Source organism: Phodopus roborovskii, unplaced genomic scaffold, assembly GCF_943737965.1.
Source record: "Phodopus roborovskii unplaced genomic scaffold, PHOROB, whole genome shotgun sequence".
Lineage (NCBI taxonomy): Eukaryota > Metazoa > Chordata > Mammalia > Rodentia > Cricetidae > Phodopus > Phodopus roborovskii.
In genome coordinates this window covers 19,182,673-19,430,486 of record NW_026125052.1, presented here as the reverse complement: position 1 = coordinate 19,430,486, position 247,814 = coordinate 19,182,673, and the positions used below count along the sequence as shown (strand labels likewise).

General features: G+C 43.4%; 2 protein-coding genes and 1 pseudogene across 12 annotated transcripts; 1 reads left to right on the top strand and 2 right to left on the bottom strand.

The window, feature by feature from the left end:
* Nucleotides 1–13,987: 13,987 nt before the first annotated feature.
* LOC127217742 (60S ribosomal protein L7-like) lies at nt 13,988–14,738 on the bottom strand (annotated as a pseudogene).
* Nucleotides 14,739–28,504: 13,766 nt separating this feature from the next.
* On the top strand, nt 28,505–152,553 carry Kansl1 (KAT8 regulatory NSL complex subunit 1). Of its 8 annotated transcripts, XM_051178715.1 has the most exons (17): nt 28,512–28,631; nt 30,260–30,377; nt 72,247–72,291; nt 73,506–74,877; nt 109,388–109,529; nt 118,830–118,928; nt 130,737–130,852; nt 131,692–131,887; nt 135,806–135,977; nt 143,578–143,760; nt 144,241–144,429; nt 144,774–144,919; nt 148,500–148,621; nt 149,605–149,662; nt 149,862–149,974; nt 150,637–150,889; nt 151,123–152,553. In XM_051178715.1, the coding sequence occupies exons 4-17, from the start codon at nt 73,589–73,591 to the stop codon at nt 151,348–151,350; spliced, it is 3,306 nt and encodes a 1,101-aa protein (XP_051034672.1). In that variant the 5' UTR covers nt 28,512–28,631; nt 30,260–30,377; nt 72,247–72,291; nt 73,506–73,588; the 3' UTR covers nt 151,351–152,553. The 8 variants fall into 8 exon arrangements, with proteins under 8 accessions (XP_051034681.1, XP_051034687.1, XP_051034672.1 ...); XM_051178724.1 differs by lacking the exon at nt 72,247–72,291 and having other exon boundaries at nt 28,505–28,631; nt 148,503–148,621; XM_051178704.1 differs by lacking the exon at nt 72,247–72,291.
* A 4,920-nt stretch (nt 152,554–157,473) lies between these two features.
* On the bottom strand, nt 157,474–247,145 carry Mapt (microtubule associated protein tau). 4 transcript variants are annotated; one of them, XM_051178666.1, is made up of 14 exons: nt 246,989–247,145; nt 198,193–198,305; nt 194,995–195,081; nt 188,045–188,110; nt 184,059–184,799; nt 180,515–180,570; nt 177,843–178,040; nt 176,354–176,486; nt 175,314–175,367; nt 173,496–173,761; nt 164,556–164,648; nt 161,147–161,228; nt 160,062–160,174; nt 157,474–157,902 (listed from the first exon to the last, which is right to left on the bottom strand). In XM_051178666.1, exons 2-14 carry the CDS (start codon nt 198,290–198,292, stop codon nt 157,687–157,689), a joined length of 2,205 nt encoding a protein of 734 aa, XP_051034623.1. In that variant the 5' UTR covers nt 198,293–198,305; nt 246,989–247,145; the 3' UTR covers nt 157,474–157,686. The 4 variants fall into 4 exon arrangements, with proteins under 4 accessions (XP_051034623.1, XP_051034627.1, XP_051034647.1 ...); XM_051178670.1 differs by lacking the exon at nt 175,314–175,367; XM_051178690.1 differs by lacking the exons at nt 175,314–175,367; nt 184,059–184,799.
* Nucleotides 247,146–247,814: the final 669 nt, after the last annotated feature.

The window sequence follows — 247,814 nt, the reverse complement described above, 5'->3', positions numbered from 1 at the left end:
TATATATTACATTATCAGATCTAGAGTTTCATAGAAAGCTTCCCCCTGACTTCTGTTGCAGCTCTAGAGAAAGCTAAGTGCAGAACTTAATTTGCTGAATGTAATTATCTTTTTTAGTAGGATTTATGCCCTGTGCCAGAGAGACTTTCTGGTACTGATTTTGAGACAAAGGATAGAGGGATAGTTGTGGCAGTGGCTGGCTGAAGAGACAGTCACAAACACTTGGCCAGCTTTCATGTTTTCCTCACACCTGCTTTTAACATTTCCATATCAAAGCCTTATTGCCTCATAGTAGCCATTTCTTTTCTTAGGTTTCTTTTTCTGTCTTTTCCTTTCTTTTTTCCCCTTCTTGTTTTCTCTTTCTTTCTTTCCTTCTTTCTTTCTTTCTTTCCTTCTTTCTTTCTTTCTTTTTTTTTTTTTTTTTTTTTGTCTTCTTTTGCAGAATAGGGATCAAACAACCAGAAAGAAACACATTTTGGTAAGCCCGATGTTTGTTTCAAATTTCAGACATGCGCTGAAGGAAATTAAGAATACTAAGTACTTTGCTGTCATTTTTCACACCTTTACAAGTGTATACATATATAAATACACACGCTCACGCGAATGTATATTAGCACATTGAATTTTTTTTTCCCGTGGAAATGGTTATTACACCAGGATTTTAGAAGGTTAAAGTATTTTTCAGGAGAACAGATGGTACTCAAAATAATGAAAGGTGGTCTCTTAACTCTTTCTGTATTTTGTTACTTAAAATCTTTATTTTATCCAAGAACTGCAAGTAACATTTGAACCATGCTGCTGTTGTACCTTAAACAAAACTCAGTGATAACCAGTGTTTAGTCTATTAAAACACTCTTTTTGAAGAAAACAGTTTGAAAGTCTCTGATTAGCCAGAGTACTGTATAGGTCTTCACTGGAAAAAGTGTCGGACAGCCCATTTTCCTTGGGAAAATGAAAGCGTGGGTGTGATGTGTGTGTTCTATTTGCATTGAAACAATGTACTTTTGTGTCTTCTTTTTGCTTTTCCTGACTTATTTCAGAAATTGTATAGTCTTTGGGGGGAAAGTCTTTTCTGTTAATATATTTACAGTTCATTAAAGGATATGGAAAATCCAAATAAATTACTTTTGAAAGCAGTTTATAATCAAGGTGTTAGAGCTGTGTAAAGGCTATGCCATCTGCACTTTTATACTGCGTCACAGCAGCCCTAGTGATGAAAGATCAGTTTCATGTTCTACTCTACTCTTTTTAATATATATATATATTAAAGTTCATACCCTTTTTAGTATTATTTGGAATTTCAAAATAAATATTATGACAAAAAACAATGGTAATTTTTAGGATATATTATTTTCAAACTGCAGAACCTCTCCATCAGCAGCTGCAGGTTTGCAGGTCATCTAGTTAGCATCTCGTTCTCCAGTGATGTCATTTCTGAAGTTTCCTTGGGACACAAGAGCCTTTGTATTTACAATTTAAGGTCTAAAGCTAGGCCTGGTGGCTCACATCTGTAATCTCAGTGCTTGGAAATTGAGACAGGGGGATTGCCCTGTGCTCAAATTATCTTGGGCCACAGAGTAACACATAGTCTCAGACTTTGAGATGGGGGTGGGGATTGGTTCAGTGGGTAAAGTTGAAGCTAAGTTCAGAGCTGCAGAGAATACCCTGTAAAAACCTGGGCAGCGTGTCACATGACTAATCCCAGAACTGCAGAAGCATATGGGAGGATCCCTGGCCTGGCCAGTTTCAAAGAAACACTATCTCAAAAAAGGAATTAAGTAATTGAAGAAGGTATATCCTGATACTGACCTGTGGCCTCCACCAGCATGTGCATATGTGCCCCCCCACCAAAAAAAAAAAAAAAGATCTGGACTGAAGATACAGTTCAGTGGTAGAGCACTTGCCTAACATTCTTAAAACCCCAAATTCAGTCTCAGTACTGCCAAAAATAAATAAGCTGGCGACGTTTGCCTATATCTGAAGGCCTGGGTTGGATCCCCAGCACTGAGTAAAATGGTCATGATGGCATGTACCTTAAGGTCCACACTCAGACATCTAAGATCATCCTTAGCCATTCATATCTTGGGGAAAGGGGAACTAGAAGAGTCTTTTCAGACTTGGAGGAAGAATAGCAACACAGAAAGCACATGAAGTGTGGATGAAAGGGATTGGCTTCCCCAGGATGCCACACTTATTGTCATCTAAACATAGTGAAGAGCAGAGAGAAAATACTATCTCTTGCTTAGAAAAACAATTACTTTCTTACCATGTTATCCCAACAGCCTAGAACTAACTTCTAGTTCAGGCTAAGTTTACAGATATTTGCCACCTTACAGACTGAGTTAAAGTTAACCTTGTTGGAAAGAGGAGCTCATTGGGGAGTGAGAAGGGTGTTGGAGAAAGGAGCTTGTGGTGTGTGTGTGTGCATGCATGCGTGCAATTGCACACACATAGGTGGGTACATGCCCTCAATATACAGTGAGTTTGTGAATTCATTCTTCACCTTCCACCTTTGTACTGGTTCTTTTCTGTTGTTGTTGTTTTATAAAGATTTATTTGTGTGCCTTTTGTCCCAGCACTCACAAGACAGACAGGCAATCTCTGAGTTCAAGGCTAGCCTATTTTTGTATGTGTGTGCCTGGGTAAACTTATGTGCCCTCAGAAGCTGGAGGATTTGGGTACCCTGGAACTAGAGTTAGACAGTTGTGAGATGCTGGTATGGTCCTGGGAACCAAATCCAGGTTCTCTGGAAGAACAGTAAGGTCTGGTAATGGCTGAGCAATCTCTTGGGGCCACAGGATTTCTTTAAAGCCTTTGCACTGCCTGTACCTGGCTAGCCCAGGTGCTGAGACAGAAGTTTCAGCCTGCCATCTGCCCATTGGAGTGCTGAAATTACCAATACTCACACTATGTATCTGGCCTTAAAGTGGGTGCTAGGGATTCAGACTTGGGTCCTCATGCTTGCCCAAGAAGTGCTTTTACCCTCTGAGCCATCTCCCAAGCCCTGGTGTGTGTGTGTGTGTGTGTGTGTGTGTGCGCGCGCGCGCAAAATACATAACGTATATGGAAGCCAGAGAACAACTTACTACAGTCTGTCTCTCCTACAGTCTGTTCTCTCCTTCTACCATATTTGTCCTGTGGGTGGAGTTCAAATCATCAGGCTTGGCAACTGCTACCAATTTTCTTATTTTGTTTACATGTATGTAAAAAGTCATGCCCATCTGTTTACATGCTATCTGGTTTTCCTCACTGATGAAGCTGAGTCTTTGCACAGAACCTATATGCCTGCTAAGTTTTAGTGGTTACTCTGAGGGTTGTGTGGTTTGCTGTTCATTGACTGAGGTTTTCCTTTTTCATTTTTTATGACTTTAAAACTTTTATTATTATTGTATGTGTATGGGTGTTTTGGCCTGCATATATATGTCTGTGCACTGGGTACATTGCCTGGTTCCCCCTGAGTTCAGAAAGGGGCATCAGATCCCCTGGAACTGGAATTACAAACATTTGTGAATTGCCATTTGAGTGCTGGGAACCCAACCCTACTTCTCTGCAAGAGCAGCCTGTAACAAGATAAATGCATGAACCCAGAGACTGATATTGGGATTCAGACTTCAAGCTGAAGATCAGAAAAGAAAAGCATCTGGCCACTAGCTTCTTACCTCTACCTCAAGCTGAATGGGCTGATCCTGTCTCCACAAGCTCTCACCAAGCCTCGGACTGTAACCTCTCCTCAACATGGCTGGAGAATGGCTTCCACTGAATACTGAAGACCCTGCTTCTATCTAGTGCTGGGATTAAAGGTGTGTGATCTATTAATTCTTTTAGACTGATTCAATCTCATGTATTCCTGGGTGGCCTTGAACTCAGAGAGATCCATCTGCCTCTTAATCTTGAATGCTGGGATTAAAAGTGTGTACCTAGCTTCTATGGCTTGTGGCTGACTTTGCTTTTTGAATCCTCAGGCAAGCTTTAATAAGTCGTAATAATATATCACTACAGCAGTGAGTACCCCAAACTTCTGGGCACTTCCCAGCACTTTTTGGGTTTGGGGCTTTTGTCTTGTTTTATCCTGGTGGTGGTGTTTTGCATTTTGTTGTTGTCATAAGACAAAGTCTAATGGAGCCCAGGTTACCTTGAACTCTTGGTTCATTTGCGTTCACCTCCCCAGTGCTGGAATATAGGTGTGCACCTCCATGTCTGACCTTTTATAGAAAAGTTTTTGTGACCCCTAATCTAGTATTTATAGCTAGATTGGTGTAACCTCTTCAAGACACCCAAAGGACACATAAAAAGTCCTAGATTTTTTTTTTTCAGTACTTTCTCGGTTGAGACATCTCTGAGCAAGGAGACATGAAGCAACACGACAGTGGTTCTTAGTTTCTTTTTCTTTTGTATTATGTGTTTGAATGTATCTGGGTGAGTATGCCATATGAGTGTATTATGCTCAGAGGCCACAAGAGGGTGTTAGATCTCCTGGAGCTGGGGTTCAAACAATTGTGAGCCACCTGACGCGGGTACTGGGACTCAGGTCCTCTCTCTGCAGGAGCAGCAAGAGCTCTGACTGCTGAGCCACATCTCCAGACCCCAATACTTTTTCAACTGGATGCCCTGTAAAGCACTAACATTCCCATCCATGGTACTCACCTCCCCTTCAACTGTCTTTCACAATTACTGGCCATATGCTTACTCTTGGAAATGTTGAATAGTTTCCATCATGATTCAGTCCTAAAATGTATCTATATTAAAAAAAAGAGAAATATATTGGGTGCAAGCAAGATGGCTCAGCCGACACCAAGCCTGACAACCTTCATTCAATCCCAGGATCTAAAGAGTTTTATTTTGTGCACATTGGTATTTTGCCTGTAGGTTTGTCTGAGGGCATTGGATCTCCCGAAACAGGAGTTACAGACAGTTTTGAGCTGCCATGTGACTGCTGGGAATTGAACCCCATCCTCTGGAAGAGCAGCCAGTGCTCTTAACGGCTGAACCATCTCACCAGCCCCCTCTTTACACTTTTACTTTCCTTTTATGTGTGTGGGTCTTTGGCCTGCATGTCTGTGTATGCACCACTCTTGATGCCAGTACAAGGTGTGAGATCTGCATCTGGAGAACAGCTGTGAGCTGCCTTGTGGGTGCTGAGAATCAAACCTGGGTCTTCCAGAAGAGCAGCCAGTGTTCATAACCACTAAGCCTTTTCTAGCCAAGGAGATAAGGGGTAGGGGGAACTCTGGAAAGATGGCTCAGGAGTTGAGCACTGGCTGCTCTTCCAGAGGACCTGGATTCAATTTCCAGCATCCACATGGCAGCTCACAACTGTCTGTAGTTCGGTTTCTTGGAATCTGATACCCTTATACAAACACACATGCAGGTCAAACAGCAATACACATTTTTAAAGGGGGTGCGGAATCATGTTAGGAACTGGAGAAAGGCTTAGTGGTCTAGTTCCAATGGTAAAAGCACCTGCTGCCAAGGCTGAAAACCTGAGTTCAATCCCCACGACTACAAGGTGGAGTGGGAGAACTGAGTTTTGCAACTTGTCCTCTGATCTCTTCATGTTTCTAATACTTACATACTACATTTCTTAAAAATTATTTATAAAAGAGAAGCATGTTGAGACCTCTGGGGTAGAGAATAAGAGCAGCCTGGTTGTGAGTTTCTCATCCTCCAGTAATCCATAGACTAGAACAGCATTGACCTGCAGTGGGATGGGGAATCAAAGAGTAATGTGGGGGCAAAATGACTGAAATACATGGCACATGTACATAAAATTGTCAAAGAATAACAAAGCAAAAGTCAGAAATACAATGAAAACTACACAATACTTACACTTTAACTTAATAGTCACGGGCACGTCAATTACCCGTCAGTTTCCAGCTGGATAATGATGCCACCATAAGCCTGTGGGTGTTGGGGGCAAGGGAAAAGGTGTTCTGTGGAACACAATGGAATGGAGCAGGAAAACTGAAGAAAGTATAATCCCCAGGAAGGAAAGGGGGAAACCCCTTTCCAAAGGCAAAAGCCAGGGCATGGGTTGTACTTAGTTGACCTTGACTGCAGGGAAAGGGCTGTAAAGCTGTGGTATTAGAAGCAGTGTGTTGGGGCAGAAGCAATTCCAAGAAGGGAAAGACTCCAAAAGGGAAAAAGCACCCATGTCACCTTTCTCCCAATCCACTGATAAAATTCTTAAGTTGGCTAGGAGGCCAATGTGTTGGAGTTCACTAACAACTTGTAAAACGAATCCATACATAAGAGAAAGGGATTTATTGCAATGATTTAACAGTAAGTTAATGGCTGCCTATGGATGGAAGGTCCAAGAGTCCCATATTCAGTCCCCAAAGGTGGAAGTCTCGGCTGGTCTTCAGCATATGCCAGAATCCCAAATAAGGGGTCTCTAATGCCAGTGAAGGAATGGACTAGCTAGGGAGAGCAAGCAGGAGAAAGAAAAAAAGCTGCTTTCTTCCTTGTTAATATAGGCTTCCAGCAGAAAGCTTAGCCCAGATTAAATGTGGGTTTTCCCACCTCAAAAGATCTGGGTAAAAGGGTGTTTTCTGGGCTGCATAGATGGTTCAGCAGTTTAGAGCACTGATAACTCTCCCAGAGGACATGGGTTCAATTCCCAGGACCCACGTGGTAGCTAACAACTATAACAGCAATATCTAACAACTATAACCGCAATATCTGACACCATCACACATACATGTTGGCAAAACACCAACGCACTAAAATAAAAATGAATATATTTTTAAAATGTGTATTCCTACCTCAAAGATCAGAATTAGATCTCTCACTTCAAATTAAGCAAAAATCCCTCACAGGTGTGTGCCTCCGTTTTGGAGTTTTAGTTAATTACAGATGTAGTCAAGTTGACAACCAAGAATAGCTGTCAAAGGCAAGGCTAATGGATGGGGGACCATGAGCTGGATCAGCCATTAAAGACAATCGCTGCTTACTACCAGAAGTTGTCCCCAGGCATGTCCATACGATGGATGGATGGATGCATGGATGATAAATGTAACTAATAAAAAGACCTGCTAGATGGGGTCAATTAAGTCAGGATTCTGCCATGGAATAATTTGAAATAAAGCCTCCATTCACATAGAACTAACCTGTGGCGGAACATTGCTGAAACCCCTGCACTTGGGAGGTGGAGGCAGAAGGATCAAGAGTCATCTTCACTGACAATTTGAAGGCCATAGAGGCTGTACAAAACTGTCTCAAACAAGACACAAAACATGACAGCTGAGCTAGGGAAAGGCTCAGGAAGTGCTTGCCTAGCAAGCATGAGAACCTAGGTTTGATTCCCAGAACCTGTATTTTAGAGAGCCAGAACCAGGTGTGGTGGTGTACACCTTTAATTCTAGCACTCTAGGAGGCAGCTGTCAATGAGTTTGAAACCAGCCTGGACTACATTAAGTGAGAGACCTTGTCTTAGAATGAAAAAGCCTGGCACAGTGGTGCACATTAATAGTGCCACTGAGAAGGCTATTCTAGCCTACTAGACAAACATCAGGCCGGTGAGAAGTCCTGCCTGAAAAGGAAACAAACGAAACAAGAGCTGGAATGGTAGCTCAGCAGTTATGAGCACTGGTTACTCTTTCAGAGTACCTGGGTTCAATTCCTGTAAGGCAGCTCACAACTGTTGTAACTCCAGTCCTAGGGTATCCAGTGCACTCACTCTCTGATCTATGGGCGCTGCATGTATGTGGCAGGCAAACATGCATGCCAGGTGACCATACATACACACATATAAAAATAAAGGTTTAAAAGTTCTTTGGGTTTTTTTTAAAGCCAGATGGTACTGGTGGTGGTGCACACCTTTAATCCCAGTACTGAAGAGACAGAGTCAGGAGGATCTCTGTGAGTTTGAGGCCAGCCTGATCTACAGTGTGAGTTCCAGGGCACACAAGGCAACAGAAAAACCCCTGACTTGAAAAAAAATAAAACAACAACAACGATAAAACATACAAGTATATTTTCTGGATACTGTTTATAGAGATTTATTATTATGTATACAGCGTTCTATCTGCACATATGCCTGCAGGCCAGAAAAGAGCACCAGATCTCATTGTACATGCTTGTGAGCCACTATGTGGTTGCTGGGAATTGAACTCAGGATCTCTGGAAGAGCAGCCCATGCTCTTAACCTCTGAGCCATCTCTCCAACCCCTTCTGGATACTTTTTGTAATTGCAAATAAATTACATTTATTTACTGTGTGTGTGCTGTGTTTATCTAAGTTGTTCTATTATCAATAAAGACTCAGGAGTCAGACATTGGGATAAAAACCTCATCAAAGTGACAAGAGAAGCAATCAGTTGACCTTATCTCCATACTTCCCAGATTGGAGAGACCACAAGATCTCCCCACTCCTTCCTGTGTGTCGTCTCTGTCCATATTCCTGGCTTCTCTATGGCTAATTCTGATCAGCTACTCACTGTGCCCCCAATTCAAGGTTAACCTCTCTTATTCTATGGCTACTTTTTTTCAACAAATTGCTGGCTCTGCCTCTTGACTCAAGGCTGACTTTAATTAATGCAATCTTGGGATTTACAGTATAAAAATATTCTACAACACTGCCCCCTTGTCTAAATACAAAGGAAAGGTTTTTATCTATCACAGTAAAACTAAATAAAAAATTTATCAAGTAAGAGTTGTATTCACAACATACAGTCCATCTATATTTTGCAAATTTGGGGAAAGAACTCTACTATCCTGTCTTGGTGAGTCCAAAATTTTGTACCTAGATCACTTTCTATCTTAACTTTATTACCAACCTAAAATATAATTTAGACATTAAAACATTTTCTTAGATAATTCAAGATTTCATGTCTCTCAACATTTATAAACTTTGCATCTCTTTTGTGAGTTTCTTTTTTGAATATCATAGAAAGAAAAGCTATAAAATGTCAGCTCCATTAGAGACCAGAGAAGGATATAGTACTAAGTAAACAGAACGTGCAAAGCTAGCAACTTCCAAAACTATGGAAATGACATAGACATCCAATGCCCGCACAGTCACCTATGGCTCCTCTGCAACACTGGGGCATCCATCTTCAGCCTACATGCCCACATACTCTTACATGAAGCAGGAATTTACCTTCCTTGTCTTGGCAAAGCTCAACAGTCCTGATTGTCCAATTTGGACAGCATACTATCAACAGTTGAGACAAGAATGTTTTCTTGCCCAGTGGCTAGCTTTGCCACATTTGAAGCAAACTGCCAAACTTTGCCAAGACAAGGTGAGACAGTCCTTCAAAAATGAGCTGGAGAGATGGCTCAGCAGTTGAGAGCACTGACTGATCTTCCAAAGGACCTGAGTTCAATTTCCAGCAACCATATGGTGGATCACAAAAATCCTGCTTCATGCTAGGTGGGGAAGACACACACCTTTAATCCCAGCACTCAGGCAGAGACAGGTGGATCTCTGTGAGTTTGAGATCAGCCTGATCTACAGAGTGAGTTCCAAGATAGCCAGATCTACACAGAGAACACTGTCTGGAAAAACAAAAACAAAATCCCACTTCACAAAAAAAGTCTTGTCAGATATACTAGCCCTATGAGCCAAAAATGGTTGCCCCAATGTTATAAAAGAATTTAGGGTAACTGTCCAGGCAGCAAGTTGTCTCTGTCATTAGGTAACATTTCACCCTTCTGGGGTCTTTGATAGAGTTGAAGATGAGACAGTTGTAACTACATTTTCCTTAATTATGATAAAAAGTTCAGTTAGATGTAAAACTTTATAGTCACAAAGATAAATAATGAATATTTTCTCTAATTTTTCCAAATATAAATAGACCATTATAACTGTAATTCTTACTTGATAACTGTTTTTGTTGTATATAATTGTACTGTGTTAAAGTGAAAACCTTCCTTTTTATTTAGACAAAATGGTGGAAATGCTGTGGAATATCCTTTTACACTGTGTCATTATATGTCGCTATAACTGGTTTAATCAACAAACTCTCTGGCCAACAGCTGAGCAGCGCATAGTTAGGCAGGAAAGGAAAGTTGAGAATTATGGGATGAGGAAGGGCAGAGCCAGAGTAATCAACAGCAGATGCTGAGGGAACAGGAGATGAACGTGCCATGCTAATAAACCACCACCATGTGGCAGAACGTGAATAAGGAATAGGGTTAACTTAAAATGTAAGAGCTAGTTAGTAGTAAGCCTGAATTATCTGCTGAGCATTTATAATTCATATTCAGCCTCTGAGTCAGTTATTTGGGACCAGGCAGTTGGGACAGGAAACATCCGTTTACAAGGCACACTACCTTAAACAAGAGTACAAATGTGTATAGAGTATTTTCTAACAAAAATAACCTTAAATTTTATGTATATATACAAAAATCCATACCAATGTAAAATATTTAAGACTAGTAGTTACTTTTTTAGTTCAAAAGTAGATTTAATAATCTACTCGTTTATCATTTCTATATCTTCACTTTTTCTTTTCAGAACAAGATCCCTAATCCAATCTCCTTTGTTCAGATTTTTTTCTGACCAGTACCAATAGCAACTTGCAACCAACCCCCCTAAATGATGACAAATATCCATAACCTACTGAATGACCAAAAAATACCTACCCCACCTCTTGGGTGGGTGCCGTGTTCACTAGATTGCTTCCTGTTGTCTCGGGGGCTGTCTCCAAAGGACCCTGAGACCTGAAGAAAACTAAGATAATGGTCAAGTCCTGGGAGATTTGTTGGCAATCTCTGGGAAAGTGTAGGGCTTATCTGAAATCCTAGCTGGAGTAGTGCATGAAGCTGGACCATCTCAGCTAGCCACCTTGAAATTGTCCTGACCAGTTTGTAGTCCAAAGCTGATCTTTGGGTGGTGTTTGTCAGCTTAGTGGTCTTACCACAATCCAGGTGGAATCGTTGTTGTGGGGCCCCATCATTCTTTTGGAGACTTCAAAAGTCTGTAGGAATGGTCACAGTTCACTGAAGAAAACAGATCTCAGAGAGGTTTTATTAAGTATATATGGAGTACACAAACTTATTTCCTAGAGACCTGATTCAGACTCATGCCCAAAATCATGTACAGTAAACTAGATTAAGCCTTTTTCTAGGATGACCATTAATATCACAACAGAACGTTTATATATATGTATATATAAATCTTATAAATTTTGAGATAATAATTATACCTTAAGAAACGTTTTAAAGAATCAAAATAAGAGTGGTTAATTTTGGTTTTGATAGCTCTTCTGACAAGAGTTAGAGATTTTGGATTTTCCTTTAATAAGCATGCTTGAGTTTAGAGAAAGAGAGAGCCACACTCCAACTCCAAAGCCAGCTTTGATTTTTAAATTGAACTGCGTGTAGAAAAAGACTGAAACAAACATTTGGGAAGATGTATAAGATTTTATCCTATTGGAAATGTGCTATACCATCAGGCCAATTTACTCCTTTTCTTGGGGCATTTTCTCTGGATGTCTCATTTGTCCAGTGGTCTTCAGATTCCTTATATAGGAGCAAGGTCTTCAGTAGTCAGTATCAGACATCCATTCTCCAACCACATTGATAGGAAGACACTGAAGTCTCAGGATTCTCCAGCCACATTGAGGAGAGGCTTCAGTCTGAGGTTTGGGAGAGCTTGTGGATCAGCCATTTCAGTCAGAAGCAGAGTAAGAGCTAGTGCCCAGGTGCTTTGATTTTTTTGAACTTCAGCTTGAAGCTTGAACGTCGCTATCAGTCTCTGTGTCTTTTAGTTATTGAGCAACTTGTCCTATCAGAAATTGCAAACTCCTCCCCCACCCTGTACCCCCCCCATACACACACCAGCAGTGGTTATGCAGCAAGAGCTGCAGCCTGAGCCTCAGGCATCCACTAGTTCAAAGCTACAAAGGGGCATTATCTAAATCTTTTTCCCTTGAAAGAACTCAAGATTCAAAGGTTGAGGTGGGAATCTGCTCCTCCAAGACGTTGAGTAGCAAGTAGCTCACCTCTCCTTTTCATCTTTCTCCACAAACCCTCATGCTTGCTTCTCCTTGCCCCTCCTTAAAAACCTTCTCCACCTGGCTCCTCCCTACCACTTCCTCTTAGCTAGTTGCTGACCCAGCCACCTAACAGCAGGAGAGTTTTATTTATTCAAATACATATTTGCAACCTTAAACAAATGTTCCAGAGCATAAACAAAAGTAACACACCTTAAAATAATATTCAACAACATTCTGTAATTTCTACAAAAGTCAATTCTTTCTCAACCTCAGCTGATAATTTTCTTGGACTATGTAAGTTCTTATTACCTTATAAGATTTGAAATAAATTACTTAGCTCTTGAATAGTTATTCCAATTGTGGACCATAGCCAGTTAATATCTCTCGGCAATTTTTGAAAATCATTAAGAGTTTGTAAGATCTCTCCTGTGGTTGAATTTTCTATAAACCTGTCTTATATCCTAGGTAATTAATAGAATCTCCTCTTTGTAGTTTTTCAGGAGCATTTTGTAAGCCCCAACAAGGCAAAATTTTCTTCTCAAACATTTTCTCTAAGGTATCTGTGTCAGAATCAACTGGCAAGATAACATCCATATAATGATATAGATTGAGGAAACTTTATGAATTATTTCTAATGGCTGCTGTACAAAATATTGACACATCTTAGGGCTATTTGACATCCCTATGGAAGAATTCTCCACTGATATCTTTTAGCAGGGTGGGAATTAATATAAGTAGGAACTGTGAAGGCAAATTTTTGTCTATCTTGTTCTTCTAAGGGTATAGAAAAAAAAAGCAGTCTTTTAAATAAATCACTATAATAGCCACCCATTAGGTAATAGAGAAGGCAAGGAAATTCCAGGCTCTAAAGACCCCATTGGCAGGCTGGGCAGTGGTGGCACACACCTTTAATCCCAGCACTGGAAATCAGAGGCAGGTGGATCTCTGTGAGTTTGAAACCAGCCTGATCTACAGAGTAAGTTCCAGGATCAGCCTCCAAAGCTACTGAGAAACCCTGTCTCAAAAAACCAAAAAAGAAAAAGAAAGAAAGAAAGGAGCCCTTGCCAAATCACCTTCTTAGATCTGTTAACAGTCTCAATTTTCCAGACTTTAATGACAAATATAGAATTCCAAGGACTGGTCAATTCTTCAATATGTTGAGAATTTAGCTGTTCCTGTGCCAATTATTCAGATGCCTGTAATTTTTCTGATGTAAAAGGCCATTACTCCACCAACAGGTTTTCAAGTTAACCACTTTAAAGGCAGGGCTGTTGGAACCTTTGAAAGATTTGTTGCAATTATTCTTATATCTCCCTGTATGTTTACCAAATCCTGAATTGCCAGGTGATGGTGATGCATGCCTTTAATCCCAGCCCTCAGGAGGCAGAGGTAGACGGATCTCTGTGATTTTGAGTCCAGCCTGGTCTACAGAGTTGAGTTCCAGAACAGCCTCCAAAGCCACAGAGAAACCCTGACTCAAAAAACAAGAAAAAAAAAAAAAAAAAAAAAAAAAAAAAAAAAAAAAAAACTCTGAATTACAATGCCATTTAACTTTGCTCTTTGATCATTTGACAAAACATTTGCTTTATAGTTTCTCCAGAATTTTATCTTCTATAGCTGTTTGGTTCTCTAAAGAAGTATGGTTTTTCAAAACAGACATTAAGTCTTTTAACTGCTCTGTGGAGGAGTTTCTCCTGTGTTGACAGGGAATAATTGAACCAGATTTGACATGGGGGCCTGCTGGCAAAGGTTTACCTTGCCTGTCCCATGCTGATCTGCATTCATTAGTTCAAAACTGGCCTTTGGCACATCTTTTGCATATTCCAGAAGGCAGGGGCCTTCTGCTTGGATTATCTCCAAAAAAAAAAAAAAAAAAAAAAAAAAAAAAAAAAAATTGTTCCTAGAAACATCTTGCCTACAATTCCTTTTCAGATGACCTGGTTTACAACAATTAAAATATCTAGCCTTTTGATTTTCCTTTTTTTTTTTCAGTTTGCCAAGCTGTGACTGTTTATTAACTGACCAGATTACAAAAATACCACAGGCACTTTAGTTCATCCGTCTAAGCCTGTTTATCTGGTCTTCCCTGTTGCCAGCATCGCCACCTTCCACAAAGTGAGTGGTCTTTTTCTTCATCCCTCCCCGTGGAGAAGACAGTTTGAAGGGCCACAGGAAGTTGTTGGCTTCCTTGAAGCGTTTCCCCACTGTGTAGATCTCATGGATCAGATCCTCCATGCAGATAATGCCGTATTTACCAAGAGATCGAGCAATCAAGGAATTGTCCGTCAAGGCAATTCTCTTCTTATTGATTTTGCCATAGCCACGCTTGTAGATGAGCTCGTTTACTGACTTCAGGTTGGGGTACCCCCATGCAATGTATGGTTCCACGATCCTCAGCATGTTAATCGAAGCCTTGTTGAGCTTAACAAAAGTGCCATTGAAGATCTGACGAAGACGGAGCAGCTGCAACACCTTGCGGACCTTTGGGCTCACACCATTGATACCTCGGATTCGGATGACGAATGCCAGCTTGGGTTCTGCAGGCACGTAGAAGTTTCCGGCTTTCCTTGCCATCCTAGCCATGCGAATCTCCGTCCGGTACATCTGCCTGTGTTCCTTGTGATAATGATTTGCCTTTTCATAGATGAGCTTCCTCCGTGCCTTCCAGAGCGTCTTCAGTGCAAACTTTTTCCCGGAAGCGCTTCACCTTCAGCTCCGCGAAATTCCTTCGCTTTTTCTTAAGGGTCTCTGGCACAGCAGGAACCTTCTTTTTCTTCTCCAGCGAGGCCTCCATGGCTCCTTCCAGTCCGGGGGGGAGGGGGGAGGAGAGAGCTTGATTTTCCTTAAAAAAAAATTTTATTTTAGATTTTCGAGACAGGATTTCTCAGTGTAGCCTTGGCTGTCCTGGAACTCACTCTGCAAACCAGCCTGGCCTTGAAATCACAGATATCTAACTGCCTCTGCCTCTGAAGTGCTGGGACAAAGATATGCACTACCACTACCTGGCTTTCTTAAAATTTTTAGAAATCTCTTCTGTCCAAGTATCATTATAAGTGTGAGATCCAATATCAGCTGTATTTTTTTTTTTTTTTTTTTTTTTTCCCCAAGACAGGATTTCTCTGTGGCTTTGGAGCCTGAAACTCACTCTGTAGACCAGGCTGGCTTCCAACTCACAGAGATCAGCCTACCTCTGCCTCCTGAGTGCTGGGATTAAGACATATGCCACCACAAACCTGGCTAATCTTTCCCATTTTTGATGTGGGGGTAAATTTCCCCCCACCCCGACCGGAAAATCCTTAATGATCCCAGAAGCAGTGGAGAAGTGACCAGTGACCTCCCATCTCTGTTGTTCCTCCACCCAAAAATGCCGAGTCTCTCTAAGTTGCACCCTATCACTTTCTGTCTCTCTATCTTCAGTCTTCCAAAACCTCTATGGTTAATTTTTGTTGCCTAGTAACTAGCTCTGCCCTCTGATTCAGAGCAAACTTCCTTGTCAGAATGCCATCAAAACATCACACAACACCAGGACTCCACCTGTCCCCACTTCTCGTGCTTAGATTATAGGTATGTGCTTCCTTGCCTGGATTTTAAGTGGGTGGGTTTCAACTCAACAGCTCATGCCTGCACAGCAAGCACTTATTGGATTAAGCTATCTCCTTAGCACATATTATACTTTATCACATAGGGCAAAAGCCCTAAGGACCTGCAACAATGACATCAGTCAAACTATCAAGCCCAAGACTCTCCCTTGTTATGAGTATGTTTTTCTGCTGGCCTGGTCCCACCTATCTTGCTCGCCAACAGTGCTTTATTCATTAACCAATAAGAGAAACATATTTATCAGAATGACATCTCCCATCATCTCCTCTTTTCTGTCTAAAATAAAAAGAAGGGTTTTAACCTTAACACAATAACATATATAACAAAACAGTTATCAAATAAAAACCATAGTTAACAATATTTAGTCCATTAACATTTAGTAAGATTTAAAGAAAATATTCTATCATCTATCCTATCTTTGTGAGTCTAAAGTCTTATATGTAACTTATCTTTAATTCTAACTAAGGAAAACTATAACCATAACTCTCTTCAACTCCATCAAAGACCACAGAAGGGTAGCATATAAACTCTAGAAATGACAGAGACAATTCACTTCCTGGTCAGTCACCCGAAGTTCTTCTGTAATGTTTCATCTTCAGCCCATAGGTCATAGTGTGTCAGGCAGACTCCTCAGCAAAGCAGGAAACTTTAAACTGTCTAGCTGTATTGGCAGCTTGTCAGTCATTTTTCTCTGTGTCCTGCAGACTGTCTGGCAGACTCTTCCATGAAGCAGGAACCCTGTAGCAATGTCCATCTTATATCAGCAATCACTTTTCTGTGGGTCTTGTATGTCCAGTTTATACAGCATGAAGTCAAACAGTCCAGACAAGAGCAGTATCTTGCCCAAATAGCTAGTCTTGCTATATTGGAAGCAAACTCCATAGAGTTTTTTTGATGTCCATCTTCCTGTCTGATGCAGGTGGTGTTGCCAGAAGCAGTTGTGCCTCACTGTTAAGAAAAACCCGAAATCATTTTAAATGCCATATTCTGTAGGTCTTTGCCTATCCATCTCAAATACAACTTGAAAACCTAACTAATTTAACTCTAAGTTTTGACTATCATAGGTAACTATCTATAGTCTGTAATAATTTATAATTTATACATTACATTTCTAAATGAGCTATATAAACACAATACCTAAACAAGAGGAGAAATATACACATCACAAAATTGATCTTAAATTGTATCAATAAATGAAAATCCATTTCAAAAAAAGTATTCATATCTATACCATAATCCCTTTTTACCTTTAAAAAGAGATTGGTTGGGATCATTCATCATTTATAACCAATATCATTTAAATGAAAACAAACATTTATAGACAATATTTGGGAATTTGGGCGTCGTTCTTTCCAAACTACTTCCTGCTGGTAGGGGACGCTATCATGCGGGATCCTAAGAAGAAGCAGAAATCCTGGCTGTAGTCTGTAAGGCTGCCTTATACCAACTGTTTTAAATGTTGGATTACCTGGGATGCTGTTTCAGTGGGTCTAGCTTGACATTAGTCTGGGAGGAATCCACAGCTTTTCATTTTCTGTGGAAACAAAAATAGAAATACTTTTTCCCAGTAACCTGTCCTTGAACTTAAATTTTGAAGTCAATGCATTTTTAAAATATATAAATTGAATTAACTCAGCAGCATTTCTTTTAACAGTTGTTGTTTTCTCAGCAAATGATACAAAGACAATATAATACCATAGAGTATCCAGATTCTCTCTCTGCTTTCCATCTTTACATGGCTTTTTTTCCCCCTGTGTTTCTTCTACTTCTATTTTTTGCATTTTTTGAGACAGGGTTTATCTGTGTAAATTTTATCTGTCCTGGAATTAACTCTGTATACCAGGTTTACTTTGAAATCATAGAGATCTGCTTGCCTCTGCCTCCCGAGTGCTGGAATTAAAGGTGTGTGCCACCACACCCAGCTACTCTCTTTCTATTATTCTTTTTTAAATCATATTATCCTGTTTCTTTTTCTTTCCCAAGCCTATGTATATTTTAAAACACATTTTAAAACTTTAGAGGTTTTTCTTAATCCGAATCTGTCTTTACTGTAAATCTTTATCTTTTTGTAGCCACGAGTCTTTTATCTGTTAAACAATCTGTTAAAATGAAAGCCACAGCTGTCTATCCAGGATGGCGGCGGGTACTTTTACTGCCAGAACAGAGCTGTCTTTACTGCCTTGGTCAATGCTGCCATCCAGCCGTATGTTGCCAATTTGGAGATATGGTCACTGCCATTGCCAGCTCTCATGCACACCACTGAATTGTTAGCAGCTCTTCTTAAGAGCCATTCAGTTTTTTTGTTTTTTTGTTTTTTGTTGTTGTTGTTGTTGTTGTTGTTGTTGTTGTTGTTGTTGTTTTTTATGCTGAATCTAGCAAAACAGAGTCCAGCTGAGAAAAACGCTGGTACTAAGAAGCCTTCCTTGTCTCTATTCTTTTGTTTCTAAAACCCCTTTTTTAAGCTTTTCTTAAGTTTTAAGTGGAAGTTCTTTTTAGCCACATTGCGGCACCATTTTGTTAGGAGTTGTTTTTTCCACATTGGTCGCCATTATGTTATGAGTATGTTTTTCTGCTGGCCTGGTCCCACCTATCTTGCTTGCCTATTGACCAACAGTGCTTTATTCATTAACCAATAAGAGAAACATATTTATCAGAATGACATCTCCCATCACTCCCTTGTTAATTTTTTACAATATCCTCGGGGGGGGGGTGTATTATTAAGAAATCTAAGGGATAGCCACTAAATACTTGCCTAAGGTTTGATGGATAGTGGCAATATGGTAAATCAATGAGAACTGAGTTTGAATTTGTTGTGAAGTAAATTGCATTGTGGCAGATTCCATCTCCAATGATATTAGGGATAGTTAGTAGTCACAATGATGGTTGTAACAGTAATGGGTGGCCAAACCAACCCTGAGCAACCCACTGTCTGTCTGAGACCAAATCTCACTTTATCTCAGATTCCCTGCACATTTGCCTTGTAGCTGAGACTAACCTCGAGTTCATGACTCCTCTGTCTCCACATTCCATGTGCTAGGGCCATGTGTACGATATCACATCATACCAGGTCTTTTATATTAATGGTTCATGTATGTCATCTCTTTATTTTTTTAAACTTTCCTTCTTGCAATTTGTCAGATTAATAGCTGAAGCTAACTGTGAATTCACAGAGTCATTTGAGAAGAGAGACTCTCAACTGAAGAATTTCTCAGATAAGATTGGCCTCTGGCCATGTCTGTGAGACATTTCTTGGTTGCTTATTGATGTAGGAGGGCCATGCCTGCTGTAGGCAATGCTATCCCTGGGAAGGTGGGTCCCTTCCTTCCCTTTCTAACAAAACTTCTCACTTAAGCTCTGACTGTCTGGCATGTCTGTCCTTTGCCTGCCATGGAATCTCCCAAGTTCCCCCACATGCTTTATTCCTAACAGCCAGGATGGTTACACAGAGAAACACTGTCTCTAAAAAAGAAATTTATTTTTTAAATATCTAACTGCTGTGTTGGGAACATGCAACCTCAGAGACGGGAGTTCTTGTCCTGCTTAACACGGTAGCCATGGTCCCTAACCTCAGTGACACCCCACTGACTGCACTCTGCAATCCCTTGCTGGACATGAGGTCTAATTTTCCTTTTCTCTGCCATTCCCAGAGCACAGAATCTGATACATGGAAGTCTCTCCAAGCCAGGGACAACCCGGGACTAGCTACAGGACCAGCACAGGATCCTGCATGTCATCTGTTCTATCCATTCACTAAGATTTCCACAATCTGTAAAGAGCCATTAGGACTCCTTTCTTCTTCTTCTCCTTCTCCTTCTCCTCCTTCTCCTTCTCCTTCTTCTTCTTCCTCTTCTTCTTCTTCTTCCTCTTCTTCTTCTTTTTAATGAAACAGGGTTTCTCTGTGTATTCTTGGCTGTCTTGAAACTTGCTTTGTAGAGCAGGCTGGCGGCAAACTCACAAAGATCGACTGCCTCTGCCTCCCGAGGATTAAAGGTGTGAATCAGACACCATCTAGGATTCTATGTTTGAAAAGAAATTTTTAAAGATAATTTAGCCGGGAGGCAGTGGCACATGCCTTTAATCTGCCCTAATTCCCCCAACCCTGCCTGCACTGAGAAAACTATGAATAAAAAAATGGCACCCAGAAAGGGCTTTGGTGGTGCATGCCTTTAATCTCAGCACTCAGGAGAGGCAGAGGCAGGCAGATCTCTGTGAGTTCAAGGACAGGCTCCAAAGTAATACAGAAGAACCCTGTCTCAAAAAGCCAAAAATAAATAAATAAATAAAAACAAATGACACCAAAGTGCTTACCCAGTTACCCAGGAACCTCAGGTCAGTTTTAGTGTTTTGTTTTGTGTGTGTGTGTGTGTGTGTGTGTGTGTGTGTGTGTGTGTGTGTGTGTTGTTCTGTTTGTATTCAGGCATCTGTACTGGCCTGTCCTTGGAGTTCTTACAGGATATGTCTTCTGCCTCCCAAGTGCTGGGATTAAAGGCATGTGCCACCACTTCCTAGCTAGGAACCTCCATTTTGACCATACTTGGACACAGTCCCTGCTTCTCCCTGGCAGACCATCACCCCTGGCCTAAGGTCTATAAAACCCCCCTATCTTAGCCTGGGTGCTCAGCTTCTCTGGGCCTGTTCTTAGGGAGCAGTAAACTAGCCCAATAAATCTACATTTATATGTTTTTAATCTGGTCCTGAGCTGAACTTTTGCATCAGCAGAAACATCACTTATTATTCATCCTCTCTACATTAAAAAAAAAAAAATCAGCTGGGTAATAATGATGCATGCCACTAATTCCAGCACTTGGGAGGCAGAGGAAGGTGGATCTCTGTGAGTTTGTGGCCACCCTGGCCTACAGAATGAATTCCAGGATAGCCAAGGCTACATAAAGAAACCCTGTTTCAAAAAATTAAAAATAAGTAGATAAATAAAAAATTGGATTCTTGGGATTGGAGAAATGGCTCAGAGGTTTAGAGCACTGACTGATCTTCCAGAGGTCCTGAGTTCAATTCCCAGCAACCACATAATGGTTCACAACCATCTGTAATGGGGTCTGGTGCCCTCCTCTGGCCTGCAGAACACTGTATACATAATAAATAAATCCTTAAAAAAATAAAATAAAATGGGATTCTCTTTCCCTCTTTGGCTGCTGGAAGATCATTGACATCATGAATGACACAATCACTATCTATCTGGACCAGGAAGTCCATGGCCAACCATCCAGTTCAAAAGGAAACAAATGGTCATTTATAAACTGGGTGGTGGTGGCACACACCTCCAATCCCAGCATTCAGAAGGCAGAGGCAGGCAGATCTCTGTGAGTTCAAGGCCAGCCTGGTCTTCAGAGAGTTACAGGACAGTCTCCAAACCTACAGAGTAATTCTGTCTCGAAAAACCAACCTAACAAACAAACAAATGGTTGTTTATGTCCTTCATCCCAAGAAGGCAACAGTACCAAACATAGAACTTTGGAGAAAACTGGAAAAAATGTACAAAATCACGACAGGTGCCATCTTTGTATTTGGATTCAGGCCCCTTTATTGTGGTGGGAAGGTGACTGGCTTCAGTACAGTTTTAAATTCTTTGGACTATTCAAATGAAAATGAGGCTTGAGAAGAAAAAGATCTCAGAAAACAATGAAAGGAAACCAAGAATAGAATGAAAATGGTCAGGGGGCTGCAAGGGCCAACACTGATAATGGTAAAAAGTGAGCTGGAGAGTGAAGGACAGCAAGAAGAATGAGATACTGGGGTGACATGATCTGACCAGGGATGGTGCATTTTTGTTTTGTTTTAAATGAGTCTTTTCTTCTTGCATTCAACTTTTTTAAAAAATTGCATTTACTGTTGGGTGGTGGTGCACATGCCTTTAATCGAAGCACTCAGGAAGCAGAGGCAGGAAGATCACTGTGAGCTTGAGGCCAGCCTGGTCTACAGAGTGAGTTCCTGCGTTCCAGGATAGCTAAGGCCATTTCACAGAGAAAACCTGTCTGGAAAAACAAACAAACAAACAAAAAAGTATTTATTTTTACTTCATGTGAAATGGTGTTTTGCCTGCATGTATGCCTCTATGAGGGTGTTGGTTCCTCTGGAACTGGAGTTTTATACAGCTGTGAGCTGTGGGTGCTGGGTATTGAACCAGGATCCTTTGGAATAGCAGCCAGTGCTCCTAACTGCTGAGCTATCTCTCTGGCCCCTCATTTTCCTATTTATTTATTTATTTTTGAGACAGAGTTTCTCTGTATAACAGCTCTGGCTCTCCTGGAACGAGCTCTATAGATCAGGCTGACCTGGAACTCACAGTGATCCTCCTGCCTCTGCCATCCGAGTGCTGGGATTAAAGGTACACACCACTATCACAGGGCTCTTTGTTTTGTTTTTTAAATCCTTATTTATTTTTATTTAGATGTAAGTGTATGTGTGTGTCTTCATGAGTTTTTATGCACACCATAAGTATGCAGGCCCTACACAGACCAGAGGGCATTAGAAGCCCTACAGCTGGAATTAGGGATATTTGTGAGCCACGGGACATGAGTGCACGTGCTGGCAACCAGCATCTGGTCCTCTGCGAGAATGGTAAGTTTTAACTGCTAAACTAACTTTCTAGTCCCAAAGTGGTGCCAACATCTAAAGAGAGAACTAACAGATTGCAAACACATACAGAACAAAACAAGGAAAAGATGTGCTGCATTCCGGTGGGCTTTCATGTTTCGTAGCTCTCCTGGTTTGAAAGGAAAGCAGGTCTCTCAGGGCTGGCTTCTCAGTGCTACATGTGACATACAGCCAAGACCACAGCAACTCTTATAAAGGAAAACATCTAATTATCCTCATGGCTGCAAGCCAGGCAGCATGCAGGCAGATGTGGTGCGGGAAAAGGAGCTGAGAGTTCTTGCATCTTGATCCGAAGGCAACCGGAAGTGAACTGAGGCACTGGGCATGGCTTGAGCGTACATGAGACCACAGAGCCCACCCCCCACAGTGCCACACTTCGCCCCCCCAGCAGACGTGTACCACCACCCATCTAGAGCACTTGTTCTTGTAGAGGGACCTGGGTTTGACTCCCAGCACCTGCATGGTGGCTCTGTCATTTGTAACTCCAGTTCCAAGGTTCTGACACCCTCTTCTGACCTCTGAGTGCATCAGGCATACACATAAAGCATGTAAACATGTGGGCAAAGCACCCATACACATAAAATAAATAAATATTTTTAAAAGTAAAGGAAAAAAGACTAAAGGAAGCTGGCCAGATGGTTCAGAGCACAAAATCTGTGACTGAGCCTGGTCCCTTCCCAGGCCCACTCAGTGAAGAGAGATTCAACTTCCAAAAGCTGTCCTCTGACTTCCACACGTGTTTTTGCATGTACACACCCCACACACATCAGAAAATATAAAGCTTAAAAACTTGAAAGACCCCTTTGTGTTTTTCTTTTAATGATATTCTGCCACATACCTTGTCCATTTTTATTTAGCAGTTTTTAAATTTTTAAAAATTATTTTTATTAGCCAGGCAGGGGTGGCTGGTGGCACACTCCTTTAATCCCAGTACTTGGGAGGCAAGGGCAGGCAACTTCTGTGGGTTCAAGGCCAGCCTAGTCTACAAAGTCAGTTCTAGGACAGCCAGAGCTACACAGAGAAACCCTGTCTCAAAACAAAAAAAATATTTTTTATCATTAAATATAACACAAAATGTATGATTTTTTTGGTATGGTTTGTTTTAATTAATTATTTTTACTTATCAGTGTGTGTACATACTTGGCACACCTGTGGAGGGTAGGAGACAACTTTGTTGATTAGGATTTCTCCTTTCAACCTCAAATGGGTTCCAGGATTGAACTCAGGTTGCCCCCTTTGTAATTCCTGAATGTTTTTCTCTGACCTCCACACAAGGGCCATGGCCTGCACTCACACACACAGTAATAGTAAAAGCAAACAGACAGTAATTTAAAGCTGGGCATGGTGCCATAAGCCTCCAGTCCCAGTACTAGGGAAGCTGATGGTGGGAGATCACCCGGAATTCAAAGCCAGCTTGGACTACAAAGGAATTCCAAACCAACCTGTGTTACATATGGAGAGCTTGTCTTAAAACAAACAAACAGCAAACCAAAAACAAATAAACCCCCAAACAACAGCCAATGCCAAAATCAATCTACTAACCAAATCAAATCAAACCAAATAAAATGCCCAACAAAACCCATAATTTAACTTTGCTCTGGTAAGCCACCTGGGATCTTTCCAGCTGGAGACCATGGGCATACTGCTACCGTGAATATTCTTGTAGGAAACACTCATTATGATTTTGCATTTTCTATATGGCTTTAGTGGGGCTGCTGGGACATAAAGTATGTGCATCTTCAATTTCACAAGGTTATATTAAAGACTTTTCTAAAGGCAACTTTCCACATTGATTTGCACTGACATATGCATGGCCTTTGGGAATTAGTCCCTCATAATTAAACAGCCTCCCCTTCCCACTGAGTGAATTTGCAAGGCTTTTAAAGAGAGACTGGTCTTCCTTCCCAGAGGAATGGAAAATAAATTGGGAAAAAAGTGGAATAATCAGACTTTGAAATATTTAAGTGAAAAACAAGAGTTGGGGTAAACCTTATTAATCTAATTTGCTGTCTCCCATATCATTAATACAAATAATCATCACAGAGTTTTCATTGAATGGACTGGAATATAAGGCACCAAAAACTATAACAATAATGATATTTAAGTATTAAGTATGTTGTTTGTATCAGGCACTATCTTTTTTTTTCAGTGTTAAAAAAGAGATGTGGGACCTTGGGCTTGCTAGGCAAATGCTGGACCACTGAACTACATGACCTATCCCTTTGGGCTACAAAACCCATTACAGCAGTGGTGGTGCACACCTTTAATCCTAGCACTTGGGAGGCAGAGGCAGGGGTATCTCTATGAGTTTCAGCCTGTTCTACAGAGTGAGTTCTAGGACAGCCAGATCTACACAGTGAAACCCTGTTTTAAAAACCAAAACCAAAACCAAACAAATCCATTACATATATTGACTAACTTAAACCTCATAACAATCCTAACAGGAAAATGTTATTGTTATTATTATTATCATTATTATTAACCTTGCCATTTCTGGAGGAAATGTTTGTTTGAGACAGAGTCTCATGTAGGCCTGGCTTGCCTGGAATTTTCAACTTGGATCCACCTCCTAAACGGAAGGAGTATAGACAAATGTCACCAAGCCTAGCTCCTTTTTTGAGGGGAAGTTTTGACAGGGTTTCACTCTGAAGCCCATGCTGTCCTGAAACTTACTGGGGAGGCAAGACTAGTCTCAAATTTGGAGTTATATTTCTTTCTCCAGAGGTCTGGGATTACATTGTGAGTTACCAACCTGGTTTAGAAGCAAGTAAATGTGTGTGTGTGCGCACGTGTTGCTTCTGGTGATTGGCAACCCAATCCTAATCCAGTAAATTAAAATAAAAAAGGATTTATTTAGTTTTATAGTAGGTAAGGAGCTTCACTGAAGGTGATCTAAGCAGAATTCATCAACAGAGAAAATATGAACTGACAGAGAACTTTAAAAAAAAAATCTATGTATTTCACGTGTGAGTACTGTATCATTTCTTTTCCTTTGTTTGTTTGTTTGTTTGTTTGTTTTTTTGAGACATGGCCTCTCTGTGGCTTTGGAGACTGTTCTGGAACTAGCTCTTGTAGACTAGGCTGGTCTCAAACTCACAGAGATCCATCTGCCTCTGCCTCCTGGGTACTGGAATTAAAGGCATTCACCACCAGCACCCGGCTTGCTGTATGTTTTCTATTCCTATGTCTCCCTCCTCTAATACCTTCTGTGTCACTTCTACTCCCACAATTAGATTCCACAATCAGATTCAGAACCTCTCCTTTAATGAAAAAGCAGGATCCAGAATAAAGTAAAATAAAGATAGGTCTTACCAGAGAATCTCTGAGTTTGAGGCCAGCCTGGTCTACAGAGCAAGTTCCAGGACAGCCAGGGCTGTTACACAGAGAAATCCTGTCTTGAAACCAAAAAAAAAAAGAGATAGGTCTTGCTATGTAGCTCACGGTAGTCTCCAATTAGGACCTTTTTTGTTCAGCCTCTTAAGTGCAACCACCCCTGGCTAAAGAAGATTTCTTATGTTATCATTATTCTTGGAGAATAACTAATGCCATAACTAATGATGTCCCACCCAAACCTCTATGTCCTCATGACCATAGATGTATAACATGACTCAAACATCCTTTTTTCCTTTGTCCTTGGGCATCCAGGGCAAATGCTCACACAGAACTATTCCCCCAGCCCTTTCTTTTTATTTGAAAAAAGACATGATGCATGTATATATATCCTTTCTTCAGCTCTCATTCTATTCCCTTGTTCTTTATGTCACAGGATATCAGACATCTGCCCGTGCGAGGGGGAACCAGAAAGTATTTGGAGGCAAGGGAGGGAAGAAAGATAAGGAGGAGGGGCCAAGAATAAGTACATGGAGGGAGGAGAGGATTATTTCTTTAGGTCAGGTGGGTTATTTATTTATTTATTTATTGATTGATTGATTGATTGATTGTCTGTGGTCCACAGATTGAGAACTCCATGAAGTTTTGATCCAAATCATGAGGAAATTAACATTTCCTCCAACAGTGAATGTAAATAATAAAACTTAGTAGTTTGAGTAGTACCTGTGAGTTTGTGACCAATATGTTATAGCATCATAGTGTATGACAGTTGTTTCAGATTTCTTTAAAAAATGACTCATTTATGACTTCAAAGTTAGAAAGTTAGAATGGTCATTCAACTAATTATTATTTGATCGCTATGAAAAGGCACCTTTTTTTTTCTTGGTAATATAGTTTTCCAGGTCCTTGATTAATACCATGTACCACCATTTTTGTCCTAAAATTTTAGGGGCTGGGAAGATGTTTCTGAGGTTAAGAGCACTTGTTTGTTCTTGCGTAGGACAGGTTTTGTTTCCAGCACCCACACAGCAGCTTCAGCAGTCTGTAGCTACAGTTACCCCAGGGATTAGTGTCTAGCTTCCAAGGCATGCACAAAGAACATTTTATATGCATATACATAAAAATAAACAACTTGAAAAAAACAAAACTATGTTTTACTATAACTAGCCTTTTTTTTTTGCACTTCTCTGTACCCCAGGTGATCCTTCTGGATCAATGTGGCAGGCTGCCTCTGGATTCTAGATGATTTGATATAGTTTAGAAACATTCTGAGAAAGAGTCCCTATGTGTCACTAACACTGAAAAAGTTAAGAGTTCTGAATGATGGTATTTTCTTCTTAGTTCTTACTTCTGTCACCTGTCTACTAGGGCCTGAAGAGTCCTTTAAGTAGCTTCAAGACCAGAAGCTCTCTAGTTTTTGTATCCACTCCGTAATGGAAAGGCTCCTCTGCTTTCATGCTGCTTCAACATTATCTTTCATCTTCATTTTAGCTGCGGTTTTTCTTTTTACAATTTGAGAAAGTCGATCCTTTAGCATGCCAATTAGCTCCTCATCTGTGCATTGTTTACTCTCTTCTGTGTTATGGAATTCCTCGGGATACATTTACTTATTACTGGTATCAGAAGCTGAATAAATTTAAAAGTAAGATTCCCCACTAAATCTGGATATTGTGCTGATTTCTTTTCTTTTTTTTTTTTTTTTTTTTTTTTTTTTGGTTTTTGGTTTTTTGAGACAGGGTTTCTCTGTAGCTTTGGAGCCTGTCCTGGCACTCTCTCTGTAGATCAGGATGGCCTCGAACTCACAGAGATCCACCTGTCTCTGCCTCCCCAGTACTGGGACTAAAGGCATGCACCACCACTGCCCGGCTTGCCCTGGTTTTCTCTTCTTTTCTTTTTAAAAAACTTATTCTTCTCTCATAGTACATCCCAGTTTCCCCTCCCCTCATCTCCTCCCAGTCCCCTCTCCCCCGGATTTACTCCTCTTACTTTTCCCTTCCAACTGGGGTATCAACCAAACATGACATAACAAGTTACAATACTAGGCACATACCCTCATATCAAGACTGGACGAGACAATCCAGTAGGAGGAAAAGGGTCCCAAAAGCAGGCAAAAGAGTCAGAGACAGCCCTCCTCTTCCACAAGAACAGCAAGCTACACAACCAAAACATTCATGCAGAGGACCTAGGTCAGATCTACAGGGTCCCTGAATGTCGGTTTTGTCTCTGTGAGTCCTTACAAGCCCCGGTTAGTTGATTCCATGGGCTGTGTTCGTGTGGTTTATTTCTAATTTTGTGACTTGATTTAAAATTTTAAAAAAATTTTAATACTGTCTTTGTTAGCCCAAGTTGTCTTTTGAATTTATTACTCTTCTATCTTGGTCTCTTATGCTAGAATTATAGGCATAGGCCATCATGCTTGGCTAATTAATATATATATATATTTTTAGTTGGAATGTTTATGAATGGTACGAAAAATCACTATCTACCAAGAATGTGCCTGAGATTAAGTCTTTCTCTCCCTTGGTCTGCTGGGCAATCCTTTTCCTCCCTTGAGGTAAGCACTGTTACCACCTCTGAGTCTGATTTTTGACTATCAGCTCTCAATTCCTTCCTGGTCTGTAAGATGTGTGGCCTTTCCAGGCCCTCATGACCTCAAATCTGATTGACTTCATAAATAAACAATTATATGTGTATGTTTAATGCACATATACAAAATCTCTGTCCCTATGGCCTTCCGGGCCCGGTGTTCATCACATCGCTTCCTGGATGAAGAACCTGGAAGGGTGAGGGGCAGGGGTTGGGGGTGACAGAGGACCTGAGGGACTGAGGCCAGGGGTTGAGTGGCGGACTGCTGTGAAGCTCTGTAGGGATTCCAATTTTTATTTCTCCCACTAGGCCCCCTTCCAGTTCCGTCCAGCTCAAGCCTCTCTTTTCCTAGGGCCGAGACAGAGATAGGAGAGATACAGAGACAGAGACGCCGAGGCACCAGCATCTCTCTCCCCCCCCCAACGGTCCCGCCCCCCACAGCTCTGACGGACGTCCTCTCGCAGCCAATAGCGCTCGCGAATTGCCTTGGACGGGCCAATGAGAGACAGAGGAGGGCGGAAGCTTGCCCGCCCCCCCCCACTCTAGGCTTGGTTGAGCCGTGCAGGTAGGTCCGGGGCCGGGGGAGCTGCCGTTGGCACTACTGCCCCGGGGGGTGGGGGCGCGGCGGGTTGGGGTGATGGTGGCGCAGAGTGGGGCGTCCCATCCCGGGGTCGGCGCGGAGGGCGCCGCCTCGGGGCGGAGGGAGGCTGAAGGGTCGCGGGAGCGGGCGCCGCCGAGGGCCCTGAAGGCGGCCGGGCTGAGGACGCGGGGACGCGTGTGTGGGGACCCCCGGCCGGTGCCCACCCGCAAGGCCTGGGCCTCGGGCCATGGGCCGCGGCGGACCGGGAGCCTGGAGGCCAGCGGGCCCGGGCGGGGGGCGCCGAGCGGAGCCCCGAGGCCGAGCGAGGTGGGACGGACCGCGGCGGGCAGGACGGGAAGCGGCATCCCGCGGGCTGCCCCCTCCTGAGGCAAGTCGGGCAACCGCCACGGGCTCCGGGCCGCGAGCCCCGGCCACGGCCGCCCCCTCCTAACAATGGGGACCGGGCCGGAGGAGTCGCGGGCCGCGGGGGATGGGGGAGGCTCCGGGACTAGGGTCCGAGGCGGGGGAGGGGCGCGGGCTGGTGCGCTCTGGGATCGCGGCCCCGCGGTTCTGTGGAGCCTGGGGGTCGCGTCGCGGGGTGGAGGGGGGCGCTCAGGCTCGCCTGCGAGTCGGGTCAAGAGTCAAACTCCTCCGGTCCCCACCCCCCAAATCCGATGAGCGGTAGGCAAAGTGATGCCAAGTGTCCCTAACCGAAGTGGCAAACGGGGAGACAGAGTAAACCCACCCCAGAGCTTTATTTTATTTTTAAAACGGGGTATCTCGAATCTGATTTTTAAGAAATTATTTTTTTTAAAGAAGTGAGAGTATTTTTGTGTTCCTACTCGGGCAAGCCTCCATTTTAAGAGAAGCAGTAACTGGTTAAGCTGGAATTTTCATTCAGGCCTAGGACTTAAGGCTCCTACAAGGGGTCATTTAGTCCATCCTTTTGCGTCCCTACAAACTTAACACCCCCCCACCTTCAAAATTAATTCCTCCGGGCTGCTTTTAAAGATCTCCCCTCGCCAAAGCCCCTCCCCTTTTTTACTTGTTAGTACTTAAGTTAAGAATAGGTATGTTGATATAGAATGTGCTCTGAAACTTAATTTTAAGAAAAGTTAGGACATTGGAATTGTCAGGGAGGTTTACATTTATTAAATAAAAGTAGCTATAGACTTTTTGAGGTGGCTAATTAATAAATCATTTTCAGTAGTGCTTATGAAATAGTACTGGGAGAGTAACTTTTCCTTTGGGATGTTGGTTTTTTGAATCTTCTATAAGTAATTTTCGATTATTTAAAATTTATGTTCTCCTTTGATGTAAGATATACATGTGCCCTTTCCAAAGGGAATTGTATATTGAACCTTTTGTTGTTGTTTTTGTGTTTGATGCCACCTCAGTAAGTAGCCTTGCCTGGCCCCAAACTCAAACTCTATACCAGGCCAGTGTTGAACTGATAACAGCCTACCTCAACCTCCTCTGAGTGTTGCCACACCCAGCACTGGAACACTTTTTAGGATGGTAAGGCAGTTGGCACTTAGTATCCTTCCCAGATAGAATAAGCTATTAACATATTCTAGATTGTTTCCATCTAAATGAAAAATCATCCTTTTCAGATCTTCCCACTTCCTTATCCGTGGTAACTGGAGGGATTTCTTAGTCTCTTCCTGCTTCTTTCTGAGTCTCATCTGAACTATTCCTGACAGTATGAATGCTATTTGGATGCCTCTTAAGGTAAGATGTATTGGCTTTTCCTTAGTACTTCCTATGCGTGTTTTAGAACCAAGAATATTTGTTTGCTATTTGTGTTTTGAGACTGGGTCTCATTGTAGCCCAGGCTGTCCTGAACTTTTTAGATTGCTGAGCATGGCCTTAACTTCATGAACGTCCTGTCTCAACATTCCAAATGCTAGGGTGTTCTTGAATTTACTACTCAATTACCTTACAGGATACTCATCCTCAGGACTATTAGCTTCTTAGGATTTGTATTATTGCTGTTCTTGATTATTGGTGTTAAAATATTAATGAAGTTCTCAAATTAACTTTTATAATAATGATGAGTTCATTTTTTTCAAGCTTTAAATTATTACAGCTTACCTACTTATAAAATGCTGGTCCAAACCTGGTTGATGGCTTGGCAGTTCAGACTTTAAGGTCCTTTTTCAAACAGGTACTTTAGAGTCATATGAACTTGGGTGTGTCCCACTTTTGCAAATCAGTAGCTGATTCATGTGTTACAAAAGATGTGTCATTAACCATTTGTTTACTCTGAAGTTTCATATAGTATTATCAAGGTTTATGTGTACAACTCTTCAAATGCCTTGCTGCTCTTTAGGCCAGTTCGTGAACCCTTACATTCATTTTTTTTTTTTTTCAACAGGTAGCCATTGTGTCCTTGCTTTCACAGGGTAGAGGGCAATGTGGACAGTGATCATTTGATAAAAAAGCTTTCCATGATGGTTGTTCTTTGTCTCTAATGGCTCTTTGTGATCTGTTCAGAGATTGCAAAAGAACTCTTGGTTAGGATCAAGCAGAAGACTGAATTTAAGGCTTGAAAGTGAGGGAGTGAGAAGAAGGACTAAGAACTGATTAAAGTAGTGCCAGAAGTCCTCTGTCAGCCTCGCCTTCCTTGAGAGTTAGATAATGGTAGTTAAGATTGTTTTGTGGTGATCTGCTCTGTGTAATTCCAGAATAGTGTAGTGGGTAAATCAGAATAATGCGTCTGTGTAACCTAAATATTTAGACTTTTGGGAAATCTTTAGGTAATGTAGACTGACTCTTATCCTCATTTATGTTTTGGCTGCTCTTGTTGCTCTCATTTTTTCTAGCCCTTTTCCCCATGGTACAACTGCAGGGGTTGAATGGGGAAAGTTCTGATTGCCTAGAACTGGAGGTCTGTGTATAATTGTGTTTTCATTTCTTTTTTTTTTTAATATATTTTTATTTATGTGTGTTGGTGTTTTGCCTGCATGTATATCTGTGTGATGGTTCCAGAACCCCTGGAACTGGAGTTACATGCAGTAGTAAACTGCCCTGTGGGTGCTAGGAATTGAACCCTGGGTGGGACCTTGGTAGTGTTCTTAACTGCTGGGCCATCTCTCCTGCCCCCATTATTTCTACTTCTTAACAATTGTTTTGTACCAGGACTTGCTGGCTTCTATGATCAGTTTCCTTGATTTTAAGGTATTAAAATATTGAGGCCTACTTTTTAGTGATGTGTGTAGTGTTTAAGGTTTTACCTCTAATTATTGGTAAACCTGGGGTATTACCAGAGTCCTTTGACATGGTGGAAATACAGTCAATGTCTATAGTATGTCTGAATTATTACCTGTTAACTACTTTAGAATGTAATTATGTGGCTGCCTTAGTTTTATGTTTCCTACCAATCCTTTGGTGTAAAAAACGAGCTAAATCTAAACGTCATAGTTTTGAGATAGAGTCTTGCTATATATCCGAGAATGGCCTAGTAGTCTAATGACTCCCCAAGTGCTGAGATTGTAGGCATAAGCCATAAACAGTTTTTTTCCCTTCATATTTTCCTCCTTTTTTAAAAAAAATATTTACTTTTTATATGCATTGGTACTTTGCCTGCAGGTATGTCTGTGTGAGAGTGACAGATCTTTGAACCCAGGTCCTCTGGAAGAGTAGTCAGTTCCCTTAACCGTTGAGCCATTTCTCCAGCCCCTTCCTCTCGTTTTTTATGCATAAGGACATTTCAAAATATGCTTAATTTGACAGAAACGGTACTTTTCCCCTTGAATTTTTAGATTGGCATTGCATTTGTTAACTTGTAATTTATTTACTTGTATTTTATGTATATTGGCATTTTGCCTGCATGTATGTCTGTGTGAAGGTGTTAGATCCTCTGGAATAGGAGTTACAGACAGTTGTGAGCTGCCATGTGGGTCCTCTGGAAGAGCAGCCAGTGCTCTTAACCACTGAGCTATCTCCTCAGCCCTTTTTTTTTTGTTTTTTTAAATAGGGTTTCTCTGTGTAGGCCTGGCTGGCCTAGAACTCTGTAGACCAGGCTGGCCTCGAACTTAGAGATCCACTTGCCTCTGCCTCCCAAATGCTGGGATTAAGAGAGTGCACTGCCATACCACCAGTTACATTTTTTAATAAAAGGAAGCGAGACTTTAATTAAAGTGTATACATTATGGTAAAATGTTCATTTTTCTTTTTTGGTGTAATGTTGGAGATCCTGGATAAGCATTATACTACTGAGCTTTAGCCTCAGCCTCTAAAATTTCTATATTTCATATGGCTTATTTTCAGTTACTTTATTTTTTTATTGTAATTTAGTTGAAAATTTTATATTTATTTATTTGAGCATGCACAAATGTACATGTGTGCACACGTATGGGCCATAGTGCATGTGCTGTGTGTAGGTCAGAGGACAGCTTGTGGGAGTTGAGCCTCTCCTTTGACCAAGTGGGTTTTCAGGATCAATTTCAAGTCATTAGGTCTGGCAGCAGGTTTTTTTTTTTTTTTTTTTTTTTTAATTTTTTTATAAAATTAAATAAAAAATACTCTATATGCATAAAAAAAATAAAAAAATAAAAATAACCAAGGAAGAAAAAAAAAACATTTAAAAATTATTACTTTGCCTTAATGTGTGTGGGTATTTTTCCTCCTTGTATGTGTGTGGTTATAGGAAATGAACCCAGGTCTTCTGGAAGGGCAGCCAGTGCTCTAATCAATAAGCCATATTTCCATCCTCCAAGTAATCATCTTTACATGCCGAACTGTCTTGCTGGTCCCTAATTAAATTATTTATTTATTTGTTTATTTATTTTTGGGACATGGTGTTTTTATGTAAGTAGCCCTGGCTAACCTAGAACTCACTATGTAGACTAGGCTGGCTTCAAACTCAGAGATTCACTTGTCTCTGAATCTTGAGTGTGGGGGATTAAAGGCATGTGTTACACCTGGCCTAATTTTTTTTTTCCTTACTGTTTGTTTATTTCGGAGTGTCTCTCTGTGTGTATATATACCTTACAGTTGTGTCTTGCGGGTCCTGAGGATCAAACTCAGGTTGGCAGACTTGGCTTGCAGTGCTTTTACCTTGGAGGTGTCTCACCCACCTATTTCTTATTTTTATTTGTTGAGTTTGCTCTGTCCTTGCATCTTGATGTGCTTCTAGGAATTGAACTCAGGATATTAGACTTGAATGGCAAGAGTTTTTCCCTGCTGAAACTTTAAATTTGAGATAAGTTCTTACTGTTACCTTGGCTGTCTAAACTGTCGATTAAGATTAGGTTGGCCTTGAATTAAGACAGATAAGCTTGCTTCTGCCCCGAGTGCTGGGATTAAAAGTATGATCCACTACACCTCGCTTTTTATACTTTTTGTTTGACTCAAATCCAAATATTTGAAAACAACATTTAAAATTAAGTGGAAACTAACAGGTAATTCCCTGTGTCCTCTTTTGTTGGATGACGGGAGGCAGGTTTTTGAGCAGTGGCTGAAGTGATGAACTGAAAATGGACTAGTAATTTAGGACATGTGTTATTTTGGGATCTTAATGTTTTCTTTTTCTTTCTTTTTTTTTTTTTTTTGAGCTGGCTGGCCTGGTACTCACAGAGATCCACCTGTTTCTTCCTCCCAAGTACCTGGCTGGATTTTAATTAAAAAAAAGTTTTTTTTTAAATTTAGTTATGCATTTTTCTGGTGTGTGTGTGTGTGTGTGTGTCTGTCTGTCTGTCTGTCTGTCTGTCTGTCTGTCTGTCTGTGTCTGTGTGTGCACGCATGTGCCCAGGAAGTCCAGAAGCGGATGTCAGATCTTCTGGAGCTGGAGTTATAGATGTGGTTGTGAGTCACCCAACATGGGTGTTTGGTATCAATCTTGGGTCCTCTGCAAGAGCAACACGTGTTCTTAACTGCTGCTGTATCTCTCTAGTCTCCAAGAATTTTTTTCTTCAGCATGGTATCATTTGTTCAGGCTGGCTTTGAACTCATGGTACAGTTGAGTATTACCTTGAACTCCCCCTGCTTCCTAATGCTGGGTTTACAGGCATGAGCTGCCATACTATGCCTATTTTTAAAATTATTTTATGCATATGGTTTCTGCCTGGATGTATATATGTGTACCACATACTTGCCTGATGTCTAAGGCATTCTGAAGAAGGGATCAAATTCCTTGGAACTGGAATTACAGACGGTTGTTAGCTGCTTTGTGGGTTCTGAGAATCAAACACAGGTCTTCTGGAAGAACAGCGACAGGTGCTCTTAATGACTGAGCCATCTCTTTAGCTTCTCCCTCCTCCCATGCCTGAGTTTTTAATGTAGTGCTAGTGATCCCAATCCAGAGGTTCCTGCATGCTAGGCAGCGTTTTTCCAGCTGAACTACTTGCTAGTCTTGAGGGTTTTTTTTTTGTCTGTTTGTGTGTTTATGTGTTTGTGTGTGTGTTTTTGTTTTTGGTTTTTTCTTTTCAAGACATTCTTGGTAGTAACCTTAGCTGCTTAGAACTACTAGGTAGATCAGGCTGGCCCTTGAACTCATTCATGCCCTTAGCCTCTTGAGTGCTGGGATAACTATCATATGCTACCATTCCTGGCCAGTGATTTTGAATTTATTGATATATATATATATTTCCCCCCCCCCTTAGGGGGGAGCTACACGGTCAAGCACTAAAAGTCTTTCTTTGCTTGTGCCAAATGTGATGGTGCATACCTACATTTATTACCCAGCACTTGGAAGGCAGGGGCAGACAGATCTTTGATTTCAAGGCCAGCTTGGTGTACATAGTAAGACCTTGTAACGAGTATGGTTTTTCCACCCGCCGCCCGGTTTTGTCCCGCCGCCACGCCAGCCCCAAATAACACATTGAGACTCTGTATTAGATATAATTCTGTTGGCCCGGTTACTTGTTTCTTATCGGCTAGCTCTGCCTTAATTATTAACCCATTTCTATGTATTTCCATGTGGTCTTACCAGCGAGAGGTGGCTGGAATGGCGGTTCTGTTCTCCAGGCTCTCCATCCTGACTCTTCCTTACTACTTCCTATTTCCTCCTTGTCTCCTAGTCCCTCCTATCTTCCTTTCCTATTGACCAACAGTGCTTTATTATTAACCAGTATGAGAAACATATATACATAATGGCATCTTCTATCATCTCCTCTTTTCTGTCTAAATAAAAAGAAGGACCTTAACACAATAAAATATATAACAAAACAGTTATCAAATAAGAATCACAGTTAACAATATTTAGTCCATTAACATTTAGCAAGATTTAAGAAAATATCCCATCATCTATTCTATCTTTGTGTGTCTAAAGTCTATGTAACTTATCTTTAATCCTAACTAAGGAAAACTATAATCATTACTATCTGTCTTCAACTCCTTCAAAGACCACAGAAGGATAGTATATAATCTCTAGAAATGACAGAGACATCTTGCCTTGTCAGTCACCTGAAGTTCTTCTGTCATGTTTCATCTTCAGCCCATAGGCCATAGTATGTCTAGCAGACTCTTCAACAAAGCAGGAAACTTATTATACGTGTTCTTACACATTAATGTGTGATATTTGCTCTCTCCCTTTCTAGAACATATTCAGTGTAAGTTTAAGAGACAAAGTACTTCACACTGTATATGTGGTGTTTGTAACAGTAGTTGTAGCCAGTTTATCTGCCTCTTGATCATGGTTATGTATGACCAGCAGGGGGAGCCAGTTATTCATGTGACTATCTCAACTGGTTTTCAAGTTTGTCAAGAGAAGGTAAAAACTTTATTGGCAAAGAACATGATCAAAGTTCACTAAAAGAAATTATAAATCATCAAGAAGCATATGAAAAACATTTTTATTCTAATAACTAATCAAAGTACTACAAAGTAAATGATTTTCACCTATTAAATTGACAAATGAAACTGTTAGAGATGCTAAAAATTCTCTATGAACACTGTGGGAATGTGTACAGGGTCAAATTTTTCTTGAAGATACTGGATAGTACATACCAATAAACTTAAAAATATCTTTCAATTGGGGTTCTAGCTCTATGAATTTATCCAAAGAGGGAAAAGATATTTGTAAATAAAGATACTTTTTGTAGCATTATTTATACTAAAGAAAATTGAGACTAGATCTAAATGAGCAGCAACATTAATGGGAAGATAAAGATAATTATGTTTAAGGATTTAAGGGTAAATTTTCTTTTTCTTTTTGTTTCTTGAGACAGGGTTTCTCTGTGTAGCTTAGAGCTGTTCTGGAATTTCCTCTGTAAACCAGGCTGGTTTTTAACTCATGGAGATCCTCCTGCTTCTGCCTCTGAGTGCTGGGATTAAAGGTGTGGGCAATAGTAAATATTTTTAATGTCTTTAATTGAATTCATGGGAACTCAAACTACATGCTACAGAACTACTGTACTGTGGTAGATTTTTTACTTTTTATTTTATGTGCATTGGTGTTTTTGCCTGCATGTATGTCTGTGAAGGTGTCGCAGTTACAGATAGTGGTGAGCTGCCATGTGAGTGCTGTGAATTGAACCCAGGAAGAGCAGCCAAGTGTTCCCAACGAAGGGGCCATATCTTCAGCTCTATTTACTCTTAAATATTTGTTTTTATTTCTATATGTCATGTGTATACAGTGCCCAAGAAGGCCAGAATATGGCATTGAATCCTCTGGAGTTAGAGTAATAAGTGGTTGTGATCCAATTGAAATGGGTGCTTGGAACTGAACTAAGGTTCTTTGGAAGAGCAGCTAATACTGTTAGCTGATGAGCTCTATTTATTTTTAGGACATGGTCTCACTGTGTAACTGTGGTGGACCTGGGATTTTATGTTGACCATGCTGGCCTTGAACTCACAGAGAGAGAGTCTGCCTTTGCCTTCCAAGTCCTTGGATTAAAGGCGTGCTCCACCATGCCTTGCTGAAATTTAATAATTTATTTGAGACAAGAGTGTCAGTGTGTAATCCTGGCTATCCTAAAACTCCCAGAGATCTGCCTGTCTTTGCCTCCTAAGGACTGAGATTTGAAAGCAGGAGCCAACATGCCTACTGAAATATAATTTTTTGAAGATTAAAAAAATATTTTTAGTTGTGTTTATTTTACCTGAGGTGTACAAATCATTTGTCTGCATATGTACCACCATGCTGAATGCTTATTGCTCTCAGAGGTCAGCACAGAGAGAGGGTGTTGGAACTCCAAAAACTGGAGTTACAGATGGTTGTGGGCTACCATGTGGGTGCTGGGTACCCTGTAAGAGAGCAAGTGCTCTTAACTGCCTTTCCATCTCTCCATCTCTTGAAGATTGTTTTATTTTTGTGAGGAGCTTCTCACTATGCAACCCTGTACTGCCTGGAACTATGTTTAAACTAGGTGGGCTTGATGTCCCTACTTGTGTTCCCAAAGTGTTTGGGATTACAGGTGTTCACTCCACACCCCTCCACATCCCCAACCCCCGGCTGCTTTTTGGAGAATTTTTAAATCTTGAGACAGTCAGGAGCAAAGCTACATAAAAGACTCTAAGTATGAAATAGAAGACTAAGACTATGTATTTGTTATACTTATAAAAATAGATAAAGAGAATGGAAGGAACTTTGTCAGCAACTTTATTTTGCCTTTGGAAAGGCAGAACCAATTTGCTGATAACCCATTGTGTCCTGTAATAACTAGAAACCGCTGGTCAGCTAAATAATTTTACTCCGGTTGGAATGGCGATGATTATAGTGGCAGATGTAAAGTAAGCTCGAGTGTCTACATCTAAGCCTACTGTAAATATATCGTGGGCTCATACAATAAACCCTAGAAATCCAATTGACATTATTGCTCACACTATTCCTATATACCCGAATGGTTCTTTTTTGCTTGAGTAGTATGTAACAATGTGTGAAATAATGCCAAAGCCAGGTAAGATAAGAATATAAACTTCTGGGTGACCAAAGAATCAAAATAAGTGTTGGTAAAGAATAGGATCTCCTCCTCCAGCAGGGTCAAAAAAGGTTGTATTGAGATTTTGGTCTGTTAGAAGTATTGTAATACCTGCAACTAGTACTGGTAGTGAAAGAAGGTAGAAGAACAGCCGTAATAAGAACAGATCACACAAATAATGGTGTTTGATATTGTGTTATAGCTGGTGGTTTCATATTAATAATTGTAGTAATAAAGTTAATAGCTCCTAGGATTGATGAGATACCAGCTAAGTGGAGTGAGAAAATTGTTAAATTTACTGATGCTCCTGCGTGAGCTAAGTTTCTAGAGGCTGTCTGTCTGTCTGGATGGCACTAAGGAATGTTATTTTCTCGACAGCCTTGTCCCAGAGCCATGTCAGCCCCAAATAACACACAGAGACACCCTATTAGATATAAAGCTGTTGGCCTATTACTAGCGTTTCTTATTGGCTAGCTCTGTCTTAAATATTAACCCATTTCTATCAATCTAAGCTTTTCCATGTGGTCTTATCTTACCAGAAAGAGGATCCAGACCTCTGCTTTCCTGGTCCTGTATGTTGAATCTCCTATCTCTTCTCTCAGTCCTCCTTGTCTCCTAGTCCCGCCTATCTTGCTTTCCTATTGGCCAACAGGGCTTTATTCATTAACCAGTAAGAGAAACATATTTACAGAATGCCATCTTTCATCAGAATGTCATTGACCTTAAAAAAAGTGCTACTCTTTTTTTTTTTTTTTTTTTTTTTTTTTGGTTTTTTGTTTTTTAAGACAGGGTTTCTCTGTATTGCTTTGGAGCCTGTCCTGGAACTTGCTCTGTAGACCAGGCTGACCGTGAACTCCCAGAGATCCGCCTGCCTCTGCCTCCTGAGTGCTGGGACTAAAGGTGTGTGCCACCAATGCCTGTTTAAGAGCTAATCTAAGAATCTTAGGGTTTCTTGAAATTATTTCCATCCTGTAGACCCAAGGGTGAATTTATCCATAGATGTAAGCACTTCTTGAAATCTATTTTTAACTTCATATACCTTTTGGTGGTAACTCATTCATTCCACAGATTTATGTCTCTTCTTTCCTTTTTTTTTTTTTTTTTTTTTTTTTTTTTTTTTTGGAGACAGAGTTTCTTTGTGTAATTCTGGCTATCCTGGAGAATTCTCTCTATAGACCAGGCTGACCTTGAGCTCAAGAGATTCACCTGCTTTTGCCTCCCAAAGATGTGTGCCACCACCATCTGGGTTTTTTGTTTTGTTTTTTTTTTTTTTTTAGAAAGATAGAGTCTATAATTTTTGATTTTCAGTGGCTAATAGTTAAGATGTGGTTGATTAGAATTGCCAATATTGGATTTTTCTTTTCTTTTTTTTTTTTCTTTTTTCTTTTGAGACAGGGTTTCTCAGTAGCCCTTGCTGCCCAGGAACTCACTCTGTAGCATGGCTGGCCTCAAACATAGAGATCCACCTGTCTCTACATCCCAAGTGCTGTGATAAAAGGTGTGTGCCACCACTGCCATACTAATTTTAATTTTTTAATGTTGGGTTAAATTGCTTGTATGTCTGTCTGTGCACCATGCCTATACACTCCAGCAGAGGGCATTGGTTTTCCTTGGGAGTAGAATTACAGCCAATAATAAGATGCCAGTGTGGGATTGAACTCAGATCCTCGGAGGAGCAACCAATGCTTTTAACTACTGAGCCATATCTCCAGCCTCAGATTTTTCTATCTTTTAAAGTAAATTACCTTATCCCTTGGCTTTCATGTTTTCTCAGTTGAAGATGCCTGGTTTTAAATTTAATATTCATTCCTTTAACCTTCTCTGGAACTTTGACAGCTTTATTTTTCCTCCTGGATTTATAATAGTTACCTAAAACTGCTTTCTCTTCCTTTATTATGTTTTTGAGAGAGTCTTGCTATGTAGTGTAGGCTATAGTCAAACTGTCTATCCTGCTTTGGTCGTCCAGACTCTGGGATTACAGGAATATGCTACCACACTTGATATTTATTTACTTATTCAATTTTTGGGATGGGATTTAATATAATTTGGGCTGGCCTTCACCTCACTTCTGATTCTTCTACTTTTCCTTTGTGAGTTTGGGAATATAGGATGGTTTAGATGGATTCTAGTGTTTCATGTGTGTTACCAAGCACTCTGCCAGCTGAACCACATCCCCAACCTGACTTTGATTTTCTATTACATTTTTTGTACGTTTATTTTCTGTGTATGTTTGCACAAGTATGAGATCACAGAAGCATACCATGGAACTGTGTGGAGATCAAAGGACAACTTGCATAAGTTAGTTCTCCTACCATGGGATTGAGCTGGTTGTCATAAGGCTTGGCAGCAACCCTTCACCTGGTAGGCCACTTGCTGACATGCAGCTTTTGTTTTTTATTACTAATTTTTTGAGTTGTGTAGGTAGCACATGCTTGTAAATAGCAGCACCTTTTTGTGCTAATTGAGGCAGAAGGATCATCATGAGTTTGAGGCCAGCTAGGGCTACATAGTGAATTGAAGAACAACCTGGACTACAAAACAAGACTCTCTCTGTCTTAAAATACTAACCACAAAAAAAAAAAAAAAAAAAAAAAAAAAAAAAAAAAAAAAATTAAAACTTGAGAGTATGGTTTGGATACAGCTAAACTGTGATTTGGTAGAATAGAAAAGTAAGTTCTGTTTGTGGCATTTTCTTTGTTGTGAGTAGAATTTTTTTAAAAAATTTTTACTTTCCCTCTTCTTTTTGCATAGAGCAATTATTCAAAAATGCCTTTTTGATGGGAAGACATGGATTCTTTAAACATAGCTTAGATTTTATTTTGTAGGTACAGTGTTATACTTGCTATTTTCTGTCTGTAATAGTCTGTCTTTTCTTAGTAGTCTCTTCAATGAAAGCAGAACCTTGCTAGTTAGGTGAGATCATTAGAAAGCTTAGTTTCAAATGTGTCCCTCTGGATTTCATAATTTTGTCTACACAGGAACTTCCTAGAGCAGGAGCAGTTTCTCTTCAGCTGGACAGAATTGCAATATTTAGGCAGAATTCATGCTTGCTGAAATATTTGGTCAGCTGAAAAGAAAGCCTAGGTTTTGTAAATATTTCTCATTTGCTATACTTATTTAGAAATCCTTTCCATCTCTCAGATTTTTATTTTTCTAACTCATGGTGGTTTTAAATTTGGGAAGATCACACTTCCATCTTTAACACAAGACATTTCTTACATATTTTTCATATAATTTATTAAAATGTTGAATATAGCTTTTCTAAAATAATTACCCAAGATCAGTCTTCTGTTTCTTTTCATTTGGGTGGCAAATAGTGTTTATGCTTAGTCCCCCTTCTATATAGTCTGTTTATTTAGAGCTTTATCAGTTGTCTCATAAAAGCACACATAAATAGTATTTGCATAATTCTTAGAGAGTTCTGATGTACTGATGATTTCTCCCTTTTGAGTCAGGGTGTTTTCCTTGTTACTATGTCTCTGATCCCATCTTATGTAATAGTCATGCTAAGGTTTCTGATCCCATCTCTTGTAAGAGACTTGCCATTTCATGAGAAGATGGAAGCTATGTTGACATTTTTTGTTTAGCAAGTATTTATTGAGTACCTAATTATGCAAAGAGTTGAACAGGGGATTGGGTAAATGCTGCAAAAGCAAATAGATCCCAGTTCCGTCCAACTGGGACTTAAAGAAGGTCATTTCTCCCACATGAATGCCAGCTAGGATGTTTTTCTGAAGTCTTATAATTAATATGTCTGGCATTTGATACATCAGTTTGGAAGCATCTTGCAAGTTTAATGATGAATTTGGTTTACTATCAGTGATTTGTATGCTTTAAAGAATAATTTAGAAATAGTTTTTTTCCCTTATATCTTCTCTAGTAAACACTAAAGTAAATAAATGTTGTATGTAAATTGTTTTGCTTTGATCACTGTTAATAATCTAGTCATCAGATAACCCTTTCATCTTTTAGTAGCTTTGTACTTTTCTTTTTTTTTTTTTTTTAAACATAGGGTCTTGAGTCCTTAAGTCTATGCTGTCCTGGAACTCAGTATATATCCCAGGCAAGCCTTGATCATTTAGCAGTCTTCTGAGTGTTGGGATTTCAGGCCTGAAGCATCACTCCTAGCTATTAGGTTTTGCTTACGTAAGTCTCAGTGCTTCTGGACACTTGTGATGGTCTTTATTGCTTTCTCTCAATTGTAGTTTGTTTTTCTACTTTGAGAAAAAGTAGTTTTTCCTCTACTCCCTTGTTGTGATACTTAGCAATTTAAGATTTTTGTTTAGGCACCTAAATTTTGAGATCTTTTGCTTTTCTGTGAAGTATTTTGGAGTCTATCTCTGCTTTATAGTGCATATCTTTTTAAGCAAAAAAATAATTTTATGTAACTAAAGTCTAGATTGGGATATGTTTTCTCAAAATTGGGAAGTCATTTTTAGGTGTTGCATATATATTTTGTCAATGATTTTGTTTTTATATTACTAGTGGTCATATATGTCAATTTTCTTTTTGTGTGTGTGCACAGGTAAGTGTCTGATTGTGTGAATGAGGGTATGCACATCCATTATGCATGTGGAGGTCAGAGGACAACTTTAGACATCAGTCTTCATCGTTTACCTTGTTCATGGCTAGTGTCTCTCTCTTCTCTCCCTCTCTTCTCTCTCTCTCTCTCACTCCTCCCCTTCCTTCTTCACCCCTCCCCTCCTCCCTCCTCTCTCTTTCCTCTCCTCTCCTTCCCTCCTCTCTTTCTTCCCTGCCCTCCCATTCCCTTCTCCCACTCCTCCCCTCTCTCCACACCTCTCTTCTCTTTCCCTCGCCCATCTTTACTCCTTCTTCCTCTCCCTCCCCTTCCCCTCTCTCGTTGTTCTACATTTGCCGATCTCCTGTCTCTGCCTCCCATCTCAAGGTAGGAGCTTTGTGCTATAGATGCAGGCTACTGTACCTGACTTACCATGGGCTCTGGGAATTGCATATTGAGTGCTTTAACTACTGAGCATAGCTCATAGAAAGAAGTTAACTTCTGATTATAATTCAGAAGTTCTATTACATATGTATGTCTTAGGGGCCTCTGGTATTTTTGGAGGAAAAACATTGGTTATATTATTTAAAATTTATATAATTTTTCCAAAATTTTGTGCTGTTAAACATGTGGAATATTGAGCCTCACTTCATTATAGCTATTATTGTTGTACTTTTCATGTTTTCAAGTCAGTAAACTTTATAGTATTAGAGGAAATCTTGATTTAAAGCTTTTGTTGCTCTTTCAAAGGACCCAGGTTTGATTCCCAGCAACCATATGGTGGTTCATAGTCATCTGTAACTCCATTCCACAGCAGGCACCAGGCATGCATGTGGTACACATATATCGTGCAGGCAAAACATTCATGCACATAAAGAAAGAAAAAAAAAAAGAAAGAAAAAGGAGAGAACCTTGATTTAAACTAATGAAAGTTTTCATCTTATACGTGAAGACATTTAGAGCAATAAAATTACTTCTCAAAAATCGCATGGCTGGGCTGGAGAGATGACTCAGAGGTTAAGAGCACTGGCTGCTCTTCCAGAGGTCCTGAGTTCAATTCCCAGCAACCACATGGTGGTTCACAACCCTCTTGTGCCCTCTTGTGGCCAGCAGGGATACATGCAGACAGAACACTGCATAATAAATAAATACATAAATAAATAAAAATAAATTTCTAAAAAAATAAATAAAATTAAAAAAAATCGCATGGCTACTTCAGGTATAGATATATAACTTAATTTAGCCCAACATTGTATCTGTCCAGTGAGTACAGAATTCCAGTGACTTGTACTAATCATAATTATGTCAGACTATATGCAGAAAAAGCATTGTTGATATATAGATAAAAATAAAAAGATAAAATGATTAGAATGGCTTGGAAATTAGTTGACTGATGGTCATGTTCTCTATTTGGCACATTCTCCTAGATGCTTATATTTTAAGGTGAGAGCATCTTTATGCCCTGGATTGTTTTGGTAACAAGAATGCCCAATACTTTCTCTTTGAATTACCCTTTTATAGATGGCTTGCCAATCATCTGTTATAATACTCTTTAGGCAATATATAATACTGCTGCTATTGTTTAAGCTTTTAAAATAATAAATAATACATTCCAGTCCTAAGTCTCTGAAGATAAGTACTTTCAGTACTACAACTTTATGTTCCTCAAACTCTTTAACTCACTGATGTCCTAGCTGCTGTTATTCTGGTAGATGGCTGATTATATCTGTGACATGCTGGGTCTTTTTTCATTCTCCATAGATTAATTTAGAGTAACTTCAATTTGAAGGAAACCTAAGTTTCCCACACATGTACTATTAGCAATGAAGTTGCAAGTATGATGTGAAGGGAGGTGAGTGCACTTAGGTGATTTCTCAAGGAGGAATTAAGGACAGAAATACGTTGCCTTCTGACATTTTACAAGTGGTTTATTGTTAAAGTGAAATTGTTTAGAAATTAAATACTATTTTAGTTCTGTCTTTTAAAACAAATTTATTTATCTATTTATTTTTTGGTATTTTCAAGACAGAGTTTCTCTGTGTAGCCCTAGCTGTCCTGGAACTAGCTATGAAGACCAGGCTGGTCTCAAACTCAAGAGAGTTTGCCTCTACTGGGATTAAAGGCATGTACCATTATACCTGTCAACAAATTTAAGTTTTAAAAATGTATTTTATGTATATGGGTGTTTGTCTGCATGTGTGTCTGGGTACCACTTGTGTGCCTGGTGTCCACAGAGATCAGAAGAGGACATCAGATCCTTTGAAACTGGTTGTGAGCCACCATGTGGGTGGTGGGAACTGAAGTTGAATCCAGATCCTCTGTAAGAGAATACATTCTTTTAGCTACTGAGCCATGTCTGCAGCTCTTATTTAGTTCTTTTTGGTGCTAATGTGATTGAATTTTTTATCCTCCCCAATATTTTGACTGTGGGGTGTGTATATGTGAATGTATATGTATATATGTGTGTGTGTGTGTGTTAATATGGAGGCTGAGGTTTATGTTGAGAATCATCCTCAGTTGCTCTTACGCCTTATTTATTGATTCAGGGTCTAGTAGTGTCACTAGCCAATTTCTTCCAGGGAATCTACTTCTGAGATTGAAAGTACAGGCTGGCTGCCGTACTGAGGATCTGAACTCTGTACATTCTTGCACAGCAAGTACTTTAACCACTGAGCTACCTCCTCAGTAGAAATACTGTTACTAGTCATACAGTGGTGACACACACCTTTAATCTCAGCACTCCGGAGGCAGAGGCAGGCAGATCTCTGTGAGTCTCGAGACCAGCCTGGTCTACAGAATAAGTTCTAGGACAGCAAGAGCTATTACCCAGAAAAACCCTGTCTCGAAAAACCAACAACAACAACAACAAAAAAGGAAATAAAATTGCAATTTGTATATTGACCTGACATAGGCTTATTGGATTTATTAGTGCCAATACTTTGTGATTTCCTCCTTCTGTTTTGTGATGTTCCTTTCTTCAGACAGGTTCTCTCCTATGCATTCCAGACTGGACTCAGATTTGCTGTATGGTAGTGAAACTAGCCTTCTGCTTCTACCTCTAAGTGCTGGGATTACAGGCATGTACCCACCCAGCTCTATTTAGGATTTTCTTTCTTTCTTCCTTTCTTTTTTTAAAATTATTTTTATTTATTTATTTATTTTATGTGCCTTGGTGTTTTGCCTGTATATAAGTCTGTGTGAGGGTGTCAGGTTCCTAGAACTGAAGTTAAGTGTGAGCCGCCATGTGGGTGCTGGGAATTGAACCTGGGTCCTCTGGAAGAACAACCAGTGCTCTTAACTGCTGAGCCATCTCTCTAGTACATAGGGGTTTCTATATACAAGATTATATTCTCTGCAAATAAAAATAGTCTTTTTTATTTTCTATCAGATTTTCTTTGTGACTACTTGCACATTCTAGAACCTTTAATACAATATTGACTAGAAGTAGTAATAGTGTATATACTTGTTTTATTCTTGATCTTAGAGGAAGCATTTAGTCTTTTGTCTATCAAGATTTTGAATCTGGTCTTGCCCTGCTTTAATTTCAGACAAGGCAGGTGGATCTCTGTGAATTCAAGGCTTGCCTAGTTTTCATACTAAGTTCCAGACAAGCCAGGGCTACACACAATAAGACCCTGTCCTCCTTGCAAACCACCCCCCACAAATATGGATGTTTTACACACACACACACACACACACACACACACACACACACACACACACACGGTCTAGTACATAGCAGTTTGGATCTATATTCCTGGCATTAAGAATTTGAAGTAGGAGGATAGCTACAAGTTCAAGGCTAGCCTAAGTTACGTAGCTAATCTTTAAAAAAAAAAATCCAATTATGAATTCTTCATAGATACCATTTAATCAGGTTGAGGAAATTTCCTTCAATTTCTAGTTTGGTAGTTTTTTTTATTAGAATTTGCCAAGTGCTTTTTTTGTGTTTAGATGATCACATGGGTATTTTTATTTTTTTTCAAATTTAAGATTTGCTTTTATTTGTGTGGGTGTTTGGCATGTATGTATGTCATATATCTTTGTGTGCAGTGCCCTGGGAGACAAGAAGAGGGTGTTGGGTCACTTAGAACTGGAGTTGTAGAGGGCTGTTATCCTCCATGTGTCAGTACTCTTAACTGTTGGTTATGTGGTCATGTGGTTTTTGTCCTCTAATAACATTGTGTATTACAACAGACTTTCAGCTGTTAAACTAACCTTGAATTACTGGAAGAAAACCACATTTAGCAAAGGTCATCCTTTTTTTTTTTTTTTTTTTTTTTTTAATGTTTCTGAATTCATTTTTGCTTTATTGAGGATTTTTATATCTGTATCATAAAGGGTATTGATCTGTATAATTTTATCACGAGGTTTCTGTATCAGAGTAATAATGGCTTCAATTAAGATGTATCTAGTTGCCTAATAATTCAATGAAGATGAAAATAGTTAAAAGTATAACTAATGTTTAAAAATCTTGACACAGACTGAAGAAACCTAGAACCCTCTTGTGGGGTAATAGCAAACATTTCAAAATGGAAAAGGCAGGATTAAATATGATTAGATTAGGTCATATAAATCATAACATTTCCCTTGGTAGACCTTTGGTTTATTTTGAGACCCTTAGGGTGGAGGTGACAAGTCTAACGTTAATTTTAGATCCCTGTTGCTTCCTTGGCTCCCTTTTATTTGGGGTACTTGCATTGCACTCAGTCTGGTTATGCTTTTAAATAACACCTGATTTAGACTTCTTGTGATGATTCAGGCAGTCTTCAGAAACAGGTTGCAGGAGTGAGAATCAGGAACATAAGCTTACTAACAGCTTGATCTTTTTCAATTGTTAGCTTTGATCTTTTTTTTACCCATTTAAAATAACATTGGATAGATTTAATGGTGTGTGTATGTACCATGTAGCTTTTAATCATACCCCACACCCCAGGATGAAAGAAAGGTATGTCCATTTTTAGTGACAAAGTAGAATGGAGGTGGTATTATATAGCACAGTTGTTAACTACTGTGTATTTGGCATGTTTGAGACAGTGGGTTCAATGTTTAATAACCCCCCTAAAATGTTTTAAGAGTAGTGATATTGTTGTTATTAAAAACGTCATTCTGGCTGGGTATTGGTGGGTGGTGCACACCTTTAGTCTCAGCACTTGGGAGGCAGAGGCAGGCAGATCTCTGGGAGTTCGAGGCCAGCCTGGTCTACAGAGCAAATTCCAGGATAGGCTCCAAAGCAATACAGAGAAACCCTGTCTTGAAAAAAAAAAAAAAAAAAAAAAAAAAACAAACAACAACAACAACAACCCCCCCTCAAAACAAACTTCATTCTGTGGGTCTAAATATTAGTAATAAGGCTTTATTTATTTATTTTAGTTTTTCTCTGAGTAACAGCCTTGGCTGTCCCTCTCCCTGCCTAGTGTTGGGACTAAAGAAGTGTGCCACCACCACCCTGCTCAAGGACACTGTGTATCTCTGGTTGTCCTGGAATTTTACTTTGTAGACCAGGATGGCCTAGAGCTCACAGAACTCCATCTACTTCTGCTTTGTAAGTGCTTAGATTAAAAGTGTGTGCTGTCATGCTCAACTGGAAAAGGTCATATTTTGATAGTACTATCATAGGTATTCTAGGAAATGTGAGGTGCATAGGCTCCAAAAAGTCAGTCACTATACATCTCAGGCTGTGTGTGAACTCTTGATCCTTCTGTCTTACTCTCCCAATACTAGGATTACAGATGTGTGCTATCTTGCCTAGTAAAAAAGAAATTTTTTTTCTTTTTTTTTTAAGACAGGGTTTCTCTGTGGCTTTGAAGCTTATTATGGAACTAGCTCTGTAGATCAGGCTGGCCTTGAACTCCCAGAACTCCTCCTGCTTCTGCCTTCCGAGTGCTGGGACTAAAGGCGTGCATCACCAACATCCAGTTTAAAATATTTCTTTCTTTCTATATTTTGGCTGAGCCATCTCTCCAGCCCTTCTTTCTTTAAAAAAAATTATTTTAGATTTGTTTATTTTATGTGTATGAGTGTTTTGCTTGCATATGTGTATATGCATTTGTGTGCCTATTGCTTTGCAGAGGTCAGAAGCTGGTGTTATGGATGGTTGTGAGCTATTATGTAGGTTCTGGGAATCAAACCTGGGTCCTCTGTAGCATGTGTCCACCTTGTCTTCTTCCTTCTTTTAAAGTTAGGATCAAGCTGTGCTTGAGATCCTTCCATCTTGGCCTCAAGTAGCTGAGATTATAGACACATCAGCATGCTTGGCTTTCCTCCTCTTCTTTTTTTTTTTTTTTCAACCACAGAAAATAGTTTCAATTAGCTATTATATGGTTATGTGCTTGAAATTAGTTGATTTGTTGAATTTGTGTCTTAATGTGGTTGTAGGGATTGGTTTGGAATGAAAAATAATACTGAATGTTTTGTTTTTGTTAGTCTAAATCACAAATGAAAAAAACTTGAGGAAATTTTATAGAATTTCTTAGTAAATGAATGACAGAGATAAGATAGAGACTTTAGCATTTCCTGAATTCTAGTCATGTTTTCAGTAACAACATCTCTGATAGTTTTGTCCCCTTGATGACTTGTTAGCTGTCTCAGGTTTCATCATCTGGACATGTGATTTTTATGTGAGTTTTGCAGTGTGCATCTCTCTAGGAATGGTCTGAATTAGTTGTTCCTCTATCTTCTTTCTCCAAGTGCTCCCAGAATCTTGTTGCTATCTTCTCTACCAGGTTTGGCAGGAAGCTTCATGAGCTCAAGGCTAGCCGACCTACATGGGGAGACCCTGTCTCAAAGAACAAAACAATTAATCATTACCAATAAACAAAAAATTTACATGTTTTGGAAAATATGACTTTTGGGAAAGTTTGTCTTTTGCTACATAATTGTGTTTGTTTTGGCAGAAGTACTTTTGATTTTATTATAGTATTTGTTTAACATCCAAACAAGTTTTCTCTTTTTTTAACCCCCTTGAGACAGGGTCTCTCTATTATATAGCTCTGGCTATCCTGGAACTTGATATGTAGACCAAGCTGGCCTCTGCCTCTGGAGTGCTGGGATTAAAGTTTTTTAACCACATCTATCTAGTTTCTTCTTTTTATTTAGTAGCTTCAAAACTACCTCCTTCCCTCCCTCCCTGTTTTCTTCCCTCCCTCCCTCCCACCTTTCCTTTTTCCCTCCCTCCCTCCCCCCTCTCTCCTTTCTTCTTTTGAGATTTATTTATTTAGTATATGGATGTTCTAGTTACATGTATGCCTGCAGGACAGATTAGACAGAAGATGACATCATATTCCACTATAGATGGCTGTGAGCCACCATGTGGGTCATAGGAATTGAACTCAGAACCTCTGTAAGAGCAGCTGGTGTTCTTAACCACAGAGCCATCTCTTTAGCTTCTTGCTTTAGATATTTCTTACTTTATCAGTGTATGTTCTTATGTATACATAGAACCTCAAAGTCAGTGGCTTGTGAAAAAATGGTTAGGTGGATAGAAACATTTATTGAACAAGTACAAGGACCTAAATTTCAACTCCTAGTATCCTAATAAAAGTGTGTGTCTGGGTCAGAAATAGGTAGATCCAGGAGTTTGCTGGCTAGCTAGCCTACCCAAATTGGGTGAACTTCAGGTTCAGACCCTGTCTCGAAATAAGTGTAAAGCAATTGAGGAGTACAGCCAAGGTATTTCTCTGGCCTCCTTATGGCCATGTGCATTTGTATATATAACATGTGCGTTCCCAACACAGAAACACAGAAATAGACACAGAGACACAGAGGTGGGTTTGGGGATGGAATGACCCTTCCGAAGAATGACGTACCTTTCCATCGAGGGAATAGTTGTGTCTGTCATCTTTCAAAATATCTAGGTTTTTAATACTATCAGAGCAGATTTTATGTTTTGTTGTATTTTTAGAATTGGCAACTGACTTATGAAAAATTATGTATTGATATATTTAGACACAATTTCATGTATCCCATGCTGGTCTTGAACTCTGTGTAGTAGAATAACTCCTGTCTCCATCCAAGTGTTGGGATTACTGATTTGGGGCCATAGTGACTGGAGTATGTAATGACAGGGATTGGCTGGGATTCTGTGCTTGCTAGGTAAACACTCTGCCAATGATGGAGTCACCCTTCTTGGCCCAGGCTGGCATCAAAATCAGAATTTTCCTTCATTAGATTCCTGTGTGCCACTGTGGTAGCTTGGTTGAATTTTAATGCTATCTTTTGAATTAAGTTTTCCATATTCCTGCTTTATTTCTAGATTTAGAAGCACTTTCAGAGTTAGCCTTTTGAATGTTACTGCTTTTGTTGCTAACATAGTTAAATCATGAAGTTACCTTAGACCTTTTTTTGTTTTTCTCTTGAGATATGGTTTCTCTGTGCAATGGCCTGGCTGTACTGGGATCTACTTTGTAGATCAGGTTGGCCTAGAACTCACAGAGATCTGCCTACTTCTGCCTCCTGAGTGCTGGAATTAAAGTTTTATGTCACCATCAAGCCTGATTTTACTTTTCTTCTTTATGAGTACTAGATATTTCTATGGTGAGAGAATATATTTATGTAATTCTGGAGCTGTCGTATTAGTATGAGGAGGAAAATTGCCTTGATTTTTTTTATATGGTGTTTATAAAAGAAAAGCTAGCCAGGTGATATTGTTATATGACTTTAACCCTAGCACTTGGGAGGCCAGCCTGGTCTACAGAGTGATGCACTGAACACGCCCATTGGGGTGTGGGCACAGGTGCAGACATATGGGGGAAGCTGGGTCCTGGTTCCCAGCTTGCTCTCTTACTTCCTGGTTGGGTTTTGGAGATCATCTGGGTGACATACTTGGAGCGGGAACCCTCGGTTTCAGGTGTAAACGATTTCTCCCTGAATAAACATCATTCAGCCTATACTGTGTCCTAGAGAATCTTATTTCCCACTTGATAACAGAGAAAGTTATAGAACAGCCAAGGCTACCCTGTCTTAAAAAACAACAAAACAAACAAAAAAAGTGTGTATGTGTGGAGAAGCTATACTTTTTTTTAATTTTTTTTTGGAAACAGGTTTTGGTGGAGTGCTTACTCTAGAATGAGAAATTAATCCTTAGGTTACTAACGATAGGGAGGTGTTTTTTTTTTTTTTTTTTTTTTTTTTAAGGACATGAAGTGACACACAACACCGGATACACCGGATACTGGTTTTGGTAAACCACACAAAAGTGCATTGAGCATTTTCCTTTTTGGTAGACTTTACCTTTCTTATATGTTGAGTTTGGCGATTGAGTTGTTGCAACCAGTTTTATGCTATTTTGGCATCTTTATCTTTAAAGTGCGGTAGATTTGTATTTTGTGTGGCACTTTGCATTATATTGAGTCTCTTAAATCTAGAAAAAGTTCTCTCATATTAAGACCTTATTTGGGAGGAAGGAATCAATATCATGCTGACAAACTAGTTGCTATGAGGAATAAGTCAACGCTGGAAGGAACATAACAAGTTTGTTTCTGTTGTTCATTGCTGAAGTTTTAGCGGGGCAATGAACTCTAATTTGTTGGTAACAGGAAACATAAAAACCATTGTGCAATGAATGCCTTTTTGCTTATTTTGGCGGATCTGGAAACCACGAAACCTAAAAGAAGACGCGGGCTCCTTAAGGAAAACTACAGTTCCCAGCGGGCCCGGCGCTGGTGGGCCATCACTTCCCCTTTGGCTCCCAGCTGCCCCTGCCCGGGCTAGCCCGGAGTCGGCTAGCTCGCGCCTGCGCAATGGCGTCTGCTTATTTTTTTGGTTTGGCGGCTGCAGAGCGTGGCGCTAGGGCTAGCAGCCAGCCGTGTGCTGCAGTGTACCGAGCAGGGTGTAGGACAAAGGGCGGGTGGCAGAGACCGCGTCACTGGTCAGGGAGCTTCCTGCCCAGCTTAGAGCACGGTTGGCCCTGGGGTAGTGTGGCAGCAACAGCTTCCTCCGTTCACTGTAACAGTTCTTCGCTCACGTCCTCTCGCTCTGCCGCGCTAGTCCGCCCTCCTCTCATACCGGCGCGTGGCACCGCCAGCCCCAGTGCGGAGGGAATGTGACGGCGTCAGCGCCTCAGGTTAGCCTCACCTCGGTCGGAGCAAGGCCCCTCACCTCTTGCCGCAGTGCCGCGTGCTGCTGCCGCACGTACCAGGCAGCCAGCTCCGGCTTCCGCAAACAGAGGTGCAGAAGCAGCGGCCGCGGCGAGGAGCCATGACTGAGGCGGCGGCGGCCGCGCCTCCTGGCAGCCCGCGGGGGCGGCGCGGCGGGCGCCCCCTGGCGGCGCGCCGGGGCGGAGCGGCCCGCCGCAGCCGCAGCCGGCGGAGGCGCTGCTGTCCCTCCTCCCCGTGTCCCCGGCACTCGCCCGCTCGCTTGCTCGCTCCATTCTCCCTCCGCTTCAGATTAAAGGGGGGGAGGGAAAAGGAGCTCGGCCGCCATTTTCCCAGTGCCGCCGCCGCCACCGCCACCGCTCGCCGAGCCGGCGGGAGAACCAAGCGCCGTAGCGAAGCCGACTCGTCTCGCCGCGGCGGCTTGGGGGGCGGCTGAAGCGCGCTCCCCGGCCGGGAAGAAGCACCGGGGTGGCGGCTGGGGTGCGGGCGCGGGCTATAGACGGTGGCGCTTGTTTGTGCGGGGCGGGGGGGCGGCTTTACCCTCTGCCCCCGCCCGTCCGCCGGGGCTGCGGTCCCCGGCCGTGCCCAGGGCCCGCCGGAACGGAGGAAGGCCGGAGAAAGGGTTCAAAAGAGAAGAAAAAGGGGCCGCTCCCCGCCGCCGCCTTCCCCTCCCCCCTCGCCTCGCCCCCCCGCCCGGAAAGTCAGGGCGGCTCCGGGCGCCGGGGGGGAGGAGAGCGGCGGGCCCGGCCGGAGCTGCTGCCGCGCGCCTCCGCCTGCTGGTCCTCGGCTCCCAGGCCGGGGGGCTGTTTGCAAACTGCGCCCATTTTGTGGGGCCGAATCCGCCCGGGCTACGCTCCTCCATCACGTGGTAGGTGCTGCTGCTGCTCCTCTCCTCCTCCTCCCGCTGCCCTTTCTCCTTCTCCTCGCTCTCCCTGTGGCTCCCATTTCTCCCTCTCTTTGTTAGTTGTAACTAGAAAGGCAGGGCAGGGGAAGAAAAATCCCCGGAACTTTAAATGGCCTCTCCGGGCTTCCCCGCTGCGGGTCCGGGCTGGGAGTCGCCCCAAGGGCGGGGGTGTGCGGGGGCCCTTCTCCACCAGCTGCCGCCTCGTTCGCCGGGCTTTCCTTTGGCGTTCTATTTAAAAAGGCGGCCTGAAGAACATGGTTTATTTCCGTAAAAAAAAAAAAAAAAAAAAAAAGGACAAAAACAAACTCTTGCTCTTCCCTTGAACTTCTCTTGACTGCGAAAGGCCTTTCTTTGCTCGAACACGTCTTGTATGTCTGTCTCACGGTTTGTATCACAACTCTGATTGTTAACATTTTTGTTGCTTGTATATTGAGGTCATTTGCGTTTTCGGGTCTAGTCTCAGACAGACTTTTTTTTTTTTCAACTAAAGAGGAAGAGGCATTTATTTGCTTTTAAGCGAGTCTTACTGCATTTTGGGGGGCCTGTTTTCCGGCTGACGGTCTTTTCATCCTCAGCAAATAGTTTATAATTGTTTTCCATATTGTAAACAATTTTACTTCCATGTTTTACCTAGAAATCCTTTTGTTTTCCAATGTTGGAATCCCAATGTGGATTTTTAGTGAAACTCGTTACTTAACTATTGCTTATTGATTGCCTTAGGGGAAAAGGGGTGACATGATGGCGCCACTTTAAATTGCTCTTTCCTCCGCCTGTTTTTTCCTCCTTTATCCTGGAGGTCACTGGAGCATTTTCCCGTGACCTATTAATAAAACCGCACTTGAGGGTGTTAGCTGTACAACTCCTGGGGTTTAGAATTTGGTGCTTTAAGGATCGAGAGACCCGAATCCTGTAGTCCCCAAAGTTAAGAGAAATCTCGCTAGTCCTCCAACCTAGCTTCCCTCCCCTTCATTCACAATCCTGGTGTTGCCATATCCTTCGTCACGTGGCTGGCAATCATCGTGGGTTTTTTGTTTGTTTGTTTGTTTTGGGGGTGTATGTTAATATTTTAAATTGTAGCTAAGGAAGCGTTCTTCTGCTCATTGGAGAAATGCTTTAGTTGGTTTGGTTTTTTTTTTTTTTGATACATTCAGAGAACATTTTAAAATAAACGATAAAATTACATAATCCTTGCCTTGCATAATCATGATATAGTTACAGAACTTCTTCCAAAAACTACTTTCAAGTAAGGAAAATCGTTACATTAAAATGACTTCTGTTTCTTAGAATGGTCCGTAGCTTGTATTTCCCCGGGTTTTTGTTTTTGTTTAAAGGTTATTTAAAGTACCAGTATTTACAAAGGCACAAAGTGGGCGTGTTTCCCTTCCCCCTCTCCTATGGGCTGTACTTGGTTCCTTGCCTTGCATGCTTTCATCAATTTAGAAATTTTCTATTAACTGCAGGTGTTATCTATTCAGGTTCCCCCCCCCAACAGTGGATACTTTTGATGTTTCTCTGTTGCATTTTTGATAGAGAAGTTGTTTGTAATTCTAGTTTTAGAAGCATGCTACTTGGTTGCCTATTTATTCATGTTAGTTTCCCCCATAATTGGATAAATTCTAATTATCCAAAACTACATGTTTCTTTTCTATATAAGTTACTAAGTTTACAAAGTAAATATAAAATGTGATTCTTGGTTAGGATTGATCTGTTTTTTTTCCTGCCATGTATGTTATCAATGGTTTGAACCATTTTCCTTGCTAACAGTTACATCATGTCATGTGATAGGTGCAATCTGATGTGTTGCTCTAAAAATAAGGCAAGGTAAAAATGCTCATACCTTGAATATTTAAAAAACTTTTAACTATGAGATAACAATCCTAAGTCATGGAATTCTGAATTGAATTTCCACTAGGTTTAGCAAACAGAGTGTATAGATCTTTTGCCCTTTAGAGTATTTGGTGTGATTTGTTAGTGAGCTCAGAATTTGAGGTGGCTTGACTTTATTTTTAAATGTGAACTACTTGGAAACATTAGTTATCACATACATTCTTTAACCTCTTGATTGTGGTGAGGTTAGCATCTTTGATAACTAATACAGTTAAGTATATGTAAATCAAATATTTGATTTCTGTACACAATTCAGAGTCATCAGTTACATAATGTAGATTTTGAGACTGGAGTTTTGTTGGTCTTCCCACCTATAAAATTTGGAAGTACTGGGCTGCTGCATCTTTCCTGAAACCTTATTTAGACCATTAGTATCTGACTTTGATGCTTTACCATAATGTTAAATATGCAGGACACTCTGATAACTTACTGTCCTATTGAGGAAAATTCTGGAAGCTAGAAAACAGTTTAATTTACTTGTGAACTTTTGTCAAGGCTAGAAGAAAGGAATATTGTATTTTTTTTTCTCCTTCAAACATTTCCAATACCATTTCATCTCTAGTAATGTTACACTGTAATCAGTGTTTCTATGGTATATGGATTTTGTTGTGTTTGTTTAGTTTTTTGCTTTTGTTTTTCCAGACAAGGTTACTCTGTGTACCCCTGGCTGTCCTGGAACTCACTTTAGGCTGGCTTCAATTCAAACTCATAGTGATCTACCTGCCTCTGCCTCCACAGTGATAGAACCAAAGGTGTGTGCCATCACAATTGCCATTAATTTTTGTTTGTTTGTTTGTTTTTTTGTTTTGTTTTGTTTTGTTTTTTTTTGGAGACAGGGTTTCTCTGTGGCTTTGGAGGCTGTCCTGGAACTAGCTCTTGTAGACCAGGCTGGTCTCGAACTCACAGAGGTCTACCTGCCTCTGCCTCCTGAGTGCTGGGATTAAAGGCACGCGCCACCAACAACCGGCTCACCATTAATACTTTTAAAGTGAACAAATTTTAAATTTGCTGTGTTTGTTATTGCCTGTTTTCAAAGGTAGTTTAGTATTGAGTAGTTGTAGTATTGAGTGAAATTGTTTTCTTATTTAAGAAAATAGTTAAAATAGTTTTTCAAGTCACTTTAAAACGTTAATCTATGCAGTATATAGAAAGCTCTGGATTTAAATGGTAATCCTTATTTTTTGCTATCCAGTTTCTTTGGATGGGGGGTGCCTAGGCATCATCTCTCCCACCATCCTTTTGGTGAGGCAGTTAAGACACAAATGAGTGACTTTCTGGGAAAAAATTGTGTATATTACATATATTGTACATATATAAATACGTATTACTTCCAGTTCCAAGACCTGTCTATTCCTTGAACTGGATAGAAAGCAATAGTGTAGATTAAGTATGTGGTAGTGATAACTAACAGTTATCCTCTGGTTATTCCTGTGACTCACAATTGTTTCCTCAATCTACAAATAATATTTGAGGTATTGCTTCTTATCTTCTCTGGCAGCCTCTTCTTAGTGACCTCTTTTTTAGTACTTCTTTAATTCATATTGTCTTTAGTTGCTGTCACCTGAGTTTTGAGCTTACATATTGGGGAATGGAAAATACCAATTATTGTCCTACTTTGTGTGACAAATTACTGCACTCTGGTAGTGACGTTTTGCACAAATTTTATGTTTATAAGCTAGTATGGAATTTATTAGATTAGAAACTATTAATATGTCCAGACTGAAAAATTATTCTTTATATAGATTTAAAGAAAACCCAAAAAACAATGAAAGAAGTCTTTTGGCTGGTGAGGGGTAAAGGCAATGATCCAAATCTGTTTTGCACTAGACAGCAGGCCAAGTGTGGGGCCCATTTTATTTGAGACACTTGCACTGTACTCCATAAAGTGAACAAGGGCACTAATGTAAAATATCCTTCCTGTGACTAGAATACCCTAGCCAGTGGAAGTAGCTTATTTAAAATGAGTAAGGATACAAAGACAGGTCTTTTAAAACTAAGCAGTGAAGATAGTACTCTGAGATTTGTTTCTGTGTTTAGCTTCAGGTCTGACTTTTTGGATATAGGGAAAACCTAGCTAGATAGTAGTTGTGAGTTACCAAAAGGCCTGGTACTCACAAGCATTGGAATAGGCTATTTTTTCTTTATGTTTAGCTTTTTCTAATTTTTGATAGGGTAAAGGTAACTAACTTCCCATGAATGAAAAATAAACTTGGGAGCCAGGTGGAATGGCACACACCTTTAATTCCAGCAGAGGCAGATGGATTTCTGAGTTTGAGATCCCTTCATAGTGGGATCCTGTCTCAAGAAAGAAAAACTGGAATCCCTACAAAAAATACTTGATGATTGTATATGAAGATTTTAATGAATGTTTTAAACCTTTATGAATCAAGAGGCTTTTTCAAGGTGAAGGGGACCTTTTAAGGTTTTTTTCCCCCCCCCAGGTTTTAAAAAAAAAATTATTATTTTTTGTGTCTTTGTGAGAGTGAGTGTAGATGCCCATGGAGGCTAGTGGCATTGGATCCTCTGCAGTTAATAGATGCTTGTGAGCTGCCTAATAAGGGTACTGGGAAAAGTCTTAACCCTTTTCTCTATTCCCCCCCTTAAACTCTTAATCCTGTGTTGGCTATCACAGTTTGGCAAGTGCTAATTGTTTAATAAAAGTTGCTTTTTGTTTGTGGTGGTAAACTGCAATGCCTACTTGGAGTTTTTCAAAACATGGTCTATTAGGCAGGCCTCCAACTCTCTATGGCTAACTTAAGAACCTTGCATCAGCCTCCTGGGTGCTGGAGTTATAGGTGTATGCCAACATGCCCTACATAAAAATTACTTTCCACAAATCTTCATTTCTAAGATTTCAAACCTGCTTCATAGAATTTTAGCATTTGAATTTGTTTTCTTAATTCTAGTTTTTCTATTTGTTTTTCTGAAACAGGATTTCTCTGTGTAGCCCAGGCTGGCCTCAAACTCCCAGAGATTTACCTGCCTTGCCTCCTGAGGTATGGGCCATCACCCTGCTAGTTAGAAGTTTTTGTGTTTAAATTTCTTTTCTGATTGATGGCGTTGGGGAATGTAAAGTAGAGCTAAATTCATTGTAATTTTTTGGTTACCAAAAGTTATTACTTGAACTAGGAATCTGAACTAAGATTTTAGTTAAACATTTAAATATAGGTTTTTTTTTAAAAGAAAAAATTGCTTCAGGGCTGGAGAGATGGCTTAGCTGGTACAGGCTAGGCTCACAACCAAAAATATAAGAAAAAGTTGCTTCAGGGGCATGCACTTATAAGGTCCTTCACCTTTTAATTTCTCTCTGGGGAAAAAAAAAATAGAGCAGTTTAAGGTCAGACCTGGTTAAATTCAGTTGGAGGGGAAATGTAAATGTGAGGAATAACAAGGTTGAGTAATAATTTTGTTAAGATGCAAACTGATACCTAGGTTCTCTTACTACTTACTGTTTGGCCTTCATTAACTGCCTGTTAGTACTTCAATAGAGTGTGAAGAGGGTTAGGGCCAATTTGTTTCTGGGGTTTGTAACATTTACTAGTGGAGAGATTGAATAGAATGTGTGCATGTATGTGTATTGTGTGGCAGGAGTGTAACTTAGAATGCTTGCTTCCTTAACACTAAGGTCCTGGTGGGGGGAGGAGGGAGTTCCTGTAGCAAAACACATGTTCAAGGAAATATTTAAGTCTTGAAAGTTTCACTAACCTGTTTTTATGTGGAGAATAGGGAATATATGAAGACTTTAAGAAACATATGTATATTTGTAATGCAGGGGTTTCTTTTTGGTAGTTGGTAATTTATTCCACACCATCTAGTCTTGGGCCTCTTAATGGAACAAAAGAAGTCTGTTAGTATTTTAGCATTTCTCTGGCGTTGGAAAAATGGTTTTTCTTGTTTTGTTTCTCCTTGTAGCCCTATCTGTCCTGGAGCTAGCTCAATAGATGGGCTGGCCTCAGGCTTGCCACTGCCACCCACGTGCTGGAACTAAAGGCATGTGCTAACTACCTGGAAAATGTTTTTTATCATTAATTTAAAAGCATAAAGGAGATTTTGGTGGTATTTCTGGAATTTGAGTTTGAGTCCTGGAGAATAACCCTTATGAATTTGCTTGGGCTCTTCAAGAGCTCAAAATCATTAGGTTTATTAGAGATAAAACTTCTGTGTGTGTGTTTGTGTCTGTGAGCTAAAGACTGGTAAGGAATTTGAATTCATGATGGATAGAAATAGATGAACACTGTTAATAGTTTGACTATAATCATGCTTCAAAAAAACAAAAACCACATTCTAGGGTTGGAGAGATTACTTGGGGGGAGTGTTAAGAGTACTTCCTGTTTTTGCAGAAGCCTGGAGTTTGGTTCTCAGCATGCATGTCAGGTGGCCTCACAACCACCCTGTAAGTCCAGCTCCAGGGAACCCAATGCTGCCTTTTGGCCTCTGTGAGTGTCCACAGACAAATCTTAGAATTCTCACATTCTTTTTTCTCTGTTTCTGTGTCTTAATACATAAATTGGTTCAAACTTATTATTAGATGGTTTTATATTTTTAAATTTTAACCTATTTTTAAAAATACTACAGTTCAGTGGATTCTGCATATATTTTTTTGCACCCATAAAAATACTTCTTCTGTTGGGTAGATCCCTAGAAGTATAGTTGCTAGATAAAATGTTTGAGTAATTGCATTTAAGATGTGGTAGACATTGCTTTCAAAGTATAATATAGCCAGATTTTAATATTTAATATAGTTCAAAAATTTTCCAAACTGATGTGGAGTACATTTTAATCTCAGCACTTAGGAGGCAGAGGCAGGCAGATTTCTGTGACTTCCAGAAAGGCAAGGGCCACATAGTGAAACCTCGTCTTAACCTTTCCAGTCTGGGTACAGGTATTTGGCTATGTGAATGAGTGGAATTTGAAATTGATGAGGTTTATCCTGTATTCACTTGGTAAATACTTAATAGATTGGGTCACCTCATGACCAGACATTTCCATTAACTTCCTCTTAGTGGATCTGCATCTGATTCTTTCAGTGTAAACGCTTTGGTTACTTAGGAGGTATTGGTCTGCTGGCACTGTACTGTGTGCAGGAAACAGATTTAACACAAATCATACTGTTTAAGACATGCATAGCCTAAGGAGTGATGGGATGAAATCTGAGTTTTTGATATACTGCCTGCTATTGCCCAGAGTGTCAGCGTAGTACAGATTATGAGGCTGGAGGGAGAGATGGTTAACTTAACCTGGAAGGAATAAGGCATAATTGCATGACTTTTTAATTTGGAACTGAACCTTGAAAAAGTAGAATGGGTAAACATAAAGGAGGAATGTAAAAGAGTGGAGTTTTGTATATTTTGGTGAGTGTAGTGAGGGCAGAGTGTAGAGAGCTTCAGATGATGTTGAATGCTAAGGGAGCAAGCACATAGAGAATTTGAAGTTTATTCTTAGTCTAAGCACCACATAATGGGATTTAATTTTCCTCCTTCCCTCTCTTGTCTTTGATATAGTCATTATGATAGTAGAGGCAAGATTGGAGGCTTGTTGAGACTGGATAGAAGAAGGATGAAGAGCTAGAGATTATTACTACTACTGCCTTAATTACTGTATGTAACAGGGCTCTGAAGTAAGGCCAGCAGCTCTAAAGATATAGTGAATATGCTGATCGGTCTGCCCACAGAACACCTTCCCACTTTGCTTTTAAATATTTAGATTGTTCTACACTGCTTCTTTGTTTCAGGATGAAGTTGCTTTTTGACCCACCTGTTCAGCTCAAGTGTCTATTTTAAGGAAAAGTGGGGTAAACAGATTGCATGTCTGTTGCAATACTTTCAGGGTCCTGGAGCCTGTGAGTTGCTTACTCAGTAGCTGCATGAAGTGGTGTAAGCTGTGCCTCCCTTTAGAATAGTTCCGAAAGTCTTCTGTCTTAGAAACTTTCCTTAACCCCTTCAGACAAAACACAGGAAACTGTCTTCACTGCCAGGAGGTGGTGGCACAAGCCTTTAATCCCAGTACTGGGAGGCAACGGCAGGCGGATCTCTGAGGCCAGCCTAGTCCGCAGAGCAAGTTACAGGACAGGCTTCAAAGCTACAGAGAAACCCTGTCTGGGGAAAAACAAAACAACCAAAACCAACCAAACAAACAAACCAAAAAACAAAGCAAAATTAAAAAACTGTGTTCACATCTAATTTATGTCTTATTTTTATAGCATTAATGAGGTTATATAATTTTTAGTGCCTCTTGTAGTCCTATGGTTTGGGCTTGACATTAGTAGACATGTAATGAGGTGTTTGTGTTAGAAGGTAAACCACTGACTGAAATCACAATTAATTTACATATAGGGAATGTTTATTGAATGGCAGAAGTTGGTTTTGAGTTTGGTGATGGAAGTTTGCTTTCTTTCTCTTTTGTTATGGTATGCTTGCTTGCATGAACTGTTTGTGTAATGATGAATTCTACTTAGACATGTTTCCTCTGCAAAGCCTACCCTGACTACTACTCTGCCTGTTGCTCAAGCCCTTAATGTGTTTCCTTTACAGGGTCTTGTTACCCTTTGTAGGTGCTTAGTACAATGTTCTAATTTTAATAAATACATATTGGAAATAACAGATAGTTGGGTGTTCTCATTGACTTTCCTCTAAAGGTTTTAATGTCAAGCAGTTAAGGCCCTTCTGTGTAAACCTAGCCAGCCTTGAATAGCTCGGCTTTTACCAGAGGACCAGAGCTTGGTTCGAAGTACCAACATGAGGCTGCACACAATTGTCTGGAACTTCAACTCTGGAGGATCTGATACCCTTTTCTGGCCTTCTTAGGCCTATAAACACACGCACACACGCGCGCGCGCGCGCACACACACACACACACACACACACACACACACACACACACACACACGTAATGTGTACGGTTTTTTCGCCTGCCGTCGCCTGGTCTTGTCCTGCCGCTGCGCCAGCCCCAAATAACACACAGAGACTCTGTATTCGATATAATCTGTTGGCCTGGTTACTATTTTCTTATTGGCTAGCTCTATCTTAAGTATTAACCCATTTGTGTTAATCTATGTATTTCCACGTGGTCTTCTTACCCGGAGCCAGCTGCCGCATACTGCTTTCTCCCGACTCTCCATCTTGGCTCTCCATCCTGACTCTCCTTACTATTTCCTCTTCCTCCTTGTCTCCTAGTCCCTCCTATCTTCCTTTCCTATTGGCCAACGGTGCTTTATTTATTAACCAGAATGAGACACATATACAGAATGACATCTCCCATCACACACACACACAGATAAAAAAAAACTTTATAAAGTTAGGAGTTGTTAAGAAGTATGAGATTTGCAATTAGTGTGATCTTGGGCAAATTACTTAACTTGGAACATCAAGTTTTTCTCATTCATAAAATAAGGACAATAGGATTTATTAAACAGCCTTACTATGTAAAAGAGAACATTGGCTGACATAGTAAAAGGAAATTTAATGTTAGTAAACAGCAGTTTAACATTTTACTTTTATTTGTGTGTGTATGCAGGCACACATGTACCATGGCTGTTGGTAGGTGTGCATGTGCCTGGGCATGAAAGTCAGAGGACTACTTTTGAAAGTTGGGTCTCTGCTTCCACCTTTTTACTCCAGGGATCAAATTGAAGAAGTCAGGCTTGGAAGTAAGCATGCTGAGCCTTCTCTTGGGCCCCACGAATAGCAAGCACTTTTTGTGACTTGTCTTCTAGTACAATAATACCCTTAGTAATTATGGAACATTTTCAGTTAAGAGGCTCAGTGTTGTCAGTAGGAACGTACTAAGGTGGTCAGACTCACATTTTAAAAATGTGTCCTTGTTGCCCTGCCACAGCATATGTATGCATATATTTATATCTTTAAGACTGTACTAGTGGGTGATGATGGCAGCCCATGCCTTTAATCCTAGCACTTAGGAGGCAGAAGAAAGCAGATTTCTTGAGTTCGAGGCCAGCCTGGTCTATAGAACTAGTTCCCTGACAGCCAGGGCTGAAGATCAAAAAGGAAAAAAAAAATTGTGTTCTGTGGTATAGGTTCTAGTTACTTGATCACACAGATCATTGTAATTGACATCTTCTAGAAACTATAGTACACCATCTGATTTATTCCAGCTGCTCTTTGGGTCCTTTTCCAAGTTCTCTCTTTGACATCATTTAATAGATTTTCTTTTAGCAAAACTAGTTTGTATTTGAAGGTATTTTGGGAATTCTTAACTATCTCCCAGATGGTACTTAATGATTATACTACCTAGATAGAGTTGGTAAGCAGGTAAAAGAATGGAAGTATCAAGAAATTTTGCTTTTCTTAGGATTAATAAATTGGCAATTGGGGAGCATGCAGAAGAAAAATATCCTGTGGAGTTTCTGGAGATGATGAAGTGGGCTAAAGAGATAGAAAGGCCTTTCAGGTAGAGGTAGCACTATAATCAAAAATAAGGAGTTGGTCCGGTGGGATAGGAGTTTCTAGGTCCATGCTATCCTGATGTATACTTGCCCTGATGGTTATTTTAAGTTTCATTTTGAAGGATTCAAACTTGTGGGAAAAGCGATGTAGCAACTTTTGAGAGTATGGAATTAAGTTGATTTAAGTAAGCAAGCAAGCATAAGGTCCCAGCAAGCATAGGTGACTCAGTGATTAAGAGCACTGTCTGCTCTTCTAGAGAAGCCAGTTTCAATTCCCAGCACCCACAAGATAACTCAAAACTGTATGTAACTCCAGTTCCAAGGAAGGGATCTGACATTCTTACACAAACATACATGTAGGTGAAACACCAGTGCACATAAAATAAAACAAATCACTTAAAAAGAAAGTAAGGCCCTGCCTATCCAAAAGGGGGGAAAAAATAAGGCATAGTTTTTAGGACTGAAGTAACAGGAAGCTGTAGGAAAGCCTAGGTGTGAGTTGGTGAGGGCTTTGGCTGCACTTGTAGGATTAATAATAGGGAGGCTGTGCCAAACCTGAGTCTGAGAAATAATAATTTAGTTATAAATAAAAATTAATCATAAAGAAGGTGAAATTAGGATGGATTAGAAAGCCTTCTCTGTTGTCTTTGTAATACTATACTTTTTTATATACCATCTATTTGACTTTTATGAGACTTCAACCCCTTCACATTTCTGGTTTAAGCTTTGAAAGAGCATTTTGCTTTGATGACAATCTTAGATGTTTTCGTTGCATTGTTTGTTGTAGTCATGTATTGATTAATGCTTAATCTAGATTTTTTTTTTTTTTTTTTTTTTTCCTCCTTTTTAACTTGTAATCCATCTGTGGAACTGGTTTCTCTCAGCTCAGGTCACAGTTGAAAGACTTGTTAATGATAATTCAGTTGTCTTAAGTCTAAGTAAATGCTGGCCATTTATGATCGTGGATCAAGCTACCTTCCCAATGTTTTAAAATAATTGCCTTTTCTATAACATGTTATATATTCAAGAATATTCTTTCATATTAGCTGTGTTAGTATATTCTGGGGTTCCTGGGGTTTACTAGAGCCATGGTTTTCTTCATTGCATTTTCTCTCACTAGAAAGGAACATCAGCATTTTCTTGTCCTTGTTTTTTCATACTGAAATTTTAAGTAATGTTTAGAGCTCAACTGAAATCTTGTCAATCTTATACATATTTTTTAAACCTTCCTGCACTTAGTGGTTTTTTTTTTGTTTTGTTTTGTGTAGAGTAATGAGGTAATGTTGATTAAAAGTTCCATTAGTAGAAGCCCCATTAGAGACAGTAGGATTTTTTTGATTTTTGCTTTCGTTTTCACTATTAAGTTTTGTTGATTGTAATACTTTGTATATTGGCTAGCCAGGTGGCCTTAACCCTTCTGCAAGTACATGTTTGTGTTTCTCTGGGGTACATTACAGGTATGTCTTGTGCACTTGAGTTGCTGACTAGGGAATTATAAGGGATAAAAGCAAGGTATTCATATGTAGGTTCTGACTTAACTTTACTCAGAAGAGCACTGGGGAGAGATGTTTGCAAATTTCTAGTAAAGTTCTTAGAGAATTGTGGTTTTACTTTGCTCTCTTTGGGGGTGCACTTCACTTGTCTATACCTCCCCCCCCCCAGGCATTGCTACTGGCTTCTGTCTATTAAATTGGAGACTGTTAGATACTCTGCAATGCACAGAATTAATTGTTCTTTATTCCCATGACAAAAATTTTCAATCCAAGATGTTAGTAATGCTGTGGTTGAGAAATTGCCCTCTGGGTATATGTTTTTGGTTTTCCAAGTGCCACTTGTATTAAGGAGTTTGCCTTTGGAACTTTATCACAATTAGAATAATAGAATCACAATATAGAAGTCATGTAGTTACACTATCCAGTCTTACATCCCTCAGAATGATGCTATATGTGGTATTAATAGATTTTTTTTGCTTGTCTTGGTTTTTCGAGACAAGGTTTCTCTGTTTAGCCCTGGCTGTCCCAGAACTCACAGAGATATGCCTGCCTCTGCCTTCCAAGTGCTGGATTAAAGGTGTGTGCCACCACAGCCCAGCTTATTAGGGGTTTTTATAGAAGAAGTTCTTTATTTAGTATGGTGACATACTGTATGAATCTCAATCAGGGAAGCTTTCTGAGTTTTTTTTTTTTTTTTTTTTTAATTGAAACTTTTTATGTGTGTGCATGCCTGTGTATGTCTGTGTACATGTGTACGTATACCACAGTATACAAGTAGAGGCCAGAGGATAGCCCATAGGTGTGTGTTCTATCCTTTCACCATGTGGGTTCTAGAATCAAATTTAGGTGATCAGGCTTGGAGCACATTCCTTAATTGCCTGAACCATCTTGTCAGCCCTCCCAAAACATGTTTTCTGAATGGATTTTTTCATTTTCCTGTCTTTAAAATACTGCTTTGGAATTGAGAAACTATTGCCCAGCTCACCTTTCATATAGGTAAAATACCTTGATTTGGTGATCCTTTTGTTTCTACAAGCTTGCTTCTCAAAATGAATTTATGACAGCAGGTACTGCATAGCCAGGGACTACACAGTATTTTGGTTTTGCTTTTTTCTGAGACAAGGGTAGCCTTGGCTGGCTTAGAATAGAGATTTTCATGCCTCTGCCTCACAATTGCTGGGATTAAAAGCATGCATCACAATGCCCAGCTAAATCATCTGTTCTTGTCAGATTGTATTCTACTAGATTAGCTAAAAATAAACATGCATCAGATGAGAATTCTGTGAAGTTTTATTTAGCTCCATCAATAAATTGGAAAATATAATCTCAGCCCTAAATATGCTGCTCAGGCTGTTATTAGTATTATAGTTAATTATAGCTTTTAATGCCTTGAATTTTTTATTTTAATTTTTTATGTTTTGTTCATTGGTGTTTTGTCTGCATGTGTGAGGGTGTCAAGTCCTGGAACTGAAGTTACAAACAGTTATGAGTTGCCATGTGGGTCCTGAAAATTCAATCCCTGTTTTCTCCAGCCCTCATTCCTTGATTTCTTTGAAGAAATGTGATTTATCATAAGCTTAAATTTGACTTGCATTTTAAAAAATTATATGTATGAATGTTTTTCCTGCATGCATGCCTGTGACCCACTTGGATGCATGGTGCAAATGGAGGTCAGAAGAGAGAGGGTATTGGATCTCCTATAGCTGGAGTTGCAGTTAGATGGTTGTGAAAAGTGGCTGTAGGCAATCAAATTAAGTCCTGGAAGAGCAGCCAGTATTTTTGACCAATAAGCCATCTCTCCAGTCCCAATTGTCTTATTTAATAAGGGATTTCTGGTCCCTTTTCCCTCCTTTAATTAAAAAAGTTTTTATTGTATATGTGCATACAGGATGTGTGGGTGGGTGGGGGGCACTTGTGTTCCACAGTCTGTAGGTGGAGGTTAGAGGACAATCTGTGGAGTTGTTCTTTCCTTCCACCTTTGTATTGGTTCTGGGAATGAACTCTGATCAGTGCCTCTGAGCTTTTAGATTGTTAAATGGTGCTTTATAAGATTGAGATTGCTGTGATTGTTTTCATCAACATTTCACTTGGTTTGTTAAATTTAAGAAAGTGTACTAAGGTTGCTGGGCATAGTGGCATAGGCCTTTAATCCCAGCACTTGAGAGACAGAGGTAGGCTGATAATATCTGTGAGTTCAAGGTCAGCCTGGTCTAAAGAGTGAGTTACAGGACAGCCATAACTACATAGTTGAGACTCTTTATCTTGATTTAAAAGAAAGAAGGATGGATGGATGGATGGAAAGACAGTGTACTATAATGATTTGAGCTACTTGTATTTCTGGCTTCCTAAAACTTTTCCTTCTTATTTCCTCTCCCTTTTATATCAATAAATATAGATAGCAATGCTATATTCTGTGTTGCATGTGTATTCCTTTTTATGACTTGTTATAATTTAAATTCATGGGTCATCTCATTAGTCATCCTTTTAAAATTTTATCCCGTTTTGGTGGCTGGAGTTGGGTCTGTGGTTAAGGGCAATTTTGCTCTTGCAGTGGACATGGGTTAGGTTCCCAGCACCCACATGGTACCTAACTCAGTTTCAGGGAATCTGACATCCTATAGACATGTATATGGTATACATATATGAAGCAACACTCAAACACAAGAAGTTTTAAAAAATAATTTCAGTTTTTGAGGCAAATTCTTAATGTAGTCCAGACTGGGCTTAGACTTTCTATGTAATAGAGGTTGACCTAGAACTTCTGATCCTTCTGTGTTCTGGGATTATTGGTGTGTGCTACCACACCTTGCTTTACAAGCCACATTATGAAATAATTTAAAAAAATTGAAGCTATAAAAAAAGTCGTAAATTGATTTCTTTTTAAAATGACAATTACAACTAATGAAGTAAATTCTCCATATCTAGTCTTTTGGTGATTTCTTATGTGTGTGAGTATTTAGTATAATGATATTTTGGCAGATTCTACACACACACACACACACACACACACACGCACACGCACACGCACCCCGTATGTATATACATATGAATTACAAGGTCTTATGTGGGCTTGAGAGATGGCTCAATGGCTAAAAACTCTTGCTGTTCTCCCTGAGGACCTGAATTGGTTTCTCAGCAACCACCAATTGCTTGACTCTCTAGCTCTAGAGGATCTAATGCCCTCTTTTGTCCTCTGTGGTTACCTCATACCCCCACTTCCACATCTGCACAGTTTTTTCGTGTATATAAAATGTTCTGTGGGAGTTCCTTTTTGACACAGGGTCTGACTTTGTAACCCTGGCTGACTTGGAATTCATTATATAGAGGAAATTGACCTCAAACTCACAAGAGATCTGCCTGTCTCTGCCTCTTTGAGTGCTAGGATGAAAGGTGTGCACCACTACACCCAGTGAATTTATTTCTTACACATTAACCATTGTGCCCAGATTATAATAGCCAAATTTTGGCCAGGTAATAAGCTAAGTAAATGAAAATGTCTTACGTAGTCATCATAGCAGTCTTAAAAAATAGGCAGTGTAGGTCTATAGCTTGATGAAGAGGCTGAGGAAACAGAATAGTTAAGTAATTGCTAGCAGGTGGTGATGTGACCCCAGACCTGCTCACTTGAGCCTGTGTTCTCCCTAACTGTGAATACTTGCCCAAAGTGAAAGTTGTTCCTCTTTTTAGATAGATAGGAGGACTGGTGTAGTGGATGCTCTCAGGACTTCATTTTCACCTTTAAAAGTTCTTGATAATTTAATGGCATATTATTTGTAACTTAAGCACTTAGGAAGGTGGAGAGAGAAGGAACTCCTTCAAGTAGGAGGTCAGGCTATGTGAGAATTTATCTCAACCCCTAAGATAAAACTTAATCAGTTCAGTTTTTATACATTAAAATCATGTGAATTTTCTAGCAAGCATTTGGTCACCGCTAATCTTTTTTTTTTAAGTTTGTTTAAGCTCATGGTTCTCTGTACAGTTCTTCAAAATACCAATTTTCACCTGAAAACCCTGATTTTATCATTGCCAGCATATATTACTAGTGATTTTCTTTGAAGCCATTTTACTTTGTTCATTTTATAACAGAATTTGCTAATGACCCAGGGTTTTTTGTTTGTTTGTTTTTGAAGTATGGTCTAGCTAAGTATCTCAGTCTGGCATCAAACAGTGTCCCAAGGCTGCCAGACTGTGTTCCTGTGCCTTGTACTTGTTTGAATAGTCATAGCTTATTTGTCCTGCCACAGAAAGATAGTACTCCATGGGTTGGAGAGATGGCTCAGCAGTAAAGAGTTCTTGCTGATTGTGCAGAAGACCCTGGTTCAGTTCCCAGTACCCATACAGCAACTGGATGATCCAGTTCCAGGGGATTCCTTGTTGTTTTCTGACCTCTGTCTGGCAGAGTCATGCATGAGATGCCCATACATACACATATGCATATATGGAGGAAGAACATTTATACACATAAAAATAAATTTTTATTAAAAGATGGTATTCCAAGAAGGTTGGTTCAGCTTGGCAATGTAAAATAGTACGAGGACTGAGAGATGGGTTGGTTGTTAAGAGCACTGATTACTTTTCCAGAGGACTGGGGTTCTAGTTCCAGTGCTCATATAGTGGTTCTCTACCATCTTAAACTTCAGTTCTAGAGGATCCAATGCCCGCTCCTGAATTCCTCAGGCACCAGTCACACACTAAAATCTTCACAAACAAATATTTTTAAATGTGGTAGTTTTTCCTGAGACTTCATAAAGCTGATTTTTTTTTACTCATACTTTTCCTTTCAACACAGACTATTAAAAACATACTTGGGGGGGGGTCAAGAGTTAATAAAATCCTGGAGGAGCACACCTATTTGTTATCCCATATGAAATGGTCAGCCCTGAATAAAAGTAACATGATACAGACTGAACAGATTATATTTAGGAATGTAACAACTAATAAAAAAAGGCCATGAATTTGAAAAAAGACCAATGAAGGATATATGAGAGGGTTTGGAGAGGACAGGGAAAGGGTAAATGATGTAACTATCTGGAAAATTAAAAAGTTTTAAAATTAATAAAATCCATAATCTTTACTGTGTCATCAAGAACATCTTTTTAAAAATAAACTAATAGTTAATTTTGTGAATGTATTTGGGCTCATGCAATAGAACAAGTGTGGAAACCAGGACAAATTGAAGGAATGGACTAAACCCAGAGGGTCAAGTTTGATGGCAAGCATCTTTACTTGCTGGGTCATCTAACAGGCCCAAGAACATCTTGAATGTAATTAGCTTTTTTTTTTTTTTTTTTTTTAAAGCTGCAAGTGAGGAATACTTTGACTACTTTCATTGTTTGGTGCTATTGTCTTGGTTTGTTTGAAGATACCAACAGTTTTGCTTGTCTTTTTTTTTGTTTTTGTTTTTGTTTTTGTTTTTTTTTTTTTTGTTTTTTACCCCCATTGCAAATGTTAACACAGTTTGTAAAGGGCAGGACCAGCAGAGATGTCTCAGTGGGCCTAAGGCACTTAGTGCCTGAGTTCCATTCCTAAGTCCCACATGGTACAATGAGAGGACCAGATTCTTCACACTAATTTCCTTCCAGAGTTGTGTTATGGCATCCACACACACACCCTATAGAAAAATAAATTAATTTTTCTTTTGTTTTTTAATGATTATTTTTATATTATGTGAATTGGTCTTTTGCTTGTCTGTCTGTCTGTCTGTCTGTCTGTCTGTGAGGGTGTCAGATCTGGAGCTGGAATTAAGTTGAGAGTTGCTATGTGAGTGCTGGTAATTAATTGAACCTTGGTCCTCTGGAAGATCACACATTACTCTTAACTGCTGAGCCATCTCTAGGCCCCAATAAACTTTTTTTTTTTTTTTTTTAAGCGAATGATGTTTTGTTATGAGCACTTTCCTGCCATTCTGGTCCCAGAGCTGTGTCAGTCCCAAATTAACACACAGAGACTATTAGTTATAAAGCTGTTGGTCAATGGCTAGAGTTTCTTATTGGCTAGCTCTGTCTTAAATTAAGTATTAATCCATAATTACTAATATATGTGTTTCTTTATGATCTTATCTTACCAAGAACGTCAGACTTGTGTCCTCTCCTCCTGAGATCACATTGTGACTGGACTATGTTTCCCAGAATCCTACACCTCTACTAGTCCTACCTGTCTTGCTTTCTTTTTGGCCAACAGTGCTTTACTCATTAACCAATAAGAGAAACATATTTACAGAATGGCATCTCCCATTGATGTTTTAGTATTATTGGAATTCTCTGGCCACACACTATAGGCATATGTGTGCCTATAAGCACAAGTTGGTACACATACCAACAGCAATAGCAACCAAATGTGTGTGGGGGGGGGATATGTATTGAGATGCCTAGAGTTACAGAGATTGGGCTTATAGGGATAGTTGATATAGTCCTTTATATAGGTTTCCCTTTGCTTCCAGACCCATATAGATGAACCAGGAATGAAGAAGCAGCAGTTAATTGAGGTATGTCATTAAGGAAATGAGGCAGGGTGAGAAAGGGAAAGGTTTATTGAAAGAAGAAAGTGAATTCTGAATTTCCAGAGAGGATTAGAAAGTTGATTAGTGCAGTTTAGAAAACTTCTGAGAGTTAGTGCTTCTCATACTAGTAGCTGTTGCTAAGGAAGTGAGTTGAGGGAGAAGGCAAAAGGTAGGGATCTTGGACAGTACCAACATTTTAGGAGGTTTGAAAGGAAGGAAAGAATAGATTATAATGTCAAGAATATCAGGAAAGAAAATTTCAAGAAAGTCCACACTACTTAAGTAAAAGTCAGAATGGGACTGTAGATATTTAATAGTAGTTGGATAATGATATTACTGGTTAACTTTTCCTGGAGTGTGATAGTGAATAGTGTAAAGGCAACTGTAACTATTCCTTTGAAGTGTTTGGGGGAAGGGGAAGAGAGTTATGTTGGGTTATTAATTCAAAGACACAGATTTACTGAAAAATAGCCCAGTAGAAAAGATACTATGTGCTATCTGAAAGAAGAAAATTCATGAAGCAAAGTGATAGTTAGCCTGATAATAACACTCCAAATTTGTAAGGAAGGAGCTAATGAAAACTGGGTTCTTGGCCAGAAAAATAACACAGAGCCATAAGATTTTGGCATACAGTTTTTTTTAATGAGAATAAGAAATGGTTTTTTTTTTTCTATTAGTGGGTAGTCATCTTATATGGTCATATTAAATCTAGTAATTTGACATTTAAAGAGGGTCAACCCCCTCCCCAGTTTGGTTTTAGAGACCCGGTTTCTATTTGTGGCCCTGGATGTCCTGGAACTCACTTTGTAGATCAGGTTAAGCTCAAACCCAGATCCTCCTACCTCTGCATCCAGAGTGCTGGGATTAAAGGTGTGTGCCACCTGGCAAAGAGGTTTTCTTTTAAATACATATAATTGCAATTATTTGTGATTATTCAGAATGCAACTTTTATTTTGATACTATTCAGTCTGTAGTTAACAAGTGATAAGAAGGGTAAAGTTATTTTCTTGTGAAAGCATTGTGTTCCTCTCCTTCCCCTAGGTGAAAGACATCTTTGGGCTCCAGAATGGTTCCTTAGTTAATTCTCTTTATTTGGAGGCAGAGTTTGGACAATAGCCTTAAGTGGTGCTTCTTTTGAAAATGTTTGTTGATTTTGAATGTACTTGCATTTCTGACTTCCTTTTCTCTCTCTCTTTCAGTCTGTTCTCAGGGGAGGCAGTAAGGGGCCGTGGAGCTGGCCTCAGCACTGGGAGAGGCTGGACTTCCTGTCTCTCTGTGCTGAATGGCTGCGATGGCGCCCGCTCTCACTGACGCAGCAGCTGAAGCACACCACATCCGGTTCAAACTGGCTCCCCCATCCTCCACCTTGTCCCCTGGCAGTGCCGAAAATAACGGCAGTGCCAATATCCTTATTTCTGCCAACGGAACCAAAAGAAAAGCCATTGCTGCAGAGGATTCCGGTCTAGACTTCCGAAATAATCCTACCAAGGAAGACCTGGGAAAACTGCAACCATTGGTGGCATCTTATCTCTGCTCTGATGTAACATCTGTTCCTGCAAAAGAGTCTTTGAAATTACAAGGGGTTTTCAGCAAGCAGACAGTCCTTAAATCTCATCCTCTTTTATCTCAGTCCTATGATCTACGAGCTGAGCTGTTGGGGAGACAGCCAGTTTTGGAGTTTTCCTTAGAAAACCTTAGAACCATGAATACAAGTGGTCAGACAGCTCTGCCACAAGCGCCTGTGAATGGGTTGGCTAAGAAATTGACTAAAAGTTCAACACATTCGGATCATGACAATTCCAGTTCCCTCAATGGGGGAAAACGGTCTCTCACTTCATCTGCTCTGCAGGGAGGTGAAGTGGGAAGATCTGACTCTGGGAACTTGAAGGGGGGTATGACCAATTGCACTCTTCCACATAGAAGCCTTGATATAGAACACACAACTCTATATAGCAATAATAGCGCTGCAAACAAATCTTCTGTTAATTCCATGGAACAGCCGGCACTTCAAGGAAGCAGTAGGTTATCACCTAGTACAGACTCCAGCTCTAACTTGACAAATGTTAAGTTAGAGGTCAAAAAATCTCCACTGTCTTCCATTCTTTTCAGTGCTTTAGACTCTGACTCAAGGATAACAGCTTTACTGAGGCGGCAGGCTGATATTGAGATCCGCGCCCGCAGGTTACAGAAGAGATTACAGGTTGTGCAAGCCAAGCAGGTGGAAAGGCATTTACAGCACCAACTGGGTGGATTTTTAGAGAAGACATTGAGTAAACTGCCAAACTTGGAATCCTTGAGGTCCCGGAGCCAGTTGATGTTGACCCGAAAAGCTGAAGCTGCCTTGAGAAAAGCTGCCAGTGAAACTACCACTTCAGAAGGACTTAGCAACTTCTTGAAAAGTGATTCAATTTCAGAAGAATTGGAGAGATTTACAGCTAGTGGCATAGCCAACCTGCGGTGCAGTGAGCAAGCATTTGATTCAGATGTCACGGACAGCAGTTCAGGAGGGGAGTCTGATATTGAAGAGGAAGAACTGACTCGAGCTGATCCTGAGCAATGCCATGTACCCCTGTGAGTAGAACCCATGATGATGGCAGTTATTCTTGAAAAATGTTGGGGCAATATTTAAGTAAATCCCCATTTTGTAAAGAATACATTCTTGTATATTCTTACATATTAATAACTAGGTTCTGTTAATCTTTTTCTAGTTTTAGGTAAGTAAATGCATATATCTGAAGTGGAGAAATGGAAGGTATTTCTGCTATAATATTGTTGCTCTGTGCTAAAAGTTTTCCTTTTTAAGTCTTCACTGAAAAGAAACTGGGAAACATTGAATTGATTTTTTTTTTTTTTTTTTTTTTTTTGAAACTATAGGACATTTTAAGCTTTAATGTGTAACTTGACATTTTATTGTTTGTAGGAAGTTGGGACAAGTGATAGTTAAGTTAAATTGGTTGAAATTTAAGAGTGCTTTCCACTGCACTTTCAACATAACTGGTCTACCATGTTACATGACATTTTCTTTGTTTTAGAAGAGCAAGCCTGTTTACCCCTCTGCTTTCAATTCTCCTCTAACAGTCAACATAGAGAAGACATCCATGACCATGAATAGTTTGACAATTTCTCTTTATCAACAATCAAGTAGTCACTTGTAATGGATATCATCTGATTGACTTATAATTTAATTTTAATTCAGATACTTCTAGAGTTAATTGTGCCAGATCTCACAGTAGGAGATTATGGTCTTCAAGGTTGCCCTCTAGTATTATTTCAGATGCCAATTGCAAACCCCAGATTGTTTTATCGGTTCTTCTGACTACTTGGCTATAAATCAATATTCTTAAAATTTGGTCCTCACATTTGATTAATTTGCCTCAGCAACTCAATACTCAAAAACACTGTCTTAATATTTAACCAAGAAAACAGATGAATACATGCATATTGGTGAGATGTGAGAAAGGCACAAATTCAGTGCCTTTTCTGGATATTTTATTTTCTAAGAACTTAGTGGATCCAGCTATCTTGACATTCTAGACTCTGTTCTTTTTTATTTTTATGGGGAAGTTTGGTTGGATAGGTATGAAATCATAATTACCTAAGTTGTCATTGGTGATGATGTTTATTCTCTTTCACTTCTGTTTGGTGGGTAAGATCCAAAATTCCAATGATTTTAGTACTTTGGTGCCAGGAGACAAAGACCAATATGTATTTCATAGAATCATATTCTAAGGCCTTAGTAGAAAATGCTTCAGAATATTTTTACTACTACTACTACTACGACTACTATTATTATTGTTATTGTTATTTGGTTTTTCAAGACAGGGTTTCTCCTGTGTTGCTTTGGAGCCTATCTTGGAACCCGCTCTGTAGACCAGGCTGGTCTCAAACTCAAAGAGATTCATTTGCCTGCCTCTGCCTCCTGAGTGCTGGGGTTAATGGTGTGTACTATCAATGCCCATCCAGAATATTTTATTTTATTACTTTTTTTTCTGCTCCTGGAACACGAACCCGGAAGAGAATATTTTAGAAATTTACCCTTTTATGTAACCAGTTTTTACTTCTTGATTCTGTTCTTTAAATTGTGTGTGTGTGTGTGTGTTTGTTTGTTTTGTCTTAAAATTTTTAATCACAGCACTCAGGAAGCAGAGGCAGATGGATCTCTATGAGTTCAAGGCCAACCTGGTCTACAGAATGAGTTCCAGCATAGGCTCCAAAACTACGCAGAAAAACCCTGTCAACAAAAATAAACAAACAAAAAAGTGTATTGTGGCCAGGTGGTGGTGATACATACCTTTAATCCCAACACTCAAGAGGCAAGAGACAGGATTATCTCTGAGTTCAAGGCCAGTTTGGTCTACAGAGCTAGTTCCAGGGCAAAGAGGGCTACACAGAGAAACTCTTGTCTCCACCCACTCCCCCCTAAAAAAAAAAAAAAAAAAAAAAAAAAAAAAAAATTTTTTGTGAACCAAATGTGGGGCTGGTACTTTTAGAGGTCAGGAGAGGACATGTATGGAATCTCATGAAAATGGAGTTACAGATTGTTATGAGCTGATGTGTGTATACCAGACCTTGGTCCTTTGCTAGAAGAGCAAATGCTCTTAACCACTGAGCTGACTCTTAGCTCTTGTTCTTATTTTGTGAAGCTAGTTGTAATATGCAGCTTAGGCTGGCCTTTATTCAAAATCATCCTGCCTCAGTCTTCTGAGAATTACAGGTGTGTACCACCGTACCCAGCTAGAAGTGGTTTTTTTTTTTTTTTTTTTTTTTTTTAATTTATCAGAGTTAATATTTTGTATAAAGTTTTATGGTCTTCAAAATCTGTTTTTATAAAATAGTACATAATCTCAGGATAGCATATCTTTCCTCCCTTCTTCCCTTCCTGCCTCCCTTCTTTCTCTCTCCCTCTGCCCCCCTCTTTCTCTCCCCACCTCCCAAATCAGGGTTCCTGTGTTTAGCCCTGGCTGTCCTCAAACTCAGACAGATCAGTCCGCTACATCTGCCTCCCAAGTGCTAGGATTAAAGGTGTGCACCACCACCACCCAACTTAGCTATTTTTTGTCTTACATTCATATACCTTTTTGGGGTGGGGGGCTTTTGATACAGGTTTTCTTTGTTTAATAGCTCTGGGTGTGCTATAGCTGGCTTTATAGGCCAGACTGGGCTTGAACTCAGATCTGCCTCTGCTTCCCAGTTGCTAAGATTAAAGGCCCCCACACCTGTCCTACCTTTACTATTTGTTAGATTCGTGAGAGCAGGGATAGGCTGTATATTTGAAAGTAGATCTGCCTCTTTTGCTAGAGACATGCAGTCTGCTTTTCTAGACAAGCCTGAATATATAGAGATGCTTAAAAATAGTTTTTCTCCTTGATGCTAATAAAAAGGTGATTCATTTTCATTGGAAAGTTTGATGTTGAGACAGCTATGCTTTTTGTCAATGAATTAGTTGCTTTATCAAATTTGTTTATATTAGCCACACGGATAATACTACTATGTATCTAACAGGAAACTTTGAGGGTTCCTTCATGCCTGTCTTCCAACATTTTTTAAAAGATATAACAATCATTGCATTTGAAACATGGTAAATCCTATGAAATTACTTTGTTTGTAAACATTCAGCCAGTGTGGTGGTGTTCATTTTTAGTTCCAGCACTCAGGCAGAGGCAGTTGAGTGAGTTGAGAGCCAACTTAGTCTACATAGTAAGTTCCAAGCCAGACAGCTTAGACCCTGTCGTGCTCCCAAAATTTTAAATAAACAAACAAACAAACAAACAAATAAATGTAATCTGTATTTTAATGCATTTTAATCTGTATGCACGCTGTGTTCGGGTTATATTACACTGAATGCATTTTTGTGTTTTTGTAGTTTTTAAGAGTGTTTGGATCCAGTGTGAAATCTGATTCAGAGGGCTGAAAATATAATTTATTGGTTGGGCACTTTTGTAGCATGCACAAAGGCGCTGGGTTCAGTCCCAAGCATTCCTCACTCCCACATAAAGAAACTACAATCAAAACCAAATTAACAACCCTCAAACAAAAACTGGGTACCCAAGGAGAGAACTTAATCTACAAGATAACTGTAGTCATTGAGACATTTACAAGCTTCTGTTGGTTTGGGCTGTTTTTGTTTTGTTTTGTTTTGTTTTGTTTCAAAGACAGGGTTTCTCTCTGTAGCCCTGACTGTCCTGGAACTAGCTCTTTAGACCAGACTGGCATCAAACTCAGAGATCTGTCAGCCTCTTACTCCCTAGTGCTGGATTAAAGGGATGCACCACCACTGCCTACCTGGCAAGGATTCTACCCTAAGGGCTGATAAACAGGTGATTGTTGCTGTGCCTTAAGAGTTGCTGAGAGCAAAACATAAAGGCTTCTTGAATTAGGTGCAAGTACATACTACCAGCTGAGCTACTTCCTCAGCCCAAAAAAGTGAGTATCCTTTCAAACTTCATTCTTTGATTCATGTTGTTTTTCTGTTCTTCTTTCATGCTTTAGTTTTGGGCTTAATTTATGCCATCATGTGTTTCATTTTCATACTATCCTCCTGAAGCCTATTTCAAATCAGTTACCTCAAAATAAACTTTTTGGTTGTGCAATTCAGTGACAGTGAAGCACTTTCTTGAATTTTGGATGTTCTTGATTGCAGTGGAACTTCTGTAGTAGAATGGATTTCTATTGGATTTCTTGTAGGTCTTGTAGCTTTTTGTCTGTTTTTAAGGTACTCTGTAATGCTGCATATTATAGTTCCTCTTTGAAATTAAAGATGCAGAGATGCTGCTGCCAAAAGTGTCGGTCAGGTTGTTCTGTTACTTTTCTATTCTTTCATTTCCACAGTGATAGGGTAGAAGAAAATTCAACCAGAGGGACTAAGTTGTCATCTCTGATAGATCATCTGTTGGGTGGATGAGGTGGTGGTAGTGAATATGAGCAAAATGCATAATATAAATTATCAAAAAACAAAATAAAAGCAACAACAAAAGATAAAAAAATATTGGCTTCAGGACTGAACATGAGTATTTTTTTCTTTCAAAAACTAGTTTATTGAAGCTATTGGTTTTGGTTTTATTTTGGTATTTGATTTGCTTAATATCTCAAATTTAATGCCTCTTTTTCTGTGATCTGTGTGAGACAAAGATACCTCATCCCAATTCTTTCCCCCTTTTGATTTCTTGATAGTAGATAGTGAAATTTGCTTGATGCTTGTGGGATTCTGAAGGAAGTTAGGTAAAAGGAATTTGATTCATTAACTGCTGCAGATGTACTCCTGCTAGTTTCTGGCACTTGACTGGTTTTCATTCTGTAAAGTAGAAAGTACTTTTATTGTGTTAGGGCTGTCATATACTTTTTCTGTGTGGAACTCTGCAGGTGAATAAATTAAGCCTTGCCAAAGGAATTCTTGTGAGTGGAGAATACCGTGAAACAGTGTCTGATACATAACAATGTAAGGTAAATACATTGGTAGAAATGAAATAGCAAGAGATTTCAGTGGAATTGTAAACAATGGGTATTAGAAATGAACCTTGAGTGATGGTTCAGATTTTGATAGGCAGATTTTTTGGGAGAAATTGGCCTTGCGGTCTACCAAGGTAGATCAGTACAGGAAGACTGGACAATGAACACTGGGAACACAGTTTAAAAGTTATGGAATTATGGTGGCTAAAAGACATGTTGGACACCAGTCAGAATAGGCAGAAGTGATAATATTGTAAGAGGAAAGGAGGGTAATTCTAGGTAAGTGCTCTTATCAGTGATACAAAGCCTCTGGGCCCCCAAGTAGATCTTTTGAGATAGTGTTTTATGTTTTCTTTCTCTCTTACTTTTCCATGTGCTTAGAGCTGATAAATGTTTTATAAGCATGTGCTTGTTGCTTATGAAAATATATTACTAAAAAGGGTATGGGGAACACAGGCCTATGACCCCAGCATTTGGGAACCATAAGCTTTCTCAGGAGGACTTAGTGGTGCATTCCTTTAATCCTAGGACCTTGGAGACAGAGGCAGGTGGAGCTCTGAGTTCAAGGCCAGTTTACTCACAATCCTGGACTATACAGAGCTGCGTTTCTTAACTTTCCTAATGGCTGGGACTCTATCACGGTTCCTCATGTTTTGGTGATTCCCAACTATAAAATTACTGCTGCTTCATTACTGTAATTTTGCTTCTGTTTTGAATTGTAATATAAATGTCTTTGTTTTGCAGTGGTCTTAGGCGACTCCTCTGAAAAAGGATCCCTTGACCACAAAGGGTAGGGACCCTCAAATTGATGTAGAAAGACCCTTTCTCAAGAAAGCCTTTTCTTGTAAATCTATTTACTACAAGAGCTTGAAAGATAAGAAGGAACATTGAAGGGTATGCTGATTGGTTTTCATCTACTTAGTTTGTATTTCTGTCATTTGAGTGCCCAAGTTAGGTTTATATTCAACAGATGCTTTATTTTTGTTGATTTAATTTCTTTGCAAGTATCAGAAAACCTGATGGATGAAGTAGAGTTTATTTTCTTAGAATTTGTGAAATTATTCCTAAAGAGTGAATAGCATAATAGAAAGAAATCTCAACCACTGTTGAGAGTTAATTTTGTCTTTCTAGGCTTGAGTTCCTTATTTAACACTTAGAGATTGCACCTTTTTCATTATTGCTGACTTGTTTTATAATTATTGGGTCAGACCTACCTGTCTGGGAAATCTGTCTTCACTGTTGGGCAGAGATATCCTTGTTTGTCCTTGCATATGCTGAGGGGCCAGATAACTTAATTCTCAGCACTTACATTTCAATAGGGAGTCAGTGCAGAGCTTTGGAGAAGTTCTCTTGTTTCTTTTGGTGTTCTGTATGTGTGCTTATAGTAATTGTTTAGTGTAGGTGCGTGTTCACCTACAGAAATGAAATATCGGTGTGTAAGATTATGCTGTTCTGAGTGGAAGAGGGTGGAGTACAGTAAGAATAAAGACAAAGGTCTTATTTTTACTTAAAAAATTTTTCACTTAGTAAAGCTACTTACTTGATAGAATTATCAATAAGAGTTCAAGAAACTTTCTCTAATGAAAACTATCGTTTAATCTGTCCCTTCCAAAAAAAAAAAAAAGGAAACTGATAAGACAATTTCTTTTCTGTCTTGTATTTATTAGTAGGTACATATTTTAAAGCTGTGTGTATGTGTTACAAGTATGTGATGTATGTGGGTTTGTGCATGTGAGTATATACAGTTACTGCAAAAAAAACAGATAAGGGTATTAGATCCCCAGAATCTGGAGTTATAAGCAGTTATGAGAAGCCTGATTTGGGTTCTGGGAACCCAGTTTGGGTCCTCTGCAGCAGCAGTGACCACTCTTTGGTTTTTCAAGACAGTGTTTCTCTGTGGCTTTGCAGGCTGTCCTGGAACTGGTCCTGAACTCACAGAGATCCGCCTGCCTCTGCCTCCTGAGTGCTGGGATTAAAGGCATGCACATCCTCCCCACCTCACCCCCCCCCCCAGGCAACTGCAGAGCTATCTTATGTCTCTCAAGTGTCCTCTACCTTTGGTTTTTGTTTGTTTGTTTGTATAGTCCTGACTGAAATCAAAACTAGAGTTTCTGTCCCTCCTGGTATCAAGGGCATGGACTACCAACCCTAGACCCACCCTCATTTTAAACAAAGTCACCTTTAATCCCGGCACTTGGGAGGCAGAGCCAGGCAGATAGATTGAAGCCTACAGATAGGGAGTTTCAGCACAGCCAAGGCTACACAGAGAAACACTGTCTCAGAAAAAATAATAATAAAGAAACTCAAGACTCTTAGGCTTGATTCCATAGTACTGAAAAACATGAGAACAAAAGTAAAACTGTGACATTGTAAAATTGATAAATGTAGGACAGATAAGGTATATAAAGACACCTGATCCATCCATATCAGCACAACTTCATGTCTGCTTTTTAGATGCATAAAATAAGCATAGTTACTTCTTCATTGTATTACTTTTCTTTTATACATTTTTAGTCTACAGTAAAAAAGCTTGGTGTCCTTCCCCCAATCCAGGATTTACGTACATGTCCAATTGGATGAAAATATTTTTCTATTTAAATTGGCATTCTCCCAGGAGATTTTTCTTTTCCAAGTATTCTTTTGGCACACCCTGTACATAGTACATTTTGCAATATCCTTATTCAGAAGGCTGGGAGACAGACCTATGTAAGATGAAAACAGGATGAAGCTTGCTGAAGATTCATTTGTTTCTGACCATGTGCATATGAAATTCATTTGAAAATACATTTAGGGATGAATGGAAGTAATTTGGTTTGGAGGGTAAGTAGAAAAACTAATTTTGTATTTGTAGAAAATTTGCTTATTGTAGTCAATGATTGTTCTCCATGTTGAGAATAATAAGATTTTGCTGTAAATAATAACCTGTCAGAAAGTGAGTGGGTCCTGCATTCTAGAGTTGAGATACAGTGTGACTTAGAAAGTTTTAAGGCAAGTGCCCAATGATGAACTGTGAGTATGTACATTATATATAGGGTTTTACATTTAGTTTTGATTTTTGAGACAGGGTTTTTGTAGCAGTCTGCTGGAAAGGGGATTAAAGGTGTGCTACCACACCGGGTGGGTGGGTGGGTGGGTGGGTGGGTGTGTGTGTGTGTGTGTGTGTGTGTGTGTGTGTGTGTGTGGTGTGTGTGTGTGTGTGTGTGTGTGTGTGTGTGTGTGTGTGTGTACACACAGGGTTTCTCTGTATTGCTTTTTGAGCTTGTCCTGGAACTCACTCAATCTGTAGACCTGGCTGGCCTCGAACTTCCAGAGGTCCCTATATATTTCAAATGTTTATTTTCTATGAATGAGTCCTTTCACTTGTGTGTATGTCCAGTTCCCTAGAACTGGAGTTACATACAGTTGTGAGCTGCCATGTGGGTACTAGGAATTGAACCTGGGTAAATACTTTTAACCACTGAGCTCTCTAGTTCCTCTATAGTTTTATAATTTATTAAGTATGAGGGTTATTTTCATTAATGTCTAAAGCAGTGTTAAAATATTTTTCTATGGTTTCCTCTAAATATACAGTGCTAGAATATTAGTGTTTTTTGTTTTTTTTATTGTTTTTGAGATGGTATCATATAGCTCTGGTTGGCCTGGAACTTGCTATGTAGATCAGCCTGCCTCAAACTCCCAGAGATCTGTCTTTCTGGATTGTAACATGAAATAATAAAAGACCCAGAGACAGGTATTGGGGTTCAACCTGAAGATTAGGGAAGCAATGCAGCCGAGGTATCAGAGAGCTTTTACTTCTAAAAGGGCTGGGGCATTGTAATCTCAACATGGCTGGAAAATGAATGCCTTGATACTGACACCTTTCTCCTGTCCTATATGCCTCCCTAATGCTGGAATTAAAGGCTTGTGATCCTAGGTGCAGAGGTCATTTTTGTGTGAGCTGTTGGATCAATCTTGTGTATCCCTGGGTGGCTTTGAACTCAGAGGGATCCATCTACCTCTTAATCCTGAGTCCTAGGATTAAAGGTTTATACTACCTCCTCCTAGCTTCTGGCTGCTGGGATCAAAGGTGTGTACCTGGCTTCTATGGCTTGTGGCTGATTTTGATTTCTAAATCTTCAGATAAGCTTTAGTAAATCATAAATAATATATCACAATTCCCCCTTTTGTCTAATTCAAAAAGAAGGCTACAACTAACATAAGAAAAAGTACAATAATTATATACAACATATACAGGCAATAAGTTTGTCAGTAATGTCTAATCCATTTGCATTTGGCAAATTCAGAGGAAATAAGTATCTATTCTACCTTGGTGAGTTCAGAATCTTGTACCTAATTTATTTTCTATTCTAATTTGCATTATCAAATTATCTTAATGTTTCAGACTTTTACACTTTACACCTTTAGTGTTCTGGCATGTAGATGCTTGTGAGCCACCATGTAGTTGCTGGGAATTAAACTCAGGACCTGGAAGAGAGAACAGTCAGTACTCTTAACTGCTGAACCATCTCTCCAGCCTCACTTCTTTTGTTAGTTTCTTCTCTGAGTCTGTTAAACAACGAAAACTATACTAACTAGTTTTCAACTCCCTCAGAGTCTCAAGAAAGAAATATTATTAACCAAATAAGCAAAAAATGTGAGAAATGCCAGAAACAGCTTTGATACTGTTAATCTCAGGGGCTCGGCTTCAAGTCCCTTGTTGAATGCTACATATTGATAAAAGTTTCTGTCCCTCTGGTTTCCACAGCTATTTAGTCCCAAATAAGCACACGGAGGTTTATATTAATTATAAACTGACTAATGGCTCAGGCTTCTTATTAGCTACTCTCTTAACTATTAACTATTTCTATTAATTTGTTTATCTCCACATGGTCTTGGCTTACCTACTAATGCCCAAGTGTCTTTCTTCCTCAGTAGCTACAGGCATCTCTCCTCCTCCTACCTTTCTCTATCCCTGTTTTGATTTCCTGCCTTGCTACTGCCTGTCCATTGGCCAAAATAGCTTTATTCATCAACCAATAAGAGAAACATATATTTACAGCATGCAGAAGGACATCCCCCATCAAATAATAGTAACTTTCAGTGGATTCTAATTATGTGGAGACTAGCCTTTCAGGACCAGTTGTGCAGGGAAGCACTTTTGAAAGCAAGGAATGATGACAACACATGAGAATGGAAAATCTTGGCTTTTATTAATTTTCATCACCTCTACATAGTAGTAGGAAAGCATTTGTTAGATATTGTATGCCTAGTATTAGGTATATGTCATGGTCATTTATAAAGTGCTTTTTTTGTTGTTTTATTGTTTTGGAGGCAGGCTCTCTATTTAGCTCTGGTTCTTCTGGAACTCTTTGTAGACCAGATTAGCCTTGAACTCACAGAAATCCTCCTGCCTCTGCCTCTTAAATGCTGGAATTAAAAGTGTGTACCACAACCCCTGGAGAAATTTACATAGTATGGGCATTAATACTGGGATTTCAGAGGAGCAGGAGTGTTTTATTTTTGCTAAAATGAAAAAGACTGGAAAACCCGGTAGTAGTGGCACATGTCTTTAATCCCACCACCCTGTGAGCTCAAGGCCACCCTGGCCTACAGAGAGAGTTTCAGGACAGGCTCCAAAGGCACACAGAGAAACCCTGTCTTTTAAAACCAAAACCCCAAAACAAAACAAAAAACTGGAACAGAGATGCAAATTGACTTTGGGTCAAGGATAATGCATAATTTCAGCAAGAGATGGAATGGGTCAGTTGTGACAGTGAGGGAGCTCATGTTGAGTATATTGTATTGGAGTATTTAATGACCATCTTTTCAGATACATCTAGCAAGTTATCACTCATTATGTTCTATTACCCAAACATGAAAGGGCTTATGTTCATATTGCACTGAATTTCTATGGTGAGGGGACCTCTCCTCAACCCCACCCCCCTTTTGCATTCATAATGCTGAACACAGAAGTTTTTCTTGACAAAATATCGGTAAGTCTCCTAAGTTTATATTTATGAAAGTTATATGGTAAAGTTATATGGTGCTAGTAAGAATTCCTAGTCTTTCAAGGAGGCAGTGTATACTTTTAATTCCAGTACTCCAAGGCAGAGGCAGGTGATCTCTGAGTTCTAGCCAAAGGCACACAAACCCTGTCAAAACAAGATAAAATACCCCTCCAAAAAAGTATTCGTATTCATAGAATTCTTAGTCAATTTTACATGAGGAGAAGGAAACATTAAATAATAGAGGCAGTCAGTATTTTAATCTGGATTACTATTAAATTATTAAAACTTACTCTCCTTGTGTAATGGGATTGGTATTAATTAAAATTTTGTTTGCATTTATTTATTTTATGTCTGTGTTTGTGTGAATGCCATAATGAATGTGTGTTGGTAGAAGACAGTTGAAAGGAGTTTTTTCTCGTTTTACTTTTTAGGTTCTGGCTAGGGAACAGACTTAGTTTGTTAGACTGGGTGGCATGCACTTTTACCTACTGAACCATCTCACTGGCCTTCATTTTGTATCTTTTTTGAGATAGTGTTTTATGATAGTCCAAACTAGCCTTAAACTTGTGATCCTTCTCTGTTAGTTTTGTGAGGTCTAGGTCAATTGATTGTGACATCATGTCTGGGTGAGTTTAATTTTTTCTCCTGAGATAGTTAGGGTTTGTTTGTTTGTTGGTTTGTTTTGTTTTATTTTTATATGCCTTGGTATTTTACATGCATGTATGTATGTTGTGTGAGGGTGTTAGATCCTGTGGAACTGGAGTATAGACAGTTGTTAGCTGCCATATGGGTGCTTGGAATTGAACCTGGGTCCTCTGGAAGAGCAGCCAGTGTGCTCTTAACTGCTGAGCCATCTCTCTAGTTCCCACCCTTTAAATTTTTTAAAATCTTTTTTATGTGCATGGTGTTTTCCAGTCTTTTTCATTTTAGCAAAAATAAAACACTCCTGCTCCTCTGAAATCCCAGTATTAATGTCCATACTATGTAAATTTCTTCAGGGGTTGTGGTACACACTTTTAATTCCAGCATTTAGGAGGCAGAGGCAGGAGGATTTGATGCTCTCTTCTGGCCTCTTTGGGCATTGTACAAATATGATACAAATACTCCAAACTCTGTCCTTCCTTCCAGCATTCTTAGTTTGGCTTTCCCGACTAACCGTATCTGTTCAGCTACTGTCCAGTCAGCTTCTTTATTAAACCAATCGCAGTGTAAAGGAATACCACAGCCATCCAAGGCTACTTTTGTTTGTTTTGGCAAATAGAACTTTATTGAAACACAGTCATGCAATATTTCTTCCATATATTTATTGGACATATGATTAGATATATTAGTTAACTCAGTTGTCCTTGTGAAATCGAAAAGAATGTTGGATGAGGCTGGAGAGATGGCTCAGTGATTAAGAGCCTTTTATTGCTTTTGAAATAATGTGGGTTAAATTTTAAGTGCCCACATGGTGATCACAGTTATCTGTATGTAACTCCAGTTCCATGAGATTGGATACCTTCTTAGTATCTCCTTGGGCACCAGGCATACATGGTGCATATACATACATTTATTCAAACAAACCTCTCATACAGATAAAATAAACAAACAAAAAAAGCATTTTTTAAAAGACGATGTTAATTTATGCCCTTCAGTGCTTTATAGATTTTGTATGTGGCATTTATTTATTTTGAGAGTTGGGGGACAGAATGATGTAACACATTTCTTAGTTTGTTGGATGTCATAAACAGTCATAAAAAGCAAAATATAAAAATTCCTTTGAGGGAGTTTTTTTTTTTTTTTTTACTTTGATTAATGGAGAGGAAAGAAACCTAGGTAATAGCTTGGGCAGTTAGTCACTTCATGACCTAGATTAAGCTATACCACATACTTTATTTTGAGACCGGTTTCTACATAGCCCCAAGTGTTCTGGAACTCACTGTGTAGACCAGGCTGGCCTCTGCCTCCCAAGTGCTGGGATTAAAACACCATTCCTGAAAATACCACACTTTTTATTTGAAAATGTCTTCCCTATGCAAAAGAGACAGGATATGTGGTTTGACAGTTTACTTTGTTCCCTGTAATGTTTAAAGTGGATCAAATGGCTGTGAAAATAAAAGCTTATTCATATGTGATGCTATGGAGAAAGTCTCAGAATCCTGTGGTTAATGATGCATTTATCCTAGTGCTTTTCACAATCAAGTCTCAAAATAACGAATGCCTTCTGAGAGGTTTTGTGGAAGCACGTTGTATGTCGACATGTTTTTCAAGAACGAACAAAGGGATAAATAAAAAGGGAAAATAATGTGGATGGAGCATCTTTTTTGTTTATTTCACTTAGAGCTTATGTTTTTTTTCTTAGATACATTTCAGATGAAGGTGGAGTTTTTTGTTTGTTCTTTTTCTTTTTGTTTTGATAGTCACTCAATGTGATGGCCACAATGACCTTGAATTCAGAGTTTTGCTTTGGCCTCTTTTTAATTGCTGAGATTACAGATGTGTGCTATTTGGTGAGTCTTGTTTGATGCCTGGCTCATAACAGAAAGGAGTTGTAAAGCTGATAAGGGTTTAGCTTGATCCTGTATACTGTTTGTTTGTTTGCTTAGGATCTCTGCATAGCCCTGGAACTCTGGGTCTGACTGGGTTGGCCTTGATCCTTTGGAGCTCTGCCTAAGTTAAAACAGTATAGAATTATAATGTAGATAAAAATGAAGAACTAAATAATATCTGTTCATTAGCTCTTAAGAAAAGGAAATAGTTTTAATAGCACAACATTTTTTAGGAAGATAATCTATTTAGCTCCTTTTAAAGTTCTTTAAAAAACTGCATGTATATATGTATATGTTCATGTGTTATGCACATGGAGGCTAGAGGTTGACAATGATGTCTTTCACTGTTTCTCTATCTTACCTTTTTTTTTTTTTCCCCCTTTTCCTTTTTCACTGAAGTTGGATGGAGCTCAGTGATTGGCTAGAAAGTCCAACTAACAAGGTCCAGGGAGCCTCTAGTTTACACGTCTCCTCCTTGCTATTATAGTTGTGAGCTCTGATAAGCCTAGCTTTTGACATGTGCTGGGGATTACTGAGGTCCTCATGCTTTCTTGGTAAGTAACTTCCCAGATTCCCTTTTCAAAATTCTAGGTGAAAAATTTGAGGAATTTACTATCATTTCCAGATATTGTATTATGTAAGAAAATTGCTTATGTAAGAAAAGCAGGCTGTGATGCTAGAGAGATAGTCACTTACACTCTTGCTGGGGATCCAGGTTCAGTTCCCAATGGGTCACAGCCATCAGTAACTAATTTCAGGGAAATCCATCACTCTCTTCTGGCTTCCTCAGGCACCAGGCACAAATAAGGGACTTAACCCTCCATCTATTGACTATTGATAGCTGTTGTAGGAAGGGGCAGTTGTTATCTTCAGTTTTGTGCCCACACTAATGATCTCATCAGAAACATACATTATCTGTAAAGACTATACATTGTTAATAATGTATTTGTAGTTGGTGTATTTTGTTGCTTGCTTGTATTTGAGCAAGTTCTTTAGCTACAGCTGAGACAGATTGGGAAATCGAGATTTTTGTGCTTCAGTTTCTTGTATTTGTTTTTAATTGGTGATTCAACATCTCACAATAATCTTTACAACATCTTTACACGTGGAGAGGTTTTGCTTGATAACCTAAAGAAAGTTGACAGCTTTATTTAAATTTTAATGTTGCTGTGAGCACACTTGTCTATCTGTAAAAGGATCAGGAAGTAGTTTTGGTCATAACATTCCCCCACCCCTAGTGCAGCAAGGGTTTTAGCTGGCATTCACACTTAACTTAAATCACTTAGCTGCATCCTCAGATTGATGTTTGATGTAAAAAAACAAAATAATGTCCTCAGACTATCAACTTTTGTGGGGAACACTATCGTTTATTAAACAGTAAAATCATAATAGCAAAGAGCCATTATTATAATTGTAATATCAGTTTTTAGTGCCTGTGTTGAAAATTATCTTTTTTTTTTTTTTTACTACGAGCCCATTGTTTCCAACAGTTCAGTGGAACAGCTGAGGATAGTATTAAGAAAGACCATTTATAGGCTGCATTAAGACTTTGACTTAGACCTTTAAGCTCCCACACTTCCTCTAATGATGTTGACTCTGATGTGCAATCTTCAGAAATAAACGAACTTCAACTGTTTTCTTACTTCCAAGATGAGCTAAGTCTAGAGGATTCTAAAATTGTTTGTTTTTTGAGACAGGGTTTCTCTGTGTAGCTTTGTAGACCAGGCTGGCCTCAAACTTAACAAAGATTCCCCTGCCTCTGCCTCCTGAGTGCCATGATTAAAAGGCTTGCACCACCACTGCTCGGCATTCTGAAGTATTTTCTACTGAATCAGAGTTTCTGTTTGAATTCTCTTCTGTTGAATAACCTCTGAGTTTAAGGGTGGAGATTCCCTTTTAACAAGATTTAGTTTTTTGAAAATTCCATATGTGCATACAGTGTGTCATTGACCTTCCTACTCTTCTCCCTAACTCCTCTTCCCAGACCTACCTCCACCCTTAAATGTGATTATTCTTTATCTCAAGACCTCTACTGGATTTAAATATATTTGTTTTACTTTGTATACATTCACATTTGGTGATTAAAGGAAATTTTAGTTCAGGAAACAGAAAAGCCATTTTTCATTTCAAAATAGTTTGTGCTTAGAGGTAAGTCTTATAAAGAGAACTACAGGTACTTTAAATAGCTGCATACAATGTCTAGTCTTACAAACATGAAGAAGCAGGTAGTGATCTTGAAGTACTGTGAATTTTTAGGAATCCTTAACACTGAGCTCAGAATTAAGCTTGGCGACAAACACCATTAACTTATGAGCTACCTTACCAGCTGTAGTTTTCCTTAAAGATTAATAACTTTTGTGGTCTACCTGGCCAGGTTATTATTTCATTGGACATTTGTACGTCAAAAGGTGTTGCATCATTGTTAGTTAAGAAAACAGGTATGTTGGTAGTGATGGATGATATTGAGTCATTGTTAGTAGGAAAAATGAGGTATGCTGTTAGTGACCTGGGTGTTGGTGTTGCTGGGTTTTTTCTTTTCCTCCCTGTTCTCTGGTCTTCCTTTCCCAGGGCAGCACTCACTGAGCTACAAAATTAAATATTTTGAGCAATTATGCATCCTAACCTTTTGATACTAACCTCTTCAAACTAATCTGTATGGTAGTATTAAGCACATGTTTTATTTTTTAACAACAACAACAACAACAAAAAACCAGACAAAACCAAATTTGAACTTTTTACTCTCTTAAGTAATCATTAAGTACCATAATAATGGGGCTAGAGAGATGACTCAGGTTAAGGTGCAGACTGCTCTTGTAGAGGACTGGAAATTGATTCCTACCACTCAAATCACATGGATATAACTGTCCCAGAGAATCTGATGCCCTTCCTGGCCTCTGTGGGCACCATGACACGAGTTTATATAAATTATAATAACAATAATAAAAATAACCAGCTATTTCAGATTTAGTCTGTACCATGTGCCGTTTGACCTTATAGTTATACTCAGAGGGTGGCCCTCAAAACAGTGGATCCAACCAGTGTCACCCAGAAACTTTATTTTATGTGTATGAATGCTTTTCCTGTATGTGTGTCTGCCCACCACATGCTTGTAGTGCTTGGGGAAGTCAGAAGAGGGTCAGGAACCCCTGGAACTGGAGTTTTATCCAATTGTGAGCTGCTATGTGGGTGCTTGGACCTGAATCCAGGTCCTCTGGAAGAGCAGTAAGTGCAGCGCTCGTAACAAAACTGAGCCGCTGTTACAGCCCCAACAGCAAGATTTTCATTCCCAAACTGGTTCAGATCCTGTCATAGAAAGAACTTATACTGTGATATCATTTCTGGTGTTTGGGCAGTAGATGTACTTAAAGGAATTATGTAGATGAAAGCGGGAACCGAGATGTATAGGCATTACCCTAGATTCCATTTCACCTATTTAGTTTTTTCTTTTAGATCAAGCATAAGTGAGGAAAACCCTTCATGTAGTTCTCACTACTCTTCTGTTTTGTTTGAGACATGTACATCAGGCTGTGAGTTGTCAGACATTGACTTTTAAACAAAAGAACTCTTATTTTATTTGTTGATTGGTGTGGGGGGGGGCATGCCATAGTACAAATGTGGAGCGCATACAGAGCAATCTGTAGTATTTAGTTCTCTCTCTACTCTGTGAGTTCCGGGGATTGAACTCAGATTGTCAGACTTGGTAGCAAGCACATTTACTTGCTGTGTTATCTTAATTGCCACAGCTAATCTTTGTTAAAAATTATTTGTTTGTATTTTATGTACATTGGTGTTTTACCCACATGTATTTCTGTGTGAGGAGGTTGGATCACCTGGAATAGGAGTTACAGACAGTTGTGAGTTCTCATGTGGGTTCTTGGAATTTAACCCAGGTCCTCTGGAAGAGCAGTCAATGTAATGCTCTTTAACCTATAAGCCCTCTCTCCAGCCCCTAAAAATGGTGGTGGTGGGGTGTGTGTGTTTGTGTGTGTTGGTTTGTTTTTCTTCTAGGCAGGGTGTCTCTGTGTAGCCCAGGCTGGCCTTGGACTCAGAGATCCACTTGCTTCTGTCTCCTGAGTGCTGGGACTAAAAGTGTGTGGGCCCCCCTCCCCCCGTTCATTTCTTGATATGATTGTACAGAGTCAGAATTTTTGAAAAGATTTCATTTATTCATTCATTTGGAGACAATCTAACCCAAAATTTGGATTCATCTACCCCATTCTCTTGGGTACTGAAATTGAGGCATGTGCCACCTCATCTGGTTGGCTTTTAAAAATTGAGATATAGTTCATATTTTGTATCCTTTTAAAAGTATGTAATACGGGCCAGCAAAGTGCTCAATGGGTAAAGGCATTTATTCTGAAGCCTAATGTCCCGAGTGTGATTGATCCCAGAACCCACATGGAGGAGATACAATTCTTACAAATTGCCATATTTCTTATTTAGCATATTTACAAAGTTGTACAACTATCTTAATTCTAGAAGATTTTTATTTTTTTGTAAATATTGTTTTTGTTAGTAAAACATTGTTCTTCCTCTTTTCCCTCAGGCAGTGATTGATTTTCTGTCTGTATAGATTTGCTTCTAGACATTTTACACAAATGAAATCATGATATATTGCTTTGATGCCTAGCTATTTTCAGTTAGCATGTTTTCAGTGTGTATGCACAGTATTACATATATTAGTACTTAATTACTTACTATTTTTGAGTTTTGTTTTTTTCTGTGTGTGAGAGAGAGGGAGATTGAGATTTGAGAGTCTCACTGCATAGCCTTGGAAGGCCTATGCCACCACATCCTGCTATTTAATACTTCTTGTTTGCTCCAACAGCATTCCAGTATGTAGTTCTGTGACATTTTGTTTATTTATCTTTTGGTGTACTTTGGGTTATTTCCACCTTTTGACTCTACAATCAATGTTGCTATAAAGATTCATATACAAGTTTGTGTGACCATGTACTTTCAGGTTTTACATGTACTTAGGAGTACAGTTACTCTAAGTACTGCTGCCTGTTTTCTGAAGCTGTTCTACCATTTTACATTCTGAGTAGCTGTGATTGAGGGTTTCACCTCTGCATACCCCTTTCCAGTGCTTATTTCCTGTCTGTCATGCTAGTGGATGTGAAGCGGCTAGCTTGGGTTTTGGTTTTTCTAATGATGAACGATGTTGATAATCTTGTTAAGTATTTATTTATTGGTTATTTTTATACCTGTGGAGAAATAACTCTTCAGATCATAAACCATTTTTACTTTTAATTCTTTTGTTTGTGTGTACGATTTTTGTGAGTACATGTGCCATGATTGCTGGATTTGCTTAGGAAGTCTTTTACTGCTGATTCATTTCCCTGGCTCTGGTATTATACTCTTTATTGTTGATGTTTTCTTGCTTATTAAAACTTGCAATATACTATGTGGTGTTATTGGTTGCATCCTCATACATCTTATGTATACTGAGTCTTTGGATTCAATCAAGAGACCACATTGAGTGATAGCCTTTTTCTATGTAGGTTTAAGTACAGACAAAATAACCCAATCACATTTCTTGTTAAGCAATACCTTACTGTAGCTCATCTGTTTTTCCTTGACCTTCTTTTGACCTTTGTGTTATAAGTAAGTTTTGCTTAACCTAAGCTTGTGAGGAGTTTGTGCTTTATGCTTTCTTTCAGGAAGTTTGTACTTTAATATTTTTCATTTATATGGCTCTGTAATCCACTTTGGGTTTGTTGTATGTGTACTAAAAATATTTCTTTTCTGCAAGTGTTTCAGAGTAGACGTAAATATTAATCTGTTGGTGTGTTTTAAAGTTGGGTGGTTGTATGGAAGCTATATATTGAGGAAATAAGAATTGTCTATTATTCCCTAGATCTTTCTTAAAATGAAGAAATGATGATTTTTAAGTTACTCTTATAAAATGTATTACAGACTGTGTGCCTTCAATTCAATACCTTTCTTGCTTAAGCTGATTTATTTAAGTTACTAATAAATGTTTACCTGATTGCTTTTTAAAATTTGAGTGTTTTTATTGTGTTTTGAACAAGGTTTTTCTAAGAATAATTTCCATTGGAGAGTTAGTTCCTAAAGCCTTGTATACAGAATTGGAAAATGAAGGAAACTCGCAGTGTCAGATATTATGGTTTTAAATTTAAGTAGCAGAGGGTGTGCTCATGAGGTCAGAGTACAACTTTGTATAATTAATTCTCTTACTCCTTTGGGATCAAGCTCAGGTTATCAGATTTGTATGCCAGGCTTTTTACTCACTGAGCCATCCTCAACAGCCCAGTCATTACATTTTCTTTTTGTTTTTGTTTTTCGAGACAGTTTCTCTGTATAGCTTTGGAGCCTGCCCTCAAACTTGCTCTGTAGACCAAGCTGGCCTAGAACTCACAGAGATCTGCCTGCCTCTGCCCCCTGGTGCTGGGATTAAAGGCGCACATTACCACAACACTGGCATGCTTTTTTATATACAGGAAACATGCACATTTTTATGGGTTGGAAAAATATATACTAGATATAATAAGTTACTTGGGAAGGTTACACAGCTTTAATTTGCTGAAAGCAAGAACTAGAATCATATTTGTATTGCTTCAAAGCCAGAATTTCTCTATAGTTCTCTTATATTCAGTAGTAAACAGTAAGTAATTCATTGTTGTTTGGGGTGTGTACCTGTAGGAGTGTGAGTGGCATAATGAATAAAATGAGTAACTTCTACTTGGGGGAATAAGGAGTTTTATTTGGTATGGTATGTAAAACACACTAAGCATTTTATATTTCTTTGCTTGTGAATGTATTTGAAACTTGGTTCCAAAATGTGACCAAAGTCCTATGAATAAGGGCAATGCAGTTAGTTGTCACTTGGTGTTTATAGAGGATTGGGTCCAGGATACCACCCTCCTACACACCCAAAATCTGAGGATATTCAAATCTGTCTTTTTATAAGTGGCATAAAGTTTATGTATGTTTAGTATGTATATCCTCTCCTGTAATTCAAATAAAAAATCATGTTTAGATAATAACCTAATGCGATATAAATAGGAAGTTATGCTATTTGTAAGTTATGCTGCATTGCTTAGGTAGTAATGACAGTGTTTTATGTTCAGCACATTCATGATGATTTTCCCTGGACATTTCAGTTTTAGATTTTATTTATTTTTGCCATTGGGGGGGGGAACCTTCAAAGACATTTTTATTAGAGTTTAGGATAAAACCAGTGAGGTAAGGTGAGGTGAAAATTGTAGCAATTACCAGGAAAAAAGTTGGAGAAAATGTCATACCTTTTAAATTAGGCATGGAATAGACATTAGCTTATTTAAAAAAAAAAAAAAAAAGGCCTACTAAGAATGAAAATAGGCTAGTAAACTCAAGAAAGACCCCCCCCCCACCCCCCAAGAGCCTTTCCTGAATATCTGCTGAATCTCTTGAATCTGTGGATGCAGGAACCAAAAGGTGAAACCAGGGCTTTTGTACTTGTGTGATGACTTGACATTATTAAGGCTAGTGCTGTCTTTTACTGCTGTGTAGCCATGTTGATTATTATCTGTGTGTCTTATTACGATCATCTAATGTCAGTTCTTGCTATCAAAGAATGGTGAGGAATATTTCATCATCTTTCTGTTGTACTTAGTGATTTTAAGTACCTTAAATCTTTGCCATGGGTATATAACCAGTTGTGTTTGTGATTTACAGATCCGAAAGCAAGTGTATATTCACATATGGGAGTAATATTCTCATGCTGAGTACTTCTTTTCGTTGCTGATTTAGGTATTAGGTAAATGGGATGGGACTGGTTATAAACTACAGCCTGACTACAGGTCAGTTTTTTGTTTTGTTTTTCGAGGCAGGGTTTTTGTATTGCTTTGGAGCCTGTTCTGGCACTCACTCTGTAGAACAGGCTGGCCTCAAACCTGCCTGCCTCTGCTGGGGTTAAATTCGTGCGCCACCAACACCTAGCCACCAGGTTAGCTTTTTATAACTGACTGTTCTCTATAGAGGGAAGCTGCAAGAATCAGGTGACAGTGGCACTTTGCCTTTAATCCTAGAACTGGGGAGACAGAGACAGGCAGATCTCTTGAGTTCTGGGCCAGTTTGATCTACAGAACAGCCAGGACAGCCAGGGCTACACAATGAAACCCTGTCTTGAAAACAAACAAACAAACCCAAAAATAACATTATTGCTTAGGATTAGTTTTGAGTATTTGAGAGTATTTGGAGTGGTGGTGATGGTGGGAATTAGAAAGTAGAGAAGGCAAATAAATAACAACTCAGAAGAGGAAAAAGTCAATTATGGTAGTGCACCTCTGTATAAAGATTAGAGATTTTGTGTTGGGTGATTAGCCTGACCCTGCTTTTAAAATTTCCAGAAGAATTTTTTTTGGGTGTGGGCAATGGGAAAGGGCAGGAAGAAATGAGGGAATCTACTTAATGTTTGTCATATTTGTTACCATTGAGGGTATTTTTTTTTAAGGTTTTATTTATTGCGTGGTGTGAACACATGTGGGGGGCATGACAACTTTGTGGAGTGAGTTCTTTCCACCTTCATGTGGTTTCAGGAGGTTGAAGAAGTGGTTTTTATTTGACTGGCCTCAAACTAATGGTTCCCTTGTCTGGATCTGCACAGTGCTGTGTTACCATGCCCAAAATTATTGTTAGTTCCTTTCTATCTTTGTTATAGCTGTTCAAGTATTTTGAAAATCTTAAGCCACATTTGCTATCATACCTGACTGCCAAGTCCTGTTATTTATGCTCCAGAATGTCCACTCATTTTGTGAAAAGTTTTTTACCTAAATCCTCTATTTTATTGACATAAGTTGATAGTTCTTTAGTGCACATTGGATGACTGGAAAGCATTTAAGAAAAAAAATTTTGATATTACCTCCAGTTAAATTCTGATTTATTGACAGGCTTAAGATCTGTTTTCAGCATTCTTGTTTAAAATTTTATTTTTTATTGTATGTATGAGTGTTTTGCCTGCATGAATGTCTGTTCACCACATTCATTCCTGATAGTCAAGGAGACCAGAAGGGGGCTTTGTAATCCGTGGAAGCAGAATCTAAACATAGAGCCATCACTCCAGGAAAATGTGTCCTGTCTGTGTCATGCCCCCCTCCCCCAAATCTTGTTTTAAAAAAATTTACTTAATTGCTGGGGAGACAGCTTAATCTAAGTGCTTGCTTTGCAAACATGAGTCTGGATCCCCAGAAACTATGTAAAAAGCCAGGCATAGTCCATTTGTAATCGCACCAGTGACTGCATTTGAGATAGAGATCCCTGAAGCTACTGGCTAGCTAGCTTAGCTTTCTGGGTGACATTATGGACCAAGAAGAGCTAAAAGAGTCCTGAGAAACAAAACCAAGGTTGTTTTCTGACTTCCACATGTGCATTGTATAGATAGATCACTGAGATCCAAGAATTTCTAGTTGTGCTTGGTAATCTAGGTCTGTCTGTTCAAGGTTGCAGGGATATTGTAGTTGGTTAAATATTTGATTTTTAAATATGAGGATATGAGTTTGATTTCTAAAATCTATTGAAAAACAGGGTTTGGCCTGCTGGTCTGCACTTGTAATCCTACCATGGGATGGGGAGACAAAGGCAGATGGATCCCTAGAATCCAGACAGACAGACAGACTAGATTAACTGGCCAAGTGAGAGACCTTGTCTCCAAAAACAACGTAATTGGGCAGTGGTGGTACACACCTTTAATCCCAGCCCTCCAAGGCAGAGGCAGGAGTATCTCTGAATTCTAGACCAGCCTGTTTAACAGAGCTAGTTCCAGGATAGCCAAGACCACACAAAGAAACCCTGTCTCACAAAAACAAAGCCAGGCATGGTGGCACACCTAATGCCTTTATTCCTAGCACTTAGTAGACAGAGGCAGGTAGATTTTTTTGAGTTTGAGGTTAGCCTGATCTATAGAGTGAGTTCTAGGACAGCTAGGAATACACTGAGAAACTCTTGTCAGTAAAAACAAACAAGGTGATTGACACCTGAGAAGTGTCATAGAGGCAGTTGGTCTCTGCCTCTATGTACGTAAGCGTAAGAATATATGTATTGACATAGACTCTCAAAAATGTGTGTATGTATACATACATACATACATACATGCACATACACACATCCTGCCTGATGTGGAGAATATTGTAATCTTGTAGTTTATGTGTACTATTTCCTTGCCCTTAAGTCTGTGTACCACATGTGTAATGTTTTCACAGTCTAGAAGAGCATGTTTGGTCTCCTGGAACTGGAATTACTGACAGCTGTTAACTGCCATATAGGTGCTGGCAATCAAACCAGGTCCTTCAGCAGTGCAGCCGGTGCTCTCAGCCTTGGTCCCTTCTCCATTGCCATAAATAAGCAGTGTTTACATACATGTATTCCATTTTCAAGTCTATTGTGCTTTAAATTGAATTTTGAGTTCAGGGAAATGTGTGGTGATTAGAATGAAAAGTGTCCTCGATAAGCTTAGGTACGTGAACATTTACCTTCATTTAAACTTATGGATATTTCACATCGTGTTCTCTTTTCCCCAAAAGTGCTTAATTTCCACACTCAACAACCTTAATACTTTCTCAGCAAAATAATTACACCATTTTTGTTCTGTTGGGAACTATTTATTCATTGAACTAGAACATAATTTTCTGTGTCCAAGGACTCATCTGTGTCAACCAAAGCTCCTATATTTGTGGTGCTCAGAAACATTCCTGTGAGTGAGACAGATGTAAGGGTCATCAAGTGTGGCTTTCCTTATATCTTGCATTTTATTCCATTGATGAATGTTGTCAACTCTTCCCTTTACATTACATTCTGAATTCAGATGGCACTGTATAGTTTGGCTTCTCTTGCCATATTTTAAAACTATTTTCATCTTAATTCCTGGGCAGCCTCTGCCTTCTATATCTCCCTGATGATGCTCTTGATCATTTACAGTCTGTTCTCTAATAACATTCACATGATCTCAAAATGTAAATGATAACATATTGTACTCCTATTCAATTTCTTTCCTGTCAGAACCTAAAATTTAGGTTTTACAAAGTACCTACATTCAGGCTCTGCCTTTTGCTATATATCTTAACTTAATCACTTGTCTCACTGGGCTCTGTCAGACTGATCACTCAGTAAGTTGAGGGTATTCCTCCCTGTTCATTTAGGGGTTCCCTCTGCTTAAAAGCTTTGCTCCAGATCTATTGTTATCTTGATTCAGTTCTTTACCCTTGTTCAAGTTTCTGCCACTTTCACTTTGAAAGGGAAAAACAAAGATCTTGATATCCAGCTTTAAAAGACAAACCTCATTCTCTTCTATTACTCATTTTTCCCCCTTTGCAGCACTCATTAGAAACACTATTTTCAATATATGCACACACTGTTTGAGCCATTTTTGTCTCTTTCATTGTCTAGAATGTAAATCTATTGTTGGGGGGTGCCTTGTTTAATACCCTGACAACAGACAGTACTTTGAAACATAATCATCCAAAAAGTGCTTTAATTTACTGATTAAAATTGTTGTTACTGTGAGTGCAGAAGATCACAAAGGGTCTGGAGAGAAGGCCTATTGGTGAACTTTGGTCTGTCTGTGTGGCCATACCATAAAAGTAAGCATAAGGAAGAAAGTTCAGTGTGTTTCCTAAAGATCCCAATGGAGGTAGGAACCATTGCAAATAGGAACTTCATGGGCCATGTTGAGACTCAGAAATGGTAGTTTTCAGTATCTCTGAAGCAGTTTTTGTGTTCTGGTCTAAAGTACATATGTATGAAATGGTTCTTCACAAGCAACTGGCCACTTTGTGTTTTTCTGTTTTCCTCTCACTTTTAACCATGGAACCTATTTCCATATTTTGAAAAGGAAAATTCTTTAGGTAATGTAATTTTAGGTTTCTATTTAGAAAAACCTGAGCTATGATTTGTCCTTGGTGAGGTATGAACATGACCTTTTGAACTTAACTGCAGGAAAAATGGGGATATTCCGTAAAAGATGCTTTGTTAAATACATTTGCTTCCATAATGCTACTGTATTACCTGATCTCTGAATAGGTCCAACTAAGTAGACTGATTAGAGATAGTTAAAAGTTAACTCAGGTGAAAATATTTGCTGCACATGTTGGTGGCCTGAGTTCAATCTCTGGAACCTGTAGCATAGAGAACCTGACAGTTGTCATCTGACCTTCACACATGCACCCACATTCTCAAATTCCCACAATAATAAATTAAAAAGACATGTTAGCTGAAGTTCCTGTAGTGTCCCTTCCTCTTATTAGAATCATAATCCATTTTGTTAGAATCTATACTAGATACATCTTCACATTTTTTCCTATTCATTAAAGCAACTAAATACCCAGGGTGGGGAACTCAGTTGTTTTGCAAAGGACTGTAAAGTCATGAAATTGAGAAACTATATTAGTTTTTATAAAGTATTTTAAGATTTTAACCTTTTATTTGCTTCAGTAGTCTTAAGTCTAATGATAGTACTCCTTGATATTATTCAGAGCCCAATACATATTGAACATATTTTAGTGAGTAGACTTTTCAGTTAAACCTGAGCCTGAGTTCCTACTTGCATTGAATAGGTATGTATTTGCTGATGTAATCCCATTTCTGATAATAGTAAGTATCCCTGAAATGTTATGCTTCTTTTGTTAGGTCATTAGAAAGAATAGAAAATAATGCATGTTAAGTGCTAGGTTCTTGAGGATTTGCTGGGTAAGTAGTAGTAGTATCTTTTAGTATTACTAACACCAATGTGAAATATATTTCTCTCTTGCCATCATTGTAGTGTTTTAAATTAAATCTGAGAACTGAACTGAAATGGATAGCAGTGATAACAAGAATTTGTCACTGAAGACAACCATATGCATCTGAAATGTTGAATTTATCATTTTGGCTACTTTGTTATTGTTCTTTTTTCAGACTTTTCTTTCTGTGTGTTTCAGGCTAAACTCAGACTGATGATCTTCCCAAGGGCTAGGTTTATAGATGTGTGTTTCTGTGTCCAACTGTGTTGTTTGTTGTTTGGTTTGGGCTTTTGGTTTGGGAGTGAGATGGTGTTGTTTTGATCTCCTTAACTTAAAGGTGTGTTTGTTTTTGTTTGTTTATTTCGTTGTTAGGTGACTGCCTTGGATCAAATATAAATATCATAGGACAACTGGTGGGACTGTGTTCTCCCATTTAACTATGGGGGTTCTGAAACCATCTCAGTGACCACTTTTTCTTTAAACTGTCTTTAAATCATTTAGAGCATTCATACAATTGGAGTTAGGCTCACTGTGGTGGCGTTCACCTTTAGTTCCAGTATTTGGAGACAGAGATAGGAGTATTTGAGTTCCCAGAGTCCAGCTTAGCAAATTCCAGACCCACCAGGAATGCACAATAAGTCCCTATGTAAATCAAAACAAAGAAGGGTTGTTACTTTGGTACCAGGGACCACCCTTCTGCTTCTCAACTTTGAGAGAGTTGGTTTTGTTGAGTTATGAGCCAGATTCTTTGGATATGAAGTTATCTTGTAACCAGAGATGAGAAGCACACATACCTCCCACCCTAGTCAAGGTATTGACACTTGGTGGCCCTGTCGATAGGTATATTTAGACTAGACAGTAGGAGCACTTTTGTTTTCATGAAGCCAAGTTGCTTGATTAGGATAATTTATTTTTAATTATTTTATTATTTGTTTATCTGTGGTTGATACAGACCTCCACACACAGTATTTCTTAGTCACCTAATTTTATATAGCACTTGTGTTACAAACATGAATGTAGACTGAAGTTTCTGTCCTGCCTGGTTCTGTAGCAGGTCAGTTTCAAATAAAGGCACAGATGCTTATATTATAAAGTGTTTGGCTGATGGCTTAGGTTTCTTATTGGCTAGCTCTGTCTTAATTATTACCCCGTTTCTATTATTTGTGTACCTCCACTTGGTCTTGGCTTACTGGTGATGCCTGGGCCTCTTCCTCGGCAGCTACAGGGCTGAGATTCACCTTCCCCCTTCCGCTTCCCAGAACCCTCCTAGTCTGGTAGCCCCTATACTTCCTGCCTGGCTGCGTCTTGCCTGTCCATTGGCCGAAACAGCTTTATTCATCAATCAGAGAAACGTATATTCACAGCATACAAAAGGACACCCCCATCACATGAATATACCATATTTTATAGTGTGAATACCTGTTTATGTGTTTTTATAAAAATCTACCTACATAATTGATAGTAGGATAAATACATTTGTTTACTTAGTTTGCTATATTAGAGCCTTGAATAAAAGCCCAACCTTTCAGGCCATGAGCATTTCTAATAGAGGAATTTGAAGTCTCTACGCAAAAGCTAGGCTTTACATTCTGGCTTCAGTTCTCCACCAATTCTCAATTATGTCATACTAAAGAATCACTATTCGTTAATCATCAATTCAACAAAGGATTGCTTAGTGTTTATTTTTGAAGGCCAGACATTTATTTGCTGCAGAAAACAGCATATAAATACTGTCCCTATTTTCTTGTGGGAGTGTTTGTCAAGATAACAAATATTATAAACACTATGGGAAAAATAAAGCAGAAAAAAAGTGATGTACAGAGGATAGAATCATAGCCAGTATAGTGATAAGTAGGATGGTTCAAGCTATGGATGTGCTGTTTGTATAAAGATAATCAACCAAGGAAACATGGTGAAGGTGTTTCTGGCAAAACAAACAGCAGGTGCCAAATCTTTAGAAATGGAGCCTGCATGTAGTGTCAGCAGGCAAGTGAGTAATGCTCTAAAATAAGGGGAAATAGAAGGTAAAGTTAAGAGAGAAAGGGAGGCTGAGACAATTTGTATGTAAACCAGTATGCAGCTTGTTTTTAGGATTGTAGGTTTTACTCTAAGGTGGTGTTTCTCAACCTTCCTAATGCTGTGATCCTTTAATACAGTTCTCATGTTATGGTAACATGAATTTATTTTTGTTGCTACTTCATAACTAACTGTAAGTAGTGTAAGTATTTGTGTGTCTTCTGATGTTTTAGTTGACCTTGGGTCGCAGCCCATACGTTGAGAACACCACACTAAGTTACTGAAAACTGTCTCTTTGAACATTTAGTTTGAAAGGAATGTTTCACTGCCATAGACAGGAGCAGGAGAAAGAGGATTAGGGGGCTGTTGTGGTGTTCTAGTGAGAAAATGATGGCATGGACCAAAGAGGTGATGATAGAGGTTATGTGAATGAACATAGCAGTTACCTTGCTATATTTTGACAGCGTCTTGGGAAGGATTTGACGGTGATCTGGACATATCAGTTAAGAAGAGAAGACTTTCTGGTCTCAAAATAGGTGAAAAATGTCTTTCTACTGAGGTTGAAAGACTGGGAATTGATCATGGGGGCAGGAGAGTCCATATTCCTATGGTAAAGATACTGAGCTATTGGAACACCATTCTCTGGCTTTTTGCCCTTTTTTTGTTTTGTTTTGTTTTTTGAGGTGGGGATAGCTTATTACACAGTTGTGAATACATGTCATTATGTTTTTCAAAATCTAAAATGAACATTGAGCCATAGTGTAGATTGTACTCATGATAACTCACAAATGTCTGTAACTCTGGTTATAGGATCCACTGCCTTTTCTGTCTTCCTTGGGCACCATGCACATATGTATATACATACAGAGAAAACATCCATATACATAAAATAGAAGTAAAATCTTTAAAAATTTTTCTTTTGGAGTCAACATCTTGGTGTGTAGCATAGGCTAAGCTTCCTGCCTCAGCTTTATGAAAGCTATGGAGTTAATGTGAATTCAGGGTCTTTACAATCTGGAGATAATTATGTTGGTATGGTGGTTAGTATATCTTTTTGTTATTTGATAAATGTGATGTTTAGCATGCTGAATGGAAATGAGGCTACAAATGTATACTCAATTTTTTGTTTATGCAAAAATGGCAAAATGTTAAAAGTAGATAAAAGTCCTTTTTGCTGGGCTGGACAAGTGGCTCAACAGGATTGCTTCCTGCTTTCTGAGATTTCAAAGTTGGTTCCTAGCAACAGTGTCTGGTAGTTTCCAGCCACTTGTGACTCCATCCCTAAGGGGAATCTTTTGACCTCTTCTGTTCCCCATGCGTACCTGCACATGCATGATAGTTACTCATATGCACTTGGCCTTTTTTCAAAAACTGGAGTTACAAATGGTTGAGTCACCATGTGGTGCTAGGGATTGAACTCAGGTACTCTGGAGGAACAACCAGTACTCTTTAACTGCTGAGCCATCTCTCCAGCTGCCACCTCCCCGATACACATTTGCTTTTTAAACGTTTTATGTATGTGAGTGTTTGAGTTTTTGTCTGCAAGTCAGAAGAGGCCAGTGGATCCTCTGGAACTGGAGCCATGGATGGTTTTCAACTACCATGTGGATGATGGGAATTGAACCCAGGTCCTCTGCCAGAACAAGTGCTCTTAATCACTGAGTCATCACTCCAACACCCATATACATATTACTAAAAGTATTTTATGGTTATATGTAGGGGCTAGGAAATCTTAGGGTTTATTATTCTGGAATAGAAATGACTAAAATTAGTAAAAGAAAGGAAGAAAGAAAGGAAGAAAGAAAGAAAGAAAGAAAGAAAGAAAGAAAGAAAGAAAGAAAGAGAAAGTGTAATTCCGTCTTTGGTCTTGCTAACATTTCCAAGCAGAATTCTGTGTATTGAGAAGTATGTACATGATTCCTTTGTGCTGTTACTACTTTTGCTGAGCAGCAGCTCTACCAATAGTGAGAGGCAAGTAATAAAGTTAATGTAATACATTAAAGCTAAAATAACTGCATTGTTTCTCCTCAAATCTAGAAGATAGGGCTGGAGAGATAACCCAACAGGTAGGAACTCTTGCTACTTTTGGAGAGGACTGGAAATTGATTCCCACCATCCTTATCAGTTACCTCAAAACTGCCTGTAACTGCAACTTCAGGGGATCAGACAGTTTCTGACTTCCATTGTTACCCACAATCATGTATATGTGCACACAAACATGCACACAAATCAAAAATCTAGAGATGATGTTCACACTTATGTTGTTGGTATAATGCATGTGCTTTTCCTTGTACTAGAAGCATTAAATACTAAGTCAGTGCCACAACACTTTGAAGTAGGGTAGTATCCTCAATTTAACAATTAAATTAGGGATAAGGAAACGTGTTCTGAGTTGTATGTAATCATGACTTCTGAACTCATTCCAGATGGTTATTTTACTTCCAACTCTGCTCTTTGAAGTGCTTCTTCTCTCACATTTGTTTGTTTGTTTATTTATTGAGTATTAAGTTCCCATCGCCCCAGCTCTAGACCCTTGACCATTTCCCTTGAAAGATAGTCCCCTTCATCTCATTCCTCCATTTAGGTTCCATTTTACACTTTGGATCATAAATAACAAAGGAGTCTGTATATTCTCAAATCTGAATCTGTTATCATAATTACTTCTAACGTTTCATATTATCTGTCTTCTACTACTCAAAAAATCTAAATATCTGTGCTTTAGAAATTTAAACTTAGCAAAATATGCTTCTTATAGTCTTATTACTTAAAGTCACTGCTCCTAAATAATAGTTGTTTAAATATTGCTAATAGAGGTGTGAGGGATGAGTGAGAGAATTGGAAGTGTATTAACTTCTTGGCTGAGTAATCTACCAACACATACACATCTCATTTAACATCAGAGGTAATCTGGTTAAAAAAATTAAATGTTAAGACGTGTCAGCAGTGTAAAACCACCTATGAAACAGTTTTCTTATTGCTATAAAAAACAGAAGAACAAAACTAGTAAAGGGGAAAAGAGGAATCTAAGAGAAAATTTGTAAAGGGATTTCTTTCCTCTCTATCTCTGATTTATTTTAAACTTGAGGGTTACATCAGACAAGGTGGTTCTTTTTTCTTGACCTGTGTCTTGTAATTCAGCCTATAAATATGAAGCTAGGTTTTGCCATCTAGGGTGGGTCTTTTAAATGATTATAAAGCCCAAGGCTTAAGAAAAGTCAGACTTGATGCTTAGGAGTGGTGGCACATGCCTTTAATTCCCAGTACTTGGGAGGCAGAGGCTGGTTGATCTCTTTGAGTATCAAGCCAATTTGGTCTACAGAGTGAGTTCTAGAACAGCCAGGCCTACTATGCAGAGAAGCCCTGTCTAAAACAACAACAACAAAAACAAAAGGTCAGACTTGAGGTATAATTAAAAGCATTTCTTTTGGAGCTTTAAATTTGATTCTGTGGTTAAAAACACTGGCTGCTTTTCCAGAGAGCCTAGGTTCATTTCCCAGTACCCACATGGTGTCTCATGACTGTCTTGTAACTCCAGTTCCAGGGAATCTGGCACCCTTACATAAACATACATGGAGGCAAAACACCAACATATGTAAAATAAAAATAAATTGAAAAGATAAATCTGAAACCAGGTGATGGTGATGCATGCCTTTAGTCCCAGCACTTGGGAGGCAGAGGCAGGAGAATCTTTGTAGTTCGAGGCCAGCCTTGTCTACAAAGATACACAGAGAAACCCTGTCTCAAAAAAAAAACAAAAAAAAAAAAAAAAAAAAAAAACAAACAAAAAAAGTTTCTTCATTCTGTCTCTTAGAAATTTCTTTCATCTTATTCTTAAACCGTCTTCTCGTTTGTACCTTTGGTGATAAAGAATTGAAACCAAGGTTATAGTTATTGCATGTTCTTATCTAATATACACACTGCCTTGATAGTAGGATTTCATCATTTTATGAATAACATAACTGTGAGGCAGATATTTCCAAAGGTCAGTTTACAGGTGTAGGATTATAAAAAATAAAAAGTGAAAACCTTGCTTAAACATTATTTATATTCCTGCTCTTTGCTCTTTATTTCACCCTGCTTTTGAATTTATTTGTTTTTCTTCTCTTGGAGTTAGTAACTTTGAGATTTCCTCTTCTTTCTCCTTGTCAATCTTACTGGATACTGGCAGCTACTCTCTGTGTATTCTGGGACAGCCTCAGTTTTACTTAGGTTTTCTGTTGTTGTTTTATGAATCTAAACAAGACTTCAAAATTTAAGTATTTCAGGCTTTCTTTCTTGCACTCTTGGAAACAGTATATAACCCTTTGAAATAACTTACCTGCCAGTTACTGGTTAAGCAGCATAACTCTGATATCTGTGATTTGTTATAAAGTCATTTTACTTAGGATTTCTTTTTTTTTTTAAGACTCTGAAGTATTTGTTTATTATGTATACAGGGTTTTGCCTGCTTGTATGCCAGAAGAGGTAATCAGATCCCATATTTTAGATGTTTGTGAGTTACCATGTGTGGACTTCTGGAACACCCAGAAACAGCCACTGCTCTTAACCGCTGAGCCATCTACATCAAATTTCTTAGCAGAGCTTTCTTTAGTGGATTATAAGGACGAACTGGAAACAGAATTTTAAATGGAACAAAAAACAGAAATACCACCCTAAAGTCCTTCTGGCATAGTTATTGTTGCTTCAATGAGATGTGATTTTTTTTTTTTTTTTTTAATTCTAGCTCAAAGATGAGAAACAAAATCCATTAGCCCAGATCTTGATTACACTAGTTAGTTATTTAGTTACTGGGACTTTGGGTGTATTTGGATGTATGCGTATTTTTCTTGCTTGTACTTCTGTACACCCCATGCGAGCCTGGTGCCTGAGGAGGCAGTGAGCCTTGCATGTGGATGCTGGGAATTGAACCTATGTCCTTTTAACAGTACTCTTAACCAGAGCCAGCTTTCCAGCCCTCGTTTTCCATTTTGAGTAAAACTAGATGAGTTGGTTAGAGGCAGCGCTAAGAGTCAGGTGTTTGTGATGTAGTTCAGAATCTAGGTTTTGGGGTTACTTTTAGATAGTTCAGTAACTTTCTGTAGTTAGTTTATCTTGGATAAAGTATCTGTTAGCTTTTATTGATTGCTCTGCTAGTTTGGGCATTACTGGCAAGCATTGAACATGGAATATATGGAAGTCCATAGTTTGTATACAATAATCATGTTTGAATTTATGCCCTACTAATGAGTGAAAGGGATAATGCAACAAATTTTCACTTTTCAGTCTTAGCAAAAATAAAATCACTTAGCACTTTTTGTTTTAAAATGGTTGGTTGTGCTGCTGTGTGTACAGTGGCAAAAGGTGATTGTTTGTGAGTCAGAGGCCAACCTGATTTTTATAGCATGTAGCCAGGGCTACATTCTGTCACGGGGCCTTCATGAATACCAGGCATGCAATGTGAGTAGACATGTAGACATGCATGTAGAAAAAACACCCATATACATAAAATAATTTAAATTAACACCTCCCCCCAATATAACACATATCTATAACTTCACTCTAGGGAGATGAGGATTTCAAGGTCATCCTTAGATGTATAGCAAATTGAAGACCAACTTGAGATCCATGAGACCCTACCTTTAAACAGCAGCAGCAATAATAAAAACCTAGGCAAACCACTTTTTAAATTTAATTGATTTAAAAAAGAAAAATACTCTTCACTGTATATGAGAATCACAGTACTAAAGGTTGTATTCTATAATTTATATAGATTATTTATGGCTTCTGACTATAAAAATTCTATAGTGTTAGCTTTTGTTAGTGTTACTATACTTTATAAGAAAATGAAGCTTTCTTCTGTTTGTATTCAGACACTTTGAATTTCTGTAGTTAACTCTTAATGCTTCTTGGATTTATTTTTAAAAAAAAAAAAAAAAAAAAAAAAAAGAAGCTTTTGTTAAACTGGGCCTGGTAGTATACACCTTTAATCCCAGGACTAGGGGTACAGACAGAGGCTGGGGCTTTGTAAGTTCAGTGCCAGCCTGGTCTACATAGTGAGCTTCAAGATAGCCAGGGTACATAATGAGACCCTACTCAAAACAAGCTAACTAACAGGACGGGTGAATGGAAGGAAGGAAAAAGTACTGTTAAAATACTATTTTAATAAAGAAAATGTCTTTTATCTCCTGAGAATCTAAAGCAATTTCAGAAAAACTTTATGCCACAATAAGCATCTCCACTTAGAAGGAAATTTACCCCAAGTTTCCTGTGGATTGTGTGTTTTGTCTTTTTGTCTATCTTTGCATCATAGTTAGTCTATATAAGAACCTACCTACTTTGTTCCTCTCCCTGTTTGGTATAGATGTTAGTGCTGCTCTTGGATTTCACTCAGTTTATTTCCTTTTAGGAAACGCAGATCTGAATGGAGATGGGCTGCAGACCGAGCAGCTATTGTCAGCCGCTGGAACTGGCTTCAGGCCCACGTTTCTGACTTGGAATATCGAATTCGTCAGCAAACAGATATTTATAAACAGATACGTGCTAATAAGGTAAGGAATACATATATGGTGTTTCTGACCAGTTTAAAAGCTACCATTTTTCCTTTTCTCCCACTCCTTCCCATTTTTTCTTTTTAATAACTTTAACTATGTCAAGATTAAATGGTTTAACTACTTGGTGTAACAGTTTTAAGACCCTGATGGTACTAGTGTGGCTCAGAAAATAGTACACTGTAACGCTCAGTTGACATGTGGTTAGGAAGAATGGGATTATCAAAAACTTAGACATAAAATAGATGGGAATTTTATTTTCTCATGTTCTTTTTTTGTAGTGTGCTGATAATTACCTTGACAGTGATATTGAGCAGTTTTTCTTGAAAAGTCGTTTTATAACAAGTTTTCTATTCCTTTTGAATTTGACTTGAGTGAAACTATGCACACGAAGCAACCTTCAACAAATAGTGGGTACTTACTATTTGTAAGTGGCTTCTTTTCAGTGAGCAAATATTCTACTTTCATTGCCTTTTAAAATAGTTTGTGGTTGAGTGCTCTAGAGACCTAACTCAGGTCAAGCTTGGTTGCAAGCACCTTAACTTGATTTAGCTCATCGGTCCCATGCAAACATTTTTAAAGCTCAAGATGCAGAATGAAGAGATGGCTCAGTGTGAACAGATGGCTCAGTGGTTAAATGTTTCCTGCTCTTCCTGAGGATCTGAATTCATTCTAACTCCAACAAAATGTCCTTAGGCCTCTGAAGAGTATACACATAAACACATATGTGTATTAGTAAAAATAATTCTTTTAAATAATAGTTGTGGGAGCCAGGCAGTGGTGGCACAGACCTCTAATCCCAGTGCTAGGGAGGCAGAGGCAGGTTGTTCTCTGTTAGTTTGAAGCAACCTTGTCTAAGAGTGAGTCCCAAACAGCCAGAGTGGTTACACAGAGAAACTCTGTCTCCAAAAAAAAAAAAGGAACTACATACATGACTGACATGTAGTCTAGGTAAAGCTTAATGCTCTTCAAAATGCTATATATTTCATCTTTACAGCTTCTAAAAGTCTTAAAAGTATACGCATGCAGTCTCACACGCATGGGTACTGGAGCAACACTTTAGGTGAGTTCCTCAGATGCTGCCCAACTTTCTTTTTTTTTTCTTTTTTTTTTTTGAGACAAGAGTCACTTGTGATTATCCTGGAGCTTGCTAAGCAAGAAGTCTAATCTGGCAGACCAGGACCCCAGGGATCTATATATCTCTGCCATTTTTGGTATCTCTAGGGTTTGTAAGACTTACCCGCCATACTTGACTTTTTATTTTGTCTTATTTCTTTTTAGGTGTGTGCTTTTGGCAGGTCCCTCTGTTCTCCAAAAGTTTGTTAGAACCTTAGCTTAAAGTGTTCTTTTTTAAGTAATTTGTTCTCTGGATAGCAGCTTTTAGAATATTAATTGGAGCAAAACTGAAATATATTGCAGAAGTAGTAAATATTTTAGCTTCCTTAAGAGGTAGCCACAAGAGAAAATTATAAATGGATAGCATAGATCATAAAGTGGGGTGGAAACTAAGAAACTGTACATTTTCAGTGTCTACTTGGAGGCTTTTACAGCTAATAAGTGTGAATTTCTATATTTGAGAATGAGTTTCCTGAGGCTAGTATAGTATATTCGTTTTTGTTGCTTCATGTATTTTATATACATTCAAAATCTACATTTATATTTTATATTCTCCCTTATAAAACTGATCCATTGTTATTTTGTACACAAATATTTCAGTTCAACCTAGGGAATTAACAGCAGTTATGAAATAATAACATCGTGATTTAAAATAGTATTTATTCATTTATTTGTTTATTTTATGTATGAGCATTTTGCCTGCCTTGTATGTGGATCACATGCATGCCTGGTTCCTGAAAAAGGCTTCAAATACCCTGGAACTGGAATTATGGATTGTTGTATTGTGACCTGCGTCATCTACAAGAGCAATAAGTGCTTTTAACCACTGAGCTATATCTCCAGTCTGCATCTTAAGTTTTAAAATGTTTGTATGGGTATGGTGAGATAATTTAGTGGATTAAGGTGCTTGCTGCCAAATCTGATGACCTGAGTTGGATCTCTAGGACCTCCATGGTGGAAGGAGAGAACTTAATCATTTGAGCTGTCCTCTGATGTCCTTATACAAATCATGCTTGTGTGTTCCCTCACACACATGTAAATAAATGAAGTAAAATGAATAAATTTTAATCTTAGCATATCTGAATATATATGGCTTAGGATTGATGATTCTCTCTGGAGTGATTTACTTTTAGGTAACTTTTGGAAATCATAGAAATAGCAAAGAAATAAAGATCAAAGAAAAACAGGTTTAGATTTGTCTTAACATCTTTCATCATTAAAGCTAATCCAGCACAAAATTTGCCCGGGGTGGAAGTGGGTTGTTGTCTTTTTAGCTACTTTTCTTTCCCCCAGGCACATAAAAAAAAAATTTTATGCATTGTCATCTTACATGTGAACCTATCATTTAAAAAATGTTTTTTTTACTTAAACTGTCACTTTTCTTTGTTTACTGTTATATACTTGTTCAGGTTTCCCTTTGCTGTCTCTGGATATGCCTCTTAGGGAAGTGAGTCAGGGGACAGATGCCACCATCTGGTGACATGGATGGTACTGGTAAAGATACTGATACTGGTGACAGGGTAGGAATAGATAAAAACCTAAGTCCTTATTATGTAATTGCTATTCCCCAATGCAGTTCTCATCATTAGAACATAAAAGAAATCCTCCCATATAAATGACATTATGAAGAATGCTGTGGAAAAATATTTTTACCTTATTCAAAAACAATTTTATCTGCTTTTGTTTGTTTGCATGTTTATAAACAAGTGGCTTATCCTGGCCTTGAACTTCTGATCCTTGTGCTTCTACATACTAAGTGATGGAATTAGATTTGCTGTTTTAGATTTATTTGTTTTGTCCCTTTATGCATATGAATATTTTGCTTGCATGTGTGTATGTGCACTCTATGTATGCCTGATGCCTATGGGGGTCAGAAATAGGTGTACATCCTTTGGAAATAGAGTTGTGTATGTTTATGAGCTACCTACCATGTAGATGCTGGCAACCAAACCCTGTTCTTCTACAAGAGTAGCAAATATTCTTAACTGTTGTTAAGCCATTTTTCCACCCCCTGTACTAAAGATATATTACTTTTCAGGCTGCTATGAAAAGCTATTTCAAATTGAATGCCTTAGAACAATAGAAATAAGTTCTTTCAAGGTTCTGGAGGCTTAAAAGTTGGAAAGTCAGTATATTTACCGAGCCATGCTGCCTGCAGTTAGAGGAAAGACTCATTACCTTTTCCTAAATGATTGCTGCTGCCAGTCCTTGGTTTGCGGGTGTGTTGTTTTATTTTGATTGTTTTGGTTTGTAGGTGCATCGCTCATTATTACCTGTTGTCACAATGCTAACTCTTTGCTGTACTTTTATGTTCAAATTTTCCTTATAAAAATACATCAGGCAGGGGGCTTACAGAATGAATCAGGGAGTAAAGGTACTTGCCATACATGCCTGGCAGCCTGTGTCTTCTCCAGATCATGTAAAGAGGAGAGCTGAGTCCACAGATTTGTTTTTTCTCCTCCACACATGATGTGTACAACACATATCAAACACGCACACACACATAATAATAAAACAGATTAGGTAAGTAAAATTATATTTAAAAATGTTATACTTACTGTCCACATTAAAGAGTATGTCTTCACTTGATATCATTTTCAAGATCATACTTTGAAATAACTGCACAACCTCAGGACCTTAGCATGAATTTTCAAGGGGCAATCTTCAGCTCAGCCTAGCAGATAAGTCTTAAAACTTACTCCAATTATACATTAATATAAATTCAGTTTTTATATTGCACTATAATAATAGAGACTTTTTAAAAAGTGTTCCATGCCCCTTTCTATAGATTTTCATGTTATCCATACTCATTTTAATTAGTTTGGTGATTCTGGGGATTAAATTCTCAGCCTTTGCACATCCTGGACAAGTACTAATATTGTGCTCTATCTCCAAGGTCTCACTGATTAACCCAGGCTATCATTAATTCATTTTGTAGCATAGGCATGGGCTTGAACATTGAGGCCCAGCTCACAGTTTAATTTTTATTTAATTTCAGGATTTTAAACACAAACAAATGAAAGGTCATTTAAGTGAGGACACAGTGCTGGGATTTGAGTATCTAATTATAGAGCTATGGTTCAGTTTAGCAGTTGTTTTAATTGTTTACTTTTTTGTACACTAAGTGGTAGGATATTTTCTCCTGTGATAGTAGAATGTGACAAACTGGAGAAAAACAAGTATACTAAGTACGCCTAAAGTATGCTCCCATTGTTCGCCAAGCTTGCATGGATTGTCTTTCCCCTTTTATGAGATGACTTTTTGCTTGGTTGTTGCTGTTGAGTTGTGAATTTGTCTTTGGTTAGATTGGGGGACATGGGACCGTTTAAGTATTCTGTTACAGATTAGAAAGCTCATTTAGATTTTCTGCCCTCCCTTCTTTCACAAGGTCTTATTCACCTCAGATTTGCTTCAACTCACTGTGTAATCAAGGACGAACTGTGTAAACAGGGGTGACCTTGAATGGCAGATCCTCCAGCCCTGCCTTCAGCCCTGCCTTCTACCCTTACACATTCTCAAGTTAAAAGTGTCTGCCACCATACTTACCTTTTAACTTTTCTTTTTATTTTGGTTTTTCGAGACAGGGTTTCTTTGTGTGGCTTTGGAGCCTGTCCTGGAAATTGCTCTGTAGCCCAGGCTGGCCTCAGACTCACAGAGATCCCACTGCCTCTGCCTCCCGAGTAATGGCATCAATGGTGTGGGCCACCATTACCTTGCCTAATTTTTCTTTTTTAAGGTGGTGCTTTGTGTTGTGCTTAGATTTTAGGCAGTCTGTCGTGGTGTAGCACATTCTAGCCTAGAGCTCAGCTCAGATTATTCTCACACTTGCTGCAGTTCTCTTTGTCTCCTTAGTTACTGGGAGTTACAAAGGTGTGTACCACCACTCCTGTTTACTTTGCTACACATTGATGTTCCCTCCCTCCCTCCATCCATTTCAGATAGGGTTTTTCTGGTGTAACAGTCCTGGCTGTCCTGGAACTCCTCCTCTTGTAGACCAGGCTGGCCATGAACTCACAGAGAGTCTCCCAAGTGCTGGGATTAAAGGCATGAGGCACAACTTCCTCGTTGGTTTTACCTTTCTTAAAAGTGTTCTATTCCAGGGGCTAGAGAGATTGTTATATCAAAAGGTAACTGTTACCTTCTGAATCTTATGTTCTTATTCTCCCAAAGGTTCCTTTTGAATATAAGTATTTTTGTTCTCTGACAAAAGTACAATTTCTAGTAATTCCTCCTACTCTTTTATACACTGGTATCATTGGATTTTTGTTTTGGGAACAGTCTGGAGGACCTTGAATTCTCTTGTTTCTACCTCCCGAATACAATACTACTTAACATTTGATGTGTTGCTCAGGGAAGGAATTGATGGCCTCATGCGTGCTTATTATTGCTTTAATTTTCCTAGGTCAGCTGGCTAGTTAGCTCCCTCTACCCCGTATTGTAAGGTGCCTCCCTTCTGGAATGGGAAAGAGGCTGCAAGAATGTCCTGGCTAAGTTTCAGAGTTAATATCTCTAAATAGAAGTAAGAACAGATAAATTTAAACCATCTTCAAAATATTTTCTTTTTAATGTATTCTGTGTGCTCTTTTGTTCTTTATCATTTCTTTAGAACATATGTATTGGAATTTCACGTCTAGTAAATAAAACTGAGGATAAGCATAGAGACTAATCTGGGTTTGATATTAACAGTGACATCTTTTCCTTAAAGTTACCATTTTTTTTTTATTCTTCCTGCTTGGTCATCTGTGAAATTATATATACTTTATTAGAGAAATGTTGTGAAAATGGGAGATTGAAAAAAAAACACTTCAGAAACCAAGCCTAGTGGCTTACACCTTTAATCTCAGGCAGTGAGTTTGAGGCACTTTGGTCGACAAAGTGAGTTCCAGTAAAGCCAGGGCTACACAGAGAATCTGTCTCAGTGGGAAAATAAAAGAACAAAAAGGAAACAAATCAACATTGAAACCTCTGGATATAGAAAGAACTAAATCAGGCATGGTGGCTTAGGCCTGTAATGTTAGCACTTAAAGAGACTGAGGCACCTGGGCAATGCAACTCTAACACTCTCTCTCTCTCTCTCTCTCTCTCTCTCTCTCTCTCTCTCTCTCTCTCTCTCTCCCTCCCTCCCTCCCTCCCTCCCTCCCTCCCTCCCTCCCTCCCTCCCTAATAAAAAGGTGGAAGGGAGGTAAATGGAATCAACTGAAGACTTATACTTTAATAATTTATTTGACTATATACCATTGTGAACTCTCCCAATTCTTAAATCTCTTTTGTATTTTAGATTTATTTATTTAGTATGTAGTCCGTGCTCTGCCTACAGGCCTGCAGGCCAGAAAAGAGCTCCAGATCTCATTACAGATGGTTGTGAGCTGGGAATTGAACTCAGAACCTCTGGAAGAGGAGCCTCTTCACCTAGGGGTGGGGCGCACAGGATTTTTCTGTGTAGCTTTGGAACCTGTCCTGGAACTTGCTCTGTAGACCAGGCTGGCCTTGACCTCATAGAACACACCTGCCTCTCCCTCCCGTCCCCCCCCCCCCCAGTGTTGTGACTAAAGGAGTATACCACCAATGCCTTGGCCAGCCCCCAGTTCTTAATCTTTTGGTCCTTGTTTAAAAGCAGAAATTAACCTAGATGGGTATGATGGTACATACTTTTAATCCCAACCTCCTGAAGGCTGAGATATGGGTTGTGAGTTCAGAGTCTGCATGGACTATCAAGACCTTATCTTGATTCACCCATTAATCATCATTCCAAATACTCAAGAGCCTCGTGAGCTTTGTTTTGTTTTCTGAGATAGGTCTTATATATCTGAAACTGATGTTGAACTGAAACTCTCAATGCTTTTGTCTACTCCTTCCAAGTTCCCAGATGATAGGCATCATCATACCCAGTTTAGACGGGATATTTTTCAGAAATAGTGCATAATTACTGCCCTCTGCAAAAAGCTTTTAATTTTGTGGTAAGGTTTAGGGGGTCTGTTTTATGCTTTAAATTAAGGAAGAAAATGTTTTTAAGATTTACCTTTTTTGAAACAGACTCCTTTTATGGGCCAGAAGAATGAGCTTGAATTTGTGGCCTTCCTCTTGAATCATATCCCTCAATGCTATGATATTGGGTATGAGCTGCTGTACTCAGATGGAAGTTTCTCTTAAATGGTGAAACTTTTGATTGATATATGCTGGTTTTTATTAAAATTGAAAACTATTGTTTCTGTATGAATTATGGAAAAGTTTTAAACTATTTTGTGATTTCATAAAGGGTTTTTTTTTTTTTAATGGAGTTTGAACTTGGGACCCCTCACACTTAGCATAGACTATACTACTGAAATGTATCCTTAGCCACTGAGCATATGATTTTTAAACTAATAAAAAAAATTTCAGTATCAAGTTGGTGTGGAACCCCATTTCTCCAGAGGTAAATGTTTGAGTTACTGGCCTCTCTTTTTCCTTAGGACTCTTAATTTTTTATCTAGTATATTGAGATTTTTCTCTTTTCATAGAGAAAATAAAAGACCATCACCCCCTTTTAACTACAGATTTGCTTGGTACTTTAAATTTTTTTCTATTTTCATTATTTATTTAATTTTTTTAAATTTCATATTATGTGTATGGGTGTTTTGCCTGCATTTATTTTTTGTGCATTACTTGTGTGCCTAGTTCCCACAGAGGCTCAAAGGCACTGGATCCCCAGGAATTGTTGTTACAGACAATTGTAAGCCACTAGGAATTGAACATGAGTCCTTTGGAAGAGCAGCCAGTGTTCTTTTCATCTTTTAAAACCGTCTCACTTTATAAAGATGTTAAGTTAGAAAGGATTCTATTGGTGGATCAGTTGGTTCAGTAGTTCTGAACGTTTATATTATTGACCAAAGAGCTGAAACTACTAATATACAGTCAGAATCTTCAGAATGTTGTAGCACATCTTTGCCCAGAACTCAGGAAGCTAAGGCAAATAGATTTTTGTGAGTTCAAGGACTGTTTGGGCTTCATAGTGAGATCCTGTCAAGAGGGAGAAGCAATGGGGATAGGGGGAGACAGAGACATTATCTTGACTAGCCAGAATTAGCAAACTCTAGATTCATTGAGGAACTCAATAAAATACAGGGGGATTGAGAAAGATAACTTGACATTAACTTCAGATGGTACACATTGACATAGATGCATTCATGTACACATACCCCACATACACATGCCAAATAAAACAAAACTACTGATGTTTGGTTTTGAGGCTAAGTCTTACTATGTAGTTCAGTTTGGCCTCAAACTCAAGGTCTTGACTCCAGCCTCCCAAGTACCTGGAATCATAGGCATGTGCCACTATCTAAATGAAAACCTTCATTTTGTTTGCTTTCATAACTTCTCTCACATAGTGATTGTAAAGTCTGGATTTGGAATTGTTGGGTACAGACTAAATCTGAGGTATTACATAGCTTCCAAGAAATACGTAAATTTGGGAAATGCTTGAAGTGTACCTCACCCTCTTTTTGTGTGTGTGCATACTTGGAGTTATTTGAATTCATGATTTACAAAAGTAGCCCAGTTATTCTTTATTCTTTATACACATTTATGATTAAGTTAATTGAAAATCCTTTCATTGCACATGTTCTAATAAGTCTAGTTGCTAATTACTCGGGTACAATAAAATATTTTTATCTCTTAAGAGTTTAGATCTGATAGGTCAGTGTAAAAGGAGTGACATGTAAGACAAGCCGTGTAGGTGAAGAGTGAAAGTCGGGGGCGGGGAGTGTGAGTCTCTGAAGTTTTCTTTTAAATTTACACTTATATGTAGGTATGTGCACACATACGCCACTGCGAGAACTTGGAGGCCAAAGAACAACTTACGGAGTTAGCTTTTCCCTTTCGCCACATATATTATTAGGCACAGCAGCAAGCTCCCTTACTTACTGAATCATCTCTCTGGCTTGGGTCTGAGTCCTAACATCTTGCTGAATTTGCCACTGTTCCTTTTTGTCAAAGCCTTTTGACAAAGATAGAATCCAAAGCCTGTATAGGTGATTGCAAGTGCTCTACCACTGCAACCATGAAAGAAATCTCAGGAAAGTAAAGCTACTGCTTATAGGTTAAGGGAAAAGGTTAGCAAAACTCCCTGCTCCAACCAATTCGAGATTAATTCCTAAGCTTGCAGTTTATACCACTCACACTGTTTTTCTACTCTTTGTCCTACAGGGCTTGATAGTCCTTGGGGAGGCACCTTTCTCAGACCATACAACAGACTTATATTCACTTAGTTCTGAGGTGAAGACAGATCATGGGACTGATAAATTGGTAAGTATAGAAAAGGGGTAATAAAATAAGGTAGCTTAATAGGTCAAGCAACTTCAGCCAGTTTAAGCACAGAGTTACAGAGTAGTGATTGGAATCAGGGTACTGCAGGTGTAAAATGCTCATACAGTTTTGATAAGATAACCTTTCTGGATGAAGGGGGAGGGGAGTGGGGTTATGTTGCTTTTTCAGTAACTTGTTAGATTGAAGCTGGGGATGAAGCTTGCTTGATAGAGAGCTTGTCTGTCATTCACAGAGCTCTGGTTCAATCCTGAACACTGAATAAGCCAGGTGTGGCAGTGCTCAGAATCCCAGTACTTGGGAGGAGCATCAGAGTATCAAGGTCATCTTTTGCTACAAAGTTTGAGCCAAGATTAGGAAATATGGGACCAGTCTCCCCCCCCCCCCCCAAAAAAAAAAAAAAAAAACCACACACACAAACATTAAAAGTTAGATTAGCCTTGGGGAGAGGAAGAAGTGTGATATAGATTTTCCCATTTAGGGTCAGACATCATAGGGAAGGCAGGGTGACAAGATTGTAAGAGCCAGAGATGTAGGACACAGTGTCTTTCAGACAGAGTGGTTGCGCGTGTAAATTCACAATGGTTATGACAGTATTTATGGGACCTGTACAAATTCTCTAACCAGATAAAATATCAGCATAAAGAGGAGAGGTAGGCACAAAGTCCTACCTTTATCTAGCCAAGAAGCTGCTGCCCTCTGAGAGAGAGTTAGTTTTTTACAGTGGAAGTCATACATGTAGGAGTATACTGATCTCCTTTGGGTTGAGTGTGCTAGGGGTTTGAGACAGGGTCTCTCCTATCTAGTCCTGGCTATCCTGGAACTCACCATATAGATTAGGCTGGCTTTAACACAGTGATCCTCCTGGCCCTGCTTCGCAAAGTGCTAAGATTAAAGGCATGTGTGACGATACCTGGCCAGACTTGGGGTGTGGGAGGGTAATGATTTATTTGTTTTTTATTTTTATGTGGCCTTCGTGTGTGTCTGTATCAGATCTCCTGGAATTGGAGTTACAGGTGTGAGCTGTCATATGGGTGCTGGGAGTTGAACCATGTCCTCTGGAAGAGCAACCTGTGCTCTTAACCACTACGCCATCTCTCCAGAGTTTTTTTTTTTTTTTTTTTTAACACGGATTTGGATGTGTTAGAAGGGGAGAGTGGATATTTGAGGAAATGCAACAGATGTGATTGTAAATATGATCAAACACTTTGTGAATGAATGATTCCCTTTTCTTCCCCCCCCTTCCCTTCTTGGTTTTTTGTTTTGTTTTTGTTTTGAGGGGGTTGGTTTGGTTTGGTTTTTTTGAAACAGGGTTTCTTTGTAGCTTTATAGACCAGGCTGGCTTTATAGATCCATCTGCCTTTATCCCGAGTGCTGGGATTAAAGGCATGTACCACCACCACACAGCTATGATTCCTACTTTTTAATGAGAATAAAACTGTCCTCTTAATACTCTTCTATATTATTAGGTCCTATTCAAATCTTTATTCTCTTTCCTTAATAGATGCTGGCTTTTATGAATATTAACATTATTTGGTAAACGTTTCAGTGACTTTGAATCTACAGACTTCATTGATGTTAATGTTTTCTTTTGGCTATATAATTCCTAAAAGATGAACAGGAAATTTGGGGGAGGGGGTTAGTTATTTAAGTTAAAGAGTTTACTTTTCATCTGCAACATAATGTACTTCGTTATCAATTATTTTCTGTTGTAAGTGTAAACTCATGACTTGGTGAAAACTTGTCTTTTCCCAAGGAAGTGCTTAGAGGTGTTTGGATCTTGAATAGGTCTTTACCTACCTAGTTCTGCTACTTTTGGTTCTGCTTGCTTGCTTGTCTTGAGACCCAGTCTTTGGGCAGTGGTGGCACATTACTTTCTCTCAGCATTTGTTAGGCAGAGGCAGACAGATAGCTCTCCTGAGTTCCAGGGCATCTTGGTCTACAGAGCTAATTCCAGGACAGCCAAAGCTGCACAGAGAAATACTGTTTCAAAAAAAGAATGGAGAACCAGGTCTTACTAAGATTCATAGGCTGGCTTTTAACTCTGTTAGTTACCGTTCCTTTTGCTGTGATCAGATAACCTGACAAGAATGTTCATGCTTCTTCCATGGTACAATATGTTGTGACAGGGAATTCAGGAAGCTTGTAACTAACTAGTCATACAATCCATCCGCAATCAAGAAGCCAAAGCCATAAATTCTGGTGCTCAGTTAGCTTTCTTCTTTATGTAGTCTAGTACTCTATCCTGGGGAATGGAGCCACTCACTAGTTAAGCCTAATTAAGATAATTCATACATATACATAGGCTTATGTCTCCAAGAAACCTTATCTTTAAAAAAAAAAAAAAAAAAAAAACAAGGGCAGAAGAGAGATGGTTTACAGCTTAGGAACACAGGCTGCTCTTTCAGAGCATTGAGGTTAGATTCCCAGCATAAGATTGACAATCATCTATGACTACAGTCTAAGGGGATCCAGTGCCTTCTGGCCTGTGTATGCACATGATACACAGGCATGTAGGCAAGACACACGTATAAAATAAAAATGAATAAATCTTAAAACTTTAAAAAAAAAAAGACCAAAAGCAAGATGAACAATCATGAAGAAAGACTATCACTACAGATTTTACAAATAACAAAATTTTGTATACAGCTTAATGCTGTTTGACTATATAGATAAAATAGTCAAAATTTTTAAGAGATTTCAAGACTGATAGTCATTCCTGGATATCCTTTGATGTGCACCCCCTCCCTCCCCCCCCCCCCCCCCCGTCAATGGACATCACAATCTCTTATAGAGAAGTTGGTACAGTTTGCATATAACTTATATGTACCCCCTCATGTACTTTTATTTCTTAGTTAACATTTGTATTACTTTTAATATAACATACAATGTACTTTTGAGTGAATAAGAACCCAAAATGTCTGTGAATATTCAATACAGATATGTTTTTTCTGACTATTTTCTATTCATTGTGTGTTGACTCCATAGTGGTGGCATTTGTGGTTACAGTGAGCCAAATATAAATAAGTGAACAGCCATACTTTTGTTAAAGAAATTGAATTTGTATTTGCAAACCTGGTGGGAAAACAAAGTAGAATGAACAATTTCTATTATTGTTTCTTCTGAACATGGAACAAAAAACCTTCAGTAACATAGTAGCAGAGCAAATGAATATAGTAGGATGTGTCATAAACAAAAAGTTTCTATTGGTGCATCATTAGATTTTTGAGGACACCATTACAATTAGAAGCCAAACCAGGTCTTGAGTGGTGGCTCAGCAAATAACAATGCTTGCCACCAAGCCTGATGACCTGAATTCAATCCCACAGCTTTTCCTTTTGGTTTTTTGAGACAGGGTTTCTCTGTATTGCTTTGAGTGATTTGGAGCCTGTCCTGGAACTAGCTCTGTAGACCAGGCTTGACTCAAACTCTCTCTGCCTCTGCCTCCCGAGTGCTGGGATTAACAGCATCTGCCACCAATGCCTGGCTCTTCACAGTTTTCTTATGGCCTCCACATGTGTACTCTGGTATGTACTCTCCCACAAAGAAAGTAGTTGAAAATGTTTAAAGAAAGAAAATTGTCAGTGAACTGTGACTAAAAGGCAAACTTTCTCAGAAAACGTATATCCATTGTCAGTACTACTTAGTAACAGTGCATTTTTCCCTTTGTAGAAGAAGGAATATTGCAGAAGGGTTGCACTGTCATAGCTGTGACATAAGGCATTCAAATTGGGAAAGAAAGCAAAACTGACTTTTGAAAACCATATACAGAAGCCATTAGCACTTAGTCTCAAGATAAAGGTCAATATATTAAGTTCAGTTGCATTTAAATTTATTGGCAGCAAGTAATAATTACCATTAAGCATTTGGGAGGCAGACAGAGCACTGAGTTCTAGGCCAGCCTGGTCTATAGAACTAGTTCCAAGACAGGCAAGGCTACCCAGAGAAACTCTGTCTTGAAATACCCCCCCAAAAAAAAAAAAAATTTTTTTTTTTGAAAGAAAGAACCATAAAGTAAAGCTGGGTATATGGTAATGGTAATACACACATGTAATAACATCACCTGCTGGGTAGGAGCAGAAAATCAGGAGTTCAAGGTCATCCCTGACTATATAGTCAGTTTGAGCCAGCTTGGCATACATTATTTCCAAGTTAAAAGGAGGAGGAGGAAGAAACCAGGACAGAAAAAATGGCACATATGTGCAGTCAATTACTTTTCATCAAGTGTTAAAATAATTCATTGAGATCTAGGGATGGGACTCATGATAGTATGCTTGGTTAAATTTGCATGAGTCTCAGGGCTTGATACTATATAAAAACAAAAACTGGAACACTTAGAAATATAGAATTTTTAAAGAAGGATTTCACATACCTATATCACAAAGTTACCATATTAAGGGGGGTGGGGGCTGACCTGGAGATGTGGCTCAGTGGTTAAGAGCACTTACTATTTTTGCAGAGGATTCTGGTTCAGTTCTCATACCTGAATCTAAAGCCCTCTGGCCTCCAGGGGCCCCTGCACATTGGTACAAATAAACTTAATGCAGGCATATACATATAAGTAAAAATAGTGTGTGTTTTGTTTTGTGTTTTTTTTTTTTTTTTTTTTTTTTTTTTTTTGTTTTTGTTTCCCCCTCCAAGATAAGGTTTCTCTGTGTAGCCTTGGCTGGCCTGAAACTCAAAGAGATTTGCTTGTCCCTGCCTCCATTGCACTGGGATTAAAGGCATGCACCACCACCGCCTGGTGACTAAATCTTTTAATAGAAGAAGAAAATGACCAACTCCATCAAGTAAATTACAATATTTATATAGCCACCCTTATGTGAAGAAATCTGTAAAGGCATTTTACAAGTCATTTGTTTTGTTGTTCTAAAGCAGGGTATGGGTGTGTAGGTCAAGTTAAGCAACAGAGTCTCAGTCCCACTGCTTCAGCCTCTGAAGTTCTGTGATTACAAACAAGAACTACCATTGCATATAGTGTCTTTCCTGATCATTCAGTTCTTTATTTAGTGAGTTTGTGCATGTGTGTTTGCTGGAGAGTGGAGCGCAAGATATATATTTGATTTTTATATTGAGATTCTCACTATAACCCAGAGTTTTCCAATTCAGCTTGTCTGGCTTGACATCTTGCTCCATGGGGCTCCCTTGTCTCTGCTCCCCTAGCTCTGGGATTATACAAGGCTGCCACTCTAGCTCATGATTTATGAAAGCACTAGAGATCGACATTAAGATCCTCAAGCTTGCTTGACAGGTGTTTTACTCAATAAACCCATCTTCTCAGCTCTTAATCGGTTATTTCACACTAGATATCTGACCATCAGTCTTATTTTATATGGCTCTTTAGATTTAGTTCCTTGGATTATCTTGTTACAGCATTGGTGTGGCCTTTAAATTGGGTCCTGTGGCATTTTTACTTGTTTATGTATTTTAGTTTTTTGTTTTGAGGTAGTATGTGACTAGGCTGCTTTGGCTGACCTTGGAGAACAATGTTTAGAAACCAAGATCTGGATACTGGTTGTAGTCATTGCTTTGTCATTAATTATAAGATTTCTCAATTGATAAAGCCAAGAATCTTAACTGCTAGTGTCCATATAACTGTAGCACATCTATTTTTATTTCATCTGTTCATCTGTATGTCTTAAAAATCAGAAGTTCAAGCAGTCCCAGCACTACTAGTAAGACTTTGGGCAAAATCAAGAGTTTGAGATTAGGGACTAGAGAGAGATGGCTCAGTAGTTAAGAACACATATTGCTCTTGCAGAGTACTTTTCATTCTGTTCTCAATGCCCACAGCATGGCTCACAGCATGTGTAACTCCAGTTGTAGGAGATCTGATGCCTTTCTTGTGAGGGCACCAGGCACATGTGTGATTCACATACATACACATACAGGCAAATACTCATACACAGTCATACACATAATGTCAATCTGAAAAAATAAATATGAGGTTGTGACTAGCCTGGCTACATAGTTAAATCCTGTGTCAATAAACAATCCCATGAATTGCTAAACAGTTCATCTTAATACTTTTCATTTGTTATTGATAGTTACTTGTTTCTGTTTTGATACTTGGTATTGCTTTCCAAGGCTGACCTCCAACTCAAAGCAGTCCTCTTAACTCAGCCTCCTAACTGCTGCAGCTAGAGATGTGTGCCACCACATTTGGCAATTGTTATATATTCAGTAGAATGCCTATGTAAAAGAGTTTTACCAGCTCATACTGTGAGAAATAAATTCACTGCCCCAGAGTATAATGTTTGTTTATATTAATGTTATTTATGATATAGTCCAAGCTGTTTTCTCTAGTAGGAATTAATTTTCTATCCTTGTGGGTTTGTTTTTCTGTTACTGTTGGGGTTTGCTTGTTTGTTTGTTTGTTTGATAATAAGGTTTCTCTATATAGCACAGACTGCCCTGGCTCTGTCTCTGAGTGCTGGGGTTACATTAAAGGCATGTCCTTATTCCTTTTATTGTGATTAACAATGTCTTTGTGGTAGGAGTATGTTTGTTTACAAATACTATATTCCACTTCTAGTCATTCTAGTCATACACAAAATGGTTGAGCAGTTTTATTGTTTGTTTGTTTGTTTGTTTGTTTATTTTTGGTTGGGGAAAAGAGGTTCAAGAAACAATAATGTGGTTTTAAAAGACACATTCTTTTGCTTTCTTTCCTTTCTTTCTTGCTCCTTTCCCATCTACTATTAGTTTTAGATTATCTTTTCACTGGTTTGTTTTTTATGTTTTTGTACACAAGTAGGCATTTGTACATTTTTATTGTTAATAATATGTTTATATTGTTTGTTTTTTTTGAGATGAGGTCTCATATAGCCCAGAAACTCAGTATGTAGCTGAGAATGACCATGGCAAGAAGGTCAGGGCCTCATTAACCTCAGACCTTGCCTCTAAAAGCAAAACAAAAATCCTCCATATGGAAATATTGTTCAAATGACCATTTAGTCCTAAATTCAAACTTGAGGATTTTGTTTAGTGAAAACTTTTTTTCCTTCAGTATTAGTAAATAATATCAATAAAGTATTACATATTAGTTATCTTTTATCCTTTTTATACTCATCCTACTTTACAGAAGTGATGGGGAAAACAACTGAACTATTAAATATTAATAGCTTTCTCACAAGAAAGGTATGCTAAAAATGTAAGCTATTGCTATTTTTCAGTTGTTCAAGATAACATTCGTCTTACCTTTGGATAATAGTTTCTTTTTCCTTGAGTTTCTACATTCACTGGTGATGCTGAGTAGTGCTTTGCCTGACAAATGTTTGAAGGTAGAGTTAAAGGGATAGAAACTGGCTAGGTAATATTGATCTATAGCAATTCTTTTGAGTAAAATTGGCTGTGAATATATAAGTTGAGCAATAAGGATTTACATGATGGTTTGCAGTTGCTATTTCCTTAAGTTATACATGTTTGTAACAATGTATGTAAAATATAAATCCTGATTATAGGTTAATTTCCTGTTGAATTTTTGAAAATAGTAATTCTGCAGAGGCAGATGGATCTCTGAGTTGGAGATCAGCCTGGTCTACAAGAGCTAGTTCCAGGACAGCCTCCAAAGCCACAGAGAAACCCTGTTTTGAAAAAAACCAAAATAAAATAGTAATTTTCGGGGCTAGGGATGTAAGCCAGTCATGGTGTTGCATCCCTGCTTTCGATGCACAGGGGAGGTTCGGAGAGATAGAGATAGAAGCATCAGAAGCTAAAGGTCATCCTCAGCTATATAGAGAGTTTGAAGCCACCCATTGAAACATGAGAATACATGTCTCAAAATTAACAGTCACATAATTGTGTAGGTTTTCTCTAATGATTAATCCAAAAAACGAGAAAGTGCAGTGAGGTATATGACCTCATTTTAAAATATGCTTAAACTGGTATCAGATAAGTAACTGGATTTTTCAGTCTTGCACTTTCATTTAGGATAATTTCCTGGCCAAAGTGCTAGTTTGTAGGAATGACTGGTACGCTGTGTATCTAGCTGACAGAATTAACTGATTTCATTTAAAATTGTTCTTACAAAAGCCTGGTGACCTAAGTTCAGTCCTCCTGTACCTATGTAAAGGTAGAAAGGAGAGAACCAACTGCATAACGTTGTCTTTTAACCTCCATACACAGAGAAGGACACACACTGACCCAAAATAATATTTTTAAGAACAAAACCCCCAAACTGTGCTCTGTATCATTGGGATGATAGTGGTTTTGAGCTAAAAAGTGATTCATTAGAAAGTTTAAAAACAGTTATTAAATAATAATTTTCTATAAACTCCAGTATTGGTGTTTGAACTCCTTTACTTCAGAAAAATTTATCTTCCTTTGTGAAAATAAAAATTCACATTAAAGAATAACATTTAAATTTCATTGCTGTGTTAATTATATCATGACTACACCTGGCTCTTTCATCAGAAGAAAGCCATAATTGGGGTGGGAGGGGACATAAAAATTAAAAAATCTGATGCTTAGCTTAGCATTTCCTTGCTGTGATAAGATTATTTCTGATTTTACTTCCTTTGTTTTCCTTTAGGGAAGATTATTCCTGTAATGAATTTTTATAAATTTGTTTTGTAATAAGATTTTGTTAAGAGTGATAACATTTTATCCTACAGTTAAAATTCTCATACCCTGGGCTGAGTGTGGTGGCAAACACCTTTAATGCCAGCACCCAGAAGGCACAGAGGTAGGCTGACCTTTGAGTTTGAAGAAAATCTAGCCCCCAAAGCAAGTTCCAATCTAACCAACGCATACTGAGACCCTGTGTCAAAAAAATAAAAATGAACCTTAGTCTCTTTTCTAAAGAAACCTTAATCAAATAGAGTCAACATTGGTAACTTAGAACTTTTAAGACACACAAATCAAGCTGCTTTCAGGATTTAGTGCTGAAACATTTTACAAATAAGAGTTTTTAATATTGTTTCTGAGACCATTTTCTTACTGCATGGCCCAAGTTGGGCTCCAGCTCTTGTGTAGTCCAAGCTAATCTTTAGCTTGAAATCCTCTTACCTCACAAATAATAGTATCACAAATGTACAGCATCATGCTTGGCTGTATCTTAAGTGAATATGAAATTGCCTGTTTGTGCATACCAGCAAGTAGTTGACAGTCAAAGCATTTTCTACTTGGTTGGAACTTTCTGAACCATACTGTTGTAAATCTGGAAATATGTAAGGAGTAAGGTTTTTCCTCCCGCTGCTGGTCTGGTCCCGCCACCGCGCCAGCCCCAATTTACACTCTGAGACTCTGTGTGCTGTTGGCCAGGTAGTAGTTTCTTATCGGCTAGCTCTGTCTTAAGTATTAACCCATTTCTGCTAATCTATGTATTTCCACGTGGTCTCCTCGGAGAGCCGGCTGGCGTCCAGCTCTCTCCAGACTCTCCATCTTGACTCCTCCTTACTACTTCCTCTTTTCTCCTAGTCCCTCCTATCTTCCTTTCCTATTGGCCAACAGTGCTTTATTCATTAACCAGTATGAGAAACATATATACAGAATGACATCTCCCATCATCTCCTCTTTTTCTGTCTAAAATAAAAAGGGTTTTAACCTTAGCATAGCAAAATGTATCACACAACAGTTAACAAGTAAGAATCACAGTAAACATTATTTAGTCCATTAACATTTAGCAAGATTTGAAGAAAACATTCCATCAACTATTCTATCTTATTGAGTCTAAAGTCCTATATGTACCTTATCTTTAATCCTAACAAAGGAAAACTATAACCAAAACTATCTGTCTTCAACTCCTTCAAAGACCACAGAAGGACAGTATATAAACTGTAGAAATGACAGAGACATCTTGCCTTGTCAGTCACCTGAAGTTCTTCTGTAATCTTCCATCTTCAGCCCATAGGCCATAGTGTGTCTGGCATTCTTCAGCAAAGGAGGAAACTTTAAACTTTTTACCTTTAAAAAGATTGATTGTGGTCATTAACCATTTATAACCAAGCCCACTTAAATAAAAACAAACATTGATAAACAATATTTGGGGATTTGGGTGTCGTTCTTTCCAAACTACTTCCTGCTGATAGGGGGCGTTGTCATGGGGGATCCTAAGAAGATGAAATCCTGGCTGTAGTCTGCAAGGCTGCCTTGTTCAAGCTGTTTTGAACATTGGATCACCTGGATCCCATGTGCTAGAGTTATCACCATACTCCCAGCTCTATTTATTTATTTTTTGAGCCCTGTAAATGCAAAATTTGTTTTGATAATTGGAACTATAGAATTTCCTTACATCGCTTCCTTGTTTGTATTCTACTTATATTTGATTTGTATAAAGGTAGTTGTTAGTCCAGCATGTCCTAGGCTCTGCGTTTGATCCATAGCACCAGATAGAAAATAAAACAATAGCAGATGGTTACATTCATTTGAAATTTGTGTTTGTGTACAGCATGGGTCTATGTGCGTATGAGCACTGAAGCAGGAAGTAACATCAGATGTCTTCTTAGTACTCCACTATTTTTTTTTTATTTTTATTTTGTATTTTGAGATAGTTTTACTGGATTTGGCATTCACTGATCTTGCCAGCAAAGTCCAAGAATCCACCTGTGTCCAACAATGATTATAGGTGCACATTACGATATTTTTTTTTTAAGATTGTGATTTTAATTTTTTTATGTGTCTTGGTATTTTACTTTTACCACATATGCTTCTGTTACCTTTGGAGACTAAAAAGGGGGCATAGGAGCCCCTGTAATGGGTATTACTGATGGTTTTAAATTGCCATGTAGTACTGAGAATCAAACCCAGGTCCTCGAAAGAAGAGCAATCAGAGATCTTAATTGTGGAGTCTGAGTGTAGGTTTTTTGCATTAGTGTGATCCCTGTAGAGTTCAGAAGAGTGAGTCAGATCCCATGGATCTAGAATTACAAGTGGTTGTGACATATTGGGTGTAGGCTGTGAACCAAACTACAAGACCAGAATACAGGCTTTGTTTTGTTTTTGTTGTTGTTGTTGTTGTAGTTTGAGACAGGGTTTCTGTGTGGCCCTGGATGTCCTGGAACTCACTCTGTAGACCAGTGTGGCATTTAACTCATGGAGATCAGCCTGCCTCTGCCTCCTCAGTGGATTAAAGGTGTGGGCCATCCCAACCCCCTTCCCCCAGGCAGTGATTGCACATGCCTTTAATTCCAGCACTCAAGGCAGATGCAGGCCGATATCTGAGCTTCAGGCTAGCCTGTTCTTCAGAGAAATAAAGACAGGCCCTGTCTTAACAAAGAAAAGAAAAGAAAAATGCATATATGCATTGTGTGTGTGTGCTCTCCAATCGTGCACCCATGTATCCATGTGGAAGTAAAAAAATTTAAGACAAACTATAACTGGATCCTAGATCTGTGCTACAGCATTTGCCAGACCTGCTCAGGGTACTGAGTTTGATCCCTAGTGCTGTGAATTTTTAAAAAATAAATTTTTGAAAGAAAAATTTTTTTTTTTTTTTTTTTTGTGGTACAACAGCAGATGTTGACATTAAAATTTCCTTTTAGTTGTCTTTGATACTTTTTTACTGTAACCTTCTTGGCCCTTTTTGGAAGAGTCATGTTACTATATAATTGTTTTGCTAAACTTTTGTTCCATAGAATTATGTTGAGGTTCTTTGTCATTATCCATGTGGTACATGAAATCTGTTAAACATTTGGGTTCCTCTTTCCTCCAGAGCTAATTCTCTAATTATTTTATCTGTCATGTACTTTTTTTTTTTTGTTTTTGTTTTTGTTTTTGTTTTCTTTAAAGTTCACTGTGGTGCTGCTGGGGTAAATGCTAATGTGTTTTATATTTCTTTTCTTTACTCAGATTGAGTCTGTTTCTCAGCCTTCAGAAAACCATGGTATTCCTGTTAGTCATATTTCTGAGTCCTTGTCTACCAAATCATGTGGAGCACTGAAACCTGTCAATGGAGTTGTTAACAGGTATCTTTTTATGTCTTCTACTTCTCACATTTAATGCCCATGTAAAAGATGAATTTGGAGCCCTAATTATTCTCAGCTAGGACTGACTAAATTAACCCTATTACTTAGTAATACTTTATGTCTTATACTATACTATGCCAGGGTTTTTTGTTTTTTTCCCATGAGACAATTTCTCTGTGGCCCTGGCTGGCGGGGAACTCACTCTATAGATCAGCCTGGCCTCAAACTCAGAGACCACATGCTCCCGTGTGTGTGTGCGCGCGCGCGCGTGTGTGTGTGTGTGTGTGTGTGTGTGTACATATATATACACATACATACGTATAGTGTGTTTATGTAGTCCCTTTTACCTACCATTGTCTAAAAGGGATTGCTATAGAGTAAAACGAAGTCCTATGGTTAAATTATGTGAAGGTTTCTAAATTTCCTATGCATGTGAATATAATAATTTATCCTTAAAATTCATTATAAACAAGAGAACGGTTTTTATGACTTCATTAATATTTGCTAAGTTGTTTTCTTAGCAATCATGAGTTTTCTGTAGTTTTTGTTTTGGTTTGGTTTTTTGAGACAGGGTTTCTCTGTATTGCTTTGGAGCCTGTCCTGGAACTCACTCTGTAGACTAGGCTGGCCTCAAACTCACAGAAATCAACCTGCCTCTGCCTCCAGAGTACTGAGACAATGCCTAGCTCTTTAGGCATATTTCTGTTATAGAACAAAAACTGACAATGAAAACTTAAGTTTGCATATTGACCTTTGCTCCTTTCAAGTCAGGAAATGGAGCCCACATTAGAGGCTTTGTTTCGTCTGTGTTCTGAAATACTTCTCCTCCCTTTTTGTAGTCTTCAGCCTGTCCTGGGAGACCATGTTCCAGGTGACAGTTCTGATGCTGAGGAACAATTGCATAAAAAGCAACGGCTGAATTTAGTCTCTTCATCATCTGATGGCACCTGTGTGGCAGCCCGAACTCGGCCTGTCCTGAGCTGTAAGAAACGGAGGCTTGTTAGGCCCAACAGCATTGTTCCTCTTTCTAAGAAGGTGAGTACTCAGATCAGTCTGTTCTCAACTTCATTCCATTTACCTAATGCTTTCCAAAGTTGTCCCCAAGGTTTCCTGGGAACCTTAGAAGAGTACTAAGTTCCTAAACTGCTCCTCCCTAGAGCTTGGTTTAGTTGCTTTGGGGTTAGGATTGAACTTTTTTCCCTTTAATTTTTGAATTAGCATGTTCTATTTGATGTGACAGTTTCATATGTGTAATTGTACTTTATCCATAGGAAGGTCTTGTTTTTCAAAAAACTCTTAGATGACCACAGCCAGATTTTAAAACAAAATGGAAGAGACTCTTGAAGTGTCAAGAACACTTTTTATTTCTTGTCTGCACTATTTTCCTCAATTGGCAGTGTTATCCAGGTGTGGTGGAACAGTAAGTCCTCTTGCCCATCCAGACATCTCTAGCTTCTTCTACCCCTCCCACCTTTTCATTTTGAGACAAGATCTGTTGTAGATCAGGATGTTCTTAAACTTGTGGTCTTCCCACCTCACTGTGTACAGATGTGAACCACCAGGCCTGACTCTTGTTTTGAGATTATTGTTTTGATTTGGCTTTATTTGTGTTTTGTTTGTTTGTTTTTGATAATTATTTTCACCAAGTATATCAAGCTGGGCTGAACTCCTTAGGTCCAAGGATTATAGGTGTATACCACCACACCCTACCAAAAGTGACTGTGTTGAAGGTTTTGCATTGCTTTGCTTTAGAATTTTGTTGTAATGGTCTGGGTGTATCTCCTGAATGTTAGCATGTGTGCCCTGTGTGTTGCCTGGTGTGCTCATAGATGAGAAAAGGATGTTGAATCCCCCTGGGCTTGGATTGTAAATGGTTATAAACTGCCATCTGGGTGCTAAGAACTGAACATACTCTTAGCTGCTGAGCCATCTGTCCCTTTACAAAGAAATTTCTTTTCCTTGCTATTTTATCCACCTCTCCCTTCTTTTGTTCTTTGCTTCTTTCTGCTTTTGAGACAATATCTGTAGCCCAGGCTAGTCTTGAATTTCTCGGCCTCCTGCCTTTACCCCCTGAAAGTGAAGTCATTTGCCATGTTGCCTGACTTCCTCTACAATTCCAAATTTGTATTACTAAACAAATGTTCATATTCACAGAAAATGGAAATGACTTCATAATTGTGATAAAATTATTTTTTGAAGAGCAGGGTTTATTCTGAAACTTATGAAATCTGTGATTGATATATATATATATATATATATATATATATATATATATATATATATATATATATATATATATATATATATATATATATATATAGGCAGGCATACCTGACTGGTTATTAGGACAAGGTATTTTCCCTTTATGAAATTTTTGGTTCCTGTTCATTTACTCTTTTGTAAAATACTTGTTAAATTTTGGTGAGTTGTTTGTTCTAGGTATTGTTGATACAATGGTTAGATAAAAATGAAAATCCTTAATCAAGAACTTGTGGTCTTCCTGCCTCAGCCTCCTGGGTTACTAAGATAACAGGGCTGTGCCACGTTTTGACAACTTTGGGGGTTCTTATTTTTAGATTTATTTTCATTTTATGTGTATGGGTGTTTCATCTACATGTCTGTTGTTTGTAGATCTTAATACCAGTGTTAGAGCAAAAGCTTCAGTGAGATAAACTTGTTGGAATAAAGAATAAAAGGTCTTGAATTTGAGGGTTTCCTGGAGGAGGAGGCCGAATAGGGCCACTCAGCAGGACACCGGCGGCATGCCTGCTGAGATGCCAGGGGACCCTCACCTCACTGGTGTGGCCCTGTGCCACCAGGTGCACTTGCTCCCCACTCCTTCATTCACAAGCTTTTCTGGAATTCTCAATATCTGCACTTTTTTTGTTGTTGTTGTTGTTGTTCATTTATTGTTTGTTGTTTGTTTGTGCATTTGTTTATTGAGAGCCTCTATCTCAAACTCAATGCTTATTGATTGAGGAATGGATCTAAACACCTTAGTAATTTCCTTCACCAGTCTCCCCTTTGCAAAGCAGTAATGTGCTCATCTGTTGGTTGGTTCGGTTCTTTCAATGGTTCATTCATTTGTAAATGACTTTTTGAGCTCCAAATATACAACTATTTTCAGATACCTTTCTGACCTAAGGCCAACTTTCCCTTTTAGTCTTGCTTTATTTACTCTACGGGGTGTGAGTCAGAATTATGGGCCATTGTTCTTTCATTTGGCCTTGTGGACTAAAAGCTGTTGACAGGTCTGGAAAGATAGGACAGACAAAGGTACTTGTCATCCAGCACAACTGGTTTAGTTTGATCCTTGGAATCTACATACTGGAGAGAGATCACTTACTTACGCAAGCCTTGCTGTGACCTATCTACACACACACACACTTTTAAATATTTTTATTTAGTTATCTATGTGTTTATTTATTTATGAGGTGCTATAGGGGCTGGAGAAATGACTCTGCTCTTCTAGACCTGGGTCAATTCCCAGCACCCACTTGATAAAAAGTTCTGTTAAATGTAATGGATTTTTAATGGTAGTTTTATGAAATTTAACTTAGGTCTCTGGAAAAGCAGCCAGTGCTCTTAACTGGTGAACCATCTCTCCAGCTTTTGTTTTTTCTGTAAGTTTTATTTTAATGGAGAGATGTTTTGGTGACTGTTGGTCAGTTGTTTTGGTTTGTGTTTAAGTTTTTGGTTGTTTGTTTAGTTTCAGTCTAATTAGCTGAGTAGGATGGGTAATTTGTCTTCTAACACTATTGGTGTTTACATAAATATATTCAGTATTTTTTTTGTGTGTGTGTGTGGCATCTAACATTGCAACTTACTAGAATTGTCACCTTCAATTTACCCAGTCTAATCTTCAGAAGACTTTCTTTGTATGCAACCTCTCTATGCAGCCTATCTTAACAATGAAGCAGTTGTGGAATGTTGGTAAAGACCACATTGTTCTTAAATATTTATCTTTCTCCTATTTAAGTCCATTAAAAAACATGCTGAGGACATGTCTATAAAGAGACTGTGAATATAGTTAAGGCCCTGGTGCAGTACTCAAGGGGTGAGGGAACATTGTATGAACACTTCAAAAGAGACACACATACAAAGTCTGTGATGGCTGACTCCCAGTATTTGGACGGTAGAGGTAGCAGCAACACGAGTTTGGCCAGGTATGGGGGGCCTGTTTACCTTGGCTACCTGAGACCTTGTCTCCCCATCTCCATCCAAAGGGACAACAGAAAAGACATAAATTATAAGCCAGGTGTGTCACACATACCTATACTGTAGCACACAGAAGGATAAGAGGCAATTTGTGGGTGTGTTAGACCAATCTGGGAAACATAGTACAACCTTGCCTTAATAGGACAGAAGCCAGCATTCAATGAGGAAAACTAAGATGAGAGGATTTTGTGAATTCTGAGAGGGAGAGGAAGAGAACAGTTTTGGGTAGAGTTTCAGTGCTCCTAATCTTTTCTAGCATTCCTTTTCACAGTGCCATTCTCCAGGCATATTCTTGCAGATTGGGTGTTGGCTAGATGATGTTATGAGTCATGCTTGGCAAGTGTCGGCCTTGTTCTTTGTAACGCAAGATTGTAGGGATCCACATTGAACATCTCAGCTTGTCTCAAAGCCTGAAAATATAAAAGAAAAATGAAAAAGCTTGTGGAATTAAGTCTTTGTAGGACTTAAATTTATTCATTTAACTATATCTTGTTCCTCTGTATTATAAAGGAAGTTTAAAGAAAATAATTTATCCTTGGAATTGTGAAGGGGGTCATTCAACATGCATCATTTATTTTCATTATATAGTCATGAGTTGTGTTTTGGTTTTTGAAAGTGGAGGACAGTTTGGGAGATCTGCTGCGTAGGACTAAAATCCTGTGCCACCACCATACCCATCGAAGATGTTGGGTTTTTATCAGAGACAAATTGTCAGTTTTGTTTTGCTTTTCACAGGTTTACCGGAATAGCACCACCCGCTCTGGCTGTGATGTCAATCCCTCTTGTGCTCTGTGTGGTTCAGGCAGTGTAAACACCATGCCTCCTGAAATTCACTATGAAGCCCCTCTGTTGGAGCGTCTTTCTCAGTTGGACTCTTGTGTTCACCCTGTTCTAGCATTTCCAGATGGTAAGAACAACAATATTTGAAATCTAATAGGGTTCTAAGTGAAAGAAAATCAGTGATGTCAGATACTATTACTTTCTGTCTCCAAAAACTTGTCAGAATTTTGCTGTTTGATCCTATGATTCATGTAGAAGGAGCAGCTCCCATTAAGTCATCTTCTGACCTTATTGTCGATGAATGGGTGTTAATATAAGAAGGGGCTGAAGCAGTGACTCAGAGGTTAAGAATAAGAACTTGCTCTCTTGAAGAGGACCTAAGTTTGATTCCCAGCCCAAATGGTAGCTGATAACCATCTGTAACTCCAGTTCCATATGTCTTTTCTAGTTTCTGAGGATACTGCATGCACAAGGTATGTATTTGTACATGCAGTCAACACACATACAAATAAAAATAAATATTTAAAATAAAAAGTAAGAGGCTGGAGTTTAGTAAGCAGTTGAGAGCACTGGCTATTCATCCAAAGGACCCTGGTTTGATTCCCAGCATCCACATTGTGGCATTCAACTGTCCATGACTTCGATTTCCAGAGAATCCAACACCCTCTTTTGGCCTCCATTACTGCTAGGTACACATGTAGTACACAGACTACATACAGCCAAAATATCTCTATATATGAATAATAAGATAAAATGACTCTGGAAAAATGGCTTAGTGGTAAAGAAAATAAATGTACTGCTCTTGCAAAGCACCTGCTTTGGACCTTGAGCTTATTTCTACCTCCAGAGTGCTGAGATTAAAGGGGATGACACCATGCCTTGAATTTGGTTCTATTAATTTCCCTGTCCTTCTTTATGGGAATGTGTCAGGGGTCTCGTGTATTCTGTACTGGCCTCAAATTCACTGTGTAGTCAAGAATGACTTTTGAACTCCTGATTGTCCTGCCTCCAACTGCAGAGTGCTGAAATCACAGGCATTGGGTCTCTGTGGTGTTGAACACTAAACCCAGGACTTTAAGAAGACAGGCACTTTGCCACCTGAGCTATATCTGAAACCCACTGCTTCTACCAAATTTCTTATGAATTAATTTATTGGGTGTCTATTGGGGTTTCCCCCTCTACACTTAGAATCTTTGGATGAGATAGCTATTCTGTGGCCTTGTATAATAAAAATAAAATGTTAATTTTGTGTTTTCTAATTGGTTTATAGGAGTTGTTAGGATCACAATCGACTGCCATTCTTTGTCCTGAAGTTTTGTGCTGTCTTCCAGCTTCGGCACAGATTTTTAGCAAGGTGTTGATGGCACATACCTTTACTTTAATCTTAGCACTCAGGAGGCAGGGACAGGTCTGGTCTGAAAGCCAGTTCCAGAACAGCCAGGGCTAGACAGAGAAAAACCCTGTGGGGGGGGGGGGCGTGAGTTGGAAGCCTGGCAATGATAGTGCACACCTTTAATCCTAACCCTCAGGAGGCAGAGGTAGGCAGATCTTTTGGAGTTCAAGGTTTACATGGTGAGTTTCAGGACAGCTAGAATTACATAGAGAGACCTTGTCTCAAAGAAAACTTAAAAAGGAATCTGTTATGAGTAGGTTTTTTTCGCCAGCCGGTCTTGTCCCTCCGCCGAGCCAGCCCCAATTAACATACAGAGATTATGTATTAGATATAAAGCTGTAGGCCAGTTACTAGTTTCTTATCGGCTAGCTCTGTCTTAAATATTAACCCATTTCTATTCTAAGTATTTCCACATGGTCTCATCTTACCAGAGAGAGGACCCGGACCTCTGTTCTCTCAAGTCTCTACATGCTTACTCCTCCCTACTACTTCCTGGAATCCTCCTTGTCTCCTAGTCCCACCTATCATGCTTTCCTATTGGCCAACAGTGCTTTATTCATTAACCGATAAGAGAAACATTTACAGAATGACATCTCCCATCAGGAATCTTCTTTGCCTGTCCTTTAATCCCAGCCCTGGGAGCCTGAGGCAGGTGAATCTCTTTTGAGTTTGAGGACAGCCTTGTTTACAGAGCTAGTTCCACAATAGCCAAAGCTACAGAAAAACCCTGTGTTTGATGGAACAGGGGCTGAGATTGAGCTGGACCTCATGACTATGTTCCTAGCTAAGACAGGAGGACTGCTGGCAACATAGACTCCTAAAATGAAAAGGTGATGTACACTTAAAATCACAGTACTTGTGAGATAGAAAAGCAGGGAAATTTCCATGAGTTTAAGGCCCACCTGGTATGCATAACAGTTCTAGATTGTAGTGATCTCCTATCTCAAAAGGTTGAGAAAGAAGGGAGATAGAGATGGCTCAGCTGTTAAGAGGGCCTAGGTTCAATTCTCAGCACTCACATGACAGCTCACACTGTCTATAGCTCCTGTTCTAGGGAACCCAACCCCTTATACAGACATACATGCAGGCAAAATGCCAACATACATAAAATAAAAATAAATGAATAGTTATTTTTAAATGATTGGGAAAGAAATTGAAGTATTTTTTTTTTTTTAAAGTGAGGTGTGTTGTTTACCATTAATCCCAGCGCTCAGAAATTAAAATTAAAAAGATGGGGGAAGGCCTCACCGAAACATCTTTCTGGTCATCTTGGAGTTACAGTTATACTGGTGCAAGGGCCCATGTAGCCTGCTCCCCTGCACAGTGCTTCACTAAATTGAAACTGGAGCACTAGGCTGAGGAAATACCTGGGGAGAGGAAGAAGAAGGCAGACTGCGGAGGGGAGGCCAGGGGTGGGAAGGCTAGACCTGCTGGAGCATGGAGTGGCCACAGGATTGAAGTGGCCAAAGGAGCCCATCTTTGCACTATCTGGAACTTCTCCTCCCAGTCCCTATGTCTCACGGATCCCAGCCAACTCTGCCAACAGGGCCCAGACCTTTACCGGATGTAGGGCACACTGGCAGAAATGTGGAATTTGGCCCCTGGGTCGAAATCTTCTTCTGACCGAGGAACAGGTGGGCACAGGCCCTGGTACTTCAACCTGGTGGGAGAGAGATGGGGGCTTGGTCATGGATCCTGGAGGGTTCTCTGAGCCTTTTCCTGTTTGAAGTATGTGTGTAGGTCAGCCAATCTGGGCTTGGCCTGCAGATTCAGTGCTTGTCCCTTGATTAGACAAGTGAGGGCACATGGAATCAAAACTCAGGAATTGCAGTATCAGTGATTGAGCATGTCACCTGCTCTTCCATGGACTCCCTCTCACTCAACACCAGCATGGTCTCTGTGGAGATGCCATCAAAGGACCAAGTGAGGTCAGGTCCTTGCTTGCATCTATCCTATGAGGTCAGACTATAGACCAGAAAACAGGTATAGTGGTGCACACCATTGTTCCCAGCACTGGTCTACAGAGAAAGTTCAAGGACAGCCAAGGCTACACAGAGGAAACCCTGTCACAAAAAACAAAGGTGGATTGGTGTTTTAAAGGTGGGGGTAGGGCTGGTTGTGTAGCTCAGTGGTAGAGCTCTTGCATAGCCTGTATAAGACCCTGTGTTCAACTTCCAATATCAAAAAGTAAATTAATTATATGAAGCCTTTTCCTGTCCCTAGAAGATTAGGAATTAGGGTGTGAACATTTATTATTAGTATTGCAGCAGGAGGGCTTTTTTGTTTGTTTGTTTGTTTTTGCTTGTTTGTGGGACAGAGTTTTTTCAGTATTACAGCTGACTGTCCTGGAACTCAAAGAGATCCACTTGCTTCTATACCCCTCCCCCTCCACCGAAGTCCTGGGATTAAAGGTGTGTGCCAGCACCATCTGGAGGCCTTTGTTTTCCTATTGCCTTATTTAGTAATCAGCTCAGTTCCTACCTGGAGATAATGGATGTATCTATGTCTGTGCTCTTTGGGATAAGAGCACCACCTGCTGGCTAGGAAGATCTATGCTGTTTTTATTAGAAACACCAACATAAGTGCTTGAGGGAATAGGAGGAAGAAGTGAGTGAGCATTGCAAAATACTCCAAAAAGAGCAGGCTTGTGAACACAAACTATCAGAACTTGGTGAACTGAAAACACAGTCTTTAGTCACATTTCATTTTCTTTGAGGAAGCAGTAATTTAAGATGGAGTTAATTTGCCTTTTATTTACCTAATAAAATACTATTCCTACCTTGATAATAACAATTTAATCCTATGGAAATGGAAAAATGGGACATCTTATAGCTGAATGAATCTCTGTTGCTTATTTATTTTGAGTCATATTATCACAGTGTGTATCCAGGTTGACCTCAGACTAATGATCAACTCTCTTTCCTTAGCTTCCTAAGTTCTGGAATTATATAAATGATAGCTACATGACCAGAATTTTCAATATTTCATCCCTTTCTTTGGGTATTCAAGTCAGTCTAGTTTGTTTTAATTTTCAGTATTTGATTTTAAAATCAGAGCCTTATGTATATAGGCAGGCACTTTATTTACCACAGAGCTACAACCCCAGCACATGTTCAGATTTTTTTACTTTTCCCATGTTCTAGGATAACTACTATTCATTAGTGTGTATGCTCAGACCAACAATGCCTCGGAATTTATATTGTCCACTGATTGGGGAATTTAACAGGCTCTTGCTCATTTTATAGAAATGGTGAAAAGAAAATACAGTAACTCGGGAGGCAGAGGCAGGGAAGAAAGGGAAAGAAAAGAAAATACAGTAGGGTTCTGGCAAGTGTGAATCTGCTGAACATTTTTTTTTTCCATATTGTAGTAGTGGATATTATGAAAAATTAACCTTTTACCCTGGAATTTCTATTTATTAATTAAAATTCTCTTTTTGTTTTTATTTGTTTTTGAGTTTTGAAAGAGGGTTTCTCTGTGTATCCCTGGCTCTCCTGGAATTTGCTTTAATAGACCAAGCTAGCCTTGAAGTCACAAAGATCCTCCTGCCTTTGCCTTCCCTGTGCTGGGATTAAAGTCATGTGACACTGCCTGACCTAAAAATGTTTTTCCCATAGGTTATATTTTAGTTACATTCTTTCCTCTTTCAGCTCCTTTTCTGTCCTCCCTATCTTCATACTCAACCAACTTCATGTTCTTTTTTCTCTCTCAAAAAAACAAAAACAAAACAAAACAAAAAAAAACCTAGTAAGTCAAAATTTACAGAGCATGAGTACAAAACTACTCTAGGGCATGAGGTCTGCCCTGGGTTGTGATTTATGCACCCAGTGACACTCCATTGGAGAAAATGGATTTTCTCTTCCTCATAGGGGATCAGTTGCAAATAGTTTTTTACGTAGGAGTGGGGCATTGTGTCTGCTTCTACTTCCCAGTACTGCAATTTTGTGTAGTAAGAACCTGTGTGTAGGTCTTATGCATGCTGTCATAGTCTATGAGTTCACATGTGTTGTCCTATTGTGTCTGGAAGATGCTCCTGGCTTGAAATTGTCTACACCTCTGGGGCTTAGAATCTTTCTGTGTTCTCTTCTTCATAGATATTTGAGGGGGGGAAGAGTTTGATAAAAAACATTTAGGGCCAAGTGCCCTAAAAATCCCCCACTGAGTACATGAATTTCCATTTGCAGGTCTCTGTTAATTACTGCAAAAAGAAGTGTCTGATGAAAGTTGAGTGATGTTCTGATCTATGGGTGTAGCAGTACATCATTAGGAATCATTTCATTGATATGTTCCTTTAGCAAAATAGTAGTAGTAGGTTTTCCCCTAACTACTCTTAGGGGCTTGTGACCTGTAAGGTCTCACAGGTTCTTGGCGGTTTTAGCAGTGTCAGGTATGGGTTCTATTTTGTGGAGTAGGCCTTAAATCCAGTTTCTTTAAGTGGTTACATACTCCCATAGCATTTGGACCACTATTTCACAAGTATATATTGCAGGCAGGTTGGCTTTCTTTTTTGTGGGATGAGATAGGGGTTTGTTTTTGAGACAGTGTCTCTCATAGCCAGGTCTTCAAATCAGTATGAGGGTGAGCCACACTTGGAGACAGGTGGATCTCTGTGAGTTGAAGGCCAGTCTGGTCTACATAGCAAGTTCCAGGACAGCCAGAGCTACATAATAGACCTTATCTCAAACAAACAAACAAACAAAACACTACCAGATTTGAAGGGCCTGGAGAGTTTGCTCAGTTGTTAAAGGACCTGAGTTCTGTAGATGGCCGCATTATGCACATGCCTTATACACAGAGACGTGTATGTGTGTGTGTGTGTAATTTAAAAATACATTTTTTGTTGTTTTTTTTTTTTTTAAACAATTGTGGTTGCTAAAATCTTTAATCTCAGCAATAAGTGGCATAGGCAACATGATCACATCAAGTCTAAAGCCAGCCTGAACTATGAAACAAGACCCTATCTAAAACCTGAGTATGTTGCCTTTAATATCACTACTCAGGAAACAGAGGTAGGCAAATCCCTGAGCCCTCGGGCAGCCTGGGCTACACAGAGAAACCCTGTCTTTAGTACTTTTTTTTTTTTTTTTTTTTTTTTAATCTTAGTAATTATAACACAAAGTTAGGGGACTTGATGTGAGTTTAAGACCAGCATCTCATAGCTTCCCCTGGTTGGGTGGAGGGTAAACTTTATTGATGACTACCAGTATCACAGAACAAATTAAGAAAACCTAAATAAGGCAAGGTAGTGGTGACTCCAATGCCCAGGAGGCAGAGGCAGGTGGATCTCTGTGAGTTCAAGGCCAGCCAGGTCTACAGAGTTTCAGGACAGGCTCCAAAACTATAGAGAAAACCTGGGGGGGGGGGGGGAAGAGAAGAACACCTAAATAAGACTTGGTGGTATAGTTTGAATATATGTAGCAAGTGTATGGCCCGGGTTCAATCTATAGAACTACCCATAAGAAATAAGAGAAGGGGAGGGAGAAGGAAGGAAGAGGAAAGAGATACATGTTCATATACTGAAATGCTCTGTCAATGGCAATGACTTTGTCTTAGAGGGTCTTGGGGGATACATATGAGGAAATAAAAAAATTATAATTGGTTTTCTAATAATTAACATTCACCATCTAGTCAGCTTTAAATAAAAAACAGATAATCAGGGCTGGAGAGATGGCTTAGTTAAAGAGCACTGGCTATTTTCCCAGAGGACCTAGGTTCAATTCTCAGCACCCACATGGCAGTTCACAGTTGTCTGTGACTCCAGTTCCAGGGGTTCTGATACTTTCGTGCACATAAAATAAAAGTGAAATTTATTTTTAAAAACATGGATAATCAAGACATTATGATAGAGCTCTAGAACAGGGAGGATGGCATAGCTTGTACTGAAATAAATAACATGCTGTTGCCAGAGAGCATAAGGTATGCTGTATCACAGAACCAATGTAGGCCCCATGGGAATGTAATTGCTAAACAAGTACATCATGTTTGTACATGTAGAAAGAAGTACGTTTAAATAAAAGAATAATTGAAATAGGATGTTCAGTCTGCCACACCAATAAGATTAACATGGGAAGTCTCCCATTAATATAACAAGGCCAAATTGGTAACACTACTTACTTATGAATAGGATGAACATCAATAAAGTTCACATAAGTTGGGTCTTCCATATGACGGCGCCTACTTTGGGGGAGGGAAAAGACTACTTGTTAAGACAGAGAAGTGTGTGATATAGGTATCTTGACCTCTGGAGAGTCAGTGACTGAACCACCCTTCAAGAAGAGAGGAGCCCAGAGGCCAGGTGTTTGGACTAACCTGCACTGTTTTGTGTTTCTTACAGATGTTCCCACAAGCCTGCACTTCCAGAGCATGCTGAAGTCTCAGTGGCAAAACAAGCCTTTTGACAAGATCAAACCTACCAAAAAGTTTTCACTTAAGCACAGAGCACCCATGCCATGCAGTCTGTCGGATCCAGTTCGTAAAGACAGGCATAAGTTGGTCAACTCCTTCCTTACAACAGCCAGTAAGTTTGAAGGAATTAAGGACTCTTCTGCAATCACTATTATATTATACCTTTTATATTCTCTGGTTACTGGTTTGCTATGCCAGTATTCTGGGATTGGAAAAAGCATCTAGTTACCCAATACAAACTCAGCTCACAGCTTCCCTACCATATCTGCTTATTTTGAATGCTCTCAGGTAGACTTTGAAAGCTATTTCAAACAAGCAGAACCTAAAATGTTCAGTGAACAGGCAGTAGTAACCTGATACTGGGTCTACCCATGGGCAGGTTGACTTCTAAAGCCTGGTGTTAACCTTTCTGTTTGTGACTCCCTGTCCCTGTCCTAGCTATTGTACTATTAACTAGAAGATTGAGTCCCAGAGTATGTCTGTTATGCTGCCTTGGGTATATAGCATTGGCCTAAGGATAACTGAAGAGCTCAGAACTCAAATAAAATTTGAGTAGATGTACTTCACAGCTCTTTTTTGTTCCCCTCTTCAGAGCTGTCCCATCACCAAACCCGGCCTGACAGGACCCACAGGCAGCACTTAGACGATGTGGGGCCTGTGCCTATGGTGGAGCGAGTGACAGCTCCAAAAGCAGAGCGCTTGCTCAATCTACCGCCACCTGTACATGACCCAAACCACAGCAAAATGAGATTGCGAGACCATTCATCTGAGAGAAGTGAAGGTAGGGCCAGGCCTAGCACTGCTATCTGCATTGGCACTTGCTCAGAGCTTTCTGGGACAGCCCAAGCTTCTCTTAAAACCCCCTATCCCAAGCTTTGTCCATTACTTTGTAGAAAGGCGTGGTAGGGGCACTATTGCTTCTAAATGCAGGTCACTTCTTACTGCTACATCTGCCCGGTCCCTTATTTCCCATCAACTAGTTGCTGCAGCTTTTTATCCTCTAGGCTTAAAAAAGCATTTTTTGTGACTTTAGAGTGAATTGCTGGCATTCCTAACATATGTTAGAAGTAGAACTGGTTATAATATCTATTTAGCCATGTATTCCTCTCTTTTCTATTTTTGCAGTGTTGAAGCATCACACAGACATGAGCAGTTCAAGCTACTTGACAGCTACTCATCCACCACACAGCCCCTTGGTGAGACAGCTCTCCACCTCATCAGACACCTCCACACCTACCAGTTCTAGCTCACAAGTTGGAGCCAGCACTTCTGTAAGTACCTATGTGGAGTTGATAAGACAATCTACAGGGCACTCAGAGTGGCTCTAGAGACCAATGTAAAGTAAAGTTATAGTACTTGACCCTCTGCAGAGTTTTCTTAGTAAAAATGAATCTCTGCTGAGGCGTGGGTAGAAAGTTTGCTGTGGGTTTTGTTGATGTTGAGCTTGTTTGGTTGATCCATCATCATCCCCCCCCCCCCGCCCCCATCCCCCAGGAGAGTAGTACTAGGGTGTTGTTCATAATAAGCAAGGTCTGCCTTGCCTACTAGGTCTAGAACCTTGGTCTAGAGGCAGGTTCTCTGCAGATGTTTGTGGCTGTTGGGGATCTTTTTCACCTAGAACTTGAATACCTTAATCATTTTAGGCATTCAAGACAATTCAGTCTTTTTGTTTCTGCTATTGATGAATGTCAATGGGATGCTGAGAATGATCAGTGGTAGTAGAAGGGAGAAGGCAGAACCCATGCTTTTACAGGTGACAGTACTTATATTTAATATATGCATAATGGAAGTCCATTTAAGGCATACTCACTACATTATACATCACCAGACCCCACTTAGGAATCTCTTTGCATAGCCATAGCAGACAAAGTCTAATTAAACACATACCTATAGCAGGTGAATACAGTTATCCAAGGGTTCTTTTTATAGTAATCACAGTAACAAGTGTAATCATGTTAGTAATTAAATTTCGGTGCTGTGATGTTTCTATACTGTCCTTTGATAAATACATAGTATTATGAGTCCTGATTTTATGAACACAAAAACCTAAGGCTTCACATGATTGAGTGTATTTAATAAAGTGAGGATTTTGATGTGATTCAAATGATTGTAGTCTAACTACAGAGTCAGCTCTCAGCAGTACACCACAGGCTTGGCCTGAGAAAAGGGATGTTGTAAAAGCTTGAAGCTCTCAGTGTGCTCACTGGGATCAGGTACAAACTCATATTGTTCTTTGCTCTTACAAATCAGACTGCCCTTTCCAGATAGTTTTCTTCCTTTACCTTCTCTGTTCACAGACTTTTCTGAATAGGTGTGTGATATTCCTCCCACACTCAACCAAACACTAGCAAAGGGGTTCATATAATCAAATGATAGAGAATCTGAGAATAATTCTCAAATCTGAACTCAAAGGTCTGGGTTTTGGTAAGTCAGCAATTTTATCTCAGTCCTGTTAAGTCTGGAGTGTTGACTTAGAACTAGATCATTTGGGGTATAACCTTACTAAATACAGATTTTATGCACAGCACTGTGCTAATCCTTTAGGCTCTTTGAGACAAAGTTTCTATATGTAATTCTGCCTCAAACTCACAGAAATACTCCTGCCTCTACCTCCTGAGGGCTGAGGTTAAAGGCATTGAGCCACCACACCCAACTCCTTGAGATTTTTATTGCCTTGTTTATTCAGGGAATTGGGATATAAATAATAAGCAGAATGATAGGCCAAATTTATGTTGAAGCAAGGTGGTAACTGGACAAAATGGGCAGAACAGGGGCTTCAGTGTATTTGTAGTGCTTCACAGTGATCATTGCTTGTATTAAAATCATCTTAGTGGTCTTTAAACGAATTATGTTTGTTTTGTCTGTCTTGAAATCCAGTGGTTTTGAGAAATCCTTAGAAAAATGTAGAGACCAGATATGGTGGCAGAGTCCTCCTGATTTTTTTCTGTTTATGAAACCAGATTTAGAAATGGCTTGCTCTTCTACATGCTCCACCCTCCTCACCTTTTTGGCTCTGAATAGGAAAAAGTAATTAAATTGGATTGAATAAGTGGTAGCAGAACAGGGAGTTCAAGTGGAGACTGCAGGCCAGAGGCCTGAGATATCTTTAAGAAATACATAGCTGTTTCTAGTGGGAGTTTCATTCTTGACCAAAGTAGAACACTATATCTCCCAAGGCTTCTTCAAGACTCATTTCTTGTATGGATCATGAACTTCAGCCAAGTTATAGTGTTAGAAGCCTTTGGGTATGTTGTCACTAATGCTTACTTGCAGAACTCAACCAGGCAAGAGTTCAAAAAGTCACAACCATTTTAGTTAAGCTAGGACCCAAAATTTGTGAGTTAGTGAGTCTAGTATTACTGATAAAGAAGGAAATTGAAAATTATGACCTGAAATCATTCATGGTACCAATCCGAAATCCTGTTTTTTGTTTTAATATTCTTACAGAGTCTTAAGATGATGGGATGAATAAGTTAGAGGTAGTAGTTCATCTTCCTTACCCCTCCTTTGTGGGCTGACCACACTTGGTTTGGGTATGAATGCAGTCTCTTGGGTGTTTCCAGCTGCATTGTTGCCATGACAACATGTTTGTCATCCCACTGTTTCCCTATGGCCCCTCGTCCCTCACAGCTCAGTTAACAGGCTGTTTCAGGAGAAGGTATTTGCTCTCTGGGCAGAAGCAGCTAAGAGTTTTTCTTCTGTCTGGGCGACTTGATCATTTGACTCTTTGCTTTTATTCATTCTGTCTGGCTTTTTAAGACAGGTCTCCCTATGTAGCCCTGGCTGTCCTAGAACTTCCTATGTAGACCAGGCTAAACTTAAACTCACAGACATGTGCCTACATCTGTTTCCCAAGTGCTGGGATTAAAGATCTACAGCACAACACCTGGCTTTATTCATTATTAGTTTCCTATCTACCATAGATGTCCAACTCTGCCTTTGTTACTGGTCCCTTGAAAGTTTTATTTCCCCAAAAGTTTAGTGTTTCCACTTACTGTGGAACACATTTCCTTTTGCAGGGGAGGGGATGGAAGCTATAGACAAGTCCTTCTTTTCAGTTTCCTTCCACTCTTCTCTTTCCCCAAAATAATAGAAAGATGAGAGTTATGTGAGGGATGAGAAAGTGGTTGGTACAGACTTAGCTGAAGAGTGAGATCCTCAAGAGGAAAGTATTTTCATGGCACCTAAGGTAAGATGGTTTGTAAATGTGGGCCTGCCCTTTGAGCCTCTTTTCTGGTGAGATAAGTCAATGCTTTTAATCTAAGTAGTCACCATTTGGTCTAAACATTGTGTTTAAAAGCCAAAGTTGTTGACAAAGGAGAAGGGGTAAAACAAATAGGAGAGAGAGTGTGTACCATATGTATACCTTTTGGCTGCAGAGGTCAGAAGAGGATGTGATCTCCCTAAACTGGAGTTACAGACAGTTGTGAGCCACTATGTTGGTGCTAGAAAATAAACCCTAGTCCTCTCCAAGAGTAACCAAATCTCTTAACCATAGAGCAATAGAGCAATTTCTCCAGCTCTGAAACAGGGATTTTAGGATTTTAAAGAGAAATGCTAAAATGAAGGAATAACACACACACACAGGCTTTAGATCTAAGATACCCATTTATAAAATCTATCAATTCTAGAGGGAGCCTTGTGAAATGGGGTTTACTCCTTGAGGCCAGCACCTGGTATTTTCCCCCCAAGAACTCTGTTGCCAGAGACAATCCATTTAGATACACATTGATGCTGTGGTGGCTGCTGCTACCCTAGGACCCAAGTGCATAGTCATCCTGCCATATGACTGGCTGATTTTTAAACTTGTAACATTGTACCTCCCTTGAAACTTAAACTTTTGTCTTACAGCAGCCAGTGAGGAGGAGAAGGGGAGAGAGCTCATTTGATATTAATAACATTGTCATCCCAATGTCTGTTGCTGCAACAACTCGTGTGGAGAAACTACAGTACAAAGAAATCCTTACTCCCAGGTAGAAGCCCTATTTAATCAGCTACTTTCCCTCTTCCTGTTGTCTTGTATCCTTTTTCTCTTCTAATCAAGCAGTCCCTAACCCTGAGTTGTTTTCTTTTTCAAAGAAGAATCTGGGGCCAGGCATAAATCCACACTTGTAATCCTATCTCCCCAGAGTAAACAGTGGGCTGTAGGTCTTCAAAAACAATAATAAAAAGGGGGTCAACATACATGGTATATCCTGCCTGTAATTCCATACTTTGGGAGGCTTAAGCTAGTCATTTCCAGGTTCAAGGCCAGCCTTCAACATACATATGTGTGTGTGTGTATGGTTGCTTCTTGTCGGGCATGGATGGTTCATGTCTACAGTCTTAGCAATTAGATGACTGAGGCTGGTGAAACTGCTTTTTTCAAAAATTCAAGAGCAAATAAGAGGGTTGGGGGAGTTAGTGGAGCAGGATGTGGGTGCTTGATAGTGGCAGAATTATTTCTGTTAACCTCTCTTATTTCATTGTATGAGTCAACCAACCCAAGGTCACAACCTGGCAGGCTATCCAGACTGTGTGCTTCTTTTGGTTTTTTGAGGCAGGGTTTCTCTGTGTAAAAGTCCTGGGTGTCCTAGAACTCACTTTTGTAGACCAGGCTGGCCCCAAACTCAGAGATCTGCCTGCTTCTGCCTCCCAAGTGCTGGGATTAAAAGTTTGGACCACCAACACCAGGCTCTTATAAATCTTTATTTCCAGCTTCTAGAAGCCAATTGGAAGATTGACAAATATGTCCTATATGATACCAATTGACCGATATTCAATTAAACAGTTAAAATTTTACTTGGGTTTGACAGTCTTATCTGCCTTGTTCCAATATCAATTTTCTGTTTCTGGCCTTTGGGTATTTGCATGTGGGCTTCATTTAGAAGCAGGAGACTCATAGCCTGCCTATAATCCCATGATGTTCTCATTTATTTATCTATGTATTTATTTATTTTATTACTGGGTTTTGCAGCTGGCGAGAGGTTGATCTTCAGTCTCTGAAGGGGAGTCCTGATGAAGAGAATGAGGAGGTAATATCACACACCAGTCATGGGTACAAACTCACAAAATGTCTTAAGACATAGGGGTGTTGAATTTGAGCTCATTGTATTCTGTCTCTTGACTAGAAACATCTGCAACAGGGTTAGACGGGATCTAGAATTATTCTGCCAATTCATAACCTTAACTTCTGGGGGAGGGAGGGAGATCAATGAAACTATTCTGTTACAGATTGAGGACCTGTCTGATGCAGCCTTTGCCGCCCTGCATGCCAAATGTGAGGAGATGGAGAGGGCAAGGTGGCTGTGGACCACAAGTGTGCCACCCCAGCGTCGGGGCAGCAGGTAATGGGCAGGCATAGACTCCCAGAATCTATTGAGAGAGAGAGGATGCTAACCAGGGAAAATATGGTTATAGAATTGGTTGTTGTGAATGAATTAGCCAGGGGAGTTTAGAAGGCCTCACAGATTTGTGTGTGTGTGTGTGTGTGTGTGTGTGTGTGTGTGTGTGTGTGTGTGTGTGTGAGATGAGGACTGGTTTTGCAATCTTAGATGACTCAATGGACTGAAAGTGATTGCCTCCAAGTCTGATGAAGTTCAGTCACCTACAGTGAAAGGAAAGGACCATTACCTAAAAGTTGTCCCTTTACCTCCATGCCTTATACTGCACCATGGTGCTCATGCTTTTTAATACCCCCCCCCATGTCAGCAGACCGCCTATTTTTCTTTGACTTATTTTCAAAACTTCAGCTAGTTCTTACTGTGAATTTACTAGACAGAGCTTTCTCTTAGGCTCATGGCTACTCACAGCTCTTATGTGGGTAAAAGTGGGAGGAAGTGAAATTAATGGATCTTGTAAGAATATCATTGCTGTCAGTTCAAATGAACTGCTTTGGTGTAGATGCTTTTTTCCTTACTCCTCCTCTTACTGCCCCCTAGAAAGAAGCAAAGAAAAAAAGCCCATGGAACCACGTTCTCACTTAATTTGTATATTTCTTGGTTCATAGATCTTACAGGTCATCAGACGGCCGGACCACCCCACAGTTGGGTAGTGCCAACCCCTCCACCCCACAGCCTGCCTCTCCTGATGTCAGTAGTAGCCACTCTCTGTCAGAGTTCTCCCATGGTCAATCTCCTAGGAGTCCCATTAGCCCAGAACTGCACTCAGCCCCCCTCACTCCCATGGCTCGGGACAGTTTGCGACACTTGGCCAATGAAGACACCCGTTGCTCCACACCAGAGCTGGGGCTAGATGAACAGGTGAGGGGTGTCTTCTTTAAATGGGAGGAGGGTATGAGAGGAGGGAAGATGTACTGAAGATAGAGCTTTCCTCTGTCTTGTTTTGAAATGTGTGGAAGTGTGCTGGTCATTGTTCAAAGGGTGCCCACCTTGGAGGGGTCTTCTTAAACTTCTCCCAATAATAGTAGATAGACTGGTTTGAGAGCAGGAAATGAGCTGAAACTAGGTCATCAGCAAATCTTGTCTGTCCACAGTCTGTCCAACCATGGGAGCGGCGGACCTTCCCTCTGGCTTACAGTCCCCAGGCAGAATGTGAGGAGCAGCTGGATGCACAGGACATAGCAGCCCGCTGCACTCGCCGCACCTCAGGCAGCAAGACTGGCCGGGAGACAGAGGTGGCACCCACCTCGCCTCCTGTCGTCCCCCTCAAGAGTCGGCATCTGGCAGCAACAGTTGCAGCTCAGCGCCCAACTCACAGATGAACAGGAAATGAGACTGTACAGACTCACTACTATTGGCATTAAAGCTTCAGAAATCTCTGCGTTTGATATTCAAACATCATATGCTGGAATTTTCACAGTTTTTAGTGAATTTAAGGAATTTAGATCCTCCTTTGGTTGGTTTGGTTTTGTTGTTTCTGTTTTTTTGTTTTGTTTTCATGTCACACCTGAGCACTTCCTCCAGTTGGCAGAAGTTCAGGAAGAGACCCTGTTGGCCTGGTCCTGCATAGCCTCTGCACTGTTGGATCACTGGACTTCCCAATGTTAGATGATCACCCTCTCCCTCACACCTGTCGGGTAGGGTGGCCAGCCAGATGGCAGCAGGTAGAAAACTCCAAGTCAGCACAGCCTCCTGAGGTTAGGTTGGGCTAGAGCAAGAGCAGTCTGGGCTCTTACCCTTCCCTCCAATCTGAGGTTTGGCTGGCTTAGCCCTAGTTGGGCACCCCTCCTTGGTCTTATGTGCTGGAACACCCTTCTAGCTGGCTTCTTGTCACCTGGACCTTGAAGACCTATTTTCAGTTTCATCTGCATTTGGTTCTCTGTCTTGGCTCCTTGAATGCAGTACCCTGCTGCAGCTGCTCAGGTCACCTATTCTGCCCATCCCCACCTTCCTCTCCCATCCATGTACACAGACATGTTAGTCCTTCCACTCACTCCTAGCACCTATGACAATAAGGTTTGGACTGCTTAACCCATTCCCACTCCCCTCAAACTAGGAAGTCTGTGGAGCACACAGCATCACCTCTGTATCATGTTTTCTTCTTTCGTGTCCCAATCAGACAAGACAGTCACTTTGAGCCCCTCTTTGCCCCTTGCCTGTGGAACACTGTCTGGTCCTAGCTGTGGTTTCCATTGTCCCCATCAACCTCCTGTTAGCCTTGTGCCTGTCTCATGTATAATCACATCACCAAAAAAGGGGAGGGGGAAAGGAATTTTCTTTTTCTGCCATTTTATAATCGTACAAAAATAGTAGGCAGATTGCTTAATGGTTGGGGTTTTTTCACAATTTTCAACATTAGTGATTTTTTTTTTCTGTTTGCAAGTTAAAAGGTTTGTCCTTGTTTCTTTAAACAACAATAATGCACCATATCCCTATGCATAAAGTGCTTCTTCTATTTATAAGGTTGAAAATTCTGAATAACCCTTTTAGCATTGTAAAAAAAAAAAAAACAAAAAAGACAAAAATTTAAAAAAACTTGTATTTTGTAAATATTTTCTTTTCCTGCTTTGAGCTGTGTAATGGCAGCGAACATGTAGCTGTCTTTGTTCTATAGAAATGCTTTTCTTCAGAGAAGCTGATCTTTGTTAATGTCTTGATTCTGTTCGCAAAGCACAGACTAGTGCTTAAAAAAAAAAGGAAGGAAAAATGATAAAAATAATAAAAAAAAAAAGATACAGAAAGTCATGTGTCATGCTTTTCTTGACATGCTGGACTGTGTGTGTCTGGCAAAGCTGGGATGGCAGCCCCGGCATTCTGTTAGGTTAGGAGACTTGCTGGGTAGATGTTTTGAAGGTTGTATTTCATGAAGATAAGAAATACCATATGCTCTTGAGTGAAGCAGTTGATTCATTCCCAGTCACTGTTCTTTAAGAGGTAAGCAGTATAGAATTTCAAATTATTGCCAGGCTGTGGTGGTGCATGCCTTTAGTCCCAGCACTCAGGAGGCAGAGGCAGGGGGATCTCTGTGAGTTCGAGACCAGCCTGGTCTACAAGAGCTAATTCCAGGACAGGCTCCAAAGCCACAAAGAAACCCTGTCTTGGAAGGGGGGGAAATTTTTTTTTCAAATTTCTCTTTAATGGGGAACTGTGAAGACAAATATTTTAAGATTGGAAATCTAAGAACTATCATAACCTTGACATATTACCAAAGAACTCAGAGTAAGGGAGATGGCTCAGTGAACGAAATACAGTATAAGAGACTGAGTTCAGATATAAAGCTGGGCATCTGTAACCCCAGTGTTCCTATGTGAGATGAGAAACTGGGACCAAGAATCCCTAGCAGCCAGGGTGTCAGATAACATGCCTCATATGCAAAACAATGTCTCAAGATGGGGGACCACCCAAGGTAGTCCTCTGGCCACATGCTGTAGCATTCAATACAAAATTGGGGCTGAGTATGGATGGGATATTGCTTAGTTGGTAGAGTGACTGCCTAAGCATGCATGAGGTCCTGTACCTCATTAACAGCATAGCATACCACTATAATCCCAGTACTCAGGAAGCTCAAAGGCTCTCTCAAAAAAAAAAAAAAAAAAAAAAAAAAGAAAGAAAAGAATGGGTTGCTTCTTTTTGTTTTCCCTCAAGATACTGCAAGCAAGAAGCTGCCTGCCTTAGCAGAAGTGGTCTGTAGTAAGGCTACAAGGTGTAAGGGCTACAGTATACGTGAATGCATGCTGGGTTTGTAGCCTTGTGAGTTCAGCCAGAGAGTACTGATTGCCTGAGGGTAGTTTGCCAACAGCAGGGTGTGAAAATGAACCAGGTCCTTACTCTGCATTCAGGATCCCTTCACGCCAATGTCTGGCTTTTAGTTTCATTTCCTGTTCTGAATTTTCTAATCATGAAAAAGAACTTACAAACTATTTTCTTGTATTTGGAATTCATGAACAGAGATTTTGTTTAATCAGAGTAATAACTTTATTTCCAAGTTCACTTTTACAGCAACAGTCAATGTAAATCGTTTGTTAAAACACAATACACTATATGGACATTTCACAGACAGGAAGCTAAGCTAAGATGATTCCATGTGTTGTCCCCCCCACCCCCTCCCTCAAAATCGCCAAAGAAATCATGGGACTTAGAAGCACTGGAGATCATGCCTGGCATAGTAACTGCACAGGCTATAATCCATTAGGAGGGTGAGACTGAGATACTTCCCAAAGTAACCCTTCTAGAAGCCAGAGAGAAGTGTGAAGGCTCATAAAGCCACACACCTATAGTAGGTTACCACCTCTGCCCTCTTCCCCACTTATTTTTCTGCAGAACAGACTAGTGTCAAGGGGTCTTGGTCACTGCTAGTAGTGTAGGCTGTAGAACTGAAGGCAATCCAGAGATGATGCTGTTGTGCCAATGGCTCACAGGGAAGGAAACCAGGGTTTTAATGAAGGCTCTGGATGCCACAAGAGGCGGCAGGCGAGAGTAGTTCATAGATTCCTACACAAACCTGGAAACTATACCTGGCTGGGAAGGCAGGGAACTAGCTGGCTGCCTCTGCCTTGGGAAAACCTGTCAATGGGACAGCCAAGCCTCCAGGCTGAAGCCTCATGGCACCTCTTTATCTAGCAGGTGGCCAAAGTCATGAACAAGGTTACAGACGGCTACACTCCAAGGCTTCCCTTTGCCCATGTGAACTCTTAACATGTTCCTCCTCCCCCCCTCCCCCCACAGCACAAGCAATCTCAAACAGGATACACTCTTACCATTGAAGTCAATTTAAATAGAACTATTGATAACGTGAATAAGGGCTTGGAGGAACCAGGAGTATGGTATCCCCTATCTAGCCCACCCAAAGACTCTGGAGTGGAGAAGCATGGAAAGAAAGGACAGATGCTAGGGCCTTGGGGGATTGTCCTCACTGAAGTCACAAGCCAGAATCTCTTTGTAAACAGCCTGTCAGCACTGACCTGATCAAATCATGATTTGGGGGCTGACCACCCTACAAGAGAGCAGCAGAGTGCCCCCATTCAAGGGCAGGAACTGCAGGCTGGGCAAATGGGTGTAAGTTATAAAACCCGGATAGGTAGCCATGATGAAGGGACCACAGACCTTCAAACCACACTTCTTTTCTCCATCGGACCCTCTGTTTCTAAGGATAGTTGAAGTCCATCAGCCATGGGGAGCCTCACCGTAGATAATCCTGGCGCACAGTTCTTTAATGGGAAAGGCTGGCTGCTTCCTTCTTTCTGCCTTCCACATTGTCCTTATCTGTACCCAAGCCAAAAGTGACAGAATCTTCCTAAGCTTCTCCTTAGACCTCTTCCCTACAGCAGTATGAGATGCTCAGTTGTGGTCAGTGGACTGACACCTTGGAAACCAAGGCAGTGTCTGTTTTAAGATGTCCCCTTCCTCAGTGGGGCAGTCCATGCCAACCCCTGTGGTGAGGCAGCCGAGGCTTGGAGAGGGCCCAGGGATGTTTTCTGGAGAGTCATGGGATTTCTAGGGCCACAGCTCTCCCAACTGGCACTGATGCCCTTTTCTCTTGTGGTGCAGTAGTTATTAGACAGTCTTTCAGGGCGCTGTGGGAGTTCAGGCTGTGATTAGAGAGGACCATCTTCACTCTGCAAAACAGGCCAGCCAGAAGCTCTCCCTGACAGGTGGAGCCTGCTGTCTCTAGCAGCTAGAGTCTAGCTGGTCCTGTGCTTCAGGCCTTGACAGCTAAGAGACCTCTAATGTCACAATCCAGTGTCTGTGAGGTCCCAGATGCAGAGGAAACCCTTCAAAACATGTCCTGGCAGGGAAGCCTGGCACTGGCCTGGAGCAGAGTCCCAGTGGAGACAAGAAAGATTCAGGCCCTCCATCCCTGGTGGTGAGCTAGAACCTCTTGACAAATATTTGAAGATACATGCGTCCTTTTTTTTTTTTTTTTCTTTTTCTTTTTTCTCTTTTTTTTTTTTTTTTTTTTTTTTTTTTTTTTTTCTTCTTTTCACTATCATAGTCACTCTGGTGAACCCAGACAAACAGACAAATCCAACTACAACGCAACAACAGGGTGCAGACAGAGAGGGTTGTATCTAAGGAGATGTCTGGCTGCTCCAACAGGGCAGGCAGCACCGCTTCCATGGCGACTAGAAGAAAAACATTTCCAGGGGATATGCTCCCAAAAATGGGGTATGGAGGGCTGATTACGTGAACGGGACTTAATGGTGGCTGGGCTCTGGGAGGCTAGCAATCACAAGTTGGGGTGGAAGCGAGAGATGGGAGGAGTATGGCCCTGCCCTGGGATTCTTGCCTGCTCATATTAGTGCCAGCACATTGACTTGCTGCCTCCAGCATGAGAAAAGGGCCAGGCCTAGGAGGCAACCACTATTTAAAGTTTAAAAAAGCAGATGGAAGCGTCCAGGATCATTTCCTGGAACGCAGGACTAGAGACTGAGCCCCAAATCTTTGCCTCCCTAGGACTCCACCTCTTAGTGTAGAGCAGGGATTACCCATGTCTACCCAGGGATCAGGGTGGGGGCTGGGGGAGGCTGAGCACTCAGGACAGTGAGACATGATGTAAGAACGGCAGTGACTGGCTCTCATGGCAGACGTGGGTGTGATAGGACAGGTAGAGGGGCTGCAGGAGGGATGGGAGGCCTGGGACCTTCATCCCAGAACGCCCCCCATCCCTTACACTGCAGAAGTGCCCGACGACCAGGCTTGAGAACAGGCAGATGTCCCCCAAGAGGCACAAGTCCTTACAAAGAACTGGTTAGCCCTAAAGTCCCAAGTCTATGAAGTGGCCAAAGTCATGGCTACAGTTCCAAACTTCAGAACTCAGTAAAGCAGGTTTCTCCGTGAGGAGGAGTAAGCCCCACAGCTCAGGGCTCCCACCCTGCAGAGAGGGAGGAAGAAGCCAGTGCCCTGTGATGTCTTTCTGTCCACTGTCCCATCCCCCCCAGGCTGCCCTACAGAAGGGGCACAAAGACCCACAGCACTCCCCAGGGCCGCGCCAAACAGACAGCTATGCCATCGAAGACTGCTGGCAGCTGGGGCCACCTGTCCTTCACAAGCTACTTGGCAGGAGCCAGTGTCCCTTCTCTTGGCCTGTCTTCCTCACCTCTCTCCTCTAGATGCCCAGCCCATCTGTCCCTCAGCCTTCACTCCCTCAGCCCTCCTTCACATCCAGACATGTTAGGGTCACCTGCCCACAGCTCCACGAACACACCAAGTTTCAAATCTTTTGTTGCTGCCTCCGTCCCTGATGCCCCTAGGATGGAGCTGCGGGCAATCAGTTGCCCTAGTCCCTCAAAACTCCCCAGAAGTAGCCTCCAGAGCCTCCTTCACCCTCTACTACTCAAAAATGGGGTGGGGTGGGAGTGGGAAAAATCAATAGCAATTGCCCAAGGAAAGGTTGGTTTGGCCATGTTTTTACACGTTTCTCTTAAAAAATATTACTAGCCCACAAATCAATTTGGAACGATGAAATTTACTCATTCCGATCGCTGATTTTGAAGTCCCGAGCCAAAGCCGAGCCACAAAAGCATGTTAGGTGACAAAGCTGGTCAGCCGGTCTGTGAGGAGCAGCGGGGAGGGCAGAGGGCGAGGGGCCAGATCATTCATTTTTTTCCCACACTCACTCTCTCTTCTCTTCACGATTACTGACCACCCCGGGGGCTTGATCACAAACCCTGCTTGGCCAAGGAAGCGGACACTTCATCGGCTAGTGTGGCAAGCTGTGTTGAGTCCGCCATGTCGATGCTGCCTGTGGAGGACACATTGCTGAGGTGGCGAGGAGATGTGTCCCCAGACACCACAGGTGACTTGTACACAATTTCTGCTCCGTGGTCTGTCTTGGCTTTGGCATTCTCTCGGAAGGTCAGCTTGTGGGTTTCAATCTGTAAGAAGTTAGGGTGAGATGAACGACAAACACTGGGGGGAAGCAGACAAGCCCCAATTGTCTCCACGCCAGAGTCTATGGTGGGGGGAAACCGCTCTTTTAATTAATTAATTAATTTCTTATTTATTTTCACTCATTCATTTTTTGATATAGGGTTTCTTGCTGTAACCCTGGCTGTCCTGGAACTTGCTTTGTAGACCAGGCTGGCCTAGAACTCAGAGATCTGCCTGCTTCTGCCTCCTGCGTGATGGGATTAAAGGCAAATGCCACCATGCCTGGCTATCTAATCTTTTTACATTGTGTGTGTGTGTTCATGTGTCCCAGTGCATGTGGGGAGATCAGAGGACAACTTGTGGGATTTGGTCCTCTTCTAACATCTGGGGCCTGGGAAACAAACTCAGGGCATCAGGCTTGACTGCAAGCACCTTTACCCGTTGAACACAGTCACCTGTGTGTGTGTGTGTGTTACAGGGATTGCTCTGTTAGCCTTACTTGTCCTGGAACTCACTATGTAGACCATGCTGCCCTCAAACCCACAGAGATCCGCCTGCCTGTGCCTCCCAAGTGCAGGACAAGTGCTGGGATTAAAGGTGTGCACCACTGTGCCCACTGCTTCTGGCTTTGTGAGACTGTCTCATGTGTAGCCCAGACTGGCACCGATTCTGAGTAACTTGCGATAGCCTCCACCTGTCTCCAGTTCTCCAGTCCTAGGGTACAGGAACCTTTTGTTTGGCTCTCACTCCACTCTCAGGTGCAGGTAGTTCTCTGAAGGAAAAACAGGCCAATGAGCTGAAGATCTGCCTAAATCAGGTCTGCAAGGGAATCCTGCCTGCCCAGAGTCTCCCCCAGGGCACAGAAGTTCCCAGGCTGGTGGAGAACCTCCCTTACCCAGGGAATCTCCAGGCTCAGGTCTGCTGCAGCCCCACTGAATTAGACTGAGGTGGAACCAGGCCTGTGACTTCCTGTGGCACCTTAGGGCCAAGAGGCCCCATATGGGAGCAATATGTATGAGGCTTTGCATTTAAATTGAGCAGTGTATGGCAAAACAGGCAGGGCTCTGGCCTTTGATGGGGATGCTTTCCCTCCACCCAGAGAAGGGAGCCCTGCCCAGCAGCCCTCAGGTATGGCCTCCTTTCTTTGGCTTCAATAGTTTCCAAGACTGGAGGGTCTCCTGCTCTGGGGTCCTGAAGATCAGAGGGTCTGCCCTAGGAGGTCATCTAGGGACAAGACCCTTTCTCCTGCTGGCCATGTGTTGGGCATTTCAGCAGTCTAACAGGTGCTTCATAGTAATACCAGGGCCTTTATATAAGCAGCAGATGCAGAGACATGTGGCTGCTGAAGAAAGCAGGATGCTGTGGGGACTTGCCAGGCAGGGGACTCCCAGGGGCCACCCAACATGTCCAAGTAGAAAGAGAGCCAAGCCACCTTGGCTAAGTACCCTTTCTCATGCTAGGCTGAGTCTGATTCCAGGACATTCTCTCTGTTCCGTCATTTGCTGGGAGGACCCTGCAGAGGAGGCTGCCTCCACAATGTGGGGCTAGGCAAGTGTGGCGGTTGTTTATGCTGCAGGAAAAACCAGGGCAGCCCTACAGTCATACCCTGTGTTGGGTGCTAGAGGAGCTTGCTCAGAGCCACACACGTGTGCCTTAGTGTTCCCATACTCCATACATACTCTCCTCGGCTTGGAGACCAGACACAGTTGGCAATTCAAGACCTGGCAGCCCCAGAGTGAACACTTCTCTTCAGAACCACTGGTTTTGTCTGTCTGTGCGGTGCAAATCTCATGTAGCACAGGCTGTCCTGAAACCTAATATGTAGCGGAGGGTGATCTTGAACTCCTGATCTTCCTGCCTCCACCTGGGATTACAAATTACAGTCTATGCAGTGCTCAGTGCTGGGGTTAGAACCCAGGGCTCTGTGCATGCTGGGCAAGCACTCTCCCAGCTGAGCCACAGCCTCAGCCAGTGTCAGTTTTGCTCCAGCTTTCCTGTAATTAGTGGGAAAGGTCTGCCTTTGGTCTCATGCCTTGTTCTTGGTACACTGAGCTGAGGGGAAGAATCTATCTCTAGATAGTCCATCTGGGACCCTCTAGGACCAGCCTTGTCCACTCCATTAACCCCCATATCACCATGTGACCCCCCATTTGTCCCTCTTTACCTTCTTATTCCCTCCTCCAGGGACATGGGTGATATTATCCAAGGAACCAATCTTCGACTGGACTCTGTCCTTGAAGTCCAGCTTCTCAGACTTTACTTCCACCTGGCCACCTCCTGGAACACAACCCACACAAGAGCCTCTTGTCATCTCCCGGGGTCTGGGGGACTCAGTATATATTAAATGAGGTCACAGCCTGAAGAGCAAAGTGCCTGGGGCTGCTGGGGGCTTGATAAAAACCAGGTCAGGTATCACCATTCTGGAGGGGAACATTCATAATGTGCCCATTCTGACTCCGACAGAGGCTGGTCAGTGATTACAAGAACAGCCTACCTTCTTGGAGTTACCAGGGCTCTACTTTATCTAGAAGGAGGCTTAGGCACATGGGAGCCCTTGTAAGGCTTCCAAATCACCTGCCCCATCTCTAATCGAGATGTATATCGGGTATTTACTCTGCAAAATTTTCCTTCTGAGATGGTTCAAAGGTACAGGAAGCTTGGCCAGGAGAAGACATGCTGCACTCTAAACTGAATGCCTTCCAGTGGTGAAGATTTTCATATGAACATCCTATAGGCCACAACCCCTCTAGACCTTGGATGGAACTGCAGGTCAAATGCACAATGAGGAGAGACCCTAACCCCACTCCCTCTTTGACTGGGGTCACCACACCAGGGGATGGCAGGGGGAAGTGACCTGTACTGCTTTCCTGGGAAGGGTGCTTTGTTTAAACAAAGCCACCATGAGGGTAGGACACAGCCCGGAAAGGTCTTATAGCTGTTGATGAAGTGTTCCCCCATGCTGGCTGGGACAAGGCTGAGACATCCACAGAGCTGGCCTTTGTTTGGGGACCCAAACAGTCCCATGGCTGGTCCTCTTTTACAGACTTTTCCGGAGAGCCACAAGATAGAATCCGGAACCAGCTCCTCCTTTTTCTCCAGCCCTTGTCTAGGCTGGAAAAGCCCAGCTCGGGAGCCAGCAGGGTCACATCTCCCAAGCCACACAGCACTTTCACATTTTCATGTTCTCTGCTCGGGTTGGCCGACTCCAGGAAGCACCTGCCAGGCCAGCCTTCCTTCCTCAAGGGCTACCTGGTTTGTGATGGATGTTGCCTAAGGAGCCACACTTGGAGGTCACCTTGCTCAGGTCCACTGGTTTGTAGACTATTTGCACCTGCAGGTCAGAGAGGGTGGGAAGGAGACAGAGCATAAAGGGGATTATGTTACTAGGGATGTAACACAATGCAAAGCCCAAAGGACCACTTGTCAGTGACTCCCTTTAACTACTGGATACACCCCATTCAGGGAGGAAAATATGCTCCCCAAATTCATCCAATCCCTGTCCCCCAGGAAGCTGGGCTCTCACAGAGTAACTGGGGGACCTGAATATGTTCAAACCCAGAAACCCAAGAAACTCTCATGGAAAAGCAGGGTGCCTGGTCCTTGTGTGTGACCGCAACCTCCACTTAGCAGATATTTAAGTATATAAACACAAATCCTGTCATTGAGAAAAGACCGGTCACACACAGTAGAGGAAGAAGCGACAGGCGTATGCAGCTTCCAGATGATCTCCCTGGAAAAGACTCAGAGAAGAGGCGACAAGGATGCGTGTGCTTCATCCAGGGTCCTGGACCACCAGTTGGCAAACAGGACCCAGGACAGTGCTATGACTCAGGGTAAGAGCCACATGGTGTCTGGGCACACAGTCTCCTGGACACTTCATCCTCTACTGAAAAAGCGGCATGGACAAGGAGGGCAGGCACACAGCAGAAATCACAGGGTTAGTGTCTCAGCAAGCGTGAGTGAGCAGACAGGACACACGGGGGGACCTGCCAGCCTAGGATCCTTCACGTGACCCAGCAACAGTGCCTGCCTGGGGGTAGGGGATGGCAGTGGCTTCCTGAGAGGACACCCTGAAAGAGGCCACCCAAGCAGGTAGGGCTCGCTGGTCACTAACTGCCACCTTCCAAATCCCACGAGTGGGGTCATTCCACTGAGGGAGAGTGCCATTTCCTGTCCTGGGAGAGGGGTGGCCTCATGTGTGAGAGTTGGTAAAGCAAGATGGAAGTTTGCATAGGTCTAAGTGGACAAATCCCTCTCATGTTCCTAGATAGCTGTGCTGATGGTATGTTGTATTGTGTTGTGGGGTGTGTGTGTGTGTGTGTTGTGTGTGTGTACTGTGTGGTGTAGTGTGTGTGTATATTGTGTGTGTGTGTATTGTGTGGTATAGTGTGTGTGTATATTGTGTGTGTGTTGTATGTGTGTGTGTATTGTGTGGTATTGTGTGTGTGTGTGTGTGTGTGTGTGCACGCGCTTGCTTCTTTTTTTGCTAATGGACCTGATGGAAAAGGAGAGCTGTGGCCTCACATGTCAGTGCTGGGGTGTCACCCTGCCCCTGCGAAGGTGGGTGAAGATCAGATGGTCCCAAGGACCTTCTGCAAACAGAACCAGGGTACAGAGGGAGTTCTGGAGCAGGTGATGATGGGAAAGCTAAGGGGTTGGCTCCCCTGCAGGAGCATCAGCCCTCTGCAGCCCATGGGAGCCAGAGACCTGCAAGAAGGGACAGGGATGCTACAGGGACCAGAGCCTCGTCTCTTCCCTCTAGCCCAGGTAGACTCACTTGAGTGCCAAGACCAGGACGTGGCAGGGGTAAGAGATGATGCAACGGAATGGCCAGAGGAGAAAGGATGTACGGGGCATGGGGAAGCTGCCCTAGAGAGGAGGCCACAGCACAGCCAGGAGGTGCAGATGGGGGAACAGCCAGCCTGCTGCAAGATCCCTGGCCTTAGAGCCAGCAGCAAGCCAGATGTGCAGCCTAGACCAGGGATCCTGAAACCCAAAATGCCAGAGGCTATAACCACTAGCCCCTACCCTCAAGAGCCCTTTCTCCACAGGTCCATCCTGTAGTCAACAGTGGCCACAGGCCAAGGACGGCCCTCTTGGTCAGCCCAGACTATCATGTGACTCTCTAATAAGGTCATAGGCTAGGTCACAGGCTGACACACACTAGAAAATTCCCTGATAATCCTGGGCACTGGAGCATCATCAGGCAATCAGCATGTGACCACAGCTGCCCTGAGCTGGTTCTTCCCAACTTCCCCTGCAGGAGCATCTGCCCGCTGCAGCCCACTGGAGCCAGAGTCCTCAGCCCCAGCAGCAAACCAAAGCTGAGCCAAGCCAGATGCCCCTGCTTTTCCTTCCCAGCCAAAGCAGGCTGGGCTGGAAAGTCAACATAGCCTAAATGACAACATGAAAGGGCCCAGGGACAACGACAGCTATGGGAGTCCTTAGTGACCATCTCTTTCCCCCACACCCATCTCTTTCTAGTATAGTTTATTGGGTGTACATTAGGAGGGCATCAGGCTGGGCAGTAACTACAGTGTAGCCAACAGCCACGCCTCTCCTGAAGGAAAAAAAAAGCATGAGGGGGTGGCAGGAACGGCAGGGAGCGGAGGACAGAGGAGGCGGCAGACACTGTAAGCGTGAGAAGCAGTAGCCACAGGGCCAGCACTTGCTGCTCTGGGGCCAAAGGTCCAAGAGTCAGAAGGCAGGGCAGGTGCCACGGCAGGAGGCAGAGGCACATTGCAAGAATAAAACCCTGTGGGCCAAGGCACTTTCTGCAAAGAGCCCATCCCAGTGTCCCAGCAATCACAAGACTCTCTCAGAGAGCCTGGGCCCTCCTGGGACTGACCCAGAGCTGGGGAGGAGGGAGCTAGAGAGGAAAACCCTGACGACAGTTTGCGTGTCCTGCCCTGTGGGCACAGGCCAGCCTGGAGGACGACAGAGTCTCTAAGCCCATCAAGGGAGCCTGAGAACATCCCACACAGACTCACTGGGGATAAGATGGGTCCTCAGGGGTGTCAGAGGGGAACAGATTTAAAAGCCTAAGTCTTTCCCTGGCAAACTGAACATAGGCAATAGCTACCATCCATGACCAATCTATTAGGCTATTTGCAACCAGAGTCCCTGTATTGGGGGGAGGGAGGAGCTGGTTTTAAACTTTAACTGAGGCGTAAGAATAGATTCCTCTCTTGAAGATGAAGACCCAGACAAGAAATGGAGGGTGACTAGGGTGGCTATGACCCTCTCTGCCCTTGACATGGGATAGGAAGTCCTATCAGGATCATATGGACTGTCCATCCACAGCAGAACCTGCCCCAGAGATGGGGGAAGAGGTGGCAGTCTGGTCGTGGGGGCCACAGCCTTCAGGCCCATTTCTAATAGGCTACGGGGCTTTTAGGAGCATGGGCATGGTACTGTGGGGACACAGTTTCTCAGGGAAGGGCCAGCGGGGGCCAATGGCTGTCCCTATTCTGCTGAACCCCCCCCCCATTGAACATGGGGAGGAGAGTCTGGGGACAGGAAACGTAAGTGTAGGGACACAGGAGGCCCTGAGCCTGTGGTGATTTATTCTCTGCAATGTCTCACAAGTACACACTCATGACACCTCTCACAGCGAAGGCTGCAGTACACCGCACAGAGAGTGTGTGACAGTACTCACACTGCCGCCGCCCGGGACGTGTTTGATATTGTCCTTTGAGCCACACTTGGACTGGACGTTGCTAAGATCCAGCTTCTTATTAATTATCTGCACCTTTGATAGCCAGAAAAAAGAATGAGTGATGACCACACCCAGAGCACTGACCCCTGACCTGTGGGCTGCTGGGAGAACCAGGTCTGAGCCCCGCCTCTTTGGGGATGCAAAGAAGCTGCCCAGGAAGGTACACTGCACACCTACTAGACTTGGATATCACAGAATGGACCTGGAAGATAATATGACTGGGACTGGGGTGGCTACCAGGCTAGCGTGGAGTGACAAGTGTAGAGAGTCCCCTGTGTCAAGTTCCCAAAGAAAAACAACAAAACCCAACAGCCGCACCAGTACAGGTCAACGCAGAAGATTCTGCACGGCTGAAGAGTTGGAATGTTAAAGGTTTCCAGCCAGATTATCTTGAGCTGAGCTGGCGGATGGCTTAGTGAGGGTAAAGACAGCTGCCACCACATTCCCACAAGTCCTCTGACTCCCACAAGCATGCAGTGGCACGCATGAGCGTGCATGCTTGCACACACACACACACACTCATACATGCAATACTTTTTAGGGTTTTTAGGGGAGTATGTTTTGAGACAGGGTCTCTCTGTGTAGCCCTGGCTGTGCTGAAATTCATTATGTAGAGCAGGCTAGCCCTGCACTTACAGAGATCCACCAGCCTCTGCCTCCCAAATGATGGGATTAAAGGTATGCACTACCTGACCAGCTTAGCTTTAGGTTTGAAACAAAATTAAACTACCTCCATTTATAATTTTATTTTTTTATTGTATTACTAAGAAACCTTCGCTACACTATTACCAGGTCAGAATATAGTATTTGGGAGTGACCTAAATTCATGTTTGGGGGGCCATGGTCACTCAATTTGGCTTCAGAATAAGCTCTCCTTCCCTTTGAGGTGACAGCTGTGTTCTCACATGAGGAGCTCCAGGAAGTGCTCCTGGCTGATCTTTACCCTTGGGGCCCTGAAGAAAGTCTAGACCTAACCCTGACCGAGGGTTTGAATATTGGAAATCTGGTTTAAGTAGCTAAAAAAGTATTTTGCTTTTTCTTTTTGCAGTTATGTTTTTCAGCTTTTGGAAAGAGAGTCTCATGTGTCACAGGCTTGTCTCAAAACTCACTGTGTAGAGGGATGACCTTAAACACCATAGCCCCCTCCTCCACTTCCGGAGCTGGCTTACCCTCTGCTTCATACCTTCTGGCCAAAAAGGGTAATACTGTCACCATAAGCATCCTCACTGTATGGACTGTTCCTGAGCCACCAATATTTCCACTGACTCCATGTTTATTAAGCAGTATAAACAGACCACTGTGAACATATTTTGGCAAGGAATTTTTCTGTATTGTGGATCATTTTTTATAGCATAGACTTCTAGAAATAGGATTTGTAAGTCAAAATGCTAAGTGCTCTAGAACCTCTCAAGCTAACCCTCCGAATGGCCTCCTGAAAGGGTGGTTAATCCTCCCTGGGCTCTCTGCTGACAGACAGTTTGTGGTGCTGCCCATACTTGGCTCACACCCAGGAGGTGACTTCCAGGCAGGGGCAAGCGCTTCCTGGTTGAGGACATAGGCAGGAACTAAAAATTTGGGTATGGACCCCACTCAACTGCTGGTCTTGAGTAGCCGTGAAGCCCCTCTGTAGCTCAGCTTCCTCACCCACAAACTGGGGCTGCCGACAACACTGATACCCCAGAACATGTAAGAGGTAAAATGCAGCTGCCTCTGGGTTGCCTTGAGAACAAGGCCTGCACATATCAACTGCCCATAGATGGCAGCTGCTATAGTGTGTGTGTGTGTGTGTGTGTGTGTGTGTGTGGTTTTATTCTTTTTTCTTTTGTTTTTGAGACAGGGTCTCATATAGCCCAAGCCAGCCTCAAACCTGCTATACACCAAGATGACCTTGAACTCCTCACCCTCTTGCCTCAGCCTCTAGAGGCAGGGATGACACTTGAGTACCTCCATGATCAACTTTACTGGTAACTTTCACTGGATGAAGTCCTGAAGCATATCTGCCTACTTTCAAAAACAGACAGGAAGCCAAGTGTTGTGGCACATGCTTATCCCTGTCTGTCTGAGGCAGGAGGATATGTTGTTAGTTCAAGGTTACCCTGAACTACATACATAGTGAGTTCCAGGCCAGCCTGACCCATAGGATGAGACCTGTATAGAAATAAAAATGAGCCGGTGGTAGTGGCACATGCCCTTAGTCCCAGTGCTCAGGAGGCCAATCCCTATGAGTTTGCGGCCAGTCTGGTCTACAGAACAAGTTCCAGACCAGCCACAGCTACACAGAGAAACCCTGTTTTGAAAACAAAAATGAAAAAGAAAACCAGAAGGGAAACAGTTTAGAATTAGAAAACACACACTAGCCAGGTGGTGGTGATGAACACCTTTAATCCCAGCACTTGGGAGGCAGAGGCAGTTGGATCTCTGCCAGTTTGAGACCAGCCTGGTCTACAAGAGCTAATTCCAGGACAGACTCCAAAGCTCCAAAGCCACAGAGAAACCCTGTCTTAAAAAACAAAAACAAAAAACAAAAGAAAAGAAAAAGAAAACACACACTCAGTTAAAACAAACAGACATAAAAGGACGACATTACAATAAAGGGAGGTCACTGAACTAGGCATTAAGTGCTATTATATTCAGTACTGAGCTTCCTGGAAGCCAAAGAGAAAAAGGAAACATGATTGATTACATAACTCCTTATTAAAGAAAAGAAAAGCTTTTGGAGGAAGGGGATACAAAGAAACCAGATTAGTCAAAGGACATTAAGCAATCATACACAGTCTGCAACATACATGAAGACACCCTGCTCCCTGGGTGGTTTGTTCTTCTTCTAACCCCACAGGAAAGGACCATGCTTTTGTGGGGTTTGGCACTAGACCGATATTTACAAAGCAGCCCCGAGTTACTGTTAGCGGCCACATTTAGCCAATGCCCTTCACTGGGGCTCAGATTTACAGAGCGTGGAGAAGAGGACAGTGCTTAGCATTGTGAAAGCACTGTTCTACCGTACTGGGCCTTGGCTCTGACTAGACACTGGAAATACCCTGAGGGAAAAGAGGATGTTTCCAGCCGAGGGCCTCCTGTTCACAAGGCAAACGTGGGCAGCCAGGGAGCGGTTCCGAGGACTCGGCTGGGTCTACTTTAGTTTACCACTTCCCAGAGACCACAAAGCCATGTCCTTGGTGGGCTTTGTTCTGGTTCCGCTTGGGTTTAGAATTCTCAGGGGATCCCTTCTTGGCTCCGAGCCTCTAGACCAAGGAGCTCCCATACTGCTGGTGCTAGCTGTGCTTGGACAGTGGGCCTGGGCAATGCCCCATTTAGAAAATAACCTGGTGTGGGCAACAGAAAGCCTTGCCTTAAAGTCCAAGGTGATCAGCTTGGGGATGGACGCAGAAAGCCTGCTTATATTCAGTCCAGCCAACCTGTGAATGGCAATGAAATACCAAGGCCACACACTATTAAGGCTGCCCTTCAACAGTGGCTAGAGAGATAGGTCAGTTGGTAGAGGATTTTCCCAGCATGCATAAGGCCCTGGGTTCAAGCCCTCACGCTATATAAAACCGGATGTGGTACTGCAAGCCTGCAATCTTAGCATGTGGGAGGTAGAACAACAATATCAGAAGTTCAAGGCCATTCTTAACCACATGAGAAAAATGATGACTCTTTTCTCTGTGTCAGTGAATATGTTGCATTTAAAACATTTGCAATTCCCAGCCCTACACAACATTTGCAATTCCCAGCCCTACACACACACACACACACACACACACACACACACACACACACACACACACGAATGTTAAATTAAAAAAAAAAAAAAAAAACTTTTGTATTTTCATATTTCCGGTGGTAAAGGGGAAGAAGGATGGGCAGGCAGAAACAGAAAGAAATGGACGAAGATGAGATACAGAAAAAGACCAAGGGGCTAGGAAAGAAGACCACTCAGAAAATCACAACACACTTTCAGAGAAGGAAGCAACAACTGTGGGTGGTCCAGGAATGGATTCTGCAGTTTACAGCACTCTATCGCCATCTTGTGGTCATTTGTAATATAACAACCCTTTGCCCTTGGTGCTTCCAGGCTCTGCAAGCTTTTGATTTGAGGGACTCTCAGGTTAAGTCCTGAGTGGGACCTGGAGGTTCAGTTAACCTGGCTGCTTCCATGCTTGAGCGCTAACAACACTAACTAAAGGCTGGTTAGGAAAAAAGTTCTTCCCTCCCTCTCTCTCTGTCTGTCTCTCTTTAAGACAGGGTCTCACTATACAGCTCTGGCTGTAGAAGACCAGGCTGGCCCTTAACTCACAGAGCCACCTGCCTCTGCCTTTACCTGCTGAGCCATCTCACTGGCCTATTATTAGTACTAATGGTATTTAGTTTTTTAAGACAGGCTGGCCTTAACTTGCTGTGTAGAGGAAGCTACATACATTTGCACCATGATTCTCCTGCCTCAGCCTCCCAAGTACTGGGGTTATAGGCATGACTGGTGTTTATTTTTCTTTAAGGCCTAACTAGATCATTAGGGCAACTTAAACCCTTAATAAGTAGACCCCCATGTGAAAGCATTTATCTGTTGATTAATTGATTGATTCTGGAACAGGGTCTCATGTAGCTGAGGCTAACCTGGGACTCACTCTGAAGCCAAGGATGACCTTAAATTCCTGATTCTCCTACCTCTACTTCCTGAGTGCTGGGATTATGGGCGGGAGCCACCATGTCTTAAAGCAACAAAACAAGACATACTCTCGAGGGTCCCAGGCTACAGTTTTGGTGTTGGTGTCAGGATAGGACCTGCCCCCCCCAGCCACACCCCTAGCTTGTCCTTTCATCTCTTACTTTACTATCTGGGCTATACCTTAGAAACATTCTTGTCCCTCCCTGGGGTTACAATGGGGCTGAGTAGGCTCCTTCCCTGGTGGGTACAGTGATGCTGGGGTAGACAACAGCATTAAATGTTTAAGAGAACTTCCAAGCGGCTGTGGCTCTTCTCTCGACTCCCAACCCCACACTCATTCTCTGTGTTCTCTGGTGAGGTCCTCTGATTGGCCGCATTTTTCTTTAACAGCACCTCACTGTGTAGTCTCATGGTGAAACATGCTCATAGCAGGAAATCATGGACGCCCAGAAAAAAGCTCAAAGCAGAAAGACATCTTTTACAATGGTCTTGATATGGAGCCCAGGCTAGGCATCCTCCTGCCTCAGCTTCTCAGGTGCTAGGATTGCAAGCACACCTTTAATCCCAGCATTCAGGAGGCAGAGGCAGGCGGATCTCTGTGAGTTCCAGGCCACCCGGCTCTACAGAGTGACAGGCTCCAAAGGTACATGGAGAAACCCTGCCTCAAAAAAAAAAAACAAACAAAAATACTATTAATAATAATAATAATAATAATAATAATAATAATAATAATAAAGACAAGTTCTCATATAACCCAGGCTATCCTTGAATTCTTCAAGTAGTGGAGTTCGACCTTGAACTTCTCATCCTCCTGCGTCCTCTGGAGTTCTGGGATTTACTGTTTGCCCACTACCATGAAGATTTTATTCAGTGCTGGGGACTGAACCCAGGGCTTCATGCATGCTAGGCAAGCACCCTTCTAATGGGACCACATCTCTCGTCCTGTTCTTCAGACTCTTGGAATTTTGCCCTTTCATGGTCAATAATTATTTTGAGGTAGGGTCTCACTAAGCAAACATTCCAGGAACCCAAATGTCAGTTCAGCTCTGGAATCTTTCGTCAGCGGGTGTTACAGGCCTTGTTCATCAACCCGGAATAAATGGCTTGTCATCGTGCCGCTCTTAGCTTGCAGGGCTGAGGGCTTGTCCAGACAATCCCCCTGCCCTCATAGAATGTGAGGGAGGCTGTCCCTGGGCTCTGTCACCCCTGAAGTCCCAGGGCAAGTCACTCTGTTTCTTCTAGCCCTCTGTGGATATGGGCAAGTCATTACAACCCAGCACAACTCCTCAGCCGAGGCAGGGCAAACCCTTTCCTTCTACAGAACATTGCAGAATGCTGTACTCCTTGTTCAGTCCAGTTCCTGGTATTCATTTGAATGAACTGCCTGGCAAGCCACCCCACAACGGGCAGGGGCCCACAGGACAGCCACCCTCCACCCACACTGAAGGCTCTGCTGAGTCCTTGCTGACATCCAGCAGCTCTGTTCCACAAAGATTCACTGCCCTCAAGCCCTCATGGGATGCGGAGTTCCCTTCAGTTACCATATATCAGGGTGTTCAAGACTAATTAGACAGGGGAGTCCAGGGTGAACTTCCCAGGCGGAAGAGAGAGATGAGGGAAGGACAAAGCAAGAACCAGAGTTTCCCCAGGGGTAGGTAGCAGAGCTGAGGCTGAGAAACACAGCTTGGGGTTGGCAGAGTCACAGAGCCCCCTGGACACAGTGCTGGAGGAGCCACCGTCCAGGACCAGAACCAATGGGAGCAGGAAGATTCAGCAGGGAACAAAGAGGGAAGGCGCAGGACAGACAGCCTGGCAGCGGCCAAAACTGGAGTGGCATCTGGCCTGGTGGAAAGAGGACAGAGAGGCTGTGTCTGCTTCGGGGTCTCTGAGTTGCAGGCACTGTGTACCATGTGTCCCCCAAAGGCCCTGATGGGTCTGCCCCCTACTCTGGGGGCTATGGCTGGGGAATAAGATAGGAGAACCAGTCAGGCTGCTTATAGATTCTGGGCACCCCTAGGTCCTGTCACCTAGGATAGTGACAGTCACAGGGGTCCTGAGATGCGGCTTCCCGGAGGACACTTGTTTTTGTTTTGACATTTTTTAATCTATTGTGCATGTGTGTGCGCACGTGTCAGAGGACAACCTGCAGGGGTCAGTTCTCTCTCCATAGACGTGGCTTCTGGAGGTCATTCAATCATCTGGCTTGATGACATGTACTCTAACCCTCTGACCTATCTTGCCAGCCCTGTCAGTCATTTTCCAGAAGTGGATGAGGACGGGGAGTCTGGAGACCATGGAGTCAAATGACGGATGGCAGCTGTGGTGCTGGCCAGAGTTTCCACGTGGCTTCGGAGTCACTCTGCTGAGGCCCTGGCAAAGCCACAGGGGTCCCACGAACCCTTCCTTCTATAAACCATATGTAAGCCACAATGAGGACACTCCGGATCTCTCATGAAACCAGGGCTGCTGTTACAGAGTGTGACTATTCCATCTCCCTCCAGCATCCCCAGCAATGCAATAAGTGAGCAACAAATAAGTGGCCAGCATCTTCTCCTCCACAAGTGGGGCCTTTGCGCAGGCCTGATTCAGGGGTGCGGTGGCACTCAAGGGCTGCTGGACCAGGCACTCTGAACACACATCCTCTTCTGCCCACTGGCCCTCTTCCTCATGGAGGATGCACTTCCACGCCCACAGCTTCACCCTGTCAGTAGGGTTGTGGGCAGCTGGTGGCTAGCAGAAGAGCTCCAGGGCCTGGGCCTGGGGCCAGGAAGATGCTGATGGACACCGCGTCTTTGTTGCTACAAGAAATCATTGTCACCTTGTTGTTCCTTTTCCTCAGAGGTGAGCAAGTGGCTTTGTGGGTTTCTTCCTCCTCTCCCTCCTCTCTTTCCTTTTTCTCTTCTTTGATGCAGGGTTTCACATATAGCCCTGGCTAGCCTGGAGATCACTGTATAGACCTGATTGACCTGGAACTCACAGATCTACCTGACTTTGTCTCCTGACTGCTGGGATTAAGGGTTCATACCGCCATGCACTTGTCTCTTTTTTGGAGCCAGGGCCTCCAGTAGTCCTCAAACTTTTGATCCATCCTCTCTAGCATCATGCCTGGCTCCAGGGCCCCTTCTGAAGGAGGCAGGTAAGTCTCTTCGGGGGTAGGAGAACACGGGTGACTCTGAGGGGTCACAAGCTAGGATACCCAGCAGCGTTAGTGAGATGGTAAGACTGAGCCTAAAGCCAGCCTCTGGCCTGGAGAAGCCATGAGCTGTGTCCTTTGAGCCAAATGATGTACAAACCACACTGCAGAGCCAACAGGAGGGTGGAAGGCTGCCCCACAGCAAAACACAGGGCTTCAGGGAGGGTGCCCATGGGGGCTATGGCCAGCTTCCCTCCAGGAACTAGCCCCAAGCAAATGCAGGTGTGGGGAAGCGTCCACTGTGCCCATGGGGGTAAGCCTTGGCCCTCAGCACCTCAGGGGGTGTATTGCTCCAGTTTGAGGAAGCCCAGAAGACAAGGACAGCAGTCTCAGCAACCGTTCACAGCTCCACACCCCTCACTGGCCTCCCTTTGCCCTAGTGCCGGTTGGGATGGGGACATACTATGCACTTCCTCATTTGTATGCTGACACCCCAACTTCACAATGTGACTGTTTGGAGATAAGGCCTTTAGAGCAACGGCTGTGTTTAAATGAGGTCAAGAGAGTGACCCTAATCTCACAGGGCTAATGTCTTCATAAAATGAGACTTGGACTCGGACTCAGGTGAGTCATCGGGGTGCACCGGGGTGGGGGGGGACGGGACTCAGGACAAACTTGTTTGGGGGGGGGGAGGATCAGCCCTGCGGACGCCCACACACTCTCTCAGTTACATATTCTAGAACCCTGAGGACATGTCAGTTAACCTGAGCAATGCTCAGATGGAAAGCAAGGAAGGGGGTGCCTGTGGGCATAGAAATTTCATGATAGCCATAGAACCAACCAGCTGCTCATATGAAAACCTCGAATTTCCCCCAGAACCGTGGGGGAAGGCCAAGCCCAACCTGGGCGGTACCCAGTGAAATCCATCGTCCAATCAGGAAGGTTGAAGAGAGGAAGGGAGGAGCCAGTGCTTTGGTGGTCTGTGTGTTCTGGGGGTAGAAGCCAAGTCTGGCTAGAGACTCGTCTGGGCTGGTTTGGAGGCTGCACCCCGACCCGACCGCATGGCTGGCCACGCCCTTACCTTCCCACCTCCTGGCTGGTGCTTCAGATTCTCGGTGGAGCCAATCTTGGACCTGACATTCTTCAGGTCTGGCATGGGTACAGGGGCAGTCTGCAGGCGGCTCTTACTGGCAGATGGCGACTTGGGGGGAGTGCGGACCACTGCCACCTTCTTGGGCTCCCGGGTGGGCGGCGTTGGTAGGGATGGGGTGCGGGAGCGACTGCCAGGGGTCCCAGGGGAGCCAGGGCTGCTGTAGCCGCTGCGTTCTCCGGATTTTGGTGTTTCTCCTGGAGGGTGGGGAGAGAGGAAGGGTCTGAGGACAGGTGGACGGGGGTCTGCAAAATCCCTGAAGCCACTGGAGTGGGAGCTCACTGCGAGGATCCAGAGGGAGATCTGGGAGAGGACCTTCTGTGGAGAAGCATCTGCTCCCGCCGTGTCACTTAGATACGGTGACCACTACTTCCCAATAAAGCACTTGCATTTTCATCTGTGCTCCTGGGGATGGCCCAACTATCCCCAAGTCCCCAAGTGTCTTGAAGTCAGGAGGTGGTTTCTAGCTAGCTGTGTGTCAGTCACTTTCGCTGAGCTGAGAGGCCTTGCCTTGGAAAAGGAAGTGATTGGGTGCTGGTCCACAAACCCACTTCTACCCGTCCTTCCTTAACTGAGGTGATCAATGGCAGGGCCCTACTGCGGCCTTCAAGCTGGGATACTCCTGACCCATCCCCCACAGGGTAGGTTTCAGGCTATTGGCACATCCGGGGCTCCTCTAACCATAGGGCTGCAGAACAGTGTATGAACCGCCTGCCCAGAGCTTTCCATACAAGCCACACCCCACATGCTGAGCCCTACCTTGCTGTTCCAGTCTGGGAATGCCCTTCTGCACACACCTTTCCCAATACCATCAGCTGCCAGGAAGGCTGTCTGGACTTCTCAGCAGGCTCTGTCCACCCTCCTCCCTGAGTCCTTCACCCCCACACACTTCTCTCATAGTACTCAGATGCCTCAGACACACCTAGAGTTCACTGAGCCACCAAGGCCCGCAAAACTGGCCTTTCTTAAGCTTCTCTACCTACAGTGAGACGCGTCATAGCAAATGCACTTACTGCAGCCAATCTCTGCCTAAACATCAATGTGCAGTTTCTAGTTCCAAGTCTTAGGAATCCCTAAAGCTGTTAAGTTCTGTGAAATGTGGAGCCACTGATAACGATGGGGTCAGTTCTGCCTCCATGTTCCCAGGTAGACAGGATGGTGGTGGCTTACGTTCTTTTCCCGACACTTGTAAAGAAACCTTGGCTGAGCCAATGGCCGCTATTGTGCCCATGTCCTCATCTGATAGATGCAGGAGATCAGAGCTCTCAAGACCTTATTTTGAGAATGGCAAATCCCCCTTATTTTGGGGATGGAGTGGAAAGGTGTCTCAAGAGTTAAGGGCATTGGCTGCTCTTCCAAAGGAGGCATCTCCTAGCCCTGAAATGCCATTTCTTAACAAACAAAACAAAAAACTCAGCCCAGCAAAACCCTCTGCCTACCGGTGATACTTCCCCACTGGAACTTAGGTTTGAGACAGTCCAAACCTCCAAGGCTCCCATCTGTGTCTCCAGGCTCACGTTTCCCACCCCACAAATAGCCCTGGTTCTTACCCCGGTTCTTGAAGTAAACACAAACACACTGGATGTGTGTCCACTGATGCCCCCAGTACAAACCACACTTGAGAAGTCTGGGCCTCTCTAAGGTAGCCTGGGTTGCAAGCAACAGGCCCTCCCAGCCTTGCAGACAAGCACAGGGTCAGAACACACACTAAGAGGGTCTGCCCACCCAGGGTTCACTACCCAGAATTACCTCTCTCGGATTTTGCCCCTGCGGGGGGTAGTTTTCTCTGCACTTGCTTGGAAGCTTAAAAAGAAAAATCCACAGACAGCCTCATTATAATCAGGCTTACGGGTGTCTGTCTCTGTGAGTACTTCAGGTGGCAGCGTCTGGCTGGTCCACCTAGCATAAGAGACAGAAGCAGGAACAGGTGCAGGGGCCAGTGAGGAAGATGTAGCTGTCAACACGGAGCCACCTAAGGTCAGGCAAGACTGGAGGAGCAAGGCCAGCACTTGCTCCAAGCTATGGTGTGGATGGGGCCTGCACAGACACTATGTGCCAGACTCATCATGAAAGCTACTAGATCATCACTGCAAAAGAAACACACCAGACACACAGTCCAGCCCGGCAGGCAGGCAGCACCCACGAAGAAGCAAGGACACCAAGAGCCAGGCCAGACACGGAGACCCATAGGGAGCAAATGCAGGCCAGACAAGATCACATGACATCTAAGTTCCTTCTGGGAGCAGGTCCTCAGGGTTTCTGCTGCCAGTATCACTACTGGACATGAAACAGCCCGCTGTAGCCTGGACAGGTTCTCAATGCCAACTGGATTTTATTTACAGGAAGCCAGAGTAACGGCCACAGCATGCCGCTGCTCAGCTAAAACCCATGAGTTTTGTTAGAAGATTCCCAACGTTGCAGCTGCATGAGGTTGACTTGCTGGAGACCCTTCAAGCTACCACTCCTCCAAAGATGGGGACTGAAATCACCTCATGCTGGGGCTGCCTTCCCAGAGCCATGGATTAGGGCACTTTCCCTGCTACTCATGAGCCATGTGATTGCATTTTCTTCATGCGTTCAAAATGATCGAGATTTCTTCATTGATTAAAGGGCAAGGTTCATTATCTACCTCAGACAGTTGTGTAAGGACTAAAAAGAAGACAAACGCTTCAGTGCTCAGCAAACTGCAAGGTGTTAGTCCGTGCCAGGGGCTACTGTCAGTGGCCTCCGGAGGAAGGGGTCACACCTTATGGAAGCTTCTGGATTAAGGCTCCAGAGAGCTTTCTCACCTGAGCCGGGAGGGGTCTTTGGGCTGGGCGTGGTCTTGGCTGGGATCCTGGTGGCGTTGGATGTGCCTTTCTGGCCTGGAGAGGCTGCTCCCCGAGGTGTAGCGATCTTTGTTCCAGTTTTACCATCCGTCCCCTGTAAACCGAATCAGGGTAAAAGGTTTTCACTAGGAAAGGTGACTATCATCAAGGAAAGGTCAACCCCACCCTCCCACCTTGACTGGAAGAAGGTGAAGGTGGAGATGGATGCTAGCAGGGTCTTGTACCGTCTTGAGTGTCTGTGGGGCACACAGCTTACCCGCACAGCAGGTATCAGGTTCCTATTTCCTCTTAGGTGAATTGCACACTAGCCTGTGTTATAAAATGACAGAAGTGCTTGGGGCAAGATCAGGGTCAGAGTAGATCAATAGGCTGGCCCAGGAAGACCACGCCTTGGGGATACCCTTTCCAGACTCCACTATGGATGTAGCTGATGGGGGATGGATTCACCAGAGACCCCCGGAGACACTTGCACTTCAGCCTCCAGCAGAACCCCCAACAGCCAAGCCATATCTTCTCTCTCTCCATGATCCTGGGATCTCTGTGACTCTTTAGATGTGCTAAGAGCCCTTGGCCATGAACACTGGCTGAAAGCTGGGAGCCAGAAGTGGAGCAGACACAATCAGCCGACTGTGAGTGGCTACAGGTCTGGTGGTCAGTAATGACCGTTAGGCGTGGCATGAACTTCACAAAGAAACCACATTTGAACCAGACTGTGGAGGAAGGCAGGAGAGAAGGAGCTCCTGGGATGGGCGCAGCTGGAGGTGTGGCCAGTTACCATGGGGACTCTAGAGGGAGCTAAGGCTTTTTCTTTATCATTTATCTTTATTTGTAATTAATTAATTAATTAACTTTGTTTTTGTTTTTTTTTTTTGAGACAGTTTTACTATGCAATTGCCCTGGCTGTCCTGGAACTTGCTCTGTGGACCAGGCTAGCCTCGGACTCAGAGAATAACCTGCCTCTGCCTCCCAGGAGCTGGAATTAATTAAAGGTGTGTGCCCCACCTGGCTATTTTTATTTATTTTTGAAGAGTTATTTCATGTGTTATTGCATTGATCTGCCTCTTACTGCTGGGTGATGAAATTATAAGCATCACCACACCTGGCTTCTTTATTGTTTTTGTTTTTAAATGGAGACCCACTCTGTAGCCCAGGCTAGCCTGAAGCTCACTCTATAGCTCAAGCTAGCCTCAGATTTACAGGAATCTTCCTCAGGATTAAGGATGGTTACAGGCATCAGGTACCATGCTGAGCTTAGATCCCTGGTTTTCAAACTAGGGTCCCCTGGTTATGTTGGGGACTACTGTGTCAAGGGGAGGAGGAAGAAGCACAGGTCCTAGTCCCCAGTCCCCTCCCTGTCCCTTCTTCAACCATCCAGTGCTGCCTGTGAGAAAGAAAGCATTTGAACACTGCGGTACCACAGCCTGCGCCTCACCGGAGGTTATTTCCTTACCTTGAGTTTCATCTGCTTTGTTCCAAGACTGCCATTTCGGGGTGTGACAGAAGAGACGTGTTTAGGAGAGGTGGCTTGCTCAGGGCACTCGGCAGGGCTGGAGGGTTTGATCAAAGGGTCTGAGCTACCAGGACTGGGGTGTGTGGGGCTTAGGCAGGGCCTATTGCTCAGGGTTTTAGCACAGGAAGGTGTGGATGTCTTAAACATAAACATAAATAAAATCAAAATAAAAGTCAGCAATGGGGGAGGGAAGCAAACTGAAAAAAGGACAAAAAAACTAAACATAAAGAAGGCAGGTCACAGCTCAAAGCAGTCTCTCTACCGCCCTTCCAGTAAGAAAGGACAGCGCTGTGTCACCTCTCAGCTACACACATGCTACACAGCTGACACGCAACGGACATAGTCAAAGTAGTACAGCACAGGACTCCTTTTTTGTCTGTTTGTTTTCAAGACAGGGTTACTCTGTAGCCATGGCTGTCCTGGAACTTGCTTTGTAGACCAGGCTGGCCTCGGATTTACAGAGATCCGCCTGCCTCTGCCTCTGAGTGCTGGGAATAAAGGTGTGCGCCACCACTGCCTGGCATATAGCATTGAACTTCTAAAAGAGATGCTGAACATAAATAAATGTTCTGGTACATCCTTTCTCTAGAACCTGGATCTTGTGCCTCCTACTTGGAGAACACTGGCTTAAAGGGGCTTCCCTTTTGGTAAGTGCATGGAGACCATCAGAGAAAAGACAGCAAGCTTTTCCCAAGAAAGAATGCCAATGTGTCATGGGTCAGTGGCATTCTGTTTTTGGTTCAGCCTCAGGGGGGAAGCACTCATTGGGGCTCACTGACACCCACCGTCTCTTTCCACCATGCCAACAGAATCCCAATCCTTCAAGGAGGATTGTGCCAGAGTCAACAAAAAGCTTCTGTCAGATGTCACTGAGGACACACACCACAGGCACATACACATACATGCATGCACATATGTGCATGTACACACGAAAGAATGCACACATACACAGACATATGTACACACACATTTACTTTCTGATTAAACAAAGACTTGAATAAAACTAATCTTAATGTTATCTAGAGAGTCTCAATCTGGCCAAAGTTAACACCAGAACATACTCCACCTCAGGAAATAAGTGTCTGTGTGGATGGATGTTCTCTAAGAAGGACTGGCTCCCTGAACCAGGGTACCTTAGGGCTGACGGCCGACATTCACGGTTTCCTCTGGGGATTCTGGCTGGGAAGAGCAGCACTGGTATGGATGCAGGGTGTGAGGCCAGACCCTTGGGAATAAAGAACTGAAAGGCCCAGTGTGGGGTGCTCTGGAGTCCTGAGGCTCTGCTGTGCTGTTCCTGTGTGTGACCTAGTCCCCTCACTGAAGGGGCTGGGGACCATTGTCAGGAGGAGAGTTCAAGGGACAGCTGCTCTGGGGTTGCTTTCACAGGGAAAAGGTAGAGTGAGCACTGGGGCCCCTGGTTCTGGAGCTGGACAACACCCTCTCCATAGCGAGCATTCTCTACCCAGTCTAGGTCTGTAGTAGGTTTGGCCCCATGCTACGGTGTGAGCCAAGCAAGAGCAGGGACGGTGGACTGAAGGAACACACGCATGCTGAGTACGTGCACACTTGTGCAAGCACAAGGCCAGAACTCCCTGGCTCTTGCCCTGGAGCGAATGAGCATCTTGACTGACAAGCAGCTGTTGCTCCTGCTTCAAGAAGTGGGGCAGGGGCTTCTGTGCGAGGCTGGGCTGCCTCTCCCTCTGAGCACCCATGACAGAAAGTCCTAACGAGTGCAGAGCAGGGCCTTCTGGGAATGGTCCTCAAGCCCTGCCAGCAGATTCTAACACCATTATCCACATTTGGAGACTCCCCGGGGCTCTGGCAACGATTACAGGCTAGATGTTCCTGGCAGCATTCATACTAGTTGCCCGGTTGGTCCAATCTGGGATGAGCGGGGATGGGGATGGGTGTTTCCAGGAGGTGCCACTGCACAGCCATAGGGGCTTCTACGATAAAAATCCATGGAGGGAGGGGACTACAGATAAAAAGGGGAGGATAAGGTGGAGCTCGGGATGCCGACCTGGGGCAAGCAGGCTGCTTTATCTACTGGGCTTGGTTGCAGAAGACTGACAAGGGCTTTCCTTAAACCGCACCTTCCAACCCACACTTTTCCACACTTGACTTCAAGGGGTTCACTGATTCAGAACCCACGGCAGCCCCATATACAACTCAGCAACCAAGGCCAACAACTCCCAAAGGCCCGTTCCTCCTCCCATGGTTTGCTGTTCCCCGCTGGCTGCCAGCCAGCGCGGCTCCTCCATGCCCCTCCCAGCTCTTCTCTTTGAGGGCTCCCCCAGAATCCTCCCTGCCTTTGTCTGGAGATCACTCTTGGCCTTGCTCACAGTTCTCTGACCCCCAGTGTACTCTGCGATTATGAAAACTTCTATGTTTACTGAGCCTAGATCTCTGGCCATAAGGACAAGACGCACTAATACCTTTACTTAAACTGTGAGGGAATGCCAAGAGGAGGGCATGGCGGTGAGCACCCCTCCACTGCCTTCGGAGAAAGCAACGGCTTTAAATAACAGCTTCACCCGAGGGACGAGATGAGTGCAAACACAGGCCTGAAGCACAGCCGCTTGGCGAATGAAACTGGCTGGTCAGTAGCTTACCTTGGCTTTCTTCTCATCGTTTCCAGTCCTGTCTTTGCTTACACCGGCCACTCGGGCTGATAAAATACAAAACAAGAGTGCACGTGACCCCCGTGCTTAAGGTTGATAGACACACCAGAGTTCAGGGTTGCTGGTGTGAACTCCCTTTGGATGCAACACAGCTGATTTTCTTAGTCCTTAAATCTACCAGGGTCTCACAGGGTTAGTATCACACCCAGCACACAGGGCCATCCCTCAGAGTAACCCGGCAAGAGAGGGCAGCAGGCTGGCTGAGGGTGGGGGCATGCAGAGGGAAGGCTGCAGGTGCTGTTAGAGGTGCATTTTGGACACATGGCTGTGGCCAGTTCACTCCCTTCATTTGCCAACCACACCGAATACAGGGCCATTTAAATGCCCTAAGGCCATGAACGGCAGAGCCCAATTTGGGTCCAGGCTACAGCACGATCCTTGGATCAGGATGAGGGGTCTCTCTCTCTCTGTGGCCAGACGTGGTCTTTCTTTCCTGTGAGATGCCCGGTTACCCTCTAGGGCTTCAAGGCCCAAGTGAAGCCACCTCTGTTTCCTTACCCTATTCTAGAAGAGTTCTCAGCCTCCCCTTCTTGGACATTTTATGCTGACCGTTCCAAACCCCAGTCCTACCAGAACAGATGAGTCCCTTTGTTACGGGGTGCAATCGGCAACCCACAACCCAGAGCAACTCACTAACAGGGACCTTCCACATCAGCCCCAGCTGCTTTCAAGGAGTCCTTCCTACTCTGACACAGCCCTGAGGGCTCTTTGCCACTCCCAAGGGCCCTTCAAATATGCCACATGCTGCTCAAAGAACCCCAGTGTCACTATTAACCTGCAGGTGAATAAAGACTGGGCTTGCAGAGCCACCAGCTCAGCTGGCTCTCCAGCCCAGGGGTGTCCCCATTCTACTGTGGAGGAATCACCTGGGGAGGTGGCATACAGACTCCTGCCTGCACTGAGGCTGGGTGTACAACCAACAGGTACCCAGGAATCTGCATTGCAGTAGGAGTTCACTGGATCTTAGACGTTCCTTTCCCTGTCAACCATGTGATCTGTTTAGGACAAATGGCTGTGCCAATCCAGACTGTTACAAACCACCAGAGCTCCAGCTGAGGTTGTTCCTGGGCTCAGTGTCATCGGAACACCACCTGACTAATTCCCAACTCTACCTGTGAAAGCTGTTCCTTAGGATGCTTCTGTGCAGGCAGTTTCTGCCCTTTGTGTCTGCACTACAGCATGGCTGACACACTCTTGTGTTGGCGAATTCTTTAACTGGAGTAACCTGCTTATCACCTCCATTACCGCAAATCAGCCTGCTAGACCAGCACTTCCAGAGCCCACATGAGACTCAACAAGCTCTGTTCTGGAAGATGTTAGCAGGTGGAGATGATATTAGCAGGTGGAGATGTTAGCAAGTGGAGATGTTAGCAGGTGGAGATGTTAGTTGGTGCAGATATTAGCAGGTGGAGATGTTGCAGGTGGAGATGTTAGGTGGAGATGTTAGTTGGAGATATTAGCAGGTGGAGATGTTAGCAGGTGGAGATGTTAGGTGGAGATGATGTTAGCAGGTGGAGATGTTAGTTGGTGGAGATGTTAGCAGGTGGAGATGTTAGCAGGTGGAGATGTTAGTTGGTGGAGATGTTAGCAGGTGGAGATGTTAGTTGGTGGAGATGTTAGCAGGTGGAGATGTTAGTTGGTGGAGATATTAGCAGGTGGCATCACATACATTTGGGAAATTCAAGGACCCATCCGCCTTAGAGGGTCACAGTGCACACAAGGGCTCTATGAGTCCCAGACAGTGGAAGTTCTTGGGCTTTGTTTAGCCTTCCCCCACTTCTAAATTCTCTGTGCTGTGAAACTATACCCTCCCTACCCCTACTCCACACCCACAAACCTATTGACACCTGGAGGACCAGAATTTGATAGAACAATGCTTACGAAAACATTTGATGCAGTCATCTGTCCTCCTTTGTCTTGGACTTTGAAACAGGACACAGGCTTCCCCTATTCTGCCTTAACTTTTGTCTTAAGACAGGGTGTTATGTAGGGGAGTCTGGTCTTGAACTGCTGACCCCTCTTTTTCTCCATCATTTTAGGCATGTGTCATCATGCCCAGGTTTTGTTTTTGTTTTTTTTTTTTTAACAGTCTTGTTATGTAGCCCAGGCCAGCCTTGAACTCACTATGTAGTCCAGGTTGGCCTCAAACTTGCAGCGATCCTTCTGTCTTAGCTGGAATATGCTGAAATGGCAGACTTGTGCTACCATCCTGTCAGACTGTTCTATTTATGATATTGGAGTGTTTTCTATAAGTAGAATTTAATCGACAGTTAATAGATGCTTTTGACTCTGTGCTTAGGAGGCATCAGGTTCTAGGCTCTACAAATAATTCTAAAATGCCAAGTAATCTATCCTGACATTTATTTATTTATTGTACAAGAGCATGTGTGTGTGTGTGTGTGTGTGTGTGTGTGTGTGTGTACCACATACATACCACCCTATGCGTATGGAGGTCAAAGAACAGCCAGAGAATTGACTCCCACAGTTGTCCCCTGATCTCTATGCCCATGTGGCAGCATGTTCTTGCACCACGTGGGTCTTAGGGATGAAACTTGCATCATTTGGTTTGGTGGCAAGTAGCTTTACCCATTCAGCCACTTGGAAGGCCCAAATGCCACACACGAATGTTGCTGCCTAGAGGCTGTCCCCACCCTGCAGACTTCAAAGGGTTCCAGATGGGGTTGCACACGGACTGACAGGGTTGTTTCTGACTGACAGGAGTGTCGTTTTGGACGGGAAAGATATGCTTTATTCATCATTCCTGCTGCAAGCAGCAAGGGGGGAGAGGTTTGGGGACTCTTAGCCACCTCCACAGGGGTGGCTGTCACCTGTCAAACGTGACATGCTGTCTGTAGATGAGAGCATCAGGGGACAGGCAGGTGGACTCCATGGTTCTGCACCAGGAGGACACATTCCAGCATCTTCTAGGGGGCAATGTGGTGGACCATGGCAAGAGGATTCGACCTAATTGAATTCTGAACTTGACTTCAACCATTACTAACCTGGGTGTTTATCTCAAGCTCAATTCCCTGCTCTTAGGCTTAGTTTCCTCATCTGAAAAGTGGGGCTAATTATGCCTCCTCAGAGTGCTGGGAAGGTTCTAGATTGTGAATGTAAAAACACATCATAAGCCCTCAGAAATGAGGGACACTGTTGTCCACTCTATGTAGTGAGCCTAGCAACCTCCAGTGGGCTGGTGGGCCATGGTGGGTGTGTCAAGTGGATAGGGAACAAAACAGGGCAGAAAGCACAGGGCCAGGTGCTGGTGACATGCAGAATGAGGGCAAGCGTGAAAGGAATGCGTGCTTCCAGAGGCTACAGGGCAGGGGCTGGGAGGCAGCGGCGGCCCAGGCGGTGGGTTTAGTGGCTATCCTGGAATCTTAGGGTGCGGGAGTCAAGGAAGGCCAGAAGCTCAGTGACAATGTCCACAGCCTGGAGGGCACCAGGGGAGGAGTAGGGGACTTAAACCACAGACCTTTAAGTTGAGGGACCCGACTGACTGGCCTTCCTGGCAGGCCAGCTGTGGGTTGCTTCTCAGATGGTTCCAGAAGGCTAGCCTCTTTGGCGCCCTTTCCCACAGAGGGGCCCTGGGCCTGTTGCTCCTCTCCAGGGGCCCCCACCAATGTAGCCCCTTCCAAATCCCGCTCCTTCGGCATACTGGCTTTGATTTCCACGTGGAATGTGAACTCGGGGGCAGCCTCATGCCCTTCCTCCAGGTGCCCTGTGCCAGGCCCTTCGGGCTGCAAGGCCTGGGTCTCTGTGGAGACTTTGGAGAAGTCAACAGGAAGTGGGGTGGCACCCTCACCTGGGAACCCAGGCATGCCAATGGTTTCCCTGGAGACAGCCTGAGGGGCAGCGCTACCAGGGGCCAGGGGTGCCTGGGAAGGAGGGGAGTCCTGGGATGACTCATCCATGTCAAGGCCTTCTTCCTCTTCCTCCTCACTCCCCAGCCTGCCTTTGCCCCATCCCTCCTTCTGAGGTGACTCTTGCTGCAGCAGCCCAGAGGCTGGGTGGCTTCTCTCCACATCCTCAGGTCTTGTCCCTGAAGGTTGGCACGTAGCCTCTCTGAGGCCTTGTGGCAGGAGGAAGGGAGCCCCAGACACGTCAGGCACCGGCTGGCAGATCCAATCTGAGATCCCTGAGTCTGGAGCCTGGCTTTCATGGCGCCCTGGCTCTCCAAGCAAACTTTCTGGGAAAATTTCGACCTTCTGTGGCTCTGTGTGGAGATACCCAGCAGAGGAGGGCTTCAGAATGGGCAGGCCCACCTTGACAGGCTCTGGTCTCCACTCCTGGATGGACTTCTGAGGTCTAGTTGGTGGAGAAAGGACTGGGCAGGCGGGGTGCTTCTGGGGACAGTGAGTGACTGACAAGCCCGGACTACCTGACTGTTTTTCGCCTAGACGGGACAGTGAGAGCCCAGAAACGTCTGCTCTGTGGATTTGAACACTAAGCTTCTGGCTCAGGGGCCTCTCAGGCACCTCTCTCTACTGCCTGGGAACCTTCACCTCCTCAGGGCTTGAAGAGGCGGGCGAGGCGGGCAGTGGTGGCAAACTGCTAACAAGGGTACACACACTGTTTAAAGGGGAACATGGCACTTGCCATAAGAAAAGAGCCCTCAAAGGTGCCAGCACTCTTCCAGCAGAGACCGGAGCCCATCTCAGGCCCAGCTCACTGCTTGGAATAAACGTTCTCTTGGTCTATCTGCCACTAGCTTGCTGTGTGACCCTCTCTGGGCATCTGTGTTCTTGTCCTTGGTAACCTGAGTCCCCTCTGGTATTCGGTTGGGCCATTGCCTGCTGGCATCTCTGTGGCTGCCCAGCATGGGATTATGGGAAGATCCTGGACTCCAGGTGGCCTTGGCAGGTTTATGGCAGTGGTCTCTCTCTCTCCTCCCCTTCAGGCAGGTGAAAGGAGTGGGCATCATAAGTTACATGGCCTCTAGTATTCTGATCTGGAAAATTCTCTAGCTCTGCTCTGGTTTCGAAAATTCACAAGACGTGACTGTCAGCACCAGCACGAAGCTTTGCTAACGGACCGGTCGTACGTGTACGTATTCCTCTACATAGCCCTGCAGCACAATGGCAGCTCTGTGGTCACTCTCCCTTTCTCCCTTTCGTCTCAGGCGAGGCAGAAGCGTGGGGACCCTTGCTCTAACTGCTCACCCAGCACACTGCCCACCAGCTCAGCTGGTAAGCACATTGTTTTTGTTTTTTTCCTGGGTCAATCACGTGATATTCACACAAAACCCTCTTCAGAGTATCTGGCTGTGCATTAGGGATGGGGGGGGTGTCCCCTCGAGTCTTACCAAGGTCCTCAATAAACACCCTCTGGCTCTGTTTGATGCTTGTTTGGGACAGGGTCTCCTGTACCTGAGGCTGGTACCCAACTATGAGGACAAGGATGACCCTGAACCCCTGATTCTCCTATCTCTACTTCCAAGTGTTCAGATTACAGGCATGCGCCACCACACTTATGTAACGCTGAACTTGTTTTGAACATCCTACTGGTCCCAACAAAATAGCCCCAATTCTCTAACAAAATCTATAATCTCAAAGGCTTTGGGGACACAGAAGAAAAATCTGGATAGTGGGAGGGAAGGAGAGGGGAGAACACGTGTATCCACACACATGTGTAACTCTGGACACACATAAGTAATATGTATGTTAAACCTTGTCTCTAACCCAGCGGGACTCCATGTGGCTGGCTCACTATCAAGGGACCCAACTCCAGCCTGGCCTCTCCTTCCTTATGCCAGACTGAGCTCACAGCTACCTTCATTTATGGTGCCCGTGTCAAGGCTGTCACATGACAACTGATGAATAAATGCATTCTATATAAAATAGCTGCCGTCTGCCTGGAAAAAGCACCAATTTCTGCTCCTTATCAGGCTCTTGGTCTGTCTCAAGCAGGGACAGATCTCAACAAAGACAGATATGGGAAACCAGCAGGGTCTGGCTACCCAGAAGCAGCCGGCTCACTGACTAGAGGCCAAGACAGCTACCAACCATGATACCACCCAACAGACTTGGGCCTCTATTACCTTCAAGGAAATGCTCCCTAGAAATTATTTTTGACTGGGATATCCTGGAGTCTGATATCCTGCAAGGCTTTCAAAGACTCCAAGTTGAGGCGAGCGCCCAAACATGCACAGTAAACACACACGCGTGAACTGATGAGGAACCTAGGCATAATTAAAACTCCTAGGGAGGATCTGGGCTGGAGAATCCTCTTTTCAGTTTCCAGGGTACTGTAACCTACTATGAAAGCAGGCAGCTCAGTTATCAGAGTGCTTGCCTGGCACACAGCGAGCCCTGAGTTCGATCTCCAGCACTGCATAAACTAGCTGGGTGGCACAAGCCTACAACTTCAGCACCAGAAGGTAGACACAGGCAGATCAAAGTTCAAGGTCATCCTTGGATACAAATGGAGGCCAGCCTGGGCTACATGGGACCTTATCTCAAACAAACAAACAAACAAACAAACAAACACTCATTGGGTGTGGTGGAAGGGCTCAGGGTAAACAAGACCATGGAAAAATGTCTCCCCCAGCTCCACCTCAGGAGCCTAGTGTCCAAGTCACCTAAAGGGGGACGAACTAAGCTAGGTGAGTGAGGCAGAGTCCTTCACAGGCAGCCAGTACCTCTAACAAATTCTCCATCACTTATTAAGGACACCATCCCCTAGCTCCTCCGTCATCTATAAGCCTCCCTGTTATACCGTATACTCTCAAATTCATTTACCCAGAAAACTAGAAAACAAAACCAGCTCATGCTTTATCTACCCTGGAGGCCCCATTTCCTAAAATCAAGGCTCTCTAAGGCTTTTTTTTTTTTTTTTTTTTTTTGAGTCAGGGTTTCTCTGTGTAGTATCTTTGGAGCCTGTCCTGGAACTTCTGTAGACCAGGCTGGCCTTGAACTCACAGAGATGCGCCTGCTTCTGCCTCCCAAGTGCTGGGATTGAAGGCATGTGCCACCACTGCCCAGCGACTCTCTAAGGTTTTAGAAATTCCTTTAAGAGTGTATTTTTGCTAAACAGCTACAGAAAGCAACTTGTCTTGAGCACAGCCATTTGGTTCCTGAGAAGAAAATTATAATAAGGTGTGAAGAGCACAGAGAAGGAGGCTCAAATGGACGAGTTTTGTGGGGATGTGATTGACAGGTCAGAGAGCACTGTGGGAGCATCACCCACAATACTCATCCCCAGGCTAGGCAAGGCCTGTTTCATTCAGAACCCCCCCACACCCCGCCACACAGGCCCTGGGAATGAAATCAGAATGGTATTAGAGTAAATCTTGTCTGTGTCCACAGAGCCCATGTTTGATAAAGACAACTCCCTTGGGGTGGTCTCCTGGACGTGTAAATAACACACAGGGCTAAGATGTCTTTTCAAGGTAGAGCCTGCCAAGTGCTCCCATCTCCCTCCTCCCCATCTCTGAGTCCTAGAGATGATTTGGGCACTGACCTTGAGTCACGTGCCCAGCAGCTTGGTCCTCCAGGTTGGGGGTATCTCCAATGCCTGCTTCTTCAGCTGGTCCAAGGCAGCAGAGAGAGAGGATAGAAGCACACAGTTACTTCTTGCTGCAATCCATGCTCTCTGTACCTCGTGTTTCTCCCATGCAGAAGGGGTGTGCCCTGCAGGGTCAGCTGTCGTGCTCCACTCCTCAGAGAAGGCCACCGCTAGGGACAGGGGTGACAGCACCCACGCACCATCCACTTCCAGGTGACTGCGACCTAAGAGGAAAGAGCTTCTCCATAGGCGTCCGAGGTCCTGCTGTCTCGCCTGGCCCAACAAAGATGCTGGGACCCGGGAGACCAGAGACAGTCCCAGCGGCGGCATTGCCTGCCCTGGGCAACACTTTGAGAGGACAGGGGCTCAGGAAGAGATGGTGTTCTCTGGGGTGTGGACCCAGGAGCCACCACTTGCCTGGCATCTCTGAGCCTGTTTCCTCATTGGGAACCTCAGGGAGATGATTGGGGTTTGTCTTGTAGGAGGAGAGTGACAGAGGACAGAGCCTGACACGCAGGAGGAGCTGCTAACATTCTTCCCTCTAAACCCACGCCGGTCACACCTGAAACCAGCATTACTGGAGCAAGGCCAGCAGGGCCAAAGGGCAGCTCTTTTGGGTCTCTGTGTTTTATTTAAGGAGCTGACAGTCAACCCAAATAAAGGAAGTTGAGAAAGTTCCAGACCACATGAGCAGGATTCCAGTCAGTAAGCGCTTATCCCAAGAACACGGGAGAAGAAATGTTCACACAGTGCCAGCTGGGCTGTCAGCCTTGTCTCTGGACAGAGGTGCTCAGCCGCTGCACCTAAACCTCAAGCCAGTTTTCACTTGACTTGCCACACAAGGACAGCACGACAAGCAAAGAGCCTGAGTCACTGCATAGTCACATGGTGTCCGGTAAGCACCTAGCCAGATGGCTAAGTGCGGGTGGGGCCCCCGGGTGGTGGCAGTGAACTTGGAAGCTCTCCAGCCACCACTTATCAGCTCAGACACGTCTAGGTTCTCTGTGCTGCCCAGGAGGTCTTTGGCTGACAGTTCCTTGTCAGATAACACAACAATGGTCACTTATTTCGTCAAATGTCTGGGAAGGCAAAGTCCAAGTGTGGATTTGGTCCGAGCAAAATTATGGAAGTAAGTGGAGGACAGGCTCAGAGTGACAGCAAATCCAGCTAAACAGTCATGGAGTCCTTAGGAGGCGTAAGGGGTCTTTCTGGAACGGTCACTGTTCCAGCACTAGGAGAGTCCATTCATCTTCCCAATGCCAGTGCAGGCATTGTTGGGCAGCTTTACTGAGCACTGAGAAGCAGCAAGCATGTGCTCATGTGAGTACAAGGTGAGGTACCAGCTCCACCAACAGCTGGAAACCTGCCTAACTCTAAACCCACCGAGAGGTGATTGGCCTGGGCCTGGAGTGGCTCCACAGGATCTTGCCATGTAATCCGTACTTGCCTTGCACTCACTATGTCCCCCAGGCAGGCCTTGAACTCTCGATCTTCCCACCTTAGCCTCTCAAGCGCTAGGACAGCCATGTGCTGCCATGCCTAGCTTGTCTCCATGGTCTTCAAGGCACCACCTAGAGACGGACACTTGGCTTCGGTTCCCTCTGGCTTGAGGTCTGGTGGACTGCAGTCAGAGCCCTGCCCAGGAACACAACAGGACAGGGGAGGGCTGGCCGAGCAAAGAAAGGAGAATTGTCACAGGGAGTTGCAGCCAAGATGGGCATGGATCAGAGGTGGCACTGGGGCTTCTTAGATCAAGTCTAACAGGTCACTAGTGGGAATGAGTCACCCTCCACAGAGAAGGGATGACAGCCTCCAGAATCTGCGGCAGAGGCATGGATCTTTATGGAAGCTGGACACAGGAATTGAGAGGGAAGAACCTAGATGGATTAAAGAAAGGTCTATGTGGTGAGTAACATTCACAGTCAACTTGCCTAGATTTGGAACTGTTGAGGTACACATGTGGCTGTGTCTGAAGGGATTTACAGAGAGGATTCTCGGAAGTGAAGGCCTCCATGAATGTGGTTGGCACCAGCCCATTGGCTGGGGTGGGGCAATAATAAACAAAAGCTGATAAAAGAGAGAGCATGGCCAATACCACACCCCTCCGCTCCTCCACTACACATGGCTACCACAATGATCTGCCCAAGGCCACGGAGCCAAGCAACCATGAACCCTCTGAGCCCATGAACAAAACAAGGCTTTCTTCCCTTGGCTGGTTCTGTCAGGCATCTGAACACATAGAGAAGCTAATACAGTCTCCATGAGAGAAACAGCAGCCTCTGAGTCCATGCAGGGAGTGGGAAGCAGTGCTGACTCCTCCTACACACCTATCCCCAGGAGCCCAGAGTAGGGACTGCTTTAGAACATGGATGTGGGCCTGACTATCACACCAGGCTGGCCCTTCTGTTGAGCATTTATCAGCTGTGATGGCTTCCCCGCCCCTCATCACACTCAATGTATGACATGGTGGCGATCATGGGTGCTAAGCTAGGCACTCTAGTAGCTGAGCTACATCCATTTGCAGGCTGTTGGTGACCATGAAGACTAGGAGGCATTTATGATTATCCAGGAGAGATGAGAAAGTAGAGAGTTTTCATCCCAGACAGAAGACAAAAATCAAGTCACTCATGACCTCACTCTATAAGATGTCCCATGGTGTTCAAGCATCCTTCATGTTCAAAGCAGAGGCCTGGCCAGGCTTTCGGGACATCTGGTCCACCTGCCTCGGAAGGCCTTACTGCCAGTCCATCACTTTGCAAAGCAGAAACACATTTTGAAAGACCAGGAGGGCACTACTTGCTCTGTAATGAGCACGCTCAGTCGATGTGTGAGAAAGCGGCTATGATGTTTACTTTTCAAGGTCGATTTGATGGGGTTGGGAACCACCTTTGGGTGTGGACACACCCCTGGGAGGAGACACATCTCTGGGTGTGTCTTTGAGGGTATTCACAGAAAGCTTTAACTGAGGCGGGAAGACCTACCCTGAATATGGGCAGCGCCATCCCATGGGCTGACGTCCTGGGGGGGAAAGGAGAAAGCCAGCTGAGCACCAGCATTCATCTCTCTGCTTCCTCACTGCCGTCTTTGCCACTATGCCTTCCCTGTCACAGGGACTCCATCCCTCAGACCATGAGCTGCTCTCTCAGGTCACCAGGAGGAAAAGAGTAACTAGCTAGCACCGTGGTAGAGAAACAATCCTCAGGAAGGGACGTCCCACCTTCATGGCCAGTGTCCTGTGCACAGGGATTAGGCAGTTCTTGGTAAGCAACTGGGCACCGCAGGCTCATCACACCAATGCTGGACTTCTTCCCGAGCCCATGGAAGAGGACACTCGGGGAAAGATACCTGGGGTCCTGGGCTGTGATGGTTCATGCCTAGGGCCCTAGCAGACTGACTTACAAATGCCTGAGCAGCCCCAAGTTCAGTGCTTTTTCTTGTGGTGTGCTTGCTGTCTGATCAATTCCTCATCGTCCCCACCGGTGGAGCAGGCTACAAAAACAGGGTTGGAAGGCAGCACAGGCCTAGAAGTGGACGTGTGGTCACACTTCACAACTCCAGGATCAGCCCATTAGACCTTCAAGAAGATCTTGTTATGTGGCCACTGCACCATGCTCGGTGCTCCGAGGGGTAAACTGTCCCCTAAGGGTCACTTGCCACTTGCAACAGCTAGAACTGGAGAGAGTGTGAGGAAGGCAGAGGACTATCATCCTTTCCCAGAGAATCTTGCTGAGGGTGTCTCTAATTGGCATGTTGCCGAGGCAGGATCCAGCAGGAATCAGAGGACCCTAAAACCCTTGTGGGAAGCAGCTAGACTCTAAGGCAGCCACTGCTAACTAGCCAAGTACGCCCGGAAGCCAGAGTCACTTACACATCTGCTTCACGTGGCCACGAGGACGACCCGGTCAGAGCGGGTCAGTTGGGCCCTGGCGGCCACCCTCACCTGTGGTTCCTTCTGGGATCTCCATGTGTGGCTGGGCAGCCGCCTGCTTGTCGGAAGCTCTCTCTTCCACTAGGGGCGCAGTCACCCTTCTGTTTATACAGGGGCAGGGCAGGGATGGCCTCCCAGCCACATGCAAGAAAAGCCAGCTCAAAGCAGGGCCACAGCCCTCCTCCCATTTCCCCAGGAAGTATATTAACAGAAGGGGGGCACAAGCCGCCTGCCTGGAAAGCCACCTGCCTGGAAAGCAGAGGCGCCAAGACACCTGCCTGGAAAGTACTACAAAGGACATAGCCCGATTCCCCAGGGGTTTTAGAGAATTGATGAAATCCTGAAGGCAGCTGTGTGATCCTTCTGGCAATGCAGGGGTGCCAGCAGCTGGGACCCAGGCAGTGTGAGAAAGCTGAGAAAGAGCGAGCCTGTGGTTTTCCTGTGAGGCTTGGTGCAGGTGCTTGTCACCGCTGAGTCTTTCTTTCTGCATTCACAGAAATGGAGCGCCATCTGTTGGTGACCTTTAAAACTTCTATCATTTCTAACTCCTTGTCCGGCCAACTTCCTAACACCCATTAAAAGGCACAGAGTGCCGTATGTGGCAACAACCGGGCTAGGTCCTGTACAGAGTCCAGCCTCCTTGTGGAGGCAAGAGATAGGGATCACAGGCTAGGGGCTGGGGCAGCATCTCTCCAAGGGAAACGAGGCCTTTGCCTCTCCACCAGGCGTGCCAGGCACACACACCTGAGGAGTGGCCTGCTCTAAGAGATTCCCGGAATTCCATGCAGTTTAGTTCACAAAGGCCATTTTCACTATGATCCTCTCTGGGGCAGATAAAACTGCTAGCAAAGCTCAGCCCAGGCTCTACCTCCCTCTCTGAAGGTGGGAGCGAGGCATATGAGGCCCATGCATGCACAGGTCCAGACTGCGTGAGTGGGAGTTTCTTCCAGGACAATGCTGTCAGGGCACTGAAAGCAATGTCTGGGGAGCTGGCACCAGGTTTGGCATCGAATTTCAGGGCTTTCTCAGGGCAGCCTGCAGAACTGTCCTAACAGGACGAGCAGGAAGTGTCTTGTGTCACTGGTTTTCAAGAGGGCAAAGGGAATCTGGCCAGGATGTTCTGTCATCAGGCTAAGGGCCATGCCACCTGTATCCTTCGGGGATGAGCCAGCATGCCAAGCACTCGGTGGGAGCTTGACAGACATGTTCTGGATTTATCCAAAAGCAGATCCTGGGGGAGATTCGGAGGCCACATTTTCATTCTCTAACAGAACTCCCAAACAATGCACAGGGCTGCAGAAAGGGCTTGGAGTGGACCTTCTGACCTCCTGGGAAGGTTAGGGAGACAGGAGGACACTGTGATGGATGGTTAGTTAGAAGCCATTCTCAATATTCTTTTTTGCTTGGTTTCTTCTGTTCAATACATTGAAAAACAAGATGCCCAATCCCCCAGCCTTGCCAGTCAGAGACTCAGTTCTGGCCAAAGAAGGAAAGTGGAAACTGCAAGGTTGAACTTGTAGAAAGCTCTCATTTTCTTAGTTCTGGCTTTGGAGTTCTTTTTAGCCACTTTGTTTTGCACTGGGTTTTTTTTTTTTTTAATTCTGCCCATTATTATTGTTGTTTTTTTGTTTTGTTTTGTTTTTGTTTTTTTGAGACAGGGTTTCTCTGTGTGGCCCTGGCTGCCCTTGAACTCACTCTGTAGACCAGGCTGGCCTTGAACTCAGCTATCCACCTGCCTCTGCCTCCGAGTGCTGGGATTAAAGGCACTTTCATTCATCATTACGGCACATGTGCATAATGTGTCTCTGTGGGCATGTGCCAGCCACGGTGACATGTGGAAGCTTAAAGGACAGCGTTGAGGAGTCTGTTTTCTCCTTTATAAGGTTCTGGGGATTGAACTCAGCTCACCCGGCTTGCGTGGTGAACATCTTTATCTTCTGAGCTGTTTCACCAGCCACAGTTCTTGGTTCCAAGGCAGGTACAGTATTTGGGAGTGTGGCAGCATCTTTAACTATGAAGCCACAGTCCAACCACTTAGGATGGCAAAAGATGAGTAAGAAGCACATAAACGACACTGGGGAGCTGTCCCCATGTGCAGACATCTTATGACGCCAGACTAGTAAGCCTCTTCAGTTAGTAAAGCGTCCCATTTCCTGCAGCCAAATATAGTAGTCTTTTTTTTTTTTCCTTTTTTTGAGACAGAGTTTCTCTGCTTCTCTCTGTGTAGCCCTGGCTGTCCTAGAACTCACTCTGTAGACCAGGCTGGCCTTGCACTCACAGAGATCCACCTGCCTCTGCCTTTCAAATGCTGAGGTTAAAGGAGCACACAACATCACTGCCCGCCAAAATACGGTTGTCTTGACTGACCCACATGGGAAGAAAGAGAGACCAGGAGGCATTTCAGGAAAAAGACAAGCAGCTTCAGGACAACCCAGATGCCAAATATCTGGAGTGGACAGATTAGAAGAGATGAAACATACTCCATGCCCAAAGTCCAGAGCCCAAGAAATGAAGATGCCACACCAAAGCCATTCCTAACACATGAGTGGGGAAGATGTCTGACCTGCCCCCTCCTCAATCAAATGATCATTCTGCCTGATCCCTGAAAGAAAAGTAAGACGGGGCTTCTGAAGGGGCCGTGGAGGGTAGTGGGTACAGGATGGGAACCCTGCCGAGCTGTGTGTGAGCCCCACTGTGCCGCGCAGCCCAGCTTCTGCAAGCATGGAACATTTAACGTAGTAGATGCATGATGGTGATATTCAAGGCACACGCTGTTGAGCCAGGCATAGAAGCAGGGGCCAGCTCCCAAAGCACTGACTGCTCTGCAAAGCACTGAGCAAGCGCATCTCAGCCAGCAGGACAGGAAGCAGCCAGTGTAGCCGGGAGGGTGGCACCCAGTGTGCAGCCAGCCAGGAGGGGTAGCTCAAAGCAAGGGAAACACAGGCTGAAGGACTTGGTGGGAGTAGGGAGGCCCCACCTTCAGCAGTTGGAGTGCTCTTAGCATCAGAGGTCTCCGACCCTGGTTCCTCCGATCCATCATCGGCAGGGCGCTGTGGGGGAGACTCTGGAACATATACAGTGAGCCCTCAGACCTCAGGAGGAACCTTTAATGTGGATACTGTAGCCTCATGATCAAATCATGAAGGGACCGCCCCTGCCCCCTGACACAACCATACTCCATTCCTGGGGTCCCTGGATGAAGATGTGGGTGTTGTGTGTCTGCTCCTGGGTGGGAGAAGATAAAGCTTTTATTCACCCAGGCCCAACTGAGGCAAATGCCCTTACATGGACAACCTGGCTGCGAATCTAGAAAGCCCTCTCCTGTGGCTTCTCGCCCTTGAAGTCACAGTGCCTCAGCTCAGTGAACTCACTCGGTGAGGTAGAAGTCCCCTGCTTTCATGCCTGCATTGGCTGGAGGGTTTTCTATGCTAACTCTCCTGGGCTTTTGTAACCGTGGCTGTGCTAAACACGTTTGCCCGGCATGTGAGCTCCACTGTAAGCGATGGTTATTCTGTTGGTCTTACTGAACCTCCGTTGAAGGGCTCAGAGTAGCACTGAGTATCAATAGGAACTGATACTTTCTCTCTCTCTTTCTTTCTTTGTTATGGTGCAGATGTTGCCTGGGAATCTCCAGAGGCTCCAAGAGCCAGCTACCCCTTGTATCAGATGGACAAATGGGCTCTGGCCATGGGGGAAACTCATGCCCCAGAAGGGATTAACACCCCCAGCAGGCACAGTCTGGGCACCCACTCTCTGGAAAAGAGGGGTCCTACCTGGAGTCCATTCAATCTGCTGTCCTTGAAAACATAATTCAGACAGAATTCAGGACAGAGCTATGCCTAGCTAGGAGGCCACATCTTTCTGACTCATGAGACAGCTTGAAGATGGAAGCCACGCCTCACATGGTTGTTTTTGTCAACTGCGTGAAGAGTTAGGACCATTCTCAGCTAGCTGGTGGTGGTGGTGGGATATTGGCTTGAGGGCCATGCTTGGCAAGGCAATAGTGTAACAAGAAAGGGCCCTTGGGCTCGGTGTGGTGGTCCACACGCTTTTAATCCCAGCATTCAGGAGGCAGAGGCAGGTGGATCTCTGAGAGGCCAACTAATGCTAAATAGTGAGTACCAGGACAGTTAGGGCTGTGTAGAGACCCTGCTCAAAAACCAAAACCGAAACAAATGCCTCTCTGTCCTTGGTGGTGACTGGACAAACAGGGGAGCATGTTCAGGTTACAAAACTTCAGGAGGCAACCTCGAGGTTTGTGTCAAGGAGGTCTAGAGTCAGTGACATAGTGTGAGGGCCCCAGGGAGCCACAGGAGGCTATGTAAAGTCTGGCCGGGGCTTTGGTGAACCAGTGGGTGGGGAACACTGAGCATGGATGGCACTTGCTAGGTTGTAGTGTGGCTGGGACATTCAGTGGAGACAGATGCTGTCCCTGGGGCAACGGTGAGATTCTGGGGTTGTGGGGTGGTGGAAGGGAGCTGGTTCTATGTGCAAGGCAGAACATGCAGAAGAAAGGCAGACAGAGTTCAGGTACAGTGAGGGATGAGACACTTCACAGCCTCACTTAAAGCATAGCCCAAAGAACGGCCCTTTTTATGCGTTCTTTTGTTTTATCACAGTGTCTCATGTATCCTCAGACTCACTTTGTACTTCCAACCTCGTCATTTATCCTTAGAGGGAGGGAGGAGGGGGAAGAAGCCCCCCTGTGAAGGTCTGGAAAGTGTATCAGCATCAGCACCTTTTAATTCATGAGCGTGTGGGGCCACCTCCCCCACTCCACAGCCTCTCTGGCTGGATCTAGTCCTATTCCAACCTTTAGCATCCACTTAGACACTCTCTGTTCTGGTATTCAGTGTGTAGTCCCTTGTCATTATTCAAAACAGTCTTTTGTCACATATCTGAATTGTTGTTAGGACTGTGACTGCCAAGTCAGGGCTGTCACTCCACACCTACAAACAGCTCATTCGAAACCCACAGTAGCAAGATTTAATTCGATGGAAATGTTAGGTTTCTTTGGCTTTGGGGGGGGGGGGAGCACAGTTGTGGGTAGGACACACTTGTTTCACAGCACCTTCCAAGGGGTAGCAGTTCCAATGTTCTCTCTCTCTCTCTCTCTCTCTCTCTCTCTCTCTCTCTCTCTCTCTCTCTCCTCTCTCAGTGGTATATTAGTACAGAGGAACTTGGCTGGATTTTGTTTTGTGAGGAGGTGTGGAGAGTGTTAGCATAGAACGTGTGTGTGTGTGTGTGTGTGTGTGTGTGTGTGTGTGTGTGTGTGTGTCTGAGCACCCCCCAGAGCTCCCACACACATGCACACAGTGAAATGGACAACCAGTGAGTTTGGAGCCAGTAAGATCAGGGCCAAGTCATTGTGATGGAAGACTACATTACAGACTGCAGTTTTAATTAATTAAGCTGAATTTGAGAAGTGCTTTAAAATTTTACTTCTATTATTTTTATTTATGCATATGTGTGTGACTCTGTGAATGCTACATAGGCACTGCGTGTGTCAGTTCCCCAAAGCTGGAGACAACAGATTTTTCTGGGCTGCTTCATGGGGGCACTGGGAACCAAACTTAGGTCCTCTGGAAGAGCCACAAGTACTCTGAGCCCTTGAACCCCCTCTCTGAGACTGGGTATCTCTGTGCAGCCTTGGCTGAACTGAAACTCACTATATAAACCAGGTTAGCTTTGGATTTGAGCAATCCTCCTGCCTCTGCTTTCTGAGTACTGGGATTATAGACCAGTGCCACCATGCCATACCCCACTCCTGATGCAGTTCATTAATATGGATACACTCTGAATCCCAGAGTGACCTGTTCTTTTCTGACAGAGTCCAGATGGCCAAGTTTGTGTAGCTAAGGACTTGAAGAGGCTCCTGTAGAGCTGAGAGTGATAAAACCTCTCCCCCAATTCCATGTCACACTGTCCCTCCTTCCCTCCCTCCCTTCCTTTTTTGTTTTTGTTTTTTGAGACAGGGTTTCTCTGTGTAACAGTCCTGGCTGTCCTGGAACTTGCTCTGTAGACCAGGCTGGCCTCGAACTCACAAAGATCTGCCTGTCTCTGCCTCCTGAGTGCTGGGATTAAAGGTGTGCACCACCACTGCCTTTAAGGAGGTGACTTTTCAAACTGGATTGTTCTACTGTGACTAGCCTGCTGTGCATGGCTGCCCACTGACCTTTTAAGCCATGGCCCATGTCTCCTTCTTGGTCTTGGAGCATAGTATAGCCCTCAGCATGATCTTCCATTGTATCAAACTCCTGGCGGGGTTCAGTCATACTGGTTCAAAGCCTGGAGAAGAATAAGGCAAGAGAGGTAGTTATAGATGGGATGCTGAGCCCAGAGACCTGACTTTTTAGGGTAGTGGAGTTGGGGGACAAGGAGAGAGGCACTCTTCCCTCCAAGCTGCAGTGGGAGGACCTGTTTCTCACTTCCAGAAGACCAGTGTTCAATATCCCTGCCACCTGCTCATATCCCAAACCACCAGCTGAAGCAGCTGACCTAAGGTCATTCCCTGCTCTTTCCACAGTGCTGCTGACTAGCAAGTAGTTCAACAGTTATAAGGAAAGGTGATTGCAGGGCCTCTCTCCTCAGGAAAGAGTGAACAGTTTTGTTGTGTGAATGCCAAATGACTGCAAAGCCAACTCTCCAAACTCCTGGGCTCCTTTTGTCTCAGCCTTCCAAATGATTGGACTATGGCCTGTCTGGCTGCTGGTTAGTGAACACTGTACATGCTCAGCATGCATCTTTTTTAAAAAGTATTTTAATATTTCTTTATTTTTATTTTATGCGCACTCTTGTTTATGCCAGGATGTATGTCTGTGAGAGGGTGTCAGACTTTGGAGTTACAGACAGTTGTAAGTGCTGGGAATTGAACCTGGGTCCTCTGGAAGAGCAGTCAGTGCTCTTAATTGCTGAGCCATCTATCTTTTCCAGCCCCGAGCCTTTATCAGTAAACCCATCCCTAACCCAATCTCAGCTCCTGTCTCCCACTCAACTCTTTTTACCGATCTCTGAGACAGGGTCATAGGTAGCCCAGGCTGGCCTCAGACTAGCTATGCATCCACAGGCAACCTTGAACCTCTACCTCCTGAGTGGGTTTACATAAACTAGCCACCATCATGCCTTGTTCATTCAGTGCTGAGTATGGAGTTCAAGGCTTTTGTGTCCTAGGCAAGCAGTCTATCAAGTGGGCTCTATGCCAAGCCCCCAAAACAGGGAACATGTGCACAAAGTCAAGAGAGTGTTTTTGCAGTGAACCATCTTCCATTTGGACCATAAGTAGCACCTTGTCTTCAATCTACACGGGAAGATTTGCCTCGGCTGCTGCTGCCAGCATCTTTCTCCAGCCCCTCTGTGTCCACCCAGTCAGTGGTGAATGGAGTAAATTGCAGGGCATAGCAGCGTCTGGAGGCGGGTGAAGTGGCTGGTTTAGACACTGCTCACCAGTAGGCACAGCACCAAAGAGGAGCTTTAAGGTGAACTTGGCAGCATTGTACAGAGTTATGGGAGCATAAGAGTGCTTGCTGCCATGGAGGTGACAGCCATGGTCCAGGGGGAAAGTTCAAAGGCCAGAACTAGATTATGGCTAGAGGAGATGGAAAGGAAGGGATGGGCTCAAGATGTGTACCTTAGAAAATGGTAGGTTGGCTTTCAAACTTAGACTGCGGTTAGGCAGGGAGATTAGAATTCCTAAGTATCCTAGAGGCGGGGGCCGGAATGGCTGGGCAAAGAGGGGTAGGGTGAAGAGACATCATGCAGACATGGGGAAGGGCCTGAATAACAGGGCGGTTCTGTTTTCAGATTCTTGTTTGAGAGAAGACATCCCTTCCCCAAGGCTGAGTGGTCCTACCCAGTGATTCACTTCACATTGTCTTTTCTTTTTCAAGACAGGGTTTTTCTGTAGCTTTGGAGCCTGTCCTGGCCTCCTGACCAGGCTGGCCTCGAACTCACAGAGATCCACCTGCCTCTGCCTCCTGAGCTCTGGGAGTAAGGCCACCAACACCCGGCTGCATTGTCTAAATTGGGTTTCTACTGCTGTGATGAAACACCACAACCAAAGGTGACTTGGAGAAGAAAAAGGGTTACTTCATTTTTGACTGTCAGGCCACACATCGAGGAGGGAATTCTGGAAAGGTGCTCAAGGCAGGAACTGAAGCAGAGGCCGTGGAGGAGTGATGCCATGGCTTGCGGGCCACAGCTTGCTCAGCCTGCTTTCTTCCACAACCCAGGACCACCTGCCCAGTAGGCTGGGTCCATTCATGCCAATCATTAATCAAGAAAATACCCCTGGAGACTTGCCTACAGGCTCTTCCATACAGCGGTTTTCTCAATTGAGGTTCCTCTTCTCAAAACTTTAGCTTGTGTCAAGTTGAAAAGCAAACATAACAAAGCCAGCTGGGATACGATAAGCTCCGGGACATTTTTCCTGCCACCCTCAGCTTATATTAAAATTACAAATTTTTCATGGGCCTTTGTTCTTATGGATTTTAAATTTTTTATTTACTCACTTTTGGTTTGGTTGTTGTGAGACCTGGTTTCTCTTTGTAAAAGAATCCTGGCTGCACCGGAATTCCATTTGTAGACGAGGGGATTTTTTTGTAGTACATTTTGTTTATTGATTTACTGGTGTGCATGTGTGTGTGCGTGCGTGCGTGTATGAGTGCATGCGTGTGCCTCTGTGTGTGAGTGCCTCTGTGTGTGAGTGCCTGTGTGTGTGTGTGTGTGTGTGTGTGTGTGTGTGTGTGTGAACACATTTGAGAGGGTGCATGTGAAGTGGGGGCCAGAGGTCCATTTTAGGTGCCTCTCCTCAGACACTGTCCACCTTTTCTTTTTCTTCCTTCCTTCCTTCCTTCCTTCCTTCCTTCCTTCCTTCCTTCCTTCCCCTCTCTCTCTCTCTCTCTCTCTCTCTCTCTCTCTCTCTCTTTCTTTCTTTCTTTCTTTCTCTTTTTCCCCCAAGACAGAGTCTCACTATGTAGCCCTGGCTGTCCTGGTCTGTAGACCAGGCTGGCCTCCAAATCACAGAGATCCGATTGCCTCTGCCTCCTGAGTGCTTGGATTAAAGGTGTGTGCCACTATTCACCGCCTATTTTATTTTTTAAATATATGACCTTTTTAATCAGTGTGTGTGTGTGTGTGTGTGTGTGTGTGAGTGCACACACACACTTGTAAGTGTGAATGCCCCTTAGGTGTGCTTAAGTGCTTGAGTATATGGTGGAGGTGAGCAGGCAACCTTGGGCTTCTGTCCTTTTTCCCCCCACACTAATGGAGGCAGGCTCTTTTGGTTTCTTCCTGCTTTGTAGCCAGGCTAGGTCCTCTCTTTCAGCTTCTTTCCTGTCTCCATCTCTCAGTTTTCTGTAGGAGTGCTGCTATTACAGACACATGTGCTAGCATGTCTAGCTTCATGTGGGTTCTAGGGATTTGAACTCAGGTCCCAACGCTTCTGCTACAAGCACTTGGTGCACTAAGCCATTTCCTCAGCTCTTCATTTTACTTTAGAGACATAGGTGAGCCTCAAACTTTCCATCCTCCTGCCTCAGCCTCCTGAGTGCTAAGATTTCAGGTTTACATTACCAGATCTGTCTCTTTCATTTTTTAAAAATTATTTTATGTGCATTGGTGTTTTGCCTGCATGTGTGTCTGTGTGAGTGTCAGATCCCCTGGAACTGGAATTACAGACAGTTGTGAGCTGCCATGTGGGTGCTGGGAATTGAACCTGGGTCCTCTGGAAACACAGCCAGTGCTCTTAACTGCTGAGCACTCTGTCTTGTCCCTTCTCCAGTATTTTTTTCAATACCCCTCCAAATAACAACAACAACAACAATAAACAAATGAGTTATCAGTAGGAATCCCTGCCCTGTAGTCTCTTCCTGTATTCTTCCATCCAAGAAGTAACCACACACAACCCTGATTAGATTCCAGGATCAGACGAGACCACTCACATTCAGGATGGTATGGCCATATTCTCTGTATTCTCAATGAGGAGTTCTACTTGCTGTCCTTGTTGGGTTGTCTTCAGCTATTTCTAGAAGTTTCCATACTTTCCAACTTCGGAGCTGGAGAGCCAAGCACCACTCAAGCATTTGGGTGATGCCCTGCAGTTTACCAGCTGGGGATGATGGTGCAGGGTGTGCTGGCTGCTGGCTGCTCAGTTGTCTTATTGTACCCACTCACACACCACCATCCAAGCCATGGCCTGGCTCCTAATGATCCCTCTGCCCCTGCACACACCCCCGACCTCTGGTCAGGGCTAGAAGGCCAGACACACCCTCCAGAAGTGGGATGAATTACAGGGGTCTGTGCAGAAGTTAAGTCATCCTTAAAATCACAGGCTACTATCCAAGGCCACTATTTTCCTTGGTGGGGACAGGAAAAACGGTATGACCTGGGAAGGCAGCTGTCCTTAGGGTTCTGCTCCTCTTTTATGTCCTCCAAGGCAGGGTTAGGCCAGCCGGGGGCTTCAGGACCTAGGAGCTAAGCCAAGCCAGCCATGAGCTTCGTGGTAGAACACTAGCCTAGTGTGTACAAGGCCCCACAATCCATCTGCAGCATAGGAAAAGCAGAAGGAAAAGGGAAGAGGGAGGGAGAGAGGCACGGTGAGAAAAGGAAAGAATGTTTTGGAACATCCTTGAGGGTCCATTGAACCAAAGCGCCAGAAAGAGCACATCCCTGGAGAGCAGGAGGGAGTGAGCCTTTCCCCAGCCTTATGGCCCACACTGATGACAGGAGCAGGAGAGACCACGAGGCACCTGCCTAGGCTGATGCCTCAGAGCCCCAAGATCTGGCATCAGGAAGTTCTTACCAAGCACCTGCCAAAAAGGGGCATTATTTACCGTGCTGCCCACGGGGCCTGGCGTGCCGTGCAGGCTACCCTTTCAGATAAGTAACTCCATTTACCTCACCATTTTCATCCTAGCACCTTTATTTCCCAGACCTTCTGAGGCCCAGGGATGTGCAGACGGAGCCCAGGCTCTCCTGCTCCCTAAGAACAGGGACTTCCCAGGTGGAAAGGCATTGGTCCTTCTGCCTACCGGGGTGTGAGTCCATTTGACATCTCAGGTGGCCTTCTGAAGTTTCAGGGGGTGGACAAGGGAACCTCAACTCTGGCCCCCTCCTTGCCCCTGTGGAGCTGTCCTCTGCTTGCTCTCTCCAACATGTTTATTTCCCTGACAGAGAGGCCCAGCTCACCATAAATCTTTAAGGTGGGCAGGATGGGGATCCCGGACAGGCAAGAGGTTCCAGGGACTTGACAGGCTTGTAAGACACTGGAGTCTACCAAGGACCTGGCTGATGCCCTCTGGCTTCCCATCCTGCCACCCCGGGGATGCTGGGACTGGGGCCTGACTCCCCCCCCCCCAGGTTGACTTTCATGGGAAGTCTACAAATACCAATTAGCCATTCCCTGAGGAGAACTCCTCTGCAAGCTCCAGAAGGAAGCCCTGCTGTTCCCTAACTCCCATGTCTTCCTACCATCTTCCCAAGGGAGATGAGAACCTCCCTGGACTGCACGTCCCCAGTCTGGGGGCGTTTCTTGCTAAAGAGAAGATACAATAGGCTTCCTTCATTGCCTGGTCCTGCTCATGGCAAAACTGTTTAGCAACCAGCACTTGAGTTTCTGGGGAGCTCCTTGGATAAGGGAGGGGCCTCAACACCCTTTGGCAATTAGTAATTAAATACGATAGCTTCTAAACTCCAGCCCCAGGAGTTTACAAGATAATCCCTGAAGTGCAGCCACCCCAGGAGAAAGAATTAGTACCTCCTCATACATGAGGAAACCGAGACTTGGAAAGGTAGAGTAGGTAACTCTTCTGACACTAAAGCCCATCTCTTAGCTACTGTGTCACGTCGTGGCATTTTCCATAAACTATCATCCTTTTGCATAAGGGGAGTTCAAGGAAAACCAGAGTGAGGCTGGTCTGGGGTCCTGACTCAGCACAGCGGGCACATTGGGACCCCAGAAGCTTCCCAGGTGCAGGTGGACCGCGGTCCCCGGGGCAGCACCGGGTCGGGTTTTTCAGCGGTGCTCGAACCTCGCTAGGGGGCGCCAGACGTTAGTCCCCGCGCTGTGACTCAGCAGATTGCCACCACCAGCCAGGACGAAGGATCGTCCTCACCCGCCTCTGGTTAAAAACCCAAACTGGACTCCGATAATAGGGATGACTGCGTTGCTTTGTGAATGTCCTGAAAACACGCACGGACTTACAGCATTTGAATTAACTCCATAAAGTGACTTGGTTTTTATTTTTTGTTCCCTTTAAACAACAACAGCAACATCCTTACTGGGAGTGGTGGCACGTGCCTTTACCCCAGCACTCAAGAGGCAGAATCAGGCGGATTTCTGGGAGTTTGAAGCCAGCCTGGTCCACATGGTGAATTCTAGGAAAGCCAAGGCCATTTCAACAAAGAAGCCCTTCCCCACCAAAGGAACCCATTAAATCAAAAATAGATACCACACATATGTCCTGAAAAGCAACTAGAGATAGAGTCCCCAAGTCACCTCCCAATGGGCTTTGCTCGAAAGGGCTATTTTTGACCTATAATCTCAGTACTCAGGAACAAGGCCACCTTGCACTACACAGTAAGACCCTGTCTCGTAAAACCAAGGGCTGGACAGATGGCTCAGTGTTAAGAACACCTATTCTTGCAGAGGACCTGGGTTTGGTTTATAGCACCCACATAGTGGTTCACAACCATTTGCAACTCCAATGCTGGGGTCTGTAGGAAGACTGGGGATTCTCCCAAAGGCAGGAGCCAAGTTTTAAACAGTTCCTGGTATTGGCTTATTTAATTCCTACAACAGGTGGTTACTGTGCCTGCTTCCACAGGTGGCTTAGAAAGAATTCCTCAAAGCCACACAAAAGGTATATAAGAGAGGCAAGCTTCAAAACCTAGTTCTTTGGCTAGGCAGCAGTGGCACATGCCTTAAATCCCAGCACTTTTGGGAGGCAGAGGTAGGCAGACCTGTGTGAGTTTGAGGTCAGCCTGGTCTACAGAGTGAGTTCCAGAACAGCCAAGGCTACATAGAGAAACCTGGTCTCTAAAAACCAAACTCAAACAATCAACTAATCAAACAAACAAGAAAGCCTAGTACTCGGGAGTTGGAGTGAGTACAAGCCACCCTCAGCTACACCTCAAGTTTGAGTCCAGCCTGGGCTACGTGACTTTTCAGTGGCTGATGACAGTTAAGGAGTGTAAGCACATTGGCTCATCCAAAGGGAAACCCTGGCTTCCTCTGACGACCTTCTCCTTGCATTTGTTCTCTGACTGGGGACGTCTGTGGTCCAGCGCTGACACTTGTCCGTCTATACAAGGGCTGTTGAAGCAGCAGCGGGCAGCCTTGCTTCCACTGGACCCCAGGCTCTGAGGAAAACCCTCCTGTAAGGACCCAGGGGATCTTCCAGGGCTTAAATGCCTGCACTCTTGAAGCCAGGTCCTGGCAGCTCAGGCAGGTGGGGCAGGTGCTCTGCGGGGCGAGGGAAGACAGCCTCCCCAACCTCTGAGCTCATGGTCATATCACATTGCAGTTTACCACAATATTCTAGAACTGAGCAATAGTAGACAGCCCCCCCCCCCATCAAGCAGAACTGCCAAATTAAATGTGGATGGAGGAGGCTTGTGTTGGTGAGGAGCTGGGATGACTCTGGGTCTCTATCACGCAGGAATAATCAGCGTTTGTGTGAAAAGATGAATGGGAGTATCTTCAGAGAGGGATGTGGCCGTGCGCGCAGATGTCATGGCTGATGTCAGTTGGCCGATATCCACCAGTGTAGAAAAGTCACACGTTGTGCCTGAGAGGACAGTTCTGGTGTTTTCGAAATATCTTAGCCCAGGCTGGCTTCGAACTCAGGATCTTCCTGCTTACCAATCACCCCCCAACCCCCACAAGAACATACCTTGTTAGGATTAGAGGTGTGTACTTCAGTGCCTGGCTACAATTCTGGTTTTAAGTAAGAGTTTCTGGAGATTTTGTTTGCTTGCTTGAACTAAATACTTTGTAACAGCTGGTAATGGCTAAATAGTTCAGCCTTAGAGGAGGGACATGCCTGTAATCCCAGCTCTCAGGAGACAGAGGTAGGCCAATCTGTTAGTTCAAGGCTAGCCTGGTCTACATAGCGAGACCTTGCCTCAACTCTCCCTTCCCACTCTCTTTGCCTCTGCATATGCCAGGCTAGCTTGCCTGCCAGCTTATGGAGAGTCTCCCGTCTCTGCCTCCTGTGTCACCAAGATTGCAGACATTCATGGGGCGGCATCTGGCTTTACAGGTCCTCCTACTTGCACAAGTGCTAATTTCCCCACTGAACCTTCTCAGCCCTCATCTGTCACTCTGAGGGTACCTGGAAGAGCCTTTATGACAAGGGTGGTGGCCTCTTCACAGGACTTTTTTTTTTTTTTTTTTTGCCTCCCTTTGAATCAGGTTCCTCTAAAGCCCAAGTTGTTTGTATCAAGCCTCTTTGCACTGGGGAGACCTCATCCCCCAACCTGACCCATCTGCTCCCAGAATGCAGCAGGTCTAGCTTACTAGACTAATTGGTGGCTCCAAAGGTGTGGCTCTGGGGTGAGACTCTCCCTCTCTGCAGACTTGGCTAGACAAGATACCAGCGTGGAGTCAAAAGCCAGGTTTAAGTTAGCGGAGGAACGGGCCAGAGGGGAGATGCTGCCCTATCCAAACTGCAGGGTCTTCATGTGTAACAGGGCAGTGCTATGGTTGTCATGCAAGGTGGCTGTGAGTGTCACTGAAATACTGTGTGTGGAAGGTAGCACATTAGACATGTCACCAGGACACATGGGCATTGAATAAGGGGACTTCAGGAAGTAGAGAAGAGTGGCATCCAGGGGCTAACCTGAGCTCTGCTTTTCTTTCCTTTTGTTCTGTTTCAGTCCTGGAACTCCCTCTGTAGACCAGGCTGGCTTCCAACTCACAGAGCTCCACCTGCCTCTGCCTCCGAGTGCTGGGATTAAAGGTGCCACGACCACCGGACACCTAAGCTCTGCTTTGATGGGGGTGAGAGAAGGTAGCCAGGGACGGGGTGGGTCAGCTGGAGGGGAGAGGGAGGGAGAGATGGGATGGGGACAGCCTCAGGGGAAGGTTGGGGTGCCAGCTCCTCACTCCTAGTGCAGTCCTTGGGTGAGTAATGGGAAGGAAGCACAGGGAAGATGAGGCAGACCAGGGGGTGGGGTGGGGGGACAAACTGAGCCTGGAACTTTCCATCTGAAAGTCTCAGTTTGCTGGGGATTTGGCCATAAGCAGTGTGTGTGTGTGTGGGGGGGGGGGCAGGAGTTTGAAAGGTCACAGGAAACAGGCTGAAATCAGCTCTTTTTGCAAAGATATTTCATTAGATGGGGACAACAAGGAAGCCAGGGAAGGGAGAGGAGAATTGGGAAGGGAAGGTGGCAATTTCTTTTAGATGTCTTCATTCCTATTTTTTAGGTCTGAGGACATGTCATTAGAAAGGGGGAGGGGCTGGTGTCCGGAGGGCTGGCTAACCAGCAGTTGTCTCTCAGTAATGAATGACCTGAACTCGGTGTTGTCTTGGAAGGGTGGAAAACAAACCATGCCCAAGGACACATGCAAGAAATGTGTCCCTGGGTCAAGGACAATGAGGCTTAAATTCTCTCTTCAGGGGAGGGGTAGGGACAGGGGCATCGCTATGTTGCCCAGGCTCCCGTGAACACTTGCTTTCCCTTGCTGAGCCTTTCAGGTGCTCAGGTGCCACCACATCCTTTTGCCTCAACCCTTCTATACAGTGGCAGCAGGGACAGAGTTCACAATAGCCCTGTATCCTTCATTACTAGCTGTGTGACCCTAGGCCAATCACTCAGCCTCTCTGAGCCTCAGGTGTCTATAAGATGAATACATGTGCTTTCAAAGCTACTACGTAAGGACCATCTCTGGTAATTATCATTAAAGCTTGACAGTCCATTAGTGCAACTGAACCCTTATGGGGATAATTGTATTTTCAGACCAAACAGCTCCTCAGGGAAGATGTCCCCTCTCCTCCCAGATCCTCAAATGGGACAAGCTTTCCTTGGGCGGTGTTATAACAATACTCTACCAAAGTCTGCCCTTGCAGAAGCCCCTGGAGTTTTGTAGAATTGGGAGCCTACCAGAGAGAAACACCCGTCAGCAAAAGGAAGATTGTGAGAATTTGCTTGCTCTCACTAAGGGCTCTTGTTTGAAAATGCCCAGGGCACGTGGTGCCCCTTGGCCCTCCCAATGCAGCCTCTGGCCAGGCAGGGCAGATGGTGGACCCTGTGAGATCATCCCCTGGTCCCGTGACACCCCGGGGACCATGCCAAAACCCTGTCCTGGCACACCCTTCACGAAGCCAAGCACTTTGTGGGAGGGGGGAGGGGCGAGGGGCCTACCAGAGGCCCTTGGGAGAGCAAAGGGGGCCAGTAGGAATTATTAACAAATACTACTTCTATAGAGAATGTGCCTGTGAACAAAGACAAAAGTCCTCAGGCTGCAGGGAGAACAAGTGTGTCTTGAAAAGTATCATGGGGAGGCCCTCCCCTGGGAGACTCCCCTTTTCGAGCATTTTCTCCGCTGCAGTGTTTTCAAACATCTGCCGTGTTGACAGTTGATGAAGAGCAATAAACACACTCTCATTTGTGCAAATGAGTCCCGCCCGCTGAGGAGGGGCTGGCAGTGCCCTGCAGACCTGGGCCAATTAGAGTGGACAGAGCCAGAAATCTGGGTCAGGGAGAGATGGGAAAAGGCGGTCCAGGCCTCAAGGACATGCTGTTGAAGCCGCAGCCTTGCTGGATACCAAATGCCCACTGTGCGGCAGAGAGACCCAAAGAGAGCCTGGACAGGAGTCACGTCCAGAAACAGAGAGGCTGGTGGGAGGGGAGGATTGGGATACAGCGAAAGAGAAGAGGGGAGGGAGGAATAAGAAAGAAGCCCGAAGAACTTAGGCTTATAGTAGGAAATGAAATTCTACTTGGAAAACTGAAAATGACAAAACATTTCACTGGGGTGGGAGAGAGAGTGTGTGCATGCATGTGTGTGTGTGTAAGCATGCATGTGTGTGTGCGTGCATGTGTGCTGTGTGTATGTGTACTGTGTGCACATGTGCATATCAAGAGCGAAAACCTGCCAATGAAAACTATGACCATGCTGCATGTCTACTCTGGGTCCTCAAGTCACTGGCCAAACCACACTTGGGTGGGTGTGGTGGGTCCATGCTTATTACTAGCAAGCTACACTTGCGAAGCTAAGGCAGAATTATTACATGTTCAAGGCCAGCGTGGTCTACATAGTGAATCTAGGCCAGCCAGAGTAACATAGTGAGACCTTGTCTAAAAAACAAAACAAAAAATCTCCATAAGTTTAACAACAACACACACCCCCCAAATAAAATGTTGCATAAGGGGCATGAAATTAAATTTTTCTTTGGCTATGTCTATAAATAGAGCTGGCCTTTGAGCCCGGTAGGGCTCCCAGCTGGCCTGCAGAGACTGGTGCTGATTGGCCTCAGCGTCCCTGTCTCCTGTCTCCCAGCAGGACCCTCTGGCTCCATAGGGTAAAAAGCAGTTCACCCCAAGGAATGGCTTGTACATAGATTTCCATGCTTGTCAATCTGGCTTTGGCTCAAACTATGTCGCTCAGGAAATTTTGTCTGTGTTAAACTGCCAAGATGGCTTACCCACTGTTTGTACAATCTCAGGATTAGTATTGGAGGTGGGGATCCCAGAGGGCAGGGCAGTGGTAGAATGTGGGTTGCTGCCTCCCAGGAAGCAGGGGGCACAGGAAAAAGGCCCTGCCAAAGGATGCCTTCAGGGACCTGCAGATCAACCAACCATACCTGCACAGAGGGGCACACACCAGGTGCTGGGTTAACACATTAAGGAAAAGTGCTCATGAATGGGAAAGGGCAGGTGATCAAGGAGACCACATGGCTTCCAGGGAAGATGCTGGGACCCCTGCCCTGCCCTCCAAGGCTGGAGTGCAGAGGAAGCTGCGGGTTGTGTGTGTGTGTGTGTGTGTGTGTGTGTGTGTGTGTGTGAGAAATAGGTCCATCAGTCTCAGTTTGGAAGAATTCCATAGTTGCTCTTCCTGGTCCTGGCTCCTTCCTTGGAGGGTTGGGCTGGAATCTAACAATCTAGAAACAGGGACAGGAATCACTGACTTTCTCGTCTGCCTCTTGACTTTGGGCAGGCAGGTTATCACCGTCATACTACACCCCTGGTGGTAAGCATCTCCATGGTAGAAACTTCCTGGATGAATTATTGGAAACCATTTAATACTTCTGCACGGGGCAGGCACTTCACGAATGAGTGGGAGAGTGGATACTCAGAGTGAACTCCACACAGCTCTCCTGGTCTCACTTCTGGGCCTGCGTGTGTTACCACACAAGCTTTACTGAGCAGGGGAGAGAGACAGGAGCAGGGTGGGAAAGCTTCTATGGAAGGGCCCAGATTGGAGAGACACAAGGCTCAAGGATGGCTGATAGTCTGCACTAGCTTCAGGGGACAACTCCCTGAGGACCGCAGGAGCCAGAGACTGAGCTAGAAACTAGCAGAGGATGAGGAGTATTATGTTCGGGTTTGGGCTCAGGCTGTTGGGGAAGCCACTGGGTCCTGCAGAATCCAGATTCCTTTGCTGGCAGTCTTGGGCCAGGAGCACGAGCAAGCTGCCTAGTGGAGCTCTGAAGAGTCCCTGGCCTGGTGAGCACAGGAAAGGAAAGAGAATGGAGGAGAGAAGAGAGGGGCTGCAGCGGGGTACCCAGGGGAGGCTGCCCAGACTGCCGGAAGCAGGAGGAGGTCTCTGAGGAGGGACAAGTCCCAGCATAGCATCAGCTGCTGACCTTCTACAGTAGGTTACCCCGGGAGGCGGGGATGCAGGCAGCTAGCTCATCCAGGCAGAGGCCAAACGTTTGCCTATGCTTTTCTCAGTCACTAACCCACACTGGTCAGACTCAAAGGAGAAACCCACAAGATGGCCTCAGGTCCAGGGTCCACCTTCTCTGTGGGAAGGAAAGAGGATGCCACTGTGATGAGGCTGAGCAAGACGTGGGAAGTGGCCCAGCCAGTTAGTGACAAAGGGGAAATAAGACGCCCCAGCCAGCAGCTTTGTGTGTTTCTGAGAAGTGTTATGCCCTGCTGTCTCACACTCGTCAGGGAGCTGTCTGGGTCTACCTGGTCAGCAGCCCTGGCCAGTAAAAGTCTAGTGATGAAGGAGGGGGTGTGACACACATCCTTAACCAAAAGGCGGATGACATCATCTGGGCAACTGTCCAACTAAGGTTTTTTTTTTTTTTTTTTTTTACTTTTTTAGGGGTTTTCATAGTCAAACGCAGAGGTCTGGTTCATTTCAGCTCTTTCACCGCCAAACCAGGAAACCAGGGGGCAGGGACTGCTTCAACTTCTCAGCTTTCTCTTTGTGATGACCAGGGTGTAAAGGTACCTGCTGCAGCAAACCTTGAACTTCACATTATCCTTGTTCTTCTTAATCTTGACAGATTTGGCATCCTTCCGCTAAGCTGTGAGCAGAAAGTCCTTGATCTCAATTTTCCATGGCATGGCGACGGGCGCTCGGTGCTGCAGACCGCACCCCAAATACTCAACTAAGGTTTTCTTAAGCTGTATTTTACTTATCATCATCATCATCATTTGTGTGTGTGCTCTTGTGTGCACGTGCCTAAGTGTGTGTGTATGTTATGGGGGAGTACATGTATGTGGAAGTCAGTGTGTGTGTCTGTGTGTGTGAGAGAGAGAGGGGGGGAGGGAGGGAGAGGTGGGGAACGCGCATGTGGAAGTCAGAGAAAAACTTTATGGTTCTCTTTTTACCTTTCTATGAATTCTGAGGATCCAGCTCAGGTCACAAAGCCTGTGTGACAAGCACTTTTACCCTCGGGGCCATCTTACTGATCCCAATTAAGGTTTTTAAAAGTTAAGTTAAAACTCACAATACATACATACTACTCTCTGAGAGCAGAATGAAGTCTCACTTAGATTTGATGAGTGGTTTTTAAATGGGTGCTCACTAATGATCATAAGTGAAAGGAAAAAGCCACTGTGCTAAGCCTGATAGTGACATCATTTCTCCTATGAGAAGCTTGCTAGACATTAGCTCCTGGCCTACAAAGATGGCTCAGTGGTTAAGAGCACTGGTTGCTCTTCCAGAGGACCCAGGTTCAAGTCCAAGCACCTAGGTGTTTGCTCACAACCATCTGTCCCTCAAGTTCTAGGGGACCGAGCACTTTTCTGCTCTCCTTGGATACCAGACATGCACGTGGGGCACAGATATATGCAGGCAAAACACCTATACACATAAAATATATAAGCCTTAAAAAGACTTTAGTTCACAATAATCACTTGTGTCTATCTGCTCAAATCTAACATTATTGCTTATTATTTTTCAGAAGCGAATATAGTACAAAAAGCCACCTGAAAACATTTTAATGTGCAAAGATGCTCAGAACACAAAGAGCAGCAGCACTAGAACCCGGAGCATCTTCCTCCTTCCAGAAGGAAGGTCATGGGTCTCAGACCTGGCAGGTGGGCTGCTCTGCTCTGAACAAATTCTGTGTTAGAGGCCTCAGTTTTCCCGTTCTAGGAAGGTTGATCCAGCTCTGCCACAATCTTCCGTCAACTCTCCAACAACATGGGTCTGGAATGTGCTGTTGGGGACAATTAGTCCCCCCACAACAAGTAATAAAGAGGTGGACTCCAGATATCCAAAACAGTAAAACAGACAATCAAAACCCAGAAAAAGCAAACATCCCCCTTCCAAACCAGAAACACCAAACCACACAACTAAAAGCTGGTTAGCTTCCTTTTAGCATTACAAGCCAGCAGTCTATTAACCGTCTGTGACAAGACACTCCTCTCGGAAGAAATATTTTCCCTGTCTAAGTTATAAACAATTGGCGCCATCTCTGTTGAACTAACACGTGTGTAAAGTCCAGGCGAGCATTTCAGCGAAATCATTCTTTAACACACTTTGTTTTCCTGGGGAAATTATTTGGAGAACTCTCAGCTTTGTGGTCAGCACAGGCATACTTGGACTGGGACACATACATGTATTCAAGAGTAAGATCCCCGAGCAGTCAGAATTTCCAGCTGCTGGGGGTAACATGTGTCTCTCCTCTGAGACTCCTGCCCCAGGCTTTAAGGGGCATATCCCCAATTCCAACAAGAGCATAGTAATAAAGATGAAGACACAGAAGACCAGGGCCTTTAATTCTGTCACTGCGTGTGGGCACCTGGAGGTTTTACTTGCTTAAAAAAAGAACCAGGCACAGTCATGCACAGTGTGATCTCAGCATTCAAGAGGTGAAGCTAGAGGGTTGGGAGTTCAAAATCACCCTCAGGTATACAGCAAACTCAGGACCAGCTTTTAGGAGACCCCACCTAAAAAATGCTAAATAATAACAAAGTATGAAACAAGAGCTGGGACCTTGGCTAGTGGTAGAGTGTGCCTGCCAAGCATGCCTAATGGAGGCCTTGGTTTCATACCCAGTACAGCCCAAATGAATGAATGAATGAAAGAATGAATGAATGAATGGATATGAAAAAGGAAGACTGGATTGCAAACTGTATTTTTGATCAATAAGTATAAATTTTTACTTAGACATGCTATATTTTACTGGAGTTATTATTTTTAAAGATCTATTTTAAATTATATGTATGTATGTGTGTCTGGGTGGGGGTTTGTGCACATGTGTGCAATTACTCAAGGAGCCCAGAGGCATCAGATCCCCTGCAGCTGGAGACAGAGGAGGTTGTGAACCACCTGAAATGGGTGCCAGGACTGAACCTGGGTCCTCTAGAGGAGCAGACTACACCCCTAACGGTTGGACCATCTCTCCTACACACACACACACACACACACACAGACACACACACACACACCTCCCCTCCAGCTCACTCTCCCCCCTCTCTTTAAAAATCATGCTGGACTGGGGATATAGCTCAGTGTATAAAGTGCTCGTATAAGATGCACAAAACTCTGGGAACTAAACAAACTGCGAGCGATGATAAACATCTGTAATCTCAGAGGCGGAGGCAGAAGGGTTAGAAGTTTGAGGATATCATTGACTGCATAGAAAGAAGAAAAGAAAAAGAGAAAGAAAGAAAAAAGAGGGAAAGAAAAAGAGAAAGAAAGGAAGAAAAGAAAGGAAAGAAGAAGAAAGAGAGGAGGGAAGGAAGAGAGAAAGAAAAAAGAAAAAAGATAAAAGACTGTTTAAAGTTAAAAAGCTAATAAAAAGCAAAGCTGTAGCGGGGTATGATTTCATGCTTGTTAAATGTGACTTTGTGACTTTTGGGGACACTTCTCTTCCCTCTACATTCATTAATTAACAAACCAGCCATGATTTATAAAAGCAGGGAGGTTGGCCACAAGTTCCCAGGCCAGCCTGGGCTATTGAGTAAGACCCTGCACCCCTAAAAACCCTGCACCCCTAAAAAACAAACAATCAAACAAACAAACAAAATCCAGAGACTAAAATCAAACAAAATAAAACAGAGTTTCATACTGTCAGGCTGCAATCATAAGATCACAACTTAGGGTTATATAAATAAATACTGGGTTTTTTTTTTTTCTCTCTTTTTCTATTTGCAGTGCTGGGAACTGAATTCAGGGCCTCGCATGCGCTAGGCAAGTGCTCTAACAGAGCTGTATGTCCAGCCTCCCACCCCTTTAAGACAAAACCTTGCTATGCAATTCAGGCATTTCTCAAACTTGTGGCAAGCCTTCTGTCTCAGCTTCCCATGTACTGGAATTACAGGCATCTGTCATCATGCTCCCCCCTTCCCCTGCAGGGTGGGTGGTGTTGAGATGGGATTGTTTTGTAGCCCTGGCTGACCCAGAACTCACCATGTAGACCAGGCTGGCCTTGAGCTTTTGTTGAGCCTCCTGCCTCTACCTCCCATGTGCTGGGATTAAAGGCAAGGATCACCAAACCTTGCCTAGTATTTACTTAAAATTTTTAATTATTTTGTTTGTTTTTACTTTGAGACAGGATCTCACTATGTGGTTGACTTGGAACTCACTATATAGACCAGGCTGGCCTTGGTCTCAGAAATCTACCTGTCCTTGCCTCATGATTTTGAGATTAAAGGGTCGCCCGACTATGTTCAGACACTTTAACTTTCATAAAAGCCTTGTCACAGTGAAATATACCAGAGTTAGGTAAAGTAACTGTTTTATTTTTAGTCATTGTTATAATCATCTCACTCCATGGTTATTTTTTAAGACAATTTTGTCATAGAGAGAATGGGGCTCTGAAAGCAAAGATTAGCTCTGGGCAGCTAATATCCGGGATATCACTCTTCTGTAGGATGGCCTGGGATACGGGGCAACCCTCCTTCAGTACCCAGCGGGTGTCAGCTGCCAATGGCCCCCAGGAGAATGAAGAGAGGCGCTCCTAGCTCATTAAATGCCTGCTTATTGCCAACGCCTGTTCCTGTAGACACTGCCTCACAGAGCAGTCATAGACAGAGGATTCCAGAAGGCAAAACTCAGCGGTGTGAAAACTGGCCATGGCTCCCCAGGATCAGGATATGAAACCCGAGCGGGGCCCAGGGAGGGTGATACTTCTGGCAGGTTTTGGCCTTCTCTTGGTCCCGGTAACAGAAGCCTCAGCCAGCACGTGGTCCCTGTAGCCGTGACCTACTTCTTGGGTCTGCTGGCAGGGGCCAGGCAGCAGTGACAAGGCAGAAATAGGTGTATTTGGGATTATCATGAGTCCATTTTGAGCAACAATGATCATATTCTGGGGATGAAAGTCAGACAGAAGTTCTAATCTTGGAAATCAAACAATTACAGGGGGTGAGAGGGATTAAAAAAACAGGCTGTGGCTGTACGTTCAAATTCTGATTCTTTTAAAAAAAATAAAATAAATACAATTGTATTGTAATGAACTCACAAATAAAAGCATCAGGAAGCTGAGTTCAAAGTCTGGTTCTTGTTCTTGGCTGTGTGATGTTGGATAAATGATATACCCACTCTGAGCCCTGATTTTCTGCTCTGTTTCGTGCTGGGATGAAGCAAAATCCAAGACCCTGGAGAGCACCTCAGCTCCCTCTTTTTTTATGTTCTCGCTCGGCTGTTTATTTAGCATGTATGTATGTACATACATGTCATGGCACAAGCATGAAAGGTCAGCAGACAACTTGTAGAAGTCAGTTCTTCTCGGTCTGCCATGGGGGATCAGGGTATCAAACTCAAGTTGTCAGGCTTGGTGGCAGTGCCCATGTCTCCAGAGCCATCTCACCATTCCCTCCTTTAGATCTTAGCAACAAGATTAGTTCTACAGGTGAGAACACCCCTCCTCGGAGCATCAAACCTCATCCATACAGGAACTTAGCTTGTCAGAGGTGGATGACTCAGGGACTAAGCGTTGTGGTCACCTGCCTGGGAGCCTGTGCTTCAGGGATCTAGTAACAGTAAAAAATGGCATCTGTAATACACACGTGCATGCTGTGGATACGAATACACCCCCAGAACATTCTATACTTGAGAATTAGAGGACTGGATTGCAGGTGGGGGGGACTAACAAGGGAAGAGGGGAGGGTTAAGCAGGATTAAAAAACAATGAGGGTTTGGTTTTGCATTGGGGCGTGGGTAGCATTTATTGAGCTCTTCCTGTGTTTTCCTACTAAGTAGGTCACAAGCCGGGACAGGTTTGCAGGAAAGTTCCCTAGGGAGGAAAGTTCCCTAGGGAAGTGACATTCATGCGGAGACCCCAAGGGGGCAGAACAAGGAAAGGGAGGCAGGAGGAAGGGACAGTCCAGGCAGAGGGGCTGGCACATGGAAAGGCCCCCAGGGCAGCAAAGCACAGAAGTCCTTCGGACTAAGGAAGATCAGACTGGAAGACACAGCAGGCGGTGCACTAGACCTGTGAAATCACTGAGGCTTGGGACTTGCTTGTTACTGAGGCACTACCTGGCTTTACTGACAACTCCAAGGTGGTTTCAGGAGAAAGCAAAGTCCAGGCCTCTGTGGATTCCTGTGAGGAGGATGACCATGTTGGAAATGTCAAAGATGCCTTAGCAAGCGTCTGTCGGGAGCGGGGCTTGATGGTGTAGGCCTGTATTCCCAGTTACTTCAGAGGCTGAGGCAGGAGGGTCAAAAGCTCAGAGCTTCCCTGGGCTGCGTGAGGTGGCCAAGGCCAGCTTGGGCAACCTAGTGAGATCTTGTCTTAAATGAAAATAATAAAAATGACCAGAGATGTGGCTCAATGGTAGAGTGCCTACCTAACATGAATAAGGCCCTGGGTTCAAGTCTCAGCACAGAAAGCAAAAAATACCCCACACAAACAAACCAAATCATACCCAGCTGGGGGAAGGGAGAGGGAAAGGGATGAAGATGGATGAAGGAGACAGTGGCTTTGCTTTGTCATAAAAGACGAGGATTGCTTGCTTAATTTATTCTTTAATTATTAATACTTAGGGGCTTCTAATTATGTGTATGTGTACACACACAGATGTGTACCATGGCACACATATGGCGGCCATGGGATATCTTTCAGGACTTGGTTCTCTCCATTCACCATGGGTTGGTTCTGAGGATCCAACTCAGGTCATTAGGTTTGGTTGTATTTGTGTGGCGATAGCCACTGAACCATCCCTCCAGCCCAAGGGGAATTTAGAGTTTAATAAATACTGGGCAGCAGAGGAGGAAATAGAAAAGCAAAAGAGAAATCTAAGCAAGGGTTGTGAGATGGAGGAAAGGTAATGGGCAGAATCCGAGCCTTGGGGTGGGAGGCTGGGTCACTGCAGCGCTGGGAGGAACAAGCTGCCCATGCATGAGCTTTAGCCAGTGCACTTTGCTGAGTCAGCTCATCCCCGTTATAGACCAGGACCTCCCACTCCACAGGTCAGTAGAGCGGAACACCTGGACCCTGGAAGTGTGGACATTGGACAGCCACCACCCAAGAGTTCCCACCCCCAACATGTAAGGATCACCGAATCAATGCATTAAACTGTCAAACCATATGGGCTCAATGTCTGTGGTGACGGAAGTGCAGAGAGGGATGGCTGGTACTCCTTTCTGCAGACATCTATTTTGGAACGTTTCAAATCTACAGAGGAGTTGCCCAAATGATACAGTGAACACCATCGGCCCAGGATCCAGCCTCACCAACAGCTAAGGTGGCTACATTTCAGCTGTCTCTACTTAGGTATATACCTGTATAATGCTATGAATATAATCAAGTGCATATCCATGAATGAATATTTATATCCATATTTTCATCTGAACTATATAAGAATCAGCTGCTTATACATCCCTAAGAATCTTCCTGGGTGGGGGGGGGGTAGTGATGTTTAGGCTGAAAAGTGGGCAAGAGAGGGTGTAGACATTTTTCTTCAAACAATGAGTCCACTTCCTATAGAGAGAGCCCTTGAGTCACTCATATGATACTACCACAGGGTAGGTAGCCAAGGTGGGGTAGGTGGTGCACGCCTTTAATCCCAGCACTTGGGAGGCAGAGGCAGGCAGATCTCCATGGGTCTGAGATCACCCTGGTCCACAGGGTGAGTTCCAGCCTGGTCTACACAGTGAGTTCCATGACAGCCAAGGCTGCATAGGAAGAATGAAACGTGCCTCAAAATGAAACAAACAGGGTGAGTATTCCTGAGCTGAACTCCAAAACTTGAAATGCTCAAGAGCCAAACTTGGTTTTTAAAAAGACTTATTTATTTATGTATTTATGTGTAATATGTCTGTGTATTCACACGGGTGTACAGGTCAGAAGAGGGCATCATCTCTATTACTCTCTGCTTATGCCTTTGAGGCAGGGTCTCTCTCTGAACCTGGGGTGCATATTTTCTAGGCTGGAAGCCCCAGAGATCATCCTGCCCCCTTCCTCCTAAGAGCTGGGTTGTAGCCATGCTTGGGATGCTCAGTTTCCCAGTTTGTTACTTGAGTGTTGTGATCTGACCTCCAGTCTTCATGATTGTGAAGTAAGTGTTCTAAACTGAGCTACCTTTCCATGGAGTGTTTGAAATCCCAAACTTTTAAAAATAATTCATTTATTTTTCCTTTATGTGCATTGGTGTCTTGCCTGCATGATATCTTTTTTGAGGCTGTCAGATCTTGGAGTTGTAGACAGTTGTGAGCTGCCATGTGGGTGCTGGGAGTTGAACCCAGGTCTTCTGAGACATTTCTCTAGCCCTGTAATCCAAAACTTTTTTGATGCTCCAAAAATTCAGGGCTTTGGGATCAGGGATGTTTAACTGGCATATATAAACAAATATTAAAACAAAATAACAACAACAACAAAACCCCACTGAAAACATTCCCCTCAATCTAAAACACTCCTAGTCCCAAGCATTTCAGACACTCACTGGGGTGGGCTTACTCTGTGGGGGTCCATTGTACAAGCATACCCTGTGTTGGTTGGCTTTGAATGTAATATCTTCCTGCCTAAGCTAGATTATATGTTGGGGTTACAGGCAAGTGTGATATTTGAAAAGATCTTTTAGACCATTTCAATCTATTTTATATTAGGAGACATGGTGTCACTCTTCCCCAGGCTGAAGTTAACTGATCCTCCTGTCTTAGCTTATGGAGCAACTGGCTCTACAGATATACGCCAGTGGACTGTCTCAATCCAATTTTAGACTCCATATTACAGAGATAGAACTGGATACCAATGGAGACATTCTGATTAATCTTTTCATCCATTTCCTCTTTCCTATGATCTATCTATCTATCTATCTATCTATCTATCTATCTATCTATCTATCTATCTCTGTCTTCTATCTATGTCTATCTATATCTCTGTATCTATCTATAGCTCCATATCTATCTATCTATCTATCTATCTATCTATCTATCTATCTATCTATCTATCTATCATCTACCTATCTATCTATGGAGACAGGGTCTTACCATGTAGCCTAAGATGAACTTGAACCTGCATTACTCTTCTTGCCTCCATCTCCCACATGCTAGAATTATGAATGTTCACCACATTTAGCTTTTCCTGTACATTTTGGAACAGTTTAGATTACACTGGAGGGATGGAGAGATGGCTCAGCATTGAGAGCACTTACAGCTCTTGCAGAGGTCCTGGTTTTAGTTTCTACTATCCACATAGTGGCTAATAATCACCTGTAACTCCAGTTCCAAGGGTTCTGATGCCATCTTCTGACTTCTGTGGGCACCAGGTACACATACTCATACACATAAAATAAAGATAAATAAATCTTAAAAAAATCCTATGGACACAATTTTCTAATGGCTGTGCACTACACTACATATCTATCTTCTAAAGAGTGGAAGTGTACCTTGTCTGAGATTTTCTACTATCAACAACTGTTCCAGACAGGGTCTTTCTATGTAGCTCAGGCTGGCCTACAACTCCAAACCTTCCTGCCTAAGCCCACAGAGTGCTGGGATGAGAGGCATGTGTCACCCTGTCTGGCTATAATATGAGCCTTTTCTCTTCACTAATTATTTCCATGGGACAGATTCCTAGATGTGATATTCTGCATCAAAGAGCAGCAACTTTTTAAAAAGGCTCTCTGTGCATCCCGCCCCTCCCCAAATGACTTCCTTACAGTTTGTCCATACTTCCTTCTCTCTCACTTGTACTGTATAGGTACCTGATATACTATATAGCTGCCTTTAAAGTAGGGATAGAGCCTGAGATGACTGAGTGGGATGGGGAAGGTGAGGTCCTGGAGCTTAGAACCCATGGCAAATTCTCTTCATGTGGAAACACAGGAGGAAGAGGTTCAGGTTCCACTGACTCCAGGCCTCCCATTCTGCCTGGCCCTTTAACAAAACTAAAGAAATGCTTGCAGCGTGAGTCTGCATATTGCCATCATATTTCTGAGGGCACAGGAGGCAAGAGACAGGGAAGGAAAGAAATGCAAGGGTGAAACAGGCCTGTGGCGGGCGGAGCAGGTGGGAAGCGAGCCTGCATCTACTCACTCTCAGGCATCAAGTCCCAACCCCATTCAGTTCTCCATCCAGATGCAGAGAGGCCGTAGGAGGGCAAATCAGGTGTGTACACACCCACTCCCTCCGCACTGCCCGGACAGAGAACAGCATCTTCACAAGGAAGGAGTAACAATCCCAAGGGGATGTGGGCTTCTGCTGACCAGCATTGCTGCTCTGCCAGGAGCTGGCTCCAGCTAGAGAGGAGTGGCAGTACTGTCTCCATGGTTTCCAGGGGAAGCACTGTCGTCTCATTGGGATGGTATCCTGGTTGTCACCACGACTCTATGTAGCTGGGAACAGCTCTACCGGCTGAGATGGGTGAGCTGGTCTGAAGATGGCTCTGGGAACGGGAAGCTGTGCTTGTGAAATAGAAATGGATGCTTTGGTTCTTGAAGGAGCCCAGGGGCAGATGGCCTGGGCCAGAGGACAGGATGTCATAGTCAGCCCCAGGAGTAGCTGGGTCTATGGAGCTCTGATCTTTGATGGGAACTTTGAAAAGGAACAATCCAAACTCTGGTATTGATGGAAATCCCCCCCCCCCCCGTCGTCAGATGCCAAATGAGGAATAAATAGATTAACAAGGATCCAGGCTGAGAGGCAGGGAAGCCACCCCAGAGCTCCCCAATGTCTGGGGGGTCAGAGTCTGTGCTAACGACTCCAGCCTGAGTGGAGGAACCTCAGTGGCCAGTGACTGCCACTGCATGTGATGTAAATGGCCTTTGGAGGCTGCAGACTGTGAACACCAGCTGGGGGTGGAGGAGCCATGCCACCTGCAGCTGGCAGCAGCCTCCTCGTCCTACACACAGATCTACTGCAGCCTTGGCTCACCCAAGGCCGAACCAGTTACCAAACTTGGTGGGAACTGTACCACGGAGGCTTAGGGAATACATGTAAAAGATACTTCAAGATCTCTTCCTCCCATTCCATCACATACAGCTCCTATGGGGGGAAGGGAGGGGAAACTCTATACCAAGGATTAAGGCAGCCTCAACTCACTACACTCTCTTCATAACCCGTTGTTTCGGGGTTACAGAGGGGACAGCTGAAGCACAGAGGGGCTGAGGGACCTCATGACCCCAGCAGAGTTAGGGTTTGAACCCCAAGCTTCCCATGTGTGCACGAGAAAGTCTCACGGCCACGTCAGTGAAACTTAGGGCACCTAACTCTCACTGAGGTGGGAGTCTGTCCCCTCACTGATTTGTGTTATTCAGGAAGGGGCTGATGGCTAAGGACGAAAGTGTGCATGGAGGAGATAGCTGCCGACTGAGCACACGAGAGACCTGAATGCGGTGGACTTGGGTCCCCTGCACAGGGGCACCCAGAGCCGCAAGGGGCCTGAAGGTGGGACACCTCCAGTATGTCTTACTCTGGGTTAGATCAAGAGTCAACCCACTATGGAGGGGCCACCGTGAACCTGCACTATGACCATACCAGGTCTGGGGCGGGAGTCCTGTTCTGTGAGCTCCCCAAATCTCATCTAGACCCCAATTCCTTTCATCCAGATGGTCTAGCTCCCAGATTCCTAGAGGCTTCCAGAAGGCACAGGTTCGTCTCAGCCACTTAAGAATTCACAGCCCCCGGCAGCAGCCATCAGACAGAGGGAAAGAGATAGGACATTTAGTATGACCCATGCCGGACCCTGCCTCTCAGCGTCCTGTAGGGAAATGAGTTCCAAGAAGCACCCTAGGGCGTGGCTCAAGGCTGTCCGGCTCATGAGTGGCAGAGAGGGACATTTGGGAGCTGTGAGAGGGGCTGCATCCCTGGAGCTGTTGGTGGTCCCTGCTCTGATTTGTCCTCTTGTCCCTTCCATACAGTCCCCAAATCCTCATCTCAGGAAGTTCTACCTGCCATCCGCCTTTACTGCTCTCTCTAGATTAAGTCCAAATCAGACAAACATCCCAGAAGCATGCTAATTTCCCTAGTTTAGATGCCAACATTTGACAAGAGGATTTTTTTTTTCAGATGGCCTCACTTTGTAGCTCTGGCTAGCCTGGAACTCACTATATAGATCTTTCACTCAGAGATCTGCCTGCCTCTGCCTCCCAAGTGGTGGGATTAAAAATATATGCCACCACACTTGGTGACAAGAGATTTTTGATGGAAGCAGAGTTTCTCTTTCCTTTCCTTTTCCTTTCTTTCCTTTTCTTCCTCCCTCCCTCCCTCCTTTCCTTCCTTCCTTCCTTCCTTTCTTTGAGACAGGGTTTCTCTGTGGCTTTGGAGCCTGTCCTGGAACTAGCTCTTGTAGATCAGGCTGGCCTCGAACTCACAGAGATCTGCCTGCCTCTGCCTCCTGAGTGCTGGGATTAAATGTGCCATCCATCACCGCCTGGTGGAAGCAGAGTTTCTTTTAAATTTTTTGTATTACATTTGGGAGGGGGAGGGGAGGGAGAGAGAGAGAGAGAGAGAGAGAGAGAGAGAGAGAGAGAGAGAGAGAGAGAGAGAGAGGAGCATATATGTATAAATGCCAGGGTACACAAATGGAGGGCAGAGGGTCTCTTTCGGGAGCTGGCTCTCTCTTTGTACCTCATGGATTCTGAACTCAGGTTGTCTGACTTGGCAGCAGGAGACATTACCTGCTGAGCCATCTTGCCAGCTCTAATGGGAGTATAGTTTCCAACTGATCTGGACAATTAGGATGATGTGGTCCCTCTGGGCTCTCATTCTCTTGAGTTGCCATCATCAGTGGCAGTGGGGGAGGCCCCCACAGCAGCAAGTGCAAGGGGCACTAGCTGGCACGATTCTCCACTGAGCTTTTTACACCGTGCCTTAGTCAGTAAGAAGTGTGCTGACGCCTAGTGTAAACAATCTGTGGTACCTTAGCCTCCACTGTGGACTGCTGAGCCTGTCCAGGGCATGTTGTTCTGCCATGTAGGTTGGGAGCTGGGACTCTTGTCTCTCAGTGCCTATGTGCAGGGGGAGGATGCTAGGCAGCCACTGGACTCTGGCTAGGTTGGATTTGCTTGAGGACACACGGGGGCTGTCAGGGCCTCAGGCCAGGTATGGAGTTCGTTGACAAGGACAGCGGCTTCTGGAACATCCCCACTACCAGCTTTGTACCATGCTTCCCACAGGTAAGGGACACACAATCCTGATGGAAATCCAGGTGTGGTGTCACCTGTCTATAATGGAGGCAGGAGCATCAGGAATTCAAGACTAGTATTGTTTACATGAGACTCAATCTCAAAACCAAAAGAACAAAGAGACAGTTCATTGGTTAAGAGCACTTAGGTTTGATTCCCAGCACCCACATGGTGGCTCACAACAATCTGTAACTCCAGTTCCAAGGTTTCTGATTGTCCTATTCTGACCCCTGCACTCAATAGGCATGAATGTGGAGTACAAATACACATGCAGGCAAAATATTCATACACCTAGAATAAAATAAATAAATCTAAAGATTTTTAATTTAAGATTATAAAACAAACAAACAAACCCCAAATAACAGAGAAGTGCATAAAGGTCTTGATCCAATTTTCAGTTCCTGATCCAACTGCTGGGATGAATGAAGGGACATTATCAGCAAACTTTCCCCTAAAACAGAGTGAAAATGTCTCTTCCATTAGACTTCCCTGGGTTTGCTTTGAGCTGTGTCTCTGTCGCTGTGTGGCAAAGGGTGTGATGTCTGCAATGCTGAATGCAGCTAGGTGGTACTGGACAGCAGCCATGGGCCAGGCAGGACTCAGGTGCACACCAGTCAGGTTGGCATCTAAAACCCTTCAACCTGCTGCTACTCCACCCTGGGCCCAACAGCTGGGCCCAGCAGATGTTCCTCCCTGTCTTGTGGATTTCAGATGTTTTCTCTGTAGATGACAGAGGTATGGTGTGTCTGTGGGATTCCAACTCACACAAAGGCACCTGCGCAGCCACCCTATACCCACTAGACCGCTGCAGTCTGGCATCTTTGGGGGACAGGGAAGGGGCCACGAGTAGGTAACTAGGCAGTGGGTTGGGGAAAATCCACAGCGAGGAGGGGAGGGGCGCTCCCAGGAAGCAACAGTAGGGCTAGAAGGGCCAAGCAACCGCCCCGTGAGGATGCTATGAGCGAAGGGCCCATAGGAAGGTTATCTTCAGTCTCTCTAAAGGAGGAAAACAGAGAGAATGTGCAAACACATGGGTGCAAACTCATTACAGCAAGGAAATGGGGTGAACCAGGGATATACCAGCTGTTTCATGCTCAGTGGCCACCCCCACATCTCCAAATAGAATCTCCAAAGATGTGCCCGACTCAGGACCTGTACCACACGTGTGACCTACCCGGGGGTCTGAGCATGAAGGACCCCGAGAAGAGCATTCCTGGCACCCATGCTGTAAGCAACAGCACATTTGGAAGGTCATGTGCCCAGGCTAGCTTGCCAAGGCTGGTGACAACACGTGCTTGACCTAGACTTTGAGGACATTGAGCTACCATGATCTCAGCCCCTTTAACTCAGCTGAGAATTAAACCCCACCAAACTCAGATTTAGGACTAGGATTAGGAGGGAGGAGCAGAGGACCCACGGTGATTACAGCCCACTCTGGATGCAAACCAGTTGTTTCCCATGAGGGCATGTGTAGGTCTAGTCACAGGACTGATGGTGGGCCGAGCTCTCTGTGTTGGGTGTGAGGAACCTTTTGTGGGTCTCTAGAGGTAAGGCATGTGGGAGGCTGGGGTGAGGGCTCTACAGTGAGGCCTTTGAAGCTTCGCTCCAGCTTCTTTCTGGTGAGCTTGTCTGATGTGGGCAGAAGCAGTCAGCAGAGAGGAGGTGAAGGGGGACCAGGAGGGAGGCACTGTCACAGCAGGTCCAGTAGACAGTGCAGAAACCCGTAGCCCAGATGACTTAGAGGCAACAGACATGTGTCCTTCAGCATTCTGGAGGCCAGGAGTCTAAAGCTGGAGAATTCCATGTCTTCTTCACAGACCACTGCCTTCACACAGTGTTCTCACACCACAGAAGAAGGGAGCTAGCTCTAGAGAGACTCTTCCAAGCACCAGACCCTCACTCACAAGGGTTCCTGTTTCGCCTAACCTCCATCTCCTTACACCATTGTCACGGGGGCTGAGGAGCTAACACACAAATTTCAGAGACCTAGCATTCAGACCATGACTGACTCCGTATGACCAGCATGGTGAAAATAGGAGCTGGTGAGCTTTAAAAATATATCATTATATAAACAACTCAGGAAGTTCTCTAGGATCCTTGGCAATGGGAAATCTCTTCACACCTTGTGTAACAACAGTGGTGGGGGCTGGGTTATAGATCAGACGGGAAAGTGTTTGCTAAACATGCATAAAGCCCTAGCTAGGTTCTATCCCCAGCACTACACAAACCAGGTGTGGTAGTGTCCTCCTGTAGTCCCAGCACTGGGAGGTGGAGGCAGGAGGATCAGAAGCTCAAGGTCATCCTTAGTGAGATAATAAGTTTGAGACCAGGGTGAGCTACGGAAGACTCTCAAAAATAACTAATTCATCATCATCATCATTATTATTTTTAAAGAAATCCAAGTGTAGAAAATGGAGTCAATTTGTTACTACCTTCATTTGTGTGGCCTTGTAAATGTTTTGTAAATATTCTCCACAGCAGGGTCATGTGTGTGGGCCCTTTATACAGGTCTACCCTAAGTACTGGTCAACACAGTAGATCTCAGAGGGTGTGGGGCACCAGCACTCACTGGGTGCTTTACACACACCATTGCTACACCTTCTGTGGCTCTGCAGGGGTGGCACCGTTATTCTTAATGTCCAGATGAGGGGCCAGGCTCAGAGAGGTTAAGCCACTTGTCCATTATACATAGCCAAGACATAGCTACAGTCAGGCCTTCCTTCTGGGTCCTTTCCACTGTAGTTACCGGCTCTCCAGGATGACAAGAAGAGGTGGGTCAATGCTATGTCACATCCTGCAAAGAGTGGGCGTGCCTGGTGGGAGGAGCTGCACAGAGCCCCCCAGGCTTGCACTGATAGTGAGGCAGGCTGAGTTTGGAGATGGTGAAAGACAATGGCCAAAGTGGGCAGAAAATGAACGATTGGATCAGAGACCTCAGCATCTCCAGGTGGTGAACCAAAGGACAGGTGCGGTTGCCTTTCTCTCGATACTGATTTTACCATTGGGAATGCTCTGCCTCCCTAGGCAGGGAAACCTCACCAGCCTAATTGATTTTCTCCTGCAACAAATGCTGCTGAGTTGTTCATGCACTTGGGGAACAATTGTCCACTCACCAAGGAAGCTGATCTTTCATTGTCTGCTGAAGGATCATGGGGAATGGGGGAGGTGGATGAGCCTCACTTCTGCTTTGGAGAGGGCCCCTCTCCCCCCAGAACCTCCTTCTGAGGCGCACACCATTGCTTCCTGTTAGGTCTTAAGCCCCTGTCCAGCACATAAAGGGTTAACAACCCAGCCTCAGTATTTATCACTAATGCAGGCTGGGGCCACCTCTCTGAGGCAGAGCTCTGCCATACTGCAAAGTGACAGGGCTCATCAAATTCAGTGAGCAAGGGTCCCCCCTGCAAGGGACAACAGAAGAGCTCTTTATGCTGTGGGAAAATTCTGGAGTCTGATGCTGTGGGATGCATCTCTAAGTCAGCCGTGGTCTCCATCAGCCCAGAGGCTCGGCCTCCATCTCACTGAGCTCTCAGATACCAAGGGCTTCACGGTTCTACAGGCCAGGTGACTCTGAGGCTCTCTCAGGGGGTGCCCAGTCACTAGAGGGAGGTGATGTGGAACACGGGAGGGGTCTACTTGAGAAGGAAGGAGACCTTTGTAATTGAGTTTTGCCTGAACTTGCTGTGTGACTAGGGATGTCACTTTACCTCTCTGGGCCCAGTTCCCTTATTCACCAAGTGGCCTTGCATCTGTTAAGATGCTGCCCTCATGATCCTTCTCACCATAACCTCGGGAAGCAGGGGTTGGGTCCTGGAAGGGGGAGAACAGTCAAAGGACAGCATATGTTTTGGGGTGAGAGGACCCATCTCCACCGGAGCCTTCTTTTGAGGAATACCTTTGTTTCCATCTGCTTTTTTAAAGTGAAAATAACATTTATTTATTTATTTATGTGTATGTGTGTGTGCCTAAGTGTATGTATGTACACCACACACATGCAGTAGCCTGTGGCAGTTAGAGGAGGGTTTCAGGTCCTCTGGGAGCAGAGTCACAGCAGGTTGTGGGGTCTGGGAACCGAACCTGGTTCTCTGTAAGAGCTTCTAACACTAAGCCATTTCTCTAGAATCTTGCCTTTAATTTGATGGATATTTCTCTTCACCAAAGCATCCAGTCCATCCCAGTCCTCTGGTCAGATGGTTAACGAGGTCCACCAGGGAGATGGGGTGACTATCATGGGCAGAATGGGAGGTTTGGGCAGGATGTGGTGTCAGGGGATGATTCTGGGAAGCACGGAGTCATAGGAGCCATGCAGAACTGATGCTCAGCCCAATTCCAGCCTCGGAGAAGAGAATCCACTCAGCCCCGTTGTACTGAACCTTCTGAGGGATGGGGCTCTGGTTGCTTCCTGCTTCCCCAAGGGGCAGTCTGCAGGATGTTGTCTCCATCCTTCAAAGGAAGTGGTGTGTGCATGTTGTATGTGAGAGCTGGGCAGGATTCTGGAAGAGTTCTGCCCACCATGATGGGCTGCCTGGGAAAGAACTGGGCAGGGGCAGGGTGTGGAATCTGCACCCATGGAGGCAGGGAGATGGAGATAGGCAGCATCCGTTTCTTCCTCTGCCAAACAGGAAGTGCCACCAGCCCGGGAGAGCCCTGGAGCATGCAATGAGGTCATCTGTATGAAAGCACCAAGAGAAAAAAATAGCAGTGGGGCTATTTTTGATATAATAAGGATTTGGCATTATAAAGCAGCTTTGCAGGCGCTGAAGAGATGGCTCAGTGGTTAAGAGCACTGACTGCTCTTTCAGAGGAAACTGGGTTCAGTTCCCAGCACCCACATGGCAGCTCCAACTGTCTGTAAGTCCAGGGGACCTGGCACCCATAGCAAAGCACCGATGCATATAAAAAGAGCATGGGGGACTGCTCTGATGTGAAAGACAATGGTGATAAAAAGAAACCTTTACTGAGCTGGTCTGTGCTGGCTTGGGAGGAGGGTCTACTCACACTGTCAGTCTTTGACAGTGCCTCCCAGTACAGTGCTTTTCAGGGTGTGCTGTGACAGGAAATGATGGAGGTATTTTGAGCCATTTTCCTTGAAAGTTCTTCTGGGAATCTGGACCCAGCAGCATCTTCTAGGGGCTGTGAAAGCCCCAGGGGCAGCTCAGGTGGCAGAAACACCTGCAGAAGCTAGGTGTGGTGACACAAGCCTGTAGGCTCAATTCTTGAGAGGCTGAGGCAGGAGGATCACCATGGGTTTGAGGCCGGCTAGGATACAGATTGTGTTCAAGTCCAGCCCGAGTTAGAGTGATACTATGTCTCAAAAAAGTTGAATAAATAAATGAAGGTGTTAGCAGGACTGTTCTTCCCCTAGGGTTGGGAGGAAAAACCCTTGCTTGCCTCTCCAGTGGCTACTAGCTGCCCTTAGCTTGTGGCCACATCACTCTGATCTTTGCCTCCAACACCAACATTGCATTTTTTGTGTCCTCTTCCTTTCACCATCTTTGGATTGAACCTAGGGCCTCATGCATGCAAGGCAAGTACCCTACTACTGAGCCACAGCTTGGCCTCCCCTGTTTCTGTTCTAAGAGCACTAGGATAATCCAGCATTCCCTCTGATGGGGGAGGTCCTGAATGCTATGAACATTATGTTTCTCTTATTGGTTGATGAATAAAGCTGTTTTGGCCAATGGACAGGCAGGATGTAGCCAGGCAGGAAGGACAGGGAGGCTACCAGACTAGGAGAATTCTGGAAGGAATGCAATGAGACGAGGGACATGCCATGTAGCGGCAAGAGACTCGGGCATCACCAGTAAGCCAAGACCATGTGGAGATACACAGATTAATAGAAGTGGGTTAATGATTAAGAGACAGCTAGCTAATAAGAAGCTTTAACCAAACAGTTTATAATTAATATAAGCCTCTGTGTGTTTATTTGACATTGAACAGTTGTGGGATCAGGCATTGCAGAAACTTCTGCCTACACCCTCTTCATCATAAGACCCTTAATATATAATCACAAAGACCTTTTTAGTGACTCAAGTCACAGGCTTTTTGGATTAGGACCACATACTTTTAGGGGACATTCTGTAGCCTCCTACTACTATGCTAATTTTTTTGCTGTCAAATTTAACTGGACACCTTGTGTGACTTTTATAGATTATATTTTTAGTTATGTGTATGTATGTGAGGGAGTGGGGTATGTGCACATGAGTGCAGGTCCCATGGAGGCCAGCAGAGGACACTGGATTCCCCTGGAGCTGAAGTTACTGGAGCTGGGTACTGAACTCCGATCCTCTGAAAGAACAGCTAAAATCTCTTAAACAATGAGCCATCTCTCCAGCTCTTGGACATCCTGTGTGTTTTACTTCTCTAATTCCAATTGTTTAAAAAGAAAAGATATGTACACACACACGCACACACACCACACCACACCACACACACACACACACACACACACACACACACACGTTTTACCTGAATGTATGTATGTGTACCAGATGTAGCCTCTGTGATTAGACTTACAATAGATGGTTCTAAGCCATCATGTGGGTGCTGGGAATCAAACTCAGGCCCTTTGGAAGAGCAGCCAGTGTCCGTAACTGCTGTGTCATCTCTCCAGCCCAAACTGATACATCTATCTGGAAACCCAATTATGAAATTCAGCTGGAGTGCTGGTGATTAGCCTTTGGCCCATGCCACAGACTCTGTTCACAAAGATCCACTGTCATTCAAATGGAACTTATAGCTCATGGTGTCATTCTAGTGTTCAGGGGAACTTAAAGGCATCTGACTTAACTTTTAAAAAGGCAATTGTAACACACACACACCACTGCACATATACATACGATATACATCACACATATGCACAATGCCAAATTGTGCATGTGTTTCTACTTTAGCATGTAAAGCGCAAATGTAGAAACTGTAACTACTGTCCAGAAGATAGAGATGAAAACATAGACCTATGTACATCCTCCTTCCCCTGCACAGTTGTAGTGAGATATCTACCCTGCTCGAACCCATTAGGACAGGTTCGGACATGACCTGGGGGGTGGGGCTAGGTCTGGGGTCCTAGACCCCAGCTTGCTCTCTTACTTCCTGGTTGGAGACAGAGAGCATCCAGAGGCATCCTTGGGATGGGAACCTGCAATGGTCATCTGTTTCTGGTGTAAGTGATTTCTACCTGAATAAACATCCATCAGCCTATCGTTTCCCAGATTCCTATTTTCCACACTTTATCTGTTGTCAGAAGTGGGATCGGGATTTTCACAGGACCTGGGGAATTAGGTTTCACCAGGCATCCTTCCCCTGCACAGTCCCTTAATTTATTCAACTGTTCAATGGTGATTGGAACTCATTCTGTGCCCTGTAGTATGCCAGGGGCTGAGAACACAGAGGGGAACCCTCCCCCAACATATGGGTGAACAGAGGAGCCTGTTCCCTGGGGAGCTTGACAGGGAAAAGAGACACTATCATGGGAATTGCTTATAATGGGCATAAGCAATGAGAAAGGGGGAAAATCAATTTGATTTGGAACTAGACAGAAACGTGTTAATTTACCAATTATTTTTAAATTCTTTTTCCTATTTTTAGCCTTTAGTTTCAGGGGAAAAGATGACTTGTATCTGAAGATGAGATACTTAACTGGGGCTGCGTTAACCTGGTGTGGCTCCTCCTCTTTTTGTGCCTTCTGGATCCCTGGAAATAGGGGTGAGTGTGGGCTTTGGCCTCAGCCTCCGTCGGCCACCCTGCTTCCAGCAGTCACATGCTTCCCAGGACAGCTTGTCAAGCCCTGCAACTCCACCCACTCATCCTCAGCTTCATGGGGTTGCCTGGATTGTGGGCGTTTTCTTCTCACCCACCCCTCATTGCTAGAGTTTTGGGGAGGACTGCGGCCACAAGTGACACCTACGCCCAAGCACATCTTGTTCCGGATAGTTTTAGTTTTTCCTTTATTATGCCTTTATTTATCATCTGGAACAAACTCTCAGGTCCCTGACCAACCCAGCCAGGCAGCCATTTCTTTGTCACTGAGGGGAATGTGGTGACGATATCCGTCCACACCCCTGCTCGGGTGCTGCAGCTCATCAATGGCTGGATCCCCTGAGGTGAGTGCAAGGGTTAAGGGGAAATCCTGGGTTCAAATTTCCCATTTGGGGGTTGGAGAGCTGGCTCAGTGGTTAGGAGCACTGCCTGCTCTTCCAGAGGACCTGGGTTCAATTCCCAGCACCCACATGGCAGCTCACAACTGTGTGTAACTCTAGTTCTAGGGGATTTGACACCCTCATACAGACATACATGCAGGCAAAACGCCAATGCACATAACATAAAACTAACTAAAATAAAAATATCTCCCATCTTCCTCAAACTAGCCAGGTGATTTCAGGTATCCCTTGACTTTCCTAGACCCCACCACACCTCCCCAAATCTCAGTGTCTTCATGTCCTCTTTCTAAATTAAGAAAAAAGAGTTTTGTTAATTTGTGTGTGTGTGTGTGTGTGTGTGTGTGTGGTTTCAGGTGCATGTGTGTGTGTCTGTGTGTGCATGTGTGTCTGTGTGCATGTGTGTGTGTCTGTGTGTATGCGTATGTGTATGTGTGTGTGTGCACGTGTCTGTATCTCTGTGCGTGCATGTGTCTGTGTGTGAATGTTTGCATGCGTGTGTGTGTATGTGTCTATACGTGTGTGTCTGTGTGTATCTGTGTGTGTGTATCTGTGTGTGTGTGTGTGTGTGTATGATTTCAGGTGTATGTGTGTCTCTCTTTGTGCATGTGTGTGTGCCTGTGTGCCTGTGTGTGTGTCTGTGTGCATGTGTGTGTGTCTGTGTGTATGTGTGTGTGTATGTGTCTGTATCTCTGTGCATGCATGTGTCTGTGTGAATGTTTGCATGCATGTGTGTGTCTGTGTGTATCTGTGTGTGTGTGTCTGTGGTGTGCGTGCACATGCATGATGTGCATGACTAAGGCATGTGTGCCACTGTCAGGTTAGGAAGACATCCTCCAGGGCTCAGTTTTCTCCTCCTTCCAGTGTGGGATTGAGAGATTAAGCTCAGGTGGAAGCACTATTACTCACCCAGCCTCTAACTACCACACCCCACTTCCTTTTTGTGTTGCTGGGGATAGAATCTGGGGCCTTACACGTGCCAGGCAAGTGCTCTACCTTTGAAACAAACTCTGGGGGAGAATGAATTCCCTTTTTGCTTCTTTTCAAGACAGGCTTTCTCTGTGTAACTTTGCAGCTTGTCCTGGAACTTGCTCTGTAGACCAGGCTGGTCTCGAACTCACAGAGATCTGCCTGCCTCTGCCTCCCCAGTGCTGGGATTAAAGGTGTGCGCTGCTGCTGTGCCTGCTTTAGGAGACCCCTGCCACTCACTGATCTCAAACACCCAGAAGTTAAGATGACTCACCTTCCCTAAATTTGTTCAAATTACACCACTCTTTAGTAAATCAGAAAAGTTTTCTCGAATGTTCTTTGATTTGGGACCCACATGGGGGCAGGGTTTGTCCTACTACCAAGTGGCAACCCCAGGGACCTCACTATTGGAGTCATGGTGAAGATGGAGGGAGACACACACACAGACAGACAGAGAGAGACAGAGAGAGGGAAAGCAGAAACTGGGTGGGATCTCATATGATTAATGTATGGTATCTTCTCTTTGAAGTTGGTAGATTTTTTTAAAAGAATGTGGGAGGCAGAAGGAACAGAAATGCTGTCCCAGTCAGAGGGGGGAGCCATGGGAGATGGACCTCAATGCCACCTGAGCCAAGACAGTCCAGGTGACAGAATCCCAGTCTGTGATCCCCTCCATCTGTTCCCATCACTCCCTTCTTCTGGATCCCAGAGTGGGAGTGCAGAGGTAGGGGTCAACCAGCAGGAAGATGCCCACCATAGCGTCTTCCTCTGCCCCACCACCCCACCACCCACTCTGACTCTCCTCCCTAGAAGCAGCAGCTGCTGCCTTTGTCTGTCTCGGTCAGGGAAACTGTCCTCTTCAACTAACTCTCTGGAGACCCTGCCTCACCCTTCCCTGAGTTTATTTACACACGCTCCTCTCCACCTATTTTCCAGCCACGGTGGCGGGTGTGAACATTTCCCCCTGCGTTCTGTGAGCTGGACGACTTCAAGAGAGTAGGGTTTGGTGAGTGTAGACCTGTCCATGCTGCTAAATTTGGTTCTGCCGTCACGGTCCACATGAAGCAGCAGCCTGCTTTAGCAGCTTGCTTTCAGGTTAAAATAATTTCTCCAGGCTCGTATTACAAGTGACCCATTCGCAGGGCATGCTTCCCAGGTCCTTAGCACCGAAGACAGGTCCTGTGGCTCCTCATGGGCTGGCAGAGAGCGTGAAGCCTGATGGAGGTGGCCCCAAGGGCTTGACAGGAGGTGGGGCAGACCTGGGTTTAAGGCATCACCTGGCTCTTTCCTAAGCCCCAAAATTGCTTTGTTCCTCGGTAACCCAGCTTCATGGAGGAGTGAGGACCAAGACACAGTTTCTAGTAAAATAAATGTAAGCGATAATTGCTGTGTCCCTTTCATCTTCATACAGCTAAACGGGTCTGGATCTCGGGGGAGACTGGCAGATTGGCTAGTCTGAAGTAGAACAGACAGCAATCAAGTATCTCATAGAAAATGTGATTTTTATTTTTAGGTGTTCAGACCAGTGGGACCACGGATTAGCAGGGAGAGGCTTGCTTTATTGAAACAGGTCAGGCTCCCCCAACACCAGCCTGTGTAGACTATGAGCGTGCAGCCTCCTGGATGCCTGTTCTAGCATCCAGGAGGCTGAGACAGGAGAATTGCCATGAGTTTGGACTATCTAGTGAGATCCACGCCAGCCTAGGCTCCCGAGTGAGACTGTCTTAAAACAAAACCAGAATACTCCGGGCTCTGAGTGCTGGTTGGCTAAGTGCGCATGCACCAGGGGAGCAGGAGGACCAGGCCACGCACAGACTCTGTTCTCAGAGGACAGACAACCAGGGGCGGAGATGGAAACTGCACACAAAGCAAGGCAAAAGGATGCCAGACATCAGCTCCTGCAGTGGGGATGAGGGCGGAGAGGAGGTGCGTGGAGCTCCTGGATCTAATGTTCCCAGGTGGGGACAGCTCCAGAGTGGACAGACACTGTGTGGTCTCCACATGTGAGGAGGGCGCCCTGCCATGGTGGAGATATGGCAGCTGGCTCGTAGCGAGAAGTGGGAGGTTCTCCCACTGGGTGTCGGGCACAAGGGCAGGCTTGTCTTAGCAGGTGGCAGACATCATGACTGGGGATTTGTGTGTGGACTTGGGCACGACTGACAACTAGTTGCTCTGGGTAGAGTTTGGCAACGGAATGCAAAATGGGTTAGGCATGAATCTTAGAACTCTCTGTAGGAGATACCGTTTCTATAATGATGCCAGGGTAGGGACTAAACTCGTTTTTGGAGTCAGTGAAAGCGGAGTTAGAGAGACAAAGCTGGGTGGACGATGTCTGCAGGAAACTGACGGGTTCCCGGATGCGGAGGGAGGACAGTTTAAGGCTGTGGTTTGCCGCACAGGGGACTGGAGGGGGGCAGCTTTCAACAGTCCAAGTGGGAAGGATCAGATGGTAATGGGTCTTGGGCTTCTCCATGCAGTGACGTGGGGTCAGCAGACACTGAAGCCCAGCCTCCAGGTGAAGCCAATGGCCCCTGTCAGGGTGGGGTTACACACTGGTCCTACAGATTTCCCACCAACCCCATACTTCAGAAACCTTCCGTTCAGGCTGCAGTTGCAGCTCCGCGATAGAGCACTTGCTCAGTATGCATGAAGATCCACATTCAATTCCCAGGCAAGGCAAGAAGGAGGGTAAGAAGAAAACTTTCATTCACAGGGCTAAGCCAATGAACTTCACCTGCAGCTCAACTAAAACCATTCAGTTAAGGAGCCACAAGAGTATCATGTTTCAAAGTCAATGTCCAGCTCTAATTTACTCTTGCCTAAGTCAATTCCTGTCACGTGCTAACATTGACTGGCAGGGAGAATCTACCCTGGGAATATTTAGAATATGAGGTTCTGTGTCAAGTCTACATCAATTAGGAAGAAACTGAAAATTCCATAAGAAATGGGAGTGCTCCCAGGAAATTCCATTCAAGGGTCACAACTCGAGTGCAAGAGGAAGTCCCAGCCCCTTTCCGGAGATGTCAGCATTGGCATGGGCTAGAAATCACTTGAGGTTACCACGCCCAGTGCCCTGCACCCTGACTTTGGGTCTCCTCCTCTCTAAAATAGGGGTAGACATGGCTAGTACAGATTGGCCTTCAGCTGTCTGTGCATTCTTCTGGGCACATCCTGTGCTGACCTGGTATTCACCTCAGGGGACCAGCTGCCCCCGGCTGGCTGGAAACAGGAACAGGGTGGCAGCAGCTGTACCATTTCAGGCATCAGGCTACACTCAGCCCATGAGGGACCTCGGATCAGGCATGTGCAGCGGTTCCTGGGAGACAGCCCCTTCCTGTGTACTGACTTCTCAGATGCCCAAAGGAATTCTTACAGATTGTTTCACTCCAGTTCCGTAACTAGCCAGCAAAAACGGAGGCTGAGGCCTTGCCATCCACTCCCCTTCGAGGGAAGACAGAATCACTCCCACTTCACAGACCAAGTATAGAGGTCCACGAAGTCTCCATCTCTGTCAAAGAATCTCTTATTGGCCAATGGGAAATGTAATTAAATTCAGGGTGCAGCAGTGGATGATGGCCAAGACCGCACTGTGAACGAGTGGCTCACTGACTTCTCTAATTCAGTCTTGCTATTGACAAATGATAGATCAGATTTTTAAGTCTTATTTTAAGCCTTGGTCCTGACTGTCAACTTATAGCACGAATCCTGCTTATCAAAAGAATTATTTTTTTTCTGCAGTTCTCCACCAGCCATTAAACACTGGCCTGTGATTGTTTATAATAGTTTATGACACCAAAAGGCAAGCGTTTGCAGTGTACTCAGGCCTTATTAGCACTCTGCAGGGAGCCATGCTGCTATAATAGTCTTTTCCCAAGCACAGCTGAGCGAGGGACTAGGGAGCCTGGAGGAGGAGCTCACCCCAGCGCCAAGCCACCTGGGAGGCGCATCACTCCCAAGGAGGAGAATATTCAACAGGCTTAAAGAAGGTCTGGGGGAGTGTGTGAAGATCTTTCCATTAATAGGATTTAGGGATTCCTTTCTTTCTTTCCCTTCCTTCCCTCCTTCCTTCCTTCCTTCCTTCCTTCCTATCTTTTCTTTTTCTCCCCCCCCCAAAAAAATCCATGCTCCTGTTTCTGAGCTGGCTGCATAGGGACAGGGCAGACAGAGAACCAGTGTGCCCAGAGTAGACTGAGGTCATGCAGTATTTCCTGTGTTTTTCTGGAAAAAGACTAGGCAGGGAATAGGCTAATAATGGTGCCTCCAAATGCTTTCCTAGTTTTCTAGGCAACGGGCAGCCTCTAAAGAGACCTGTTCCTACTGGTCCACGCTGTGGTTTCCATTGTGCCCCAGAGGCATCTGGCGGTTTACACCGTTTAATTCACACAGCCAACTTTTCCTCTGACTATTAACATAAATTTACTTAAATTCTGATTCACTGCCAATATTAAAGTTAAAAAATGAGCAGGTTTGCAGCAAACTCAATGTAAGAACTTCAGACATAGTACATATTCACATTTATAGGTGTGTGTAACTAAAGACAGTCTTTAAGTTGAAGCCCCCTTTTAGGACTGGTCTCGGATTATTAGCGCCTCTGCAAACCTCTTTTTTGGGGTGTGGGAGAACCAGGGAAGGATAAGGCAAGATGAATAATTTGGAGCGGTGGGTGTGTGTATGTGACCCTGCCACACAAGCATGGAGAGCCAAGTTCAGATCCCTAGCAACTACACAAAACCCATCGGTGGCAGCATATGTCCCTAACACCAATACTGGATGGGCAGCGGGGGAGGGCTCACCCTGTTGGCTAGTCAGCCTGCTGGAAATGAAGAGCCCAAGTGATGTGTGGAGGGGCGGGAGAGTAGCTCTGTAATTAAGAGTACTGCCTGCTCTTCCATGGGACCTGGGCTTAACTCCTGGCACCCCACATGGCAGCTCAAAAACACCTGTAACTCCAGTTCCAGGGCATCTGATGCCCCTCTTCTGACCTCCACAGGCAGCAGTCACACACATGGTGCTGACATATATGCAGACAAACACTCATACATATAAAAGAATAAAATTAAAAAAAATAAAGTATGGGGCCATAAGCAGAGACAGCCAACCTCAGCCTCAGGCTTTCAAACACTCACAAACAGAAAAGTGTGCTTGTGCATGCGCTCGTGTGCACACACACACACACACACACACACACACACACACACACACACACCACTCCTGAAGTTATATGTCAGTCAATGGCAGGACTATATTTAATAAAACAGTTTTAAGGGGCCTTGATAGTTTTGCTTCCTTTTTATTTTATTTTGTTTTTAGCCCCCCCTTTCAATTTTGTTTACACATAATTTAATGCATTCAGAGGGAAGAGCTGTGCTGGGAAGGGCACACTTCTGGGGTTCCACCCACTGGGTCTTTCCAGTGCCCCTTGCTTATTTATGCTGGATGAAGACCATATGGCAGACAGTTAGAGACCCAGAGATTTTCTGATTTCCTTGGTGTTTCAGGGAGGAAGACACCAAGACCACATGCATTGCCTGGCTTGTAGGTGGGTGCTGCAGATCTGAACTCAGGCCTTATGCTTGTGGGGAAAACATTTACCTCCCAAACCACCTCCCACTAAGACCTAGGAACTCTTATTTTAGATTCTCAGCACTACTGATGCTCATCTGTAACCCCAGCACTTGAGCATCCCAGGCAGGGATGGAGACAGGAGATCCCCAAACTCATGAGCCAGCCAGTCTAGCCAATTGCCTCAAAAATGAATAGAGAGGTGGTTCAGTGGTTAAGAGCACTAACTGTTCTTCCAGAGGACCTAGGTTTGATTCTCAGCATCAATACCACAGCCCACAAACATTTGTAACTCCAATCCCATAGGATCCAACACCCTCTTCTGGACTTTGTGGGCACCAGGCCCATACATGGCGCATATACTTACAGGTAGACCAAACACCCATACACATAAAATAAATTTAAATAAGTAAACAGATAAATAAGGTGGAAAGCAATATAGGAAGGTGCCTGATGTCATCCTCTGGCCTCCTTCTTCATGTATATATGTACATAGCACATATACACACATATCACACACGCTTACACACACATAAATAATAATTGCCTTCTCCAAAAGGTATAAGCAAGGTCCAGTGAGATGGCTGAGCAGGTAAAGTGCTTGCTGACTCTCACAAATCGTTCTATGAACTCCACATGTGAACTGTGGCATGCTTGCATGCACACATATTAAATAAATAAATACATGTGATATCTGTCTGTCTGTCTAATCTATGGATATGTAGTTAAGAGCATGTACTGCTCTTGTAGGAGACTCAGGTTTGGTTCCAGCTCTCATATCTGTGGCTCATTACTACCTGTAGCTCCATCTCCAGGAGATCATACCTGATGCTCTTTTGTCCTCTGAGAACACCCTTACATACATGGATATGGCGCATGCGCGCGCGCGCGCGTGCGCGCGCGCACACACACACACACACACACACACACACACACACAGACCACCACCACCACCAAATACATAAAATTAAAAACAATTCCTAAAAACAACTCAAAGCTGATATATTCTGCTCTTAGTCGTGATTCTATGGCAGAGAAAGCTTCCTTAGCTTGCTATATTGAATCACACATGACTCTACTTATGGGATGTTTGGAATCCCTAGGCTCCCTTTCCCAGGAGTATGTTTTACTTAACATTTGTCTCTGCCTCTTGGCACCATTTGCCATGAAGGCCACTCACCTATTGACTTCTGCAGGATGGGAATCACTCCATTTGAAACCTCCCCAACAGGCACGGCCTTCCATTACCACCATTATGTTCTCAGCCACCAGCAGTCACTTTTATTCAATGAGTAAACCAGAAGACCTTTGGGCCTGACACTCTGAGCCAGGTCACCTTTCCTATGAGGGAGGGAGAGAGAGAGGGAGGGAGGGAGGGCCAGCGGGCATGGCAGGGAAGGCTGGTGTGGGAGTTTGCAGTTTATTCCTGGCATGGAGTAGGTTTCAGGAAGGAAGCAGCCAGAAGCAGGACAACAGATAAGTCTCTGTGCTTGCTGTGGCAAGAGTCCTGTGTGTACGTTTAAACATGGGTGTGTGTGGTCTTGGAGATCCACTTCCGCCCAAACAACAATGCCTAGTTCCAGAGGACCTGGGCTTGGTTCCTACTTGGTATAATTTATCCATTACAGCATATTCCAACATTAACGGATCAAGATACTTCCATATGTTATCACAAGTGTCCATCCAAAGGCTCCTATCCAGGATGCCATTTACTGAGCAGCTGCATACCAGGCCATGATAAGCACCACATCACCTCATTTAAACTCTCTGGCAACCTTCTAGACAGGCATGATGATACCCTGGGTCACATATGAATATACTAAGAAAACAAACGAAAAAACCTTCCCAAGAAGCTAAGTACCACCTTCTGTTGGATTGTTGGGGAAGCTGGAGCTGGCATCCAAGGACTCTAAACCCCAAATGATGTCTACTACTTCAGAACATTGGTGTGTGCAGGGCACCTGCTCTCCAGGCACTTACAACACTTCCTTGAGTAGCTGAGGTACAAGATACATTTCCTGGGTTTTTTTTTTTTTTTTTTTTAACTGAGTAGCTGGTTGGGCTCACCAAGAGCCCGCTTGACCGTGAGCAAAGAGGAAAGGTTAAGTTAATTGCCTGGAAGTCACTTGAGCTTGTATTTTGCAGAAGTCCATTCTATGACACACCTACAGAATGATCCAAATGCCATAAGCATCTGGGGTGAACTCAACACTGCCTCCTCATGCTCCAAAGGGAGCTCCAAGAGCAGAAGTTTAGCAACTGGAGGCAGGGACGGAATTCTTGGCCAGCCACTCCTTTGGCAAGGTGACAGTAGTGAACTAAATGTGATTGTGTATGTCCCCATTGTGTATGGCACTGGTGGGGTAGCAGGGAGGCCTGTTCACTCGCAGCAACCTCACAGAGGACAGCAGTAAGCCTGTGGCCCAAGCAGTCTCAGTAGCACGATGTACACAGAAATAACGTAAATGTCCCTCAGAGTCTGGCCAGGCAGCCAGCGCAGCCTCCAGGGCCCACTGTTGCCCGGAAGACCTGGGATGCTTGCAATGAGGGCTTCTGGTGCTCACGACCCCACACATATCCATGTTTCAGAGCTGCGCCCCAGCTATGGGTGTTAATGCTCAACCTCTGGGAGGGGCAGAATCTAAGACAGGAACCTGTCATACCCCCCAGAACTTAGTGATTTCACCCTGGCCACAGTTGAATCCGAGCGATCTTCTAATCTTTGTGTATGATGCAGAGAAAGGGGAGGAGGTGTATATTCGTATGTATGTTCACATTATGTTGTGTATTTGTACATATTTCAACGTATGTTCATATTGGGTGTCTTCCTACATCATTTTCCACCTTATTTTTAGAAACAGAATCTCTCAGTGAATCTGGAGGTCATACATTTGGCTAAACTTTCTGGATAGTGAGAGTCAGGGGCCTAGCTGTCTCCACCCTTCCCCAGCACTGGGGGCACAGATGCGTACCACAGCACTCAGCTTTTATGTACGTGCTGGGGATCTGAATTCAGGAAGGTCCTTATGCTGGGGACAAGCATTCTAACAGCTGCTGATCCATTTTCCCAGCCCTTCATCCCCCAGTCTTAATTAACAGTTGTCTCTGAGTCAATCAAACCTGGCTGCCCTTTCACATAATAGATGAGTCCAGAATCCCTGAATCAGGTGGGGGTTAAGGCATCTGGAGAAGATTCCATCTCTGTCTGGTAAACAGAGCACCAAGGTGGAGCAAAAACACTTTGCTTCAGACGTCAAAATCAGACACTAAACACTCACACCCACACCTCTGCAATTTTTCTAGCCTGTGACCCAATCAGACCCTTGCAAAAGGACTGGGTGATTGGAAAGCCTGACTAGGTTCCCAGGATAGCCCACGAAGGTCTATCAAACCTCATTGGGTTTAGCTGTATGTTACATGCTGAATATTCTTAGTCGGTCATGAGATCTCTCTGGACTGCAGCTTCTCTATCAGGGATGGTAACAGTTAGCTCTCTGCAAGTGAGGTAGCTGTGAGGCCTATCTGAAGTCATCTCCAGCAGCACGCAGCACTCCAGAAGATGTGCTAGAGAAACACTTTCTACAAAAGGGCTTCCCCATGTCACTGCCAGTGACATTTGGAGACTATCCTGTAATGTTTAGCAGCATCTCTGGCTTCTACCCACAAGATGCCAGTAGCAGCACACCCCCACAACTACTTTCCAGGCATGCCAGCCACCATCTGAGGACCACGATTTTCCAGGAAAAGATTCACTGGTCAGCTAGGGACTACTCTCCTTCTTACCTGGCAGGGTAACCCTAACTCCCGTGTGTGGAATAGCCAGATGGGTGTTTCTGAGGGTGAAGAGACGTGAGGGTCTCTGAAGTGTTACTGAAAACAGGGTGAGGACAGTAGAGGGAGCAGAGAGAGTGAGGTTCCCCACCTCCATCCCACTCATCTGCAACAGGACCATGGTCACCCCCAGGTGGGCTGAGGCAGTGTGACACACCCCTCTCTACTCTCTTCCCCCTTTCCACCAACAAGGGGCAGGTGAGCCACCCGTGGAAGCTATCAGACCAGAAGCAGAGTACAGGCTGCTGTCTGGCCACCAATGGGACATACAGACAAAATAGACTGGATTTGTTCCCAAGCTTCCTGACGCTGTGACTTTGGACATGAAGCCTACCCTACTTCCCCTTTGATGCCCTCCTGACCTCTGACTCTCCCTTTTATCCACTTATCTGTTGAAAGATTATGGGCCAGGTACTTGCTATGTGTCTAGCTCTATGCCAGGTCAGTAAGGGTATTTCTCTTACAATCCCTTTTGAAAGGTTCCTTTTCAAGAGGGGAATCAAGGAAGATCTTGACTAAATAAACAGAAGAGAAGGCATAGTTGGAAAGGTTCATATATGCAATTGGGAAAAGCCATGCATATTCACACACATATCCAGGGAGTCACAAAAGCCATCTACGACATGCTGAGGAGAGACGGAATAAAACAAAATTCCAGAAAAATTTAAACCAACAAACTGGATGTGTTGATGTTACAAAGGGAGAAGGAAAAGTCAGTCTCCATAAAGGGCACCCGAGCCCCTGTCTAGCCCTCCGAGGGTGAGTGGGTCAAAGAGCTTTCTTAGTACAAGGGTTCATTTTCCCAATGGGACAATCCTGATTGCACCTCAATCAAACCATTACCAAGTTTTCTTCTTGCAATCCCTGGGTACTATCTGCTTCCTTTGTTCCTCTCTAGGAACAGAGCCTGACACTAGAAGTCACTTAAAAACCACTCCCTTCCACTACCATGCAAGTGTGTAGTCAGGGACTGTGCAGGGCCAGAGAGACACACCACGGGGGTCACTAATTAAAATAAAAACAACAGAACAAAACAAAACAAAAACCCTAGCCAAGCTAAGGAGTACGAAAATCATCCAAAGATGAACCCCAAAGCCAAGCCAGGTTTCTGCTGTAATGGATACACATCTGCCAGCGAGGCGAACGGTGCAGAAAACCAGCAGATATTGTAGCCAGCCTGGCAGCTGGGGGAGGGATGGGCACACTTAGCTGGATAACTATTTATTTAGAGGAGCTTTGCAAATGACAAGTAGGCAAGCAGTTCTTGCACTTGGACACAAGCAGCAGCATCAAGCACAAGATGACATCTGAGAATTGTAACCACAGAATTAATCTACAAAGGTCCAGACAGTTGAAGGGGTAGTTTTCAAGAGCCCGACTGAGCCAAAAAAGTTCTGGAGGGAATGGTTAGTCTATTCCAGACCCCATCATCCATCCAAAGCTAACCAGCCCGAAAAAAGACTTGGAATTACAAGTTCCTGAGCGCCAGAGGGTGAATAGGGCCTCAGGGACATAAAAGCGCTCACCCTTCTGCTGAAGCTGGTGGTTGAAATCTTCTTGTTCTGTACTTGAACCCTTTCGGATGAGCCTAGGCTGGTTCAGCGCTCTACAGTCCCAGCTTCAGCACAAACTCTAGCTCTGAAGTGAAGCTGGTTTGTTAAAGCAAAAGCCACACCAGGAACCGAGCTCCTCTATCTCCGCAGAAGGGCCATGCGCTAACCCCTGACGATCTTTCATTAACAATTCAGACCCTGGCGGACCACAGTACCTCACCCAAATGCCAACACAGTGCAAAAAAGGAGCGAGTTCGAAGATGCGTGGTCTGTGCTTTGTTTCTGCCCTGGGTGAAATGTTCTTCCCCCCTTCCTCCCCCACCCCGATCTCCCACCTACAAGGCTTTGCCCAACTGGCCTCAAGAGATACCCTCCCTCCCAGGCTTCCCTTTTCCTCGTCCACCCCAAGAGCCTGGCAAGGGATGGGTCATATTTGAATCCATCCTTTAGCTGCTCGAAATCTCTGTAGGGCGGGCCCAGCCACGACGCCACAGCCTCAGGCCCCTGTCTGGCCGAGAGAGGGCGTTCCACCCCCAGCCGAGACATTCTCAGAAATACAGATCAAACTGGGCAGCCGACGTGGGCGATTTGGCCCTTAAGGTGCTCGGTCAGTCTCAAAACTGCACGCCTGCACCAGTATTCAGTGGTAGAATTAACTAGAAAACCTCAAAGCCTGGGGGCTTACTGCAGGATGGGGGAAGCTGGGACCTGTTCGCTTTCCATCTGTCTACGGTTTCCAGGGAGGTTGTAAAGGTGGACTTTTAAGCGAAAACCCCTCATTTAAATAATATTAACAAAATAATACCACTCGGTATGCTTATAATAAAAAATACACCAGAAGCACCGATCTGGATAGCTACGGTTGCCAGTGCCAATGAGAATGATGCCTGGGTCAGGGATGAGGGGCTCCTTCCCTACATCTTCCAGTAGTACAAGCTGGCACTCTCATACTACCCCAGGATTCTGGCTCTCCGCTGAGTAAGGGGTGGGGTAACGCCCAGAGGTTCCTCCTCTGGCTGGTATAGTTCCCATGGCAACCCCTAGCCCGCCCGCCCCCCCCCCAGTGGGTTGGGAGGCATGGGTGTGGCCGCAGCATCCCAGGGGATCTCATGCCTTCTCACACTCTCCCTCCAGGAGAGGCAAGGGGGCTCAAAGGAGGTGATGGGGAAGCAGAGCTTGGCAAGCGATGGGTCATATTTGAATCCATCCTTCAGCTGCTCCAAATCTCTGTAGGTGAACTGGCGCCCCTAGCAGTGAACCATTGTGGGGTGTTGTCCCCAGGACGCTCTGGGCGGGGAGGGATGTGGTTCCTCTGAGGACACCTGCACTCAACAGTCTACTTAGAATCCCACCCGAGCGGTTCAGCTAACGATCCCTGGCTCTGGGCCGAACTGGGAGAGAAGTCTGCTCAGGGTCTCGTCTGTTCCATGCATGCCATGGGGGCTGTCACTAGACCCCAGCAAGTCAGTAGATCCAACAAAGGGTCTAAAACGAGTGGTGAAAAAAAAAAAAAAAAAAAAAAAAGGATGGAACTGAGCGTAGCGCGTAGGTAAATATCCTCGTCCAATGAAAGCAAAAAAAAAAAAAAAAAAAAAAAAACAGGGCTGGGAGCGCAGATCCTAAATCCCTAAATCACACAACCTCGATGAACAAAGCAGCGAGCTCCATTAGAAGACCCCAGGTGAACGATCGGGTAAGCAAGCACGGCGCAGAAAGCTGAACACCAAGATGTCCACGTTCACCACCCATTGCTCCTTAACGCAAGTCCCAGCTTGGTCCTTGCTGGCCACAGCACTTGGCATGCTACGATAGAGACGTGACTCGCCACGAAAAGATGGCACCTCGCATTTAGAGGGGGAAAAACCGGGGGAGGGGTAGCAGAGGGAGGAGACACATCCCACTCTCCCCCCCTCGCCCACCCAGGTCCACACCCACTGCCGCAGTGAGGGGCGAGCCCTGCGCGCCAGCCCGTGCCTCCGGCAGGGAGCGCACATGCCGGGAGCCCGGCGCAGAACGCAGAGAAAGGAATCCGCCCTGAAATGCACCTGCAGCCCTCGCGCAGGTCTGTGCTTGGCTGTGATTGTGCGAGCCCTCCAGCGGGGAGCCGCGGCTGGCAAGCTCGCTGACTCGGCGAGGCCAGGTGACCCCTGCCTCTTCGAGCTTCCACATTGGGATCCGCGCACTACCTTCTCTCGGGCACGGCGCTGCCCCTGTCACTGTACCAAGCGCGCGCAGGGGGAAGGGCGGCTAAAGTGACAGCGCCTGGACCCCTCCCCATCCTCCGGATTCCTCCCAGCCCCCAAATGTCCCCTGCCGGCTTCTGAAGGAGGAAAAGGGGAGGGGGCGGGACACCGCCTTAAATCAGGGCCAGTGAAGGCCCCTTCAGAATCACTGTCAGGGAGCACACTGTCAGGGAGAGGCATGCAGTCAGTCATCTTTTCCCAATCCACACCTTCCTTGGGACCGATGGCAATCGGGGGCAGAGAAATGTGATTTCAGGTTCAGTTTCGGGGGTCATCGTTGGATCCCCATACACACACACACACACACACACACACACACACACACACACACACACACATCCACGCCCATTGCGGCAAAAGGCTGAGATCCAGAGCACGAGCAACCCCCTCCCCTGGGTCACTGCCATCCGCGCCCCACCCTGATGGCACAGACGACCCCCACTGTTTGCGTGGAACGGATGGTGCGGACCCCAGAACACACAGACAGACACACATTCACCCGCGTGTGTGCATCTCTTGCACGCGTTTCCTTCCCAGCTCCCCAGCCCCGAGGGCGCAGAGAGGCCCCCGCTGTTGCGCTTGACTGATGCCTAGCGCCCTAAATCCATCTCTGGGGCGAGGGGCCACAGGAGGATGGCGCACAGGACCAGATGGGGACCGGATTTCAGAGCTGCGGCACTTACCTGATGATCGACAGAAGGCGAGGACAGAAGAGGACAGCAGAAGAGAAGGTGGCTGTGACGGCGGCGGCGGCGGCGGCGGCGGCGGCAGAAGGTGGGCGGTGGCGGCGGCGCTGCTGCTGGAGCCGGAGCTGGAGCTGGAGCTGGTGGGTGGTGGAGGCTGGGAGCGCGCGCCGCCGAGAGAGCGCGTTCCCGTGGCCGGCGGGCGGCGCAGGCGCGAGCCACGGGAGCGCGAGCCTCTCGAGGGGAGGGGCGGGCAGTGAGGCCTGCGCGGGGGCACCTTCCCCTCCGTCCACCAGGGGGCGCGCGCGAGCACCCCACAGCCCTCCCCCGCCCCGCGCCGCCCGGCTCGCTCCTCTCCTCGCTTCCTTTCCCGGTCCCGCCACGCCTCGGGCCGCCGCACTGACCGCCGCGCGCACGCGCGTGCTCCGTGGCGCACGCGCACCCCGGCCTCCCGGGGCTGCAGCCTTTGTCTAGTCCAGGGGTCTCCTCCCTCTGTCCCCGCGGGCCGAAGCGAAGCGGTTTGCGTGTCCTTCTCCGCTTTTCAGTTCACCCTCGTTGGCTCGCCAGGCGGGACACGCTGGACCCCGAGGCCTCCGGCAGGCGTCTCCCCAAAATGGGGTCCTCGGGAGAGAGACCACTTTCCCAGGGGCCGCTGTTTGCTTTCTTTCTTTCCACCTATTTATTTATTTATTTTGTTAATGGCCAAAATGAATGATTTCCTTGACAAATCCTCTTGAAACAGATTAACTTTGATCACAATACAGTCTAGAGTTTTCGTGAAAAAAAAAGATTTTTTTTTTTTTTAAATCAAGGAGCGTTCAAATCC

Coding starts and splice junctions, on each gene's coding strand:
- Kansl1 (XM_051178704.1), top strand. CDS start 73,589: ATGGCTGCGATGGCGCCCGCTCTCACTGACGCAGCAGCTGAAGCACAC. Junction 109,530..118,829: donor AACAGATACGTGCTAATAAG/GTAAGGAATACA, acceptor TTTGTCCTACAG/GGCTTGATAGTCCTTGGGGA. Junction 118,929..130,736: donor ATCATGGGACTGATAAATTG/GTAAGTATAGAA, acceptor TTCTTTACTCAG/ATTGAGTCTGTTTCTCAGCC.
- Mapt (XM_051178666.1), bottom strand. CDS start 198,292: ATGACTGAACCCCGCCAGGAGTTTGATACAATGGAAGATCATGCTGAG. Junction 180,571..184,058: donor TCGGGTCCCTCAACTTAAAG/GTCTGTGGTTTA, acceptor GTATTTTATCAG/CCCGAGTGGCCGGTGTAAGC. Junction 161,229..164,555: donor ACGTCCCGGGCGGCGGCAGT/GTGAGTACTGTC, acceptor TCTGACCTGCAG/GTGCAAATAGTCTACAAACC.